This window comes from Idiotropiscis lumnitzeri, chromosome 1 (genome assembly GCF_059441095.1).
Source record: "Idiotropiscis lumnitzeri isolate Australia: NSW breed Sydney's pygmy pipehorse chromosome 1, RoL_Ilum_1.0, whole genome shotgun sequence".
In the NCBI taxonomy this organism is placed as follows: Eukaryota; Metazoa; Chordata; class Actinopteri; order Syngnathiformes; family Syngnathidae; genus Idiotropiscis; species Idiotropiscis lumnitzeri.
The window spans coordinates 38,279,420-38,510,390 of NC_142391.1; the positions used below are offsets into that span (position 1 = coordinate 38,279,420).

Sequence of the window (230,971 nt, forward strand, 5' to 3'; positions counted from 1 at the left end):
ACAACAACAAAGGTGGGACATTTCTCCAGTATATCTGTGTGTATACTCAGAGAGCAATACGTGGGATGTCTGTGTCAGCATCCACTGGTTTCTGTTAAGATACAAAGTCTTGGGCCCTTTGTAGGGCAGATTTTAGCCAAAGACAAATCAATATGAGGAAACAGCATTTTTTTGTAGTTGGTGTTAGTTCTTTTACATCACTTTGGTGCTTATCTCTGCCCTGAGGCGATGTTGTTCAGACTTGAACTGGGGCCAGAGCTGTTCAATGTCTGGGCCTCAATATCGTACTGTTATGAGAACAGATCTTGCGTTAAAGGATCAAATAGAAGAAGTTAGAGAACAAAAAGTTCTTTAACAGTTAATATGAGCATTGTCTTTCACCAGCTCGGATAGACACTGGCTTCTGCCACTCAAAAATTGATGAGTCAAGATGAACCCCACCTTTTGCCTTAATGCATCTTTTCAACAGCACACAATAGAAAATATAGCATTTACTATTTCATGCATGCAGAACTGCTGATTGCTCATTTGTCAGGCAGATTTGTCATCGCTATTACTATACGTCCATCCATCTATTATCTACTAATGATAATTATTAATTACTGTGTGATTTGTGTCAAATTAGTCAGGGGTTCTGTAATAAGGCTGCAGGGAATCTTTAGGTGGTGCTTTTAGATTGACTCGGTAAGTTCAAACATTAGCCAGGCCTGACCTTTTTTCTTGCAGTAGGGAGGTGTCATGGCAGCATGGGAAGAAGGGCTTTGCTGACCACAGCAGTGTCCTGGAGAGGCCGAGCACCACACAGGCAGCACCAATAAGAATGCCATGTGATCTCTGGAAAGTCAACAAGGCTTGGTCCACAGCTGGGCTTCAAGAGAACACAGAGCCCACACATAGCAACACCCTCCTGCTGTGAGAATCCTAGGAGACGTGGGACTCACAACCAACATTAGATTCTATCCAGTAGAATTTCCCCCCTATGAAACATGAGACGACGGAAGGGATCTACTACAATTCAGTTTTCGTCACCAAACATGCATGTCCTATTTTTAGCACCAGCTTAATTTTGGTTTTGATACATTTTCAAGTCTACAAAATCTTTTTAGCGTTGTGGTAGTGCCATAAGAAAGGTACAGCAGTTTTTAACAGTCGGGCTGACAACGTTTGATGAAAAGATGATGAATTCCAAAATGGCTTTGGAATTCTTTGTGTGTCGCCAAAAAGCCACATTTGAGAAGTAACGATGTCTCAAAGCTTGCCTCATTACAATCCCTCGCTTGTGCTGAAGGGAGAAAAAAGGTGAACTTCAAAAAAAAAAGTAAACGCAAAACAAAAAGAGTCATTGCATAGTCGGAAATGTGAAGCTTTTATTTACTCAAAACGATCAAGCTACCTTTTGAATCAAATTGAAATCTCAATGGTTACGTCTCTCCTTTTCCAAAGCATTGGCTTAGAACAAAGGTGCAGGAGATGCATCACTAGCAAAGAATATAAAAAGCACAATGTGGGAATAAAACAGAGGGGAGTTGAGCATCAAAGGCAACCAGGCACAGCAGGACTGGCATCGGTGTGAACTTCCAACTTAGGACACTCAGCATGCTCTTCACCAATCGCCCCCTTTAGATCAGTCCTGGGCAGTAATTAAAACCATCATTCCCACTGCCTCATCATCTCATTAGCCACACAACCTCAGGCCTTCATCCCTGCTTTTTCAAAAATATCACTACACACAGGCAAAGATCAGACCCTCACAACCAAAACATATCTGTGATATAAAGCTTAAAAAGTTTTGGTCCCAGGAAATGTCACTTGTGTGGACTGGAATGAAAACAAAATGGAGAAGTAGTTCATGAGGAAAGAGCTGGAACCAGTGTAAGGTTTCTTTTCCGGTGAAACTGTAAAAAAAGGAAAATGCAGAATTCTAAAAGTGCAGACCAATGCAAGATATTTAACAAAAGGATTTATTTAAAAAAAAAAAAAAAACGACATTTGCGCGTGACCGACAAAGTACACCAATTGACGCTGGTGAAATGATCACGGCAAACAAAAAGCGCTTGCAGAAAAAAGGTGCAAGGAAAAGTAATAACGAAAATCACAATTCCGTAAATAACAAATGACAGGGGCGACATTTCGTTAAGGCCGCCTCCGCATGATAGCATTATTTTTTTTTTACTTTCCTCATGTCTTAGGGAGGAAGGAGCTGACTGCTCAATCTATAAAAATGGGGGCGGAGAACTGGAACCAAGTAAGAACCATTTTCGGGACATAGAATGTTTGAAAGGTTCTAGCTGGTTTCCGTTTACTTAAAATGATCTAATTGCCTGTATATTGTTATGTTTTTCCTTACTGTGAATTTAAAGTTTGGGATTTAATGTAGACGAATGAAACATTTTCCTTCATTTGTAGCTTCTAGAGCCAATCCCCCGACTGTCAACAAGTACTACTACTGCTGTTGTCAAATGCAACAATCATGTCACTGGATGACTAAAACAATCAATTACTAACTGATACCAGTAATAAAAACCGAGATGTTAATCCTTCTTCTTGATCCATATTAACTCAACTTTATTTCTATCTGCTGCAGTTGTAATAATGCTATTTACAGGACACGTGAAATAAAACGCTAACTATAAACAAAATTACTGATAATAATTACAAAATCATGGACAAATTGGTCAAAGTACATAATCTGCATTTTATCAATTATAACAAAGATTTTTCAGACCAAACTTTGCATTTTCAAAAATGTTTTCATTGTGTTTTTTTTTTTTTTTTTTTTTTTTTTAATTATCATTATTTACTCCACGATTCGCAGCACGTGGGTGACTGATTAGCACGATAGCCTCACAGTGCAGAGGTCGTGGGTTTGATTCCGGCTCCGGCCCTCCTGTGTGGATTTTGCATGTTCTCCCTATGCCTGCGTGGGTTTTCTCCGGGTACTCCGGTTTCCTCCCACATTCCAAAAACATGGCAGGTTGATTGGACACTCTAAATTGCCCCTACGTATGAGTGTGAGTACGGCTGGTTGTATGTCTATGTGTGTCCTGCCATTGGCTGGCAACCGCTTCAGGGTGTCCCCCGCCTACTGCCCGAAGACAGCTGGGAGAGGCTGCAGCGACCCTTGTAAGGAGAAGCGGTCCAGATAATGGATGGTTGAACTCCAAGACTATCATAGATAACATCCAACCATTATTTACCCTGGCCGGTACCTTGCTAGGTCACTGCATGATGGTCTTCTGCAGTGTTGGGGAAGTGGATAACTTGGTAGCGAAGAGCCACCACAGTATTCGGTGGACAGAGGCATCCCAAATACTCATAATTGATTATCTTTTTTTTTTTTTTTTTTATACCAATGTCACTGAGAAGACTTCAAACTTGTGTTTGAGGGGACATGCCAACTTATAATAAGCTACGCCACTGCCCTCATATGTTCACAAACAGTTGAGACATCATTCATTTGAATTGTGCAGCTGAAATAAACTTAACTTTTGACTCAAAATGAGACTGTCGCTGTTCTGCTGTGCTTCTGCTATCTATTGTCTTCTTTTAATTTTGTCTTCTAATTTCCCTCTAATTTATATTACACCATATGGCAAGTGCTTTGTTACAGTTCCAGCTGTGGTAAAATGCGCAATATAAATAAAGTTGTATTGTATTAACATATAAAAAGTAAACACACAGTGCTAGATAACATGAAAGACGAACCCCACAAATAGCAAGACCGTTTGTTCAAAAGGAAACAGGCGACATAAAAACTAATCAGATTTGCATTGTAGCAGGAGCAAACATCCAGCAGCGTTTGTGACGACGAGACATTGAAATGAGGACAAACTGATACATTTGAAGCTCTTACACTTTCACTATCAAAGGGAAGATTTTGAAGTGGGTGAATATCTGTTGCAGTGGTCAGATTTAGCACTTTGGCTGTAGATAAAAGGAAAGCCGTCTTCCCATGTTTAATTCAGTGTGAACCATGACTAACTCATATGATACTGGGCTTCTGAAGTCAATTGAAGACTTCTTCAGTCGTGTACTTTCAAATGTCTTTGTATCGTGACAATGTTAAGCTGATGGAGAGGGTCAGAACAATATAGAAAATCACAGGACCTTCATTTCGTTCTTTATTAGATTAGTTTGACAGTGTAGCAGCACTGCGTCACCATACTAAACCTTAATCCATTGCATGTCATTAACCTAGTTGGCATAGCTGCCAGGCTGTTTGGTGTGTTCGCTGCAAGAGAGCTAATGGGGAAAAAAGGGATGTCATTAACAGCATCATTTGTGCTTCATTCAGGGCCTATCAGCCCTCTACTTAAATAAATTTGTGCATGAAGGACAAAAAGATACTGGCATGCTTCATTGTGACGCATAGTATAAGCCTTGCAGGTTTGGGCTTTTTGGGTGACCTTTGACCTTTCTTTGCCATGATAATAAATGTGTATTATCACTCACTTTGTGCCACAAAAAAAATGTTGTGTGTCCTCCTCAGTGTCATCATAAGTTAGTCGTTGTTAAAAGGCAAACGCAAGCTGGTTCTCAGCCAAATTCAGCTAACTGACTCTCTCTCCGCTGTGTTTCTTTGAGAAGCCTTTGATGTTAGCAGGGGGCTTGTGCACTTGCACTGATGGTAACGAAAGATACTTTAAGCGATTCTTTTTTATCTTGCAAGCTTAATGAAAGATTAATGGGTTTGATATTTCCCCTTGTTTATATTTTATTCAGAAAATGAGCCATGGTACTTTAGAACCTGTGGAACAACCCTGAGTCATGATTTTGTGGCCCAGTGAAAGTCATATCATGGTCATTGGCCACAGAGACAGTGTTGTGTTGATTGTGATCCGGCTACCGTTAGGCCCGTGTCCCAGTGAGCCATGAAGATTTTGTGTTTGTTTTCGTATTTGTATTGCGTCAGTTTTTCTTATAGTCTAGAATTTTTTTTCTTGACTGTTCCAAATTTTCTTGTGACAAGAAAATCTGTTTGCGACCATTGAAACTGTTTGTGAACGTCTGTCGAACGTTCCTTTTGTGACCTTGAACGAATCCTGACGAAAAACCAACATTGGCTACATTCTCAAACATCTGCAAGCATTCGCCGCTCTGTGGGATACAACTTTTAAGGGAAGAACACTGGACCTTGCGTCAACGGATATTTCCTGCTGCCTGGAGACATTTGGCATTATTAAATATCTCAATTAGTTAACAATTAAAATGTAGCGACAGAAAAAGTACATGAAGCTTTGGATAAGCGATAACCATACCCAAATGTTTGCTGTAGTTGCAGACCAGAATTACACAACGGCGAGAAGGAATTTTGAACCGTTCCTTTTTGCAAAAACATTTTCAGTTAGGCAATATTCTTGGATGCTGTAGCTCTCTTGAGGTCTTGCTTAAGTATTTGAATCATGTGGTCAGAACTCTGATTGGGTCAGTCCAGAGGCAATGTCATGTTGCATCACTGTTCCTCTGTTGAGCTTCACTTGGTGGACATATGATGTTTGTTTTTTGTTTTGTTGTTCTACTTTTAATCAACACCGCCCATCTTCTCACAGTGATTAGACTGACTCAGATTAGCCCTTGTAAAAGTCATTAGCCAAGATGTAGTACATGCACCGGTTGTGTGCATAAGGTTCAGTGTAGACACAGAATTTACTGTTTCCAGAATGTATTCGCCCCAGCAGAAGACAATACGAGACACAGTTTATCAGCTCCCCTCAGCAAACAACATTGCATTGTCTATATATATATTTCTTTTCAAATAAGAATAGTATATATCATTATAAAAAGAACAATTTTACTATCATCATTGTTGCATTTCTTGAGACAGAATTCTCCAGGAAAACACTGTATTTTTATATTTTGTTTCAAAACTCTTAAAGGGGATGTCAACCCCGCCCAAAATTGTTGGCAATAAAATGTTGCCATGCGCGCTCACCAGTCTAAACATGGCATTCTGGTTGTTATTGCATTTGTGGAATACGAGATAAGCAGAAAAATCCACCATGGCTGAGCTTCAGAATTCAGGAGACCAGTGATTGGTTGATACCTGAGCCCTGAGCAACTGTGATGACATTTTCAGTTGACAGAAGTGACAAAATGGCCGCCCCCTGAGATGGCTAAAAACATGAATTTTACTGCTTAACTCATTTTGCGCAAACACAATATTAATCAGAATGTCATGTTTCAACTAGAGGGCCTGCATAGAACATGTTCTTGTAAATATTTTTTCAGGGGTTATCTTCCCCTTTGAGAACAAGAACAAATGGATGGGAAAACATTGCCATCTAGTGGAAATCGTGAGACAGTTCACAGGGTGGTGTTACAAATCTGAGCAACAGGATTAAAAGTTTGTCCTCTTGAGTCTTGATCTACACATCTGCTTCCTAAACATACAAAATATCAGTATTTAGAATATGAAATAAATGCTTCCTCAATGTTGGTCATGTAAAAAAGAGTAGAATTTGCGCCGAAACGGCACCACACTTTAGGCTACGTTCACGTATGGTGTGATGACCAATTCAGATATTTTGTTAAAGTAATATGAATGTATTAATATCAAAGTTATTTCGAGTTAGTAATGCCCCTAGATAATGTTTTCCTATTGGATTGTGATGCACATTTACACACGCATTGCACTGATTGGTCAAAGTGATATTAAATATGCACTGCATGTACCATTATCCAAATAATATTTGTTCAATATATTGTGCAGCGGCGTCGCTTTAATTTAAATTATGCCTGCTCTGTATGGGTAGAAATTAAAACAAAAAACAAACATAATAGCTGCTCTCTTTTAAAGTCATACTTAAATATGAATGTTATAAATAACACTTCTGTTGAAAATTTGGCTTCAACAAAATATTTCTTACTTTTCAATGTAATAATATAAATAATAAGGCAAGGCAGTTTTATTAATATGGCGCATTTCATACACAAAGCAACTGAATGTGCTTCATACAAGCAGAGACACAACTGTCACGCGACGAACAGGATTTGAACCCAGAAGCAGACATGACACAAAATCGACCAAAAAAACTAAGTAACAACACAGAGCAAGGCTGAATACAGAAGACATGGAAGAATGCCGATTTCCACACTCGAAGAAAGCTTGACGTACTATGTGTCACTGAATAACTCAAACTTAAATACTATTAGGGACAATGCATAAAAGGAACATAGCAATTGCATAGCAACTGATACATCAAAATACATCAAGCGATAACCAGTCACAACAGTGCTCCCCATATCCGCATCCCACCAAGCCTGCCCAGAAACTAAAGGAACAAAAGACAAATGAGGTCAAAAATGAAAAAAAAAAACACTAAATAAATATAAGTCCAAAATTATAAGAATCAAAGTAACTAGCAAACACAAGGAAACCACCATGACTTGGATTAAGTCAGCAAACAGACAACAGTTAGTCACAACAGACAATGAATCAACAAAGACTCAAAGAAAACGAAACAAAATACAAACAAACGAGACAATGAGGAACACCTGGACAAGACACAAAGTGCATAGAGGGATCTGATTGGGTAACATAAGGGACTGCATAAACAATCATTGGTGGATGAAACCTGCTGGACTTGGACAATGACAGCAGTTGGACGTGACAAAGACAATGAACCAACAAAGACTGAAAGATAGTGATGGGTAGATGAGGCATCCTGTATCGTTTCGACACAGTGACACAATGTATGGACACTGTGTTGACACTGTGTTGCTGAATACTGACACCTGGTGGACTTGCAGGAAACATTTGACAGGGTCATCTGACACTGATCTGTCAAACTAATTTTATCCAATTCCATTGGTTAGCGACGTGATGTGTTTTTATATATCCTATTTCGTATTACTTTCCATCGCACTAATTATTCTCTTATCTAATTTATATATTTAACTGAATTATTGTTGTATTGCACTGGAGAGGGGAGCTCTCTCATCTCGTTGCACACTTGAGTACAATGACAAAGGGATTTCTGATTCTGATTAGGCATTTGCTTTCACATTATTTTTACATGCACGCAATTTCATAAAAAAAATCTTTGATATTCGAGACGCAGTTGATAAATTAAGAGAACATCTGTCTGAATGCCCAAGTAAAAGTGTTGTGAATGACAATGGACTCATTGTAATTGAAGATTTTTATTCCAAAAAATTAGTTTCTCCAGCGTTTTGTTATTCGGTCTATTTCTTTTTTTGAGGCAATTTCCCTCGCCTTTGAGAAGATCCTCTCACAAGGCACTGAAGAGGCCGGTGTGCACAACGCCTGTGTGGCTAATATAAATAGTTGAGGGAACGTTGCCTCCATGGACTTCCAGTATAAGAGCGGGTCTTCCGTACGTGCAACGTGTCCTGCGGACATATAGCGCTGCACCTCTGAGTGCGCATCAACAGTGACGTCTTCCATCTTGCGGATATTTAATGCAAAGTAACGCGCCAATAACTCGATGCTTGTTTTGAGCGTCCATCCTGTTGACAGATGCGCTTCCTTATGAACACAGTTTGGCGCGCGACCGCTGTGTCGACACGATTCTGGTAGTGGTCACGTGACTTTCTCAAAGCAGTACGTGCACCGACACGGGGTTTGCCCTGGAAGCTCGGCGCGCGCATCGACGCCTCGGTGTCGTTGGACCCATCACTACTGAAAGAAAACAAAGACTTAAATACAAACAAACAAGACAACTGGCAGCGGGAAAAGACACAAAGAGGAGCTGAGTGGTCATCACAAGAGATTGGGTAAATGGATAAAGTGCATAAATTGCACACAATACCATTCAGTGATTTATAGACCAGAGAGCAAAATTTTAAAATCTATTCTCCAGCTAATTGGGATCCACGGAGTGGGAAATTTATCTGCTTCCTCCTCAATCAAATACATCAAAATCACATTACACTGCCTGCACCGCCATTTAGACCTGTTTTTGGGTAATCTAAAACCAGTGGCGATTGCTTTGAGATTACAAGGGAAGTTCAGCATCCTCCAAAAGCTCTGCCCTCAAACGAAAAAAAAAAGTGCTGAAATATGTACAGCCTTATTGAATAAATATGCGCTAGAATACCTTCATCTTTTGTTCAGAATCAGCTACTTATGACAGGTAACTGACACAACTTCCTTCACATTGCCCGCAGCGCTACACATAAACGGTCTTTTCATCAGGCTGTGGCTTCCAGTTTCCTCTGTAATTCTTCATGGACAAAACTATAACACGCCATGTTGCACCTTGTTAACCGCAACTGTTCTATATTTTTTCTGGTAATCTTGTAGAATTATACAGAAATGTCAAATGAAAACAGAAGCAAGTACATGAAGTACTGCAGACTTTGGTAATGCATTGACAAGAATATATGAAGTTATAAATGTCCTAGGCAAGTTGCATTTCTTTAATATTACTCACCTTGCATTCCTTTCCCTCATTCTTTGTATTAAACATCCTTGTAATGGCCTGTCTATGTTTATTATTAATTATAGTTGTTACCTGTCTATCACTGGACTGTGTCAGTGCCTGTCCTGCCAATTAGTAAAATTGTAGTTACAGCAGTAACTGCAGATGCACTATTGCATATTGTATGTATTTTTGCAGTGGTTCTTTGTGTATTCTACCCTTTATTAAAATAAAAAATAGATAAAAAAAGTACTCAACAAAAGTATTGTCAAAGCATTTGCCTGTCCTCATTCAGCAGGTAAACACATCGACAAACAGAAGACAATACTCTTAGATGTAAATGTGTTAATGTTTGTGTATTCAATTCACAGTTTTGTATTATAATATAAGTTATAAAAAAAAATAGCAGTTTAACACATGGAAGTCAGTCCCTGTGTTTGCAGCCGGGCTTTGCTGCCTCCAAGTGGCATTAATTCAAACTGCACGTTAATTACTAGGGACCTCCATCAACACAGTTAAAAGGATTACTACGCTAAAAAAATAGTTCTGAAAGCAAATCAGGAATTACATTTTTCAAGCCACCCACTATCATCCCATTTGATTAAATTCGAAATACCTGCATTTTCATTAGCAAATAAAGTCATCTTTATTTGTTAAAAACGGTCTATTGTACTTTGCACGCGGAATGATTTTTTGAGTTACAAGGCCAATTTGGCAAAAGCGCCAGATTGATTAAAGCAACTTGAAAGGGAGAGACCTCACCAACTTGTTGTCGTCGATAGGATATATTCTTTCATCGTAAGTATGTAAATCAAAATGTATTTAATGTATCATATTTTTTAAAACAAGTGCTTTATTTCTGTTATGCGCAGCTAGTTTGTTATTTGAGAACATCTTTCACAACAATTTGTCTCAATGTAGGTTAGCGCAAATGAATGTAAAAATTGCGTGACCTAATAAAAGTGACACATACTTATTAGATAGATATTGGATTCGACACTATTATTTTTAATTCGTTTTTGCCGTGGTATACACTAGCAGGTTGAGCACATGGTAAGTATTAGCATAATGAGCAGGTTCTAACCGGGGCCTAACAAACGACTGGAAGCCTCGAACGATATTTGATCGAACAAATATCATTTTGATCGTTGCTCCGAATTTGGTCAAGTGTGTGCAGCGCAATTCTGCGCTGAATGTTAACTTTTTACATTTTTAAGAAAAAGAAGAGGACTGAGGGACAATGGCCAGTCGAGAGATGATGCCCACTCGAGCACGTTCAAGAGCCAGAGGAAGAGCACGTGGACAGGATCCTGTGCCCCCTGGGGTAAGCTAAGTTCAAATATGTAGTAGTCAGGTTGGGCTTATCACTTGAGTGTTTTGGGACCACGGCCATGTTGTAGTGATTCACTATATTGTGTCCTTTATGCAAGAGTAAATTTGCCGTTTTGTAGTCCTATAAATTGTGTGGGAATTAGGTTGTATAGTCAGTAGGGATGCAAGGATTCACTGAAGCCCGATTGGATTTTTGAATTTCAGTTCCCCATTTAGATTCAATATTTTATTTATTTATTTTTTTAATTGCTGCCATGCTTATCTCTGTGCACTCGTGTGGTGCTGCTTTGATCCACAAACGAAATACGCATTGTTTAGTGCAAGCGTGTAAATGTTTAGTCCATTTTGAATGGACCCAACAACTATACACTATGCCTAGTTGCACTATTATTATGAAACTACCTATAAATACTAAAATATATCCTTGTAAAAATATTACACATTTCTTGAACAACAATCCATGTTTTTAACGTAGAAGGGAGTGAAATCATGTGAATAAAATTGAGGAAATGCACTGTGCTAAAGAAAACTAAAATCATCACTTGAACTGATTTTTTTTTTTTTTTTTAATTTTCCATTTAACTTGAATAAAAAATGTTTTGTTTTGCTTCTCTAGTATGCATAATATCATCTGCACGTTCAAAATGTGGAATGTACTTAAAAAATAAGAGAACTCATCCATCCATCCATCCATTATCTGTACCGCTTGTCCTCACAAGGGTCGTGGGGGGTGCCGGAGACTACCCCAGATATCTTCGGGCAGTAGGCGGTACACCCTTAACTGGTGCTAACCAGTCGGCCACTGTGCCGCCCACACGTATAACCCATTCTTTCAATATTTTTTTGCACTATGAATTAGTATATTTTAACAACCTAAGTATGTTATGTTTTATTGTTGTGTGTTGCCATTCATGGCTTGTGGCAAATGCCTCATAAAAGCAACACGCGGTGCGTGGTCGCAAGCTCGCACTTGTGCCCTTGCTTCTTCGATGTCAATCACGCGTATAAAAAAACTATGGGGTGGGAGGATCCAACCCTGTTTTGTGTAAAATATTTCTTTGCAGTACATTTAGTGGACCCCAAAATTCATGGAGGATAGGGACCAAAATTTTATTTTTTAGATTGGCATAAATTCTATAAAAAAAATCGTTGTTAAACCACCATTTTGCTTTCTCCATGACGGGTGGGCATGGGCTATAAAAAAATAATCCCCTCATGATTGAATCCACAGGTGGTGAACCGTATTTATGCTGGGGTCTACTTTTATTGATTATACAGCCAATCAAATAACAGAGACCACTACTTCTTTTGATAGATAGCATTTCAATTAAAGCAATGACTGGCAATTTTAAAGAAAGTCCGTCTGTTTATTTCTGACTAGACAGATCAGTCAAAAAAAAAAAAGTTGTTGTAAATCACCACACATCTGTATTTTTTTTTTTTGTAATTTAAAATGGCAATTATAGATTGAGATGTCAATGTCTTGACTTCTAAACGTTTTTTCCTAGTCACAACAGTAAAAATACATGATTAAAGATAAGATTTTATAAAAAAAATAACCATCCATAGATATCCATATTACAAAATACAGGTCCATAAAAGTAGGAAATAGGTGAGTATAGCACTCTGTATTCTACAAGTATAAGTTTAACTTTGCGAACAGGAGTGCACATAAGTGGTGCGTTTAAAATTGACCCTAACGGCACATTGTATAAAGTTTTTAAAGAACTGTTGTGGCGGCCATGTTGGTTAGGCAACATTGGACATGAGATGGCGGCCAAACGCGTCACGGGAGGACCGCTGGTGGGATGGTTATCTCAGCATCGCAGCATCAGGGGCCATCAATGGTCCATCAAAATTTGTCCTGACATGAAATATAGTACATATTCTCTTATCAATCGCTTATCTTGTATGTTCAATTTTTAATCCTAATTGCTCTCGCAAGGCTCTGGCACGAGAACCTGTAGCAGAAGTTCCAGCAAAAGAAGAGGGTGGGATTGTTGGTCGAGGGAGGCAGAAGAAAGGTTTGGCACCTTTTTCTGAAGAAGGTAAGTTTTCACATGAAGATGTCACGTTTCTATTACATCGTATAGTCCAATATTTTGTTTTAAATCATTCAAGCCATATTTTGACATTGAGTTCAAATTTATGCTGAGCTCAGATTACACAAACCTAGCCGATTAATCACACAGACCCAGTTGTGTCTCGTGGTCCTGCATGCCCACAAACGGTTTCCCTGCGATATGGATTGTTTTTTTTTTGTTCTGCCTTCACAAAGACCTGGCATCAGACTGCGCTCTTAGCAGCAGCATGCAGTGATCGCGCCAGATCTGTTTTTCGTCGAACTTTGTGTGGCCGCTCGCCCATTGCAAGACACAAAACCGTCATCGCGATATAGTCGACTACAAATTTCTAATCGCAAAGGCAGCCATTTGGCACAGGAAAAAGAAAGCGTAGCCATAACCATGCCATAAAATCGAGCGACTCACCAACTCACCATACGTCTCGCTCTCGCACATACATGCACCAGGTCTTCTCCCCTGTAGTAGTTTGATTGTCGGGGCCACTGGTCAGGTTAAGGACCATTCCTTCTAAATTTATGAAATGCCTTTGCTAAAATGTTCGATAGAAAATAATCAGAACGCAAACCCTGACCGTGGATGGAGATGGTGTGCAAGTTCAGGAGTTCAGTCTAGCGCCAGTGTTGGCCATGTCTGGCCCCCGGCATCCCACTCAAGTTAAAATCAGGCGCGTATAATATGAATGGACTACGACAATCATGAGTACGTCCTTAGACTCCAATCCTAATGCATGCACTACAAGAGCATATTAGTTCCCTACATTTATAGATTGTATTAATGTTAATGTAACTACCAACGATACTGCCTTAGGGTAGCATCGAATGCCAATAAGAGGAGGGGCAGCTTTGCACATTACACTACATTACTGTGTACACAATTTCTTATTCATTTATTTATATTTTAAATCGGTTCAGATCAATGATTATTATTATTATTGCCTGATATAAAATACTTGTGCTTGCTAAAGAATGTGTGCACAGAAATGATATTAAATGGGTTATTTGGGGTAATTTTAATACATTTTATGAAAGAACTTTACCCCCAAATCAAATAAATAGACCATCAATATTATGTCAATGTTATCTACCTCAGAAACAACACCATCCATCCATCCATTATCCGATCCGCTTCTTCTCACAATAGTTGCAGGGGTGCTGAAGCCTATCAGCTGTCTTCGGGGAGTAGGCGGGGAAAACCCTGGACTGTTTGCCAGCCAATCACAGGGCACACAAAGACGACTAACAACCATACACACGCATACCTCGGGACAATTGAGTGTTCAATCCACCTACCATGCACGACGGGTTGAGCATGTATACTCCACAAACATTTTGCCCCCAAACATCCTAACGTACCAACATTGAGCACAAAAAACAGCACCAACTAAATGTATTATATTGTAAAGAAACTATTGATTTAAAAAAAATTTAAGAATTAAATTAAAATTGGAAAAAATGGAAAAAAATATAGACTATATATTTATATATATATATAATTGAACCAATCGTGTAAACAGTCATGAACAATCTATGATCATTTTTTTTCAGGGCGCATTCGCAAACGTTGGCGCTGCAATTCTAGTTAATACGGAAAAGGCGTCACTGATTTGAGCCAATCAGATCTTTTGTTTACGATCCACTGCCAATTGCGGAGCAGACCGGAAGAGATTGCTGCTGACAGTATGCCTTGCGAAAAAGTTAGCAAGGTCGATGCGTCTTGTTTTAAATGAATGGATGGAGAAATTTAGTTTCGTTCTGGCTGCAGCCGATTCAAAACCAGTGTGCATCATATGCCCTGAAACCGTCGCAACATTGCGAAGCGCCACTACGAGACAAAGCACCGCCCTTTTGTGGACAGTTATCCGCTGACGTTTGAGGTGAGCGCACGCGAAAACATCGAACTTCGAGTGCAGTATAACAGATTTTTACATTTTCGTTTACAGCCCAGCGGCATGCAAACGAATATTCAGTAAAAGTATCATGGATTTTGGGGAAACATAAAAAAAACATTCAGTGATGGGAAAGTTGTGAAAGAGTGCTTAAATACAGTTGCACAAACATTATTTAAAGGAAAACACAAAGGCCAAATGTGTGAAAAAATCTACCAAATCCCAATGGCCCTGACTCCGTTCCAACGCAGAATTAAGTCACTGGCAGGGCAGTCACAAACTAATTTTTCTCATTAAGAGAAGTTAAAAAAATATTCAAAAGAAAAGGTGGTGTCAAAGCTCATTTTGAATTAGTTTTTCATGAGGACAGCCATTTTTATTGATTGTGTACTGAACATGTTGACCTGGTTTACTTGGATAATTAGGCTTTCTGTTTTTTTTAGGCTGATAACTCTTTGATTTATGAAAAAAAAGGTAAAAGGTGTTAACTCAATGTTTAGAACTTGATATATTTCTGCAGGAGATATTTTACAGTTTCTTTCTGGAAGCGGCACCCTTAAATTCTTGGAGCCACATTTTCTTGAATGTGAAATAAACGCCTTATATTTGTTTGACTGGCAAAGGTGTTTAATGGGAACATTGCTAAATATTTAGTATATAAGTGCGCTCTGTTGAAAATGACTAAATATTGAAACTATATAAAAATGTGAACATAGGCTAGACATTAAGGGAAGTTGGACTTTGATTCTGACCTTTTAATTGGAAAAAATCTTCGTCGTGGACCTCTGTGACTTTTAATTGAATACCTCTGACATACACAATACATTAAAAGAAAACAGTGTTCATGGGTAAATTTCTGTTATGAAAGCGTTTTACATTTTTTTTCAAGATTTGATAAGAGGACCTTGAGAACAAATAATTTTCACAGTGGCAATATATAAAACTCCACTGTTGCACATTTAAGGGATACCGCAATCCTCCCCTCTACCTTGCAGCCGAAGAGGTTGGATATTTTTTTTAATTGCATACTGAATCACAATAACAATATTGAGGGAAAATAATAATTGCAATTATTTTCTCAAATCATTCAGTATTCAGCCCTAGCGACCATCGTAAATGACAAAAAGGCATGTAATCTGAACTCTGCATTAGTAAATGTAGTTAATTCTTGAGAAATATGCTGATACCTGTGTTTTATGTATTTTTATTTAACTTCTCAGCTGCTGGTTCTAACTGCCTTATCTTATATTGTAGCTGCTCTGGAGATCTCAGCAGGATTTCATCAGGTGAAGATTGGAGAAAGAGGGGGACGCAGAAGAGATTTCCATGATGCCGGCATTAACACAAGGCAGACGATGGAGCATGTCAAAGCTTCAAAGTCTGGTATGTCACTATTTTAAAAGCTCAGCAATGTTCTGTTTCATTATCGATATTTTGCCAATATAATTTTGTTTGTACCTTGTACATTAATTTTATAAATCAATTCTCCACGATTAGAAGAAAAGCCAAACGTTTTGGATACAGGTTAAATAAAGACTAAATTAAAACCCAATACAAGTGTTAATTATACTTTTCTGTTGCACAGGGCATTTTACTAATTTACTCCTCTGATTTCACTGCCTTTTTACATTTGAGAAGAGTGAAATTTGTTTTCATGTATTTCTTTTCATTGTAATTTTTTTTCATGCCAACTCTATTATATAAGTGCAACGTTTAAGCCCAATCAAGTGTCCCTTTAATTGGGGATGGGTACTAAACTGCATCCTAAGCTAAACTTTTAAAATTATCAGTATCAATAAGCCCCATCCTTAACGGTCATGGAGAAATGACTGGATTGATTTCGGCTTTATTAACTTTATTTTGCATCATCTACCAAGAACATGGACAGCACAGGCTCTCTGACGTAATAATCGTGCGACACAAGTGCCAACACTTAGTTGTTTTTGTCGGCCGAATACAAGGTTTAACATGTTTAGCATGTTATTCTCACCTGTAATATTTATTTGTTCTCTTTCTGAAATGGGAGCCACTGCGCCATGGATTTTGGATAGGGTTTAATAAAATATCTGACTGCATTTTGACTTTTTCAGGAACAAGTGGCTCACCTATTCAGTTGTCAGCCAACTTTTTCCGCATCGAGTCCCGCCCTCAGTGGGTTCTGTACCAATACCATGTGGACTTCAATCCACCAATGGAGTCGCGTCGCCTTAGATCAGCCCTCCTATTCCAGCATGACCAAGTCCTGGGCTCTGCTCACTGCTTTGATGGAGCATTGCTGTTTCTGCCTCAGAGACTTCATAACAAGGTAATATAAGACTCCACATTAAGAACATAGAGTAGCATGTGGCATATAACTATCTTGTCCTTAATATAATAAATGGAACGGTTATTTAAACTTTTCTTTCACACAAATGCATGTCATGTGTTCAGACAACTTCGCTGCATAGTAAGACAAGGAATGGAGAGGACGTGCAGATAACGGTCGTCCTGACAAATGAACTCCCTCCAACATCCCCAGTGTGCCTGCAGTTTTACAACATTATTTTCAGAAGGTCAGCTCCTTGTTTCCATTTGCTGTGCGGTGCGCTATTGCAGATAATCTTTCCACTGGAACACTTAGTTTTCATCATGTTCAGTCATTCTTATCAAATTAGATGTACAGTGTTTTGGCATTAAAGCAGTACTTCGACTGAGATTTTGTCTGAGTACAAAAAAAAAATTTTCAGCAAATAATGTTCAGGTTCCTAAAACTAAATCAGGCAATCGATTTAATTTTTCTGCATTGGCTAAACGTTTATTTGGTGTGCAAAAGACTGTAGTGATTTAAAGGCTTTTTAGTGATGAGATTTACGACAAATTGCCACGCCCCCTTTTGGAGCTCGTCTTATTTATTTTTTTTCGTCTCAGCTGTCTACGTCACAGCAGGGAGGCAAGTGTTGTAATATTGCTCACTTTGTTAGTTCTGTTGTCTAAAACGGCCACCGATTGCCACCAAAACGCAAATGCTCTTGTCCACTTCAACCAGTGAAAGTATAAGCGTTCTGCACAATAGTTTCTATTTATTGACATCAATCGTGAGCTCATGTGATCACCTCCACAAATTTCAAAATAGCGTGCTGATGGATGCTCCACTTACACTGAAACGGACAAGTGTATGAATGTGCCCACAACCCCTGACTGATTATATTTCAGACATTTAGTGCATGGTGGCCGACTGGTTAACACAATGGCCTCACAGTGTGGAGGTTGTGGGTTTGATTCCGGCTCCGGCCTTCCTGTGTGATGTTTGTGTAAAGCTCATAAAACACAACGTTAAATTTTCAACTGCTTTAATTCATTGCCATACTCATCTCACAGGCGAACACACAACACTGAAGAGAGCCACGCAGGTTCTCGCGATATCCGCGCACAACATGCGGGAAGTTAACAATCTCCCTCTTTCTTTAAACAAAAAAATAAAATAAGAAAAGTGACAGCAATCCTGAACATTTATAAAATGCATTTAACAAAACACAAATTCAAGGAAAAATTCACATAACAGGTATAACATCACTGCACCAATACTCCTTCTTCTAGGGCTTTAAGAAGCATCAGGGGAGAAGCACCTTTTTTTGTTAAGCAGTCAGCAAGTTGTGACTTTGCATCTGACCAGTGCACTTCTTTGATTTTGTTTACCTGAAGCAGTTCTTTGATACTGCTTATTTCTAACCTAAGTCTCTTTTCTGTGACCTGTTTTGTGGATTTGAGAGCATCAAACAAGGAATGGTTATCAGTGACACAGATGAGAGGAAGAGTATTCAGGTCGGCTTTTCCAGTGGTAAGCTCAGAATAGAGTGTAGCCAGGAACATGGCATTATCAATACCATCTGACATAGCCAATGTTTCGCCTGCCAGTGTACTCCTCACTACACGTCTGATTTTCTTAGATTGCCAAAACAAAGGTGAGAATTTTCCCGTGAGAGCTATTAAAGCCCCACCCTGTGTGCCTCCATCTGGAAGATTCCCCAGCGAAGCATCACTGAATACAGTCAAACTCAAATAATCATTTTTGCCCAAATACTGAAACTTAAGTGTAACTTCCGTATCACCTTGTTGGTTTCATGTATGGACTGAACAGTATTTTCATTTTCTATACCATTGTTGGGAACACTGCGAAGTGCAGGTTCATGCTCATTGTGTGCATTTAATTTACTTAGCCTGGATTGATGTACTCTGACAAGAATTCCGCCATGTCTTACGAACACAACGGCTCCATCCTGACCTATAACTACAGCAGGACCCTTCCACTCTGAACTATCCTGTCGCTTATAATACACTTTGTCACCTGTTTCATACATTTCATCTGTAGGTCTGAGCTGCTTACGTAACGCCCTCCTAATTCTTTCAGAGCATTCCACCTCTGTGAAAGCTTTTCTAGCAGCATGTAATGCTGTTAAATGTTGCCCTACTCTAGTACTCATATTCGCACTCTCAAGAGCAGGTGGTTTATCAACTAAGACAGACGAAAGATTGGGACTGTGTCCAAACACAAGCTGGTGTGGACTATAACCATGCACATTGATCAGACAGTTTTTTGCCATAAGAGCCCAGTCTAAAGCAGTTTGCCAGCCACACCCATTTTCCTTTTTTACTTTCAAAAGTGTCTCAGTCAGAGTCATATTGTGTCTTTCCAACAAACCGTTGCTCCAGGGACTGTATCCTGCTGTAGTTTTCGTCTCAATGTTGAATTTCTCCGCCATGTCTCTAATCTCCTCATTATTGAACTCTCCACCGTTGTCCGTGAAGATCCGCTTGGGGGCACCGTGAATACATATCCACGAATGAATGAAGGAGCTGACTATATCCGAAGGTTTCTTAGACCTCACGATGTTTCCAGCGCTAAAACGTGTAAAGTGATCGATGATGTGGAGGTACCACACACCAGGTTCCAGCTCATGTAGATCCATTGCCACTTCATTGTATTCGGAGGCTAAGGGCAAGCCAACTGCCGGTTTGGGCTTGGTCCTGCGGTGTTTCTGACATATCTCACAGTCACGAATGATGTCCTCCAGAATGATCAGGCAGTCTTTGTCATTATTTCCAGAGCTTTGAACAAGCCTCTGCAGCCGGTCTGCGGAGGCATGACCAAACTGCTTGTGAAGCTTCAGGAGTACTTTGCGTTTTTCTCTAGTAGACATCCCTGTTGTGACAACAAGTACTTCACCTTCATTGCTCCTCCCCTTTGTATTTCCATCTCTTATGTCCACACAGTAGTGTCCGGAAGTGGTGAACTCAAGAGGCACTTGTTGCTTAAACATGACAACTCTGTCATTCTCCATGTCTAAGACAGTCCCTGCTTTCTTTAAAGACATTTTGCTCAACAATAAAGGAATATCAGCAGGAACAACTTCTGTTTCAATCTGACATTTTGTTTGTCCAATCTTGGCTGGGATCTTTACTTTTCTATTGGAGTGCACCACTTGCCCATCTCCAAATCTAAAAGGCCTGCAGCTTGGAGATTGTGTTTGCTGTAGTTTGTTCAGTTGACTTTGGTTCAGTTCTTTCAGGTAACAATCCAGCCACTTCTCACCACAAACAGTTCGGGTGCATGCATTGTCAATTATGGCCGATCCCAGTGATTCAGCCAAAAATATCTCAGAGTTGGTCACAACCTTGGTAAACAGTGTGATGTTACACTCCTCCACACCATCACCTTCCGTCAACTTGACTTCATTCCTCCGATGAGGACAATCCTTCGCCCAATGATACGTGCTTTGACAAATAGCACATTTTGTTCGCTTGCCATATTTGTCGAGTGGATTTGTACCTTGCTGTGGCGGCCGCTGTCCACTCTGTGACGAGACGTTGCTTCTCCTGAATTTTTCGGGTACTCTTTGCTTTTGATCCTTGTAAAAGGCGGTATCCTTCATCTCACTGCCGTTAATTGCGCCGGTGATTTTCCCTCCGAAAATCATTTTCAACGCCGATTTCATCGATGCAAATGTCAAGTCCGTGCACGCCGTTAGTGCCAGCTGTCTATTCTTCTCCTCAAGACACGCTGTATCCAGTAGTTTAAACGCTAACACAGCGTCAGGCAGGGCCATGTTGTACTTTTTCATCCGGTTGTATCTTTGCTCGAAGTCTATTATATAGTCCGTTGCTATCGAGTCAAATTACGAATACGCTTCATAAGCGTGGTCTTTTTCTTCTCTCAAGAACACCGTGTCCAACTTAGCGAGTAGTGTTTCCATACCATTTTCTTGATTTAGATCCTCCGCGGATATTTCCAAAGCAGTCTCTTGGGCTCTTCCTTCGAGACCCAGCGCCACCGCAAGTGCCTGCTTCTTTTCTTCCAAGTCCGTAACAAGTCTCCAAATGCTAACTTCATTTTTCCAGCACTCGTATGGTCTGGCTTCGTCGAATTTCGGCGGTACTCTATAGTTGGAAACCATCCTCTGCTACCATGTAAAGCTCATAAAACACGACGTTAAGTTTTCAACTGCTTTAATTCACCGCCATACTCATCTCACAGGCGAACACACAACACTGAAGAGAGCCACGCAGGTTCTCGCGATATCCGCGCACAACATGCGGGAAGTTAACAGTTTGCATGTTCTCCCCGTGCCTGTGTGGGTTTCCTCCGATTACTCCGGTTTCAGAATCAGAATCAGAAATCCCTTTATTGTCATTGTACAGTGTGCAATGAGATTAGAGAGCTCCCCTCTCCAGTGCAATACAACAACAATTTAATCAAATACATAAATTAGATAAATGAAAGAATAAATAATGAGGTGGAAAATAATACGAAATTGGATAAATAAAAACACATTACGTCGCTGTTCTGCAAGGTAAGGGTGGTCGTGTGTGCGTGAGAGTTCAGAATGGTGATGGCTCTCGGGAAGAAACTGTTTTTCAGTCTATTCGTCTTTGATTTGATGCATCAAATCCTCCCACATTCCAAACACATGCATGGCAGGTTGATCGGACACTCTAAATTGGCCCTAGGTATAAGTGTGAGCGCGAATGGTTGTTTGTCTATGAGTGCCCTGCTATTGGCTGGCAACCAGTTCAGGGTAAATCCTGCCGACTGCTCGAAGGCAGTTGGGATAGGCTCCAGCACCCCCCACGAACCTTGTGAGGAGAAGCAGTGCAGATAATGGATGGATGGATAGATAGCTACGCTAATCTTTTGTTCAGAGTGAGGAGGCAGCCAGGCATCGATGTTTACACCTGCCACCCTCCACTGGTATCAACAGTACGTTCTTCGACGATTTTTAAATTAACAGCGCTGCTCAGGAAAATTGGCGTTCCTACGGTATTGAAGGCATGTATGAACAAGTCTTGTTGCAGCTGGCTTGATTTGCTTTTCTGTTGATGCAACCCAAACTGTCATGCAAAGCTGAAAAGCCTCGCTTTTTTTTTTTTAAACAAATTACTTGGACTAGCCTCTATACAGGTTTAACAACAATACGTTTTGTGAAAAAAGAAAAAAAAGCCCTCTGTGGTGATGGTTGCTCCATTTTTTTTAAGTCATGCATCAGAGGCTTGGCATGTGATTTTATTAAAGTGATGGTAACCAGGCCATTGTTGGTGTATTTGAAGCGTCCTTTTTCAGTCCACTTTTGTTAATATCGGATTGATGAATGTCATAATTTTCCCCTCAGCATCTTTCCCATAGTTATCGTTTCTCTAATTCCTTTGTGTTTTTCTCCTGAAGGATTTTGAGAATCCTTGGCATGCAACAGATTGGACGCAATTATTACAATGCCAAAGATCCACTCAACATCCCGCAGCACAGGTACATGTTGTTTTTAAATATAACATGTTTTGAGTGCATTGTTTTCTTGTGAAAACTCAATTTCTTGGCCATAAAAATGGAGAGAATCCAGAAGTGTTAATTTAATTTATTTACCTACTATCTGATATGAACATGATTCAAGACCTGATACGCACAGAAGCGTCACTTTTTTTTTTTTTTTTTAAATGACCTTGAATTACTTTTTTCCTTCCCACAGACTGACTATATGGCCAGGCTATACAACAGCCATCTTGCAGTTTGAGTCATCCATTATGCTGTGCGCTGATGTAAGCCACAAGGTGCTGCGTAATGAGACTGTTCTCAACTTTATGGAGAACCTGAGGCAGAAGTGTAGACCACATAACTTCAGTGACATCTGTGCCAAGGAGCTTGTTGGACTCATTGTTCTCACTAAGTGAGAATCACATTATTTTACTACGCACGCCTTATTTTCTACATGAGTAGCTGAAGTCAGCATGAATGAAACGTAGTTGATCACTGATCCTCTTCTTAACTGTTCTTTTTCCACCCGTCTCTATCGTCGTTAGATACAACAACAAAACCTACAGGATTGACGACATTGCTTGGGATCAAACGCCCTCCAACACATTCAAGAGGGGGGACACAGACATCTCTTTCAAGGACTACTACAAAAACGTTTGTGAACTAAATTACATATGTGAATGCTCTAGGAGTGTCATGCCTCTCCAAATCCTCAATTAGGCTGTTGTTTCGGTGTTGACAGCACGTCTGTCTGTAAAAGAGAACAGTAGTGTTCACCATGAAGGCAGAATGAGTTGCCTTTTTTCACATCCCAATGTACAAGAACAGCAGGAATTTATCTGATTATTAAAATACTTATGGAAGGAAATGTATGTTTTTTTGGGGTCATACACTGCATCTAATTTGACTTAAACTGATTTTGAATTGTCTATAGCAATATGGTCTTGAAATCACTGATAGCAAGCAAGTTCTCCTGGTCAGCCACGTGAAGAGGGTTGCTCAAGGTCAAACTCCTCCTGGACCAGCTTTGCTCATCCCAGAACTGTGCTACTTTACAGGTAATCACTATGATATTTAAATATCTCTCTTGAGACATAGTTGACAGTCATTCCAAATTCCATCCTTGAATTCTTGCGTGGTAACTGATGAGAGAAAACAATCAACGCTTTATACTCCCTTCTCAAGGACTCACTGACAAGATGCGAGCAGACTACACAATCATGAAGGACCTCAGTGTGCACACCAAACTGGTCCCAGAACAGAGGGTCGGACGCCTTCTTAGATTTTCTGCCACCATAAACGAGTAAATGTCCACTATTGTCCAACTTGAGACATGGTTCCTAATATTGGGGATGAGTGAGTACTGATACAAGGTATTGGAATCTGGCTGTTACCAAACTTATTTCAACGTACTGTATCTGCCCTCTTGTGGCAGTTTGACTATCAGGAATTAAATGGCATGCAAGGCTGACAGGACATTTCTTAAATGTTTACTGTATCCATGTCAGTTCTCTCATATGCAATACATATTTAATAATATAGCCCTTTCACAACAGCTGCAGCTGTTTATGCCATGAAGATAAAATTTGTATTAATACAGTCGTACCCTGTTTAACGCACTTATTATATTCCAAAAATGACTCGCAATAGGTAAAAGCTGAAGTACAGGTCAACTTTTTTTTTTCCGGGGGTGTTTCGGGGCGGCTTTGCCCCTCTTACCTTAGCATGAAATGAAGCTTCATGAAGCACTGAAGCTTTCCAGCTAATTGGTTTGCTCATTATTCAAAATGTCTTTGTTCTTCCTTTACTCTCTGGTGCTATCAAGTGGTCAAGAAGACCAAGAACTATAACATACAGAATTAAATAAAATTGGACACTAAACGGTTACAAGACGACCATAAGTAATGATATTGCAGTATTAGCAGTAGGTGAGTAGTAGGGCTGAACAATTAATTGCAGTTTTGCTCATGATTTTTATTTTGGCTTCTCTCCATCTTTAAAACGTTAGAAACAAAGAAAAACAATACGCAAAACTGCAGTGTGTTTACAACTTCCTGACGTGAAAGTATGCGGAATGAACTATGTGTGTAGCGTACGTGCTTCTGCCGTCCCCAAGCGTCCTTTAAGCTTTTTCATGGCACCCCAGTTAGGAATTTGCTGTAGAACTATTGAAGCAATGATTTACAAACATTGTGTATTTAATACAAATATGCTTATTTTAAGAATGTTGCTAATGCTAAAGTCAATGGAGGATCCCATTAAAATGCATGAAATTAGCATTAGCTCTGGGAGTGTTAGTCCTTCAAATATTTTGTAGTATTATTATTCAGACTGCTTTATCTGTGGTAAGTAAACCCTGGAAAATGTGTCATTTTCGCTTTTACATGCCTTCACAGGGATACTGAAGTACTGGGAGAATTGCAAAAATGGGGACTCCAATTTGACAAGCAGCTCCTGAACCTGACTGGCAGAGTCCTCCCACCAGAGAGGATTTTCCAGGAATCTAGATCGGTAATTCCTTGAGAGTTGCAGGTATTAATTCATTTAGTTTATATCTGTATCATTGTATTTTTCCCTTAGTATGGTTACAACCCCCGGACAGCTGATTGGGCGAAAGAGATGCGTGGGTTGCCTATAATTTACTCTCCTCCTCTGCAAAACTGGCTGCTGCTTTACACTCGACGCAACAGCAAGGAGGCTCAAAGCCTCCTGGAGACTCTGTACAAAGTTGCAGCCCCACTTAAGATCTCCTTACAAAAAGCTGTCATGTGAGGGCCTTCAGAAGTCTCGAATGACCGATATACTTTCATTCCAGCCGTTGTCATTAAACTGTTTCCTCCACATTAGGATTGAGTATGAAGATCATCAAGAGTCTCTGCTGAGAGCCCTCCAGCACAATGTCAGAGCTGAGACACAGATGGTTGGTGGCAAAATGTTATTGTGCTGTACATGATTGATTTGCATTTAATTCAGTGTTTTGTTGGGGTCAGTGGAGTAAATGTTTCCAAATGTGTTGAAATGATAAATAAAGCAAATTTCTTCTGCTTGTTTGTAGGTGGTGGTGGTCCTCACCAACAACAGGAAGGACAAATACGACAGCGTTAAGAAATACCTCTGCGTGGACTGCCCCACTCCGAGCCAGTGTGTTGTGGTCCGTACCATCAGCCGACCTCAAGCACTCATGACTATTGCGACCAAGATCGTGCTGCAGATGGCCTGTAAGGTTGGAGGAGAGCTATGGAGTGTGGAAATACCTGTAAGTCACGGGGAATGGCGATTACAAGATATGCCAGACATTTGTACAGGGTTCCCCAAATCTGCTGAAGACAGTGTCTTACTATGGGAAATTAGTCTTATCTGCTTGTTAAAGACCAAGTGTGAAGTAAACTTGACCAATCGTATTGAGTAATAAATACGCTAGTGTTTTTTAACGCAAACATCCTAGATTCATAGTTCGACCTAGAGCAGGTGTGGGCAAACTACGGCCCGGGGGCCACATGCGGCCCGTTAATCGTTTTAATCCGGCCCGCCAAACTTGAAAAAAATTAAATGAATTAACCTTGTTAATGTTTGATTTTCTAAATACTCTGGTGTGTAAAACATAGATATTTAGTTGTAATGCTTTTGTTCATTTTCATTTAAAATTAAATGCATTTTTTTTCTCCAATGAGGTGAGGTTACCAAAACTCCGTCCATCTGCTCCTGGTCCGGCCCCTCTGTCAATTTTTAGAACCCATTGTGGCCCACCAATCAAAAAGTTTGCCCACCCCTGACCTAGAGCAACACCCTAATGACAAAAATTCTTTTTCTTCGGCAATCTCCGGTATTCTTCAAGAATGTACTGCATGCATGTTTGATTGTTCGGTGAGCTACTCAACTGCCATCGTTGTTGTTATTCAGTGAAATAACTTGGCGATGCACCGTTAGCATTCTGAGAAGCATCCGTTCGAGTGGCCAAAACAAAAAAATAGGGCATGTAATTTTCGTTCAGGCAAAGAAGGAATTTCAAGACTGCATTGGCAAGTGTTCTTTGCAACAAGCACTTTGAAGATATAATTTTTTTCAACCGTTTTTCTTATGATAATGGGTTCACAAAAGGGAGACGTGATTACAATCCAGTTTGATAAACATCTGGTGTGTTGCGTGTGTTGTGACAGCTTGTGTGTGACTGACGGCTGTGATATATATGCACTGATGCACAGAAGAACGGTGAGAAAGAAGAGCGAGTGATGACTTGGTGTGTGTGAGGAGCCGAGGAGAATGAGAGGGCGGGCGTTAAGTAGCGAGTTGAACAGCAAGTGCGAGTATATATACCCTTAAATACCTTACCAATGACAACGTAGTATCCCACTATAACGTGTGATCTCAATACTAGCAGAATAATCTCACAGTGCTTCATTTAAAGCACGACAGAGCTTTGAATTTAAAACAATAACGCAAAGCTATCTAGCTATAGTCTATATATTTTACCATTTTTCCAGTCTCGATGAGTCTAGTCTCAACTCAGTATCGTCCTACCGGAGGCTGATTTGACAGCCACACAATATTTTCAGTCTCCTGAGCATATGGCTCGTACGTGTATGGTCCAAGAAACATAATACCAACAAGCTCCTCTTCTTCCAACTCTTCAATTACCTTGTGCTTTTTGTGACTGGCTTAATACACTTTTTGTGTTGCGCTGTCAGAAATACTTATCCTGCATTTTTACACTTCACTGTAATTGTAAAATAACCTGTACATACACAGAATTCAAGAAAGAAGAACCAATCGCCAGAGCTGGACACCCTTTTTGCCAGTCAGTCCCCTGCCTGCCGACCTGGCTACCGTTCCGGCCTCGACCCTCTGGGCTTATACATAAAATTGTCGGCCCCTGACCCATTAAAAAAAAAAAAGCGGCCGTGCATGACGCTGCCGCGGGAGAGATGCTGATGGCATTTATTATTTTTCTTAAGAGATCACTAGCTGGCTAATTTACTATTCAAATCTGCTTACCTTATGATTGGCTTATAATGGTGGTTTGTATGTATTTCATCAAACCGAAGTGGGTTAATTGTTTCACCTCCCCCACTGTTCTCTGAGGCTGGGTGTATATGGAGCTAAGTATCTCAATCAGAAAGGATGCAAATGACCAAACGGAATAAAAATGTTAATAGGTTTTTATCTAGATGCTGCGTCAGTGTTAAAACATCTTGATAAATCACGTGGTTATTACATCGAGCTCCACATGTCACACGGCTGATTTGATTAACAGAGTGGTGCATGTAACCGGCGGATCGGAAAAGATCACATCACTTGTAAACAGGTGACCAGAGATCTTCATTCGGAATGATTTCAATCAGAATGACAAACCTCTCCTTATTCGTCTCCTCCTTCTTAGTCCCTATCTTCTTCGTCGCATTCTTTCTTCGCCACGAACGTGCCCAATGCAAGTAATTACGCACAGTTGGTAGTGGCGCTTTTGATGCGTTCGGAGGCAATTTTCCTCTTTTGCGCCTTTCGACGAGTAGGATAAGATGAACTTTTGGCCGCCTTACGACCACATCACACACACTAGGGCCAGACTGAAATCCACCTCCGGATTTCTTTAATCGAGCCCGCCCGCCCCTTTTTTATTTTAAATTTATTTTATTTATTTATTTATTTTTTTTAAGTCTGCCACCCCCTGTCCTAAAAATGGGCTTCCGGAGGGCTGGACAGTTCCGCCCCCGAGCCGGACAGCCCAGCTCAGCCAATCACGTAGTCAACATCAGTCAGCCTGCTGGCATAAGTTACGAGTCACCCAACCTAACCAGATTTCTCCAATCTTGTCATCACCACCATTTAGTAAGCGCTGAAATATTGGTGGACAACGGCCATGGGTCGGGCTGAGAGAAAAAAAAGACGTCGACCAAAAAATTGTTTGAAACAAACCGTACCTCGAAACTTGTTTTTAATAATTAAAGAAATAAATTGTGCCACCTCTAACCAATGTTTTGGCCATGTTTGGGTTTTTGTCACTTGAAAATGTTGATGTGGCCATTGAAACTGAGAAAAGAAAGTGACGGAGGATGACGAAAACATTTTTTTAGCAGATATTTTATTGTGTATTTTTATTTTTGTCAGTCCATGGCCTATGGTAATTTGAGCTCAATTGTACATTTTTTTTTTTTTTTAATATCAACTTCGAGAGGTCTGGTATGTTAATGCAATAACCTTTGTGTGCTAGGGCTGGGCAATAAACCGAAAATTTACCGTTACCAAAATGTATTACAATAACCGACATCATTTTGCCCATGTCGGTAAATTCAATGTTTAAAAAAAAAACAAAAAAAAGAAGTCTTTTCTGTCTGCGGCTATGTGTATGCCCCTTTAAGACAGCTATAGCGCGTATAGTAGGGTTGGGCGATATGACCTAAAATCAATATCGCGCTAAATTGGGCAATTTTACCTCGATAATGATAAATGCGCGATAAATTCCGCCTGAGGACCAAAATCAAAATAAATGGAGGAAATGCATATTAACTGCTTTTTTTTATTGACCAACTGGTACACATTACTTTCAATGGAAAATAAAAGTACAAAAATCATTTGAATAAACATGTTGCGACTCGACCACAAGTTGGATGTGGATGCAAAATGCTCGACATGTCTCCTCTCCCGTCCCGATGTTGTCCATATCGGGAAGTGCCGTTTGCGACAAATATTTTCTTACCTCTTGTCGGCTACGTTCATGAGGCGTTTAAATCCTGTGCGCTCCACTGTAACTAGAGGAGCTCTATCTTTAGCTATGTGCTAGGCTATCGCTTCCACCACTGAGACGTTCTCTCATATGGTGTCGCCTCCGTTATGGGCTGTTGTCACTTGTCCAATCTTGCTTCTCACTTTGAACTTCTAGCACAAGCTCCAAGTCAACAGCATGATTGTGTTGTGGGTGGTGAAAAAGAAAATGTGCTTCAGGTGCTTACGACGCACTTTGTAGTTCATGTTCTTTTGCTCAGACATCGTCTTTATGGAACCCAAAACATTTCCAACCGACAGATGTTGAATTTCTTTTCGGGACAAGCGCGACAGGAACAATTTCAACTAACGTTGCTTCGTCTGCAGCCGTGTCAGCCGCTTCAGGATTTGAACCGCCAGCTACGAACGCGTCTTCTGTTTACATTCTTCTACAGCGCATGAGTCACGTGACTACAAGCGCTGTAGTCTTAAAGAGGCATGAACATCGCCGCAGACAGAAAAGGCTTTTCTTTTTCTTTTTTTAGACACTGAATTTACCGACATGGGCAAAATGATGTCGGTCATTGCAATACATTTTGGTAACGGTAAATTTTCGGTTTATCGTAACGTAACTCCACCCATCTGAACAGGAAAGGGGGGGGGCTATCATGCATTTATCATTATCGATGTAAAATTGCTCAATTTATCGTGCTATTGATTTGAGGTCATATCGCCCAGCCCTACTTGGTGGTCTTTTCTGCGATGCCAATTGTAAATTCAGATTTTTTTTTAATCGAGGGACAGAATTTGTTCTAATTCTGATTATCAATTAATTACAAGCAACAGATCAATTGATTAAATAAACGTTAGTTGCATCCCTGAATGATTTTGTGTTGCTAAATTTAGTTTTTTCGTTGTTTTTTTTTTTTTACTAATTTATTTTATTTCATTTCATTGACAAATGTTTTGTCAGTTAATTTTAGTTTTGTTCATTTTCATTCACCATTATAACCAAGTGTGACTTTGATACAATGGCAAAAATAAAAAAACAGTAGTAGTGGAATATAATTGTAGATTACGGAACATGAAATTGAAAAATTGTTTCTGAACAGCTCGGTTGTATATAGGAGGTTTCACCCTGTTAAAGTATGGATTGTTAGTACTGATTATCACAGCTCCACTGTACTTTGATGGCAGTAATAAATGCAAAGAAACAAAACCAAGATTATTCCAGTAACATTTGTTGTGTGCAGCTGAAGCAGCTGATGATTGTGGGTATCGATTGCTACCATGATACTTCTGCTGGGAAACGGTCCATTGGTGCTCTGGTGGCCAGCCTCAATCAGAACATGAGCAGGTTTGGGAATAGAACCGAGATAAAGCATAGATGTGACTTCTATAACTGTAATATTTGTTCTTGTGAAGATGGTACTCAAAAGTCAAACTGCAAAGCAGAGGTCAGGAAATTATGGATGGACTGAAGATGGCCTTTGCTGGCAAGTTGAAAATCCAAATACTGTACCGTATTCACAATCATGGAATGGTAGTGCTACTATCCTCTAAAATTTGCTTTGCAGGTGCGCTCAAAGACTACTACAAATTCAACAAATGCTTTCCATCCCGCATCATTGTGTACCGCGATGGAGTGGGGGACGGCCAGCTGCACAGTGTGGTCAACCATGAGGTGGCCCAGATCGTCGACTCCATCAAGTCCATGGGCCAGGACTACACGTGAGTGTTCCTCCAGGTGACACTTGACTGAACATGGCTCTTAAGGGAGTTTTTGAAACTGCCTCTCCATTTGGGCAGGCCCAAGCTGAGCGTGGTGGTGGTGAAAAAGCGCATCAACTGCAGGCTCTTTGAGCACAGCAGTGGAAAGATCTTAAACCCACCTCCAGGGACAGTCGTCGACACTAAGGTCACTCGTCCGGAGTGGTAAACTTATTACTCATTCACAATAATATAAACATTTTCTTTGGGAGGACAAAAAATGATTTTGACTTTCAATTGCAAGGTACGACTTCTACATTGTGAGCCAAGCGGTAAACTTTGGAAGTGTCTCTCCTACCCACTACAATGTCGTGTATGACACCAGCGGCCTGAAACCTGATCATATGCAGCGGCTCACTTACAAGTTGTGCCACATGTACTACAACTGGCAGGTGGGTCACCTTCTTTTTAGACTTGCCTGAATTCTAAATTCTTCAATGACAAATACAAACCCCAATTCAAAAGAAGTTGGGATGCTGTGTAAAATGTGGCTAGGCGTTATCAGAACAATAGAGATATGAAAATGCAGGTTATTAATGTTGAAATGTGGACTATATCAGTTACGTGACTTTGCCACGCTTGTCGCATGTAAAGCTGAGTCCAACCAACCACATTCCTCAAGTTTGGCGTTGATCGACAGCTAAATCCGATCAATGACAATCATCTTGCGGAGAGCCACAGTGAGACAATTTCACAATATCCTGTGGATAAAGTAGAGGAGCTTGTGAAGGGACTCTGTCTTGACGTAGTGCACTTAAAACCAATTTGACAAGGGTGCCAAAATAGTACAGTAGGTTATGTATGGGTTTTGGCTACCTGTGCGCACATGGGGACCTTGATGAGCGGAAGTACCTCGGGGCATCTGTTAGCTTTCAAAATAAAGGTTTATGTTAAAAGTTGTAGTTTGGTTGTATCTTTTAATAGTAATATAAAGTCAAATATATACATGTTTATATGGTTTTAGGTGACAGCAATCAACAAGATTAAGGAAGAATTAAATTAACCACTCAACTGTTGAATGTAGACCAATGGGAGTCGGTCAAAATGACCTGGGGGTTTAAAAAATGTATTATCCTATACACAATTACACATGAATACAAAATTATACTTGACAGAATGTGGTTTATAAAGACTATAGAAAAAACTGTCTCCCACACGAAACCTCTTTAGTGTTTCTGCATTACTACAGTAATGACTTTTGTTTTTCAAGGTATAATGGCATTTTCTGTCGTGTTTATCAAGCTCACTGTACATTGTGGAGAAAATCGCAAATTAAATACAAATCACAATATCTGTCAGAAAAATCACAATACAATTTTTTCCTAAAAAAAAAAAGAATAGATACGTGGAGGTTTTCAACCCATCTCAAGGAATATTATTGGCCTTTTTCATATACTCTTGAATAACAAAACTTATCGGCTGATACTCCATATTCTTGGGTTGAAAAAAAAAAGTACATCTTCTGCTGGCACTTTTGACAGCTCTCATTCGTTGAGCTTCCGCACATTGAGGTAGCTACATGCCACACATGCCCTTCTCAAATAGTGGGATTTGTGTTAAAAGAAATTAAACATTAAAAATCCACCTGCGTGGCACCTGTCCTTGAAAATATCCTGCATTATAAAATTGAGAATTCCGGGGCTAATGAAGCCATTATGTGTACTTACCTTTACTGGCACATCCTGGCAAACCAAGTGTGATAGGTTGAAAACAAAAAGGTTGAGGTGATAAAAACTTATTTTCTCCTGCCTTGCCACCTGGTGTATAAAGTAAGTACTGCAGTACAATACAGTGTCAATGTTCATTATTGCGTAGAAAGCACACCACAAAAAAAAAATAATAATAATTGACAACCATGAAGTAAAACACTTTTTTTAACCCTGCCCCCTAAAAGAATCAGTCACAGACGTTTGAAATCGGAAGCGAGACAAGGTAGTTCATTTGGAACCAACTTTATTGGAATCACTGTTTTGACTTAATCTGTGAGTAGCACTTAAAATATTGTCCTCAAATGTTGTAGTTGAATATTCCATCTCAACCCTCCTGACACATCCCATTATTAATGAAGTACAGTGAACCCTCGGTTATCGCGGTTAATGGGGACCGGGACCACCCGCAAAAACTGAAAATCCGCGAAGTAGCGGCGCACCTTCAAAAATGCTTAAAAAAAAAAAAAAGTGCGAAGTAGTATATATATATATATATATATATATATATATATATACGGGTAGAGAGAGAGAGAGTGAAATTCATGTTATAACAAAAAAAAAACTCCCCAGCCATTATTTTTGTATTTATTCAATTACTTCTTTTTGTATTTATTTAATTACTTCGACTTTTACCTGCTGGTACGCCGTCCGGTGTGCCCTGTGAAATGAAAGGTGGCATTCTTCATTTATTTATTTATTCATTCATAACTGACAGCCTCGCGCTCCGCTCATGCCCGGGCGGAAGGTGTTCCTCTCCGGCTTAATTGTCACGCACGCCGGACCTGCTCCCCCAAAGCGTGTCTCCGTTCGGTTGAACTCGGTTTCATTTCGCCCCGCCCTTGCCCGGGGAAGGTGCTCCTATTCGGCTTAACTGTGACGCGAGCATGCCCTCCTCCTCCGGAGCTTCCATTCGGGTAAACTTAGGGGCCGCTTGACACCGCCCGTGCCCGGGGAAGGTGCTCCTATTCGGCGTAACTGTCACGCACGCCGGCCGGCCTCCTCCGGAGTGCTCGTACGGTCCGAACCGCGCGAAACGTCGCCCCGGATCGTGCCCGGGGCAACGTGCTCTTCTTCGTCCACTCTCCTCTTCGCCCACGCTCTTCTTTGGCGCACGCCGGCCGTCTAACCGCTCCAGCGCCCCGTCGTGCCGCTCGGCGAAACTACAATGCCCCCGAATATTTTTTAGACCCGCGAAGCACTGAACCCGCGAAAGGTGAACCGCGAAGTAGCGAGGGTTCACTGTATACCACACTATTTGCTTTCTTCGGGATTTCCTTGTGAACTCTGTCTTATTGATTTTAGGGGATCATCTCAGTCCCTGCCCCTTGCCAGTATGCCCACAAATTGGCCTTCCTCGTTGGTCAAAGCCTCCACAGAGAGCCCAGCATGGAGCTGGATGACCTTCTGTTTTATCTGTAAGGAAGGAAGTATGCCTCTTATGCTGTTTGTTCATATGTTGTGCAAACTAGTTAATTGCACGGAGTTTGTAACCTCAGGGCCTTTGGACTGTTGTAAACACAGGACCTGGTATATGTTTTTTTTCTCCATGGCCTGTTTCCAAGAAAGAATATTTTCGATTTGGAAAGTCAAAAGAAATGTTTTGGGTGATCTGGATTTCATACTTGTGCCCAAAGTGTTTGATGCTCTTCCACACCTAACTCACCCAAGCATACCTTTGTCAACATCAAGGTGGTCGATGTCTTCTTTGAGATGAAGGATGCTGGTTCAAACTGTTGTTAAGTTTTTGTATTGTAAATGTGGATTGCCATAAAGTTTTCTGCTTAAAATTTTCTGCAATGTGCCTGCATAAGGTAATTTTCTTTTTGAAGAAATTTGAATTGTACAGATGCCCCAGTGTCTGCCACCTTGAAAAGTTTTGTTCGTGTTATCTGAACACATAAAAGTTGGGAGGGAAACAAAAGTCTCATTTCTTCTTACTCAATAAAACATGCAAATGTTACAAAATATCAAATTTATTTAGAAAAGATTGCACATGCACCCACACAGTAGTTTGAATCCATCAATATAGGCTGATTATTCTTATAATAAAGCTAGCGCACATTGCAAACTAAAAGGTCTTCACACCATGAGAAACGCTTGCACTGCATAATTATAAAGTGAATGTACAAAAAAGGCAGTCTGAAAATCAAGTATAAACATTTATAAACAATTTACAAAAGAGCAATAGTCACACACAAATGATTTGGAAGCAATGTGGACTATGGAAACTATTGGTCTCTAACATAACCATAGGTTGACATATTTCGGAACAAGAAGTGTACACTTTTTCAGATTACGTTGCATACATGTGATCGTTCTTTTGGCAGTATTTGTCAGTGCACGTGTCCCTTTTTATGCATGGTGATGGAACGACGGTTTAATCGAATGGTCATTGCACTGTTGGGGGCAGCTAAAATGCATTGGCTTTCAACTGATCATACATTCACTATAGACAGTACAAGGAGTGTGGCTATAGAGAGATTTACAGTACTCGAATTCTGCATCATCATTAAAGGCCTCGACACACCAATCTGACGTCAGCCTAGAAGTCGACACGTCGGACCACGTGCCACCAAGCAGACGGCATGTATGCGCTATATAAATAAAATTGTATAGTATTGTACTGACTTTCCGACAGCGGATTGGTTTGTCAAGGCCTAAAGTGCCGGGATTAAACATTTCCAAAGAAGTTTGTTTGGGTCCAGATAGAGGGGCTCTAAAGAGGTAGCCTTTTGTCAGGTGGATTCCATCAATCCAATCTCCAAAGGGTCATAACATTTTTGAAAGTGCTCATTTTTTCTGATATCAAAAAATAGATTTATTGGGGGGGGGTGGAGGTTTTATTTTGAAGTCGTCAGAGAGTTCAATGTCAGATCTGATTCTATGGAACGAGGACATCTACTGTAGCCTGGACTAAAGTGCCGTGTGATTTTCTAGACGACATGAATGAGACATCTGCATGAACATGGTAATATGACAAAGGCTAAACAAAAAAAATGATAAGGCAAGTATATGGAGGTGTGACCTATGAGACAGAAATGGCTACAGAAGACCCTGTTGCTTAGACGGTGTGCTTATTTTAATAGGGAAATCCCGAGCGGTTAACGTGGTACTTGGAAACAGCTGACGAATGCGCAGCTTACTGACCACACTGTGTAAAAGCACCCCACCATCCCGTTTTACACCAGTGACTTGTCAAGTTTTTCTAAAGTGAAACTATCAGGGGGGGGAAATGCCACCCGTCCACTGTGGAGGTCATAGTTGATTGTTAACAGCGGCAAGCTGCAGTTTCTTCCCTTAGAAGTGCAGTCCTTTTGTCTTTCTGGAGGCGTGCATGTCCAGTAGGGCCCTGATGGGAGTGCAAGTTGTGTGGCTGCATTGTGAGCGAGCCTGCTCTTCTGGGCCGACCCCATATGTCCCATGGAACCTAATGGGAGACCCGTAGGGCACAGTTGAGGGTGTTATAAAGCCAACTGTCGGTCACACCATCGGTGAGCTGAAGTCTAGCTCAAGAGGAAGACTAGAAGCACTCAGAGGCCCTGCCGAATACAAACACTGCTTGTCTTGTTTCTGTATGAAGCTGCCCACACTCAAGAACAACACAGGGGAAGCATCGACTGACTTCCACAATTTAACAAGACAACATTTTCCAAATAACGGCAGCTCCTTACACAAATACATTTGCCTTTGGAGACGAGAGGGACATCGCACATTCACTTTTTAAATACAGACATCTATCTAAAGAGACTAGCGATACAACTGGGTTACAGAGAAATGACTCCTTTTCTGTAATCATAAGCTAAAAGGCTTCTTCAAATTGCACTTAAGGAAGACATACAGGTACAGTACTGAGATACGCTGTGGTGGGTGTGAGCGACTACATTTGGACAAAAGTATTGAGACACTTCTACATCACTTGAGGCTTCATTTTACCAAGACATTTTGAAGGACACTACTCACAAAGTAGGCCTACGTGAAATTCGAGTTTCTGGTGAAATTTGGAGTTGAATCTAGAACTATAATGAAGACCATGATCATTTTGTCATTTGTTTTATACTTCCTGTAGGTGTGATGGAAAGGTGTCCTGAAACTTTAGTCCACTCCGTGTAACTTTCTTCCTCCAGAATTTCAAAATTTTTACGTTAAGTGAAGAACTGTCCTCTACTTCTGTGTTTTTAAGTACGTCCTGCTGCTATGGACACTTAGCATTTGTGTCCTAAAATAGTATAGTTAAGCGTTTTATGCAATTGTCTTCTAGAATCAATTCATAATTCATTGATTCCAAGTTCGTTACAGCATTCAAAAAACCTTTGCAATTCAAATTGTTCCAGATTTTTGAGAAGGCATTTGCACAGAAGTAGCTTTTACTATCTTCTTGCTAACCCCTATTCTGGAGTATACCCTTATAAGGTGAACATTGCAGTTGTCAAGTGCGGTCTTAACTGGGTTGGGATATCTTAGGAACAGAACAGTGCAAAATTGCCTTTTAGCTTAGAACGAGTTACAGCAGGAGACTCGTTTGAGGAGACACACATTGTCATGTACAACACTCGGAGAAGAAACAACTGAAGATACCACACGTCTTGTCTAATGCATTGTCTATGGCTACTGTTACCCGAGCAACGTCCAAGTAAAAGCATGTTGAGAGTTTTGGTCAACCCGAGAACAACCGTCACCCTGCCAACTAAGGGTACCCATGTCATCTGCATTAGACGGGTGGGGACGTAATCTTGGTATCCTCAGTTGCTCACTTACGTGACGGAAACACGGCCTTTAAGGTGTGAAATGAACACTCTTCTTCTGTTTTGCCAAGCAGGTGAGGAAAAGAAATAAATATATATATATGGTGATGGAATTTCAATAGTTGGCACGATAAAAATGTTAAATTAGAATACAGGAAATATATGAGGGCACCTATTTTGAAATCATTGCATACTGTATTTGTTACACCAGAAAAATCATGTTTAAAAAAATAATTCCAACGGTAACAGGGCTACATATAAGAAAGCAATAACTCAACCAGCCCCCAAAAAGACATTCAGAAGCATGTACCAAAGTGACTTTTTAAAATGTTGAAAATTTCATGCACGTGAACTTTTAAATCATGCTGGCCTAGCCTATAAACACCAAGTGTTCATCTCTTAATAAATCAAACTCTTATCAGAAAGAATCTGCTCAAACAAAGTGTTTAACTGCATTTTTTGAGACATAACAGAACAATTACAAAGTTTACACTTTAATCGAAAATGCTGTATAAATGTTTTATATATGTATATGTAAATGTACACTTTTACATATTGTAGAGCTTTTGCCATAAACATAAAAATAGTTCTGCCAAGTATAAGTCTTAAAAGTTTTTATTATTGTCATTGATCGTACACATCTATTTACATCATCAGCCAAAATGTCCTTGCACTTTGACCAATGAGACACACACACACACACAAAGTAAAGGGGGGGAGAAGGAACGGAAGCAGAAGAGCAAACGTAATGGCAGGCCTAGTACAGCGAAGGAGCATGTACCCTTTTGGTCTTTATCCGTGTGGGAGTGTCCTGCGGGTATCGCGATGGTGAGTCCGTGAGAAAAACCTCGACATCATCAGGCACTTCTTCTAGAAAGTTGGACGGAACAAGACCGTTGTGTCCGTTGAGCTCACCCTAAGAGTACAAGGATGGACACTTATTTTCATTTGTGTGCTACGTGTGAGCTCTTTGTCCTCACACTAACAACGCCAATCTACCATACATACATTTCCTGCTGCAAAAAAGGGTCAAGTGCCCAGCTCTGGGACTACCTTAATGAATGTACTAATGGCTTTCAGCATTTAAGGAGGTTCAAGTTACGCATTTCAACCAGTGGAGGGAGCCAGAGAGCCACAAGGAGAAGGCTTGGCATGAACTATAACTAAAAACTATCACGTGAGAAAGCAATAGACATTTATGTAGTGTCTTGGTGGGAACGCACTACCTGGTAGGACTGCACTTGGCTTTGTCAGTGGAAAAGCATCATGATGAGAGCCACTCAAGTCAAGTCACTCACTTATACACAAACAATTCTTCACAATGTATACGTATTTGGTTCGATTTCCTCTCTGATCAGATTGAATATGTTTTATGTCAAACTGTAAAAATGTACTGTCATTATCAATAATAGATGATTAAAAAAAACTGCTACTTACATAATAAAAACCATCTTCATCTATTTCCCCAAAAACTGTGATGACATCCCCAGCACAGAAAGTCAATTCAGCCTGTCAGAATGAAAAATCAGAACACATGAATACTTCTGTCATAACAGACTTCGTACAAACATCACATCTATTTGTGGGGGGAGGGGGGTGCGCTATGTGTGTCCTTCAAATTAATGTGAAGCATCACATTAATGAACACCAGTGTCAATTGGACTGGAGTACCCGGAAACATATGTTGGGACTATTGAAGAGAGGGTGGCTGCACACCGGTGACATCTCTTCTTGTGGCATCCTTCCGGTAGGACAAACAAGCCAAACAGTCATAGTACGGTATGCGGTGTATGAAGAAGGCATGTCGCAGACAAGTTGACACAAAGACCACAGTGAGGATTGGACACGCTAGCTCAGGCATTTGTTTGAGTGCCCCCCCCTGGACTCAGAGCTGTGAACGCCACCATCTCCTTTGGAGCCCAACACTTAAAGAAGGGAAACACACACAGAGCAGACAGCAATGCATCCTCCTCACCCTCACTCACCTCGTCATCTAGTCTGTTGCCCTCATACTGAATCGGTGGGTGGGAGTGCCAATAGAAAGGTGAGAGTAAGTAAAAACCAAGGGATGGGGGAAAAAAACAGTTTGCAAAATGTTTTGCCCGAACCTTTCTAAAGGCAGATTGACTTGTGATATTACAACTGTCATTTGATAAATACATCTTGGCACCCTTATGTCTGATACCGTTGTGGCGACACTACTAACCAGAGGGACCAATCGATTCCTTTTGAAAATGTTTTTCTATCGGGCTGATAGCAAGTCGTGTCGCTCTTGAGCAGCGTGGGCAACCTACGGCCCGGAGGCCATATGTGGCCCGTTAAACGTTTTAATCTGGCCCGCCGAATTTAAAAAAAAATTAAATGAATAAACCTTGTTAATGTTTTATTTTCTAAATACTGTGTTTTTTTCAAAGACATATATATATTGTTGTAATGCTTTTATTCACTTTCATTTAAAATTAAATGTATTTTTTTTTCCTCCGATGAGGTGAGGTTACCAAAACATTCCATCCATCTGCTCCTGGTCCAGACCCTCTGTCAAATTTTAGAACCCATTGTGGCCCGCCAATCAAAAAGTTTGCCCACCCCTGCTCTTGAGTTTCACTGTCACTTCCTTTTGCCTCTCGGTTTGAGCAAAATGTTTTCAAGAAACTTACAATTTTCGTCTTTGCAAAATGCGCTCGCCGTTTTGTCGCATGAGGGTTAAAGCATTTTGAACAATGCTTGCAAGCTTTAAAGCGTACAGTTAGGCATATGCTTATATACTGTCATACAAAAAAGCTTTTTGTTCGTTAGCCTCTCTTTTTTTCACCTTGATTTTCACGCATGCGCAGAGGACATCTGCAAGAGGCTTATTATTCATGAGAAGAACAGTGTGTGCTGCAGAATAGGTCATGTGTATTAGTCAAACGGCTTTTTCCTGAATTTATTTCTTCAGGTGTTTAAAGTGATCATTGCATTTTTTTCTTTTTAATTCCACAAAGATGCTGGCTACTGTGTAGTAGGACAGTACCTCAATGTCAATGTTTGGGGAACTCTCTCTTGGGTCATAGTCATACAGTGCTACCATTCTGCGGGTTGACATGGGATGCTGACGACCACTCCGTCTGTTCCTCTCTGTAAACGAGGCGTTCAAAAAAAAAAAAAAGAGTGTGAGACATTTCTAGTGGGTTGTAAATTTTGATCTCAATGTCAGTAAGTATCAATAATGCTACTGCTATGTCATTTGAACGACAAAAAAAAATCATAATCATAATCAAAATCAAAAATAATAATTTCACTGATAATTCAATTTCCATTATTTCCTAAAGAATATGTTGATTCTAAATTCAAAAAGTATTAAGTGATGTCAACAAATTCAGCTCAGCTTCAGGCAGGATGACTATAGTCTCATGTAAGAAGATCAAGCAGAGAGCAGGACACAGACCTCGCTTGGACTTTCTGGACCTGCGATTTATTGCGCGTCCATCTTTGAAACGATCACAGTTTACTTCACAGGAAAGAAGAAAATGAAAGTTGGGAAAAGTTGAGAGAAAAATAAAGGAGAAGGATCAGCAGCAGAGAATCAAACAAGCAGCGTGGTGTACAGTGGACAACGTTTCCTTACCTAACTTGTCCACAGGAGTGTTGAGTGGGAGAAAGCCCTGTTTGAGTAGCTGGCCCATCATGTTACCGTCCTCTGTTTGGATTTCAGAGACCATGTTACAAGGAATCAAACCCACTCGATCTCGGATTTCTGCCCTGTAGAAGCCATCCGTGTCTTTATTTCCAAACACCTAAAGGGAAAAGATAAATGAAAATGGAGGGAACGCATGGGATTATTGCTAGTTCAAACATCTTCACAAGCCTCCAGATACTTGTCGTCACCTTCAAAGGGTTCATTGGTTTCTGCCTAAAATGGCGTGAGGACCAACCCTTACCATGGGGCTCTTTTGTTCTCCTCCTGCCCACATGCTAGCGGCCAGGGATGCTCGGGATTCCTCACCTCTTCCTGGACACCACCCTATGAACTTCTTTTCCTTCCTTTTTGGCAGTGCACCCAGCATTCCAGTCTCATGCGTTTCACCTCGCAACAACGAGGCCACGGGTGTAAACCTTCTACCAAGCCCAACAAACATTTAGCTCATTGACCATGCCCAGAACACTAAGGCCCAGCAGAGGATGTAATTCCAGAGGCTGCTGAGGTAGCACGACCTGCCGCGAGAGCTGTTGAGACAGATCTATACAGCAGTCATCGAATCAGTCCTGTGTTCGTCCATCACAGTCTGATTTGATGCAGCAAAAAAAAAAAAAAAAAAAAAAAGGACAAACTCACACTGCAACATACAGTTAGGACTTCAAAAAAAAAAAAACATTGGTGGCCCTCGATCCACTCTTGAGGACTTAAAGAACTGAGACCACGCAAAACGTTTCTGGACCACCAACCCACTGGCCACAACATCTTCCAGGTCCTCCCTCAGCTAGGCGCTATCGAAGCATGCACACCAAAATCAGCAGACATTTAAACAACTTCTTCCCTCTGGAAATTAACTCCCTAAACAGATGATTGAAATTCTCTCGTAGCACTTTGGATACGTTTGCACATCCCTGTGGGCATTATTGCGGCATGGGTCATTGTAGCTTCAGCTCTCTTCATACTTGAACAACTGTCGTCGATCAATATGCCACAGTCCTGACACTTTAAAATGCTTAAGGACTTTCTAAACAATTGAACACCCAAATTACGTTACATTACATGTACTGCTACTGGTCACTTCAAATACGCTGCAATGATTATCTAACGTCATAATATTGTGTGTATGGCAACACGGATAACATTATCTCTGCTCTTATGACTCTCCAAATTGTTTCACAGCTGTAGTACTACCACTGCACAATTACATTACGGAAAGACTTTCTATACTTATATGTCATGTCTTATCATAGTTGTTTTTAATACGCATATTTCTTGTATTTTACATACTTGGCGAATGGTGATTCCGATTCTAAATTTAAAAAAAAGCTTCACAATGAACTCAGAACTCTTCATATAATGTAGCCTTCTAATTAATGAGGTTTTTCATCAGTTTAAGTCTTTAAAAGTTCGTGACGAGAAAAGACATAGCGGCGGCTAAGAATAGAATAGAATTCAACTTTGTCATTGCACACAACAGAGTCAAGAGCAACAAAATGTAGTTTGCATCTGCCTAGAAGTGCTTAGCAATAGAATAAAGATATATTATAGAAAAAAAAAATACATTTACAGTAGTGCAGTTAGATATGTTTTAGTGATAGCAGATATAAAGTGCAGTTAGTGGTGGCCTAAATGTTCCCATGAGTAAGTGTACTGCAGTCAGTGAACTCCAGCCGCCGTTAAAGGGACACTTGCTAATTTTGCAATTATTTGCAGTGAAAACTTAACATTTTGTCTATAATGATTTGGAATACTTCTTTAATTTTCATTTACAACACAAAGTGTGAGATTTTGGTATTAACGATGTGTGGATCTCAGAAGCATCTCCAGGCCAAGCTCTTACCTTGATAACCTGGCCCTCCTTGAAAGGAAGCTCCTCGTCAGCAGCATCAGGGTTAGGCGACATGGACAGCGGGTCGTAGTCAAATAGGGCCACAAAGACACGTGTCATCTCGTCCGGTTCCGATTCCTCAACGTAATCCAACGAGCGGCGCGACCGCCCATGCCTGCGTCCGCCATAGCTGTCTGAAACAGAGAGGAGGCCTCTGCTGCTACTTCCAGCCTTAAACAGCCACAAGGGCTGCAGTGGCAATGAGAGCAGAAGATGTCTGTTAGAGCTGACAGGGGAGGACATGAAATGCATGTCTGCAAAAAGAGCCAAATGCCATTAATATGATTTTAATTAATTCAATCCGAATTTGAGAATAAACAACAATTACATTGCAATTTTACATTGCAAGCTTGACTCTTTCCTCACACATTTGCTCAGCTGTGTGCGTGACATCACTGGGTACAGAAAAAACACGTTAATCAGCTTTCGGGTGAAGGGAAAACCGAATGATGATGAGGATGAGGACAAAACAAGAAGCAAAGCGTGGATGCTCATTGCTGTTTCACTGCCTTATCTCACAAAGGGCAAGTCAAAAGCATGCCTTCCTTGATTTGGACATAATGAGGAAAGCATTCCTTCATCCAATGTTGGTAATATCATGCTTGTGTGAAAACAACTGGAAGCAAAAAGGGCAGCAGACACTCATTCCAGACACAAAAAAAAAAAACACTTTAAATACCCTAATTGGCAAAGGCTGAATCAAGGCAATTGACATTTTCTTGCATTGTGGCCAATAGGTAAATGGAAGAAGTGGAAAGAAAAGCACAGGACTACTTCCATCTAAGCCCAGCAACTGGTTCAGGCATGTTCATGATAGATCAAAGTAAGTTTGTTTACTGAACACATGAACTCGGTGGCCAGAAAGAAGAGATGGGTAGACTTCAAAGAGGACAAGTTGCCATTTTTGGAATAGTTCGGTGCACACACATACCTCAATATTGAGGTCTACAGCAAACCCATGCACCCAGAGCAGTACCTTCTCTTTGTCTCCGGCCACCCACTGGAGAGCAGAAAAAAATTCCCTTCCACAGTTTCACACCTGGAAGGCTCCTAGTAACCTGTGAGTAAACAAACTGGGCCTTTGTCAAATCCATTAAGAGAAGACAAGCCCCCCTTCTTCCCCCAAGCCTGAAGACAAACACAAGGTGGAATGTGGTGGTCCCATATGTGGCTGGTTTGTCAGAGAATGATTGTTTGGAATTCAGGATGCGGATTTCACTAACCACCATGGGCAACAACTCCGCCTGCCACCCCCAGGAAACACACTAATAAATCGAGCCATAAGTGAGTAAGGGTGCCACACCTAAAATGGAGAACTGAAGAAGCCTTTTGAATTCAAATTAAAACGTCTTCAACAAAGAACGGGCCAGTTGCCTTGTTTCAACCTTTGCGGAATACCTTGATCTGCATAACTGAGAATCGACACAGACATCAAATACACTGCATTGTGTGCCTTGGTTGCAGCATATGATAAATAATCTAAAATGGTATAGTGTTTCATGATGACTAGGTGTGAATCCACTCTCCAACTAAACTTTAATGTCACTGAATTGTGGTGCAATTGAAATCTGCATACTTAAGAAAAAAAAAGTCAATGTATCAAACTCGTGCTCAGAGGTATTGCAATGCAGGGTGATTCGGAGGAGTGGGAGGGTTTTGCTTTCTTGGGATTGAAAGCTATGTAAAGTGAAGTGGCCAATCATTCCCTGACCGTTCATTCCATAATGCTAAGTTAGTTGGGGTAAATGAACTAACGGAAGCCTTGGTGAGAAGCTGCGCCACATACCATATTGATCCTCTGAGGACAAAGATGGCCATATCCTTCGCCGAGCTACACTGCCATAGTAAACATCGTCCTTGACAGGTGAGAGGTTCCCCTCACTCCCCTCACTGTTACTGTCCATGGTGATCTCTATAGAAGACACCAATCACAGCATTATGGTCAGAGATTCTCCACACACACACAAACACGCACACGCGCACACACTGCTCCATCACACGGCCCATCCAATCATGCTGGGAGAGTTGGATGAAGAAGTCCTAAGGTGAAGGAAGCGTTGGGAAAGTGGAAAACACTAGGCAATAGAGACTCCATTTTGAGTCATGTAAAACAGCAATGCTTGCACTGTTGCAGGGACGACTTGTAAATATGTTCAACTACTGTAAACACAGCTAAGGGGTGTAACTTTCCTGCAAAACTGCACATGAACTTTTGGCCAGTCCAGCTCATGACGATGTACTGTATCTACGGGGTATGCAGACACCCGACATCAAGGGGCCACGTGATGTTAATGCGCTATGGAAGCGAGGTACAGCTCGGCTCACATGAGGAAGGGAGACACATGGTATTGATTGCAACAGACATCAGTGGCCGTCTAGGTGGGGATGGGACGTCTCCTCATTTGGTGACCTCACTAACCAATGGAAGGGATGGGCCGTCGCTGAGGGGGGGTGCCGATGTGAACCGGCCTCCGCCCTGTATGGTCCAGACGGTTGGCATTTCCATGAGATGGCGAGTTTCCAATGAGCTTTAGAATAAGAAAAGACAAACGGTTACACAACATTAAGCTATCTACATCATGGGGAAAAAGTTGGCATTTGAAAAAAAAAAAACAACATCCCACAAGTCTGTCAAAACAACTAAAAAGCCATAAGAGCAAATGATCGAGTCCATTTGTCCTTAGGAAGGCTAAATTATAGAAAATCCAAACAATACAGAAACAAGTAAATCATATCAAGCCCCAACATAGCACCATGGAGCGGGGTTAGTAGGGCCACATGTTCAACTAAAGACCATTTGTTTGGTTTGTTTTGTTCTGTGCATGTCAGCCCCATGACAAGAAACAAAATATTCACAAAGGGGTTGCAGAAAATAAGTACTTTATCTTGAGTATGGTTACCGTGACAACCAATACCCTACATCATTACAAAAAAGGATTCTTCTTTTTGTGTTTTGCCAAAATAAGCGTAAAAAGAGTTTAGGTGGACTAACATAATTAGCAACTACTGGAGGATAGGAACGGATGTGCGTCTATGTTATGAGATTCTGCATTAAAGCTCTGAGCGCATAGTTCTGGTGCAACACTAACAAGTCATGAAATATGACTAAAGCCGCCAACAGACAGGAGGCGTAAACTAACAACACTTAGCACGGTGAAGCAGTGTAGCAACTGCTGTCCTCTAAATGGGGCCGTTAGCCCGAAAGACATGACAACTCAAAACTTGTTAAAAATGGTCTTTAGGTAAATAAAAGTTTGTCTGTATATATAAAAACAAACACCTGTCAGTCAGAGAACAAGCAAAGTAACTTCCACAAAACAACATAAAAATCAGACCAACCATGAAATGCGATCAGATGAAACCATCAAATGATGGGAGGAGAGATAAGAATGACGAAAAAACACACAACATTCAAAAAGGAAAAATGGCTGCAGCTTGCTGATTGTAAAGTACAGCAGAAAGTGTGAGTCACACACCAGCGATTGGTCCCAGTGGAGCCTGGACAAAGACTGGGCCCTAGGCTCCCTGTGAGGACTGTAATAGACTCTGTCCAGCTCGTTCAGCCTGGCCTCACTCAGGGGCCCCTGCCGTGAGTAATTCCGTGGCCCAAAGTGTTCCCGGTTTTTAAAGTCACCGGTGTGGACTGACTTTGCGGAGCTCACTGAAATGTCAGCAAACTCCTCCTCTACACTGCATTGGCGTGTCAACGTTCTCTTACGGCCCATGGCTAGCGCTCGCCGTTCTACGGGACCTTCACAGTGGATGATGCGCATGGGAGCTCCATGGGTGTAGTAACCTCGATGACTCCTGCCCAGAGATCCTTCTTCCTCACTACCGCAGTCCAATCCACTGTCAGGACTCTTGGTGTTCTGGCGGTTGGGCCGACCCGGGATACGGTCGTCCGCATTGTAGTAGTAGCGGATGTCGGCGAAGCGAGGCGAAGAGCGCTGGCGCTGCAGATGGCGAAGGCCCTTGCTGGAGGTGACACGGTTGTGCTTGTGACCGTCACGGCTGTACGTCCTCCGTGCAGTCTGCGCTGTTCCCGGCCGGCTGCCTTCCTCGTAGCGCAGGCGCTGGCCCATGTTGTCCACACCGTCTGTCTCTTCCTCCACCTCCGGGATGCTGTGAAGACGCTTGCTACGGAGCGACTTCTGCTTTACTACCTCCCTCTGCAGGTCCCAGCAGTCTCTTTCCTCAGCAAGGTCTTGCCGCTTGTAATACGCCTCCACAAGGCAAAGTTCCACACGTTTTCACAGTTCAGCGAATCAGTTCAAAAGGTTCAGTTTAGTGTTTTGGAAGGGGAGTTGACACGTGTTTGAAGGTTTTAACACAGGCAGGAAACAACACAACGTGAATAGAATAAATGGGGGGAAAGACAAAATAAAGACATAATTAGTTATTTGTGGCAATAAAGCAACTCATGCAGTCTCATTCCGTGACAAGAGGAAACGGCATGCTCTGAACAGGAATCTGTGAAATGATGTAGTGATAGCTGACAAACAACATGGACACAGAGGTTAATGGAGGTTCAAAAAAGGGAAATTTGCTCATGAAAGTGTGAAATGCTCAAAAAAAAAAGAAGGATGGTGCGTTTACTTGTGAGGGATAGAGAAAAAAGAAATCAGTCGTAATAATAAGCCAGAAAGCAATGAAAAGCCGAGGACGTACAAGTGCTACTTAACACAGTCTGCATATGTTTAGTAATCATTTACATTTGGGATAATTACAAGCAATTCCACTTGTGTTGTAAAAGACAGCAATGGACTACCTCACTCTAGTCATTGGAATTTGTTTAGCGTAAGTGTACTGTAAATGGCTTTCACTTCCTTTTTCTAACTGGCTGGAAGTATTTTTTGGAAGAAAAGGGTATGTCCTCTGCAACAGTTATATACGTACACGTAAATGGCAATGACAAAACAATGATGACATTTGATATCGAAATTAACACAAAGTACATTGATGAATACGTTTCATGAATTTCATATTATACTACATTTTGATTTGAACGTTGGAGCACTTCTGACAGCATGTAAACTTGACATTTTGTGACCAGTATGGTTTTACATCCACACAGATCAAATGAAGACAGAATTGCACTGACAGCCACAGCCAATAGTAAAAATTAAATATTAAGACATGACAGACATGAGCCAAAGTGAATATTTACATTTAAGTGCTCACTTAAATGAGATTCCCATGTGCACATGATATGCCATGACCCTTTGCAATTATACATTGGATTCATTTTGCTGATATGCGTTTACATATGTATATCGCTATGTGCATATCACAACAATGTCTTAAACTAGTAAAACACAAAGCGCATCAAAAATGCAAAGCAACCCAGAAATGCACATCATTTTAGTAGTCAGCCTCCATCTGGTAGCATGCTATACATATTGTATGTACTGTGTACACAGCCATTCTCATGAGCTCAGACTTGCATTAAGCAGAACTGGAAGGGGAGGGCAGGGTTAATTCAGCCCAACTAAGGTAGTCGCACTCAGCCAGGCAATGCCACTGCTTGTAAAAACCTTGCAAAGGTGATGCCGACCAGCCTCTACCCGACCCGACCATCCCACCCTACACCTACCCTCAGTGACTACACACCCGAGGTGTTCAGTTGTACCTTTAGAGAGTTGTGAGAGTTGATGCTCCTCCTGCGGCCCTCTTCTAATTGCATCTCAGAGTAAAGATCTTCCTCGTCCTCCTCCATGATGTCGGACAGATCGGATCCCCGGCTGCTCTCGGTGTAGTACTCCTCACTGTGGCTGTAGTGGTGGTGATGATGATGGTGCTGAGAGGAAACATAAAAAAGGAGAATTTTTATTGTTATTTTTCTTAATCTTTCCCCGCAGTGTACACAAGTTGCTGTCGGTAGAAATGACATTTTGCATTTGAGTGTGCAGATCTTTTTAGCAGGGATAATTTGCAGGACAGAATGTAGAGACTCCCAAGTAGCTATGTGAACTGCTGCAATAAAATAATTGAATATAACTTCATCAAGTCGGAATGTAAACCACCAAGTAGATATTTTGCTGAAAGTGTGTCTGGGAGCAATTGTTTGGCTAAATTCCATAAATGTGTACAGTATATGGTTAAATTAGCTAGTTGTGGCAGTGCATGTGCCACTTACTTGTGCAGGTGTAAATAGAGAGGCAGTTTCAAAGACTCCAGATATATCTACTAGTAAAGTGACAACATTTAATGGTCATTGCTTTTTAAACAAATATTGCGAAGGGGGATATAAAAAATTGGCACCACTGAGTCCGCTCACTTAATTACATGCCCGAGTTAAGACACCTGTTGTCATGGTAATCAAAAACCTAGGCTGAGACTGAGTGAGCTCTAAACACTGAAACACTTGTAGTAATAATACCTGTCTGCCCAGTTCAGAGCCTCTAAGAAATTCATCCACCGAAGCCCCTTGTCTTCTTGCGTGAGGAGAATCGTAACCGTCCTCCTCATCATCAGAGTTAAGCGGTTGCAGGGCATTACCACGCTCACTGAAGATGTTCCTCTTCTCCACCTGAGATTTCAGATCATGCTGTGTTAGTTATGTGATTTGTGTTGAACAACTTTCTTTGTCGAGTTCTGTATGGTTGCTCGGTCATGCATATGTATGTAGGTACTGCCTTTTCATGCTGGAGTTGTTTTGTTGTGACAAGGGAAGTTGAGAAATGTGATTATAACGGTTGCTGAACAAGGTTTTAACCTTGTGCCTTCCTACTAGTGTAGTTTAGCCAATAATTAAGTTGCAGATTGACAAAGAAACTTCAACAGATCATATTTACCCGGTTGCCTTCAGCAAAGACTCTCTGGGCAGCTTCCCTGGCCATGGCCTTGGCGATAGTGTTGGGAATGGGGACTCCCTGAGGCTGCGGCAGGATCCTCTGAGGAGAGGGCGAACGCCGTGTTTGGAAGGCCGGCGGCTCCAGGTTGGGTCCGCGCATCGGAGGCAGCGGGGAAGGGCAGCGTTCCCAGGGTGGGGCGGGCCGCATGCTCGCCTCGTGCTCTTTGGTTTCTGGCTCTCTGGCACTTATAAGCGGTTTTGATTTGGGCACGGGCTGGCGCTGGAACTGAGGATTGGCGTGGGGCAAAGAGTGACAGATGGGCTGCGAGTGCGTCTGTGCGTGGGGCAACGTGTGGGGCTGGGCCCGAGATAGAGGCTGCACCTGTGGCTGGGGATGAATCGGCGGATATGTGGATGGATAAGGAGGATGTGTTTGGGGTAGAGTTGGATGAGACGGTGGGTGGGGCAAAGTGTGTGGTGGCCCAGAAGTTCGATGCGACAAACGAGGAGAGCCTAATAGATTATGCGGAATGAAGGCCACAGGTGAATCCTGGGACTCTCCTTGAGTTGATAAAGTCCTTACGATCACCTCCCTGGCCTCCAGGCATTGGATTCTGTTCAACTCCACTGTCACATAGTCTGCTGTGGGGTATAAAACCTCCGCAATCTGAAAAAAACAAAAAACAACAACAGCGCCAGCAATTTAGTGTACATAATGGTGTTGTTGTTAAATCCATCTTTTATTTTATCTTGGGCAGTTGGCTAAAGTGAAGCATCTCCTTTCACAACAAACAGTAATCTATGACTTTGTTTCATCTCGGTTGGATTGCTGTAATGCATTTGTTTTTGGAGTCAGCCAGTCCTTCCTCAATGGTCTCCAGTTGGTCCAAAATACTGCTGCTCGCCTCCTAACTGGAGCTCGAAGGAGGGAGCACATAACTCCAATTTTGGCCTTCCTTCAATGGCTCTCTGTACATTTTAAGATTCTTTCACATGTATTTAAATATTTAAATGGCTTTGAGCGAACATATCTTTCTCAGCTCCTCCACCTGACTCAGGTTAGCGGACCAGATGCTATTGAAGGTACCGAGGGTTAAGCAAATTGAGCGTTTTCTGTGTAACTCTCTGTCCATCCTTGAAACTCGTCTTAAACGACATTTTATTACTTGGCTTGTGACTCAGCATTTTTATGACTGATTTTTATTTTCTAGAGCACTTTGTATGCAGCTGTGGTTGTTTTTAAAGCACCGTACAAATAAAGTTCAGTTGAGAGTTTATTCATTTAGTTTTTTTTTTTTTTTTGCACAACCTGCTGTCCTCAATAAAAGGAGCTGAAATGTTAAATTAACAAAAGATACATTTCCTGGTTCGATTAGAATTAGTATTTAAGCAGTCCTCTTAATCATGTTGTTCAAAAGACCCCGCCTTAGAATTGATCAACAGTACCTACCTTTCCATTTCTGAGCTTCAAACAGAAGTTACTGGAAAAGAAGTGGCCACTGAGCTTTCTTAGAGTGTCACAGCGTTTCGTAAGCAGGATGCAACACAAATACAGAGGGACTGCAACAGCCACATAAAAGGCATAAATCCTTGGACATTTTAATGAATCAAACAGCCGTCGTGAATTTTGTCCTCCAGCTCCTTATTCGAGAACCACAACTTGCGCAAACAGATCGGAGACTCTGAACAGTTCAACCGTAAAGTTTACAGTGCATTTTGGGTTCATCCTGAAATTACACCCGAAAGCCAACGATCCCAAATTTTTTGGAGTTGTGTATAAGTTTCATTTAATGAATATAAATTTTTTAAATGATGCATTTTTTTTAAAAAATGAAACCTAGATAGCTATATTTGGTCACGGTCATCTGTGGAAAAAAACATATACATGATGAACGTACTGACTTGTGAGGGTCATTTTAAATGTTATTTTGGTTGGATATTCACATTATTCCCTTTGTCCAGAAGATGGCAAAAGAGCACTACTAAACATTTCACGTTGCCACACAAGAATAACTTGGTACCTTTTGTCCCTTTGTGCATACAGCATAGCCAATTACACTGGCACCGTTGGAAGTACCAGCTGTAGTCAGCGGCGGGGGCTTCCATCTAACCTGCAGAACACCGGGCGTCTGACCGCACTGGACCTGAACCTCCTGTGGAGGGAGAGGGGGCCCTGGGAACCACAAGAAAGGAGATGAATCATCACAAAAGATGAAACTAACTTATTTACCCCCCCGCTCCTCAAGAGTTGAATTGATCTGCGACAAATATAGTTTTTCCACTGTAATAAAGTAACACTTTATTTATTTTTTTTTTATGACAACAACCCAATTGCAGGGCACACATAGACAAACAACCATCCGCGCTCACACTCATACCTAGGTGCAATTTAGAGTGTTCAATCAACCTGCCATGCATGTTTTTGGAATGTGGGAGGAAACCGGAGTACCCGGAGGAAACCCATGCAGGCACCGGTAGAACATGCAAACTCCACACAGGATGGCCGCAGCCGGGATCGAACCCACGACCGCTGCCGTCTCTCACTGTGAGGCCACCATGCCGCCCGGTGCAGGATCGTGGAGGGTAAATTAAGTAGTTTGCAACTAAAAAGGAAAACCCTTTCATGGGTTGATCCACAGCATCAATGTGTCGGTATCGGCTACACTCCAAATTAGTTTGAATGATAAAGTAAATATGGATTTGTAAACATATAAAGATAAAGCACAAACCCTGTATGTGCATAATAAGCATTTTGCACAAATTGGATTTTGACATTTGTTGGACTATCACTTTAATTTTTGGCAAAAGGGAAATGAACGCATTCCAGTTTACTATGCCGTCAATGTCAATAAGAATAGCAATTGTGGATGTTAGGTGTGAGTCCAAGCTCTAATAATATCCAACCTGTGCAGTTTGCACATGCATCTCATCATGTCATTTTCATCTAGGTTAGATATAAAATCACTTGAAAGTACTGTTGACTAATAAAGGCTAATTTTATCAATGCTGTCCATTGCCGATGCAGATCAGTCACACTTAAATTGGTTAATGGTGTGTAAAAATAACACGCATGAGGACAAAGCAATAGTATTGATGAAAAAAATATTATCATTAAGTAATACTAAATATTAAATTGTCCATATTCGTACGGAAAAGGTTTCCACCCGACAGCAACAATATATGATATATTGTCGATGTATGTGTTGTATATGCACAGACTTGCTACAGTACTATGGGTATTCGCCCCAGGAAAAATAATATCCAAGATATACAACATTTTTATCAAAGTTATTGCCTTTACAAAAATAATAAAGATGTAATCTGTATTTCATAAATTTGGAAACAGCCTCACATTCAAGTGATTTCCAATACATTAAGAGGTCAAGAAATGCTAACTACTCAATCTTGCTAATGCCACAGCTGTGAACTGAAAGTCATTCCAGCTCATGAAGCGACGAAGAACTAAGCTGTGCAACGCTGTTATTTGGGCAAAACATGTCTATTTGAAATAATCTAAATAATAAAACATGCTCTCCTATGATAAACATTTTTTAACACATGTTCCCATCAAGATTTCTTCATAATGCCCATCACTTAAGTATTAATCAGTAATTCAGGATTTTTTTTAAATAATGAAAAACACTGAATTAGAGGGTGTTTCCAAACTTTTGACTGGTACTGAACATCATTTTAAATTACATAAGTTTTTTTTTTTATGTGTACTTAGCGGTGGTGTAGAATTGTCCTACATCAGAATGAGAGGGGTTTCTAATATTGTGGTTGCCTTGATAAGAAAAGAACTTTATTTTATTCAGGTTGTCATATTGTTTTGGCTGGCCAGCGTTTATCTACATTGTTCACAGTACAATGCTTAAGTTGAGGTGATATAAAAACATATAGAGGTCAATAAAGCTGAGAAATAAAGCTTTTATTGTGAGTTCTCAAAGCTTGAAGAAATGTGTTTGAGTGAATAATTATGCTTCAGCATGATGTTGCAGTAACACATCATTGCAGTTTTATGTAGCGGGAGCTGAAAAGGCCAACTTTATGAAAATTCAGCCAGATATCAAATTGTTGGTTTAACTCTGAGCCAAAGGAACACAGATATTTTCAGTCTATCGGTGCTGCATGCAATATGGAGCAAGCAGCAGAAAGTGATTAGATGCACTTAGCAGTGCTTGTCTGTAAGATACACCAGCGGTGCCAAGACATTTCCACCCCCAGACAAAACACAGCCTGAGACCGGCGGGTATAGCTGTTCTATAATTTTATTTCAACTTGTGATATTTAAATTTCTTGTCAGAAGAACAAATAGCTTGCCTGAGAGCACTAAATTAATTATTTGGTGCAGTTACTTTCATTAATCTCAACTGCAGACACTGAATTTATGGCAAGAAACTTGAGGCTGCACTTGGTATCAAATTTTTCATTTTCAAAAGTGCCACTGCTAAAACCAATCCAGTAACCGTTAAAGGAAAACACGTCGAGTTTGAAAGGTAACACACTTCGGCCAGACACTGTTGCCCTCAACAAGTCGTTCATTGCACAGGGAGACTATTTTAATCGCTTCTAATTAAATTGTTCAATGGACGGATAATGCAATGAACTCTCAGCAGGTTTTCTCATCAGCTGCCAACAGAAAAAGCACAGCGTGACGCCTCTTACGATGCCTCCTTCTCTATTCATCATCTTGTCATTTCAGCGGAGCATCCTGATTCTCAATCAATTACATCTTCTCCTAACATCTTCAATAACTCCCCTTATGCACTCACACACCAAATACGTTCATCTGACGCCTAATTTCCTGCGTTCATGCGTTGTATCATTTTAAACACTGGCTCCATGAAAAATAATGAAAAACGATCCATTCATTTTCTATACCAAAGAGAAACCTTGGAATGGTCATCAGCCAAATGCACGATAGTTATTGATAAAATAATTTGCTGTCATGTTTACTCATACGGTGCATATAATTAGAGTCTGATTTACTAAAGATGATGCATGCAAAAAAAAAATAAGGGGCACACGCTCGCGGAAGGTGATCTACTATCCAGGCACATCCAAGATTGTGACGACCAATTGCGCCAAAGTGTCACACATTTCATTGTGCATGGTTTGACAGGAGTAGATTATAGATTAATCTAGATTAATTTGGTGTCTACAATGAGATTTATCAAACCTTAGATGAATTGTGATAAATAATTTTGCTTCTTTAAATACTGGTCCCAAAAGGCAGGTGCAAAGCAGCATGTAAAACGATGCTATAAAAGCACACACAAAATGACATGCAGACTTTGCACCATTTAAGCATTTGTAAATATTTTGAAACCCGAAAGAAGAACTAAAATAAATAAATAAAAATCAGGGGACATACTGCCTATTGAGCAATGCAATTTTGGGGCTTCTGAATGATCTAAGGGCTGAATTAGATTCAGCCACAAGAAGGAGTCATGTCATATCACCTGACAAAATGAATTTCAACTCAGGATTTTTGCTTTGTGCGTCTTGGGCATTTCAGCACATAATGACCAACATCTGTATTCGGCAAAACAAATTGAAGCACTTTCATCCATTTCAATGAATGCAGACCACGTGCAAAATCTTGAAAGATGTCTTCAAGAGCTACCAAAGATGTCCATCGTAGTTGGAAGACTAAAACAGCAGCCGAAACGCGCTTCGTCATAAATATGTGACTACGAAGGTTTGCAATGTATTCACTAACATTAGTTTGTAACTTTTATTTATTTATAATACTTGTAAAACACCAGACACTGTGACCTAAATAGTGCGAATGCTGCATCAAAATCAGGTTTGCAGTCTTTTATTGTGTGCGTGTGACAGGTTGAGGTGGGGGGAGGGTTGGGGGTTTCAGGGCTTTTCATACATAGGTGAACAATCAGAGGTTGAAGGCGCTCTTGTAAAAGCGCCCACTTTGCGGCAACCAACTTTACATTATCCGCAAGTGGAGATCTTGCAGTTTCTTATCAACGTACTTGACTTGCCAATCTCCTGCATAAAATCCAGCGAGTCCGTTATGATTCCGCCATGTTGACCACATGCATCACCTGCGCTGAATTTAAAGGAAATGATGGGAGCTGCTTTGATTCGCCGGGAATCAAGTCGGCAGTGTTCAGTCCCGCAACAGTACAAATGCTCATTTCTAAATGCGCCTGTCCTCAAAAATGCCAAAAGAACAAAAATTCCACCCATGGACACAGTGAGACTGCTCTATGTGCAAGACTTGCGCTGGGCATGAAAATAGCGCCCTATGCGTCAAAAACATTGAGACTCAGTGCTGTTCACAACTGGAAGGCATTAAACAACTCACATACTACAATTGGGTGTTTGGAGAAATGTACGTTATACTAGAATAAGCGCAGAGTCATTATTTCCATCCCCACTATGCATGCACTGTTATCCCACTAAAATGCAAAAACAGATAAATCTAAACATACAAACAAACATACCTACATAAACATTTTTGATGGTATAGTTAAGATATGATCACGACAATTTGCAAAACTAGAAAATGCAAAATAGATTTTCAACAATATCAAATAATTCATGTCTACCAAAAATACCCAGGTTGCCCGATATTTTATTTTGGGTAGGGGACCAGCCCAGTAATTTCACAGTATTACAACGAATTCCATTTCACTAAGCCGAACAGTACCAGTTCAATGAGTAGTGGTCAGAAACATAGTAAGCCATCTCAGTTCTTGATACAAATATATAAAGTTACAGGTTGTTGCAAAATATGATAAAAAAAAAAAGTTACATGAAACGTTTTTTTTGCTTTGCTTCTCAGGGAACATGCACAGAAAGATTAGAAGAACAGATATTGCAAACACATGATGCAAACTTTCATTCCATCTACCCATTATCTAAGCCGCTTCTCCTCATGAGGGTTGCAGGCGTGCTAGAACCCGCCTCAGCCATCTTCGGGCAGTAGGCGGGGTACACCCTGAACTGGTTGCCAGCCAATCGCAAGGCACACAAAGACAAACTACCATTCAGACTCACAATCATAACTAGGGACAATTTAGAGCGTCCACTCAACCTACAATGCATGGGAGGAAACCAGAGTACCCAGAGAAAACCCATGCAGGCACGGGGAGAATGATGTGGATGTGCGAACCAGTCTACTATCGTGCCGCCCAAGTATCATTCCAACTTGTTTAAAGTCATTGTACTACTTTCTTGGACTACTTTCAAAACAAAGTTGTGTTAGTGATTAGATGAACAATTACGCTGTGTTTGGTTCATAGCGACTTCATTTGCAAGCTCACCTGCAGGTTGAGTGCAGAACTCCACAGAGATTTCTCTCTTGTCCCTCTGCTCAGTTGGAAGCTGCCAAGGCACCTGGTGCGTCTGTGCCACAACCTTCACTTTGTAAACCGTCATGGGCTTCAGGTTGAAGAATTGGTATTTATACCCCCCAGCCTTTATCATGTCGTACTCTGCGCCATTGAGGAAGAGGGTGTGACTGTAGTTGCTGTTGCTGGGCATCCAAGAGAGCTCGGACGAGCCTTGCGTGATGTTGTCCACCCGCAGGTAATAAGGTGCCACCACCACGTCTTTTCCCACCAGCACTGTGCACCGGAGCTCGTCTGACAAGCCGTGCTCAGTAACGCTCTGCACGGAGATCCGGTAGGTGCTGGTTGCGAGATTGAGTTTCTCAATAAGGGACTTAGTCCTGCCCCCGTAGGGGACACTCATTCGTATCTCCTTATCCACCAAGACGTTGTAACCACTGATGGAGCCCCAGCCGGGGGGAACCACAGGGGGGTCCCAGCCAATGATGATACTCTTGGCCAGTTGTTTAATCAGGTTGATGCGGCGAGGATAAGGCACAATATTTTCACCGACCTCGTCAATGTTGACATCTAAGGTTCCCGTCCCATTGCTGGAGGAGCCCAGGAGGTCCACGCCCAGGCTGGTGCTGCTGTTTAGACAGCTGTGTTTACTGTCAGACAGCAAGCTGCCTAAACCTGTCTCGATCCCCCTGCTCAGCCCCAGTCTCTGAGGTCCCAGGCTACTGTGGTTGAGGTTGCCAGGTTCTTTAGCTACTGAGTCCCTGTGTTGAACGGAGGTTGTCTCCTCCTGTATAAAATCCACAAAATTGGAAGGGACGAGCCCCCGTTGGCCATCTAGGAGCTCTCCTAGAATACAAAATGGGAAATAGATGGTTGGCAATGTGGGTATTATTGAGAAAGTGGAGAATAAAATATATGAGGCACCAGACCTTCATAAAAGCCATCCTCATCCATTGTTCCGTAAACATAGAGGTACTTTCCTGCCACCAAGGGAAGCTCTGCTTCTGGATGCTCATTTGGCCCATCATAAGGATTGTAACTTGCACAAAAGCACAAAAGAGAACATCTTACCCTGATTCACATAAATGGACTGACCAAAAGAAAAAAAAAAAAAAAAAAAACGAGCACTTTACCTATGCTATTACTGGCCATGACTTTCCAGGTCCAGTTAAAAGTTTACAATGTGTTCCCGGTAGCCATGGTAACCCCGTTTCAGGCCACCAGGGAAAAAACGAGAAAGACCCCACGTATTTGTAATTTGTTAGTACATAATCGAGCCTAACAATAATTGGAGGCGGTCCATAGTTGCTTGGGAAGCATATATTAGCCTTTTAAAAATTGCCATCACATTGTGGCACATTTGGTGCACCTTTTCTCCCATTTTTTGCTTTTTCTCATCCTAAGCTACTGTGCACTGAAGCTTTTTCTTTGCATTCAAGCACGCCGTGTCCCGGCATGTGACGGTTTACGGATCTGACCTGATATGGCATGCTTTAATCAACTACGATCTGACACGGGTAAAGGGATATAAATGCGGACCTGGCAGGGGCATTTCATTCAATCTGCCATGATAATATACTGCCCAGCGACCATGTATCATCCGTCATGACCCTTTACAGAATGTCAAAAACTATCAGACCTCACAACGTTTCGGCCAAACCGGGTTGCCGTGGCCACTGGGAACATTTGTAAATGTTTGTGCAGGAATTTGTACCTCTTGTGTTGCGCTACTAAGTGATGAGCAACACAGAAAAGGGATCAAGTTACACCACTCTAAAATTCAAGGACTAACCTTTTGATGATGTCAAAGAGATCAAATTAACACAGAAGGCAGACAGGCAGTAATGATGATGTGCTATTTACAGTATTGTTAATTTTTTTTTGGCTCATACATTTGGCAGTCATGACTAAGTTACTACGGGCTGATTGTATCTTTAAAATCTGAATGAATTATTAATTTTTTAAACATACCTGTAGCGAGCTATACACAGACGGACCTTCCCCGTAAACCGAGGTTTAGACCTGGTGGTCGAACCGAGCTCTTTGTCCATCTGGAGAAGCAAAATGCAATTCTTTGAAAGACATTCTCAAGTTTATCAAATAGGTCAATCGGAGGGTAGGAGAGTATTAAAGCAAATAATTGACAGCTGGATTGGAAAGGCTAAGCACTTCCAAAATATGGAAACTAGACTGCTGTGGAGATGTCAGTTTGCCTCATGAACATTGCTGAGCTATACCTGAAGAAAGGCGGGCCCCACGTTCAACAGGATTGGATATGTGCATGCGTGTTCTGTGCAGGAATTGCATTGAACGAGTAATGCATTTTTTTTTAAACTCTTTATGTTCTCTCTCTCTCCCCTTCATTCACCACCCAGCATCTCCACGTAGCTGTACAATATTCAACTGAACACAAAAACCTCAGAGAGAAGCGTCCTTGCCGAACTGCTGCCTCGACTGCGAGTAAGGAATGTTGGCTTGACAGAGAGGAGCTCCGGTTTGTCTCCGCTGGTCTGGAGAGGACGAATGAACTCCGATATCAAAGATCGGCTTGTCGGAGTCTCACTGCCTGTGGATCAAACAAAGTATGTCATCATGCCTCACGTCTGAACAACAGAGCTAAAAACAAGACTGCAAAAATTGATAATTCCATAAAAGGTAGAAAAATATTAGAAATTATAGTTGATGCCAGTCAATCAGATACAGTAAGGCATTTATATGACAGCGAATACAGTTTTTCTTTCACACTAATCCTCAAACAGTAATAAGTAACTTAATAATTAGAATTTATAACAATTTTCCAACTACAACTGAGCTTTTATGTGATTTATGTTAGGGCTGCTCTATTACGAAAAAAATTATTAATCACGATTATTTGAGTAATTATTAAAATCACGATTATTCAAACATTTTTTGGGGCGGTACAAAGCAAACAGTATAAACGGGAACAATTTCAGACAAATTAAACATTTTATCTTAAAATAATCATAGAAAATGTGCAAATGTATCAGACTATGGTTTCTTCGTACAAAGAAAGTGCATTGGAATTTACTAGCTATACATTTATAAATTGTCATAAAACTGTTGTAACATTTAAATAGAAATACTACGTAAATATATTTCAATAGAACGCTCAACTTTTGAACTCAAGTATACTCACTATATAATATTAGACATTGTAAAATGAGTATTTTATTCCACTTTAATAATGTTATGTATACGATTATACCAATTTTGTAATCGTTGAGTCTAATAAAAGAAATCCTCATTGAATTGTGATTAATTGCACAGCCCTTATTTATGTAGGTTATTTAAGCTGTACAACACAAAGCCATGCCCTGAATGATTCCCATTAATGCAACTGCTAATGGGAGGTTTTCAAGCGACAAAATGTCAACATTTATGACACATTTAGTGAAAATTGTAAACATTGGACGTGCCCGGAGCAAATTTATATACAGCACAGCATGATTGCCTTTCACAAAGAAAAGCTCTTTACAAAGGACTGGAAAATATGCTGTTTGAGATCTCTATTTCATAATAATGATCACAACTGAGTCTGACCTTTTTTTATGGGGGCTGCCAATCCATTTAGGAGCTGGGACAGAGATTTGTTGGGAGATGTCGGAGATTCACACACTGTCAAAGGTTCAGTGCTGAGGATGTCAAACCCCGCCTGCAGACGAAACTTCTCCAGCTCTTTGGACAGCAGGTTGAACTGCTCGCTCTGACTCCGACATTTCTCCTCCAGCTCGCGCACTTTGGCCTGGTAGCGGTGGGGGCAAAGATGACCGGTGTGAATCACAAACACAATGATTGGGAAAAGACAGATGGAGCAATAGGATTGGAAACACAACATATGAAAAATTAAGAAATATGAAATAACCCCATGCTAGAGAGCAGTTACGTACGTTGTACCACAGAGGGTGCAGGACAGAGACAACAGGCGTTACCTCTGCTGTCTAACAACATTTCAGTTTAACATGCATACAAGAAAAAAAAGGTCATGCTTTTTAAATCAAACAACAAACAGGCAAACGGTTCCAGGTGCTGAAGCTTCATTTTCTTGCTTGCACAATATTGTACTTCACAATGTGAAATAAAAAAAAAAGTGGATTTTTGTTGTTGACCATACAGTGATGCTCCCGAGGTAGTTCCATGTTTTCTGTTATATAGAAATGCTTCACATCAACATACACCTGTGGTGACTACGCACAAGACAACACATGCACGTGCAACAGACCGTGATCATGTGCATTGCTATTACATCACTGTATTGGATGTTTATGGCTTTTACTTTGACCGGACGTGTCATTAGATACACCATAAGAATCTGATAAGATCCATAAAAAGAACAAATCACAGTACTTTTTTTTAAAATGTATTAATTTCTTTTTTTTTTTTACAAAGATCCATTCAGCATTCTGATCAAAATGTTTGTATACATCTGTCAGAATGACGCAGTGCATTTCAACACCACTGCAAACTGAAAGTATTATAATTATAAATCAATCCATATCTGATGGTGTCAATAAAACATTGTCTTCAAAAACGCATTCATTTTTCACACAGCGCTTCTATCGGATCTCATTAGATTGTGCAGGTGTACCGAATGTTGCGGCATGTGAGGTCACTGACGTCAGCCGACCATCTTTTTGCTTAATGCATGCTATGAAAGTTTCATTTGTCAAATCTTTTCATCAAATATTAATGTAGATTGGCTGAATATTTCTCTGTGATCAATGCAAAGAGAAGTCTTGTTTATAGTGTCAGTCATGTTTCAGAGCCCTGTGAGTGAGTGGGCTTTGATGGGCGGAGGAATGCAAGGTGGGTGGGCAGCAAGGCCCGAGGAGAGGTATCTCACAAAACCAAAATCCTCTGAAATATAAACATCATACCTAGTTATGTAGACTTTACTTTTCTAAAACTATGGCTGATTATGCATTTATTTCTGCAACAACTGTGATGTTGAGCCATTTGCACTCGAACAAGGAATAAACTGGAGTGCCTCTACTGATAGCACAGGAGAAGATAAAGATTACGATATCAATAAAAATAATTAGGAAATACCTGCATGCTGTCCAAGTGGTTCTAAGCATCAACACCCACACAGAAAAAAAAAGGAGAGAGAGAAGGAATCACTCACGCACATATTAATAGAAAACCAGCATGGAAATGATCCCAAACTTAAGAAAAACAGTGAGCACAACTTGGATGATTGTTTGGCAGTTTAGCTCTGTCCTGCGCGTTCTATCGCTCTGCTTGAATAGTTGAAAACTACACAAAGCCCCGCCCCTTAGTCCAGAAGCTCACCTCTAATAGATGGACAGCGCCCTCATGTTCCTTTTTAGCCTCAACCTGAGCCTGGAAAACACAGGTGCAGTACTTGAGATTAGGTCAACGTGATTTGAGTTTGATTTCTACGCTTTGGTGCAGAGGGATAAAATAATGATGAGGGATAAAAATAGGTTTTGTATCAAATAGCATTCCCTTCATTCCTGATGCAATTAAGTGGACAAAATAAAGCATGTTTTCTTTGGGATTGATCAATCTAAAAATACTGAGAACAAGTCGCAGTCCAAACATACATTCACTAACGACCATGTTAGGCACACCTGCAAATTACAGTATAATAACATGATACTTGTTACAAGACTAAAATATAATGATTCTCTATTTCATTTATATAAAAGTGGAAAATTTGTAATAACGGTCTTACAGGCTCTCATTAGATGCAGCAAGGTTACAATTCCATGGTCAGAATAAGCCAACGGGTTTGTAAATTAAGTCTGTTTATTTTCAAACTGTAAAAGTGTTCATGAAAATAAAACTCAATGGTATAGGTTATAAGTGCAACATTGTTAATAAAAAAAAAAAATCCATCGTTCAATTTTCTATACCATTTATGTTCAGTGTCATGGACACTAGCTGTCTTCAGGTAAAAGGTAGACTTCATAACAGACACAAAAAGACAACATTCACACACTTACAGTGACTTAGTGAGAGTTGAATAATGAAAGCAAAAATCTGGGCCAAAACTCAAACAAAACCCGAAAACTAAAAGAAATTGTAAAATAGTACCTTAAAAATCCGCCACCCCCCGAAAGAAATTCCTCGACTGAATAATTTCATGTGTTTTGACAAATATGTCTTGGAGGAAAAATACTATATATTTATTTATTTTTGGGTGATCAACATGTTATGAAGCCAAGCTGTTATTTATATATCTTAATATGAACAGTGAAATTCCGTATTTGTTTTTTTTTTTTTTTTGTTTTTTTTCAAACCAGACCCAGGTCTCTTTTGTACATGAATATAAATTGGATAGGTATCCAACGCGACTGCAATCTGGATGCTCAGGTCACACACATCCAACCTATACATCATCAAAATGAGACAAATGCCACAATTGTTGGATGATACAGGCAGGAGCCAAAAGCAAATGTGGACAACCAAACAGAAAAGTTCAGAAAAGAGGAAGCTTTAGAACTCAGATTTGTGTGAATGCGTGTCACGTCACAGATGCATTCTGTTCACTTTACACATCATATTTGTTGGTTTAATTTGGCTGTGGGCTCGTTTTTCAGCAGAGGTGGGAGGAAGTCACATATTTACAAGTCGCAACTAAGTGAAGTTGGAACCTTCAAGTCTCAAGTAAGTCCCAAGTCACTGTGGAAAGATATTAAGCAAGTCGAGTCGCTACCAAAGTCAAGTCAAGTCATTACGTGGTCGCAAATCAAGTCATATAATCTTGCCCAGTAAAACATGTTGTAGTGATGACAAAATATTCTTCTACGAAAGCACATTATCTCGAAAAGGATAGTCGTGATGACGCAAGCATTGGTTTGCTGAACGGAGCAAAGCACGGAAAATTTTACCACCATTGGACACATCATCATTCGCCATATGGAATGGATGAAATTCACTTTGCTTTGTTGCTACGACCAAACTGCAACCAGGAACTTTTTCTACAACACCAACTTTTTGATTCAGTGTGAACTCCATTTCAAATATTGTGTTCACACGTCACACCTGAGCAAACACAGCACCAAGGGGAAAACAAACTAAACTTCATTTACAATTAACTCAATTTTCTATTTATCAGGTTGTAGTTCTCCACTTTCTCAAAGTTGCTTCTTTGCATTCAAGCGCCATTTGGCTGAAAATAACCAAATGCCTGACAGCACTTCCCCATTTCACACTTGTTAATGCACGTTGCTGAAGGCAAGTTGATAAATGGAACTGAACATTTCCGGGAGTTTAATTCTACAGTGCTTTACTTTTTTTTCCATGTATCCAAGAGAAAAAAATTGTTCTACAATGATAAAAAAAAGCCATGACAACCAGTTTAGCTGCAATGAGTATTTGTTGTCTTCTGTAATGCCAACAAGAGCAAATCAGAAAGCATGTTCTGGTCGTGAATTTAAGAGGTCATTAATCAACAAGAATGATCTCTGACAAAATTGCAATTGTGTTGTCAGTGATGTTGCATTCGTGTGTCCAAGATGATGATGATTGGCGTATTTGCAAATCCTCAGACGATAAAAAAAAAAAAGGAGGCAGAAAAGAAAAGATCCTTTAAGAACAGGGAACATCTGCTGAGAGAAAATATGAAAGCAGTTAAGTCAATGTGACTTAACACTTTCATGAATCTATTTTGCAGGCAATTAATTTAAGAGAATGCAGAGCGTCTGAAGGCAGATAAGGCAGTAATGAGCTTCTGCTAATGAGAGAAAACGCTGCCTGCAAGTGGCCGACTGTGAAGTCAGCGCAACACTAGAGCAGCAACACAGAAAAGAACTGGTGACAATTCTTATCACACTATCAACAATCTCCGCCTTTGCTCCACTCGCTTTGACATTAAAGTCAGCTCCAGCGCACAAAATAAGAAAGGCCAAGTACCAAAACGGCCTCGGCCAGCACTTTTGTATAAGCAGGCCTCTAAAAGGTGTCATAACTACTTTGCAATTGGAGTATGCGATTTGCTTGTTTGTGACAGACAAGAGTGCTTCGGAAATGTTACAGAAAGGATTAGGAAGGGAAGAGAGCGCTGAGGGATGGGGGCACGGTGGACAGCTCTAGTAGCGCCAAGGATGACAAATTGTTGGAAAGATGCCTGGTGAGAGGACTCTCTCAGTCGACTTTCACTTTTATTGGAATGTAGCACAGCCTCGGATAGCAGACAAGCTTTTTGAACCCCGTCACCAACACTGACTGCGCAAACAAGAACACCCGTCAAGAACCTTTGTACAACCTGACTCCTCTTACCTTCTGAAGCAGGTCAATCTCCTGCTGCTTTGCATTGAGTACAGCCAAGGCCTGCTCATGCTCCAACTCGAGCTGCTGCCTCCGCTCCGCAGCCTCACGCATATGCTGTCCGCAGGGGATGGGAGGTTGGACAACCAGGGTGGGAGGGGGATTGTGTGGGGAGGGCATAAAGACGGCTAATGTTAGTGGTACTGAGAGCCAATGCAAAGTGCAGCCCCGGTCTTCACTATGCATCCCACTCAATACAAGTGTCACATGCTCACTCGCATCGCACACGCGCAAGCTGTTAACTGTGTTCGGTGGACTGGCCTAATTGACACGCCGAAGGATGCGAGCAACATGGACGACTGACTGAAGTTCCCTCATAAATTATGTGTGAATGCTGAGAGATGCTGTTTCCAAGCCAGAATGTCAAAAGCAAATCATTCAGGGAAATTATGTTTGGTTAATACATAACACCGCATCAGCCTGCAAGAAGTACAAGGATCTTTTTGATACGATGCTATTGCATCATTGTCTCATGTGTAAATGTGTACTTCATCGTAATATAGAAAATATTATGGAACTGAAACTCTACAGTGTATGGGATAAGTCAAGTCAGAGCTGGGCACTTGACCCTTTTTGATCTTTTACAGTCCCCCACCCTCCGCCCACAATCTCTGTACCGTTCCGGCCTCGACCCTCCGGCCTTATTCACAAAAATTGTTGGCTCCCGACCTCATTAAGAAAAAAAAAAAAACATTTCGCGAGTCGTGGGCCGGACTAAAATCAAATTGAAAATTGTTAATCGAACCCTTCTTTAAATCATCCCCCTCCCCAAAAATGGGGGACTATCCAGGCCGAAGGGCCGGACCGTCTTGCCCTTGGGACGGACTGCCCAGCTCTGAGTAAAGTAACAGCTCACTCACCCCGTATAAGAAGTGACTATTGTTCTTAAACTGATTTGGACTCTACTGAGAGAGGACAGCATAAACGCAAAAACGAAGCAGCTGTTTGATTACAATAGCATCCGTGTAAATGCTCGTCTCTCAGCATTCACACAAAAACTATTCCTGATGGTTCTCCGGAGATTCAAATAGCCAACTTGCGCAGCTGGCGGGAGATCAGTGCGTCTCTCACAATGACGCCGTGACCCACTAGCAATCAGTCCATGTTGTGGGACACTTTTTGCCAGAGAAACCTCATCTCTCAGCATTCACACTTTTTATCACAGCAAACGCAATGTGACAACAGTCCATACAAAGTGATCGGCAGTGTTGATCACATCAATATTTGGAGCAAGGTACATATGGATGAGGACAAAAAAAAAAACATCAATACACATCAAGCCAAGTTTGCTTCCCCCTTTTGGTAACACAATTGCCTGTCAGAAGTTGAATCTTCAATGCGGAGTTGGGTTACATGAAAAGGGCGAGCAAATGTGTGTGCCACCTTGTCTGTGATCATCCATAACTTTATTACAAAGCACTGAATGGGGTTCAGTACACCTGTCATCCATTCATATGCCCTGCGGAGTGAACGTTTGTGACACCATAAAGTGAAAGAAGCCGATGACACATGCGTGCCCATAGAAGAAGCTCAAGGATAAAATGTGCGTCGGTGACATTAACATCATCATGGGGGCGACTCCGGTCTAGCTATTTCACTCCGCCTCATGCATCAATCACATTCCACACTGTTTTGGTCTTCTAGCCAGGTGAACATTCAAATGTCTGGAAGCATCCCAACTACATTGCTTCCTGGAAAGACATAGCTGTGATACCTTTTAATTCTAGCGGGGGAGAGGCAAGTGAGGAGAGGGGATGGGGAAAGCATGAAATATTGGAATAGAAAGGGAGAAATGCCGAGCTTCTACTCTTTCACTGCTCCAGGTCAGACCTTCCAGCACCACACTAGGAGGCAACAGACACGTCACTGACATTAGACGAGTAAGAAGGTAGTTTAGCACATAAAGGAGTCGTGCCGGCAAAAGCTCTTGAATTGGGAACCTGAAGAAGCGACACCGGTAGCCACGGAGCTGCTTTTCTCACCTTGAGCACCTGCTCTAGGTTCTCCAGTTTGCCTTGGAGCTGGTTTCTCTCCCAAAGGGCTAAATCTCTCTCCTGCGTCACAGCACCAAGCGTATCTTTGAGTTGGGCATACTCAGACTTCACCTGTGCACACAAAACAAGGAGAGGACAAAGGTTTGACTGCACGGCTATTGAGGGTTTTGTTTGATTTCCTGGTGAAAATCAAGGTGCTTGTCATGAAAGATAAGCTTTATTTTGGTCTCACGCTGCACTGACTACCCAATACAGAGTGAACGAACAGTCACAGATATTATTTTAGTCGATCGAAAATAGAAAAATACACTATTTCAAGATGAAGGCACGTTTTCCCAATTTGTCTACAGATGGTCTTAAAGAATTGCTTGTTTTTGATTTTTGCACCCTTGGGAATCCAACATTGAGTAGTCCAGGATGTAACAGATGTTTGAGCCCGTTCAAATGTTTGCTTATACTTTGTATTCTTTCTGCCCTTGAGACCCCCAATGAGTAGCAAGGTGAATGGTTTGTGCAGCCATTCGGAGAGCAGCCACAAATTCTTAATCAGTCCTTGTGGTAAAGTAAATCACACACAAAAGCCAGCGAGTGTCTCCTCCCGACGGCTGTCTGACCAACTTGTGGCACAACCAACCTGAGACAATCAGAAAAATGAGTCATGGGTACGGCTGGGTAATTATGGAAAATATATTGAATGCTATATCATGAGAATAAAAATGATTATTCATTCAACTTTCCGTCGTTGACGGTCTGCTTTCATTGAATTTAGTATTTGCCGTGTTCAACGAACAAAAACCCAAATATAAATCTGCCATCATAGCCTCATTCACATTTTTCGATGCATGTTGAACACTATTTGGGAACACTTTGACCTTTGTGTCAATTACAAAATGCCATTGAAAATATGTGAAACAAAAACTTTTTGCATTTTCATTTTGCTGCAGCAACACTTTCGCTGCATTGCCTGTTAGTGCACTCACTCTTATTTTCTTCTACAATTTTTATTTTTGCAAGTCTTGGGACTTGTTGGGCAAACTTTCAAGACACATGCAAAAATATGTGATGGAATGACAATAAAAATCCTTGAGTCCTTGAAAACTCAATTGATATAATATATAATAAAATATAACTTGAATGAATGTCCATAAAATTAATTAGTAACAACGGAAAACAAAAATATTCTAAAATAATAATTTAAAAAAATAATATAAAATAAAAAAAAAAAAACAATAAATACCATCTGTTCCTGCTAAACGCGCATGGCCTCTTAAGGGCAGTGTGGTGTCGTGCATGCATAGAGTACTTGGAATGTGATCAAATATTTTCATTAATAAAACTTGTTTTTCACAGATCGGAAAGAATATGTGCCTTTGAGTATTGTTTCATTACCCGTCAGAATGTGCTTCTACATCGCTTGCATGTGAAAATTTGTTTGTATTTTAAGGAACGTCACTCCAGACCTCGATGCTAATTTCCCGTTAACATGTCAATAGGATTTCACATTGACTTTAACTGGAAATGTTTTTAAGCGCAAGAGAAGCCACAAAGGAAATCCTGATTATGTTTCAATTAATTGCCCACCCCCGTCACGATTGAACTTAACAAATTCATGTTGTGATCCATGTGTGGAGTAAACAGGACCAATATGTTGTAATGGAGTCCCAGGTGAGGTGCTCTGTGCGAGGTTTCTTGCTTTATTCACGAGTTAATGGAAATCCCACCACTTGGGTGGAATAAAGGCCTGGCAAGTGTGTTTCTCCTTATCAGCCGCAATGACAACAAGTCAGGGGCAGCTGCCCCACAGTCCCGAGAGGACATCAATAACCAGTATCCCGCTCTTCTGCAACCCCAACAGCAACTATCTGCCAATAAACTCCTTCATGTAATTGCCTTACTGTCCACTGAGACTGAGCTTTTTTGTTGATTTAGTAGCTGAGTTTTGTGTACTCACTGTAGAAGACTTTAAGGTCGTGGGGACGAAAGAGAGATGAATGGTTTTTATATAATCAGAGGATCTCTTAGTGTCCCACATCAGACAGTTGGGCACAATTATTTCATACTGTCCGCCAGCCCAAGAAAACTGTTGTTCAGGGCCCCCTTAAATAAAGTGACAGTTAGGAAAGGCATATGTACATTAGATTCTTAAAATTATTCTAAATGTGAAAACTTTCACAATCTCCTAAAACGGTATTACACATTTCATATTGGTGTTAAACGCTTTCCGTTCTTTGTTAAAATTCACTTGAAATAAATTCTTTGTATTATGCAAAAAAAATAAAACACTGGACTGCTTTGTGGGGGGCGCTGTGAAATAACTTTCCGAAAATGGCAGACTCTCACTTTGATGCGTGCAAGTTCAACATTGGCTCATTTCAAATCCGTTATGATGGCAAGTGTGCATTTTGGTTGCCGTCTCTTACCCTCTCATATTCAGATGATTTATGACTGCCGTTGAAAAAGTGGAGGCTTAAGTGTGTGTTCTCCTGGAAAAAGTCTTGAAGCTCATTCTCCTAAGCAAAAAAAAGGCAGAAGAAAATGGAGTTTAAGCCACCAAATATAGTGCACTGAACTGAGATGCAGTTATTAATGCTATCTACTTGTAATGGATGCAATATTGCTCATCTTAAATCAAGTGCTCAGTGTTTTCTTCTACTCTTAATTACGTTATTATGTCAGAGGATTGTTTAGATTCTCTGGCATAACTTCCTGGGTAACAATTATCCCCAATTGTGCCTGTGGGCACCTCGGCACCCAAACAGAATTTTCCCATGCACAAACTCACACATGTCCAATGTGGATAAGTTGTTTCACTTTGGCAAATGTTCTTGAGAATTGAAAAATAAGCCCAAAACCAGCAAACGTGGAGTAAAATAGCATAAGTAGCCGCTAATGATAAATGTTGTCTTTGCTGGCAAAGACTTATCAAGCACGTGATATCGAGCGGCACTTGCAGCAACAGTCCTGTTGGGAGAAGAAAAAGAATGCGCGGTTGACATGGATGGTATGCAAAGAGAAATTTGGCACTGCATTTAAAGGTGGAGAGTGATCCTGGAGTGCTTTGTCACGCCTGCACTGTGCAACAACAAAGCCTCCTGAGGTTGAATTCTAATCAATAATTTCAGATTGCAATACTTATTTGCGGCCATGTCAAATCAAACAAATAATGTTCAATCGGCTCAGCACGCACGTGACCCTCGTGAGGCGTACCGGCTTAGATAATGGATGGATAGAAATAGCGTTCATATATGAGCATGTTCCTGCTTGGCATCAGTATGAGGGCTAAGAAACCATGACTAAAGCAAAGCCTGAGGACAGTCTTACATGTATACTGACATCTACAAACTGCTTTTCCAAGAATTAAGGAAACCAGAATTGGAATTTAGCCTGCATTAATTTGGCCTTTTATAGCTTCAAAATCTCTTCATAGCATCCCTCAATTTAGAGGCAACATACATTGTAAGCGAGGCACCAAGATCTTAATCAGTTTCACGGGGAATTCACAAAAGAACACCACAAAGACCTTATAGGGTGAGATGTGAGAGTAAGTGGTCTGACACAATTTAAACTTCTTTAAATACATATTTTGAGGGAGCAACGCAGGGGTTACATTGCAAAATGGCAATTGTATTGAGCCAGCGGGTGTCTCGTGCGATTTCACAGATAAGGCTAAAATATTTGTGTCATCTCTTGTAGTCTGAATAATTACATGAATAATAAATGTGATGCAATTAGTGTACTGGTGGAGTTGCTCCTTATTGTTTATTGAAATGTGTGGGTTATGTCTAGACATGGCCTGACTCAGCTTGGTGGACCACAGATGTGTGCTTAATGTCAACCGGACTGACGGATGACTCAGTGGTGCCATTTAACACACCAATAAAGCAAACACTCAGCTTGCTTCTCGAGCCCTCACTAGATGCAGCAGCCTCATCTGCTGACGCTCTGTACACACACCCTACACACTTAAAAACTATACTTATTTATCCATTAGGGCTGGGTTTAATGAAAGAAAAAAAAAACAATATTTCGATTTGAATCAATCGCTTTGTAAAACCATATACTGATACTTTTGATACCATATTTTTTCCCATGAATTTACATTATTTTGTCACGCGAGAGCTTGTCACTACGCGAAAGTAGCGTATCAAAACAAAATGGCAGAAGCAGTGAAGTCAGTGCCGACAAGCATAAAGGCAAATGTATTTGTTGTTTTGATCAGGTCATGTTAAATAAAACATACATGATTAATGTTAATATTAATGTTAATATTTTCACGAATGCACGTAGTTACAACAAGCAGTTTGTGCTAAATGCAGCATTGGTTCTTCTGAGAATGCTTTCCGTACAAAAGTAAAATCGGTACTGCATGAAATCCTTGATTGAAGCGAAAAATAATCCAAGTGAATCGGAAATTTGAAAATCAAATTGGGCCCTTGTGTATCCAATCAATTTTGGAAATTTTAATTGATACCCAACCATATCATCCATCATCTTTACCCAAATGACTAGGGGAGTCTGTCCGTTTGGCATTCATTGTAAAATGTGCTCCATCGTAACGTGTCAGGCCAAAGCGGTGCCAATTTACAGCACATCTTCAAAACAAGTCGACAAACTCCTCAGAGAGATCGGTGAATCTTCAGACTGAGGCAATTTAAGTATAAAATGCATGCCATGAGGCTTATATAAAAGCGCTGCCAATCACACGTTTAGCAGAAGGCGTTGTGTTTGCAAACAGCTCGCCATTGAGGGGAAGAGGAAGAAGACAGCAGGCGTCGAACACCAGATAGCAAACGCAACGTGACAGCACAGAGACGCTCTGCACTCCCTCGACTTGTTGACTTTCTGCCGTCTGCCTCTATTGATCTTTGATTAGAACAGTACATATTCAAGTGTCACTTGCAAAGTTGCCATGCTAAGAGTTCAGACATGCTCAGCTGATGGACTCGAGGTGTACACTTAATTCCCAAGATGTTGGAGGTACCAGATGCTTGTTTGTCATTCACACAGACGACATGAGCGCACAGGATTTGAACTTGTCTGCACACATATGAGTACTTGCAACAATTCATTAAATATTTCATTTTTCTCAAGTCTATTTTATACAATATTACAGCAGAACTCACAGTATGATGATACAAACACATTACAGCCACATGTCACACATTCCCTACAGGTCTTCCTTCCCTTGGTCACCGACTGCTTTTCATCTTGTTTTTGAATGAAATGTTGCAGAAACTCTCTAACCAGCAGAACGCTCCCATTTTTAAAACATGCACTAACCATAAAAGCACCAACGAGAAGCGCAGACCTGCAATTGGAGCAACGTAAAGATAATTACTTTTGAAAATTGACTAATCGTTGACTGATTTTTTAATTTTAATTGTTGTAATTGTCAAAATTTCACCAGTAAACATAATCCGATTTCTCCAGTCCTCCACGACTGGGGACTAATTATCTTTGTACTGAATCAAAACTTTGGGATTTTACTTTTTTAGAATTATCAACATTTTTGCCCATTTTCTGACCAAAGCAGTAACTGAATTTATATTTGTGCATTTTCTACACTGTCACTTTGTAATAATGTCCTGTTTATTAATAAAAGGATGGAAATTATTTTTTTTATAGATAGAAATTGAACGCCTCAGTTTGTGAGGGTATGATATAATGAGTTTGTGGTCATTTCACATAAATATGAAGGAATTGTCAATACTGTAAATGGGGCGTTTCCTTCAAATTACAGGTCTTTAATGAAGGAGTTTCCACATGGTTTTCATTATATTTTGAAGTGGAGAACTCAATTCAGTTTAATTTGATGCACATGCATCCTTTCCAATCAAAACCAATTTTCCATATGAAATGTGTTTTTTTTTTTCCCACCCCGATCCTCAAATATCTTATTACAGCTTGATCTTGTTTTGGTTCTGAATTTGGAGCTGGGATTCAACTGCTCGTCAATGGAGGGCCGGCTCTATTGTTCTGGGATAAAGGGTCACAGGCCACTCTAAACCGAAACAAAAATCACAAACTATTTGCCTTACCACCTTGAAGAGAAAGCGAGCACAAGGAGAACATGGAAACTCCACACAAGAAGGTCTGAGGTGAGATTTGAACCCAAGATCACGCAACTGTGAGGCAGATATTACCGCTCTTAATAATGCCTTACACCATACAACCAGTAGACCGCCTAGACAGCCTGGTAACAAGTGGCCAGCAGACCAGTACCGACCTGTACACTGCTAGTTGGAGACTACTGTCTAATTACTGCATTGCATAAAAAAAAGTAATCATTTATCTAGTTGTGCTATATAGTGTGTTTCTCTGTTACACACAGAAATTGTATTTAAAATGGAAGCAAATAGTGGCAATTGATTCCGTATGTCGACAACACTCGAAGAAAGTGCTTGGAGTGGGTGACAAAAGAAGAGAAAGACACAGCCAACTTCAGTTTGCATTAAACATGAGGTGACTTTACTGTCAAGTTGAAGCGCTTTCAGTCATTTTCACTGCGCTGGTGTGTGTTTGTGTGGCGGTACTCAAGGCTCAGTGTAGGAGGAGATAAGTGCTGTTCTGGAGAACAACCTGCTATTTCTGCATGCCATTTGGGGACAGTTTGTCCTTTGGGGTGGGGGGGGGCTTCGGCTGGCCTCTGTGGGCTGACAATGGGCAGGAGGGGAAGTGCAGCTGTGGGGTGAGAATGTGAGCGGAGCGCTGTAAGGAACATACTGCTAATGGAGTGTTTACTTGTAGCAGAGAGCCTCATACAAAGAGAGCTCATCAAAAGAAGAGGGCTTGAGAATATGAGGGGAGGAATTTATAAAGCGTTATTTAAGTGACTGCTAAATATCCCCCAGCTCCTTTCTTTCATGGACATTGTCACTCTAGGTTACCAACTCTGAACTCCTGGTGCTTCCTCAGGTTAACTTTCATGGACGGACACTGAATATGGACTTCCACTGTATAAACTTAAACAACTGCAGTGAATTCATCCAGACGACCATGAGGCGGTTGGGACCAAACTTTAAGATCCACAATTGGAGCATTACAGCAGCGGTTAGCCAAATACACTATCCACCGCTTAAGATAAGATAATAACAGAAAAATCTTTTATATCTATCTTCCTTATGGGATTGACATAACTGCAGAGGTGAAAGCTCCAAGATGACATTGTGGTGTTTTTATATTATATTTATATATATATTATATTTATATATATATATATATATTATATTTATATATATATATATTATATGTATATATATTATATTATATATATATATATATATAAATATATATATATATATAATGACAAAAAAGTCTGATTAATCACAATTAATCACATTTTTCATTTTTTGTAACAGATAATTACTTGAATAATATCTTGGAATTGATGCAAAATCACCAAATATGAAGAATATTTAATTCATAGACTGTTCTCATAGCTTTCTTGGATTCTTGAATACGATCGAAATGGAGACATCTTTACAGGCCTTTTTCTTCGAAACATTTCTCAAATCTGCCCACAAGCGCCACACTCCAGCAGTGTTGGTTTGCAAGGCCCAACTTGAACACATTGTTTTGTTCTGAGACTTGCTAAAGATGTACAGCTAATACGGCGCAGTATGCAAATTATTTTTGAAGTAAATCAAACTGAGTTAATTGAGTTAGAATAATTAACTGAAATTTGGATTAATCACCTGAGTTAACGCTTTAATTTTGACAGCACTAATATATATATATCTATAGGACTCCCAGAGAAAACTGCCATTGAGTCTGAAGGACATTTTTGCTCACAGTGTGTCCTTGAAAACATAGAATACCGGGTAAAATATGCATCTATGACATCGACGACAGTAAAGCATACACTGTGGTTATTCTATAAATAAGCATTGAGCTCAATTTACCAAACACAAAAGACAAGAGGAAAAAGCCAGAGAACAGCACTTGCATACAGCTTGTCTGGGTCATCGCATCACAGACTCTGAGTTAATTGCTACCATTTGTCACATTCTGTCGTCACCACCTGAGAATCAAGCCATCATTACCAGAGACTGAAACCCATTTTATCAAAAGGGGATATTTAAAAGCCCTGGATCATTTTTTTTTTGCCTGCATCATTTTACTCTAAGGCAGGGGTGCTTTCTTCACTTACCAAAGTCTGACATGTTTGATTTTTTTTCTTCACTTCTGCCTCAAGCGCTTCACACTCCTTTCTCTTGGCACTGATCTCAGTCTCCTAAAGTAGAGAGAAGAAAACATCAGAGGGCTTCCGAGGGTCAATAACAGAAGCTACCAGAGAGAATAGGAAGTGAGAATGTGAAATGAAATATTAGCAAATGGGTTTGGGACATCAACTGCAATACTATGAAAAATTAAAACGCTGCACATGTTCTTCATGTTTATATTGAGTGATCTATTTCAAGAATTTCCTCCACATGTATGGAATGTAGGTCTGATATATCCTGCACCCTGTGTCACATCACCAAAAACTGGTCTATTCACACTCAAAAGCCCCTTTTGACTTGGACCAAAAGCGGACCTATTTTTTTGTTTTTGATTGTTCTGTGTCATATTAACACTGTACTTTTTGCAAGTGAACTATATTCTTTAAACACATCACATGCGACCAACGGCGCTCCCATTGGACAGAAACGATGAGGGCGACACCAAAAGCACAAGAGCAGTAAAATGATGTGCAGTGTCAAGAAAAGCTCATTCAATGCATTTTTTGTCATGCTGGTTTTTTTTTGGTTTTTTTTTCTGAATTTTGGAACAAACCAATCTGCTGACATTGGCACGGCTCAAGCCCAAAAAAAAAAGATCACATAATCAACATTCACTCTGGGCTGATATTTCCCACAATGCCGAGCTACAAAGCCCAAAACGTCGCTTGTATTCTGTATTTGGTTTGTATTCAAACCCATAGCGAACTTGGTCCGTTTAAAGTTGACCAAACAGTGCAGTTGTGAATACAAGCGTAAGTCACAAAGTGCGACCACACCTAAAATCCCCAGCTGATTTCATTTCATCAAGTGTTGGCGTGAGCTAAAGTGAAATGTCATTCACCTCTTTCCACAACATAAATCTGCCTCACTTTCATATGGATGATGACTTCCTTAGTCTGTGTCAGCACCATATGCTTTTCTCTGGAGTGGGCTGCAAAAAAATGTGATGTTTCCATCAAACATGACTGAGTGTTCAGTCCTGCTCCAAGGGGGCCACAACCACACACACACATGCACGCACGCATGCAGACACACAGCCACAAATGTGAGCAAGTACGCAAATTCTAATGAATTTCAATGGAAGGCACTGCAACTGTTTGTCTTTTCGTTTTTAACCTGAATTAAATGGAACTTGAATTCAACTTGAGTGCAAAATACGATTTTTATGCTGACAGATGTTCCTACAACTCAGCGGGACTATAAACAGCTAAACAACACAATCTAATCAAAACGTACCCATGTGTATGCGACAAGGCGCCATTATATTGAGACTAAATGACGGAGAATTACATAGTGCCTCCACAGACCGACAGCTTGTCATCTCCCATGTGGGCTGGCTTCTAAAGTGAACAGTTTCCACAACCAGACGGCATCATCATCATACCAATGTGCACAATGAATCTTGTGCTCACAAATACGTCCACAAACACACAGCGCTCGGCTTTCGGAGGCACGATTGTTCCAAACACATTTGACTGTGCTCAATTAAAATTCCCTCTGATGAAAGATTCAAATGGCTGCCATTGTGAGTAATGAGCTTCTGCGTAAGTGAGGAGGCGTTTGCTGCACAGCAGATGAAGATGGACGAGGAAGACCAGCTCCTTTAACTGGATCAAGCTGGCACTAATGCAAATAGGGTACACACATACGCAAGTTAGAAACATTTTTTTCCTGCATTAATTAAAATAACAGTTTTTGAGATACAGGAAAACAAAAACGCATGGTTGGTGAAAAACACTGGTAGGACTAGTGTTAAATCGCAGCAAAATCAGCAGCTAATGGTCGGCCACTCAAAAAAACTGTTTGTCAAACTGGCACACTTTGCGGCAGTTCCATTTGCATCGTTCGGTGTGCTTCCACAAACAAGCGTGTCCAGTATCTGCGCTTTCTGGTTGGTGCTGTTTGTACAAAACATTTGTTTCCTTTCATTTAAAAATCTGATTTAAAAAAAAAAAATCTCTCTCACACACACACAGGCACGCAATTTTTCTAGCAGTAACCAATGAACTCAAGAGGGCTTTCCCGTCCCAACATTAGCCACTTCTGATTTTCAATAGCTGAGGAAGCTTGGTACATAATCACAGGCAAGCAGGGGTAACCTCATTACACACACTTTCCAGTCTCTTTCATCTCCTGTTGTGTTCAATATGCATAGTGTGTAATAAAAAAAGGCTTATAATCCTGCCCAGGGCTGTTTTTTTTGTGCATTTTAAACTGAAATTTTTCCCCCCTTTGGGGATGATTTTTGATAACAGATGTACTGAAATATAGATTTCCTACACAGATATTGATCCACTTGTTCCAGGGTGGGTTTTAACTTTTTAACTTCCACTCTAATGGTTATACAGAAGGCAAATCCTGTTTGCGAACTAGATTGCGAGCTAGATTGCAACTGAGATGTCTTGAAGCATGAGACCATTACAGAGGGTAGCAGAGGGGCTACAAATGCTGACTTGGCACTCGGTCAACAGGGTCTTGAAACGAGGATTCCCCTTGTTACTCACTAATACACACCGCCAGCTCCACTCAGTCTTTAGTCACGTCTAACTGCTGACTATACACCATACAGTGCTAGGCCAGACACAGAAGTCAAGTCCACATCAGTCATCATTCACTTCTGGTTTGAGATCATTTGAAATGGCAGAGTACGTTACATAACCCCTGCAGCTTAGGACTGGCTGTGCAGTCACAGATGCTAAACACTCCACTAATGCCTCAGTGTCTATGCATGTGTGGGTGCGTGCGTATGTATGTGAGTGGACATCATGATGGAGGGTTCAGAGATGTACAGGAAGACAAGAAAAATAAATCATCTGCATATTGTTCCCATAATACTACAGAACAAACAAAACAAAAAAAAATAAATTTAAGGCATAGAGTCGTCTGAATGTGTTATTGGATATCTATTGCTAAATTTGAACATGCGTTTTGGATCAGATCGAGATAGGATCACCCGAAGTGTCGGTTTAACCAGGACAGCCAGTACTGAGTCCCGGCGGATTTCGCTAGCCCAATTGTTTTGTCCCAGTTTTACGCAGGATCCCGTTATTTTTTTCCTTTTTTAAATCCAGTCAGCAAGCCACTTGTATGGGCCATGTGCAGGGTTTTAAAAGGGTCGCAGGTGTGGGATACCCCCACTTTTTAGCCACAAGCATATTTTACGGCGGACTTCAGATGAGCCACCAGGACCATCCCTTGTCCTATTTCTCTCTTGCACTTGGTGTCTTAAATTAATGCGTGAATATGATTTCTTGATAATGTGTGGATATTGGTAGCAACCATGTAATAGAAATAAAAACTGAGATAAGGCAAGCCAAAACGTTGAAAAGACAAGTCAAACTAGTCATCATGCCCCAACACGGGCCAACTTAAAAATAGCCTACTAAGGCGATTGGCATCACTGCATTATTTGGTAAGCTATTATTTTGAAGTGAGCCTTTCAAAAAAGAAAGTCAACCAACTCGGGTGTGTCAACCACAAAAATTGTTTGAAACAAAAATACATGTCTCTGAACTAGATTTGAATAATTATATTAAAAAAAATAAAAAATTACACAACCCACCGATGGACTCACATTTAAAAGCGCACCATATCGCTTCCAACCGGACAGTAACACGCTGTCAAGGGTTTGTGGTCAGTCTGAAGGTAGATAAATATTCTATCACCTTCATTTTACAGAAAAAAAAAATGTTCAACTGTGAGTGTTGTGCAGATTCTGAGAGTCTGGGGAGCAATTACGCGAGTCATCAATGGAAATATTGATAGGAAATCGAATCTAAAAAGATTAATGTTATTATATTTTATTTATATTAATTAATTATTGTGACAGCCCTACTATGATGCATGGGAAATGTAGTCCTAATCGCCGAATGCTACGGTTGTGAGCTTTTCTGGCGGCATATTTCCAATGTGACGATGCAGGACCGGTGGGAGGTAAACGGCAGAGCCAGCCTCCACTAACGGCCAGGACGGAGCAAAAGGTCGGATAATGGTGTGAGCATTGACTTGTTTACAGCTGTTGAAATGTCAACCAAGATAGCATTTAGCATCAGTTCAAGTATTTTCCAGCTACACCCTTGCCTATTGTAAAAAGGAAAAGGCAAAAAAATCCCAAAGCAATTAAATCTTGATGAATTTAGTAACTTCGGAAAATTGCCACATGCATATACGGACAGAAACCTCGACACATGAAGAAAAGCAGAACAGAATGAAGTGACAGTAAACAGATTCATGATCATGAGGTGTAGACATACTGTAAATGCAAAGAGGCAACATGAAAAATGAGTTGCGGGCAGAATGCGGCAGTCTGTTAAAAGAACAGGAAAAGAGCATATTAAACACCCTGCAGCAGCAGGAAGGTGAATATCCTATCCTTGTATATTCTTTGTCTCCTTTGCCCCCTTTTCATTCCATAGACCCAATGTCTCTATCAGCAGGGTGTGACCTCTTCGAGCCACCATACGCACGACCTGCCTACTGATGTGTTATGAGTTTATCACACTTCAACGGGACAGCGCATATGCAGAGGAGGCGAAAGAACAGGAGCAGCTGTAGCGTAGAGTGGAGTGAACAGAATAGTAGATAGCGATCGTGTAGGATGAAGCAGGAAAGGCCTTGACAATAGGGAACAATAAAAAGCAAGAAAGAGGCACAGAGCAAAACGGATAAAGTGGGAGCTAATAAAACAACAGTGGGAAGTTGAAGTTGGAAGAGAGCTCTAATTTGAAAGAACAGAGTGTGTACGCGGGTCTCGAGGGAGAGAATTGCAAATCTGATAATCCCATTGAACCAACACCAAGATGTCAGATGAGACTCTGCCTGAATAAAAGAAACTCAACAGTGACTCACTGTGTCATAGCAGACTGCTACAAAGACGCGAGGGTTATACACTCAATTTGATATTTGCCTCTGTAGTACTTGAGCACATTAAAGGTGACATGACATGAAAAAGATCATGCTACTATTTGACAGGCATATATTTGCATTTATTTGTTTATTTTTGCCGTTGTAACCATTTTGCTGACAGAAGGTCCGCTGAGAACTGTTGACGATGGCTTCTGCAGCCAAGCAAATGTTGGGAGCCCATTGCTGCACTGCTGCCCACACACAGAACAAGATTACTCATCCTCAATTGGACTCTCAGGCCAAGCTTCTGCAGATGGTCATTAAGTTCACCGGGTAATCTCCATCCCCCATGACAGGGCACTAAACTCCACTTGTTGTAAAACTCTGTATCACCTCGGCAAGCTTTAATGGTGGCTGATGGTTGGATAAAACCCATTTGACAAAACATCAAGTGTGCTGAGCACGTTTGTGTCGGTGAGAAGCACATTTGTTTGTTTTTCGACAATAAATATGAAGATTGACTGCCAACGTCACAAATAAAAAGTCCCAAGTCACTGTGGGATAAAATCAAGCACGTCAAGACGTAACATCTCAGTCACAACATATACATTGAAGCAATAATCAAAATATATTTTTTCACATAATACAAAAAGTAGCTCAAATTAAATTAAAAATGATACCTCTAAAAATGTAATAAAACAAACAACTTATCAACTTAAAGTCTACACTTTATTAATTATTTTGGAAAAATGTTTATGTGGTGATAATGTGGGTGTAAATGTGTCTAATCATCATTCACAACATATGTTGTTTCTGGTGCCAATCTGTTACTCAAATCTAATTAGTGTGTGGAAATGGGTGAATGAAAAGTATCAACTTTGTGTACTTTGCAGGTTGTTACTTTTTGAAGTCGAGGGAAGAAGACAGTACATCGGTTTACGGCCTCATTAAATATGGCGCGTCGGACTAGCTCACGACTAGGAAAATATTCAATATACTATCAGGACTTTATGCATCAATGTCTATGTTTAAATAATTATTGCTGTTTTGAATTTTAGACGTTCAAGATTACAGTCTCTGTGCTGTCTAATGTGCCGCTTCATTGACTTCTCAATTAAATAAAATTTATTCGAATTAATAATCCTCTGAGTTGCTGCCATGTTTAGCTCACCATTTTACACCTTGTGACGCTGGCTGGGTTGCCAATTTTGGCATGAATGAAAAATAAAAAAAAACTTTTTCTGACTTTCTTGCAACAGAATCTGAAATTCTACGTAAAATTGAAACAGCCATCCAGAACTACCCTAAATTGTGTAGCAGTAGTGAACTCATATTACAGTAAATATTTGTATGAAAAATAACGCCATGAATATAAAACAACTAAACGGAAAACAGAAAGTATGGTGGTAACCAAGTGTGCATTCTTATGCCGTGCGTTGCCTGTTTTTTTATTTTCTTTTTTGTAGTTCTCCAGATCACCAACCGTTTTTGTCCTGTTCACCGCGAACAGTTTCGTCACAACATGAGTACCGCCCCTCACTCATCTGCTGATGATTCTTCAAAAGTAGAATGATAACCCACTTAATTATTCGATTTTTTTTTATATAAATTAATATTAATTATCATTTTGTTTACATAATTTTAACATTTCATTCCCAGACTTGGTATTTTTTTTAATATAAATAAAAAATATGCTCATTTGAAAAGATAAAAAATATATACATTTTAAAAACATGAAATAAATCATTTTCATGCCATTGTTATATTACTCTTACAAAATTCAACACAAAAAAATGGAACTCATCTGATTAAGACTCCTTTAAACAGGCATTTAAACTTTAATTATCAAGAACAAAACATAAGTCACCCCAAGGAAACAAGTTGACGCACGCACATACCATTTTATTGGTGGTCTTGTGAAATGATTGAAAATATTTATTTATCATCTTGGAAATAAAATATTTAATGTTTGCACATTGCCCCTGCAATGTGCTCGTACGACCCTTGAGGCACGCATACACCTGGATAGGAAACACTGCTCTAGACCAACCTGATTTTACATCCAATTAGATTAGATTATGTTATTTTAGATTAGATTAGAATTTGGACTTTAAACTCGACATGGAAACAAATGCTTCTCTAATTGTGACAAAAATGGAAAAAGGTTCAATGATGCTCAATACACTGCAGATATGATATACTTAATGAACGCCATCTAAATATCACACAGAGCGTTCAACAAATTGCTCAACAAAAACTACTAACATATTTTTTCGGTCATTACCAAAAGGTTAATGGAACGTGGCACATGATGAATGGATAATAAATGAGGACATTCCATAGGTCAGACTAAAGAGCAATTGACCCAGTCACAATAACGTGGCCTATTATTCAACAGTGTGATACTGTAAAAGATACAATTCTTAAATTTAGTATTTTGTTTGGAGACAAATTCAAAGTACATATTTTCCTTCCATCTGTCATGACTTGCTTGCTCCCTCACATGGTTGTGACGCTGAGCATCGGAGGCCAGTGCAGAAAGACAGCCTCCAAAACATGCTATGATCAAATTAATTGACAGCAAAGCAGCCAGCTTGGACCACAACCAGGTAAGCTGATTATTACATTCACACACACACACACACACACACCCCCACCCACACTCATACACAGTCTGTCCTATTTGTTCTGATCCAGTGTGATCACAATGGCCAATCAATGACCTATGCTATGGAATGTTAAGAGGGATAATTATATGCTAGGCATGATGATCCAAACTGGTGAGCCAGAGCTGATTGTTACTCCTTTGGTAATGACAATGATTTCGAAAACAGTCCAAGGGTTAGCACATGTGATCCGAAATACCAGAGATTTTACAGCCTCCTCTCTTTTTCTTCAGCATCAAGCTCCCTTGTGAAGAATGTGATGGCGAGACCTCCGCAAACACAAACTGTTAATTTAGCACCGTCCCACACCCATAGAACACCGTCTGTTGGTGTCATCAGCTGTGGTGTCCCGTCACCCACTTTGATGCTGTGCCAGAGCCAAAGACTTTGTGTAAGTTGCTCCATCCAGCAAAGGGGGGGGGGGCAACTGGATCCAGGTGATGGTGGCTCTCTATTGCGTTTCCATTCATTAAGTACACTTCAACAGCTGGTGACCAATTAGTGTGCTGTCCAGATGGCAAACCAAAATACAGCGAGCACAACTTGATTTTGCCTTTCTTAACATTTCCAAGCCTGAATGTGGCACTTGGCTTTGAAATTGCTCCCTCTATACCATACATGTTTTCCAAGAGCCGAATGACGCACATGGAAAAGCGCAGCTGATTACCTAACAGGATACCTCTGTGTAAAATGATCATGAAGACCCACAGTTACACCATTCAAGTGTGGGTAAATAAATCCTATAGGTCGCATAAGCGGAGGCAGGTGTTGCCAAGGGGGAGATAAAGAGTAAAGCTTTTCACCCCACGGGGAGTTTGGCACAATCACTGCAGAAAATGGATCCCTTAACTTTCCATCTGGGACGACATGAACTAATGGTTCCAATTCATAGGCCACCACAGGTCACTTCAAGTGCCAAAATCAGTGTGATAGCAAAAGAAGATAAAGTGGTGGCTATCTGAATTTAAAAAAATCCTCTCGAAAAATATGGAATTAGAGAGAATTTATTCAAGGGTAAAACTGTTACATAACAATATACAAATATGGTTGTCACTGTAAATATCAAGAGTTAAATGAGCCATAATGTTATTTTAATCTTTCCAATAATAACTATATATATGATTATCAATAGACAGTTCCGCTTTTACTTGATGAGTCTCAAGCAGCCCCACAACATTCATTTGGCCGCCCCTCCGAGTCAACGGTGACGTAGAAAAGTAAGGACACAGTCGTTTTCTTGGATTGGGCAGAGGTGTTGCTTAGAGAGGAGGAATGAGCAGGAATGCTCAGAGATGGGTGAATGGAGGAAAACACCACTTTTGCTGTGGTTTTGGTGAGGAATGTATAACATGACTAAAAGCTCAAAATGTTGATTTAACTTCATATGGCCCATTTAAGAAAAATCTTGATTCAAATAACGGCATAATCCAAATGTGACATATGATTCATGGATCTTATTAACTTTATAATGGTGTCAACAGTCTAACCACTATAAAACTTATCTATTTTGAATTCCAGTGCTGGATTTATTTGACTTCCGGTGTTTAACTGCACTATAAGTACACATTCCAATTCCAATGAAATTGGGTCATTGAGTCAGATATAAATAAAGACTGCAAATCCTTTTCACCTATATTCAACTGAAAACACTTGACTACGAAGACAAGCTAATTAATGTTCAAACTGATGAACTTTCTACATAACCTCAGAATGACCAGCAGATTTGAATTGTTGTATGTCACATTGTTTGCAAGGCTGTGTCCCTGAGATACGCAAGATTGGGAAAAGTCTGCTGAAAGTTTTTGCTTGTAAAATATGAGCCAGAGTGTGGCTGTTTCTTTTTGGCTCTGCACGCACAGATCATTTGTGCTCAGTCTGTGACAGGGTGGACAGTGCGCTCTCCCTCTGCTGTAACACATGACAGGCCAGTGGGCACACACACCCTGTTGTTCTTTGAGAATAGTCTAAATCTGAGCGACTAGAAGAATTTGGTTGTATGGTTGGGGTTGTTGCTGTTGACTGAACGAATAAAGATTTTCAAGAAAAAATATTAATAATGTTATTACACTAAAAACTATATGAACAATCTTAAAGCGAATTTGCTTTGCATTTGCAGTTTACTGCTGCAAATTGCTATTAGAAACCTTAGGCTGGCTCATTTGCATATTGAAGGAATTTGGGTCTCCTGCAGACAGCTATACCTCACAGCGAGCAGGCAGTAGGTCGATACTTTTAGCCGAGTGAAAGGGGGAGATGAAGCGGAGTCGAGGAACAGGATATGAGAAACAGCTTGATATATTTTATATGTGAGGGGGCAAGCAAGTCATTAAGACAGTAAGAAGTGGAGCGGAGGAGGGAGGCATGAAATAATAAAAATATGTGATATATTTTAATATATTTTGGGTAATTTTGGAAGTTTGGGGGGCCAAACATTGATTTGAGGGGGCCAGGCCCCCTCTTGCCCAGACTCGGTAGGTAAAGGCGGCCCTGCCGATGGCCACGCCGCACCTGATACTGGGTCACAGATCATTAATACTGAGTCACATGCCACAGTTAAAGGAACCTGGGGATGCCACTGGCGTTGCGAAAAGGAAAGGTGATGTAACAGTGGTAAACATGCCCCTGTCCCAACTCTTTTGGAAAGTGTTGTCAATTTCAAAATAAGTCTATATTTGGAAAAATTAAAATCAGTTAATCATTAAAGTGTATTCAGGTGAACAGAGGTTGAAAAGGATTAACAAATGAAATTTTTTTTTTATTTCGGTTTGACACAATGTGCCAACTTCATTTGAATTGAGGTTTGCAGAAAGACAAAAATGATACAAAGAGGCAACACAATACACAACAGCTTTGCTGCTTTACTACAATAAATGCAGCAGACATTGTAATGTATGTATTTGAGCCGGTATGTGTTATGTTAACCCTGTAGATTAACAAACTCAAAATAAATCTAAACGTTTGCACTTAGTTCTTTTCTTCCCAAACTCATTGAAAATATATACAAAACGTATACAGTACAACGGGTAAAAATCACTCTGGAAAAAGAACAGTTCAACTAATTTGGTAAAAGCTAAAACAAAAATGACATACTTCCCGAGATGAGTGTTTGAATACTTTTGATTGAATTTTGATACGTGGATGTGTCTCTACACTGAAAATTATGACTGTGATTGAGAGGTGATTAGTGATGACTACCTACTCTCACTCACTCTTACGACTCAACAGGGATGAGTCCCAGTTCACACATGACCCTCAATAGGGTAAAGAGTGGAAAATGAATGGATGGGTTGAAGCAGCTCTCATTCAGTTATTGTTTGTCCATTATCATTTGTTTGCCGCTTGATCACTCTATTTCTATTTCCAGCGAAATATCGCTACCCTGGTTCTTCGCTGCCAGTCCTATGAGCCCACCGGCATGACTATTTTAAGGCCAACGGCCATTGGAATAGCCAGCAAAGGATGACCGCTATAGTCATCCACATCTTGTTTTCATACTCTTGAGATATGAAGACATCGCTTTGTTGCCCGGACAATTCATTTCATCACAGAACATTACAGTCCGGCAATGGCAGCAGACGGGTGAGTTGAAACTTATTTGGAAATCGGCTGATTCAAAGACAAGTTGCCAAGGGCATGAGATAAGCGATTAATAGACTTCAAGCTTTAAAATGTGAGGCAAAGCAGTAAAGTAAACTATGATAAAATTGATACATAAGTTCTGAATACACTATATCGCTCCTTAAATGCATCAAATTACAGATGATTATATTGTGTGTAATTAGTTGCCCCAACTTCTGAAAAGATGGCTATGCTCGTGCACATCTTAATGGCCAAAAAAATAAAAAATAAAAAAAATGGGACTGGTTAAGAAATTACAAAGTCAACATATCAGGAATCCTCCTCATAGGCATCTGGCTAGAACACTGATCAAAATGAAGTGTTGAATTTAGTCAATTGTATTTTGTCAAATGGTTGCACGAAATATGATCCCCTGAATCCAGATGTATTTTCTAAATGCTTGACTATTCTACCCTTAAAAAAAAAAAATCGATTGGGATCCAGATGCTTTCATTTTGCGCGACCACTCAATGAACTAAAATTAAATAAATTCAACGCACCATTTATTTCAGTGTAGGCGGTCGAGAAGGGGGGTAATATTGGTCCTCAGCATCTACACAAGTAGAAATCCACATACACACTGCAAAGGCAAATTACAAGGTTGTGTGTTGGTTTTTCAGGTAGGAAGGCTTGTTTTTTTTTTTTCCTTCTTGCCTGGGGCCCAAGGGGGGTCTAGAAATGCCCCTGCCTGCCAACACCTGCACAGTGCAAACAGACACTTTGGAGTCTGAGCCCAATATCAAGTGGCAGCTCTCCACATATGTGACAGGAGCGAGGCATTCCTCCACATTGAAGGATGTAAACAGCAGCTGTCCTCTCATCAAAGAAGGTGCAACAGCAACATGCACGGCTTCAAAGGAGAAGAGAGACAACCGGAGGAGCTTCATACACTTATGCAGTCCCTTTTTTTAATGGTGGGGGGTAAATCACCAGCAATTTTGCATCTTTCAATTAGGAAGGAATCTTATTTTTTCCTATTACTTGAGATGAAAATCAAATGATACGTCTCATTCTTTTACATGCACTCATGGGGGGGATGTCAAACAAGTGCCCTGGGAATTTAAGTGTCTTGCTCAATAGGGCAATAAAGTCTCAATTATATCAGATAAGCAAGAAATTAAATACACCACACAAAAAGACAATTTAAAAGCAACATTTTTACCTCAGAGATACAATGATGATTACTCATATTTAAACTTAAACATCCAACCAGCCGTGCATTTACTATACCACATGTCCTTATTGGGGTCATGGGTGTGCTGGAGTCTATTTTAGGTGAGAGAAAAGCATTCATGACCTTGAAATTACCCAGACAGATATGTTTTTCAACATACTGGTCTGTCTGTGACCAGGATTACACAAAAAATGTGTGCCGTATCATTCTGCAATTTGATGCTGGAGGTCATTGTTCTCAGATTAAGAGATTATTTTGTGGTGGAAATGTGGTCAAGGGCGTAAAATAATGTCTAAATACAATGACTTCTCTAGCGATAACATTCTTTGTTGACACACTCAAGAAACACCTAAACAAAACAGAATAAATCGGAGGCCAGTTAGTGAGCCTAATTCCATTCAAACAGCGCATAATGCAAATCCAGTATTTGGATGTGAAATAACTTAGGGTTTGCTTGCCGTTCAATTTTAGTTTAATTTCTTATTTTGTTCATGCTGCAGAAATGTATGCGATAACTCATGTGATTGTACTGTTCCTGCACAAATACTGTATATAGAAATCCATTTGAATAACATGCAATACTCGAACAGCCATGCATCTATAATCTATCTATAATAACCCATAATTAAAAAAAAAAACACTACACAGAAACCGAAACCTCAGAACTGTACAACAAATATGCTAACTGCTCAGCTACTGCGCCGCTCGTGCAATACTTTGGCTAATGTTCCACCTCACTCAGCACCTAATGAACCTTGAATGGGGAAAATAAATAAATAAATAAATAAATAAACAATAATAAATAATATGCAAGAACATTGGCGCAAACAGTTCTGGGAAAATTTGAGTCATGATCTGTTGTAAAATATCAGACTTATTCAAGTCACAATTGGCATTTTGGTCACATTGTAAAAGCAGTTGTGTAAGGTAAGTGTGTCAGATGATGAATGGTTCTCATTGAGCGCAGTTAGAGGTCATACAAAAATACCTTGACCAAATGCCTTATTATCTTGCTATCAGGCTATCATGCTACATCCCATTACAGATAAAACCCAGAGAGCAAGCTCCTCCCTGTATTCACGATAAGCGAGATATGCACTGCTAGCTCATCATTTGTATGCGCTCCAAATGTCAAATTATGATGTAGCAAAACAGCTCCATTGCGTTTTCCTGTACTTACATAAAGTCACAATACTTGCATTCAAATCCTTGTGTGGTGGAACCTTTTCGATAAAAAAAATAAAATAAAAAATAGGTGCCACCATTTGACATAGTGCTTGTAAATTTCAAGTTTATAGTGAAAATATTTTGACGATGGAGTTGTCACACTTTAACATAATCAGTGACGGAGTCTGAAATCATCATACCACTTTCATTTATTTGTCATCAAACCTGAAATCAACTCCCCCAAAAATTTATTTTCCAGTTTTATTTACAAATTTGGTTGTACAACATCAACATAATGAAAACGAAGGCAACAGTTCTGAAAATTAATGAAAAATGTAAAACGAGAATAACTGATTTAATACTTTGTAGAGCTGCCTTTCACTTTAATTACATCCATCAATCTATTTGGATGTGTCTCTATTACCTTTGTACACCCAGATTGGGAAATATTTGCCCATTCTTCCTTGCAGAATTGCTCAAGTTCAGTCAAATTGTGTGGGGAACCGACATGGACGGCTCGCTTCAAGTCAATCACAGATTTTCTCTTGGGTTTAAATCAGGGCTCTGACGAGGCCACTCAAGGACAGAAGAGAAACACCCCCACAACATAAGGTTGCCCCTATCATGCTTCACTGTAGGCACGGTGTGTTTTGAGTTGTGTGCCGTGTTTGGGTTTTGCCATGCATAGCGCTTGGAGTTGAGTCCAAAAAGTTCAATCTTAGTATCATCTGACCATAAAACCTTTTTCCACATGGAGACAGGATCTTCCAGATGGGCTTTTGCATAGCGCAGCCGACACTGTGTCAGAAAGTTTTTCATAAAAGGTTGCTTTTTTTGCAACCCAGTTTTTTCACCGCGTATGATGATTTTCTATAGACACTGTAAAACTAATAATTCAAGGCACATTTAAGCCTCTTTAGAACCTGTCGAAAATACAAGATCACATGGCACATCGAATACAAATTCACAGCGGAGCGCTGCTGACGACTAAGGGCAGCTCATCCTCTCTTCTTGCGCTGGCCTCCACTGACCTGCCTTCACACTCCAGCAAACAGAGCGCAAGCCAAAAGCAACACATGCACACATTTACTGACTGCCTAAAACATGACTGCAGAAATTTGGTATGCACACAAATCACGGCACCGTGCTTTCTGCTTGAAAAAGATATGACGAGGGGATCAGGGCAAAACAGAATAAGATGAAGAAGGGGGAGGGGAGATGAGAGGGAGAGTGATTGGTAAATGGCTGCCATTCTGGCCCGGTGGCCCTGCAGCTGATGTGCAGCGTTGCGTAATGGCTCTACATGCATTCAGTAAGAAGTAATGCAAACGGGGCTTAAGCACATTTACAGAAGCTGCAGAGAGCACTCAGGCCTTGTGGGGAAGCAAAATTATTTCTATGCGCACATGCATACACGGGATGACGTTGCCATGTTCTGACACAGTGGGCTAAAAATAGCTGGTTCTTAAAACAAGAGGAACAAAAATCAAAATGCCAGTCAAATCCAGATTGGCACGAGGCAGAGAGATCAAGCATATCTTGGGAGAGAGAGCCCAGCTACAATAAGAAGATCCACCCTTCGCAATCTAATCATACAATAACTTAGCCCACCTGCCACGAGTGTGTGTGTGTCCCTTGCCTCACAGACCTTACATCTGCAATCACACACAGACACATGCACGCATTTAATGAATTAAAGCAATTAAGAATCTGCATGAGCAACTTTGCAGATCTGTTATGTAATGCTTGGCCTGTGGGGGCGTGTGATGGGAGATGGCGGCAGACAGGCCTGTTGTGTTTGCTGCTACACATACATGGCCATTAATCACGCTCAGGCTCTTTGCTCTTTTTCTATTTCCAGAGAAGCAAAAGCCTGACGGCAGCCGACCTACGGCACTGCAGCGGCATGTGCAGGCCGGACTTCGGCATCACTGCAAATGTCACACAATGTTAGCTCGCTGAATGGCGGGCAGCCTGCAGTGACAGAATCAAGAAAACCTATAAATGGCACCAAATTATAGACGGCTGCGGTGTTGTAGAAACGTCTATGAATCTGATACAACAACGAATAAAACAATGACCTCTAACTATGAAAGCCCACACACTCAAGAACTACCTTACTTCAAGACACAATTGGGGGCCCAATTCAAAAAATACTCTTGAGATCTTGGCAATGCAAAAACAAATATGGAATATTGGGAATACTGATGAGTTCTTGTATAACCAAGCACAGTGGCACAGACAGAACAGGTAGGAGACATAAACAGATATGATGTCTTTGGGAGCAACATAAAATAATGCATCTTTTCCCTTCACTCTTCCTCTCTGCTCTGTGTAAGAGGAGATTTCTGCAGGGTGTGCTGGAGTGTGAGTCATCATCAGTGCACACACAGAAAAAAGGGAGAGTCATTCTTTAAGTGGAGGGGCTTATGGTTGCAATGCAGCACAAAAATACTATACACACTGCCTTTAAATATTTCATCATGGTTCAATTCCAACACAGATTAAAAAAAAAAAAAAAGCAGCAGCACAAGGGCACCTTGCTAGTTCAAATATATGTACCGTAGTCAAGTGTTATGTAACAGTCAGTCAGCACAACTGCTCCAAGCATAACGTATGAATGTGGCATCAGGCATGACTGTGTGGGGCCAAAGTGTTATGTTTGAATAATAAGTGACTCTTTAATATGCTCATCTCTGCAACGTTATCAATTTGATGCATTTAAACACACAAAGACAACAAGTTCGGATAAAAGAGCTATCTTACCTTCACAACCCCATTGTGGAAACAAATCAGACATCATAATAATACTAATAATAACACCAAAACATTGTTTAATTGATTGACATAGAACTATAGAACTAGGAACAATAATAATAATAATAATGACAATTCACGCAAATAAGATTTAAAACGCCCGTACATCAGCTAATTGTTATCAGAAAAAGGAAAATAATTGTGAAGTAATATAACATTGTACAAAAACGTCTTTGAAAGAAAATGCTTCTGACATTTCATTCTCCGTGGTGGATAATAAAGTTATGTGTACATGGTTCAAGGAATAGGAAAAAGCAAGAGCTCAAGCCTAATCTGAACAGCTGTGACCTCAGACAACACTGCATCAAGACTCAACATTAGTTTATCACTGCAACAACTGCATTGGATTAAATTCCAAACCTCTGTCAAGCGCTATAGTATACAGCTGCACACATGTACCATTATGATCTGCAGAAGCCCTATACGTTGAATTTTCTCGAATTGATGGACCACTGCATTCTGAATATTGAGGTCATGTGTATGTTGGGTAATTTTTGGACAAATGAATCAACCCACAATAAACGAAATACTAAGAGATGTTGCCAATAGCACAAGGGGCAGGTTACGCAACTGTCAAAGATGAGTGTAGACATTGCAACAAACAATGGACCAGGGCGCTTGTAGCATTTGTTCTGGTTAAGGTATGGAGGTTTGACCCCATTCATACAGAGTGTAGGTGATTAATCGATTTAACTGGGTTTTTTTGGGTCACATTAGCCGCATCCCCTCCAGACACACACACACTTTGCCAGACATTACAGCAACATAATAGAGACCGTTTCAAGAAATTGTCAGAGACTGAAGAATAAGCACGAAACTTTAGTATGATATCATACTAAAGGTTGTCTATTTACATAAGAAGTGAACAGTAAATGTTTAAATTAAATAATTAATTAACACAAGCATTATTATTAAAGTCCAAAAGCTATTCTGGTGTTACCTTCTCCCACACAGAGACGGTGCAAGACTGAAAGACAAGTTCCCGCATATCCACACAAGTACAACGGGGAGGTCTTGAGAGATGCGTCCTGGCGGGAGTCAATGTGGCCACGGACGAGGGTCATAGACCACACGAACAGTATGCAACCGGATCCCCAAGACCAGCTCAAGCCCATGACGCAACCCGAGCCTCCCGATTAAATTACTGCACGCGAAGCACAATTCTTCCAATAAAACATTATGAAAGACTGGAGCTGATATGCAATGTTGCAAAGTAAATTAATATGAACTCAAGGCCATCTTAACACGACACATTAGAATCAGGTAAGTGTTTAACAAGAGAAGCAAGAGAATGTAAAATAGTTTTCTTCAGCTCCAAGTAAGGTTGTTTTAGGTAACGATAAACAACCGAATAACCAAAATAAAATAAAAAAAAAAACGTTTTTGTCAACGAAAATGAAAATGCTCTTAAAATAATGAAAAATAACAACGATACTAAATTTTCCGTTTAAATAACTAATGCAAACTAATTAGAATTAACTGTTCCAAATTATTAAGGAAAGTACAAAGATTTTCATGAATAATTTATCAGTCGTAGAGTTTATTTCAAATTTCACGCATGTTTTTTGGAAATATCAAATGTTTTCATACCTTTAGCAAGGTAATCTACTATCTTACACATTTCAGCAGCAGAGAGAACGTTTTTCTTCCCCATAATACTTCAAACTGTGGCCTGCTTAAGAACGTGGAACATCACTTTAACGCAATTTTCCATTAATTGAGCTCACGTGAGAGACTATTTATCAAAGGAGCCTGAGATTGATCTACAGAGCCATGAGACACAATGCCACCCGTGAGTTTAGTGGAAAAATAAAAAAGGCTTTTGACTCTTAAATCCATCCATCCATTATCTGAGTCGCTTCTCCTAACGAGGGTTGCTGCAGCCTATCCCAGCTGTCTTCAGGCAGTAGGCGGGGTATACCCTAGACTGGTTGTCAGCCAATCGCAGGGAACGCCAAGATAACCAACTCTCGCACTCACAATTAGGGACAATTTAGAGAGTTCAATCAACCAACCATGCATATTTTTGGAACATGGGAGGAAACTGGAGTACCCGGAGAAAATCCGCCATTGTGCTAACCAGTCCTGTATATATTTGTGTGCCCAGTGATTGGCTAGCAACCAGTTTAGCGGCTGCCTAATTAATTGCAATTAATCACATTTTTCAACGACCATTTTTTGTGAAGCTTGTAACAGATATTTACTTAAAAAATATCTTATTAATTAATGTAAAAACACCAAATATTAAGTGTAATTTCAATCAAAAGACTGTTCTATGGCTTTCTTTGAACCTTGAATATGAGCTCAACAGAGTAATCTTTACAGGCATTTACTTCTTATAAACGATTCTTAAAACGTATATTTCAGTTCTGCCCACAAAGACTGCACTCCTGCAGTGTTGGTTTGCAAGGCCCAGTGCTGACTTGAGCAGGGTGTTCTGTGCTGAGATGATGTGCTAAAGATCTACATCTTATGTGATACAGTGTTTGAATTTGGCTTTACAAGATATGCAAATTATTTTTTAACTAAAACTGAGTTAACATTTTTTACATATGTTTAAAATATTTTAAATTAATCGAGTTAATGCTTTATTTTGATAAATTTAGATATAAATATATATATAAATAAATTTTGATTGAAGAAGTTCTTTCAAGGTGGTCCACCACCATGCTGGGGGCCTAATAATCTTCCATAAACATTTATTTTCCACTGTAATTGGCGAGTGATCAGTCCAGAATGTCAACCAGGATAGGCTCCAGCCCACCTGCGACCCAGGATAGATTTATATTCTCTGAAATTTAACAACAATAATCAATAACTGTTCCTGCCCCCTCCCCACAATTCAATACACTAAGGTAAAGAAAAACAAAAAAGGTAGGCTCTTGTCGCCCAGTGATTTTGCTAGCATTGGCACATTTGTGACTTTGATATAGAGGGGATTCTGAGGTGGCACTAATTTCACAGGCTTAAAATAGCAGAGCTTATTTAAAAATAGTGAAGCGGAGAGATGCGATCTAAGTAAATGACCCAGAAAGAAAAGCTTCCCCTGGTGAACTCCATAGAAACCTCAGAAGTGAGAGCCATCACACATCTCGCATCTCATAAGGGGCAATTCACAAAAGAGTAAAATTAAAATACAACAATGAACTCAGGAAACAAACAAAAAATAAACACACACACACACACAAAAAAATCAAACTGGCCACAACGTGAACATAAAGTAAAGCATCCCATATATGCGGCATGTATGAGTGGCCAACTTATCAGTCAGCTCCTCTGCCTCCATGGAAAATGCTGTCAGCCACCATTGGCCTTTAATTCCAGCCAGGCAGCAATCGAATCTAAAGGTGACTACACTGAGCAAAATCGCACACATTCTGATATACAAAACAAAGCTTTGAAAACAAAGCTGGTAACGAGATCAAATAATTATGTAAATGTATGAAATGGGGAAAATAGCTCTGTTTCAAGGTTTCGTAGCTCCATTTTAGAAAGACAGGGATGTGCCACGTATCATACATAATACAAAAAAAGTACAGTAGATGATAAAGATGCTCATCCGAGTGTGTGCGCTCAATCTAAAAGGTGAGGTTCGAGGCATTAAATTCTAAGAAAATACTGTCGAATACATCGTTCATGTAGGGGAATTTTTAATTTTTTTTTTGTAGTTGTGCATTAACGGACGAAAGTCATTCTATTTCGCACCATTACTTGGAAAACCAAGGGGGTGTGACGGTTGGGGCGAGTCAAAGCGAGCGAAGAAGCAGCTCATTGTTACCATTATTAATTTTGTGTTTATGTTATGCTACTTAAAGGTTATATATATATATATACACACACCTATATACCGTCACACCCCCGCACTTCATGCCTCAACTCCCCCCCACTCACCGTAGAGGAACACGATGTGAGGCGCGCGCTCCTGGCTATTAACCCCAGGAAAGCTACTGGACCCGACGGAATACCAGGAAAGGTCCTCAGAGCATGTGCCCACCAACTGTCACATGTTTTCTGCAGGGTCTTCAACCGCTCCCTGGCTCAAGCAGCCATCCCCTCCAGCTTGAAAACTTCCATTATTCCTGTCCCCAAAAAGTCACCCGCAGTCCTCCTGAATGACTACCGTCCTGTTGCTCTCACGCCAGTCATCATGAAGTGCTTCGAGAGGCTGGTTCTCCAGCACATCAGGGACTGCCTTCCTCCCACTCTGGACCCCTACCAGTTTGCATACCGGGCTAACAGATCCACTGAGGATGCCATCGACACTGCTCTGCATGTTGTGCTGGGCCACCTGGAACGACAGCAGAGCTATCCAAGGATGCTCTTTGTGGACTACAGCTCGGCATTCAACACGATCATCCCAGACATCCTCGTCGCCAAACTGGACACTCTCGGCCTCCCTGCCCTCACACGCATCTGGATTAAGGACTTTCTGACCAACAGACCCCAGACTGTGTTGCTCGGCCCCTACACGTCCTCCACCCGTACGCTGAGCACCGGTTCCCCTCAAGGATGCATGCTGAGCCCTCTCCTGTACGCCCTCTACACCTACGACTGCAGCCCGGCCCACGGTAACAACACCATCGTCAAGTTTGCTGACGACACGACAGTGGTCGGTCTGATCTCGGAAGGTGACGAGACAGCCTACAGAGAGGAGGTCCAGAGACCGACGGCTTGATGCGAGGACAACAGACTGCAACTCAACATTGCAAAAACAAAGGAGATCGTCATCGACTTCAGGAGGAACAAGACAGTGCCGCCCCCTCTGCATCGAAGGCGTGTGTGTGGAGAGGGTCCACACGTTCAAGTTTCTGGGAGTACAGATCTCCGACGACCTGTCTTGGACTCACAACACCACAGCAGTGGTAAAGAAGGTCCACCAGCGTCTGCACTTCCTGAGAGTCCTCAGGAAATTCAACCTGGACAGGAAGCTGCTGCTAGCCTTCTACTACTCGTCCATCGAGAGCCTGCTGACGTACTGTGTCTCCACCTGGTACAGCGGCTGCACTGAGGCGGACAGAGTGAGGCTCCAGAGGACAGTCAAAACAGCGCAAAGGATTATTGGCTGCCCTCTCCCCTCACTGTCGGACATCTACACCGCCCGGTGCCTCAGCATGGCTCTCAATATCGTCAAAGACAATACCCACCCAAACTCACACCTGTTCGACCTGATGCCCTCTGGCAGGCGCTACAGGTGCATCTAATCAAGGACCAATAGACTGAGAAACAGTTTCTTCCCAAGAGCCATCTCCATTCTAAACTCTCACACACACACACGACCACCCTTACTTTGCAGAACAGCGACGTGATGTGTTTTTATATATCCTATTTCGTATTATTTTCCATCTCACTATTTATTCTCTTATTTATCTAATTTATATACTTAATTGAATTATTGTTGTATTGCACTGGAGAGGGGAGCTCTCTAATCTCGTTGCACACTTGAGTACAATGACAATGAAGGGATTTCTGATTCTTCTGATCTGATTCTGAACAACATGAACAAAAATAATTATTTAACGCTCACTGAACTGTGCTCTTGTGACATACAGTACAATGAGGTCACAGAAATTTTGGGCACTTTCTCCCCTAAAATATTGGTGGAATTGAATTGTATGAATTGAGAAAATTTCCATTGTAAGTACATTTGGTAATCACCTCTTGTAATCGATCTTTGCGCCATACAATTTTAGTGATAGGCATCAATTGACTTGAATTCTGTCACGAGAACACTAGTACGGAATAATTGTCCTTTTTTGTTTGCCATTAAATAATTAAAGCAAATTTAAAAAGTAATTAATGATTATTTGAATTATTTTATCACATTATCTTCATCAGGGTATCTACACATACACACACACGCACACCCCCAACACACACAGTCTGATTAGTCCGTCCCGAGGAGAGAGTGAATCAATATCTATGCACCGACTGTGTCCATAAATACCATCGGTCTGTCCAAAAATCAATGTATGCCGACATTTATTTATTTATTTAATTTATTTATTTAATTTATATATATATATATACACACATTTATTTATTTATGTATTTATTTATATATTTATATAAAGTGTGTTTGTGCGTGCGTGCGTATATACAGGTTGCCCTGCCCTCTGCTGGTCTGACTAATTTAAGTGAAACATACTCTGTATCAGAGTGTAAAAATAATGACAGCTCATCCGACATAAAGGGATTATAGAAGCTGTCACAGAGGCCAAGAACAAGCTGGATTTTCAGGCTCCAGCTCTGTGTGGAGTCACGTACATTATAGATGAAGCAGTGGAGAAGTGGAGTGTTCAGTAAAGCATTATCAGTTACCAGAAGAACAATCTAGGACTCCCCCCCCCCCAACACACGCACGCACACACAAACACACAGGCACACACACAATCATGATCAGCCTACAGCATGTTTCAGTGAAGCGGGGAACAGCAGCAAGCTCAGCCTGTCCTCCGCCCGCATGCTGCTACAAACTTGGACAAATCAGAATACATTTTAAAATGGAAATCTAAAGAACTGTTGAAACGATTCTCATAACACAATATGATTTTGTCACTTTGCTAACAGGCTTATGAAAGTCAGATGAACACTTTACGATCTTATTAAAACTGGTAACATCATTTAAAGGGCACATTCATTGTGTGAGGCAGCAAAGACTGCCCTTAGCAGAAATGTTAATAAGCTCAATGCAGCGGCTGCGGATTGAGAAACCGCAAAGATTTAGCGCTGAAATTCTGAGTACAGGCACCGGATGATTTGGTTCCATTGTATCACACGGACTCCAGCAGGTCAAAAGACATGGGACAAACCTTTGAAAAAAACATTTGACAGCCTGAGAACTACCGAAGTATTTTTATTATTGTAGTGCCTTTGAGTCAAGCATAATGATATGTTTTAAACCAGGAATCACCAACGTGGTGCCCGTTGGAAACAGGAAGGTACCCCAAGAGAAGGTTGTGGACCTGTTCTATTAAAAAAAAAATGTAGAAATGATCATTTGAAAATGTAGACACTTGCAGAGATTTCTACCAACGTGTATTTTTATTGCCATTCATCTGTTTTCTATCCTGCAAAATCGTCAACATCGTCATTGTCTTCACATAGGTTAATATTAATTAATTATTAATCGTGAACACAACTAGTAGGTGGCCGACATGGTAAGCTCATTTTTTTTCGAGTTTCACGAGTATTCGATTGAATATAATCATTTCTAAAAACATTTGTTTGGGACAGCCGTACATAGAACCTTACAATTATTCGTGCAGTATTTCTTGAAGAAAACTGTTTTCTTCCATTGTGATTTATATGACAATCCAAACACATTTTATGAGCAATGTATCAGAAATCATTTTACATACACAGTTTTTGTTACAATTGTATAATGATTTGGTCAATTAGTCTACTACATATTTGACTTCTCCATCAAATCTGTTTTGCACAAAGCTGCTCTGTCAAACTTGTGCGCTAATGTACAAGCTGAGACATCCACTAGAAGTTGTTCGTCTAGATAAAATCCTCTGCGCTAAGTTGTTTGGACCTAGTTGTTTGACCTCTGATTTCACGTTGCCAAAGTTCGACAAAAGAGGCAGTCGCAGCCCTATTGTAAGCCACTCGGCAGCTTCAGCCTGCTCAGTCCCAAAGGGAGGTTGTTCTTCTGTCCTTGAGTGGAACATTGTTCATGGTTTTAATTCCCTCCCACTCCTTTCTGTGATTTCTAGTTGGCAGGGTGGCCTTGTTTTTTATAGCTAAACATGTCACGTTGCATTGGACTATTCATCTGTCTCGGAATGTCCCTTCAAGGTGTTTTGCTCCGATTCCATCATTATCTTGCAAGCTTTCCAATTTTGTTAGACATTCACGGCTGATCATTATGAATATTTTTTTTCTTGTGGTTTGGTTGGAAGTACAGTGGAATTACTGAGGCGGACCACAACCATTACTGGATTATGGTCAAGCACAGATTTCACACAGAAAATAAATGGGGAAGATGAGGTTTCAGGATTAATTGGCAAAAAAAATCTACATTGCTTCCACTGTCTTTAAATAACACTTACTGTACATTGTAGTAGATTTCACATATCACTTCACTTCACATATCTTGGAATAGAAATGCGTGTTTGGGGACTATTGCTTAAATCACAAGTGTCAAACTCAAGGTCCGGGGGCCAGATGTGGCCCGCGACCTCATTTTATGTGGCCCGCGAAGGGAAAATCATGTGCTTCAACTTGCTGCTTCTAGCACATTTTCTTCACTTTTAACAACATTGCGATATGAGATATTGCCATTTATTACTGGCTTTTGATTTCAAAACTAGCTTTGTATCAATGTGTTGTGTGTAAGTGATAATGTAAGGTGATTTATATGAGTTCACAGTCATAACGGCCCTCTGAGGGACACCAGAACCACGATGTGGCCCGTTCACAAAAATGACTTTGACACCTCTGTCTTAGATCAACATCATGTTTTTAAGAAAATTACGTAAGATTGGGATAGATGGATGAATTGGCCGGGTGGCACAGTGAATGATTGATTAAGCACATCCCCCACTCAGTACAGATGTCGAGGGATCGAATCCGGCCTTTGCAGGTCTTCCCCCGTGCCTGCATGGATTTTCTCCGGGTACTCCGGTTTCCTCCCATATTCCAAAAACATGCATAGTAGGTTGATTGGACACTCTAAATTGCAACCCGGATGAGGAGAAGCGGTTTGGATAATGGTTGAATGAATCTGCCAAATTCATTACAGGCTCATATGGCTATTCTAGAGATGAATGTGCTAGCTAGACTTAATTTTGTAAGTTTGCTGATTCCTCTCGCTCCTCCACAGGGTAGTTGGAAAAAAAATTACACAAGATATTAATACATTTATTTGGAAGCGCAAAAAGCCTTGATTAAAATTTCCAAATCTACAGGGAAATAATGGATGGAGCGTTATCACTGACTAATTTTCACTTCTACTCTTGAGCTGTTACCCTTCACCCTTTTATTGAATGGTTTAACCCTACGTTCAATGTTTCATATATTAGAAGGAAACATATTGCATCATAGTGGTCCCTCAGAGAGATGTTATTGTCTAATTTACCAATAAGAAAAATTCTATGTTGCAGCTTGGTTTAATCGTATCGCATCTGATTTCAATCTGGCGGTCTATGGAAAAGCTTTGCAATGTTGAACAACGTGACACTTGAACACACCATTTTTAATAACTATAATCTACCAATTGGGTATAGACCCATCCAATTTGCACAATAGAGGGATCGGGGAATTAGCCATCTGGGAGATATTTACAGCGATCGAGGCCTCCTTACATTTCAAAATATTAACTCTCGTTCCAATTTAAGAAATACATTTTTAAAAAATAAAATAAAACACAGATCAGGTTGTAATATATTCGAGAAACCCATAGCATCATCTTATTCACTGTGGAGCTACATGGTTGCCAGGTTCACCAAGCCTACATAAACATATAATTGATCTGAATGAAACTTTAATAGAATCTGACTTAAGTAAAGAACATTTTGATTCTGAAAACATTCTGGCGATGCCCTTATTTGAGAGGGGTTGATGTCCACTGTTCATATATTTATAAATGAAATAGTGACAACCGCATGCACACAACTCTAAAACAGAGTCAACAACTTTTAGAAAGGGTGCACAATAACATGAGCAAAAAAAAAAAAACAACAAAAACAATGGACTGACATGAAACAATAACCGAGATCGAAACAAACCAAGGTGGATAGGCGCAGCACAATGGCTGCTAGAGACCAGAAAGACAAGTGAGCAAAAAATACTGGACAGAAAAATAAAAACGGAATAATCGATATCGCAACAAAAACACTCAGCTGTATAGGCGATGCACCAGATACTAAGTGCGAAAAAGAAGAAACCCACACTACACAAGCGGGAATCAAACACAAACAGAAGGTACAGTTAAACTACACAAATTTAGAAAACTGAAAAGGAGACAAATACAAGCAATTTAATCTCGACAAGACAAGGGAACAACTATGATCATGAACACCAAAATTAGTTATGTGGCATTACCAATAGGTCAAACGTACACATGATCAATCGAACGGCAATGAGTAAACAATATTCCATGGAGCATCTCCAATCTCTCCAGTGTTCAAAAGCCTCATTAATGATAATGCGGAGCAGGTGTGTGCTAGAAGCTCCGCCCATCCACCAGACCAGTGGACTGAAGAAAAAAAAAAAGTGAAACGGTTCAACAAACACAGGACACACGACAAGTATGTCTGACATCCATCACAGTCCAATAGCTCAGAGTCTGTTTTCCCAATCAAATTTCTTAAAAGAGCAGACCGGAGCAGCTGCACCAAAAATTCAACAAGGTCTGAGCAGGTATGACTTTAGACCTTTCTGCCACCAATTTGTCACTCCACCGGGAGCATCTCCAAAGACAGACGCTCTCTACCAGAACGCCAAGATTGGTGCGTGATCTGCCAAACAGGCAAACACACAGCAAGCCTTGCACTTGCACGAAAATCAGAACACGCTCTGCCGCAGATGCGCCATCTATGGAAATAGAGGCCCGAATGTGAAAGTGATTTGGACACAGATAAGCCTCATGTGCACTTATTAACAATAACTGTCAGACAAGAATCACCACTGTTCCTCGTAAATAATTCTTATAGGTCAAATGAAATATAGCTCCAAGGCGAAGTACCCATGACTGCTCTGCAGAACATACCAGGGCAGAGGACACCAACCGCCAGAGGTGGCAAATAAAGGTCCAAAAAGTAAAAACACAGCCATAGTTTGGCTTTAGCCACAGGTGCTTTTACTCAACCAGTAAGTAAACAAGCTCTTGAGTAGAAGCAGCTGTGTCTAAAGCCTAACTGTGGCTGGGTTTTTACTTTCTGGACCCGCCAACGCCGCAAACCGTAGAATACAGAATCGTCCACCAGCCCCATAGAGGAGACTGCCAGGCCCCAGGAAGAAAGACAACATCCCTCACCACACATAAATGGCCACCACCCCTAAAGGTCAACTTGTATACTCCACCACTACCAGCTGACGACCCAATCCCCAACAACCGAGAGGCAACCACCCACCAATTGGACCGATTGCAAAAAACCCAGGGGACACACCTGAGGGAGGGCAACACCCCAGTCCTATTCAGCCCCCTGACTTGCACCGCCCGGCAAAGATGACATGTATAGATTGGGGCATTAAGTAATAATGCAAAAGACATTGATTGGAGTCCTACTGCGACTTTAAGTCATCTTCTCCTACGACAAAAAAAAAAGCCACAATCCCCCCCAAAAAACATACCAGTTTCTTCATTGATGTTCCCTGAAGTGAGGTCAATTGCTGTTGGCATGCTTGTGAGGGTTACAAGTCCAAAGTTTTTTGCAAGGTTAGAGGTACATTTTTCTCTGAAAATATTGGCCAAATTCCAAATTGTAGAGGCTTTTAATTTTGAGGTTACACTGTATTCAGAGGCAGAATCAATAATAGCAGACTCCACAATAGACGGATTTACTAAACCATCGATCAAAGACCTGTCACAGTTCCACATTCAAAACCCTATAGTAGAGTTTCATTATCTTAGACTTTCAAATTAACTCCTTTGAGGATTGTGACCCTCCAACAGTGTTTGATTGATGACATTGAGAAAAATGACAAAGTGACCAGCCAAAGGTTGTAGCAGGGTTGCAGTTCTTCAACAATACAGGTCTATGGTTCTATTTCCATGATGTTTTTTAAGAACCTCCAGAATTTAAAGGGCACAAGATTTCTCCTTTGGGAAATTCATGTATAGAGTAGTGATGAAGTATTAGGAAGTCTGTGAAATTGTGATGTGACCATGTATGGAAGACTTTGATATAAATTGAATAATCAAAACAAATAACATACAAACAAAAAAAAGCCAGTTGAGAGAATCGTGTGGGGACTCCCCCGGTCAGTCAGCAGTATTCGAGCGTTGATGAAGAGGGGTAATCAAATTAGTGGATCGGTGGATGCCTCTAGTGTGGGCGCCACACAGCTTTAATTTCATTACAAGTGATGGAAACATGAGGTTGTCCCCCTAGCGCAGCAGGATTTCCCACATCAATAGACGTACACTAAAAAATGTGAATGCAAAAACACGGGATACGGCCCAAATGAGGACATTTGACGACAAACATTGACATACTATACATTTTAGAATTCATTAATGGATGAGATGGAATGGCTTCACAATGCAGAACAGATGTTCGTGTAAATAAACCGCTGTACAGTAAAAAGTAGACAGATGAGAAACCCTTGTGTGAAAACTACATATTCCCACTTATGTCTCTGAATATTAATAAACTGGAATACATTATTAATCGGGGCAATTAGGCTAGAGTGCAGAAAGAAGAAGATATAAAATTAACTCAAGTTGTGTTTGCTCAGAAGAACATTTAACACCTGACACTGTCTAGACATTGTTTAGCCTGCGAATGACGAATTTTCCCTGTCTGGCTGGTTCATATTTATGATCATCACTAAAATGTCTCTGTGATGATTCACACCACCATTAAACCAAGTGTGGTCTAACTAAACCTGCAGGCTCAACTGTTGACCTGCTCTCTTACATGAATAGTTATGAGGGTAAAAGTTAACCAGCGAGGAATCTTCCACATCCCTTTTTAAGACTTGCTTCTTCGACATCATGACTGCTGTAAGTGATCAAGAGGGCGAACAATAATTGGACACTTCCATAGTGGAAGTGTGAGAAGAGACATGCAGAGAAGCAGAGAAGAGGAGGATATGGTGACTCTGACACCGCTATTCATTATCACATCATTGCAGTGAATATTCCCAACCTATATGCAAGTCAGAATGTCTCTAGCCTATGCTAACTCTGTTGTAAAGTCATAACAGTAAATATTTACATGAAAAAAACACAATTGAATTTAATTTTTTTTTTTGTGCCACATGATTTCCTTCCACTGCTTCACTATGTAATTGTGTTACGTACGTACTGTAAATTGAAATGGCTAGGCGATGATTAATAGGTACTTCAACTCTTGTATTTTGCAATCCTTTCCAGAACAATATCTTTCAGTATGTTCTCTTTACAACTATCTGTAAGCAACAATGGGTCACATAGGACGCAAAGCTTTCTCAGTTTAAGACACGAAGGTGATACCAGCAGCGGTATACCTACTGTACATAGGAGATAACAGACTTAATGGAAAGGTTACAGACAGCTGTGTGGGAGGAGACCTTTGCAAGGGTGTCTCTGTTTTGATGACTGCATCTCCGTCATAGAACAACAGAGCTGCAGGCTAATGGTGCTTGCTGAAGAAGAGCTTCATGCTCTGTCGGTTTTTCATTACCACTTCACTCAGTCCTCCAGTACATAGGACCATGCAATATTTGGTAATTACTGACAGTACCACAGTTTTTCAGGGTCCATAATCATCTATTTTTCCACTTCAGGGAACTAATAACATCACCTCCAACCCATCCACCCCCTCCTCAATACTGCTGTTCTAAGTAGCCCATTTCCCTGCTGACTGAGGCGCGGGAGAGAAAAAAAGCAGCATAACAGCACAGCAAGATGCATGACGGGATCCAAAACATTCTCAGGAACAGCAAACGGTACAGAACAAGTTTATAGCTTTCTTGGGAGAATACTATACTAAGAAAATTCTGAAAGCTAAATGCCTTCAAACAAATATGTGTGTGTGTTAAAACTGTGTTCCACCAGTTTTAAATATTATCCCATTACAATTTCTTCAGTCTCTGTAGACAGTGGGAAGCTTGTCCGTGGCTATTTAAGGACAAGAAGAAACGTTGCAGCATTAATGGCACGGCGATGCCACAGGATGGCGTGACACCGGGGCTAGTGGGGGTGGTCGGGGTGGGCTTTAGTCCATCAGAAATGCTTGTCACCCCAGTTAAGCCTGCCATTATATTAGTTGATATTCTGAAATATATTCCTAAATTATTTTCTTTGAAGGCTTTGTGGATCGGTGGATGAGTTATGAACAAGATTAAGTAGCGCCATAAGGCTCCATAGTGTGCTCGGAATATGTGTTCAACAAAAACATGGCAAGGCATCAACCCGATGGTTGAATATTGAAAAAAAACAAAAATAAAAATAAAAACAAAAAAATAAACTGCACTTAAATGATTCAATTCAAATGTTTACACACGGTGTGATGTAATAGACAACATTAGTGACCTCCTTTATTGATACTTTTTTTTTCCCCCTGGAGTTGCCTGTTCTTTCAATGGCAAAATACAGTAGGTAAGAAAAATAAGGCATGTCTGTGGTGAAATGAATTACTTCATAGTTATGTTTTTAAATCATGGCTTGTATGATTCACATCGGTCTATGTGAAAGAGATGCACACAAGCCCTGACAAAATGTTGACCAGCTAATCATCAAGTAGTCATATAACGAGCAGGTGGGGAATTTATACATAAAACTCACACCAGCCTCATTTTTGCTGACAGTCACAGCGAGTGGTGCTAAAGTCACACCCATGCAGACCACAGCTGGTACAACACAAGATGGCTACACTGTAAAAGCAGAAAATGTGTTTCTAAAGCCTAACATAGGCTGAGAGCAAGGGGGAAAACATATAAGGATAATATTGATGGAGGTGTGTGCCACTGTATTAATGTCTCATCCAGTGCATTCTTAGAAATAGAAAAAATGCTCACATATAGTTTCTCCATAATTTCAGAGGACCGTCATTACTATGACAAAACCTTAAAATCTAATGTAATTACTTCCATTATGACAACTCATGTTTTGTCCCAAGAATGAGTGCAAACAGATTCATATTATCACAGCATGAGAAGTACACAAGCACACATTGCCACTTTGCAAGTATTACACTGGGGTCTGATCAATTCTGCTCATTCGTATTGAAACACAGACGTCAAGGAAACCCAAGAGAATTGCAAGCAGACTGAAGAAAGCCTGATGAGGACAAGGACATGTTTCGGGAAAGCTGTTTATCAGCCGTTATATTTCAACAACATCGCCACTGATGCCATGACCCATCCAAATAAACACCAGGATATTACATTGTTAACATTTGAGCCAAATGTTTCACATTTACATTTACAACTAATATTGCATAAGAATAACGTGACAGCTACAGTCCTAAGAAATAAAATAAAGCTCACTGTTTTTGAGTTTTTTTCCCATCATGAATGATGCACTTTCTATAATTGGTCTCAGTCCAAAGCACGTACAGTACTTATCTTGAAGCTCCTCCCACCATGGGCTCCACAGCAAGTCCCTATCCCACAGAGGCAAAGAAGTCTGACAGAGGTAAAAAAAAAAAAAAAAGTTCGGTTTTCACTAACATTTGCCTAGAATTCGCCAATTATGATCACGTTCAAAATTCCCCTCCGATAAGAGAGGATCCTAAAAATAAGTCAACACAGAAAAATGGACGGAAAAATCTTAAGGTAACCAGCTTGTTGATGCTTTACTGTGCAAAGAGCATTCTTGTGGAAATATAAGCAGCAATTACCTAACACCTGCGCTAAGACAATTATTTCCATTTGAAGTCAAATGATATTTATATTTGTTTACTGTATATAGCACTTTGGGATTAAACCACCCCCTTGCATGTTAGAGATTTCTTTTACGACGACCATTTCAAGTCACACACATGCATCTCAATGACACAATTGCTTGAAAAGAGAAGCAAAAACAGTTATTCTATTGATATTTTTGTTGTTTCACCATTTCCTCTTGGATGGACCCTTGTCCAGTCCAGCATCAACAAGCTTGTATCAACCTCTCATAAAGTGAGCTCACCAGTAAGCTCCGTTTTAGCTTTTGGCTGCTCAGGGTCTCAGGGTTGAGGTTCAGGGCTGCACTGCTGTTCTCTAGAAGACAAAGGTTTTCCAAACGCTGTACACTGGGGAGCTGCAGTGGCACCACCTCATTTCTTAACTGGACAACGAGTGGGGAAAGAGACACAAAGTTGAAAATAAATCAATAGGTCACGTGTATATTGTCAGGAAATACATTTCTTTAGCTGCTCATAATTGACCAGGTAAATTTTAACACTGTACATTATACCCTGACCATGTTTGTTCTTGCTTCAATTCAAATACAGTAAGAGTTTAGTGCTGCTGCCACATCCCACTGATGATAAAAAAAAAAAAAGAAAAAGAAAAAGCCTTGGACCCAAATTTAGTTTAAGTGTGTAGGTGAGTGTTTGCTAAGAGCCAGCAGGTGGTCTGAGTGGACAAATACAGGCACACTCGTGCAAACATTCCTTCAATGATGTTTTCAAGAACTGCCCAGAAAGACTGTTAAAGTTAAAAGTTAGCTTTTGCAACACTGGAAGCAAATTACTTAAACATTTCACTAAACACGCAGATTTATTTATTTTTTATATGTGCATGTCATAAGACATCAGTTAATTGGTATAATGGATGGCAACCTTGTTTAAGTCATATTAAGCTCCAAAGAGATGATTTTAAGCACACACATGCACACACAGACACACGCACACGAAACAGATAGCATTTGTTTTGGGTGTTCCAATAAAAGAAAAATAAAAATTTAATGGCAATGCAATCCACACAATAACATTCTATCCCCATATTGTATCGCTTATCCCAAAATGCAATGTATTATTAGCAGTTAGTATAATAATAATGCAACGTTTCAATTATTCATAGTTCCAGTGAGGTAGAACCAAATGCAGCTTTTGTGCGATAGTGGCAGAAGTGTAACACAACTCAAGCATGTCGGACCAACTCTGCATGGAGCTAAAGTCTTGACGTATTAAACATGGAAACTGCCGGGCCACACACAAGAACACAAAACAAAAGATGTCATGTCTCTTCCTCGGCTGTGACCATGTGATATCTCCACCACGACCCGAAGGGTAGTTTAGTAGAGCTTTCTGCCCAACCCCCACTGGTATAACTTTGGTCCCGTTCCTGGCATAGAGGACATGGCCAGAAAATAACCATTTTCGTCCATGCCATCCATTAGTAATGACTATTAATGCAATGTTGCTGCATGTGCCCGCCACTTATGGGAACAAGGAAAGATATTTTTAGGCGCACGTCCCCAGCTGTATATGTCCAACTCAGGGCCAATGGGCAATTAGTATTTGACTCTCATAGCAGAAGTCAGTGCCGTAACCTCCTTTACACAAACAGACATCTGTGTCCGTCCTGCTATGTAGCCCGCCACGAGGCAGAATTCCTAAAACCTTACGTTTATTTTGGGCCCCTCAAATTTCAAATGTGCTCAAGGCATCTTAATTGTAGTATTTGGTTCAATTTATTGTAAAAATCTAACAAATCAACATTTTGGTGTTGGAGACCTGACACCAACATGATATCTTCCGCAACCATTCCGTACATGTATACAGTAGAAGGTTTGGCTGGCTCCAACGTCTCCTTGAAGCTAAATAAGATCACGAGTGAAACCTCGCCTCAGAGCTTTGGTGATTGCTCATTGTCTGATATCTGAAGTAACAGAGTTCAGAAAATGTGACTGTATGAGTTGAAAAAAAAAATTACATTTGAATGACTTTTCCATTACAAACAGCTAAGAGGTGGTGGAGCTACAGACAAGGAAATGTAACTGATTCAAGTTGACTTTCCACGGATGAGTGAAAAGAGAGGTTTTGACGGAGTTGGAAGCACCAAAAACCACTATGAGAGCACAGTTTCCATCTAAACCTGCCCAATTTATTCAATTCTATGATGCAAGTGGTACGTTTTCTGCTCCGCGGTGTCCCAGTTCTTCAAAGGATCAAGGAAGACTTTGATTTGCAAATTTCAATGATGTCTACATCGCTGGGTCTACTCAAACATTAACAATGGATCCAAACGTGATCATTCTGTGCAGTAACAGAAAAAAAGGCTAGCTTGTGGTTTTAGTCCTTACACTTTTTATATTATGGCAGACAGTTTTCCAAATTGGTTTTTCCATCCTTCAGATTTTCATATTCCGTCGCTTCGTTGCTTTACATTTTTGATAACCAAGTTTTTAGTAAACAAATCATTTTAGTCCTACCTTCCTTTTTACGTTATTGAAGTCACAGTTGTTTGACAATTTCTTCATGTAATTACTTGGCCCCTTGGTCCTTGAAGGCTCGGCATGGAAGTAGCAGCTTGGACAGGAGGAGGCTTGAATAACCCCATAGAGACAAAACAACGTAGCATGCCCTATCACACTGCTAACGAAGATAAATCATTGCAAATGAAACAACAGCAGCCACCACATGCGGTACAGTAGAGCCCAGCTTTTGTCTGTTAATCCACTGTGAAATTCCACTTGATCAGGACATTAGCATCAATTACACCCCCCGCATAAACACATAGCATTGACTTCAGAGCACATTAGCTTTCAATAATTATCCCCAAAGTTAAAAGTGGTTTGGAGCAGCAAGTGTGCCTTGTATTCACTGCCCTGTTCTACGTGCCGAGCCCTGCCTGCCAATAATGTCCTATCAAAGATGCAATTAACCTCCAACAGGCAGTGTGAAGGGTGAATCTCGGACAAAGTCGGTGACATCAGAGGATGCTGCTCATATTGTTTTTTGGATGTGAGTCAGACACAGGTCATGGTTGCCTGTCAACATGGTTTAAAAATGCAAAGAGCAAAGGGAATCAACTTTAAGCAGCACTACGCTGCATGACAACCAAATGCACAAAAATGAGGACATGCAGTGCAAAATAAAGTGGACTGAGAAAAACAAACACAATGCAACTTGAATTTGTGAAAGAAATCATGGCGTAAACCGGAATTATCGAGCAGCCTCTCTATACTAATTGACAACATCCAGGCAAACAAGATCTACAGTAACATGATCATATTGTTTGGAAGAAAAAGAATCCTAGAAGTCAGAAATCTTGGTGTGCTGATAGATACAGAGCTGACTTTCAGCAGTTATATCAAATCAATCACTAAAACAGCTTTTTACCAGCTGAAAAACACATCCAGACTTAAGGGTTGCATGCCGAAAGCAGATCAAGGAGAAACATACCCATTTTTTTTTTTTTTAAATCGCCAGTGACCTTGATTATTATAACAATCTTCTGACTGGGCTCCCGCAAAAGAGCATCAAATACTTGCAGCTCATTCAGAATGCTGCAGCTTGTGTCCTGACCACAACAAAGAGATCAGAACATATTATTCCAGTCCTGAAGGCTTTACACTTGCTCCTAATCTACTGGAGAAACGAGTTTAAAATTCTGCTTCTGGTCTATAAATTACTGAATGCTTTGGGTCCTGATTACATTAAAGACTATAAACCTTTTAGTGCTCTCAGATTTGCACACTTGGATGGATTAGTGGAACCCAGAATTCAAAGTAAACATGGTGGAGCTGCATTTAGCTGTGTGCTGCAAAAATAAGTGAAGTTTGCCCCCAAGTGTAAACACAAATGTTGCTTTTCCCACCGTGTCTTTGATTAAAGTCCTATAAAAAAAATAAAAAAAAATCGAAAATTTATATTTATATATATTTTTTTTTTTTTTGGGGGGGGGGGGCTACTTTTGTATAAATCGAAATGCCTTTCAATAGCACGCATTGATATGTTAATTTACAATGACATTTAGCACCCTCAATTTAATATCTTAGTAAATGCAGCCCTTAATGTTCTCAATCTTAATACTTCATTCGGACATTTTGGAATGTCCCATGCTTCAACATTGTGGAAACACTTTGGTGAAGGTCTGTTTTGATTCTAAACTGACAGCACCAGAGTGCAAAAAAGCTACCAAAGGCAGTTTATATAGATTGGTGCAGAAAATATTGAGAGCTCAAAGCGTTAGCAAGCACCTTTGGGTTGAACTGTGAAAAAAAGGATTGACAGACTGACTCTTAATTATGTATACAATATTTCCAGAAAGGTGAAAGCTGTTATTCAAATTTCTTTGCATCTGTGCTATTTTTATTTTAAGTGTACCAATTCTGTTGTTCATTTAACATACGCCTTTCATTATGAGCTTTGTCAAATTAAATTGTTTATTCTTACAGCAATCACGTTAAACTGATTATTCTGACATAACTAAACTACAATGGCAGTATCACTCTCACAAACCCATGGACTCCCCAATCAGTGTTGTCCATCTGAGGGATTGAACAGGTCTAATCAAGTCCAGAAACATCAATTATGAATGTCTTCAGATCCCTGCGGTGACCTCTGGCACAGTCAGCAACCAGTCCGTCGTGAGCGTCAGACAGACTGCAGACACGACACCTGGCACATGATATCAATTTGCACTACACTTGAGCAGCACTTGTGCAAAACAAACATGCACCCAGTGTAAACAAACATGCATTTATCCGTCGTGTTGAAAGCGAGGATGCTAAGGAAGCGTGGATGAAGAAACATGTACAATGATGTTGAATGGGTTTGTGAAGCAGACAGCGGCATTGCGAGCCAGGGCTCATTGTGCTAGTGTTAAAAGCGTTGCTTGCGTTGTCATGCATGGGACAGGCCAACAATCCGTCGAAGTGACATGGCTGCTAACGATGATAATGCACTTTCACTCTGCTGTCACGGAGCCTTACAGAAGGCATCTCTGGAGCCATTTCTCTGTGAAGATAGTGTTATGTAACATTGCGCGTCGGCCCTGCTGCTCATATCACTAAAGCCTCACACTGTGGGTCACGTGCATTACAGAGACCATTCTGGCGCTAGCAGCAGCAGTGTTCCAGCTGTTACTACGACCAAGCTTCAGTCACTTCAGACCACATTCAGCCACAACCCATCCGCACACACACGCGGCTACAACAGCCACTGATTCGCCATGTTCAGCTCTTCACTTTTTACTTGGGGCTCCTTAATAACAGGAAGCAGGTTTTAATGCATTGGTCGACATTTGCTTCATATGTACATTACAGTAGTGCATTAGGAATGAAGAATTATGCACAAATGCCCAATGCTTGTGAAACAATGACCACATTCCATTAAATCCCTCATGTCCTAAACTAAATTGAATTAACCTTCGCGCACTGTTTTTTCTGTAGAATAACGCACTTTATTTTTTGCTAAGATATATTATATATCTTATATATATATATATATATCTAATTTATATATTTGTCTGTATTATTGTTGTATTGCACTGGAGAGGGGAGCCCTCTAATCTCGTTGCACACTTGAGTACAATGACAATAAAGGGATTTCTATTTCTATTTCTATTCTATTTCTATTATTCAAAATCGAGGGTGAGTATCGTACACGAATATGTGTGAGACTACAAAAAAAATGGTCATGTTGTATAGACATTTACCAGTACCTAGAGGTTGTGAAAAAGGTGTATTTTTCCCACCATGGTATTTAAGTATCTAATATTTTAAATTTAAATATAATGACTTAATTTTCGCTACTCAATAAGAATCATCACGGCCCCACGAGTGGATTTGTCCCAAAACAACCAATCATCCATCCATCCATCTATTATCTGTACCGCTTCACCTCACAAAGGTCGTCTTTGGGCAATAGGTTACACCCTGAACTGGTTGCCAGCCAATCGCAGGGCACACATAGATAAACAACCATACTTCACACTCACAACCACACCACATGGAGTGTTCAATTAACCTACCATGCCTGTTTTTGTCATGTGAGAGGAAATTGGAGTACCCGGAGGAAACCAATGCAAGCATGGGGGAGATCATGCAAACTCCACACAGGAAGGCCTGAGCACAACCAATCAGCCAGCCATAAAAAAAAAAAAAATAGAAAACAAAATAAATAAATATATCTTTTCAGATATCATGTTTTGTTTTTTTGTTTTTTTTTTAAATTAAAGTGAGTTCCCCATACGACAAGACATACTTCCCAAAACAAATCTTTTTCGCAACGTCGTCTTTTCACAATACTCTCGTTACTGACACACTCAGTAAATCATGGATGTATTCTTGCTCCTGTCCGTTTTAGCCTGAGTATGTGGAGAAGCAATCGGCACATTTATTTCGATTTTGTAGAGGTGATCAAATGAGCTCACGTTTGATCTTAATACATCCAAAATACTCCAAAGAACACTTTTACTTTCACAGGTTGAAGTGGACAAGAGTAGTAATGTGCATTTGAATTTTGGTGACGATCAGTCACAATATTGCAATGCTTGCTTCCCTGCTGTGGTGTAGACAGCTGAGACGAAAAAATAACAGCTGAGCTCCTTTAATTTCCAAGTCATTATATGTGGGTGACACTTGGGTTGAAATCCAAAGCCTAAAAGAGCAAACTTTCGCTGAACACATTACCTCAATGGACAAGAAGATGAAATTCACGCATGAGGATGTCAGTCAATTAATTGCCTATTTTGTTTTGGGATGTCAACATTAGAGATAACAGGAGCCTCCATGTTGCGTTTTACAGAAACGCTTTCAAAATGCAAATATTCAGTTTTTTGAGACCAAGTAACACGGCAAAAGCCTGAAAATACTCAAAACGGGTAACCTTTTTTTCTCACCGGAATATTTGGTAATTGGAACGTGATCGGATTACCTCCATTAAAAGGCACATTGGTTTGTGTTCCGCACATGCTCCATCCGCAAGGAATCTTGCACTTTTGAGAACAAGAAGTATTAGTATGTGCGGCGATGCTGCTTACTCACCGTAGCGCCAACGGGCAGCTTACTTTGCCACTTGCTAATCCAGCCTAACTCGAATACATTTATTTCTCCACAACATTTTGACTTTATATTTTGTCCTCACGAAGAAAACGACACAGATATGCGGGTAATTTAGTTTGTGCGACTGCCGAGGTCAACAAACCTGCTGAAACAGACGCAGCAGAGAACCGCACTTTTTGAGTGAGGAGTTAAGTGACTGCTCTTGAATATGAATATGTGTTTTATTAACGGTAGAAAGTAAGAAAATACATTTATTTGTGTTATGACGTGAACCATTGTTTAGATCGAGATATTCCAATTGATCACAATTTCTATGTATACAGAAGCAACTCTGTCCACTCACGCATCTTAACGGGTTATCCCGAATGGTTGAGAAATCCGAATATTGACCTTAACCCAAATATTGATCTATATCCACTATATTCATTACTGACTCTTTGACTCACACCACCCAGAACCCAACATCACAGATAATATGCCAACCAGCCCACATCCCAAAAAAGAGGAGCATAGGCATGTGAGAGAGGCTCTTAACCTGAGCTAGTCATTTTTGAAAGGTTGATCTACCTCCTAAAGGGACAAGAGCAAGATAGATGATTTAAAAAAAAAGCGTGCTAGATGGAACAATTTTGGCATTTCAGAAATGAGTCTTTCTGACAAATGCAGAAGGATTTTCAATCCCACACAACATTCCTGTATATTTCTAACCTGGTAACACCCTGAGACAAAGACTTCTAGACGCCAAAGACCGGACACCCCACACTCAGAAAAGCAATCTCGTTTATGTGGTCAAGAGCAGTGAGGAATGCACGGGTATGTACATTTGGGGAAACTAAACAACCACTGAACAGACGCATAGCACAGCACCAGATGGGACAAGACTAAGCGGTCTATTTGCACCTCAAAGAGAAGGAGGACAAAAATTGACATATTTTTGACTGAAAGTACAGATGATTTGAAAGAGGTGTGAGATGAAACTTCTACATTTGTGCTCATAGGTTTGCATACTCTAGTTCTAGCCATGCCTCATTGCATGAACTGATAAAATCTAGTCAGATGAGAAGTGAAACAAACAGAACAGTCCAGTTGCAATCGATTCAATGCCTTGAGAATCATGTTTACTAAACATAAAGAGGAAAAATACACACACCTTCCAGCTTTATGGATAAAAACGCTTGAGCCAGTTTTTTTATTTTAACACATTGCACAGAAATATGTTTCCTTCCATCCACTCACTCCATTCAAGACTCATTTTCTGCACCTTATTCAACTTGTTAGTGAAAGTTCAAAATATGAACGTCTTTCTTCATCGCATAGAGAAGATAAAAGCCACTTGCTGGCAGCTCAGGGATAACCTACGAGATGATGAATGAGCATGTGTGCTTGTCAAGGTGGGCAGGAGGAGCTGCAGTATGAATGGGAGCTTGTCATCAGAAAACTTGATCATATTTTAGGTGTACCCATGAATTGCGTAAACTGTTCTTATACATGACATTGGGTGGCAAAAACGCCTGCATCTGTCAACATGCACACAAACGATAGCGTTCTCTCATCGCAATCCTTACCCCTCTATTCCTACTATCCAGATTCTCTTGTGGCTTTCATCAATGATTTGATATGTTGTGTCAAAATGCTGAGCATGCACAAATCTAATGATTAAAACATTGAGAGGTACACTTCTCTCCAGTGATTCTCTGCAACCTACAGTTTCAAATGATAGGCTACACAAACGCCCAATAACAACATTTTGTAACCCATGGGCAACCTGAGAAGTCTGAATTCAATCATGTCCTTCTGGTCTGCAACCATTGATTTTGCAAGTCAGAACGTATATCTTCAATTTATTAATGCAACTTCTCTTTAGACTTGAGAGAGAATGCCTCTTGGCAGGCGAGGCGGTCTCAACTGGAGCTGCTGCCAACCCCCCCCAAAAAACATTAGACCATCCATGGACATAAATACAGCCAAGTATTATCTTAAAGCCACTGAATCATATTTTTAATAAGAAGGAGCACAAATAGATGGACTAAATCCCTTCTGCATACAAATGAGTGCAATGTCCTCTAGATCTACTTCAGCAAACCTGGATACTACAAAAAAACAGGCATATTGTAGTGTTGGACAGCCAAGTGAAAGGCAGACGAGTAATTTCAATGATCTTAACCTTAAAGAGTGTGAGAGATCTTTATCCCTCAGCAGCAAATCTGCAATTCTGTAGCACAGCAAGCAAAACACAACCCTGGATTGGAAAAAAAAAAAAAAAAAACACACGGTTTGACAGCAGATGGTAAACGGTGCCATACCTTAGCAGCAGCACTTAAAGGACCAGTGCAGTGGCAGATGCTTCCCACAAGGCTCCAAGGACAGACACACAAGCAACAAAATGATGTCTATGGCAGCTCTGTAGCATAAACTGGTTCATCAGTGCACGGCAGCAAGAAGCACAGCCAGGGCAGTGCACGGAGAGAGAGCGAGAGGATGAGGAGAGAGAGCCAGCCATCGAGCATCATTCAGCTCACACTACCACAGTTTGTGCAGCAGAGCACACACATCAACACGCCCCCTTTCTCCCTTCTCCCTCTCGCTCACTTTCTCTGTCTCTTACACACGTTTAGTCACACAGACTCAAGCACGCAGGGGTGCAGAGGTAGTGCAGTACACAGCACCACTGAGCACTACTCCATTACCAGAATGCCTTTCATCTTCCTCAATCACAATCGGTCCTTCTCAGTCTTATATTCAGAAGTCAAACACAATTTTGACAATTTAGCCTTCCTATCCTATTCTATTTTCAAAGCCATCCATGAGCAGCCATGATAGGGGCTCACAAGGTCATTTGAGGTTCGTCTCCTACACCATCGGTCTTTCATCCAGTTTTGTTAAAGCACTTCAGACCTTTTTATTGCAAGCTTAAACAGGGACTCCACCTGGCTTTGTCAAAAGGGTTCTCATGCCACAGTGGGTGCACCATTGGTCCATCGAGGGTCAGCTTGGCAAAATCCCATTCAATGAACGGCGGGCTAACCCAATCAGCAATCACAAACAATTGGGGAAAAAAACTATGAAAAATAAAGAAATTAAATTCAGAAGGGAATTAAGAGGGATTATATGGAATATTTATTTCCCCACTGTGGGGTAAAGTGGAGTAGAGTAGTGCAACATGACTGCCCTCTGTGGCAGACAAGAGAACTGCATTTGTTGTGGGAAAAGCATGGCGAGTGGCTCAAAAGAAATGTGCCTTCCTAAGAGTGGATGCCTAGCAACCGTGAGCTTTCCTTCCGCTGCAGCGGGACCCTCTTAGCAATCTAGTTTATATCATACAGTGGTCGTTTATCAGTAGATGCACCACGACAACACACAAGCTTGATGTCAAGTGTCTTCTGCCTTGTGAGTAAACAGAAAGGGGGATGGGGTGTGAGCAGCCACAGTAGGAGTCTTATCTAGTGTTTCCAGTTGAAGCTGCTTTTCTATCCCTTCAATGCACAGCCTAGATTCGCTAACCTTCAGCTCAATATGAACCTGACCTAAAAAATAAAAAAAGGAATAATTGGAGAAAATCCATGCACGTTAAATCTGAAATTAATAACTGCGCAGCAGATGTGCGAACCACTATTCCACCATGCCGTAAACTACGGCCCGGGGGCCACATTTGGCCCATTAAATGTTTTAACCCGGCCCTCCCAACTTGAAAAAAAAATTGAATGAATAAACCTTGTTAATGTTTTATTTTCTAAATACTGTGGTTTTTCAAAGACATATTTTTGTAATGCTTTTACTCACTTTCATTTAAAATGAAATGTATTTTTTTTTCTCCAATGAGGTGAGGTTACCAAAACACTCCGTCCATTTGCTCCTGGTCCGGCCCCTCTGTCAAATTTTAGAACCCATTGTGGCCCATCAATCAAAAAGCTTGCCCACCTCTGCCGTAAACGAATGAATTAGAATTCTGCAACTGTCCAAAAATAAACACCTTTGGTTGACCACACAAAATTGTTTTTGGGAGCAAGGGAGAGGAGTGTATCCTCTACTTTGATTCTGATCTTTGTTGTTTTTTGTGTTTTGTATGTTGTGCCTTACGTGTGGTGTGTTTGTGTGATTTTATTTGTCTGTGTGTATGTGTTTGAGCGGGAGTTTTGTAATAATGATTCAACGAATTCCTGCCCATGTAGAAGGCTAGATGCAGCCAAACCTTTTCAGACAGCTGTCAAAAGGATGTCCAAGAGTAGCAGTGGAGATGCAGGCATGTCTGAATTGAGCTGACACTGAGGCAGATTTGGAGGTGTGAGCGACTCTTTTGACCTTCCCTTTGTGAAAGTTCTCTGAAGTTCTCACCTTCCAAAGAACCGTCTATGTTTGATTATGTAAATTGCAATCACTTTTAAATACTGATCATCTATCCATTTTCTCCCACTTATCTGGGTTGGTGAAGATGCTCGGAACACCCCACTACTTTTTAACCAGACACCGGAGCCATCTCATGTATTATTGTTTTTAAAAAAAAAAAAAAAAATCAAGAGGCCATGCTGAGTTTGGTCACGGGCCCCCTATGGGGTCAGCTTGCAAACATTGCACGACAGAACGCAGAAAAAAGGTGAGCGTGATTGGTCACTACCTGAGGCCACAGGTAGCTGTGTTATCATTTTCAATCGACAGCAAGAGGCTCATTGGCCGTTCCTGAGATGGATAAAAACAAGTAGATTTTTCTCCCCATTTCATATTTTACACATGAAATATTAATCAGAATGCCGTGTTTAGACTAGTGGGAGGCGCATAAAACACATTGTAAAAAAAAAAAAAAAATGTTTTAATGATTTTCCCTTTAAGCAAATATTACAGGTATCTGTACTGTGTATGGATGATTTTTTTTTTTACTTTAAAACAGATATCTGTACTTTCTACACTTTACTTTGTCAAAATAGGCTTGTTACTTTGTTATCTTGGCAGATGATGACATGAAAAAAAGTAACAGATAAGTTAAGTCAACTGTAGTTGAAATTTTCATTTTTGCAAAATGCCTTTCATGGCCTTAGTTTCGAGAATTGTTGTCAGCTACAAGAGTGATTCGCAGCAAACGTATTGCCTTTTGTCAGCCTAAAAACCACCACCATTTGGTGTTTCAAAAAAATCTAGCTAATCTGAAATGAACACATAACATATAATGTGTTTTACAGTCAGCCAATTTTGTGACTCACTTCATAATGCTAGCAAAGCTATGGGAATATATATCAATAAATAAAAGTTGAGCCAACGCTAGCGAATCAAAAACGGTAAATGAATTGTGTTTGTTTTTTTTCTGTTATGAAATATGAGAAATTATCGCATCCATACTGCCATCATCTGAACCCAACAACAATATGTAAGGTCAAGAGGGAAACCATTTGCGTGCAGGTACGTTGTTTTTTTTTTGTAGTTGTGTCAAATTGTCATGAATTGTGACAGACATTATTTATTTTTTTCTTAGTATATTTGTGAGTTTGTACTTTTATTTATTTATTTATAAATAAACTATTTATTTATTTATCAACAAGACAAGCATGTCTTTGAGGAAATGTTTCAATTAGCTCTAACAGAGAAATAATGTAAGAAGTAATGTAAGCCTTTGTTTGTTTTCCACTACTGGACCTCGGATTATGATAGTTTGAAAGAGTCATACTAATCCGTTTCAGGTAAATGAACCAAACATTCTAAAAATTAAACAGAACCCTCCTCTTGAACCAGTGAAAGGGTGGCGCGAACAAGGATAAACTCCTTCCCTAGTAAATGTCAAACAGTACTGTAAATATTGTGGGATTTTATCGACAAAAACATCAAGTATCCTTCCTAAGGGCAACGACACATCACAACTCATTCATGTCAAATTCTGCAGAGCCATTGGTAAGAATGCGGAACCTCCACATGCTTACAGCCACAGTATGGAATAATGACAATCATAAGCCTTCCTGTTTTTTTTTTTTTTTACAACCGATTTGAGAAGTTTCATCAGAGGTCAAAGCGATAAGAACAACAACAATAAAAATTTGCACCCAGAAGTAACAGCACCTCCACTTCAGTCACATGCAAACACTACATGCACGCACATGCCACAATATGTGACAGACTGGCTGCACATGGACACTAACAAGGTACTGAGGCTATATACAAACACAACTGCATTTTACAAATCTTCAAAATACTGATTTTTATGTATTATTATAAGCTGTTTTGTTACCATATCAAAATCAGAGCAGTTCATTTTACCCCAAGCAATTACAAAATCATATCAGTAGAACTGAATGAATGCGAAAACCTGCATCTGTGATTTTCAATTAGTTCCAGCTACGGAGTGCAACATGAGGTCAGATTGTGGCCGCAGGCATCAACAAGTGCGGCTTGTGTCCAGACCAGACGTGGCTGAATTAAAAGCTCGTTCAGTTAAGGCTTAACAGTAGACTCGGCTCACCTTGTCTGTGCCTTTCATCCGACTGCTCCTCTTTGCTGGAGGTAACCTTTGTCTCAGGCTCGCAACACAGTCCCTCTGACACTGTTTCAGGAGTTTCTCCACCCTGCAAGTCTTCTCACAACCCATTGACCCCTGGGTTGAAAGGGAAGTGTTAATAAAAAAAAAGGAAGCCTGGTAGCAATCACGCTGCAGATTGACTACAAGTAACAACCTACCACGGCAGGCCAGTTTGCATGCCACCCCAAACGCTTGTCATGGTCAAATGCGCTGGGTGGCCGGGTGATGTCATAATTTGAGATTATAAATATCTGTATCCAGCAGGGTTACATAATAAGTGGATGTTGGATTATTGTCGGGACACACAGGCAGCAAAGGCTGCACAGCTGGCGCAAGAAAAAAAAAAAAAGAAAAAGCTAAATTAAATGTTAGAGCTACATAAATTATTTGAAATATCTATCCTGTGATGCGTTTACTATCGAAGAGGAGGGCCCAGAAATGAAGAGAAAGGATGGCAGGGGAAATTTTAATGGAATTTAATCCAAAGACATAATAGTACAAAACAACTCGAAGCAACAAAACACAAGGACTTGATTTGAAAAGCAAGACGGGCAGGAGGACAACTTGACGTGGAACTGACAGGGACATCTGACACAGACAACGCACTGACAAGAACTGAAATAAAACAGGGAACTAAATACAAACAAATTGATGAGACAACGAGGAGCACCTGGGCAAGACACGCACACCTTGAACATGCTTGTGGTTTTTTTCTAATGTCCTGAGACAACTCTCTCCTTAGCTTCCTCTTGACCATGTTTGGTACATTTAAACATCAGTGACTTCTTTTGAATACACCAACTGACTGCTTACAGGTTTGAAGACACCTGTGATGCAAATTAAGAGGACACACCTTGGTGTAACATGCCCGGAGAGTCAAATAATTTTCAAACCTTTATAGGCGCACCATCATCTTTGTCCATGACTGTTTCAAGATTTTATTGTTTAAAATATTTCTGTTGAATCACAATTAAAAGTACGATAATTTTTGGTTAATTTTTTAAAATTATTTTCATTATTATCTTTAATTAATGGAGGGGTATCAACATTTTTGTCCATGTGTGTTCCTGTATGTACATGCAGACAATTCTGATTTCTAATGCCACTGTGTTGTTTATGTAATCAAATAAAGGCAACAATGAGAGATTTATTGAAAATAAGATTCAACGTTATATCATGCTCATTTTTTTTTTCCGTGGTCATTTGGCATCCCATCAATTTAGTGGAAGAGGATCATTCATACAACATTACAATAATGGAAAAACATTGAGTGTTCAGAGGCATGGCTGGAATTTGGTGATTAAAAATAATGAAAACAGTTTGGAGATGGATGCAAAACCTGTAAATCTCAAATTTCACCCTAAATCAGATGGTTCATTTGTAGATTTGGTAACTTAATCACAATCAACATTCATGAACGACTTATTGCTTTGTGTTATTTACTCATAACAGTAACTGTACAATTTGAAATCATGTGTAAAAAACTGATTAAAGAAAGTCAGTGAGCTAGTTAGGGTACATGACTGTCTTTATGAGATAAACAATTAGATTGTTCCTTACGAGCGGCAACCAATCATTTAGTCGGTTTAAGGATAACAATTTAGGTGTTTAAATGTTAAAATGTGTTGTGTCATGCTGTATGTTTAAAAGCATCAAAACGATGTTTATGATTGGTTGTCTATCGTGGCTGTTGCCCAGTCCAGGTTGAACCTGACCCCTCACCCCAAATCAGCTGGGATGCTCAAACTCACACTAAAACCTGTGAGGACAAGTGATATATAAAATGAGGAGAATGGCGTAATATGTTTTGTAAATTATATTTATTTTTAATAATGGATTTTCACACAACTTTGATATGAAATCTAATTTGTAACATTCAAACGATACAAATGATTACGTTTTACCACAATGAGTCAAATGTGGTCCTAAAAGGACATAAAAAAACATGTTTTCACTGGTACATTTCGAACATCACAGTCACAATGAAAAACTCTTGAACTGGGGATAGAGAAGGCACAATTTAGGTTTTGTTGTTGAAGTTAAGTCAACCTCCATCAATACAAACGATTATATTTCATTAAAATAAGTAAAATGTGTCCTTAAAATTACATTAAAAATAGATTGTCAAGGGCATATTTCCAACATCACGGTTACAATAAAAAAAAAATGTAAATTAGGGCTAGAAAAAGAACAATTTAGGGTTTGGTTGTTGCAGTTAAGTCACAGAAAACTGTTAAACTACGGTACTTTAGTCCATATGATTAATGTGCACTAACAAGTAAAAAATACGACACAAAACCTATATTCCTTCCTTTCAAAATGTGTTACAAACAGTGTCCTGAGATATCACACTTACACTTACATTCAGTTTACATGACTTCAAGTAAATAATTCATATTCAAAAAGATCCAGTGAGAAGAGAAACCTTTAGGCTGGGGCATTCGTTTTATATTTGTCTCACACAAACACAAAGTAAGCAGGACATCACTCCCGCTAAACAGCACTCTGGCACATAATTTTCTTTTTGTCTTTATGCGACATTAGGTGGGTGTAAGGGAAGAGGCTGTGTTCCGCAGCTCTAAACTCTAGTATTAGCACAAAATAAGTAATGACTAACATATTGTATTTTAAATGAATCTATTATATCACAGTGTATTTTGTTCCAAAATATTCTGAAAGGCTGTCAATAGTAATTGTATCACAGAGAGCCACAACATTAGGTACACTTGCATGACAGTACTACGTTGTCTTAAATTAATACCAGTCTGTCACCGTCAAAAACATTTGAATAGGAAATGACTTTTCAAAGGCAGGATTGTAATACAGTTTTATCTTTGAAACTTGTTAGATAGTGCAGTTGTACCTAATGTTATTGATAGTGATGAGTTTATTTGACAAATTCCCTATGCACTGACTTGTGCGTCACAAGGTCTGATGTTACCGGTGCAAAGAAGAACAGAAGAAAACTTATCATACTTGATTGTGTTTCTTCCTGTAATGCTGTTATATGGTGAATGAGATGGTGCTGTTGTAAGCTTTATCACTACAGGAACAAGAGATTACTGCGAGGTTGTGACCCATGTAATCCTTCACCCAAAGGCACCAACTAGTGCAATGAGTAAAATGAGGACAGCAGCAACGCCACACACAGCAAAGCAGAGAAGCTTCTGCTAAAAAAAATAAATTAATAAATAAAAAATAAATATAGTGATTTCAATATCTGGACCTAAGAAAAACAATTGGGAAAAAAGGAAACTAAATGAATGAATGGATGGATGCAAGGATGGATGACAAGGTGTGTGGATGTTATTACCTCCTGCTGTTATCAGTCTCAGGCAGGAGGTTTGGTTAGTCCAACAGACAAGCCAACAATCAAAGCAATGACAGCAAGCAGGATCAGGAGTGCAAAGGCAAGGATTATATATTTCTGCCAAGCAAAGAATGTGGTGTTAAATGAACTTCAGGCCTACATTAGGTAGGGACAATAGAAAAGGTAGAATAACAATGTTATGACAGTGAGAGAGAACTTATAACATCAACAAAAAGTTTCATAGTAGTCCGCTTATAGTTGTGAGTGGATATCAAATCTGAGCATTGTCTATGTCAAGGCAGTGTTTGATTAATTTCTTGTATTGTTCTCATCAGAATGGGCCAGTTGTGGCCGATAAGTGTAATTTTTCCAATACTTACCCGCCTGGATTTTTTCTGGTATCTTACGGCTTTTTTGGTTTCTTCTTTAGCTCGACAAATGTATTCTGCCGCATTGGAAACATTGTTCTCAATGTTGTTGACCATTTCGCCCTGTACAAGAAATGATGAATACTCTTATTTGGGCAAATGCAAATCTAGTGTTTTTTTACATCATTGTAAATAACACAAGGACTTAATATGCTGTAACACCTCAAATTTCCCCATTGTGGGACTAATAAAGGACATCTTTATCTTTATCTTTATCCATACATCGCTGCTCCAAAAAAGGGTCGCGGAAGAGCTAGAAAGTAAAGAGAGAACCTGTAAAGGCCCCGCAAGAGAGCTGTGGATATCGCCCCCAGGCCCCACTGCTCCGTTGGCCCCGCCCTCTGCACGCCCTTGCAGTGCTTACCTGAGTTTCTACAAGCATTGCCATGTCCATGAACATCGCATGCAGCTCTCTAATGCTGGACTCCAGTCGTATGATATCCTGATGTCGTGACTCTATCTCATCCACAGCCTGACGTGTGATCCTGGAGTCCGAGATTATCTGAAAGAACACCAAACTAGCCATAAAGATGATACAACAGTACTTGGAAAAAAGCAAAAAAACATTTTCTGCCGGGAGATGACAATATTACATTGTGTAGCAGTCATGTGAGTGGAAAAAAAAGGCTTACGTCAGATGTGAAGATGGATGGAATTCCACTCTCCAGCATGTCTTCCAGTTCTTCATTGGTGGTCACTCTTCCAGCTAAAATTGTTATTTTTTAGACATTTATGTATGTTGCATGGCACCAAGATAATCAAATCACTTTAATATGTGTACAATGCCCACTGTACCAAAAGTCAGGCAGACGAAGTTCCATATTGGAAAAAATGATTTTGGAGAGTGGAAAAAAAATATTCAAGAACATCACATAAAATGTACCTACTTAGGTAGGAAAGGAATTAGGAAAATAAGGAAAATAAAAGGTACATTTTACCTGCACTACATTTTAGATCAAAAAGTGTTGTCCAGAAAAATGACGTAAAATCCAACTATACTACTACACTAATAACAAATGAATAAATAAAACATTAACCAAAATCGATTATATATTACATATATATATTATATATTACATATATATATATATATATATATATATATATATATATATATACTAAATGGGGGAAAACTTTATTCAGTTTATGTTTTAAGTTTTTGATAGCTTGTGAATTAATGACTCTTGGCCCAAAATATATTATTAAATATATACCCAATTAAAGTGGCTGCATTTATTGGGTCGATTCTATAGTTAGTGTTTTTAAAGTGCAGACCACCCGTGAACCTGGATAAGCGGTAGAAAATGGATAAATGGATGGATGGCTGAAAAAGATGACTTTGCAATAATATAATAACAAAAGATGAGGTTTAACACAAAACACACTGCAATCTGTTTAATCCCACAACAACAGATTAGTGTGGTATTGTTGCGAAGATGCTCTGTGTACAGCCCAATGAGTGTTGAGACCAAGCCACACAAACCTACCTGAATTAACAATGTCTCATTTGCCCTCCCATTGGAGAGTGCCATGAATAAAATGCAGCCTTTCCTACATGCAGGTGCAATTTGTACTTATTTTGATTAAATACTAATTAAGTTAAAGCTTTAAAACTATTAAAAAAAATGATGAATGCAAACTTAACGGCACCATCATATTTTCTTTCTGCAGGACATTAAGAGTGCAAAATGCTGATAGAAAAACAAATTAGCTTCTGATACAGGTGGTGCATGTTGTAAACTTGACACCAGCTCTCAACCTACAGTCATTCTATTTTTGGCTCCGGGTTGCCCAAAAATAGAAGTAATTAATAGTGAATCATGAACCTAGAGACATCAGCACCTCTCTTTGAGAAAGAGCTGCTGACACTATATAAACAGAAAGCTCCCCCCTCCCCCATCAAGCCACACCCCTCTCGTTGCTTAACCACTCCCTCCCTGGAGAGGAAAGTCCTTACTGGATGTCACACTCCTTGAGTATAGACTTCTCCTCAGAGAACCCAAACTCAACTCAACGCAGCAAAACACGCCCCATTCACATTTGATTAAAACGCAATCCGTCACTATAATGCAAAAAAGGTCATTCCATGTGATGTCACTTATTGTTAAGACTCCTTGACAGCACTGTGTGTCAAAGACAGGTGAAGTAGTGTTACACAAGCCGCCCTGCCCTCGTCCCGTTGTCTCGGTAACACTGACACAGTGCACAGCACAGTCTCCAGTATCAGGCTTACCAGCAACAGTGCAACGCTTCTCATTATTGTTGGCCACAGGGCCTGGGGGAGCAAACCTATTTTTCACTATTGTCTGGTCGTAATGGGGAAAAGACCAAACCTTAAATACACACTTGCCACAGTCATTTTAAAATGAGGCATTCGGGGTTTCTTGAAAAAAACATGTTCACCTAGAAATTATGGAAACACAGTTGAGGCAGTGGAAGCGCAATTATTTTTTTATGAAGCATAATTAATTAGACCGATGCAAAAACAATCTTAGGCGGATTGAATAAGCCTGTAAAAATTGACAACCCCAGAGTCTGTTTAGCAACAAGTTAGAGAAAAGGAGGAAACCGGTGCCGTCTGTTTCCTGGATCCGGTCTCACTGGGATTTTTTTTGCCACACTTTTATCTCTGGACTTGATTGTCTCACATTCACAAATGTTATTCGTACAACTACATACATGTAGAGGAAGAGCTCGAAAAATACATGCAGTTCAACTAAACACGAGCTCTGAGAAGTATTGATTATACACGGATGCACTCCGACCTCACAAAAAGTCAAGAATTAACATTTGTTTCTTACTTATCTCCAACTGTCTTTGGATCCGTCCTTTGCTTCGCTCCCTAAAGGAAACTTGTGTCTCATTGTACTGGGTCATTACCTCCACAAACTTCCTGGACAGCACCGTGTGCTAGAGGTGAATTGAAAGACAAGGACAGAGGATGAGACTGTTCTTTTCAAACATCTATTATTCCATATTATTGTATAATTTCCCGATGTGGGATGAACGCATCTCTCTTTCTACAGTATTTGTATTTGTTTTTATTTTTGAAAGTATACAGGGACAGTGCATATTAATCAAACAGTTTCCTGTAAATATGCCAGATTATAGCCAATGTCTAATTTGCATCCGTTGTCCCTGTAATCGGCCTGCCATGCATGTTTTTAGAATGTGGGAGGAAACCGGAGTACCCGGAGGAAACCCACGCAGGCCCGGGGAGAACATGCAAACTCCACACAGGATGGCCGGAGCCGGGATTGAACCCACGCCCGATGCTGTCTCTCACTGTGAGGCCATCGTGCTAACCATTCGTCCACCGTGCCGTACAGTATTTAGAGTAAACAGCTAAATGATGTAAAGGTATTGAATCCTGAATAATTAACTAATAATAACTAACTACCTGTGTTTTCTGGATCCTGAAGTCAACAGAGGATCTGTTAGTCACGTCATCTTTAGGCAAGCTTTGCTCCATGGCTTCAGTGGGAGAGCCGGTTAGCAGATCATAACACACGGGACACGTTCATGATGTGTACGAATGCGCATGAAAACACTTTTGTAGTTCAACTCACATTTTAGTTTGGTTCGTACCACGTTGGCATTCCCTTTGATATCATTGGTCAGTGCATTAAGACGATCCTTTGTTTCTGCGCACAAGCAGGAGAAAATAGACAACCGACTTTACTTAACAGGGGATGTAAACATGTTCACAACTCAAATTGTGTCTTCCTCATTGAGTATCATAACAGATGCAAAACATGCTGCCCCCACCTCTCATTAAAAATAATGAGTTTCTCAGATAAACCTTCCACAATAACAGGTATGAAAAGTGTTTAAACTTCAAACATGATATATACCTTGACCATCTGAAGAGATTCAATTTATTAGCCCTGTGAAAAGGTCTCAATTTTCAAAGATAATGGTCAAATTTGATTGACAGTGTCAGACAAGTATTGAGTCAACAAAATGTGCATCATTGTTGTAGTTAATAGACACGTGAAATCGATTTGACTTATATTAAGCGTTATTGTTGTGATTTTTGTCCGTTATAGACGTGTATGCAAAGTATTTGTAAATGCAATTAGATGCAGGTTAAAGTATAACATACTCCTCACCCTATGATACATTTCAGTCTACCAACACAACAAACATACAAAAATTAACATCACTCTGAGTCTGAGCAGACCTTTAAATACATACCGGCTTGCTTTGGATCTGATAGGCTTACTGACATTTTTAATGAGTAAATATTCACCTTCGTATAATGAGAATTAATAAGTATTCAACTACTTTAAGACATGTATCATAGGAGGGGGGGGGTTGTTGCCTCAAACGTCAAACTGAATTGTTATGACCCAAGTTAAAGTGTATCAGACAAACACAACGCACACCGTGTGAGAAACTTACTATCATCTGGGTGGGGTGCAGACAGGATCATGCTATGCATCTTCTTCACGTCTTCCACTTGGTCGAATATCCTATCAATGAGCCCTCGAATTTCCTCCACCTGCAAAAGGCAACATTTTGGATCGGCCTATATATAGCCCAATTCGTGACACACATGTTAGATTACAGCGACTGACCCTCCTGAAGAAGCCCTCCATGAAACCATCTCGCTCCAATGCGACTGCAACATCTTCCTCTGCCAATGTCCTCCTCTGTAAAATCGACACATGAAAATCTCTAAAAAAAAAAAAAAACAATACCGAAATTTTGAATAGAAGCAACAAAAGACACCTACTGCAGTCAGCTCAACCAGTCGATCCTTCATTTCAATGGCCAGCTCGTCTCTTGAGGAGTTAACTTTATTCTAATAAAAGGGTCTCCGGGTTATCCCGTGGGGCTCCATGTGTGGCAGGTTTTCGGGTTTAGACGCTCGACGAGTGTCCAACAAAATATAAAACGCACCGCGGAATCAAAGAGAGAAGTCGGGTTACAAATGGATCTTAATCGATTATTTTCCTCATACAGATCTTCACGAACTCTTCCTCGTAAACGCCTTTTTATGTCCCTCCCCCTAGGACTCTCTAGAGATGAAACAATTAAGTCTAACGTCAATCAAACAGGCATTATTATATTATATTACACGTGAATATCTCTATATTTTTTGTTTCAATAATTATTTGTTTAAAGCGCAACTACTGAAAGTGAAATGATAGGAGAAGAGACGTTCACCCAGATATACCCTTAATAATACATACGTTACTCAATGAAAAAGGTGGCCACGTGGTGGCGCTGTTAGCCAACATATGAAAAAACGGGACCGTCCATGAATGTGAAGTTTGGTGTTCCGATTTTCCCATTATGGGAATTTTATTGCAGTTGCTTTTTGAAACAAATTTCAAACCACGTGATTACACATCAGATTATTCGCATTTTATTGGAAGATAACACAGGAACGGCAGTGCTTCAGAACAATGCAAAGAAACCCAAGCCATTCAAGAAACTGCGTTTTTAAGTAATGTAAACAGTATCTGGGTGGTAGTCCATCCTGTACGCACAAATAACGTCATCTACTCACAGCTTCAACGCCCCTCCTCACAAGTTCCAAAAATGACGTTTTCCCTTCCAACGTTTAGTCCAAGAAGTCAGTGAGCCTGCATGCACTCTTCAGCACCCAAGAACAACTCCTATATATTATAAATTGGTGCTCTCCTTACGGATTCTATTTTTTTTTACATTATTATGTGGCGTTTCTTTTTTATATAATGAAAAAACGATTTCTTCAATTAAACACTATTTTAAATTGAACTGTTCAACATTCTGGACAAGTGGCATCGTCTAATGTTTTTGGAATAATGGGTGACTTCTGGATTCCGTTCTACTTGTGGATTTAACTTTATTGGTTTTCAATCATACTCTTTTAGTTGTCCCTTAAAAACATGACGCTTTCTTTGGCAATTCATCTATTAACCGTTTTTGTTTCATGTGTTAAGGTAAGGTACAATTTTAAATGGCAACAGTACTCTCATATGATCTTGCAGGCTACCGTCATGGTAATGGCCAAATAGTATAAATCAGTTTGATTTCTTTACAGGTTCATGCCCAAGTGGCGCACCACCTGAAGCATCCAGGTAGAGAAATGTTATTTTATTTTATTTACATGTAGTTCAACACACATTTTAGTTTGGTTCGCACCACATTGGCATTCCCTTTTATATCATTGGTGAGTGCATTAAGACGATCCTATTCAAATATATATATATATATATATATATATATACTGTCAAAATTAAAGCATTAACTCGGGTGATTTTTTAACTCAGTTAAATATTTTAACTTAATTAACTCAGTTTGATTTACTTCATAAATAATTTGCCTACGTAGCAAATATTGTGTCATATTAGCTGTACATCTTTAGCAAGTCTCAGAACAAAACACCGTGTTCAAGTTACCACTGGGCCTTGCAAACCAACACTGCTGCAGTGTGCCTGTTGGTGGTTGCTTGTGGGCAGTTTTGAGAAATGTTTCGACGAAAAATGCCTGTACAGATGTCTCCATTTAGATTGTATTCAAGAATCAAAGAAAGCTATTATAACAATTTCGATTCCGATTCTAAATATTCTTCATAATTGGTGATTTTGCATCATTTCCAAGCTATTATTCAAGTAAATATCTGTTCCAAGCGATAGTAGTTGAAAAATTTGATTATTCGCAATTAATCATGAAATATTTTGTGATTTAATTAGCTAAAAAATTTATCACTTGGCAGCACTATATATATATATATATATATATATATATATATATATATATATATATATATATATATGTACTTCCATTCATTATTTATTTATTTTTTACACCACTTGTCGTCATGAGAAGTAACTTTCTGAAAATCCATGTTGACCCCTGATTTGTGAATTGGTCCTCCCAGGCCTGCAGGTGTTGTCCACAGCCTCGCATTATTGGCCACTTGATGCTGTGGATGGGATCCACGGATTGTGGGACCAGATTGGAAACAGGCCAGGTTATGTTAACGGAAATAATATAAGTATGTGTTTCCCTGAGGTATCTGTGCTTCAACAATATGTCCTTTTCTGTTCAAGCAATGCATGATCTCATTGAACAGTTTTTTTTTTCAACACAATCATGCTTTTTTAAAGTGAGCTGATATAATCGATCGAAGCTCTTAATTTACCTCTGGTGTTAAAGAAGCTGAACTTGTGGAATGTATTTAACATAACATCTGCTCTACTTAGAGCGGCGAAGCCATTACGGCAATTACAACATAATATTAAATTTATGATGGTTGGGATTTTTTTTTTTTTTCTCTGAAATGTCAGTAGTACATTTTAGCCTTGTTGTTAGATTTAGTAATGAGATGAAATTAAAGAGGGATCAGGTATAGACTTGAGCACGATGTGTGAAGCCACTCGCACACTGAGGAAATTTCTCATTTGAGGAGTGAATCGATCCGAGTCACTCAGCTCAGCATCACTCTGTCTCATACCTGCACATCATGTCCCTCTCATTGTCTTTTGTCTTTCACTGTCTCCTCTGCTATTTGCCCATTTAGGTGTGAATCACATCACTGTCTCTCCATTGTCTTTGTCCAGCTCTCAGAATCCACAAGCACACTGTGCTCCCTTCCTCCCATAACACTTCCTATGTGTATACCAATGACTCCGCCTACACTAACATTTCTGCAACAGTAGGTGAGGACCTTCCCACTGTGACATCCATTGCCCTTTGTTGTCCTTTCTGCACACAACTCATCATTTCTCACTGTTCCCTTTTTGCACTCATGCAGCAAATGTTAAATATACATCCATTGTCCCAACCGCTTATCATTATTTCATCACCATTGATGTGAATTGAAATGAAATAGAGTAATTGACGATTGATCGACGTGTATGTACAGTTTCTGCCTTAATGCAAGATGCAAGAATATTTTGAGGAATTACTGGGCCCTCTATTTGGACAAAGTGACATCATTACAAATGTAATATACAATATTTTCACAGTCCAAATTTTTTTAGATTTATATTATTTAAAAAATGTATACTATTGGTCACTCTTTGTAATAGTGTTTATATTGTTCATCCTGTCCTCTTTAAAATACCCAAAGTGGGTTTGTTCTTTTTACAACTGATTGACCAATGCAATGTTAAGGGCTCAAAAACGTGACATTTCGGTGGTGTGAAAAGTGATTTTTTTTTTTTTTAACAATGCAATGCCAGAGAAATATTTTCATTACTCAGGTCAATGAATGGGATGGCACCCGGGTAAATCTTGTTCTTTAAGTATCCGTTAAACAGCTTGTTCCATTAGAAGAAATACATTGCCAGGTCATAATGCTGCCTCCACCATGTATGCTTTGCTTTTATCATAAACTTTTCCTTACTCTCTTCATACGCCTTTCTCTAAACATCGTTCAGATGTAAGTTGACCTTGGGTCAATTTGTTGAAATAATCGAATTCCAGAAAATAGAAGCTTAGTCAAAAGCAGTGATTCTCAACTGGTGTGTTGGGACACAGAATTGGGTCATGGACCCATTTTGTGTGGGCTGCAGAGAGCTAGTTAAATAAATATGATTTTCTTGTGATCTATATGCATGAGTTTACTCTCTAAACAAATACAGTGGAGCTCTGCCTCTGGTTAGGGGCTTTCATGCTTTTGGTAGATCCAACTATTTTTAAACGAAATTTAAAAATGTAGTGTGCTGTAAATCTGTACAGCTATTCATCCATCCATCCATTATCTGTACCGTTTCTCGCAAGAGTGGCGAAGGGTGCTAGAGCCTATCCCAGCTATCTTCGGGGAGTAGGCGGGGGACACTCGGAACTGGTTGCCAGCCAATCGCTTGGGCACACGTACACCAACAACCATTCACAATCACTCTTTTTGCCACAGATATTGTCGAAGGAATGGTCAATAATGGCATTTTCCTCAATGGAGACGACGGTGGTACTTTTCTCCATTTTGGAAGCTACCAGAACTCCTGCATTAGTGACCCTACGCTGTGTGGCCCTGAAGGTAGGTTATAATCAGGGAAAATTGTAAGGGAGTAAGGTCTATCAAATCAGACGACTGCGTAGTACATGATTTATATTTGTCTATGGGTCTTTTCTTTTCCTGCAGGAATTACCTTCTCCTTTTTTTGGAAGAACCATGAAGCAGAATCCCGTTTTGCTGTCGCATCTGGAGGTAAAGTCATCTCTAATGGCTTCTCTGTCTACACCAACCCCCTCGGAGGATACGTGGAGTTCTACACTCGGGGCAACAACCACAGATGGAAAGTCAATATCAAAGTTCCAGGTACCACAAACAGGCTGGATTTGACACAGTCCTCCTTCATTTCCAGCTATAATTATTTTATTTTGTATATTAATACTGACAAAGATGAAAATTCACAAGTACATCATTGTCTCCAAGTATCGCCAATGTGAAAAGACTTGCTCAACAAGATAATGTAGCCCAACTTTAAAATGGAAGCGAAAAGGTTACAAGTCACAAGTGTCTGTGATCCGGAAACCTGTTTCGGCAAAATGGGAGAAAACAAGATGGAGATGTCGTTTTGAAAAGTTTTGTTCTCGCTGATATCAGTTTTTTTTGTTTCATGCACCACTGCGTCCACAATTCACTGTTGAAGTACGTATTGAGTTACAGCGGCTCAGTGGTCATCTGGTTGTCATCCAGTATGACGTGGCCCTTTCAGGGAAGGATGTCTTGTCAAGGGAAAAGGTCTGAGAGTCGATAATAGCCTTCAGGTGTCCTGTGACAGACATAATTAATACTCAAGTATCACAGTGTGTCATATATGTTTTAAAAGGTGAGAGTTTAAATGGAAATAATGGGTTGGCAGTGACACCTGGTTTCAATTTTAACCACAAAGGATGAGATATGGTTTAGGTTGACATGTTTGTCAGACAGCTAATGCTCTCCACTGAGTCTCTACTGTTGTCAATTAGGCTTGCAGAACAAAGTTTTTTTTTTTTTTTTTAAACTGAAGTCTGCAAAAAGAGATACTTACAAAATATATTCATGACATACAGATGGGTGTTTGCGTGTCGGAGAGGGTTGAAAATTCTCTTTGTTATTTTAAACAGTGGTTGTATACTTTTGTAAGGGCCTCGTCAAGATTTGAGGCATGATATAATAATTTGTCGCTAGAGGATGATTCCTAATGGCTCGTTTGCCTGGTATATAATTGTTACAATTATTTTTATCCAATCTGATTTTGGGCAAAAGGCAGATCACTTACTGGACTGTTTCCAAGTCACACATAAAAAAAGACAACCATTCACACTCACATCGTAATCGTCATTGAGTGGGAACTGAATCCACGCTGTCTGCATCGAAATAAATGACTAGGGACTTGTGTCGTGAGCCTCTCAACCCAAGTCAGATGTGACAGGCAGATGAATACACGGCCAATTTAAAGCATGAGCATGTTTGGCACATACCACATTAAAAAGGATTAAATGTTGTCTCGTGAACTGTCCTAACGAGGATGAATATAGGAGAATTGTCTAAGAGTGATTCTTCATGTTATTATTTTTGTCTCTCAGGGCCTTTTTGGACCCATATTCTCTTCACATGGAAAAAGCTAGCAGGTCTGAAGGTTTACATAAATGGCACCTTTACTGCTGGCGACGAAAATGGCAGTATTTCTGAAAATTATGGTGACCCCTACCCTGACCTTGTCATCGGAACTGGCAATGACAAGGCCTATGGCCACTATGTAACAGGGGCCTTCGATGAGTTTGTCATCTGGGAAAGAGCTCTTCTGCCCGCTGAGATCTTTCTCTACTACAGTGCGGCTATAGGTAAGGACACCATATGTCAATGGAAAACATCATTTGTTTGTGTATAGGATAGTCAATTTAATCCACTATAATATAGCATTTACCTTTTTACGACTGTCAGCTTATGCCGGTACGCGCCATTTGGAGTTGCTTTCACCCAGGGATGTTTAAACGGTAGTGCTAATGTCAACATCAGTCCCTTCTACCGCATTGCAGTATAGTGTAAAATGTGAAATATACATCAATTAAAAAGGCCATATCGCAAAATTCAACAATCAATATTCCAATATTGCATTTATGTGACATAAAACCTTCACTCACTTGCAACATTGCAGTACAATATACAATTACAATACAATTTTCCTCTGAGGGTCTAATACAAAAAAATGAATGGAAGGATGCAAGGACCATTGACCATTCTTCAATTTTAATTCAAAGCAATTACATAGATTTGGATTTTATATATACAGTTAATTATTTTTTTCAAACCATTGCACACAACCTTTGTTAGAAGTAGGGCAATTATTTTAGGATTACCCGCATTTAGGCTTTTGGGGAGCCCACAGAAATCTTCACATTCAGAATATAAAATCTGCAAGTAGGCTGACAATCTTTAAAGCACAGTTTACTTGGGGATCCTTCATGTTTACAAATTGCCGCTAGACACGGAGCAGAAAGTGAAGCAAACCATTTCCGCTTCTGAAATCAAATGATCTTTATTCGTTGTGTTATGACGAGAAATGTTGTTACTATTTCAGTTGTGCAAAGTTTCTTTGAGTGTTAGCAGAACTCTTCATATAATACCAATTAATCATTACTGGAATTCTAAGTATCTATAGCAGTTGTCAGGTGCTAGCGTCAAACCGATGGGACATGTGAGAGTTGCAAACCCATACCCTCTCGAGATGTTACACTTTTCACTCAACCTAACCTACGCTAATAGTGTGAGTGGCTGTGTCAAATATTTTTTATCTGTCACCCGCTGTTAAAAAAAGGATGCCATCCCGCAAACGGCTCATTGTCTGGACTTTGCAAGCGTAATAATTGCAACTGCAGCCATAATTTTTAGATACTTATTGGATGAAAAGACTTGTGTGGGTCAGCGCTTCATTGTCAAAATCTACAGTAAGTACACTTCTGGAATGTAAATACGACAAGGTGAAAACAAGTGGAAACATTTGAAAACAGGAAATTCAGATTAGGCTTGCTAGAGAATATTTAAAAAAAAAAAAATGCCATGTTCTGGAATCTAATTATTGGAAAGTGAAACCAAGCTCAACTTGGATCTAAATGATGGGAAATTAAAATGATTGAATATGGAGACAGAAAAGAATGGCTCATAATCCAAAGCATTACTCATCATATGTCACACATGGATGCTGATTGAACGGCACAGTGTTGATGGTTTCACTTCTGACAGAAGTAATGTGAAGAATTCTGAGGTGTATTGGACTCTGCTCTCTTTTAATATCCCGCAAAAGGCTACAAAAGCAGTACAGACAGACAATGTCCTTAAACATAAAAAAAACACAAGACTTTTGACACTTTTTGAAAGTAAATTTTAGAAATATGTATCAATGCCCAAGTCACGTGACCCGCGGCTTGATCTAAACCCAAAAGAAAAGGTAGCAAGACCCACAAACAAGGTGGCCTCAATGAAGGAAAGAAAATAACTTTTGGCTTTCATTGTCTCCTAAGAATTTTCATTTTAGAATAAAAAAAAAAGTATTATATTTACAATACTGGCAATTGTCCTAATTTGCCATATTTTTGTGAAACCTCTGAAAATGTATTATGTTTTCTTTCAAATTCATTGCGTGTAACTGCAAAACCCGACAAAACTCCAAATCCCACTTCTCTGCTAATAGCCGTTGCTGTCATTTTCAAGATGAGCGCCATAGTGCACATAGTTCTGCCTTATAAGTGTGACTTTGCAAGTGCTTACGTATGGTGGCTTGCATGAGTGAAGGTGATTTCATTTTATCTTCATAACACAGCAGGATGGCTTGTGAGTTTCATTCCAATGGAATAGAATGATTTGTAGATACACATTTGGCATATGTCCATTTTTAGAAATAATGTATGACAATTTGAGATGATTTAATAACATTACATTGCATTACATTTGAAGCACTTGATCATCTTAGATGACGTAAGTTGCTCGACCCTCAATTGGGCCCAATGTGTGAAATGTAGCCTTTAATCACAGTTTGCTCTAAAAAACTGATATATTCCACTTATCATTACATAACAGCCTGAATGTTACTGTTACAAAACAGTTTTACTTCCCCTGAGCTCACATACAAAATATTGCCTTCAGCAAAAGGAGAATAGGCAGGAATGGCGCCGACTAATAAGTGTATCCATATTAAGGCATTCTTGGGTAGCTGTTTTTATGAAATGACAACAAAGACATAAAATGTGTCTCGGGCTTGCAGTGAGGCGAGTGTCAGAATATTTCACTGCTGTTGTGTTCTTTCATGACAAACATGCCAGTTCGTACTGCTGCCGGCAAAATCTGTTCACCTCGCACTTGGTGGTCTGGTCAGGTTGAATATGATAACGATTTACATTGTTGTGTTGAATACTCCAGGTCATGCCTTTGAGTCTGCCTCAACACCGAGTGCCTTCAAAGAACTACCTTCCGCTACGACAACCGTGGTAAGTTCATCATGTGCTTCTTTATAGGGTTTGGCATCGACACGACATGCCAGTGTTAGTTTGTAATGAGGTAAAGTACGTTGTATACTCTGAAATTGCAAATGTCTCATTAATATGAGACCGAGAATTTTATGAACCAGAAAACAACAGGCCGGGGGGGGGGGGTTGTCATCTCTCGAGTACAGGCTTTTTCACTGCACCTCACAGATTTAGGTCTTGGCTCTGTCTGCAAAATGTTCTCTTCTTTCAAGTCATTCTTCTGTTGGATGGCTGAACTGGAATAATGCCACTTTTGTGCTGCAGACATGTTGATCTTGGTGGTTTGCTCCAAGCATCCATCCATCCATTTTTTTTATCATGCTCGTCCTCGTTAGAGTCGCAGTTCAGATGGAAACTTTCCAAGCATGCCTTGGACTGGACTAACAACGATTCACTCTCACAGTCACACCTATGAATAATTCAAAGCATTTAATTAACGGAACGACATGTTAAACATTGAAAGTCAGAATACCCACAGAAGAGCTGCACTTACATGTGTGAGAACATGCAAACTCCACATGGGAAGCCAGGGAGACCAGAGCCAAGGGACCAAGGGCACAAAGACAGATTGAGAGTCGTTTTTTTTTTTCTTGTTTATAGCGGTGCAATCGGGACTATAGGACCTGGACCATAACCTGAGCACCACACACAAATGGTACACATACACCATTCACCACCTGTGCTCAACTGCTGGTTCCCAAACTCAGGAGATCTTATTGTGTTATGTATTCTGTGTTATTTCTGAGGAACTCCCTGGTAACAGCTTTGTCATAGTAAATGCGATGCCGGTTGTTTCCTCAGAGAGCCATTGAAGTGAGTCCTCCTGTCATCAGCAGTATGCATGAGGAGGTCCGAAGCTCCCAGGAGTCGGAGTCGATGCCAGTTTTGGGTTTTCTGAAGGCTCTACCCAATAGGACCATTCCTCATAACACAGCCAGCAACCTCACGCAGGTCTGGAAACAGTCCAACACAACACACAAATTGACCAACGATGCAAGTTACTTGAGGTCATTCATTTCATTGCACCCAGGCTTTTCTCAAAAATGTGGAAGAAGTGCTGTCCTCTCCGGGGTTACCAGAGGTAAACGAGTTCACACTGTGCAAACATGAAATCACCAAACAAAGCAGGAATGAGACTAATACAAATTTGGGGATTTGGAGAAGGCTTTGTATACAGTATACGAAAGGCCAGAGAAAGTCAAAAACAGCGCTTCTTGGTATAAAACACCTCCACGTAAATATAGTCATATACTGTAGATGTGTGGCTTCATGTGGTCTAATTCCTAGCTCAAAGGTCTTTTCACATCCAAACATAATAGTGCCAGAGGAAAGTGTGTGGTTTCAGAACATTGAGTGTTCAAAATAAACGTGCTTGTTTTGGTTTCTGCAAACTGAAACAGATGTTCACGCAGGACATTGAAAAAGATAGTCTACAATAAATAGCTACACCTTCTCTGGTCAGTCCTATGCGCGTTGAGAAACGTCACTGGGAGCTTTTCAAGTCAAGAAGCACCTACAGTATATTTTCCGTGTCGATGAGGTGTGACAAATGGTTTTAATTGAAACCATTTTCATATTGGGGGCTAGTACTTGTTCAAGAATTTCATTCACACATTATTATTATTATTATTATACACATGACACTTACTGACCAACTTTTTCCCCAAATGCATGAAGGCTGAAATAAATTTTGATATTGCGATTAAATATATATTGTTGACCCAGAAATCGATCAAATGGTTGAGGCTGTGAGCATGAATGGGAAAAAAAATCAAACAACCAACAACTGTATTAGAAGACCTGACTTTTACACTCGCACCCCCCAAACACACGCACACACGCACATACACACAGTTTCATACATTGACATGAAATAACGCTGAACAGCAAGATGTTGTAAAATGATGCAAGTTTATATGATGCAGCAATTCGTCCCTGCGGTCAGCGGTTTGATCGAAACGGTGGACCGAGTAATGGACCACATGGTGGCTAACTTGGAGCCCAGCCCCAACTCCCTCATCTCCCTGGGAGGAACATCATTTGTTGCAGGTCGGTATCAAGTGAGCTGTCCAAAAAAGTGACTCACTGTTTGTAGTTTGTGTGGTAAGACAGTTAAGACAGAGGGACATGGAGCATCAAGCTGACATCATTGGTTTGATTATTCAACAAACAAAGGCAGGTCACCAAAATAGCTGTCCAATTTTTACCAGCGTGGGCCTTATTATCTTGAAGATATCATTTGCCACGTCTTGCTCTCATGGGCCCTTGTTTTGTCCTTGCTGATCCACAGATTATTCGTTGATGAAATTGCCGCAGAACTACAATTTGCCACATTACCGCTTCCCCACACAGGGAAAGAACTACATATCTGTTCCCGGGGAGGCGTTCACCATGCAGTGTAAGTGATCTTTTATGTAAAAGTCACGGCTTCGTGTGGTCGCGTCGGAATGTGTCATGCACTCAATCCTTCACTGATGTTATTTGCCTCTAAATTACTTTGTTAAGATTTAAAACTAGTGACATGTTATGGCTTAGAGTGTCAAGGATTGCCTTTGTTTGGCTTTACGGTGTACTGTAGAACTCCAGCTCTGGCTTTAAGGCTAGTAATTACTCTTACATTCAGAACGGCAAGAATCAGAGACAGCACATTTTCTCCACTTTCCTCTGTCGTAAAAAAAGAATGACGAATATATAACAGTGTGCATTTAAGCACGTTGTACTTTATGTGCAGGTCACTTTCCCTTGCCTCCACTTGGCCGCTGCACAAATTGTGTTGACCTACAGTGGCATTTTGGACGGTTTTGGAATTTCACAGTTTAAGAAATTATTTGACAACAAATATGTTGGACATTGGTTAGATGTGAAGCAAAGTTGGTGAAACAGGGTTAAAAGCCTTTGAAAAGAGGAAAAGGAACATTAAGGACTTCCTGCAGTGCCATTGTTTATCTTTCAGCTTTAAGGTGGGACCATTGTGGATGATATGTCAGATTAGGGGAGGGTGACTCGAGCCTTTGCTCTCCTGCTGAAGTCACGTTCAGGTTTCACAAGATTTCCCAACAACCACATGGCTTGCAGACCTCTCCATTTCACCACTGTGCAATTTCAAACGTTCTATTTCGAGACCAGTGTCAGCAAACGGCAACGAGGCAGTGTTAATTAACTTCTCTTCTTCATGAGCATTTTAGCAGCACTGCTTCACATTCTCCGCCCTCATTTATTCAACTGTGTCCTATTTTTCCTCATTAGCTCAAACCACCATCGTTGGCCTCTTTTACCACAACATGCACAGCTACTACAAAGAAATCAGCCCCATCAAGACCAGGTAACATAGCGTGCAGATTTGTTTAAACAAGACGAACGATTCTGTTGATTATTGCAGCCAGTCAAGATTTAAGATGTGTACTCGACGTTTGGGGGAAATCAGCTCCACTGAGTCTCAGGCGCCCATGTTTCCTGAACAGCTCATGCCTGGGGTCAGGGTCTTATCTGTCCTCTCGCCTATCTTCCATCTCACCACTCAAGATACACCCTGCTATTAGCTGTACAGCTCCATTACACCAATCCAAAGCTTGTCTCACTCCAGATGGCAGCTGGTGGTGAAGTGGATTGTTTAAGTTTTACTGAATGTGGCAGAACAGCGATCATGAATTCACTTTTCCCCATGGACATGCTTAATAAGTTGACATACTTAATACATTTATATTGACAAATATAAAGGAACAACATGTATAGTGAAGATACTGTTTCTAATATGACAATATCACTTCTGTGTTGCTAACTATGATGAATAATAAACAGAAATAATGACAATGTTCCAAAATTATAAATTTGGCTGCCTATTGCTACTGTATAACATTTGTAAGTGAATCGTTTTAAAAGGTACTTGATAGTTATGGCACTCACTTATGAGAAAGGAGTCCGCGCTATTAAGTAATTCAAAGTTGGCCTTGGAATAGAATCTGTTCCTTTAATTTTGATGATGCCATGACATGTTTTCTCTTTGCCAATGTCAACCATTTCTTATGATGTCTGGTACACATACATACGTACATACATACATACATACATACATGCATACAGCTCATGAAATATAATATCAGTGAGAATAATAATAACAACTTAAATTTAAATGGCACCTTTAAAAGGATGGTGACTTAAATGTACTCAGGTTGTCCATTCATCCATCTTCTATCCTCTTAAATCAATCCCATTTTAGCAATTTCTTGGCCTGGCGATTACTGTCCACTTTCCTCACTGAAACCATCCATTTTTCTATTCCTTGTAGGATTAATGAAGCTGCCGATTTTAAGGATCATAAAATCCAGGTAGCAAGCTGCTTAATCTCTCTGAACGTGGAGCCATCACCGGCCCTGTCAGTCAACCTCTCCGGGGCGCCTCTGATCAAGATCGTTCTTACCCACATCTTGGTGAGAATCAAACACAACACACCGACTGTCCTAGTTTCCTTGTTTTTGACTCATGTCTAGATGTTCCATTAACTGTGGGTGAGTCAGTCATACTGGGAAACTGCCGGTTTTTCCAGTATGGCAGATACAGATGCAGGGTGTGGGACACCCACCTTATCAAAGGGCTATGATTTGCCTGCGGTTGCCGTAGATGGATGTCGCTCTATTTCAAATGTAGCAGTTCTATTTCTGGTGCTCCTATGCTAGAGAATGAGTGTAAACCACTGACTTAGACTATTGCAACTGGGCATTTGCTAGCACAAGGAGCAAAACCTGTGACGATTTCCATGAGCCTTCTTCCCCTTTCCCTCAAAAAGTGTCGATTCCAGAGGCTGAACTGATTACGCACATTTGTCCTGCAGCATTATGGTAATCTGTGGGGAGCAGTAACGTTCTTTTATGAACAATAGTTTCCTCACTACTTTGAAGACTGTGCCAGTTTCCACAAAAAGAAACTCACCACAAAATGTACTTGAAAATGAGTATCATACAGTATATGGCTGCTTCCCTCAGTACTAAAGACCTTCATTTGGTTTTGAAGTGATTCATTAATTGTGAGAGAGAAAATGGAAACAATCCAGCTTTGTTCGGCATAATTTTCCTTGATGGGATAAATGTTTATTCTATAATAATCTGGCACGCTCCCGGTGATGATTCTCAGTGTATTTTTTGGGGGGGAGTATACACTGTGGAAGAAGCCTTAAAATCATCTGAAATGTTTACCAGCCCTATTAGGTATTTGTATTTTACTGTTGATTTGACCCCTGATAGTTTTCTCATGAATAACTACAATATAATACTGTCGTAATATGACTATGCTTTAATTATTCAAAATTACGATTGTGCCAGTACTTTTAAATTGAGCTGAGATCACTTCATCTCCCTCTCAGGAATATAATCAGATGGTTTAAATTTAGATGGGCTGCATTTGGCATGTGTTTTGGCTGTGAAATTGCCAAGATAGATTTGTTTTTTCTCACACTGGTCTGCTGCAGAGACCTAATTTAGAAAAAAGTATGACTATTTCTGAGGTAACGTACCTGGTATCGGATGGACGTGCACCCTGCCTGCAAGCCAGGGAGAACAAACATTTCAAGTGGCTATATAGGTGTCTCATAATTGTCTGCACAAATTTCACCTCAAATATTCTCTCATGGCACCAGTACAGAAGTGCAGAGTCTGCCATTTGCAGATTGACCGCTTTGTTTATTGCCAGGGAGTTTACAAGCACCCGGCGACTTCATTAAAACTTAGCAAGGTGAATGAATGTGTCAATGGCCAAGATGCTTCAGCTTTTTCTTAAGCCTTTCTGTTTTCTATGGTAACAGTGTGGTGGGTTGTCACTTGCATAGGGTCGCGGTTTTGGTTCGAAATGTCATGTATTTTACTGATCAGATTCACGTCAGGATTGAAATTACTCTAAGGTGTCGCTAATGACAGGTACAACGCTGAATTCAACACTGTTTCGTTGGTGACCTCGCAGTCTTGATTGATGTCACTCGAACAGCGCAATGAGGTCATTCCATTCCCGTAAGGGCTGGTCATGCATTGTATGGCACTGGGATGACCAAGTTTAGTTCCCAGAGAAAATGTTATCAGGGCTCCAGGAGGCCCACATGCTTTCTCACGCCACTCAGCTTGAATGTTGATTAGAACCTGGCACCGTCAGAGATTTATTAGCGCTGTCTGACTTGTTGGGATGGAGGTGGAGTCGAGGAGGTGGGGAAAGGGGAGTGGGAGCCTTTGGGCTCTGTAGTTAAACATTAATCCTTGAGTAAAATCACTAACACCTCCTGCATGTCTCCTTCTCTTCCCTCAAAGCGGCAGTACGAAGTAAAGAAATGGAAAGAGTTACGTACTTCATGAGCAAAGAATATTAATAGGATCAAAATGAGAGGATATGAAAAACAGATTTTAATCCTGTTGTTATACACGGGGTACACAAAAGCATTCGTTTGGTGACCTCATAAAAAGGCCAGGACAGATGGTGACAGGTGAACAGGAGAAGAAAAGTGCAGATCAGGCTCAGTATGTCCATTTGTGAGTTTGCTCTCTTCCTGTACTGATTTGGGAAAGGTTTTTGTTTTGTTGTCCTTATAAACCCGCCCTAATTACTCCTAAGCCAATACCGAATGTAGATTTTATTACCATGCCAAGCAGGGGCGGAGCTTTCCACAAATTCAAAAAAAGCAACTACAAACTGCTACGCACGAGCGAGCCCCGACAAACGTAGGCATTTTCCCTTGTGGTGACAGCACTTCATTACCGAGATACAATATTACACTTGTAAATGAGTGAGCCGATCGATGGCACATGCAGCAAATTATTAAACACAAATGTTTTGACAACCTCACCAAGAAATCAAGCATGCGCCACTTATCAGAACGTTTTATTGTGCGTTAAACAAAATTCAATTCTGCTTACATTTTGGCTTTGACTGCGTTTCAGAAAGTCTTGTCTGGTGGCTAGATTTAGACCGTTACTTGAAAATGGCTCTTCGTCGAGCCCAGCTGCCAAGCCATTGGCGAAAAAAAAGTTATTATGGGAATGGTCAAACTTTTTACTGCTGCTTCTCCTTGTTGAGGCTGATCCAGCTTTTGGAATTTCAGTTACAAAAAAAGCAGTGAAAAGAACTAGACAGAGACCTTTCATGAGGTACACTGAGGTCTCTTATGAAATGTTGATGAGTTCCATGACAACATGCATCTATGTTGGTCATATTTTAGAATTAAAACAAATGCAACACAAAACCAGAACACAAAGTTAATTCTTTTGCTACTCTGTGTGCATTGTCGTCTTGTATGACATGTTAAAGTCACACATGAGAGTGTGACATTGCACTGAGGTTTTGGGCAATTTTAGAGAATTTTGATCAAATAAATGTTTGAGATTACTTTAAAAAAATGCATGATCTAAATATTAGCTCTGATTGAAAACAGAATTATGAACACAGAGATCATCGTTATTCTCCGAATAAGAAGCAAGTCAACCTATTAAGATTAACACAAACATAAACATGACATTTTGAGCAATGATTTATTCCGAGATAAGTTGTCTTAAAATACAATCAAACCTTAATCATGTCATAATTAATGCAAAATAATGATACGCTGAAAAAAAAGTTATTTAATTTTAAGAGCATGACATCCGTCAGAAGAAAGCAGTTTGAACTTGAACAACAATGCCAATACAAACATATTCAAACTTTAACCATTTGGTTTTGTGATGGTACTTAAACTTTACTCGCATCAGATACTGTAATTCAAGATGTGTATATACAAACACCGCAAAATTGCATTTAATCATTGCATCCATCGTTGAGCCAGTAGTTTTGTTCTTGCTCTGTTAAAAGCACCTAATTTTAACTCGTCTCATCCACCCTAATATTGTATGTACTGTATGTGAAGTGAAGCCGTGACCAATTCAAGCAAAGCAGTGACATCAGGCTTTTGAATTCCATATGTTCCTTATCCTCAAAAGACTCAGCCATGAAAAAATGTGGCTCTACCAAGGCCAAAGAAATATGACACTGGGCCCTTGTGAAAGTCTGTGGGAATTAAAAAGTGAAAAAGTACCAGTTTGTTCATGTAAACCTTATTTGCCATATTCTTTTTATATCTTAAACTGAAGGGACATAGTTATTGAGACCGTGCACCACATATGTGTCAAAAAGAGTTTCCACAGTCGTTTTATTTTGCCAAAGTTTCTCACCGCATGCCTATCAACACTTCTTGTTTTGAGTGTCCACCTCAGAGGCTGAGCCATAACCACAGCTGCATGTCTTATAATGGTGTCCCCCGACACAATGACCTCACTTGGGACCAGTTGTGCCCCACTTCATCATTTCAAATTGGAAGTCCACATACTGTATGAAGATTTAACGTCAACCCTTGACCGAAAACGTGCATTACAAGACAAGAGATCTGCTCTCCATCATATTCTAGAATAACCTGATTCTCTCACTCATATGCTGTCTCGCATCGAATGGACTGACCTGTGTTTCATGAAATCCTCATGTGCTTTTTACAAACACTACCAAAATTACCAGCTGTAATTGTAGTAATTAGACAAAAATATTATTGCACAAATAAACCAAATCCCACCCACATTTTTGCCACATTAACGTTTGTTTTAAAATTCAATTGCGTGGTTATATTTTAAGTGTGATTAATGAAAGTTAATTGTGTCACTATACTTCTATAAATCTTTAAAAACTGTTCCTGACCGTCGGCAGTGATGAAAAAGAATAACAAAACTGTCGTTCACACAAATAGCTACCTAAATAAAAAAGGAAAGGGGGGAAAACAGATGCATGATTTTTACTTCGTTCAGGAAAAACGTAATTACTTTAGATATGAAACATGACATTTAACAGAGATAGGAGCATTGGGACATATTAAATGAGATTTTCCACGCCGAATCGAAATTGCTGCCGGATGTGCAATCTGACAGAGATCTGACAGGCAGATACAATTGTGATGTCTTCAAGTCACGTGCAAGGCCTGTGATGGAATTCTTTTTTTCTGAGAATAAACTGTGTAGACCAACCTCAATCATACTTCTGTTTGTAAAGCGAAGAATACTGTAAAGCTCACTTAACACGACCTTACTGCAAAATAAAATGAACTTAGTACATTTTTATCTGATGTTCATTACATCATACAAATGTGATCTTCCAAAAAAAAAATAATAATTTTTTGCTGACAGCACAGTTGTGATCTCAAGTGCTGAAAGATGCTGTCATTTTTTTGTGTGTGTCTTATGGCTCAATCAGCTTTTGGTGCGTCAGGTTTCAATAGGCCTCAAGTTGCTCAATGTGTTGTGTGTCAAAGAAGCATTTATTGTCACTTTGGAGTGTTGGGAGTTTTTAGCATAGCCAGCTGCTGATTTCACACTGACACAGAGGCTGAAAAAGCTTAGTTTTACATTATTGCTGGGTTGGAATTCTCATCGAAGACTACTTTTGTGATGCATGATCCAATGCATGTATGGTCCATTTTTTGCTTTTTCCCAAAAAAACGAAAGAGTCATAAAAAGAAATTGATGCAGGCGCTGCAAGATGGCACCTGAAAAATGATGTGACCACTTACAACCAATTAACGTCAAAAGCGGCGAGAAGTGGCGTGATCTAAAGTTGGCCAGACTTTTTTTTTTCAGGGCTGAAACAGTTCCTCAAGTAATTGGAGTACCTCAGTTAAAAAAAATGCTGGAGGCTTTTTTTTCTGCTCGAGGCATTTTCTTCTGCCTTGAGTACCCGCTTATTTATGCTTACACTGTCAGGAAGAAGTCAAGCTAACCGCAGCAGCAATTCTTCATGCTATACATAGTAACACGCCGCTAACGCCAAGAAGGCTAACTTCAAAATAAACCTCAGTTAGCGAATACATGGACAGAGGTACGTTTTTTTTTTTTTTTGAAGACGTTCCCGACAGTGTGCCACGGCAAAACAGCTATCTTGACTTGGGGGGGGGGGGTCAAAAACAACATTCTCCTGAAATAATGTTCAACCGCTTATTAATCAACTCATCTAATGTTAAAGTTTCTTGTAAAATTGGAGATTGCCTGAAGACAAAGACAGAGAGAGCATTCTAATTCCACACAGAAAGTCGTTAGATGAAACTTTTAAATGCAAGGCAGATGAGCCAACCACATGCGCCACCATGGCGCTCGTATCTCTTTTGAAAAAAAAAAAAATCCATCTGTTCTCTGCATTGTTTGTCATCATGAGGATGGTGGGTTTATAACAATAGTTATTGTTAAATCATACTTTTATTCTGTTATTGAATTGAATAGAGTAGTCAAGACATCAAAGTAACAGCTGTTGCTCTCACTGGGGGTGACAACTGTATCAACAAGGACAGCAGAAAAGATTTAAAAAGCTGTTTGACTCAGATTGAGCATCTTTGCTTTCCAAGTATTCTCTATTATTATCCTGTCGCTCATTAGTGTCAAGTCCCTTTTTCATTTGCTCGCTGGTTTTTCTTCTTACAAGACTCAGAGGAATTTCCACGATGGTGTTTGCTTGCCTTCTGTTGTTAATAAAGAGCTGGAGCAACCAGCTGCACTCTTGGCTGGGAGGTACTCAGGCCTTATAGGACACCCGGGAACAAAGTGGTGTGCTTGGCCAGATCGCTAAGTGCATTTTAACACTCACCAGTGACTTTTGGGTTCCTGCATCTTTACTTGGATAACAACTCCAAACCACATTCTGAATCTACCACAAACAGAGAGTTGCTGGGGGGGGTTGCTTGAGAGAAAACGAAGCCAAGCTAAGCAGCACTTTCCACTTGTAGTAAAAGTACAGACGGGTGACAAATTAAAGGCGGAAATGTGAATACTTTGATATAGAAGTTGTCACAATGGGTGGAGTGCGGACAAAATTAAGAGCAGACTTGCAGGAACTAAGAATCTGACCCTTGATTAAAACAACAGGAAAATGAACAAACAGACACACTGGGAGGAACAAAAGAAGCTGACCCAGAGCCAAGGAATGAATTGATAAAACCAATCCTTCAGCACAAAATGGGCAACAAGAGTACACCACTTTCAACAATGAAAAGTGTAAACATGCAAACAACTTGGAAGGAATAGGGGGACAATACATACTGTATAATCCAAAAGGACTTTGTTTCAACAGTATTTTGTAGTCCTTTAAATGCAAGCTGTACCATATGCCAAATCATAACTTCCAACCACATTTTTTAATATCCATCCATTGTCTTTACTTCACGTCCTATTGTAGCTAACTTTGAACGGGAGTCATAGTGGAACCTGGTCCTGGACTGGTTGCCAGCCTATCACAGGGCGCAACTCCTTTTTTTCAAATCACTAATTATTTAGCTTGGGTGGCACAGTGGACGACCGGTTAGCACAATGGCTACACGGATCAGAGATGCGGGGTTCGATTCCGGCTCCGGCCTTGCTGTGTGGAGTTTGCATGTTCTCCTCGTGCCTGCATGGGTTTCCTTCGGTCTCCAGTTTTCTTTCACATTCCAAAAACATGCATGGTAGGTTGATTGGACACCCTGAATTGCCGCTAGGTGTGTTTGTGAGCCCGAATGGTTGTTCGTCTCTGTGTGCCCTGCGATTGGCTGGCAACCAGTCCAGCGTGTACTGTCCAAAGACGACTGGGATAAGCTCCAGCACGCCCGAGAACCTCGCGAGGAGAAGCGGTTCGGATAATGGATTGATGGATTATAAAATATTTGTCTTCATTTTTGGGGTTCTTTCAAACCTGTTTCAATGTTAAGAACCTCTTAGCAATAACGACATTTTGGTGAACTCAACATCAACGCAAGATCAGAAACTACTGCGTGCTTAATGCAGTGCATATCTTTAACACACAAATTCCATTAAAACAATGACCTCGTTTAAGGGGTTAACAGCATTTTGAGGAGGGAATGCAGCATAAAAAAGTGGGACCATCATCATGACATTTTTTATTCTGCGGGTGAGGGGCAAAAGTTCCTGCACACATCAAACGGCAAACATTGTGGAGCTCTGTGTGCGTTACATTGCAGGCTTGTGGTTCATAGAGAATGATGTCAGCCATTAGGAATAGATGGAGACGAGTCAACCATTTGCATCTTGGGGTCAGAGGAAAATGACTCAATGACTCAAATGGAAAAAAAAAACAATCTCTATCACATTTTTACCCAGACTTCCCATCCACAACTTTTCAGGGAAATTGATGATGCTAACTGGCAGGCCAACCAACAAGATGCGATCAATATGCTGCATTATTGCAGGAGGCTACCATATCATGATGACTTTTAATATTACTTTTGTATGTGTCATGATCTGTTTTGGTTTGATAGTTTCACGTTTACCTTGTGTTTCTTTGTGTCTCTCATTAGTTGGTATTTGTTTTGATACTTTGTTTCTTATGCTTTTATCCCTTAGTATTTTGTTTATCAAAGTACTTTTTTTCCTTTTTACTTTAAATTAAGTCAAGTTCACCCTGCAATCCTGCTTCCCGGCAATTTGGTCCGCTACTCCTCGCTCAAATTGTGACACTATGTTTTGATTTTATTGATCGAAAATTAATTATCTTAATTTTCTTTTCACATTTTAGTGCCATAATAGGCAATGAAAATGCAACATCCCCATACCTAATTGATGACCCGCTGACATTTAGAAATAAATGGGTCTCAACAGTGAGCAAATAACTTTGCCAAAAGCATATACGATCTGACCCACTGAAGCTGTTCTGGCAACTCACGGTGACCTGACACCTCTCAAGTCTTTGAATGTTTCCTTTATTAAGTCACTTTTTTATGTTTGTTCATAAGTATGGTGCATGCCAAGGATTTGATTGTCAAGGACACTTACCCACAAGCAACGGTTTCTATTCAGTGTGCATAATTAGTGTTCCTTTATTGCACTGCAGTTGCAGAAAGCAAATATAGCATTATGAAGTGAAGCTTACAAAGTGCAAGTTACAGCCTTGTTCGCTTAAGTGTGATTTTATACACATCAAATTAGGAGAAGCAGAAACAATTACCAGTAGAGTCCTCAAGTGACTCTCTTCAAAACCGGCTCTTGTGGTCTGATAGGCCACGTGAATATCTCTTCTTGCAATCATTGGTGTGTCACAATCCATCTGGATGTGCAGAATGGACATAATGAGAGTGAGAGTGGTCCCACAATGAAGTCAAGGTGTTGCGCTATGCGATGTAATAGGAATGAATTGCTGGACGAACGGGCCAGAAAACAGTCTTACTGTCAATTTCTCTGACTCGCACTTTTCCAGAAGGAAATGGTGCAGACACAGTTCATGTAATGGTTTGACTCAGAAAGTCAAGGCTGAGGGAGTAGGAGGAGGTGAGCAATCTCAGTTTAAATGTCCAGCTTGGTGAGTAAAAGTGCTTTGACGTAACAACAATCAGTTGCTGCGCCTCAGTCATTAGCTCACTCTCTTTGGGGACTCTGAATCTCTTAATTAGAGTTGTTTTGGAAGGGGTGAATTATAATCCAAAGAAATTCTCAAAGACAGAGGAGATTTAATTTTTTTAATTAAAATATTTGTTGGGATTTTAATTCAATATTTTAATATTTGTTGTTAATAATTGTTGTGTGATAATCTCGTGTTTTCCTCCAAGTCTGTTTTATTTGTTTGTTTTTAGCTGTTCTAAATTATGCCGGTGTTTCATTTTGATAGATGGGAGAGTTTTTAAGTACTTTTCTGTTCATTGGCATCTGAGTGTCCATATTATATAAAATGTGTCAGTCCGACTCAATATGCAATTCCCCCTTAATCGCACCCTTGATTAATATGTGATAACGGCCATCTCAGTCCCCTGACCTCAACCCCATTGAAAACCTGGCGTGGGCTAAAGATGCAGAGGAGAGGACCCAGCTCGCTGGATGACTGAAAGTAATTGTGCAAAGCGGAGAGTTCCCTCTCTGTATTCTCCCGTCTTGTGAAACGTTGTAAAAGATTGGATGCTGTTTTGTTGGCAAAAATAAATAAATGGTTGCACAAAGTGCGAACATCAAGGGGGCTAATAACTGGCGCATATGATTTAATGCAAAATAATTATTTAATGATACATACTGTAGAATACTGTATTTTGTGTCCTTTATTTTTTCATTTTTACACTAGTTGGGGATACGCTTAACAAGGCAAAATGAGCACGTTTTAAAAGTTCTGTATTATTTTATCTTTTCAGAGTGAAGAACAGAAGGAACAAGTGTTAAATCAAAGCAATAAAGTCTTCCTCTACTGCGCCTTCTTGGACTATAGGTGAGTGCGTGTTTGTGATTTGGGTCATTTACATGCCGCATTTCTTCTGACAAGATCATTACATGGATTTGTTCTAATTGTGGGATGTCCATTTCATTTAATCAGGGAATTGTGAAAAATATGTTTATCCCTGTTCTATTGCAAATATATATATATATATATATATATATATATATGGGGGTGGGGGTGGGGGTGTGTGTGTGTGTGTGTTATTTTGATTAATAAATATTACGCACCAACGTACATTCAATGAATGTGATATTCCGATGAAGGCTAGATGCATTACACATGCATTGTAACGATTCCTGGCGCAAAAACATCATTCCAAAACTATTAGTGGCATAAGCATCGGGGTGGTTTGCTGCGTTGCTCAGGCATGATTCATGAATATGCCCCTGGTGAATCGAACAGTATGTCTTTTCTTAGTCAATTTGCCACGGTTTCCACACATTGAAACAAACCACAGAATCCTTTTTTTCCCCTATGAGAATTATGCTGTAGTTTTAGCATCAGTCTTCTTTTTTTTTGCCTGACCCCCCTTTCTCCTGAAGTAAAAAAAAAAGAAAAAAAGAAAGAAAGAAAAGAAAAGTAAGTAACCACAATGGAAAAGTGTCCTGGTGAGTTCAGTGAAGGTAATTCTTTCTCAAAATAGATCACTGTGTTTAATCTCTGAAAGCAGCCAAACGCCACATAAATATGTTTAAAGGTGTTTTTTCCTATTGTAAGTAACAACAAATGGTCTTCTTTTTCAGTTCCAAGGAGGGGGTTTGGTCCAATCAAGGTTGTGTGCGTTCAGAAGGAAACATGACATACTCTGTGTGTCTGTGCAACCACCTCACCAACTTTGCCATTCTTATGCAAGTGGTTCCCTTAAAGGTATTACTTGAGTTTGGAACAATGAAGTCGCTAAAAGGTTGTTGTGCTGCCAGGCCAGTATCAAGTGGCAATGTCTCAAATGGCCTTTAGGAATGCTGCCTTTTTGCCCTAGTTCTCTGAACTCTTAAGACAGAGTTGACTTGTGGGGTGTTTTTAGAATGGGTATATGACTCATCTTTACATGTTTTAATTGGTAGGATGAATTTAGATGAAGATGAATTTAGATGAATTTTGCCATCTTTTTTATTTTATTTTTAGTATTCTTCTGTTGTAATTTCTGTGTTTAGCTGTTTGATAAGTTTGCTGCTTCCATATCTTATCCATGTTAAATACAAATTTAATACATTATTATTATTCAGGAAAATTAACATATTTTTAAAGGAATTTTTGTCCATCGCCATTATAAGGCCAGATAATTACTACATTCATTTTTAACGAGAAAAAAAAAATCCAATCATTGATAAAAATTACATACAGTAACAGTGCATTGGATATGCTGTCATTATATTTAATGAGAGTATTTTTTTCCATTATAATTATCTTTCTGCAGTGATTGCTGCTGGAGAAAAAAAATCACATATCTACTGTTTCATTGTGAGGCATATAATGTCACTTTCGATGTAAGTTTAAGTAACCAAACGTGTTTCTTTGGCCTAATCAACGGCAATAACAAAGCAACAGTTGCATGGTGTGTCTGCTTGTCGACACAAAAGTGAGGCTATGGATGAAGAGCAGACCTACATGCTTGTGCTTGCTAGATACAGCGCAAACACAAGTCCTCTTTGTGAGAACTAATGCAAATCAAAATCTGCTGCACATTAGCAGTTTTTAACCTAATTAGGCAATAATATGTAAACATAGTGCAACGATGGCCAAAAATGAATCAGTTCCGTTTCGGTCTAACTGAAACCACACGTAGTCCTCTCCCTCTTAGTGTTTTGCTATCTGAGATGCAAAACGCCTCAAAATGTGGAGGGACGTGTCCTGTTTGACTGACATCAGACGACAGGCAGCCGGGGTGGGAAACGAGAGACAAAGTAAGCACTGCGTTCGCTACAAATCATGAGCAGACAGTGTTGCTGGCAGCAATGTTGAAGGATAATGATACACATGTCATGTGCACAGACTTTGCGAGCCTGTGCAGATTGTAGAACATATTATCAAGGCTCTTAACAAACGTTCTTTAACTTCAGTGCACCACTCAGTTAATTGTAGTTTAGTGACTGATCTTAAAGCCCCATTTGTTCCCTCCGCTGCTCATTGAAGGTCTATCATAAGCAGGCCTACACAATCACAACCTTGGTTTCACTGCTGGTTTTCTAGAGAACTACTGGAGGAAACCATGATTGAATGTGGTTCCTTGGGTCACTACAACGGTCAATGGTCCAGCCCTCAAGGACCACAATGCCATAAGAGGCCCAATAATGGATATAAACAAAATATGTGGTATACCATCCAAATCATGTATTATTATGCATAAACACACTCCGAACTTAACTTACTGCATTAACTGTCTGCATCTAGTAAATGCTAAAATGCCAACTCTTTGTACAATATGAGCCACGGGAGAATGGCCAGTAACTCCGCTTGTTCGTTTTAAATAGAGAACCACTCAGTGGTCGAGTACCGCATTTAAATGCAGAAGTCTATTTGATGCTATTCTTTCCCTTTAGTCACTCTGTAATTAGCGGTCTGCCTTATCCCTCGGCTGCAAGGGGAATGTACCACACATCCTTTTTGGGGATGTCTAAGACTGCTCTACTCTCGTAATGACAAGGCACAAGTAAAGACAGTTAATAGAGAATCAAACCCAATCTCTTAAAATAGATCAGACTCTAAAATAACATTTTGTATGAAAGCTTACACCAGTGTATGAATGAGGGAGTACAACTTTGTTAATCTTCGCTGTGTTAGGAAAAAAACTCACTTATACTCCAAAACAATAAAGATAGATTTTTTTTACTGTACTCTTACAGAGATGAAGCAATATGTATGAAAATGTGTAGTCGTGTATTTTAAGTGATTGGCATTTATATTGACAGACATGGACAAAATATTTCATAATCACTATCATTTTATTAAAGCTTCATAACCGTTGGAGGGGCAACCATACCTGAGAAACGAATCTCAGAGGTTTTATTGTGGGTGTTGCAATTCACTAACTTGTCAATAAGATGCTGTACTGTAATAAATGTCTCAGATGGCGCGTTGTCAAACAGTGCCTGTGTCTCTGTGCACAGCTCACCACGGGCCACCGGGTGGCGCTGTCAACCATTGGCTACGTTGGATGCTCTATTTCCATTTTCTGTCTGGCCATCACTCTCGTCACATTTGCTGTCCTATCGTGAGTATCATTATCATCACTTAGACTGGTTTGCCATTTAGTTTGCATAAACAGCCCTTATATTACATGCGAACATTCGCTTATAACTATTTGATTTGGGTCACATAATGTTATTTGTTCCAAGTATGTACAGCAAAGATATGTTGTGAAATTGTGAATATGTTTAATACATCCCTCCAATATCCGGTTCGCAAGGGTCGCGGGCGTGCTTTAGCTTATCTCCCTGGAAATTGAGTATGTTACCAGATATGTGACACAATACAATGGAGAGTAAAATGTCAAGTTAAAAAAAAAAAGCTTGGAAGAGAGAGAAAAATCTGCAACTGACTGGCCAAAGTCAGTCGGGTTTAACTCCAGCTCACCCATGACCTTAATACCTACAGTAAATATCTAATTACCTAAAATACCTACTTTGGCAATTTAGAATCTTAATATAACCTAACATGCATGTTTTTCTAATGTGGCATGAAGTCAGAGTATCAGGATGCATGCACACCCAAAAACAACCCAGAACCTTTGACTATGCGGCAGACATGTAGTCTCATGCTCCTTCACACTGCCCCGGAATAGACAATCACAGATACACCATGATGTTGCATTCAACTCCATTTGATTATGTATAACTTTACTTCTTCCCTATTATCAGAATCAGAATGCCCTTTATTGTCATTGTCCTCAGTTTGCAACGAGATTATTATTCCGACTCATGTACTGCTTTTTGAGAGCAGTGCAGATTTCAATTTTGAATTTGAGGCCTGCTCTAAATTAATGAATGTGTGGCCCAGGGAAACATTTAATGATGAATTGAAAGGTTTGTATATTTTCTTGTATCACAAAAAGCCATATGGATGCATGAGACCGTTGCCCAATTTTGACAATTATTATTATTCAAATGTCCTAAATGTTGGTCAAATATCCTAGTAAAGTATCAATAAGATCATATTCAACCCATTTTAAGGTATTTGATTAATAACGGGAATATTTGAGCTCTCCATATGCTGCTCTGCAGGTCAGTGAGTACCATCCGGAACCAGCGCTATCACATCCATGCTAACTTGTCTTTTGCCATTCTGGTGGCTGAGATCTTGCTGCTCATCAGTGCCAGCTTCGACCCGGGAACGGTAATTAATCTATAAAATACTAGTCACTGTGGTTGGTGACTGTGACAGTGGCATTGCTAACAAGACAACAAACTGACAACAACAATATGGATGAATTACTTTTTGACCATTATTTCTGTCCCTTGTGCCAGCTACCTTGTAAGATCATGGCTGTCCTGCTTCACTTCTTCTTTCTGAGCGCATTTGCCTGGATGCTCGTGGAGGGCCTCCACCTCTACAGCATGGTGGTCAAGGTGTTTGGTTCTGAAGGCAGTAAACACATATACTACTATGGCATTGGTTGGGGTAAGTCAGTCATTAGTGGGTGTGGATTCACACAGTTGCAGGCTGCACTCGAAATGACCCCATTGTTTTTACTCCTGGCCTTTACTGTAAATGCAATGTTACTGTTTTAATCATCACATAGTATAAGTGAAAGGGAGAAAACTACAACGTTCTATCCATACAGTGTACATCTGTTTTGAATCGCATTCCACAGTAACAATTGCATCTCCGGATCTTACTCTAAAAAAAGACTCTTGGATATTTGTATACCATGGCTGCAGAGGAATGCCCCCTTCGCCATGTTGAACCCATTAATGGCAACATTATGCTTGTTTCCCTTATTGCTTCCTTTATTCCACCCCAGTAAGTCTTTTTATGTGGCCAAATGTAAATGATACTTAAAAGACTCGAGTCTGACAGTCTAGATACATTATGTACAATATGCCTGCAGTAAAAATTAAAACTAAATTTCATTGACGCTATAGAATTCTTATCTATGCCGAGTGCTGATTATTGTTTGGACATGGTGTACTGTACAAGGAACTTTTGAGCATGTCAATGTGTAACAGTTACTCTGCTGGACAAGATCTTCTGTGACGTAATAGTCAATAGGGTCACAGTGGTTGTTAACTGTCAGATAAAAATTGGAACTTATGTCATCTCAATAAACATAAGTATTTTTGTGTCGCCAACTGAAAATGTGTATTAATCAGCGTCTGGAAACTGTTACTGGCAAATGCCCAACGATATATAAAGTAGAGGAGGCTATAATGGTCTTGTCCGTGGAAAAGACAATTTGGACTATATTTGGCAACATTTTAGTTGTTGCTTTTTGTCAAACAACTGTCAAGTCAGATTTTTTTTTTTAATCTTGTATTAATGATGCCATAAGTACATGTATTGGAATTTTTAAACAGTTCAAAGTTTTGTTAGCATTATTATTATTATTATTATTATTATTCATAATAATATATATTTTATTTTCTTTTTCTTTTTTTTTTCTTTTACCAGGCTCTCCACTGGTGATCTGTGTTGTGTCCATGACATCAGCTTTGGGCAGTTATGGCGAGGTTGACAAGTAAGTGTAATCTGCATGTAAAATGGAAAAATAAACGTCATTGAAAATGAAAAATGGAATTGAATTATATTCTCCCTCATAGCTTAGTGGCATTGCATCATCATTATTTGAAGGTTGTTGGAGATTTGTTTTTATGCAGGAACACTTAGAATACATTACAAGGCAACATAAGATGCCATTTTTCCTCTGCTTTCTCAGCTGCTGGCTGTCCCTGAAGAATGGAGCCATCTGGGCCTTTGTGGCACCAGCTCTGTGTGTCATTGTGGTGAGTAAGTTTCAGTCATTTAAATGTATTGTTTTTTTTTCCAGACTGAATTTGTATTACTTGTAAAAGTCTAATCCATCGCAGCTAGCAGAAAACAGATGTAGTTTTATTTCATTGTAGTGTTTCTTTATCTCATTGGTTATTTCCTTTCTGATTACCAGGTAAACGTTGGCATTTTGATATCGGTAACCAGAATAATATCTCGTATCAGTGGAGAGAATTACAAAGTTCACGGGGATGCCAATGCAGTGAAGTGAGTGTTTCTCTTTTCTCCCTCAGGCTTTTCTTTTGTTACAGTATACCAAAACTAAAAATGTGGTTTGTACTTTAAGGCTCACTGCAAAGGCTGTGGCAGTACTTCTACCTATATTGGGCATTTCCTGGATCTTTGGAGTTTTAGCTGTCAACACGCACTCCTTGCCATTTCTTTATATATTTGCAATTTTCAACTCTTTGCAGGTATGTCTCTTTACTTTTCCCAACGTTTTGCATTTGAAAGTCCTCCTAAAGTGCCGATGTTCTCCTTCCTTTGTAGGGTTTCTTTGTCTTTCTGTTTCATTGTCTTCTAAACTCTGAGGTATGTTGCTTAACATGTGAAATGTTTTGGTCATTTTTGTGTTTTCGTTTGTTAAGCCTCTTGGGAGGCAAATCTCCTCACACCCTCCAGCAATATTGAATTTGGCCAGAAAGTCTAATGGTGTAATGTTGTTTCCTTTCTCTGTAGGTCAGGGCTGCTTTCAAACACAAGACCAAAGTGTGGTCTCTCACCAGCAGCTCCATGCGAAACATCAACGTGAAGCCCTTCAACTCTGACATTGTGAGACCTTGCGTAACAGTTGGGCTAGACCAAAGAGCTGTACACCTGTTAACTGCCAGAGCTAAATACTCTCCCACTCTCCTATCTTATAGATGAATGGAAACAAGGAGTGTGTATCCCCCACTAAGATGAACACATGGGACAAAAGTACCAACTCGGCCAATCGTATTGACCTCTCGGCAGTGTAGACCACCACAATGTCAGTGTGCGGGCACCAGTGTAGAATGACATTCACTGACCTGAGTATTTCCACACTATTTCATGCGATCAGCTGTCACCTCCGTGGAGTGAAAGGGATGTCAAATGGGGTGACGTGTAGCTCCATCTTTAAAGACAAATCCACTCTAATAACTGTGCCTTATTAGCGTCTCATTAATGACATATTGTGTTCCTGCAGATTGTGGTAGAGATTTTTGTGGTCAGTGTGGTCACAGTGATATAGCATTATTCCCTTTCTGACTACGATACTCTACTGTGCACCAGAGTGTCTTTTATGTAGACTTGTCTATATGTTCACCGCAGTTCATTTGGCTCAAGTTTATTTCATTTGTCGATACCCAGTTGCTCGCAGAACACAATCTCCTGCTTTGAAATCTTGGTCAGACAAGAACAGGGAAAGTGACCTCAGTTCCTTTGTTGTTAGCTCCATGCCTTCAAAACAATAGCACGTAGCTTTTGGAGATGTCACAGCACAGTCAACCGCAAAATAACACACAATGAGGTTGCAGTAAAATGAACAATGTGTTATCCTGATGTATTTATTTTGTGATTGGAAGATCTGTTTCATGTCTTTTATTATGTGTAACAGCTCAACAGTGAGCCTGTCTGTGTGTGTTTTGTTTCCACTCTTGAAATGAGCTGACTGGTATTTAGCAATACCTCACATCATGGCCACATGCAATATGGCATGTTCTCTTAAGAATAACAAACACGTGTGTGTTTTGGACACCATTCTGTGAAGTTTCACAGTGTGTTTAACTATTTTTAGAGCGACATTTTATACTTTCTGTACTTTGAAATTGAAATGTTATGTACAAATGGCAGCACGGTGGCCAACAAGTTAGCATATCTACCTAAAAGTTTTGAGGTCGTCGGTTTGAATCCGGACTCCAGCCTTCCTGTGTGGAGTTTGCATGTCGTCCTCATTCCTGCGTGTGTTTTTTTTCCCCGGGTAATCCGGTTTCCTCCCACATTCCAAAAAAATGAATGGTAGGCTGGTTGCGCATTCTGCATTTGCTGTATATGTATGAATGCGAGTATGAATGGTTGTTTGTCTATTTGTGCAGTGCGATTGGCTGCCGACCATTTCATGGTGCCCAATGACAGCTAGGCTAGGCTCCGGCATGCCCGTCCGTGATGGATGGATGTCTACAACAGAATGTCATAATAGGATAGTTTTTTTTGTTTTTGTTTTTTTAATAACTGTGAGAATGACGGGAATGACATCTACATGTCATTAATCTGTATCAACACTGTACCAACAACAGCTTTCGGAAGAAAAAGAAAATGATCTTTGGAAGTGTCTCAGCAAGTACTCACATGTCAAATTTGAATTTTAATATTGCAGTCATTCAATTTTGTATCCGACCGTCATTGGTTTTAATTATGGTACTATGGTTTGTGCTTTCAATTATCTTTATTAAAAATGTTTGAGGAAAGACTGTGCCATATTCTATAACCAACAAAGAGCTAACGTACTGTACAGTACTGTGGCCTTTCCTGGAACAACGTGGCTGTGCACAACTGCACACTAATTAGATAGCATTCTTTCTTGACCTCAGTCTGGTAGATGGGGAAACATGTTAACAGATAAAACACACAGCGAAGTAGGGTTTTTTATAATATTGTTTTGTTTGAGATTGCACTGGGTCAACTACCTGAAACAGTAGAAACAGTATGAATAGTGTTGCTGCAGTTACACAATGGCGCGCCAACAGGGTCAACGTCATAATATCCTCCGTGATGACACATTTCTATGTATACAGTTTATAGTTGATATTTTGATTGAGGAATACATTTAAATGTTATTAAATACAGTACTTCACTTAAATACAGTGGCGGGCCGTCCATTGCACACCTAGGCCTTCAGTGAAGTCCTACTTAGTCCTTGAATAAATACCCCTGATATTACCATCATTTATGACACCACGGCTGGACAAATAATATACAGACACACACTTATGCACTATTGAGTGAGTGTTGTATGACTTGGCTTCTCTTGAAAGATCCATCTTGAAAATGGCCTCGCAAGTGTATCTGGAATTATACCCTCACTTTACCTTCCTTTGGCCATTGTGGAATAAATGCAAGAATATATTTTAGATTTTCAAACGGTTGCCAGTTACATATGGAGGACTAAAAGTGCCAAAATTAAATGAATTAATAAATACACCATGAAATGTTTGATTAAAATTGTCATTATTTAATTAATTAAATGTTTCAATTATTAATTCAATGTGGAATTAAATTAGTGTGTCATTAATTAATTAAATTACTAATGATGTAAAAAATCAATATGGTTATTTATATATTTGATTAATTATTCATGTATTTAATTAATTATTTAGATTTTAACTAATTGTTTCATGGTCCCGCATTGCAGTGTTTCGTGAATTAATTTCATCTGTCAAAGTTTGGTGGTCAGGTCCTAACATCGAATTGGTTGGGCTGCTCATCAAGTTAAGCCAAATCGATTCCAGAGGAATGGATTGATGCCAACCGAGTGTCTGGTGAAAATACTGATACATTGAGTGACACTATTCGCCTCTACATTGGTTTGAATACTCAAGGAAAACAACCGTTCACAAGGGAGCTCATGAAAGTCCTCCATCGTCGTAGCCGTCATGCTTGTTACCTCTTCAGGCCAAAGCAACGGCTTAGACAAGATTTGAGTTCGTCAGTGTTTAGCCCCGCCCGCTAACTTTGATGCACGAGTTTGACAGATAAAATTAATTCATGAAACACTGCAACGCGGGCCCATAAAATAATTAAATACAGAAATAATTAAATAAATAGAGAAAAAACATTTAATTAATTAATGACAATTTTAATTAAACATGTCATGGGGTATTTATTTATTTATTTAATTTTGACACTTTCAGTCCTCCGTAGCCTACGGCCCGAAGACGGCTGGTATATGCTCCAGCACGCCCGGGACCCTTTTGAGAAGAATGGCAACTCCGTTAATGGATGGAATTGCTTCTCCGAGTTAGTAGTTCATTTTGGGTAGTTTACCGCTTCGGAGTCTTTGATTTACAGGGTGTCCGTGAAGGCGACGCCGTCAAACAGCTGCTTCTGGCTGTGCGCATGCTCACTGGTAACATGTTGTGACAGCAGGGAATTGGGAGCAATAAAAGGTGAGGAAGACGCCAAACAGGTTAATATGACCTCTGGTGGATTACAGATTGTACGAACGCCACACTTTAGTTGTTGTTGTGTGTGCTAGACCAACGGGGGAACTCGTCTGAAACACTAAAAGAAAAAGGCATTCTTGGTCTGGTGACATATCTTTGTTTACACCCTGTCGCACGTGTTTTAACTTTTGTTTTGTCCAGTGACAGCAACGCTGCACGTTCGTCGGCGACATTTGTCTTTAATAATGCTAACGCCGTGTGAGGATTCTACCGTTGGGCATTAAAATGGGATTCCCCGCATCCAGCGAAGGTTTTGTGGCGCTGTGTGTGTGCTTTCCTCGGTGATTCCTCACCGCTGAGTCTGCCTGGATAAGATCCACGCACCAGGTACCTCATGGAGTCTGTCGGGAAGTTTGAGTTCAACAGGAAAGACCTGATTGGTCACGGCGCCTTTGCGGTTGTGTTCAAAGGACGACACAAAGAGGTAACTGATGTTTGAGTGTCTGCATTTGTCTGATTTAACATCGTGTCTAATACGTTGTTTTGTTTGTCAAGAAACACGAGTGGGAAGTGGCTATCAAGTGCATCAACAAGAAAAACTTGGCCAAATCCCATTCTCTACTTGGAAAAGAAATACAAATATTAAAGGTATCTAAGAATTGTCTATTAATGTCCAGATATACGACATAAAATGCAAAAATCAAAAGCACTATTATTAGTGGGTATCAAAGCAAATATTAGTAAGTGTTTACCCGGTGCTCCTCTGATGTTAATTCAACATCAATATGAAGTCAAAATCATACAATTGGTGTCATATTGATGTTGAATTGACATCAGTTGTCCACTGGGTAGCTATTCCCCAATAGTTACTCCGCAACATTGGAATATTCTGACTGAATAAAGTTTAGTCTATATATCATATTAGTTATAATTGAATTTGATAGTTACTTTATCTCAGACAGGGTGTGCTGCAGAAACGTCTGGTGAATAACAACCTAAAACTGAGATAAAAGAACTAACAAGTTTAATTGGGGCAATCTATTTGAAGTATTAGTAATTGTCCTACAATGCCAAAGCATCAATGTGCATCATCATGATTTTTGTGCTCCATGACATCACCTTTGTTATTCTTTGAAGAAAATATTTTTGACCAACTGGTCATTCCAAGAATGATGATAACTTCTCCATTTAGTGTCATATCCATTTTGAAATCATGCTTGTACTGCAACTGCTTGTTTAAAACAAACACAAGACAATAAACTGATTTGTTTTCCCACCAGGAACTCAAGCATGAGAATATAGTCAGCCTACTAGACTATCAGGTTGGTGTTACTTTTTTTCCCACTTTACACAAACCACAGCATGTTTTACTATTTTATGCTGTGTAGATACAACTTTCTGAAACATTTGGTGTACAATACCATACAGAACATATTGTTCTGTATTGTAGTTTCTTCTTGCGTAAGCTTTCAGGCATTGAGAAGTTGAATAAATTTCACTCTGTACATACAATAAACCAGAGCAATGTTAAATAAAATTTAAAGTAGCTCCAAAGTAGGAAAGGGAATTTGCATTTGTAAGCTTGTCAATGAATAGCTGCTCACCTACCGGGCAACCAGAAAGCTGTGAACTAATCTCTTATTTGTGGCAGATGGACAGTTAAACAATGGCTTCTAAAGCATCAGCTCACACCACATTACACTCTGGGTCAGGTTGCAAGACACTGTTTAAGACGCATTCACCAGTTGTTAACCTGCTCTTCCATGAGTTAATGATGTTATTATCATGGAAAAACATTGTTTGTGCTAGATTTTCCCATTAGCTGTGTGTTTGCGTCTCAAATGACAAAATGGTAGCTCTTCAGCTCTTTGTCTGTCCTCCATGTGGCAAGAAGACTGACACCTTATACTTGTAACCCTTGCACTTTGCACCTTCTCAAAACTTCACCTCACGTGTGACTTTTTCAGTGTCTGGACAGAAGTGTGTGTGTGTGTGTTCGGTTATGGGAGCAATGGGTTCAAGCATCTGTTGGTCCAAAACTGTTTGAACGTGGGCTGTATTGATTACATTTTCTGCAAATGTGGAGCATCTATTGTTGGTGTCAGCATTAAATGAAAGCTGAGGTACTAATGGTACTTGAGTAAATCATTTCTAAAAATGTTATTTTATTTGTTTTCATTCACAGGAAATTGGTGGATGTGTGTATCTTGTCATGGAGGTATGTGTGAATATGGTAAAAGATAACTCATGCTGTAGATGAACCGTTATTATAAAATAGACACTCTAAACATTTGATTTCAGATTTTCATGTTTAGTATACACTGCATTGTTCAATTAATTTTATTTATTCCATGACATGGCTCCGATATCACCGTTTTTATGCAATTTCTCTTCTCTTTACAGTATTGCAATGGAGGTGATCTGGCTGAGTACCTTCAATGTATGTGTCTGCATGCAACTCATACTCTTTTTCCAGCCGGGTATTCTCAATTCATATCACTATTGCAAGAAAAGGTCAAAGCTTGATTATTCTGAAACATATCAGCAGCGGGTTTGAGTGTGGCCCATAAGAGGCTTTGTTTTCTGTAGTCGGGATTAAATGGTCCCACAAATTGACTAGAAAAATAATTACTAGTGCCACTAAATATGATGAGCTAGAAGCCCAAGAATTGCCTTGTGCTGAGTTAATTTCAATTGTATAATTAATTATTTACAGCTGTTTTTTTTTTGTTCGTGCCCTTGCCTTGTCATGTGCCATGTGATTTCTATCACGTCAATCTTCTCAGATTGAACATTACTTACTAAAACTGTGCCCGTCATCGGATTTCAAAAAAGTATGATGACACTGCTCAGCACATGGAGTTGATTTTTCATTTGCTAAAGTTAGCCAGTCAGCGTCGTTGTTTAAATGCTGATTTAAAGTGCTCGTGTAATTCTGCCGGCATCTCCTTTTTTGTAGACTTGACTGTTTTGTGTCTCTGCCAAGGGGCTTTGCCAGCTATTTGCAGCGCGCTACAGAGGCACAGTGTGGCTGACTGAGTAGCCATGTGACCTCACCCATCTGTCACACACTTATCCTTGTCCTGTGGTGGAAAAACACTGTAGCCTTTAAAATTGAGCACCTTTGTAAACAAAATTCTGTTCCACAAAGTGTGACGTTAATGTGATCGGAGTTCCGTCTCAGTGTTGCAATCATTCTGGTGTCTGCCGTGTGTAAACAAACTTGTGAAATGAAAGAGTGTCAAGAGTGGGATACTTGATACCCTGAAGTCTGAGTCTGAGTGACTTTAACACAGCTCACAATGGGTCACACCGTCATCCGGATGAAAAATAGCAAAAGGTGGTCCAAAAAATAGTTTTCGGACCAGTTTTGTAGCCATTGTTGCCCAATGCCAGAAACCAATATTACTTAATTAAAATCGAGTAAGTATTCTTTTTTTCACATCATGTTACTATGCTCACTTTAATGTGACAAGATTCAAATAATAAAAAAAAAAATCTGATCTAATGCCAGGCTTTTGCGATTGGGGGAAAAAAAAAAGATGGACTAAGCGCAGCCTCTGGGGGGGATCGCCCCTTTTCTGTTGCCGGTCCTTCCCTATAGAATAACCCCCTCCCCATTGAATGTTAGGCAAGCCCCCTCTCTGTCTCTTTTAAAACTCGTTTGATTACGCATTGTTATTCTTTAGCTTTCGACTCAACATTCTGCTGTTCTTCTGGTATCTACTGTATATGTGTTTATGTATTTTAATTTGTGTTCTGATTTCATGCTAATTTCTGTTCTACTTGATGGCTTTTAATTCTTTTCTAATCATCTCTTGAGTGATACATTTGAACCATGAGATCCCTCTGATGCTGTGAAAGCTTTCTACAGACCATGGCTTAAGATGTGACAACAAAAATGTAATGAAAAGCCTATTCGAATAAGCGAACTTTATTTGGGCTTAATCCGAGGCACTTTTAATGATGGCTGCTGTGTGTTGGCTCACGGAGCAATTGTCACATTGACGTAATGGTGGAAAAAGTTGTGAAATTATCTGTCTTGGTCTTTTTTTTGGATCACAAAAACCTGGCTATTGAGCAGTTGCATGTAGAATTATCATATGCACTGTTTAGTAATAAGTAATGTTTCATGTAACTCCAAGGTGCTGGAAATGCTTGGATTTACATACTTTGGACATTTATAAACGCTTCAAATATATTTCCAGACATTCTGTACTCTTAATGGAATGTGGTTTAATTAAAATGCATTCCGTTGTATCAATGATTTATCAGTATGTAAATATGTATTTTCCTCCCTCTGATCCACAGCTAAGGGGACGTTGAGCGAGGACACAATCCGGGTTTTCTTACAGCAGATTGCACAGGCCATGAAGGTTCTACAGAACAAGGGCATCCTTCACAGAGATCTGAAACCACAGAACATTTTGCTCTGCCATCCAAAGGGCAGGAGGTCCAGTTCCATCAACACTAGTGTTAAGATAGGTAAAGACTCCGTTGAGATGTCTAATTGTAGAAGAAAATGTTTCATGCTGTATATGTGCAGTTCTTTAGGAATGGTTTTCTCATGTAACTTCTACCTTGCCAATACAAAAACGCAATACACTTAGAATGTTCTGGTAATCTGGCAAATTCTCTCAACCTTCACAGCTGACTTTGGCTTTGCGCGTCATCTTCAGACCAACACCATGGCAGCAACGCTGTGTGGCTCTCCCATGTATATGGTGAGTTTTTCGCTTCTTTGCATTGTGTCCTCTGCTCAAGTGTTGTAAAGGCAATCATCAATTAAAGTGTTTCTGGACACAGGCCCCCGAGGTTATCATGTCCCACAGTTATGATGCCAAAGCTGATCTGTGGAGCATAGGCACCATTATCTACCAGTGTTTGACAGGAAAGGCGCCGTTTCATGTGAGTAACACCAAAGAGCATGCTCATAAGCTTATACAAACACGTCCTTCTCCTGTGTACATTTTGAAACATTTGCCGGAGTTTGTTACATAATACTTCATGACTCTGCTTTGAGATGTACACAGTTTCTAGAAAGGAAATTCTCAGAATTGTCAACGCAAAACAGAACATGATGCATCCTTTTCTAAACACAGAAACCTGATATAACACACACCAGCTGCCTGACACCCTTAATGGTGTCCAGAATGTGGAAAAAACTGAATGTTCATTCGGAAAGAGCCTGTTTACAGGGTGAGGGCATGACTAATTGGTTGTGAGCCTTGAGTAAATATTGTTGCACAACACTGCTTTTACTTTTGTGTCGCTCACGTGGCTACTCAAATGAAGCTGCTATTTGTGGATTGCATCCACTTTTATTTTTGGATGGAAGGAAGCCCTTGGCACTGAGCTTGATTTTGAAACATTTTTCATACAGTTGGAACTAACCTTCCATATTTGGAAACGTTTTTTCCCCAGATATTTAAAAGGAAGGTTTTCTTTTCTTCAGATTTGGAAAATTTGTAAAAATCCAGGCTTTGGTGCTGCTTTGGAATGACGGTGATGATGACGTTTATTTATCAAGCCACGTCAAACTTGTGAGGTAGAGCGGGTCGTCCAGAAACCAGAGGGTTCGCTGTTCGATTCGCGCTCTGTCAGAGTCATGTGTCGTGTCCTTGGCCTGGACACTTCATCCACCGTGCCTCCAGTGCCACTCACACTGGTGTAGGGCAGGGTGTCATTGTTTGATGGTCGTCGGAGAGGTTGTAGGCGCACACAGGCAGCCACGCTTCTGTCAGCGTGCCCCAGGGCAGATACATATGTAGTTTTTCAACCACCAGAGTGTGAATGTGCACTTTGAGTTTGTTACAGAAAAGTACCATATATATCTGATAAATTCTTCGTCATTATTATTATTATGCCACTTTCCCCAGGTGAATTATCAAATATTTAATGTTAGGACAACGTCCAAAAATTATTATTTATTTATTTATTTTTTTAAACACCTCCACACAAAACTTTGCAGTTAGAGGCACTGAGGAAATACAATAGCACTTTATTTAAATAGTGCATTTACAGGGTGCCGGTTTTACATATGACCACGATGCTAGTGTGGATGGATGATCTCTTTTTAATACAGTTGTATTATTGTACAGGCAAACACACCACAGGAGCTCCGCCTCTTCTATGAATGCAACAGGACCCTTGTACCGAGGTTGGTGCACCTTTTGGATTGGACCTAACTTCTCTACACACGTACATATAAAGCCTACATACATACAACTAACAGCACATGAGGTGTTAAAAAGTAATGTATTGTGCAAAAACTCCACAGAGCTATCTTGTTGGCATGACATCCTTGACTTTGCCGGTTTGCGTTGCGTTTGGCCGTGCTGAACTTGTGCTATAATAAAGCCAGTGATAAGCTTGCCAAATGTGTGAGGTGGCAAGGTTTGTTGTTTTCTTGTAGCTTTCTATATATAACCTACTTGGACCTGACATCTAGTGGTCTACACTGCTATCATTTTCCATGTGACCCACAAAGCGGCACACACACACACACACGCACGCACGCACCCCCCCACGCGCGCACGCACGCACGCACGCACGCACGCACGCACGCACGCACGCACGCACGCACGCACGCACGCACACACACAGCCTGCATTGACCATAGCCTCTAATGTCTTAATGCACAAAGGTTTTGCGCTGAAACTATAAATTAGCAAGACACATTCTATAGGTCACATTGTGTTAAAAAAAAAAAACAGATGCGACCTTTAACACCACATAAACACAGTAGCACACACACTGAACACACTAGCATGTAATACCAAACACTGTAACTCAATTAAGGCTGTGGAAAGACAGACCTCACTCCCTGAATAAACAGAATGGAATATTTTGCTTTTTTTTTTTTAAATGATGCCCCACATAGAGAAGCTCATAAGAATGTCTTGTCAACCTTAGATCAGTTTTGTTCTGTAGAGGTTTTAGATTATATAGGCATCTATGTTTGTATAAAAAGGAAATCTTTTTCTTTACCTCAGCATCCCAAAGGAGACATCAAGTAACCTCAGACAGCTTCTGTTGCGACTGCTTCAGAGAAACCACAAGGACAGGATCAGCTTTGGTAAACACCTTCCTTATTAAAATTGAGTGGCTTTTTACAATTATAATATTAAGAATGATTATTTACAAGGGGCTAAACAACACCCTTTACTGCTAATTCTTCTCATCCGTTTTAGTTTGAAATTCACTACCATTTCGGTACACTAATATCACTAATATAATTTTTTTTTTTCAAAAGTCAGATTTTAGCAGAAAAGTTACTTTCCATAGTACAATGCTGCTGTTACAAAAATCTCGACGAGCCAGTCTTTGATATAGATCATCGGATTGGCTTTTTGAGAGGCATTTTTGCAACATCTGCATTGGAATATGGCTGACTATGGCAAAAAAAAGAGAAAAAAAACTTAAGGCAGTTATGTTATTAGTGTGGCTATTACAAAAATAAACCTCTTTTAATTTGCTTTCCATAAATTTGTTCATGGGCTGTATGCCAGTATTGTAGCTTTACTTGTCCCTTCCTCTTTGCTTTTATAGATGAATTTTTCTATCATCCTTTCTTGGACACAAGCTCGGCCTCTAGACAAAGTATGTACTTGATCTCCCTTACTTTGCTACATGGAAATCAACTCCTGTTCTCACCATCATAAAACAAACACATTGTTTTTGAACAGGTTCTCCAACTCAGATGTGCTTCTATCCCAGTTCTGCCTCCAGGAGCTCTTCTAGCAGCTCCTCCACATCCCATCCTGCCTCCCCTCCGGTGTGCATATCTCTTTAAACCCCCCAAAATTCCTTTTAAATTTGAATTGACTTGTCTTTTGTATTTTTTTTCTCAATTAAATCACTTTGTATATATTATTTTTAGCTTTCCAATGGAGAGAAGCATCGCCATCAGACCAAATTGAAAAACTCTCCTTTGTCAGACACTGTTGTCTTCCAGCTGAAAGACATAACTAGTCAAGAAATCAGGAACAGTCCTCCTTTTCCGCAAGACTATGTTATGGTTCATCCTGAGTCACCCAGTAAGAATTGCACTCACGCAGCACCATGCAGAGGTGGGCGATTTACAAAATGTTTCCAGTCCGCCATTTGTCAACGGCCTGGACACCTATCCGTAATCGTCAATCTGTATATTTTTTTCAAGCCAAATTATCCTCTTATCGTCAGTCACCCATGTTATTGTAACTGCACTTCTGTGTTTATGTCGTCCAACTGATGACAAATCCAATTTGATTGAAATGGTGAATGTAGTCCAATATGTATCTACATCATACAGTGGTTGCCCAAAGACGCGCAAACACTCACATACATTTCAAATACACTTATTTGCCTATCTATTGAACTGACAGCTTGAGCGCGCTTGGTGGCTGCCTGCTGCTGTTTTAACTCCTAAAACGTCAAAATGCTCACCTCAGTTTTAAAGTTTAAAATGGCTTACCTTAACCAGAATCCCTCGCTGCAATGTGGCCAAGGGTATAATTCCCCCTGGCACTGCTACCCCTGTCTGTAAACATGAGGTGTCTTCTTTTTTTTTTCTTAGCTCATTGACAGATTACACCTTGTTGGTACATACTGCCATCTACTGTAAGGGAGGCGTTTCCATATATACTGTAGTCTGTGGAAGCAACCCTTCTTGTATTCAGCCCCGCGAACAAACATGCGAGACAGACACGGCCTGTTCCTGCCAGTCATCAGCAAAACAAGCGTCAGTCAGTAATGGACTGAGAGGTCCGTCGGTACTTGACTTGGTTGTGGTGACTACACTGACCGATGAAAACCCACTTTCATCAGTGCTTAATCCCCCTTTTTTGTTGTTTGTTTTTTTTAAGTTTCCCGTCATTTGTCATGCGTCAGCAAAACTGGCGTCCGTCAGTGACGGACTGACGGACCTTCCATCAGTACTGATGGAATGCCCACCTCTGCGCAGCACCTCACACAACAGCAGTTCATTTACCAAAAACAACTTACCAATTATTTCACTACATCACAGGTGATTACAGGTGTGAGGAAGATAGTGGATCACCCATTGAAAGTTGCCTGATATATACTGGGTGAGTCTGGAATGTTACATTCAACGCACTTTCTGTAGCTAAGTATAATACTCCCAATTTTCCATGAATCCCAAACAGCCCCACACCACACCACTTTGCTATGCCTGGCACCACACCACACGGCCGCAACGTGTCATAATATTTCACAAGTGGCGAGTCTTGGCTACTGTTTTTTGGCCAAATTAAAATATGATTTGCGGTTGCATGATGTGGTAACGTCGCATTGTGCAGCTCATCAAATTCAAAGAAGCTTTCACACACAGAAGAAAAATAAATTTCCAAGGTTAAGGCAGCAAAACAGCAGCCCGTTTATTGCCAGGGTTGGGAATAATAATATAGTATGATAGTGAATATGCACGCGGCACACAAAGCTTGCCCCCACCGCTATGAAGAGAGAGGTCACTCTCATTCGTTTGGCCGCTTTTCCCATTCAACGGCTCATCGTCCTCACTTTGCGACGTCTGAAGCCCTCTGGCGGCCACCCACAGCTGCCATCACCAAGATGGGTCGGACCGGTGTTGACTCTCATTCAAATGAGTGGTGCGTGCTCTCGCAAACTTTTTTTTTTAACCATTGAGCTTCAAAAAATGCATCCGTTAGCACAGATCATAACTATGGTTCAGCGTTGTTGTCAAACGCTGGTATGTTTTTAGTATGCGCAGTATTTTTATGAATTTGTCGACGGACGTTTGGTAGCTCGTCTAAAATCTGGAAATAGGCAAGTGCGGCAGAGTTCCTTGCTGCATCACTGCCAAGCAATTAGATAACCAATATGACAGGGTCCCGCTCGGCCCCAGATGGCTGGAGCTTTAGGACCACCTCCAAGAGAGTTCTAAAAAACGGTTTCATTGGAACCATTGGGCTCTGAAAATGTTTAATGGAAAAGCGAACATCAAGGGCCAAGCAACGCCGTCTCGGTGTGGAGGCTAATCAAAAAGTGTTTAAAATGAGTGTAGGTGTGAAAAGTCACTAGGCCACACGGAAACTTTAATTCATCAATTTAATTCCTTTTCATTTTGGGGACATATCAATCATATGATGAAAAATGCAGAACAGGAATAATTTACAGCATTTAGGGGTGTGAAAATGTTTGATTTTTTTTTTTTTTTTTCCCTAAGCAGAAGCCCATTGATGACAGACAGAGTTCTTGAAGCAATTGGGAGGACATCTCCCTCTTCTCCCTTGCTGCAGTGTCACTCCAAGCCTCCTGGGTAGGCCAACGAGGGATGGGTTTTGTTAGCCTAAAATGTGGGAATGTGTTATTCGTCACTCAATCCACAACCGTATGTGTATTTTTTGTACATTTTCATCCATACAGGAAGCCTACGCTGGGTGTCCGCAGCCATTCAGAGCCTATTCCCGTACCAACTCAGATCCAGAACTACCAGAGAATGGAGCAGAATCACCAGCCTTCGGGCTCACAAGGCTCCACCAGGTATTCAATACACTTTTCATTCTTATCTCTCTACTTATCACTCACAGGTTCTTCTGCATGACTCCTCCAGGGTCCCCCTCTGTTGTGATGGCTCTAGTGAAAGTTCCTCACCTTGCGCAGGATATGGATCTCATGATTCCTGCCCTGCTCCCTACTCCTCAAGTCCAACTAGAAGAGGAGCTCAGGCACCCCAGTCCTCGCCACGTGGTACAAATCAATCCATTGTGTCACGTCAGAATTTTACTGGTGATCAATTGACCATGATGTAGAGAAAAATATATGCCAAGAATTGGAGTGGAAGTTTGTAATTTGCATGATGCCTTCGGTGTTCTCTAATCTAGTGGGAACTACCCCAAGGACTTCAGAGCAGACTCTACCAATTAGTACTAGAACTGGGTGGCCCATGGAGTCTCCTTACAAGAGGGACAGCCCCAGCCACAAGGTCAGGCTATTTTCTTTATCCATACATACACATGGACATACATACATACATACATGAAGTTTTTAACCAATCCGAATTAAATTGATAAAATTGATTTTTGTTACCCTTTGCAGCAGGACACTTCATGTGGGACAATGTCAGAGATCTGTTGCCCCAGCCTTGCACATGAATCCCACACCAACCACGGCAGTAAACCCTCCAACAAAAACGGGCAATTTAAAAGGTCAGAACAAGTTGTTGCTATTGTCTGTCGTACCACAAGTAAGAATAGCCACAAGATTTGATAAATGATTACATGTCCACTTCACTGCCTTTCTTTGTACATTGAATGGCCAGATCACGGAACATTGGCAGACTGTCTGACATTTTGCTTAAAGCTGCATTTGGTGCTCAAATTCTTGAACCGAGAAGTAATGAAAGCCTCTGCTATGAAAAGACCATGGGTAATGCAGGTAGTTGCCTTTATCCTAATTCAACCACACAATGTTTTGTTGCTTTAGTATAATCTAGGCCAGATTTGGGCAAACTACGGCCATGGCCCGTCGGTATACGCTGTGCGGGACTTTTTATAACGGCATGCCAAACTTGTCCACATTATTAAAAAAAAATTGACAAAAAATACAATCCACATCATTCAATCTTTTGGTCTTGTCCCTGCAATGCCTGCGTTTCCCCAATAGATGGTGCAATGACCATTGGTGGACCTTTTGTGGGAGTGCATTATATTAGTCTGAGAAGCCGTTCTTTCTGCATAAAAGAAACTGGTCTTGTCATCCCACCCTCGACCGAGGTTTGCTTTGAAATGAACCTTGCAATGACGTTCAAAGTGATATATCTGTTTTCATTAATGCTGATTTAACTTTGCGCCTTAAACTGAAACTTATTTAAAACCGAAGTAATCTCCAGGTCTGCTAGTTCCCTGCATGTGAGGTGTTTTCCTCTATTTTTATATTCTCCTCCCAGTATTCCTTGACCTAAGCAGAATACCTGGATGCGAGCTTGGACACTACACGCCACGCTTTACTTTATCTGGCCCACTCTACCCAAATATTCTTGGCTCCGCCCCTCTTTAAATTTTTATAGTGTGGCCCGCAAGTCAAAAGGTTTGCCCTTCCCTGGTCTAGACACAGACAGCAATAGTTATGTATGATCAAGAATTGCTTGTTTGATATTACTGTGGCCATTTTTATCCTTTTATACAAACTTATAGCTCCACCTACTGGCTGCCATACAGGATGGGGTAGCCCACCAACTGCTGTCTTCTCCTTGGGTTCTCCAACTATTGGAAACACTCCACCTGATACTATGTTCTCAAGGATGCTGACAGGTATTGTTGTGTGAATGTAATTTGGCTTTTTGTCTTGAATATTTGTATGATTTTTTACTTATAGACAAAGGTTGGTAATTAATCTTCGAAACAAGTATGCCCATAACAAACATCCCTGCTTATAAATAGTTATGCACAATATTTTTGAAGAAAATAGTACGTAAATAGTCACGTACCATTTTCAGTGTATGAACAGTCTTTGGATGGACTAGCGGATGGACCTAAATCAGTGTGTATTCACCATTGGCAACATGCTAAATGTATTGCTGTAAAATTTTTTAAAAAATCATTCACTGCTGTTGACCGACGTAAAACCGGGTGAGTTAATGACATGATGAGAGCTCCCGATACTCCCTTTACAAGCTACTAGTAGCTACGATCTACTTAATCGGCAACCCTGAGCTTCAGTATGTATATTCTTTATTGAATTGCAGTGTCTCTTTAATTAAGCCCAAACTGGTTAACGTTAGTGTAATCACGATGAAATAGCCGTCCATGCATCTTGTCGCAAGGCGGAATTTCACCTACGTGCAATATATTCACCCATTGACAAGTTGCCAGAAGCAGCCGCATCCACTCCAAAGGGCTGGCTGCCTTCTGCCAATACAAAATGCTTGCTGGTAGTAGCGTGAGCCAGACAATAAAACAATTTTCATAATGACCATAAGAAATGTGGTGGGAATTAATCTTTTAAATAACCCGGGTTACGTGTAAACTTTTCTTGTCTTTGTGATTGAAATCATTCTGACTAAATCATCTCCGGTCAACAGTTTACATGTGACATGCTCTATCCTGATCTGCCATTTACATGTGCTACTTCGTTAATAGGGCAGCCGTTTTATAGCCGTGTGACAAGCCAAGATTGATGTAAACATTTTATCAAGATGGAGTTCATTTGTCTGTTTAGCGTAGTTGTTTTATTAAAGCAACAACTTAATTTATTTTAAAAAAAGTTAAAAGTAATTTAAAACAAGTTCTCCCGTTGCAGACGAGCTCTGGGAGGGCTCTGACTTTTTTCAAGTGTGTAAACAACGATGTCACTGCAGATTTATGCTAAGACAGCATGCGCAGACTGGATGCAGCCTGGCTTTTCAGATTGAACTATTTACATATGACGTCTGTTTGGATTGGCAAAAGGAATATACCATTTCTCTGAATTGAATTAAAATTCCAATTTGAATATGGCCTTATATTTTGGTTGAGGTGTTCAGAAGGAGCATTTTAATTCTCTTCTACTCAGAATTTAAGGCACCATGTAAACCCGGCTAATGTGTCATCACACATTATGATTTTTGGGGTTGAGGCAGAAAAATAGTTTTTGCCTAGATCAAATTGCCAAAAGACTAAATGAATTAGAAAAGGAACAAAAGTAACATCATTTTAAAAAAATCTTGAATCAGAATGTCCTAATGTTATATAGTAGTTATAATATTATCCTTATTCTACATTTGTCTAAGTACTGTGAAATTACTTGGTAAGAAAAACTGCATTCCAAATACAAGATATTTATCACTGAATATTTCATCTGTGTGTTTTTTTTAATGCAGGTTCGCCCAGGACAGCCTGGTTACTCAACAGTCCCCTTCGTTATCAAACATGCTGTAAAAGCAGTGAGACAGAAATAATGGATATTACTCCACACTGCGGTTTGGTCTTTCATCCTCCCGAGCTACCTGAAGATACACTAATGGAGGTACACATTTATTTTGCAAATATTTGGTGAAAGTTATGTCACTGAGGTAGATGAATATGTATGTGAGCTTCCTGTAGTCACAATGTTTTATGGATTTGATTCTTCCACAGCAGGTCCATACAGATGCCTTGCGTGACCTCCAGTTCATATTGGCTTTTGTGCACTGTATCATGGAATTGGCTTCTTCCAAGGACCCCATGCTGGAGTCTATCAGCAGCCCTGAGGTTTCCTTTATTGAAATCAATCTATTGACAGACCAAATAAGCCTCTTAAGTCAAGACTGGAGGTCAGAACATTTGTTTTACCATTTTCATGACATTATAATTCTTCTCCTGAGAGATTACTGAGAATGCTTTGTGGTGTTATGTTCTCATTGCAGCCATGCAGAGCAGTTGTTGTTGTATATGAAAGCAGCAGAGTCTCTGTCCACAGCTCTGTACACTGCTAAAGAAAATATCAAGCAAGGTCGACTGCTTCCTTCATCTACAGTCAAACAAGGTGAGGCTACCTTTGGTGTGGTTACCTTCATTAGCCTTGTGTCAATTATTCTATGTATAGTGATGTAAGAATTTAAATTGTTGGATGCCGATAATAATAATGGTAAGTTGTAACTTATGTCTCCTGTATGAAGTGATCAAGAAGCTGAATGAGTTGTACAAAAGCTGTGTTACATGCTGTCGCTCCCTAAGTGATCGGCTGCAAAATTTTTTAATGGATAAGCAGAAGCTTATGGATCGTTTCAATGGACTCACAGCAGAGAAGCTCATCTATTGCCACACTGTACACATGGTGAGTTCTCCCCCACTTCCGAATGATTTGCTGCTCATGCTGCATCACCGTCTCTGTCTTATTGTGTTTTCATATTGCTTTCAGGTACAGTCTGCAGCTTTAGATGAGATGTTCCACTGTGGTACAGAAATAGTCCAGCGTTACCATAAAGCTTTTCTGCTTCTGGAAGGTTTGTCTCGATTCGTCACAGAGGAACAGGACATTGACAGTATTGAAAGATGTATGTCCGAACAAGATTATATGTAGTCTTTAATGCAATGTTATTTTTCAAGCAAGCCATTAATGCTGGGGCTTTATGAACTGTTATTATAGTTGAATTATTTCTATTTTCCCAGGCAAGCAGTGTATTGAACGACGCCTCTTTGCTCTGCAAATTTAGCAGTGTCCAGGGGTTTCAATACTGCCTTCACAGAAACTGTGATGTCATTCCTCATTCACCTCATTGCAATGTAGAGGAAGGATCCTCCTGTTGATCTACACTAGCACTTTTATCTTTCCCAAGGTAACGACCACTGGAGTCCCTGCTCCAAGCACTCAGTCCAGCATCTGAAATCTTGATCTATGCACGAAAGACTGGACTTCCTTGAGTATGATCTTGAAGTGAGACTTTGTAACATTTTTTTTTGTTTGTTTGATGATCAATGAGACATGTTTTTCTCAATATCGGTTACGTATCTTTTGTTTTTTAGTGTTTTGCGCACAGAATTGTCCAATCCTAGGTCGTACTTGAAACAACGGCTAGAAATTTTTTTTTTAGAATTTACTGAAAACTTGACAAACAGGAGTAAAAAAAAAAGCTGAATGAAATGACCAACTGTTGTGATTGTGCCTTTTTCAAGTTGGATTCACACCTGATATGTCTGATAATGTTTAGAACTTCTGAAAATATTTAGAAATGTTAATTGAATTTGTGTATGACGCATTGCTGTTTTTATTATGATGCAAGTGATATTTATTATGTTTAGGTTTACTGCATGGCACATATTTTTGTATGTGTATTTTTTCATGGGAGTATGAAAAGCACTTTGCTAATATGAAAATGAACTGATGTATGATTCTTCAGTAAAACGTGAGGAATAAAATATGTATTTGTGTTTTCTCCTGGTTTTTAAATGGTGTGACTGTTTTGCAAAAGCGAGTTATTAATGCTTGTAACGTAGGCACTCATACTCTATTAAGATTTATGTATTGAGGCAAAGAACGGGGTTTTTTTCCACGGTTACTTGCGTTCCATGCCATTTTATCAAAATACGTATTGATGGCATAATTACCGAGCTAGTGTTTATTCTTAATTTTCCATAAGGATAAATATCAACGAATGCCATGCGAATATGATGGCAAAGACGATGATTGTATGTATATGTGTATAAAGACGAATTATTTTTACGGAACAACAATCGTAACTGTTATGCTCGTCCTCAACTTCCTGTAAAACAGGACTACAACCGGGTTAAGCCATAGGTCACTGTGGTCGCCATGTTGCTCAATGAAATTAGCTTCAAACATTGAATATCCGTTAGCAATATTGTAACGTTCATGTTCGCCGTATAACATTTGTTGCTACATTTCTGTTGTTGTAAAATGACGTAGATAACATTGAACGACGAAAGAAGAGCCGCACCATGTAAGTAATACAGTATGCACAGATTAATATATTATTCGTAAATGTTGGCCTTCTAGCAATAACAAGCTAACACTCATAGCGTTTGCTAGCACGCGTACCGTAGCGAAGGTTACTGTATAGGCTTAAATAGCACAAACAGCCTCGTAGCAAATCTGGCCACATATCATTCAAATTGTATGTGTGCTGTCATTAAATCATTACTATCGATGTTGGCAAGCATGCGTGTCTATAAACAGAGGACCCTTGCATATAGTGCACACCGGGTTGCTAGCGCTAACGTTACGCCCCTAAGCGATATCGTTATTTTGACAGAAGAGCGACCGAAACACTCCAATAGTGTAATTGTTTGTTTCCTAAAGTCATTATTGTGTCAAGTCTGAGTCCGACAATACAAATTTAAATGCGTTGTTGGCTCTTGCAATTAAACAAAAATCACTGTACACTATTTCATGCATTGTCTATGTAAATATATGGCTATTAACTAAGATTCCGAGACCTACGATATACGTGGATTTATTGAGGCCATCAGTTTTTTACCTTTTCATAAAACTACATTTCACGTTACCTCTACTTTAACTGGGACATAAATCAAATGTGGTTATTAAGTGTAATACCGTCCGTTGGATTAATGCTGGTGATAACATACAGCACAACATTCCAGTTACACGAAAGCTTTTAAGCATTTATAATGTTGAGCACATAATTAAGATTTTAAAAGATAAATTGTTGTAAATATGATCAGATATTTAGACTAGAAGAACAATTATTTATTATTAAACGTTTAATTTTTTTGCCCCCACCCTTCTCCACAGATTATTGAGGTTAATAGTGTAAGTGTATCACGCAATGCACCATGGAAGTGGGTCGCAGAACATTCAACGACAACTCCAGAGATCCAAGTCTGTTAGTGGCTCAGAAGTTGAGGATCATCAGCAGCAAGCGACCATGGCAGCTTCACAGCAACAAACTACAGTTACTCACCCTCAGTCACCCGTGACCACATTTTCTTCTGCTGCCAGTCCATCAGCTCCTCAATCTCCCAATTATCAGATAATCATGAGTCGCAGCCCAGTCACTGGTCAGAATATGAACATAACATTGCAAAATGTGGGACAAATGGTGACTGGCAACCAGCAGATCACCCTAACCCCGCTTCCCCTGCAAAATCCAGCATCCCCCGGCTTCCAGCATGCAACACAGCAATGGAGGCTTGAGCATGCTCCATCTTCCTACATCCAGGTCACATCTCCTTTACCTCAACCCATGCAGCCGCAAAGTCCCACTCAGCATAGCCCAGTCTCATTGCAAGGCGTCACAAGGCCTGGAGCCCCCGCCGCTACTCTTGGTGTGTGCGGACAGAGTCCGACGCGGTTTGTTGAGGCGGGCATGTTAGTGCGGCAAATCAGTTTAGGCAGTCCATCGGGAAGTGGTCATTTTCTATACCAGGATGGCACGGGGTTGGCCCAGATTTCACCCGGGACACCTGGACAAATTCAACTGTCCTCTCCAGGGGTACCAGGTTCTGTCAGGGAACGTCGTCTTTCTCAGCCTCACTCCCAGACTGGAGGCACCATTCACCATCATGGACCTCAAAGTCCTGTGACAACCAGTACTGCTCTCTCCACTTTGGGCAGCCCTGGACACATTACCACTTCTAACCTACCTCCGCAGATCAGCAGCATCATACAAGGTCAGCTCGCACGCCCTGTGATATTTGACAAGACTCCACAGGGTGTCGTTGCTGCCGTTGGATCCACATCCATGGGGTCTTTTAGTATACCTTCTACCATCCCTCCCTCCAGTCCCTCCCTTACCAGCCCATCCCTTGTAAATACCAACAATCCTCTTGCAGCCACCAACACTGCAGTAGGCACTGTTAAAAAACAGATTCCCAAGAAGTTAGAGGAGATTGCACCTTCTACTCCAGAGATTGCCCAGCTACGCAAGCAATGCTTAGAGCACCGTGCCAAGAAGATGGGCAGTCTAAAGGAGGTGTTCAAAGAATACCTTATAGAACTCTTCTTTCTTCAGCATCTCCAAGGAAATATGATGGACTACCTGGCTTTCAAAAAGAAGCCTTGTGTTCCCTTGTATACTTACTTAAGACAGAATGACTTAGACCTGGAAGAGGAGGAGGAAGAGGAAGAACAGTCTAAAGTCATCAATGATGAGGTATTGCGTTAGCCAGAATTTAGTACGTTTTCAACGAAACACTAAACTCGTGCTTTGAATAGTGCTTCTTTAAAACTTTTGCTTCTCTCAGGTGAAAGTTGTCACAGGAAAAGATGGTCAAGCAGTGACGCCTGTTGCCATAGCAACACAGCTTCCTCCCAATGTATCTGCAGCTTTCTCTGCCCCGCAGCAATTTCAGGTAATACAATACGATGCAAGATGCAATCCTTGTGTGAAAGTCTATCTGCAGTGGCTTATCCATAGCTAATGAGGACATCTCCCTTGAATTTCTTGTGGGACAGGGACTCCAAGGGCCAGCTGGCGCACTTGCCAACCCCGCTGACATGGATGCCTTCAAGAGGCAACAGGCTATGGTGCAAGCAGGTAGGGCGAGGATCGAAAACTCCTGTCTGTTGCCTCCCCCCCCCCCCGTTTGCTTTGTTTTTTTGTTCTTTTTCTTTTCTCCCTTTAATTGCTTCTGCTTTTAGATTTATGGCGTCGTCTACTTGCGCTCTATGTTGAAGTATTTTCTTCGAGGAAGGCGAGGTGGCCTGTGAGGTCTTCCGAAGGTCATTGCCCTGTGCAGAGTACTTTCTTTCCCGTTATGAGGGTATTGTGTGTTTTAAATCCCAGATCAGGCTAAAAGATCCCGGATTGACGTTGGTCGCCATGGGTTGATATTCCAGCATCCTGGTGTAGCTCCTTTAGGATCGCCTGGCGTGCCACTCCAACAGCTTATGCCAACTGTGCAAGGTAGGAGTGCTACAACGAGGCCCTCCTTTCTTCTTATGCAGTTGGATGCTTCCCTTTCTTCACATGAAGAAGATATAAGTATCTGAGCCAAAACATCCACCTCTGACAAATAAACTCCAAGCAGCATCAAGCAACCGATCTTCAGATGCTGGATTTCTCAGCAGTCCTTCCTCAGGAATTCAGGCTTAGTTCTACCAACACTGTCTTTCTGTCAGGATGAAATGGGAAGAAGATTTTCCAACTGTGAAGAATAGTCGTCACACACTGGGAAGATGCCTTGTCTTACCATTTTCCTTTCGTTGTGTTTTTGGCCATGCTTCGTTATCCATTTATTTGTTTCTTTTTATTCGTCTTATCTTCTTGACTGACTGTCATGTGATGATGGATTTTATTTTAATTTAAATTTTTTTTTTTTTTTGTTAAACTACAGTTGGATCAAAAAAGTGGGAACCCTGTGAAATGAGCTCACTTTCTTGTGGGTTTTCTCATTAAATGACTCCATTTGTTTTCACACTGTCTTTTGGTTCCCCATTGACATTTCTTGTGCAAGTCTTTCACGTTCCAGTTGTCCATGCGTCATCAACAAGGTTTCTGAGTCATTATTCCTATACCTCTTTCAGTGTCTTTATGTATCTCATGGTCACATTGAGTTGATTTCCCTTCATGTTATTTCATAGCATTTTGTTCTGACTTGGCTTCTTTCCCTCAGTCTAAGTAGGAGGGGAATCATATGGAGGAGTTGTGCTCACCGCACTGGTTTTTGCGATTGTGATGGTGTGGGTGTGTCAGGGCCAGGTGTTGGTGGTGTGACGTGCAGGGAGGTAAGGCAGGCGCTGCTTTAGATTGCACAGCTCCGCTCAGGCCTGTTGTCTGCAAAACCCAATGTTTGTCCTTTCGCTCACCTCTGTGCTTTGCTGCTTTGAGGCATTCCGATGCCTTGAATATTGCTAGAATGTCATAGCTTTCATGCATGTATGTGAAACATGCCGTTTTTGTGTGTCTGCTTTGTATTTTTAATGTTCCCTTTTCCTTTCGCTGTCTTTCTGTTGGTGTTTTTTCCCCATTTTCGTTTCCTTTTAAACATCTTTACTCTTTCAAAAACTCTCAATGCATCTATAGTTTTTGACATTTTAACCACATTCAACATGAAATGCAATGTTTTAATTTTGCATTAACCTATGTAATGTTTTGTTTGAGAGACATGTAGATGACCACATTAATTTCATTTCTTCTGTAATCATTCTGCCGTATTAGTTTATGCTATGATCATCAGGAAGTAGTGTACTTCTGTTCAATCAAGTTCATCTATTTCATTTGGCACTGTTCTCAGGAGCTCCAATTAAAAACACTCAACTATTATTTAATTTACCATTAGCTTCGATTAATCAGGGAAAGCTACCATACACCTGTATTCAATTAAAAGCCTTACTATTCTAGCCAGACCAGAAGACATTACAGGGCACTAGATGTAAATACAAGCTTTTTTTTTTTTTTTTTTACATCACCCCTTGTTAGTCCTATAATTTGTTTTTTATGTGTCTAGGCGGGATGCCGCCTACACCTCAAGTGGTCCAGATTGCAGGACAGAAGCAGAACCAACAACAGTATGACCCATCTAAAGGACCTCCAGTGCAGAATGCAGCTAGCCTACATACGCCACCCCCTCAGCTGCCAGGCAGGTTGCCACCAGGGGCCCTCCCAATGACTGGCCTGCCAGTGACACTGTCCCAGCAGGCTCAGATTGTGGAGAGTACAGTCCAGCCTGTGGGTCAGCTCCAATCGCAGGTGAAAGTGCAGGCAGGTGGCCCAATCATAGCATCAGTAAATCCCCACACACAACTTCAAGCCCAGCTCCAACAGCAGATGCAATCAGGTCTTCATATTCCGTTGCCTCCCCAGCAGCAGCAGCAACAGCAAAACCAGGCAATGCTACAGTCAGGGCAAGCGGTCAGTCTCCCTAATGACATATGTATACAATTTGCATTTGTGTTTTTATTTAAATTGTGATATCATCTTAAGTTTTGTTTCTTTCCGCATAGACGGTGACTCTTGGTCGTCCTGGTACAGAGTCCGCTCAACCCATTCAAAGGATTATGACCAACTCAATATCCCTCGGCTCCATGTCGTCTACTCCTATACCTACTTCTAACTGTGTTCCGACCCCTCAACCAACAAGTCCTCTGCGCCCACTTGCTGCCAATACAAACCCAAGCACCCAGTCCAAACTGACAGGAACCAATGGTGTATCTGGAATTAAAACGAGCGGCTTTGGTCAAAGTGCGACCATGCAGTCGTCGTTGCAGGAGTCTTCCCAAGATAAACAAGTTGAGCAAGCTAAACTGGTAAGTTTCAGAATAATCAATCATTACGTACATTTGTTAGTTTTTTGGTTACAAGTAATTAGGTCCTTTCATTTGTGATGATTATTTAGATTAGATTATAATAACCTTTATTAGTCCCCCAACGGGGAAATTTGCATTGTTTCAGCGGCAGTAATGGTTACATGAAAGAAATGTGAGGCAGAAATGCAGGCTGCCAATTGTGTGCTCAAGGACATCAAAACAACTTAAATGAACCTGCACACAGTGCAGAGGAATATAACATAAAATGGCAATAATTCAATATCTGAGACAGTGAAGTGATGTTTTTTTTTTTTAAATTCATTTCATTATTCATTCCGTTTCACTTACAGTGGTGTCTTGAGATAAGAGCTGTCAATCAGCCAGGTTTGTTTTGGTGTTGAAGTGCAAAATTGACATGAGTGCTGTATGGTGGCACTTGACTCAATTAATAACACAATAAGCAACAGTTTGGCAGATATAAGTCATACATTTTTTTTCAAGAAAGAGGCTTTTTCTATGTCACTTTCAGCTGAACGTTACTTTCAGTCTAAAAATAAAACCGAGAATTACACGTGTGTTTAAAGCAATTAAATAGCTGCCTAAATTCTACCATAAATGGGAAACTCACTCCATATGTACATGGGCAACAGTGTGGCTTTGTTGTTACCCTTGAAGCAATGCATATCTGAACACAAACAGTGCTGCTACACATCTAGACAGACCGTATTGCAGTACTTGCCTTACAGGCATAAACACCCCCCAAAATAAAAATACAAATTGAAAACAAATAAAACAAAATAATTAAAGTCAAACCTATACTTCGCAGAAAGTAATTCTATTGGTGGGGTGCTTGGAGTGTATCACCCGCGAATAATGAGGCAACACTACGGTGTATGAGTTGAATCTTTTTTTTTTCCATGTGTAATGTCCTTAGGAGAATCAAGTGCATCAACGCATCTCAGAGCTTAGAAAGGATGGCCAGTGGTCAGCCAGTCGGCTCCCAAAAGTTGTGGAGGCCTCTCGTCCAAAGTCCCACTGGGACTACCTGCTGGAGGAGATGCAGTGGATGGCAGCCGACTTTGTCCAGGAGAGGAGATGGAAAGAGGCTGCGGCAAAGAAGGTACATTGAATAGAATGAGTGAAATGTTAAAAAGTCTTGCGTCTCCAGAATTTGATATATAAAGTGAAATTGTCCTCCGACCTTCTTTCAGCTGGCTCGAACATGTGCACGTTACCATCAAGAGCAGATAAAAAGTGAAGAGAGGTCAAAGAAAGAAAGGGAACTTCATCTTCGCCATATTGCCAGCACAATTGCCAGAGAGGTGGAATTCTTTTGGTCTAACATTGAGCAGGTATGCTTCCTGAAATTGTAATGTATAACAATTGAAATGCTAGCATTCATTATGAGATCCAATTTAAAAAATGTAAATCTATCACTTTTTGACAGGTTGTGGAAATTAAACTTCACTTTGAAATTAATGAAAAGAGAATTAGAGCGCTTAACTTACAGAATGCATCAGTCAAAGGTATGGCTTACTCATTTAATTTTTTCCCTAAGAGTTATAAACATTATTCAATTTTAAACTGTTATTGTACCAGGTCATTCTTTTGGAGAGACAGCTGATGAAGAGGTATGTTCTCTTCATGAATGCAAATTTGCAAGTATAAAATCACATTTTACATGTTGTCTGTCTCTTTTCTCTTTTAGGAGCTTCACACTGTGTGTCGAAAAAGAAAATCAAATATGCCTTTGAGTGTTGAAGCTGGTATGTTTTAAATCTAATTCAAGTTATTTTTTTGTTTTGTTTTGTTTTGGGTTTTTTTTCAATTAAAAACTTGCTCCATTCACCTTGTCCTATGAAGTGCAAAAATCCTAGTGTAAACTTCTTGAGTGGCTGTTTTTTGTGTTCTAGATGAAGAGAGCACAATTGAGGAACAAGAATATATGGAGGGAGAAGCCAATTACAAAGCAGAGTTGGTTGAGCTTGCCAAAGATGGTATTACCCTCTATGCCTTTTTGACCAGACTTTGCAGCATTTGTCATGTGTTTCAGGTATCTTTATTTGCGTTAAGTTAGCCCTCACTATGGCTCCCAAGAAGTTGAAATAGTGCAAGTCTTGTGCAATTTGGAAGCCCTGGAAAGGGTTGTGGTCGTTGTTTTTGTTTCTTCGAATGCACTCTGCTTTTCAGTGCCGATAAACAGAGTTCTGTTCCATCGAGCGCAGAAGTGCAGCATGCTGTTCAGAAACTGATGAACTGAAAGCTGATGCACATAACAAAGTTACGGGATTCTGCAACCCCCGCCAAAGAGAAACGTCCCTTTTTGACTGAACTGTATGCGAGAGGGCTCCAAATCACCCTACGTCGCTTCACTTAAAATCACGTCACACTACAGTATTACAGTGTGCCTGTGCACTTTCCTGTGTTACTTATGGCACAATTACATTTATCCGCACAGCCATCTAATTATCCAAGTCCCTTCTCCTCACAAGGGTTGCGGGCTTGCTGGAGCCTATCCCATATGTCTTCAGTCTGTTGACGGGGTACGACCTCAATTGGTTGCCAACAATCGCAGGGCACTCAAAGACGAACATTCACTCACAAAATCACACCTCGGGACAATTTAGAATTGTCTTAACCCACATTTAATAAAACCAAATTTCTTTACCCTCTATTTTGATTTTATTATCTTTTACATATATTTACTGTACAGTACAATTTTACTACCAAACCCCATCAAAGAAATATTTATCCTTTTTCTGGGTGGGATGGACCACATTATTGGTATTTCCATTCACTTCAGTGGAGGTGATTTGAGTTGAGAGCATGGTCAAGAAATGAATTAAACTTATGAGTCAAGGTGCCATTGTATATCACAGTTGTATGTTTCTTGCTCTAATTCTTTTTTTGATTTGCTTTTAGCTGAGTTGCCTCTGGAGGCTTTGAGGAAGCAATATGCCGGTGCCTACGCTGATGGCTTTGAGTGGCCTCAGCCAAGTCCTCAAAGTAACCAGGATGATGAAGAGACTGAAGGTTCCTGTGTGTTCAAAATTTTTTGTTTTCTTTGGTTTTCAAAATAAAAATCACAATGGTCACTGAAATAACTTGGCAACTGACGGCTTATGGGAGAGTATCTTTTTAAAGGGTGAGAATTTGATTATTTTTACATTTTTAACGTGGACATGTTTCTTCTTTTTTTTTCATGGGGGGTTGTAATTCTGTTCTTGATACAGTTTAAAGGTATTTCATTCACCATTGTGAGTTATTCTTTACCTAACCAAGTGTACCAACAATTGTGTGCAGTTGTATTTGTCCTTTTCTCCTAAATTAGATTTCTCTGTAATTAATTTTCAGTTATAACGTGTCCTGCGAGCAGTCCACCCGAGGCAGTGCTCATAGACTCTCTGCTTATTGTGGACCAGTTTCGTAGTCCAGACAAGGCCTCTTCTTGCAATTCTGAGGGGAAACCTGCCAGAGACATATCTGAAGTGGCTGCTGCAACTGAACTCCTTCTGCCGAAGGGTACCTTCAAGACCACTTCCTCAGTAAGACCCAGAGAGACACGCAAATGAATCGTTTGACTTATTTTTGGTTGTTGATGTAATTGTTTTATTTTACCAGACTCATAGTCCTGCACCATTTTTACTACATGGCTCACTGCGAGAATATCAACAAGTCGGTGTTGAGTGGCTGGCAAACCTATACAAGAAGCACCTCAATGCTATCCTCGCTGATGAGACGGGCCTTGGCAAAACTGTGCAAACTGTTGCTTACATGGCTCACTTAGCTGGCCAAGAGGGTATGCTTAGATTGGTATTATTTGCTTGGTTTCAGGACATGTGTCTAAAAATGTCATTCTCTTTTTTCCATCAGGTGTTTGGGGACCCCACCTCATTATTGTTAGGACATGTAAATTGCTCAACTGGGAAGTAGAGTTCAAGCGCTGGTGTCCTGGCCTTAAAATCCTTTTGTATTTGGGAACCGAGAGGGAGCGTAAATTCCAGAGAACGGTTGGTGTTTTTGTGGTAATGAAAACAATATGTTCACTTTATCAAGAAATTTCGCATCATCTGGTCTAATCTGATCTCTAGCGGTGGCGGGAACCAAACAGCTTCCATGTATGTGTAACATCGTACAAGCTGATGATGAAGGGCCGCAGCCATTTTCTGAGGCAAAAATGGAGACACCTGGTTCTGGATGAGGTGCAGCTCATCAAAAATATGACTGAAAAACATTGGGAAACCATATTTGCTCTTCGCAGGTGAACTTAGTGATCAGCATTATTTTTCAGATATCTTTTTGGGGTTTTGGCTTTCTTTCACAATTACTTGAATCGATTGACTGATTTCCTGAGGCACAGTGTTGTCACTACTATGTGTGCTTTTTTTTTCTTTTTTTTGTATTTTATTTGATGAATTTCACAGTGAGCAGCGGATCCTCCTCATCAGTACCCCACTCCAGAATACTCTAAAGGAGCTATGGACGATGATCCACTTCCTCATGCCAGGAATCACCAGGCCCTACTCTGACTTCCCTGTTAAGGCAGGAACTGACCAGAATCAAGACTACTGTCACAAACTTGTCATTCGCCTGCACAGGGTTGGTATACTAATACAGATAATAACTCAACAACCAGTAAATCAGTTCTGCATTAATGTAATGGATTTTTTGAGCGAGCCTATAAAAGTGCATAACATAAAATCCCATTCATTTTACCGCTAGATGATTCAGCCTTTTATCCTGAGACGCTCCAAAAGGGAAGTAGAAAAGCAGTTGCCAAAAAAGTATGAGCACATTCTGAAGTGCCGCCTCTCCAGCAGACAGAAGAGCCTCTATGAGGATATCCTTACTCAACCTGGGTGAGCTTTTCTACTGTTGAACCCCAAAAATACCAAGTACAACTCACACATCACATTTCATGTGGTTTTTCAGTACATTTTCAGCGCTGCAATAGCAGAAGGCATTAAAAAAAACTTTAACTCAGAACAACTGTTAAAAACAGCAAAAGCGGGTCCTTGGCAAAGTTAAATTGCAGTCGTTTATTATCCCTCCCAAGTATAGGACTTATGATGATTTTTATTCCCTACATTGTACACCATAAATTCCCTTTATCATCACTTATTAATTGGATTTTAGACTTCGGCAGCTGCAAACTACAGGAATGTATGTTGCTCAATAAAGGTGTCCATTATTTGATTGTTTCTAGATCCCAGGAGGCCCTGAAGACGGGTCATTTTGTCAGCGTGCTTCAGGTCTTGATGCAGTTGCAGCGTGTGTGTAACCACCCTGATTTGGTTCTGCCTCGAGAGATGAGCAGCTCCTACTTCTGCGCTCCTCTGCCATATAATAGCCCATCACTCATTTTGGAAGCAATGCAGAAAGACTCCAGCAAAGTATACAATTTTCCTATTTGTACTCGCATTCTCCTATAACACTTTCCCCTGGCTTTTCTCATTAGTAAGGCAGATTAAAGGTCCATTCATGCCATCAGTTTATTCATATGTACGTCACCCATAATCTTTTGTAATACTGCTTATATCACTTTTCAAATCCTCTTAATTTTCATCACAAAATTGATACACTGGTCTTTGTAGTAGTAACAGTGGGGGTATTTTTGCTGTTCCCTATTTTTACAGTGCAGTACTTAATGAATACTTAAAATCACAATATTGAATATCAGATATTCCATACAATATTACCCTATTTGACACTCATACTTATTTGTTTCTTCTCTTGTCCTTGACTTTATTCTTTTAGGATACAAACCTGTCCCTGTTTGATTTGATCAGTAATGAGAATCGGCTGACTCGGTATCAGACTGAAGAAGCAATACCCAAACTAAAAGTCACACAACAGCTTATCGAGGAGATCTACAGTGGTCCCGAACCACCACCACGTCCTAAACCATGCCCAATAAAACCAATGAGGTTTGAAAGGATTCTTTTTTAATATCTAATGCAAGTATTGCAACAAGATTTGTCACATCATGATGTTGAAATGTCTTTCCTAATTAGATTGTTCCAGCCAGTGCAATATGGGACAAAGCCAGAAGGGCGGTGTGTTGCCATTACAAATGTGGGAGGACAAAATCCTCAGACAAGCTCATCTGCCGCGACCAACTCTGTTTCCGCATCCAACACAGCCCAGATGAGGGGAAAATCCCCCCTTACCACCGCTGCTACCACAGCAACTCAAGGTAAAATATAATATAAACAAGAAGTACTGTTCACAAACACTCTCTATCCATAATTATTCTTTGAAGCAAGTGCTGATTTTGAATATTTTTTGGTAGAATACTGTCAAATTATCAAGTTCTTTTTTTTCTTTTTTTTTAAGACAATATTTTTCACCCCTATCTATATACCAGTATGAGTACTCATTTATACCAACTAATCGATAGCACTAATACTTTTGATATTTAACGTTTTTATTAAACCAATGACAAACAATTTTAAAGAGTCTTTTAGTTCATTTCTGATGAAAGGCATAGCGGTCATTCTGCAATAGATAATTTAAGTCAGAAATAAATCACAAAGCAACTAACTCTAAATTTAGGATTCATTTATAATAAAGTAACTCAAGTGCAAAAATAAAACTGACAACTCACTGAGGTTTTGTCTTTGTTAAAAATAAATTAAAGTACAAGATAGCATATAACATAGGTTCAACTGTTAAGCTTGGCACTATGCAGTTGGAAAATCTTAAATGGATTAAAGATGAAAATAATAAAATACAACCCTAAAGAAGAAAAACACCAAAATATAGTAAATGTTGCCCAGTTGGCATCCATTGCAGCCTGGTCATCCTGGAAGGGGGATTCCCCCATCTGTGGTCCCTTCTCAAGGTTTCTCACTTTTCCCCTAATGAGGTTTTGTGAGTTTTTCCTTGCCCTCCTGGGGGTTAAGATCGGGGATGTCGATTGTGGCTATGTAAAGCCCTTTGAGACTGTCTGTGATTAAGGGCTATACAAATAAAATTGACTTGACTTGACTTGACATATATTAAAATACAAAGGAGTAGAGCACAGATGATGGAGTGCACTTTATAATGCACACTGGTAAAATCGCTATGTTGCCTGCACTGCATTCCGCAGGAAAAATGGACCTTATTAATAAACTGCATAATACCAACATTCTACTTTTCTCTTTTGATGAAAACGGGCAAATGTGTAAAATAAGTCTGTGCAAGCAATTGCTTTATGGAGAAAGTCAAATCACCTAAGTTGAGTTTTCAAAAAAAAAAAACATATGATGTGCACACAAAGCTTTAATCATCTTAATGGAAAGATGAGAGAATGGACATGGATGGAATTCAAAAGATAAACATTCTCTGTCAGCCATGCAAAGGTTGAGTTAGCAAATAAACATTTATTTTGATAGCAATACACTAACTCTATACATTAATATAAACCTTATAAGCAAGCGCACACATATACTTACAGAAATTACATTCTAATTCATATAAGAGAAGGTTGACATGGATACATATTACTATACAGATAATTGAAAAATGTTCTGTTAGCCTTCCATGCCATTTAGGTCCTGTTAATATGAAAACGGCTACAAGAGGGGGACTTCGTATGTAATGTCGCGAGTACCCTATACATTATAATAATACTTGCCCATCCCCTACCCATGATTTATTAGAGGGATAATCTTTTAAAACTTTAATTTGCCCTTATTCTTTATTGCTCTTTATTATGCGTCTGACTAAGATAGGTTGGATTTGTCTGCTCTTTCATCTGTCCATCACTGATTTTTTTTTTTGTGCGTCCAGAACAGAGTTCACCTTTATTTGCATTATGTTCATATGTAGCATAAAACTTGATCTAAATGATTTGTGAAAATTGCATGACTCACTTTGTTTTTATCTGAGTACTCAAATACGACCTTTTTTCCATTAACAACGAAGTAGAGCAGCTGCGCTTTAACTAAAATTTTTTATTTCTTCCACTTTGGGGAAAAAAAATGTTTCATCAGAAACTGTAAAAGTGAGGCTGGACCGTTTTCATGAAGTGTCTCCTGCAGCTGCATTCTTTTCACTAATCAACCCTTTTTTTGTTCTGTCCAACATTTCTCAAGGTTGTCTATATGTTTTGTCTTTTTATATATTATTCTTTCTTCTTAAAGGTGGGGATGCAGTGAAAATTGCCCAGCTGGCCAACATAGCTGGCAATCAGAACCGTATCTCCCAGCCCGAGACTCCTGTCACTCTGCAATTTCAAGGCAACAAGTTTACGTTATCCCCCAGTCAACTCCGCCAGCTCACCACTGGACAGCCTTTGCAGCTCCAAGGTATACTTCTTAATACTAAGTATGCGCGGGTATCACTACTAAACTTTTAATTTGTGCTGGCCTGTTGTTTTTGTTTTTATTTGTTGTGTGCTAAGATACCTTCATGGATTATATTAACAATGTAACACTTGAGCACAATTATCACAAAGTGATGTTCTTAGTGCTTGTCAGCCATTATTCGAAACACATCATTTTACTTACTGCACCTGCTTCAGCCTGAACATGTTTGCACCGTTTCCCTCTTTGTAATCGCAGACGAATATTATTATTGTTTTATTTTTTTTTTATGTGGTTAAATCGGCATCCATTGTAATTGAAAATATATCGTGATTTTAGGAAACATTCTACAAATTGTGTCAGCTCCTGGGCAACAAATCATCAGGCCCCAGGGTTCTATGGTTATGCAAACGATGGCACAAGCTGTCCCTAACTCCAATGCTTCAGCTTCACCCAGTGCACCTCATCCAGCTCTGCCAACAGGCCAGCAAGGTGACTCATCCATTACCATTCCCTATCATACATTTTGTCTTGTAAATCAGATTTTACGGCAACCATTAGCAATAGTATGCGACTTGCAAGTGCAAGGACCTGTCCTTCAGCTCATTTAGTATATTTGACTAGGTGTGACGACAAATGCCACAGCAACTTCTAACAAGCTCACTACTGCTTCTTCGCAGGTATGTACATTAATTCAGAGATCGCCAGAAAAAAAATGAAATTCATGAAAAAAAGTTTTGCAATGAATCTAAATATTTTATGGCCTTTGTCACAATTTACTTCAGGAGTCTAAAGAAGAAAAGACCATGCAGGCAAAGCAGCGGCTGAGCCTTCTCTTCGACGCAAACGAGCGACGTTGCAGCCGCCGTGTTTTATATGGGTCGGACTGTTTGCAGGCATGCACTGTGAGCTCAGAGCCTGGTCACTCTGCTCTGACTGCTGGAGGATGGATGTGGGTGGGTCGGGCGAGTTGCCTCAGGGCCCAGAACACTAGTGTGGCAACCACCTCGGCGCTGCAATCTACACTGCTGTCTGTTGAGAACCGAATGCAGGCTACCAACTGCCTTAACAAAGGGTGCTTAATGTCTTATGTCGCTGTTAAAACATGATTGATAAAGTGTATGACCAAGTTCGAAGCTTGATTCAGATTATGAATTCATCCATTGCTTGTAGTTTTACCCTTACCAATAACAATTGTGATTTACTTAATAATTTCCAATCATGCATTTACCTGTCTTATTGATCCAAGTCTAAGAAACTCTCCCCTTGTCTTCTTGCAGGCTGGTTTGTGTGTTGCCTACCGCTGTTGCGCCACCTCCTCAATTGTATGCAGCCAATCCTCCCATCCCTTACACTGTGAGACAGAAGTTACTCCACTGTCAGCTGCAGGAATCATTTGCTCCCTATACTTGTGCCATGCACCACTTGGTAGCCCGGCATCACTTCTATACACCGGAGCATCAGCTAATGCAGATGGATTCAGGTTAGTTGGTTTCTCTTCCTACCTGTTACATATACATACTGTTGGGATTCACTTTTCTTCATCGCACATTTATTGTGCATGTCATGGAGAGGGTGAAACCTCAAAAGAATACTAACTGGGGATATGTTCTTCGTCAAAAGGCAAGCTGGAAGCTCTGGCCATTCTGCTGCAAAAGCTTAGGTCAGACAATCGCCGTGTCCTCATCTTCACTCAGATGGTGAAGATGCTTGATATCCTGGAGACATTCCTCGATTATAGGCAGCTCACGTATGTGCGCGTCGATGAAAGTTACATTCCAGATGAGCGACAGGTAAGGAAAGATTGTTGTGGTGGGCAATACATCACTTGATAACGTGTTTTGTCATCTCAGTAAGATATATATTCTTTTATAGAAATTTACAAGTCATGACAATACAGTGGCGTGAAAGCAAATCACATGCTTTCAGAGACTGTAGTGGATTGTTAGAAGTTGTAGCCTCCCCATCTAACACCAGGACCTACTCGTGACAGTGTAAAGTTCTGGCTCAAGGGGATATATTATTATGCACTATTCCCTCCCTGTTGGATTATGTTCCTGACAGGGCCCAAAATTGTTGCACATATCAATATCGTTAAAATCCAACTGCTGCTGCTGTGTTTGTTGCTAGAAAAATTTTTCCCACTCACACGCTTGGTCTTCTTGCAGGAGACCATAAGGACTTTTAACAGGAACAGGCAGATTTTCTGCAGCATCCTGACAAACCACTGCTGCTCTTCAGTTGGAACTATGCTTGATGCAGATGCCATCATTTTCTATGACACAGACCTAAATCCTAGCATGGATGCCCGCACCCAGGAATGGTGTGACAAAATAGGCCACGCTAAGGATATACACATTTACAGGTGATATTTTTGTGCCAACTCAATAGTTCCTTTTTTTTTTTACATATATTTGTTTATGTTCACTTGCTGAAGAATTTGGGAGTTTACCAACGTTTTCCCCATGTTTTTTTCCCAGGTTAGAGAGTGGGAACTCGATAGAGGAAAAATTATTGAAGAATGGAACCAAGGACCTAATCAGAGAGGTGGCTGCACAGGGCACTGATTATACTCTGGCTTTCCTCACACAAGTAAGATCAGCTCATCCATATTTATCCTTGAGTGTCAGAAGAAATGTTCACCTGTTTTTCTTTTTGTTTGTTTTTTAACAAAATTCATACAAATTCATTCATCCCTTAGATTGCATATGGTAAATGGATCTCTTCTGGTCTAATTCTAGCGAACAATCCAGGATTTGTTTGAGGTGGAGGCAGGCTCAGCGGAAAAAGTGGAGGAGTTTGTTGTCCTTCCTCAGGAACCATCAGCCTCTGAGACCATCTCCCCAAAAGTGGCTAGACCTTACATCCAAGCTCTCCTTAGTATTAACTTGGAGGATTCATCAGAAGCTGATGGTGTTAAAGTCAAGGATGCGGAAATAAAAGCACAGCAGTCTGTGCTGGCTGATGAGTCAGCGAGTCAGTCTAAAGAAGAGCCTGATGAGATTGAGGAGTTGAATGCAGTTATGGAACAGGTACCTTCATTTATTGCATTTTGCCGCTGAACAAACGGAGGAGCACAATTTTGATTTAATTCATTTCTGTATTATTTCAAACAGCTCACACCGATTGAAAGATATGCTCTGAACTACCTGGAGTACCTTCATATCAGTGATGATGAAACTGCTCTCAAGGTAACAACAGTTAAAGTAATGCAAAATCATATGGCCTGTTGGTCACATGGCCCTAGTGAGGAGAAGCGGTACAGATAATGGAATATTGTGCCATATTAACTGTACATTTTTAGCAAGTCTCTGAAATACAGTGTTCAAGTTACCCCTGGGCCTTGCAAACCAACACTGCTGGAGTGTGGCGCTTGTGGGCAGTTTTGATAAACGTCTCGAAGAAAAATTCCTGTAAAGATGTCTCCATTTAGATTGTATTCAAGAATCCAAGAACGCTATTAGAACAGTCTTTGAATTAAATATACTTCATATTGGGTGATTTTGCATCAATTCCAAGATATTAATCAAGTAAATATCTGTTAAACGCTTCGCAAAAAATTATAGTTGAAAAATTTGATAAATCGCGATTAATCAGAGAATTTTTTATGATTAATTAGTTGTTTCGGACCCTACTATCAGTACTACTTGCCATCTGTCATCCATGGACAGTAAGCTGAAAGATTGGACAAAACAGCCAGAGTCTCTTCGTGTACACCGGGCCTTAGCAAGTAACAATCGACAACCTCCCTGTTATAAAATCCCCGCAGCTAAAAGGAGCATCATTTTGCAAGTGTTGAGGAGGTGGTCGGTCATAGTTGGGTCAAACATCTAATTATGCCCAGTGCTTGTCAACATACTGAGTGACTTTTTTGTGACATTTTACTCAGGAGCGATTGGAGTGTTCGAAGAGAGGCTGGGAGATCCAGCAGCTGCAGAAACTGAAGGAGGAGGAGCAGGACCGGCAGTTGATGGAAGGAGCCGAAGAGCTTTTCACCTACACAAGAGAAGATGCTTACAACATGGTGACTGCTCATTGACTCTTACTATTCACAACCAGTTATCTGCTGTTTAACACGATTGCCAAATGTTTGTTTTTACTAGGAGTATGTATTCACTGCTGAGGATGGGCACACAGAAATCATGCCGGTAAGAGATCATGACATGTATATATTTTTTTAATACACAATCAAGATACCTCTGTTTAAGAGGGTATCCACGCCACCCTAGGTTTCTCTTTGTCACATCTACAAAGATTATTCTTCTTGCATTGCAACATAGGTTTGGACTCCACCCACACCACCACAGGATGACAATGATATTTACATAGACTCCGTAATGTGTCTGATGTATGACACCACCCCCATTCCTGAGGCCAAACTCCCTCCTATCTACATCCGTAAGGAACACAAGAGACTTAAACTGGACCCCTCAGGTACTGGTCACTGAAACCACGCCACTCTCTATGCATCTTTATTCTGGGTTTGAGACACTTATTAAGGAAATTTAATATGATTAAAGGTGCAGGGGGGAAACACACACACCTCTAAATAAATAAATAATTCAATACTTTTTACAACCATTGTACGCTCACATTTCTCAATTTTCTCAAACAATATTCATAAACAGTTTGAAATACTAATTAGTGTTGCCGAAATGCATTAATTTCCACACATTAAAGGTCACGTTAGTAGTGGAAAATGTTTTAATAAATCTTGGTCTCGCTTTGTGAACAGCATTTGAACAGGGTATTTAGACATTTTATAGCCACTGTACTGTAGGAGAAACTACTGATTCATGAATAGACTTTCCAGATCAAACAAATTTGCCCAACCACCTACAGCATTTTGTTGCCTTCTTTTGCCATTAATTATCCCTTCTCAAACAAACTTGTTTTTTTTCAGCAGCAGCTAGGAAGAAGAAGAAGGGCCACGGGGAAACAGTAATCCCACCACGCTCCCTCTTCGAAAAGGCCAGCATGCTGAAGGTTCGCAGAGAAGGGAAAGACCAGAAAAAGAACTTTTCTCTGAAGCAGCAAGCACCCTTCGCCAAGCCTCTGCCCTCACTGGTTAAACCCGCCATGGAGGCTGGCCAGGACAACCCAGAGTGGCTCATCAGTGAAGACTGGGCTCTGCTTCAGGTACTCACTCCACTACCCTCTTTTGTAAGGAGTCGTATCGTGCAAGCTTCATTTGAATTGACTGCGTCTTGTTGGCACAGACTCAAATTTAAGTGTATACAAACTGCAAGCCTAATTGTTTGTTACAGGCTGTGAAACAACTGCTCGAGCTGCCCCTGAATCTGGCGATTGTGTCTCCTGCTCACACACCCAACTGGGATCTGGTGAGTGATGTGGTGAACTCCTGCAGCCGCATCTACCGCTCTCCCAAGCAGTGTCGTAACCGCTACGAAAATGTCATCATTCCCAGAGAAGAGGGCAAGGTAGTTCTCAGTTCTGTTAAACTGGTTATTGAAACTACCTTTTGTCATTTTCTAACAAATTCCTGTTACCATTTTCAGTTGATGTATGAGGCAAACCCCAAGAAGAAAACAAAGAGCATATACAAGGTGCCATGTTTTTTTCTTCCCCCAATTTTCGTTGTCACTCTTGAATAATTGGGTTCACTAAATGTGCCTTTGTCTCATGCATGTCTTTTTACACTTAGTCTAAGAATAGCCGCCCTCTAAGGACCTGTCAGATCTACACGCAAGATGACAATGCCACTCAAATTCAGCTCTACAACAGCCGCTTTGAGCTCATGAAAATTATCGCGAGCAAGAGGAGCCCACCTATCAAACCTTTGTGAGTGCAGCATCAGTCAAATTAACTGAAGCGAAGTATAATTAAATACTTGGAGGGAAAGAGATTTTGTTTCACGTATTTTTCCATTGCAGTGTTTATTTAAATTTATGAATCTATTAAATCCACTCTTACAGGCTTGGCATGAATCCATTCCAGAAGAATCCCAAACATGCCTCTGTTTTGGCTGAAAGGTACACTTTCTATTGTGTTTGTCTTGTAATTTATGCATCCAACCATACAGCACAAAATCTATGAACCATTTATTTGTTGTATACAGTGGGATAAGCTACGACAAGCCTCTGCCCCCCAATCAGGTGGCATCTCAACGTGCTGAGAGGATCGCCAAAGAGAAAAAGGTAATTCTCAGGAATGACAAAACATTTTTTGATGATTGGGAATATTGTGCGGCTGCATCAACAAATTGATAAAAATCAATGATTAAAGTGTTTGCAATTCATTTAATTGTTTCTTTGTGTCATGCGATCATTACGTAATTTTTATGTCTGTCACTTGCGCCTTTGCTGTGCAGTGCTGAGCAGTGGAGGGTGTCGGACCAAAAGTCTGCTCATATGATTTACATTGCTTAACGGATAAATATGCTGAATTTGGATGACGTAAACCCTGCTAGTTAATAAGTCGATTCTTGTCTACCAATCACAATAATCCCGACGCTTTTAATGCGTGGAATGTCTACAAAGGCATGAATGGCTGAACCGGTATTGACAGGACTGCGTTCAAAGGCATTTTTGATCAAACATATATTTATGCTCATGCTAACCAAACAAACTCACCCTATAATGTAAGTGTTACAAGCGCCAATATTCAAAGTTATTTAGGTGATAGGGCATGTAATTAACTTGATTTAATTTTTATATAGTATAAATAGTCATTCGGTGCCACTCTACAACATTGTCATTGAAATCAATTTTAATACTTTTTTAAAATATTTAAGTGTATCCATTATCTCTCAAATATTTTGACACCCTAAGGCTGCAAACTACCAGAGGTTGTACCTATATAAATACATTACTATTCCGTTTTGACCCTTGTTAACCTAATTTTTTGCAGTAAATAAAGAAATGTGTGTAGCAATGCTGTGTCAGGATACAATACAGTGAGAATGTGTGCTTGTAGGCCATGGCAGAGCAGCAGAAGGCTCAGCAGCAGCAGGCTGGAGCTCCCCAAGGCCAGACTGCACCCAGCCAGACCCAGAGCCCCGCAGTTGCCCAGGCTCAGGTCCCACAGGCTGCCACGGTGGCTGGAGCTGCTGCCGTTCCTAATGCAGCTGTTCTGGTGAGATTCCTCCTTCGCAGTTGGCCTCTTTTGTAAGAACCAAAATATGCAGCTGTATCTACATATCTGTCAACTTTTTCAGGCTGGAGCCATCAAAAACGCCACAGCCGGCACAACCATCCAGGCTGGTGTGTAGACCTGTGTAGTTCGCCAAACCACATTTGCCTGTACAATAGTTGATTTTTTTTTTTTTTTTTTTTGCTTTTGGCTTCTTCTTACAGCCGCTGTTGGGGGCAATGTAATTGTGAACACGGTGGCTGGAGTGCCTCCAAGTCCCTTCCAAGCCAACAAACGTCTGGCATCTCCAGTCATACCAGGCACCCTGTCTGTGAGTCATGATGACACAAATATCACACTGACTGTAGCAAAAGAAGTCCTAATAATCACTGTGTCTTTTGTTCTTCCAGCCCGCTGGTCCTGCGGCCGGAGCACAGGTGGTCCATGCACAACAAAGAGCAGTTACAGCTGCTGCTACCCCTGCTGAAGTGGTTGCCATAGCTACAGGGCAGGGTGTTCGAGCAGTTACGCCAGTGACCGCATCCGCTGTAGTTTCAACCACTCTGAGCCCAGTCCAAGCTCAGACACGTCCACTTGTCACTCAAGTAACACCAGGTAAGGAAGTGGATTTAGTACGGGTTTTTTTTTTATTTATTCATTTATTTTTTTATTGTATTTACTCTTAAGTAAGGCTGAGTAGTTAATAGATTTATTGTTTGGAGTGCTATTTTTTATTTTATTATTCATTTTATTTTATGAACAGATAATGGATGGTCGGATTTTATTTAATTTCTTTTTAATCGATTTTTAGCGTCTCTCATAGTTCAAAGCGTGTCCTTGCTGACCTGTACTTGCATGAACCACAAACAAGCAAACTGAGAGACCGAGAGGTGCTGTTTTATAAAAGCAGTCAGCCGTGCCAGAATAGCGAGTTTTGTGACTATTCTTCTAAAAAGCAGCCTCTAAGTGTCAGACATAAGTGAATGTTGTTTTCACAATGTGTTTCATATGGCAAGAGAGCAACCTTGGGGAAGGCAATCACGCTGAAAACGTCCAAAGATATTGTGACTATTTACAAAACAAAGTACATCGCTACATTGTGGATATTTTTTATCCAGTATATGTGCGATAACTCATGTGAAAATAACATGGAAGAGCTGGAGATGCTGCATCTGATGACAGACATATCGACCTCCCGTACTTTGACGTTTGATGGCTCATTTTAAGACATTGAATTATTAAATATTTAAAACATAAATAAAAGATTGTGTTTACATGCAGTACATATTTCATCAAAAGGGGCATATTTCTCCAACAAGAAGCATATATCGTCATTATCTGGGGAAATTAATCGATTTTAATCAAATATTTTTACAGTATTTAACAGCCTTAACTTCCAGTGTTTGATACTCGTTCACTGATCTCAATGTGCTGAAATACCCTGGCAAGCTACAGGTATGCAGCTTGCACAAGGAAAGGCTCTCACCCCGGCTCACCTGCAAATGCTTCGGCAACAACAGCTTCAACAGCAGCAGCAGCAGGCTGGGTCTCCTCAGATCAAAGCCGTAAGCAAACCCCAGGTAAACCATAACTAGAGACTGATTTAATTTATTTATTTATTTTTACAGAAACTGGGGCTGAGTTGTTCTTGTTGAGGCTTTGTGATTTAACGCCACGGCTTTGTGTTGACAGGAGTTATTAAAGATGCACAAACATAAGTTGCAGCTGCAGCAGCAGCAGCAGCAGGTTGCTGCAGCAGTGGCAGCAGCCGCAGCTCAGGGCCAGCAAGCTGCAGGAGCCCAGCAGGCCCAAGTACAGCCGACACAAGCGGCTCAAGCCAGTCCTCAGCTTGCGGCCGTGGCAGCGGCAAGACCTGGATCTGTATTGACGGGCACCACAGTGACCAACCTACAGGTGGCCAGACTGGTAAGTGTTTCTTAGTCTATGTCATACATATGATATAAATCCTACAATATAACCGTATATTGTTTATAAAGTGGATTTCTTTGTATTTGTTTATGGACAACGTGTACATACATACTTTACTCATTTTCGAAAGACATGAAGAGATGCTTGCTCCAGATTTAATAGAAAGGTCATTTACATCTTTCATCAGAGTTCTCTCAAGTGTACCGAGAGGAATGCAGTCATTCACAGTTGCGTTGCATGAAGCGGAAGCTACAAGGTCTTCCTGCAAAGTCCTTTATATTCATAGCCTTGGCAACGTACTGAGCGTGGAGATGGGACAGAAACTCTACAGATGATATCCCAATGTTTGTCCCTGATTTGTTACCCAGTCTTTCCTGATTAACTTTGATCCTCGGGGCATTTTTGTCCAGGTTTGGTAGCGCAATATTGTGTTGCTTTCTGTCTTATCTTCCAACATATGTAATGAAGCATTGACTGTATTTGGTTAATTATGTAACATGAACAAAGCATCTTCATCTATAACACGCTCGCACATACAGACATGACCTCACTCACGCATTCTATCTGTTGTTGCAGACCCGAGTACCCACGCAGGGTCAGATTCAGGCCCAGGCAGGTCAGACAGCTCAGATGACTCTCACCAAGCCTCCTGTTGTCTCCGTACCTGCCGTGGTGTCATCCGCTGGGGTCACCACACTGCCGGTCACTGTAGCTGGCATCAGTGTGGCTATTGGCCAGGCCCAGAAAACGGGTATGTTACCAAAATGCTTTCTAAGCCTTAGGACACTGTAGCCCATCGCGCTAGCAATCAGTCCCGCTCCAGCTTCTAAATCCAACTTTCTCTCCTTTGCCAGGTGGTCCTGTGCTGACGCCGTCGTTCCCGCAGATGCAAGTGCAGCAGCTGCTTCAGATGAAGAAACATCAGCAGCAGGCGGCCGTTCAGGCAGCCCAGCAGAAGGCGGGACAGCCACAACAAGGACAGGCCACCGTGCAGCAGAAGGTAAACAAGGTCTGCATCAAGGAAGCAACGCTGATTCTGCCGGTAGCACGGTACCTTGTCTAATGATTTTTATTTGCTCCAAGACAAGTCGGTTTTCTCCACTTGAAAGTAATGGTGATGCAATTTATCCAGCAGTGCCCCCCGTACCTTCAAAAAAGTGTTTTAATTACGTTTTTCAAAAGGAAATTGCATTGTAGTTTAATAAAACACTTTAATAAAACTTACTTTGAAGAAATGAATACCTTCATTGTTAAGTGTCTTCACACGACCCCATTCTCAGTTGTTTGTTTTTACTTCCCTTTCTAAAGATGTTTTTTTCCCCCTGTTGAGTTGAAATGATTGATTTGGTTTATTTTTCTTATATATAAGAAAGCATTTGAGCGGGGATTTGTAGACTGCATATTAAATCGATATATATTTTGTTATGCCAACTTCCTTAGATTGGCACACAACAGGTTACGGTGCAGGCTGCCCAGCCCACTCAGCAGCAACAGAAGGTCACTTACACCACCACCACCCAACTTCAACCTGGGATCAAGCCCCAGTTCTTTACCACATCCATTGCCCAGACCCAAAAACCTACCGGACCGCAGCAAATCCAGGTACTTCAGTAACATGTGAACAACTTGCACTTTTTGGGGGGTTTTCACCTTTGAAGGGTCTAACTTATTATTTTTGATCAGGTGGCAAAGCTCCCACAAATAGTGCAGCAGACGCCCACTGTGGCTAATATTCAGCAAATTGTGTCATCTCCACAACAGGTAAGCACCTCCTTCAGCATTGCATCTTAGGGAGGAGCGAGTGAGTTTGAGTGAGTGTGACTGGCATGAGTTTAAGCAAGCGAGCATGAATGCGCGTTAGAGCGAGTGAGAGTGACTGTGTTTAGATGTGTGTTACAGTAAGCGTGTGTGTGGTGTGTCAGAGCGAATCTGAGTGCCTATTAGGGCTGCCAAGATTAGTCAAGCAATCACGACGGCGTCAACGATCAAAATGGTTGACAATTAATTTTAATAGTAGACACGTCGTTTATTCAGATATTTCCCCATTTGGTGCTCTTCTGCTTCTCCCGCTGGCTGTATGCCTGTCTGCAACGCACATGCGCATTTGCGCTAATCCGAGTCACCCTGAGGTAAAACAGATGCATTGTGGGTGCATAATTGAGTGAGGCCAATGTTAACGTTAGTAACAGAGTTTGAAAATGACTAAATACGGTGTAAACCTTCCTTTCATAGCACAGCATGGATCAACGACTATCTAAAAAAAGGAAGCACGTTGCAACTGATGCCTGATTTCATTTCGGACATAGGGACAGTTGTTTCTGGAAGTTAGCTTTAGGTAGCATACACAGGCTACGGTGTGGGTCTAATAAAACGCTCCATGCATGTCCTCTTGTGGTCGCTAACATATTGTAGCGTCTATTGTGGATCATGTTCATTAAAATCCAAATCGCAGTTTATAAATCAAAGTGGGAGACATCAAACAGTAAAAGCGCATGTGATACCTCCCGGCCACTCGCAAGTCGCGATTACTCACCAAGTGTTGCGTTTATGAACTCGGAAATCTCAATGGCAACACATAACGCTAAAAGTGGTTGTTGGAATGTACTCATTTACAGGGCTAAATAAATCCTAATCTTTAAAGTTGCTTTCCCCATTCCAGATGCATACCACGTTTTGAATGTGTTGATCGAATTATGCATACGAGAGGAGCAAAATAAAACATTTTGGGCACAGATTAAATCAATACAAAATCAAAAACCCATACAAGTGTTTATTTTAGTTTACTTAATCACAGTGCATTCCCTCACTTCTACATAAAAAACGATTGTTGCCCAAGGAGAGTGAACTATTTAATTTACAAGTATTTTTTTTTTTTACAGCTAGTTTCATAGTATTAGTGCAACTCAGCATAGTGTATAAAATGCACTAAACATTTATAGTTAAAAATGTTACGGCCTCATTACCGCCTTCAATTTCAGTTGCTCCCATCATTTATATACATGCTGAGAATGCTGGTACAACTTGAATGTCTTAATGTCATATTTGTCTTTATTATTCATGTGAACATACCTTAAAGAATTCTAGCTGTAAGCTACAGCTGGTCATATAAAAGCATCTGCTTGCTGGTGCGATTATGGGGCGATTTACATATGATCCGATTAGTCGACTGATCGCGACCACTGTTCCCCCCGAGTGCCTGCGTGTGTGTGTGTGAGTGTGAGTGTGTTAGAGCGAGTCTGCATGTTAGAGCAATACTGTGTGTCTGGGTGCGTATGTGTTTGTATGTCTGAGTGCAAGTGTTAGAATGTGTGTTGGCGCAAGTGTGTGTGTGTGTGCTTGTTTGTTAGCGTGCGTGTGTTTGAGTTTTAAAGGCATATGGCCTGGATTGAACCACATAAGAAAACAAGTGTGTGTCTGAGAGCTGATGTTTGCGTGCGCTAAAGCACAAGCCGGTGTTGCTTGCAGCTTGTAAACGTGCATCTCCCCTTGTCCATCTCAGATCCAAACGCAGCCTCAAACCGTGACACTGACCACGTCAGCACCCGCCCAGGTGCAGATGATTCCGGCTGGCACCACCACAGCTCAAGTTGTTCAGCAGAAGCTGATCCAGCAGCAGGTGGTCACCGCGGCTGCCTCACCGCAGATCCAGACACCACCCCCCCACAGCCCCGCCCAGCAAGAGACGTCTGCGCCGCAGCCCATGCAGTCCCAGCAGCCTACCAAAGGTCAAGCTCGCCAGGGTGGCATAAGGGCCAAACCACCCGCAAAGCCCAGTGGGGGAAGCAGTTAGGGGGCAAGTGAATTCAAACAAAGTGTTTCCTCGCAGTGCACATGGATTGCACTCAAGTATTCTTTTGCAGCCCACCACCATAACGCCCGTGCATACAGAATCCTGTCACTCCGCGTTTGTGTTGTTTGTGTTTAAATCTTATTTTGACAGGAAGTCCAACCCGGTGGGATTCTAACTTCTTTGTTCCTTTGTCAAAATTCCAAGTGTTTAATTACAAAAAAAAAAAATTCTCTTTCTAAAAATGAACCCCTCAACTTTCTCTCCAACATGACGCAGTCATCGTCAGGCCTGAACCCTGACCAAGAGAACCTACCGGATATTTGAGGTGTTTTGATTTGGAGCTGTCCAATATGTGTATTCTTAAATAGTTCTTTGCATGTCAAATTCCTTTGTCGTGTTTAGATACTGAATTGAGAGTAGTGCACGTTCCGTAAGTCAGTTTTTTTTTTTTTTATTCCAACAAATACACTGTAAACATGTATGTTAGTACTTTGGGTTTCCTCATGAATCCTCCTTTTTTTTCTTTTTTTTTCTTTTTTATTGATGTCAAAGAAAATGTAAATATCAGTGAAAAAAAACATTTGTACTTGTAAAGTAGTTGTGTTTTCATTGTTTTCTTTTTCAGCCTAATTGTAATAAAAGTGCTTTGTTTTTATACACAAACATCATTTTTTTTAATTACTCGTTTTCCATTAAATCCATTGTAAGTGCCAGGAAGTGTTGTGAGTTTTTAAACTGAATGTAGCCAGGAGATCATAATCATCTTAATCGGCCAAGTATGTAAAAAAAAAACAATTTGTCTCTGTATTTTCAGCTGTATTAGAGTAAAAAGCAACTGTAACAAAATGAACATTTATGACATAACACATAGTGCAAGTACAGCGAGTCTTTATATAATGTAAGGGCTCCATTTGTACTTGAACAGCTTTCCAAATGATGCAGTGAGTCATCACCTGTCATCCTCCACCGCTTAATTTGTATGAGGTTGCGGGGCGGTGCTGGATCCGATCCCAGCTGACAAGGAGCGATATGTGCACTACTCCCTGAACTGGTCACCAGCCAGTCGCAGGATGCACTGAGTCATCGAGCAATAACTTAAGTGACAAACAGAACAGTTTGTCAGTTATATCTATCTGCTATTTTTAGTTTGAGGTTGCAGAACCCAAAACTGATCTGGTTTTCTCTATCACATCAAGTTTTTGTGCTGTAGGAGCTTTGATTGTTTAAAAGATACTAACAAACAACAAAAAAAGGAAATTCAACGGCATGCCCATGGTTAGAACGTTAAGAGAAGGCACAGCATTCCTATTTGCATCTATTGCTGCTACTGAACTATTGGGAGCTGCACCCACCTCTCACCGCGTTGTCAATTGTGACTGCACAAACATGTTGCAGTAGTTCAACTGACAGATGGCAGAAAACCTGTTGATTTGGAGGAGCTGAGTTCCAGCATGATGGTGTTGAATGCAGATCTGAAGTCCACCAAATGATCCTGGTCCCTGTGCATGGAGGTGGTCCAGAATGCACCTATCCACCAACTTCTTTGCTTGACAGGTGCGAGGAAACCGGAATACCCGGAGGAAACTCACGCATGCATGGGGAGAACTTGCAAACTCCACACAGGAAGGCCGGAATCAAACCCTGCGCCTCTGCACGGTGAGGCCATCGGGCTAACGGTGCCGCCCCGTTTATTTTATGTATTAGTTTATTTTATTTATTGTGTGTGTGAACATATGCACATTTTTTGCGCGGTAAAATGTGAAGCCCTCCTGGCCCCGTGTCACTGTACAGCAGGCGCGCTAAGCCCCTGTCCAGCCTTTATTAAATGTTTCCATCCCTCAACACAACTGATTCATAGGGTTCAGGATGGTTATAACGCTTCTGCAAAGCTTGCTGATGAGCTGATCATTGAATCAGGGGAGTTGGAGGAGAGAAATATGTAAAACAGGCTGTATAGATCTCTCCAGGACCAGACTTTGGCACATGGCAGCATGGAGGTGTAGGACATACTAGTTTGCTTTTGGAATGTCCACATGAGGGGGCCGTTGTACCAGCTTCATCCACGCTCTGCTGGGAAGGCCATCTTGTGATGTGGATTTTCCAGCTCATTGAAATTTCCCATCTGCTCCTCAGCGCTCAACCCCCACTTCTGTGCACTAGCACTCAGTATCCGGGTCACACTCTCCACTAAACGAAACTGAGACGTGGGAGGTGAACTGGAAGAGGATGCCCACATATAAACAGATGGTCAAAGCTGGTTCCTTTGGGCTGGACAAATTTGCTACTTATCTGCGGAATCTGTTCAACACCCTTTAGGGTGCTAAATATATCCTTACATGAAGCAGGGGTTTAATAATAATTTGCATCATCAAATCCATTATTCCCTCGACTACCTCCAAATTCAAACAAAACCTGAAGAGTTTGAACGGTAAATGTTCAGTATTTTCAGCTCAGTGAGTGGCGTAACGGAGGAGTGGCAAAAATGCAGACTGCCATACAGTTACCACAACTGGCCATGCATTTGGTACCTGGTCCTTCAGTGGGGACTAAATGCACTTCTTAATATTTATATTTACGCAATTATAGAAACCAACCTTGCTCCATACATCTTCCGGAGCAGCTCAAATATGAGCCAATATTTAGATAATAACATGAGAATCACATAAAAGAATGATAAATAATACCCATCATACTCAAATTGGCAATGTGAAATTATCCAGTGACAAGGCTCGTCATATAATTTTTTCTTTGCGGAGCTGTGTCGCGAATCAGTGACTTAATTTGAGGATCAACTTTCAAGGAACGGAAGCAATGGTTTCATTACTCAATAAAAATGTGCTAATATAATGAATTAATTACTTCACATCCAAACATGAGTCGATAATGGTGTAATGGTGCATTTGCCCGACCGTGCGGGCAGCGTGGGATTGGTTCCTACTCAGTGATCGTGTCTCTATGTGCCCTGCGACTGCCTGGCGACCAGTTTAAGGTGCAATGTGTCTTTCGGCCATAGTCAGCTGCGACAGGCTCCAGCACCCCCGGACCAGGATAAGTGGTGTGGATGATGACGTGACATGACATGACGTGACATCCAAACATAGCACACATACCTTCTGCATGGTAGCTTACTAAGTTGTTACTCAATAACACTGGGAAAAGGAACAAGTTCTACTAATATTGTTTACAATGTCTGTCTACATGAGGTGCTGCACCGTTTGTGTTCAAATCACCATTGTTCAAGCTTTGACCCACAGATGCTATTTGTTAGCCTGGCACTAGTGTTTTCTCATCATGTGTTAGCAATAAGATAGTGGATTTAAAAGAAATATTAATTTGACAGTGCAACTTGAAGCCTCCTCTTTTTTATTTTTTTAAACACATTTGTATTACTCCAGAGTGCCATCTTTATGGTTCCTTGCAAACTGTAACTTCCCCCCTGCTTCACTGCATTATTATGCACCCCCACCCCTGTCCCAATCGCAGCTGTTCAGTCATAATTCCTTGTGCTCTTTTCACATCATGTGTGGGAAAATGTTACTTTCACTTGGGTGGGTTTCCAGTCACATCGCTTCCTGGAAAACATGACGATTCACAACTATTCAGGTTATGATGTCTTGGACTGCTCTTTAGCCAATTTTAGCAGTTATTACAATATCCAGTGATATGACTCTTCTGAAACGGATGAGCATGTTTTCCACCATCATAGCGTATTGCCTTTGTGCATGATAATAAGAAAATGTTTTAAATAACTACGTAAATTGGAAAATGTATTTGTTTCGTTGAATTCAGGTGCTTTTTGCCAAGGCAGCGGAAAATGCACCAGGGCATCACAGTGGCAAGTGGTGAAGATAGACTCGGAAAGACATCAACCACGCTGTAAACAATTTGAGTGACATTTACTTGAAAAATCCTAGTAACGTTTTTTCAGTCAGAAATTGTAAGTAAATTTTACAAGACGATTTTTTTCAAGTAAATATCACTCCCCATTTTTTTAACAGTGTACAGCTAATTGTGGTTAATGGTTTGCGTGTAAAACATGGCGGTCCGATTTGAGAAGAGCTCATTTATTAAAGCTGTCGAATGAAACAGCTGGCAGACCTCAAAGGATTTGAGCTGCCGTCGTGTGATTATGGAGACTGGACCAATCATTTTAAACATGTCGCTGGCATCACACCTCCCGCTCATTGTGGTTGTGTGTGTGTGGGTGTGTTGAAGGGAGCCACAGGCATCGCGGGAACACTTGTGTAAACGTGCCATCTCTTTCCTGCCATTATCCTGATAATAAAAACATGAATTACACCTGAGCCATTCAACTTCAGGTGGATTTTTAAAGCTTGTGTGATGACTGTCATAATGGGAGTGAGATGACAACTATGGTTTCGCCACTCTGCATTTCCCACCGCTATTTAGGCAAAATGATTGACAGCCCCCGAAAACAGGGATGATGATTTCATTATGCGTGTTGACACGAACACAAGGAAATTGTCTCCATGTTGCCTTAGAAACACATCAAGCTGAAAGCAACAGATGCAGAGCTCCAGAAAATGAGGGGATTCGATGCGAGACGGAGCCGTGCAGAGAAGGTGTCGGCCAGGTGAGACTGCACCTTGCTCGTGATCATAATGACTGTAATGGTCCACCATTCCCTGATCACACAGCTGCCAATTATGCTCAAGAGAAAGACACAAGCCATTTAAGCTGAAAGGTTGCCGTGGCAACCATCTGTGACCCCCTTTGGTGCAAATCACAGGGTTGGAAGGGTTTGTGTTTAATGAGCTTGTGTTGCTGATGATGTGGCTCCCAAAGCTGGAGGCATCCACCGGTACTGTTTAACTGTTGCTTGGTCACAAGCGTTGCTGTTTTTAGATGAGGTCATTTTTGTCTTTGCAGCAAGCAGCACGGTAGCCTAGTGGTTAGCATGTTTACATCACAATCTAAATGACCTAGCTTTGAATTTCTCTCGCTCGTGTTGAGTCCAAATGATTGAAGTAAATAAAGGGGCTCCATTGCCCTCAACTGAGGCATTAATCATAGAGCGGCACAGGACATTTCACCACGGCGTCGCAAATTCTTCTGGGTGACAAAAGCCTGAGCGATCTCTGATTGCAATTCGAGTAAAGCCCTTCTGACAGAGCAATTTGAAAACTGGCAAATTTGTTAGAATAATGATTTTTGTCTTCTTCTCGACCACAGCATTATCAAAGTGTCAGTCAAAAACAAATGTTGCGGTAAATTGAACAGAGGCGGCTGTAATTTACATTTCAAAAGATAAATTCATTCCAAAGCAGATGTGGTGGAAATTCAGACGTAGTTAACATGATCATTGATGAATGGCTAATTCATTGACTTTTCTATTGCTCCGAATGTCACAGATGTGCTTTCTTGGTGAGCCGGATAGCCATCAAAGAAAGTCAAACCATCCAAACATAATACATACCTGTGACAAAATACCTTCCACAAACCTGATGATGGAAATTTTCTTGAGCAGTCATTGTCTTTACAAACGGGTTGCCTCCTATGCAGAGGTTGTTTTCTTACAATGCTTTGCAAATACAGATTGGATTGGTCGCTAGTCACTCATAGAAGACAACCATTTATATGCACACTGGCACTTATTAGACAATTTAAAGTCTCCAACGAACCAAACATGCAATGTGGAAGAAACGGAACGTCGAATGAAAGCAAAAACGAGACAAAAATATTGATAAAAATAAGCTGTAGAACCTTTGTGAACCACCATGTTACTTTTTTTTGTAAATAATATAAATGTGTTCATGCATTCATTTATTGAGCAGAGCACTGAGACCTAAACCAATCTAGAGCTCTACCACCAACGTTTTGTTGGTCAATGACAATCGTTTAACATTTTACTTGCTTTTAAATGTCTTTAACTCTATTGTTTTAAACGTACTTTTAATTATGTGAAGCACATTGAATTATCTTGTGCATCAAATTCACTTTATATATAGAGCCGCCTTGCCTTGCCTTCAATGTCACCCCACATAACTGTGGAAGACACATTTGTGGATGTTGCCACGCTGCTTCAGGCTTATAAGAGCAGGTTGTTGAGGCCGTTGTAAGGGACAGAGTCACTCGAAGCGATGAGTCACTGCTGTGCTAGCTGATTTCACAGAATTACAATGAATGTGAGTGCATGCGTGTGTTTGACAGGTAAATGAGTGATAGAAAATGTCATGCCTCACAGTGTAAATCTCCCACTGCTCTAATGCGCCCACTCTATTTTTTCCTCCCTGTGAATCATTCTCCGTCTCCACAGGCTTCTCTCCTCTTTTTCCTCTCTAGGCCAAATGTATCAGCGTACTATGGTTCCTTTCATCTTCCACGCAAGCTTCTTATGCAGTGCTGCTTCTAAAGGACTGGCTGTGAACCAGAAAGGGGATTGCCGTGTGTCCTATCTGTCTGCTTGCGCATGCCAGACCTTCTTTCCACCTACTGCCTGCATTAAACTCCACACCGATAATGACTCACAATTAAATGTCGCTAAAACACAGACATGATCTCGATGAATGAAATATTCTCTCTGAACATTTTCAAGACAAATGTGTCTTTTTTGTTGTGTCCATGTCCTGTAGTTGATTAAAGAAACGCGGAAGGAAAGTGAAATGAAGAATATATGAATTAATTATCGTCCATATTGGCAGTTCATTTTGTTTATATTAACATGAAATTTTAAACATATCAACCCCCCATCTCTTAAAACTAAATTTTTTTCTTCTCAGCTGTCTTCAGGCAGTAGACGGGATACCCCCTGAACTGGTTGCGAGCCAATCACACGTAGACCAACAACCATTCACACACACAATCACACCTAGGGACAATTTAGAGTGTTCAATTAACCTCCCAAGCATGTTTTTTGGAACATGGGAGGAAACCGGAATCCCCTATTTTCATGACAATAAAGGGATTTCTGATTTCTGATTCTGATTTCCTCTGAAGAGCAGTATGTTTAAAAAAAAAAAAGTCCAGTACAAATTTCAGTCTAACAGTGTACAAAGTTGGAGTTTTCTTTTGTTTGGATGGGTGCATGTAGAAAAGGAGGTTTGCGCTGTTGTGAGAGTGAACAATAGAAGCAGCTCCCGTCATTCCCTTTAAGTTCAGCGCAGTTGCGGCACACACACTCTTTGACATTACAGAAACAGAAATTGAATTGCAGAAGCATGCAGCACAAAAAGCACTTTACTGCAAACAGACCTCTACAAGTGGGCGATAACAGATCATTGCTGTGAAGTGTGACCGCCTTCCGATAGCTTGTGTCTGTCTGTGACCCCTCACCTGTGCTGAGCGGCGGTGAGTTTAATAATCTATTAAAGATGATAGTAATAATGCACTCAATGAATTTATTTCTACAAGGATTCAGAGTGTTGGATGCACGCTGTTGTCATATTTATGAATGACATTTAGCGCACAGTAGTGTGCAGTCTATCTGCCTTCCGTTTAATCAAATTCACCCAAATCTCATTACTCCACCTGCGCCACTTGTCTAGTCTACTTTCTGTCACCATATTGACAGTTGCACCAGAAGCATTTAGTGGGAACAGCGATGTCTGCCAAATTCCCCAAAACATTAAACTTGACTTGCCCTGGCACAAAAATAAAGATGTGCCAGTTTTTAAGCTTATCAATGAAAATTGAGCCCAAATCCCTTGTTACATTTTCGTTTGTGAGGCGGATGCCTGTATGCACTCCCTAATTTTTGAACATGCTTCTGACAAGTGGTCTAACGAACATTTGATCTACTGGCCTATTGCCTGGAATCTCATCCACCTTCTGGCAGCCCAGTTATTGACAGGTGTTGCCATCCATGGTGCAGCCCTTGAACAAGACTAGTGACGGGGGTGGAGGAGATGGCATTTACATTCTGTCGGAATTGTACTGATTTTGTTAACATTCAGAGAGCCAACCCTGCAATTAATACGCTAACTTTCATGACCATGTTGGATACACAAAAAAAAAAAAATTATAAACTAAGACAGTTTTTACAGGATTTGCAGGGAGGCTGCATGTAGTTAGTAAGTAATAATTATAGACGAGGATAAAGCAAAGTAATTATCCACAGTGTGTCGTGTTTGAGGAGGCGTGAATGCTTCAAGCATCTGCACTGTGTCATGTGACACATTTTTTCCTTTGTGTTTTCCTTTTTTACAAATGCACACTGCACAGAACCATTTCAACTGGATAATATACACATCCAAACTTCATCTGTGCTTTCCATCATGGAAATAGGCCTAATGTGTGAGCCCATCGATGGATGCTAAGCAGCAGCTGCTTCTTAAAGGCTGCTTGAATGAGAGCGAGCGCACCACAGGGATGGATTGGACTGGGAGGACATGCAGGGCTGTACAATTGAGATAGTTTCGAGTATATTTCCATGCAGACCTGAAAATGGATGACTGCGAGTGGAAAGTGAAATGGGATCTATTTTTCACCCTTTCTTCATGGGTTGTGGGATAAATCACGCTGTCTGGGGAGATCAACACACATACTTTATATCATAGATGAAATCTAATGATCATTGAATTTGAAACCAAGCAGCCATCATGCATGATATCGTGTTTTCTATTGAACACGTCAATCAATCGATGTATAGTATTTGTCCAACTAACACTCAGCCGCTTTTATTCTCCCACGCAATGGGAACATTTTGAAGTATGTGATATTTCAGCAGCGAGTGGCAGTTGAGTTACACAAATCTGCAGTGTAAATACAGACAAAATTCTTGACTTGGAGGCATGAAGGTGCTGAAATTTGTACTGCTGTGCGTTTTTTTTTATTAGTGTTTTGAAAAAGTTTCAACACCTCAATGGACATAAAGTGAGTCTTATGAAGCCATCTTGTTAAAACTTAAAAAGCGCTGACATGTTGACAGGTTGGCTGGAGCCCTTTCAAAGTGGTGCGTTTGCTGCCTCCAAATGCAAAATGTTGCAGAAAGGTGACATGACACTTCCCCTTTTTGAGTCATGCAGAACTCCAGTGCAGCATAAAACAATTCCAAGTGTGCATCTCCAAAAATGGCTCGGTCACAGCCTGGGTTAACAACGACCGCAAATGGCCACATTAACCTAAGACAAAGGAGAGAAGGAAAATGTGTCGTGAGGTGTGCTGTTGGTGTGACAAAGGAGTTTAGGTTGGAGGTAGGATTGCATCAGGGATCAGCTCTAAGCCCCTTCCTCTTTGCAATGGTGATGGACAGGCTGACAGATGAGGTGAGACTGGAATCCCCATGGACTGATGTTCGTAGATGACAAGCGGAGAACAATTATAAAGGAGAAGGCATGTACCGGAAAGGAGAGGACTAAAGATTAGCTGAAGCAACTATATGTATACTACATGTTTGATTGGAAAGGGTGGGGGAGGAAGAGTGAGGCGACAGGGAGAAGAAATAGCGAGGGTGGAGGACTTTAAATACTTCTGGTCAACAGTCCAGGGTGTCAAAAGTAGAAAACTGAACCAAACAGGTTGGAACAGTGGAGGAACGTGTCATTACTGTTTCTAAAAGAAAAAACTTGCTGTTTTACTTCATTACAAACAATGTTCATGTAATGCAATGCATTAATTAATCTGTTATTACTTAATTAATTAATAACGAAATCACTCGGCTTGGAGCTTCATTCTGTAGGTTTTCCCGGTATTTGATCGGTTAAAAAAAAATCAACAAATTTTCAGATGCAGGCAGATCAAAGAAATACACGGTTGTCTAATATCATACTCGATATTTTGTATCATAACTTTGTATTCGTATCAAACATTAAAAAGTACATTTTCCAGAATGTGTCCCCGTTAAGACTTTTCACAACTGCTGACATCCAAAAACCTCTGCCTGGAAAACTCGGCTGGCCTCGTTTCATGGAGGTCGCAACTTGTGCCTGCAATGTCCAGCCTGATTGTTCTGGCACACAGGTAAATCGCAGCCAAGAGCATCTGGTAGTCATTTGTAGCTGCTGCCTTCACTTAAGAATTTTGGCAGACACTAAAGTCACCCCCATATCATCTCTGCTAACAACCTGCTGTGGCCACAACGACCTACAGTTTCTGACTTTGGCAGATGTCTGAACTTCCACCAACAACCCATTTGTATGCCTTGACGTGCGCAACATATTTCATTGTGAGTGACAGCCGGTATTTAAATGTTCAAATCCATTTTTTCATCATCAGACTGTTGCATCCACCTACATGTTCGACTGAAGCTCAACTGCTGTGACGTGTGTGCGATGCTACGGGGGTGTAAAACAATGACGAGCGTCATTCTGACTGCGCTGGTTGTGTTCATGACGAGTCAGTAATAAATGGCCATGGTAAATAAGAAAAAAAATTGAGGGGAAATCTGTAAATCATCTAGATCCTAATGGGTTTGTTACTTTTCAATTTACATTTTTCGCTGCCATTGACGGGTATAGAAGAGAAAAAGTACATTCATTTTTCATAGGCTGGCAGTGAATGAGTTCAACTTTAAGCGCTCCCACACGACAAAGAAAAACATTAGCAAGTGTGTGCTTATTCTTACAGTGAATGTGTGTGCTGTAATCAAGATGAGCAACACAGCACACCACCACATAATGATGCAGTAACTCCTCATATATATATATATATATATATATATAATATATATATATATTAGGCTTGTGTAGACAAGGGGCTCAGATAATGGATGGATCGCAGGATGGATATCTTAATTGTCATGAATAAGAAGGCCACCATATTTCTGTACAATTCAAATGATCATAAGCACATTTAAATATAACACACCATTCAAAAGTAAGTATATTACATCACTTCTGGCATTGTGGAAAAAAGCTTCAATAGCAATAGATTTCCTTGCAGAGTTGTATCACACTCTGCAGAGAGAAAAGATTAGGGAGTGTGTCAGTCATATAGGCTATTAAATTATAGCTTACATTAGTCACATAAAAAATATTGTCGGAGTCTTTCAGCAGTTTTTCTTTTCCAATGACTGTTAGCAAGAACGTCACTGTGGCTAATGTTTAAGCCACCATCTTCGTAACATGCCAGAATATAAAGTATTGTTTCTGGGGAAGTGGGGAGTCTGTGCTGAAGATAGAAAGGTACAAAAAAAAAATCAGCCCATTTATCCCATATTTACAGGGATATCTTCCTCAACCCTCTTGCAAGTAAGTCTGTGTCACCCCCACATCCACCAAGTCCCCACCCCCTAAACAAACTCACACACATGTTGAAAGATGAATGCGCAACAAATGGAAGCAGGAGGTGAGTGAGGATCCCGTCCGTATGAGGCGTGTATTGTGCACCATGGTCTTCCATCCACCCCCACATGGAGGCCGATAATCGAAAGGGGCCCAGTCGGCTGGGCCGGGGGGCTTGAGAGTTGGCTCGGGTGGGGGCTGCTTCGCTAGGATGTTATTTATTGGCCTACTTGGAGGCCCCTGCTGCCTCTTGCACTCCTCGTCACACCCATTGATCTTGTCCTGATCCGCCCCCACCGACGGCTCTCCATCGCCTTCCTCTCAACATGTTCATTCTAGTATGCTGGAACCTTTGGCCAGTGTGCAGTAAGTAAAGGGTCACTATGAAGGCTGGTTTTATATTATGCTGGCGCTGTCATTAGTTTTCAGCGTAAGGCTGTAACTGAGTAATTAGGAGCTATCATTCAGGTTAATGAGATTATCAGATTACCAAGTATTTCATCCACCACAATAAAAGATTACAGCCATACCATATTTATTTCAGTCTTCGGTCTTGTCATTGCTGAGCCTTCATAGTATCACATTTCTGCCTGAACAAAAAAATAATAACTACAATAATAAATTGCTAGATCTGACAGTGTCATTAAAAATGAGCCTCGCAGTTAAATTTATTTCTAGTGCCATTATATGAGAATTCATTAGATTGTAAATGTGTTCCCATTAAATGAACATGAACAATTAATGGAACGCACCCACCACTAGGTTCATTCATTGAGAGGTGTGTGTGCACTGACTTTTGCGGAGTTTTCACTGTAAGGTCCACTTTGGTCAACTTAAAGGGAACATTACAGCATGTCTATAATTTGTCAGACTCTGCAGAGCCAGAAATGTAAACATTCAAGTAAATCTGCCTGTTGCTTAAAATGTGCCTATGAGAAAGTAGTCATAATATTTTTTTGCAATTCTTTCATACATATATTTATGATAACACTGCTCTTGGACCAACGTTCTCTTCCCGAGACTTATTAAATGGGCCCAGTGGTGAGTTGACACTTACATGCGACGACCTGACTACACTGGCCTAAACTCTATCATATCAAAGCCAAAAGGTAAACAGGTAAACATATTAGCCGCAAAATTCATGACAATCTGGTTTCATTAATGAAGTGAATCAGCGAACCACCAGATTGCCATGAGCGCTGTTGACATTCTTTGGTTGATTTGCTCTCTTTAGGTCACCAATTTGGTGCCCATGGGCCCAAGTTCACATAAATATATAGTATTAATTATTAATAATAATCAAATTATGGATGCCCTTAAGCAGTACCCATGAAGTACACTGTGGCTGCACAAAATAAAATCATCTGGATCCAGATATTTGTTTTCAAAAGATGTATTGTCTACATAAAGTTTGGCGATCCCTGTTGGGCATATCAATGTATGGGAGTTTACTTCTCACAGAATTCTAGGCAACGCCCGGAATGGTCGACCTTGATTGAAAACATGTGTTTTGGATGAGGACCTTGCCTGACTGAGATAGCAGAATTCAATGTCAGACGACTCAGGTGCATGCAGCACACGGATTATATGCCTTTCCTTCCATACTCCACCCTTCCCCCACTTGCGCCTCAGTGTAAATATCACAAGGTATGCAAGGTTGCGACACCTTCCCAGATGAGTACAACACTCTTACTCTGAGTGCACACAGAAAGCCTCTTGAAATGCATCATTGATTCTGTATGTTGCATATGGGACCTGACTCTTAAGTGTTGTTTTTTGTTTTTTTTTTGGGGGGGGGACCTCGTGAACAAATCCCACCCACTCCTCTGGACCGAGGGGTCCAACATGCTGACAAATGATCTCATAGTCTCTCTGCTTCACATTACATGAAAGGCATGCAGTCACTGTGAAATTGCTTCAGTTTAGGAAGGAGGTGTATATTTTACTGCTGCACCATTAAGAATCAGTTATTTTTTATGAGTCTAGCCGGGAGAGATTGCTGGATCTCCCGAGTGTCATGTCTGGTTCCTCTTCAGCTAAAAGCCCTTTGGGACAAACACAGGCCTAGATGACCTACTGGACCTACAGTACCTGAAATTGGGCATTATTGGGCATCCATTTATTTTTTTTATAAACTGATGTTTACCCCATTTTACTTCCGATTCAGAAGTCGTGAAATGACACCTGTCCCCACAGAGCTCTAGAAATAAACATCTTTTTGATTTAGTTCTTATTTTATTTGATCATAGTGACGATTTTTTGCAACGTGAAAGACAATTGTTGACTATTGTCACTAAAACATTAAAAATATAATGTAACAAAGGTGTAATTTTGCCTGATTAATGGCCAGTCTTATCTGCAACCGCCTATCACAGCCTTGCTGAAAATAATGTTCGGTGCACAGGCCTACAAGCAACAACTGGATCAAAATGTAGAGGTAAAAAAAATCTTATGTCATTTAATGTTACAAAACCCCAATGCATCATCACAAAATTGTATGTGGCCATCTCTGCTGATGCACACATCAACTAATCAAATATCAGAGCCATCACATCAATATTTAGGATTTTATGGACAAAGTGTTTTCCTCACATTAGCGTCTGTAGTGCGTGCCTCTATGGAGAGGAAAACACATATTGTCCATGAAATATAATTAAAAAAAATAAATAATAACCACTGGACAACAATTGAAAATCATTTCATAACAATAACCAAACCATTTGGATATCTATCATTTTCGTGTTTGTTTACTATATTCGGCTTCAGACACCACCATGAAGCTGATGGCCCATTCCGAGCGATACACCAGTGCGTCCGCCATATTGGATGCGTCGGATTAAGCATAAAATCGTCAAATTTGTAAAATTGAGCTTGAATACCGATAAAATCAAGAGCAATGGTTCAGTATTAATCCAATGAGTTCTGCGTTTATGTGTGTGAACGAGGCCTTCTCACAAAACAGCTGCGGCATCAACATACTTAAGGTGAGGTTTATCGATACATTCAGAATGCACGCACATCTGATTCCAATCAGATTCCTCCTCAAATTTGATTTTTAGAGCTGACTGTCCACACTGTTTCAGCAAGTATCCGAATGGAATCTTCAGATTGGGTGACATTATTGGCCCAATCTGCTGTGGCAACGACGTCGGAACAGAGGTGTCGTCCAACACATGTGTTTGACATCTCAGAATTAAGACAGCGACATAAACAACAAAAACAATTGATACCCTCGAGCTTTGCTTGGTTCAGGCTGATAATGCAATGAATTTCCTCCTCTGTCCAGGGACCGCTGGTTTTAATTTCTTTGACCTTCTCGATATTTGGATGGAGTCATGTCACGGTGTTTGGAGCTGTTCAGACAGGACGCATCCTGTTCAAATGAGCAATGAAACTACTAATAAAAATGGGATTTTATGTGCTTTGTCCCTGTGTACAGTTTTGACACTTTTGCTATCATGAACTGATTTAGTTAATGACATTATTATTCAATGCAAAGCACTAGAGCACTGCAGCAGAGCTGAGTATCTGGCTTACCGTGACAGTCTTGTTCATTCTTGGTGCCACAAGCATTCATTACAGCGCTCATCATCGCACCTACATAAAACAGCATGTAAATGCCACTGAGTGCTGCGGTGGGATCAATCCAAAGTGATGCATTGTGCTCCACACTGCGTTACTGTGCACGGTATGCTGCTACAGTTGATCCATAACATTCTCCATCAGCCATGGATGTTGCGAGGCAGCTGCTGCGCCGCTCCGACTTGCAGCCTGCGAGCACGTCGATAATAAGCAGCAGCCTCTCTGACACAATCATTTTCCGCCTGGAGGGCTCCGAGACCCAAGTGGAGTGTGCATGCCTTCTTGTAACCTACTTAAGACTCACACTGCCCACATGGAAGTGTTGATAGGCAACATGAGATGTCCTGGTGGATTTCAGCCTGCAAGTAGTCAGACCAGAATAAATGTGTGAGAAGGGCCGGAACAAATAATGGTGGGTGTGTTGTTGCTTCATTCATTGCTCATCCATAACACTTTCAAATCTGTTTACAGCGTTTATTGTTGCAGTATTGTAGCTATTCACATTGTTGAAGCCACAAGCTACAAAAACAACTTAAAGCTACGTGCACGCTATGCGAGCAGTTGGTGATGAATTTGGCAAGAATCTCGAGATGTATGCACATGAATTGCATTTTGTTTTTGTTTTTTGTTTTTTAATCAAGGCCAGCTTTTTGAATAGTTGTTATTGTTCCCCAGCACACAGCACATGTAAGGGGAAAAGCTCAACTGGATAAATGTGTTCATTTGTTAAAAAAAAAAAAAAAAATTGGTCCCAGTAAAGACAGTAAAATTTAAGAGTAAGATATTCAACTCAAAATTCTCAAAGTGAATTTTTATGCCGAATTTTGCACTATTTTACTCACAAATATTACTCCGTATACTGGGATGAAAACTAGTCTTTTTTTAGGAAAATGTATGCTGCAAAGGTTACCATGTAGTTGGAGGAGCGCCATCCAACTCACTACACTGGTCAACATATTTTTACCAACTTATTTGGTCAGGGACGCAAGTACCATACAATTTTTGTGATGCATTTTATCCACTGATTACAAATCTGCCCTTGATTTTTATCCTCCATTTCTGGGTTTCATAAATCATCTTGATACGTAATATGTTTTGTAATATTTATGAATAAAGGGTTAAGTTCAGCAACATGTGGAATTTTTTCATCATGCGTTATAACTACAAAAAACAAAGCATGGTAAAATCTGGATCGCAAACCTTTCTTAGGTCAAACTTATTCTATAATGGAAATATTTTGCGGGGAAAAAAGTGTGACGTTTGCATGTTCTCCCTGTGCTTGCGTGTGCTTTCGACTTGTTCTCTGCCATTCTTCCATTAAATGAAAATGAAATTGTCCATAGGCCTTAATGTAAGTATCAATGGTTGTTTGTCATGTTCCCAAGGCACCAGTCCAAGCTGTATGATGCCTTTGACTAAAAGTCAGATGGGCACACTCCAGCTCAGCCGTAACCCAGAAGATGATAAATGGTAGAAAATGGATGATTTAATGCAAAACGAGACACAATATGTAATCCTTCTCAGAACTGGTTTTGGACCAATGCCTGAGTGTCGTGATGTCTTTCTCATGTGTCTGAGTTCCTATACTTGTTCCTGCTGTCCTGGGGAATGCACAGACTCTTCAGTCCTGTGTTATTGGTTTTAGCATTTGCCAATTTTTCATTTTTTATTAGTGTATCGGGCATTTATGATCGAGCCCTATGAACTCTGCCTCTTAAAAAATGGCCACTCGTATAAAAACAACACTGCAAATCACATTACTGTGGTTACAAGGGCGTGCAGCAGTATGAGCAGAAAAATAGGCTTTTGCTAGAAGGCACCCTGAGAGACTTCGGGTGTGTGCTTCTCCCCTAAGCCGACGAGTACCAGCATAGTTTCAGTGACTCCAGTTGGCTCCTTAATTCTATTTGCCTCACGGGGGAACATCCCCCAAAACCTCTCACACACATTTCAGAGGGCTTTGTTGGGTGAGAGGGGGAGGGTGGGGGAGGCTCTCTGTTCCCAGCTCCCACCGAGTCTGGAAAAGACACATAAATCTCACACGCACAGTCATGAGGCAATGAGGTCGTAGGACCGGAGGCCTCTTGCCTAACATTGGACGGTGCTTTAGACAAGGAAGACGTGGGGTGCTCAAGAGGATGGAGGAAGAACTCAGTCACCTTTACTGGTGTAGAATTTGTCATAGTATAGCTATTTCGCTTTTTTAATCTTTCATTCACATCACATAATTAAAAGCACGCTGACAAAAAAAAGGAAAAGAGACACAACATGGGCTGCCTTGCTTTATTATACGCCTCTGCGGTACACAGCGTTTGACTATTTATATCTTTCCATTATTGTAGAGGACATATTGAGTCTCGTTGTAGCCATCCGAAGTTAATTATAATCAAATCTTTTGATATAACCAACTTGCCTCACAGTGCTTCAACCATTACAAAAATAAATTCATGGGCAGATTTCTGCAGCAACATTTGGCAAAATGAGGTTGCCGTTGGTACTTTACACCCGCTGAGGTCAGGGAAAAGTAAAGAAAAATATTTCTTGTTATTATTTGAATAATCTAATACAACCAGAGACTTTTGTAAAGCACTCTATATCTGTGTGACAGTTTTGCATTTGTTCTGTCCTGTCGAATCAGATCTTGACTAAGGAATGAAACACCCTCCCCATACACATCTGGCATGCAGAGCATTTTTGAGTCATGATTGTTTCCAGCTGATGTATGGAAATCAAATATTTACTTTAGTTTTTCGTGTGGGTGGGGGTGTGTGTGTGTGTGTGTGTGTGTGTGCCTTCTAATTCAGGAGGAATCTAGTACTGTAGACTGCTAGATTTTAGACCCTCCATGACCCTCCATCGTCCATTACTTCAAGGTAAATAAATACGCAATTGATCTTGGGCCGTCATATTTTTTCAACAATGTTAACCTTGGATTTCGGATTGTTTGAGTGAATGACTGTAAATATCATGATTGCCAGACCAAGCCCGCTACAATGCAAAACCTTTTCTTATCTTGTGAAAATCATCTAGTGAGCCATCTTTGTCAAAGAGCACTGGTGTGTATTCAGCCTGCAAACAATGTCAATTTAAGGCAACGGAATTGTTGAGGTCATGCTCAAATCAGGAATTAACTGCATGCATAGAAAATGACTGTAAAATCCCATTAGCCAGTGAAGGATAGAAAGAGAACTTGGCAAGTAAAACTGAAAAAAAAAAAAAAAGTAAATAGCGCATAATGTGCCACTTCATTATTCAAGTTATTGATTTGTGTTTTTAAGCTGATTCAGCACCTCGTGGGGCATCTGTTTCTTTCATTTTGTTTCATTCGCACTCACACAAACCTCCTGGAGGCTTAGAAGAAACATTGCTCAGAATTTCATAATGAGGATTTTACATCAAACTCAGCAAGTGTTAGTATTCCGTAACATTGCCTAGAAGACATAATTGAGGGTGACTCACAATTTTGCTAGCTGAGATCTGATGCTTTTACCTCCCATGCTGCATTTTCTTCAACCCTGAAGCCATCCGTGTGAGTGGTTTTACTTTGCTGAATAGAAGTAATAATGCTAGAACAACGTATTTATTTTTGTTCAAAATAAACCTGACTGCCCTCCAGTCCCATTTGTTGATGTGGTCTCAGGAAAAAAAGAAAAAAAAAAACCTTTAGCTTTTAAGACAGTAGCGGTATTTTAAGACACATTATTATATGTCTGTCAAGGAGCCTTCTTTCATCAACATGAGCGCCAGGGATCTGTGAGAGCTTGCAGCAGGCATTAAAAATTTTTTTAGACCTTTTGCAAATGCACAATCATATCGGACATGCTTTTCAAAAGTCACACAATTTCGTTATGACTTTAAAGAAACTAATGTTCGGGGCTTTCATTCTTGTCAGTAAAATTATTTCTCGAATAAACAATACACATCATAATTTTTGCATAAAATCCATTTTATAAAAACAGATCATTATCATCATTCACGCTTAATTACGCTCCCTCAGCAAAATAATGCAACAATAGTATGTGTAATTTGATCATGTTTCATCATTAAGTGTCCCAGCAGGAACACATGAGTGACAGAGCAGCTGTTTAACTTTATATAAGATTATCTTTTTTTTTTTTTCCTTCAGAACAAAATAATATCAAGACAAATTTTAATCATTGAATAAAGTATCTATTATCAGTTCGGCTACTAAACGTGATTATAGCCAAACCCATTTAGCTGTCATGTGCGTTCAAAATTCCTAGCGCAGCCTGACAATACATCAAAGGCGCATCATTAATTAAAATACTGCTATCAGAGCTGAACGCTGGTGGCAGGGAGATGAATAGGGCAAGGAGCGACGAGTAGATTAAGGGTCACCCAGCACCCCCAACCCTTGGAAGGAAACATATTAGAATGGGCATGTTAGTGCCACCTGGCTGGGCAAAGACCATTCCCAGGATGTGGGCAGACCCAAACTGAGATGGCGACTGCATTGTAGATGAACGAGAGAGGACGGATTAAGCTTGCAAAGAGCACGTCAAAAATACATAAATGAGAATAGGCTGAAGTATTGTCGATAAGAGTGGTGTGAGTGGAGTAGAGTGGAGTACATCTACTTCCAAGAGGATGTTATATACTGCAACTGCTTGATGAAATGAAATTCAGTGAATTCAACTAAAAAAAAATCTCTGTTTTGAGTAACATGACAAAAATATTACAAATATAATAAATCATATTTACCAAAGATGTATTAACGTGTACAGATCGCTACCACTGGGTGTTGTGAGTCAAAGTTGCCTTAACAAGTTTTGCTCTGAGCAACCGACCAGAGGTCGAAAAACTGTTGATGTCAGCATCAGCTTGCTGGCCATTTGATTGGTTAAAGAAACAGTCCACTTGCGAAAATAGTTTGCATGGCTGATTCTTTTGATCATGTGCTGATTAGATTGGCACGGCAGTCACAGTCTATCACTAATGCAGAACTAATGTCATTTCTCCAATAAATATTTACCGAATATGAAAAACATTTCTCAACCATGAATATGAAATAATCAAATGAAACACATTAGGAACGACGGTAAATTATGCCAAGAACTCCCAGTGCATGAATGGTACAATGTCATCGTCACTACTTGACTGACAGCCAGTAAAAGAAAACTTGTTTTTATCATTGCATTGCCATCTTTGAATCTGATGGCGCACTTCCCTCCTTGCTCCCACTACAAAATTGCCACTCATTCTAATAAAGGGATCCAGTGAGTTAGCATTTTCATTATTATTTTTATTTGAACATGTGCAGTGTATGCCTACTAAGCTTTTCATTGTGTACACACTATTGCCCACCACACTCGGATTCTCCGTACTCTCCGTACAAACGCACACAAAGACCCATTTACTAACTCACGATATCCTCAATGTGAAAAGCCTTGAGGACCTTCCGAGGTGGACGGATTCAGTTCTTGGCATTCACAAGAGAACGCTTGCAGGCTGGATGTGTGCCTCTAGATCATATTTATACAGCCCACACGACTCCCACTCTCCCACATCTGACCAGAATCTCTCAGATCGGATGTGACTCACTCACTTTGGCAGTCTCGAGTGAAATTCTTCTCTTGTTAGTCTCCTACCACGAAGCTCTTTCCTTTACTGCTTCACAATGGAGTCCAGTCACAATAGAATCCTTCTGAAGTGTGTTGCCAAAGGACCAGACTGTCTTGTGTGGTAGTCTAAAAATGAAATATTGATTGCACTCACCTTAGCTGTAGAGTGTCCGACACATAAATCTGTTTTAAAATAGTCTCCTATCAGAATAATGAGCTGTCACATTCATAATTTTCTGAACACGCCTTTGTGCTTGAGGAGACACGGCCAGCTCAAGCAGAAATAGAAATACTAGGAATGGGAATGCTTGGAAGCTACATCGATACTTGCAGGGTTGCTTTTATTCTCATAGGAGTGAATCGGTATCCTTACATCAACACTTTCCGAGACACATACGCTGTTTCAGTGTTTTTTTTTTTTGATGGACTTATACTCCTTCCGAGCCAGGGCTGTGTGCCTTTTGACCTTGGCGCCAGCCAAGACAGGCAGAAGCAAGCGAATAAGATCCCTCCTTCATAAATGGCTGCGCATTCCTTTGTGTGTGTTTTAGATGATTATGAAGAAGAAACTACAAGGGAAATATCGCGCTGCATTGTCAAACTTGTATTTGATCTGTTCTAGGTAGTCTGACACACATGGCGTGTGTGTGTATATATATTAGGGTTGTCAATGTAAGACGTTAAAGCATTAATAATCTGGAGATTCATCTAAAAAAATTAATACAGTCAAATATTATAACTCAGTTAACTCAGTTTTATTTACTTCAAAAATAATCGGCATACTTTGCTAGGCCACATTCAAATACTGTACCATATTAGCTGAACATCTTCAGCACATCATCTCAACACAAAACACCTTGCTCAAGTTACCACTGGGCCTTGCAAACCAACACTACTGGAGTATGGTGCTTGTGGGCAGAATTAAATTTACTGGAAGTTTTGAGAATTGTTCAATGCTTGTAAAGATGACTCTGTTTCGATCCTATTCAAAGATCGACGAAAGCTATTAGAACAGTTTTTGAATTAAAATGGAGTAACTATTTGGTGATTTTACATTTTATGCAAGCTATTGTTTATGTAAATATCTGTTACAAACTTCACAAAAATAGACATTATTAATTGCAATCAATTATGGAAAATTTTTGCAAGACATATATATATATATATATATATATATATATATATGTAGCATAACCGTTTCTTCATCCTCCGTTTTTCACATTCTAAATATTAAATATAAATATAAATATTGTTTTTGTTGTGGATTTTTTGGCAGAGGATTGTTTTTGCTATAAAAATGCCCATTACCATTTAACAGTGGGATTAGAGTCTATACGGTATTTATTCAATAACGTAACTCAGATTGGAGAAAGGATTCACAAGTTAATGATAGGTTAACATTGGAGTATTGGTGGTTATGCCACTTCAAGTTGAATTCCTTTCTGAGAAACCTAGAACTCTTGTGTCCAAGAATTTTTGTTGTTACATTATCTTAATCGCTCCAACAAGAGGAGCATTTCCATTATTTTCAGAAACTAGAGTTCAAAATATGTATCGTAGGTCCAATGTCTGAACAGAATGACTGCAAATGTTTCAAAAGTTTCTTTTGTTCATATTCGGTTCCATGCACAAAATATTTCCCCAGCCACCTCCCTAATGAAATGACTCATGGACCAATCACAAAAGAAGAGATATTTTCCCTGATATTAGTTGTTTTCATTCTCTGAGCGAGGGCGCCGTGAGAGTTGAGTGTCTGTTGAGTCAGGGACAGCAGATTGCCTTGATTGTTTAAAAATGAGAATTCTATTGAGAGAGGCTTCCCGGCAACTGGAGATGTGACCTTGTAAGTAATGTAAGAGTATCTCTCAAACAGCTGGTGAATAGTTTTGTCCAAGTGTATAAGTTCAGTGTTGGGGCAAAGCCTGCCTGTGCTTTGTTCTACACTGAGCTTTTACACGTTATCTGTCTGCAGAAGGTTGAAACAGATAAGGACTTAAGCTTAACTTCAAATGCATTGATACCACAGAGTTGGGTTTTGGGGGAGATATTTTAAGTACTATTCTACTGCACATAGAGTAGTTTTTCCGTTATTTTTTTTTTTAGACAGCAAACATACTGCTTTACTTGTTTTAGACAACTCAAGGCAATTTTGAAGCACATCACAGACAAATCAACATTCTCATCTTGACACACAAGAGAGATATCCTCAACATGATCAAAGTCAAACGTATAATTCGTTGATAGCCGAATAACGCGTGGAAAACTCGTTATTGACAAAAACGTGATTGTGTGTCTTTTTGGGGGCAATTGAGCCGTGAGCTTCCTGCTTTTCGCAGTGCAACTGAAAAGCCCGGCTCACCAGGATGGCTTACTCATCCTTGACACAAACACGGACACTTACGTGTGATCTCCCGGAAAGAAAGTAGATGAAAGATCACTCTTAACCACAAAGGGTGGCGTGTGACAGAGATTACTTGAATTACAGTATCTACTGTTGCAATCTATTCTTATCTCAGCCCTGTTAACCACACACCATAAAGCTCTGGTGACATTTCACCTCATTTCGGGTGCACGACACTTCAAGCGTGCATTATCTGTGTCACATGTCTCATGTTCTCTCTGCTGCAGAACTCGCTTGACATCTCACTCAAAGAATGCATCGTAGGCTTAATCATACTTTGTACTCATAGAGGATGTGTTTGAGGACAAAAAGGCAACTGCATCCATGTCCGTGGCTTGTACGACATGGATGCATGTTATGAGAGTGTTCTGGTCTGGGTGTGGAGCTGCGCACCTCCTGTAAAATAACCCATCGCCCCCAGCTGAGACATTTTTGCTCTGCACTTTCTGTGTGGGACTACATTACACCATCTTTCCCTCCCCCTGCCAAGAGAGTCTTCTGAGCCGGTCCCTTGGGTGGGTGTCGGTGTCGAAAGCAGGCCTTTGGCCCTGTCTATGGGATGTTATTGATGAAGTGAGGTAATGGATGTACCCGCTGTGCTTTCAGGGACATAGGGGATAAATCAGAGTGGGTAAGACTCAACCAGCCATCCCACCTCTCTCCAGACTCAAATGCCATTTCATTAGCTTTATTTATGGGGGTTCTGCACTCTTCTGAACCTCTCCCCCGGCAACCTCCCACTTGAAATGTCACTATTCTTCTGTTTCCTCCCATGTATAGTGTTATCACAAGCCCAACACATTCTTCCCCATTCCCAGAATTCCAGCTCTTTAGCTAGTCCCACACCTGAGAGCCTCGTACGATGCCGTGGGCAAACCCTTCAACTGGACTGATGATCTCGGAAGGTTCCTATTCTCGTGCTCAGTGCAGGTCTAGTGCAAAGTGCAGTCTAACTTTATAAGAGGAATTTTCTTTCTTTTGGCTTTTTTTAAGTCAGGCGCCGTTACTGCGAGGTTGTGGGACTGAAAACAGCGGACTTGATTCCCAGCCAATCAAAGTGGTTCTCTTAATTGACTTTAAATATGTGCTGGGTGAGCAGATGCAAATCACCTCTGGACTCTTGGTCCAGGCAGTGGGCCTAAAATTGCAGCCAAAACCACTTTTGTCCTTGGTGAAAAGAGAAAGGAATTTGTCTTTCTTTAAAAGGAAGATTAAGTGAACTTTGGTATTGCTCGAGATCAAATGTCACTCCTGTCAATTGCACAGAGTGTCTCTGTTTGTGTTTTCTATTTGCTTTGAATACGGTGAATAAGTGTCACGTCACATGAGTGAGAAACATACAGTCAAATAACACCAAGGATGGTAAACTTTTGTATTATTCGGAGAAGTTTCACTTCCATGTGTTATGTTGATATATTTCTTATCAAATCCCTACATTTTATATTTTCGAGACTGGGAGCCGACAGGCAGTGAATCATACTCTCCAGGCATGTTTTCTCCATTACAGCAGAGGCAGCAATGAGTTCCTTTTGTGTGTGTGTTCTCCCAATGACGGACATGGATGTCATGACGATCTTGCTGAAACCCGTCCAAACGAGATCCATGGACCATGCAAGCTAACAGATGGTCGACTGCACGCGAGTGATGCTTTGATGCTGCCAGTTTCATCACAGGGGCTCACTTGGATGTTGTGAATGTGTCTGTCATGCCCACGGCAGCCACTGATAGCAAATCTGGGAATGATTTGAGAAAGCCATGGCTGCGGGAAAATTTTAACACTGAAAATTTTAGGTGTTTTTGAACCACTGTGCTGTACATTAACTGGACATTGCTCTATAGTTTGTCATTTGAGTTCATACTTTCAATAGAAAATTCATGTGAATGTTGAGAGTATTTTTCTGCCTTCTGATTTTCTTGCTTTAAGGGGGGGGGCTGCCATTGTAAAACCACTAGCAAGATGTGAATGTAGCCCCACTTTGCAATTCCTCCCTCAACTGTGATGCCCAGGACTGTCCCAGAAATTCAATGGCCGTTCGGGAAAATTCACATATTTACCCGAAATTCCCAATAGGTAGCCCACCCCTGCCTGTGGCCCCTCTCCTTTGAAGGTAGCTCCTACTGTATATTGGACACATGTATCTTCTTTGGATCTACTTCCTTCTTTTTGACGTTACATGCTAAGTAGGGTGGGGGGCTAATCCACCGGAGTTTCAGCAAAGCTCCACAAGCCCAACGTAACAGGTAACAGCGTAACAACATGAGGCCACGGGGGTCTGCCTGCTGTGTGTGTGCCCGCAAGTGCATGAAAATCATTGAAATATCGTGGGTCACACCCTATCTCTCTGATTGGTTGTTTTTGTTTTTCTTGGAAAACTAATTTGAGGTACAAGAGAGTGCTGAATTAGTCAAAAATCATTTTACTAATATAATACTATCAGGACACTTTTAACAAAATAATAAAAAGTGATTTTTTTTTTTTAAACTGCAAACTCACCCTTTAAATCAAATGTCAAGCAGTTGTTTTGGAGCCTGAAAATGCAAATGTTTGAAACTGGCCTGAAAGTGCAAGCTTTTGGACACCATAACTATATGAACATTTAGAACATGCGTATGAGTTTGAAATCGGTGCTACAAGATGGTCGTCGATGCATGAAACTATTCAAACTATTGTTCTGTTACGAGGTCAACTGAGGAATGGTTCTGTCAAATGTGCTAAAAACAAATGGAAGAATAAGAAAATAAATGAGAGAAAAGTATTTTTGATGTTAGCCTTAATCCTTGTGTCTATAAATTCTGACACTTATATTATGTTCAGTGATTATGCTGAATTTTCAATGACAATGAAAATTATTTGATTTACTTCATCGAATTACATGCACATTAAAATCGTCTCCAACACTCGTCGCTGAAGAATAAATGCTCGATTAGTGCATGATTAAAACCATAATTCTCCAATGTATTTTTTTCTTAGCGTCACAGCAGTGAAAGATAGTCTGCATATGATTC

At 40.3% G+C, this 230,971-nt stretch overlaps 6 protein-coding genes and 1 non-coding gene across 54 annotated transcripts; 5 read left to right on the forward strand and 2 right to left on the reverse strand.

The window, feature by feature from the left end:
- Nucleotides 1–9,976: 9,976 nt before the first annotated feature.
- piwil1 (piwi-like RNA-mediated gene silencing 1) lies at nt 9,977–34,569 on the forward strand. The gene is made up of 21 exons (XM_088299717.1): nt 9,977–10,181; nt 10,601–10,707; nt 12,661–12,763; nt 15,939–16,067; nt 16,775–16,989; nt 17,115–17,236; nt 22,381–22,461; nt 22,679–22,876; nt 23,010–23,118; nt 23,399–23,522; nt 23,650–23,767; nt 24,861–24,975; nt 25,045–25,232; nt 25,312–25,384; nt 25,520–25,720; nt 30,414–30,517; nt 30,586–30,656; nt 30,738–30,891; nt 30,970–31,095; nt 31,175–31,322; nt 33,942–34,569. The coding sequence occupies exons 2-21, from the start codon at nt 10,624–10,626 to the stop codon at nt 34,056–34,058; spliced, it is 2,580 nt and encodes an 859-aa protein (XP_088155843.1). The 5' UTR covers nt 9,977–10,181; nt 10,601–10,623; the 3' UTR covers nt 34,059–34,569.
- Nucleotides 34,570–34,596: 27 nt separating this feature from the next.
- Nucleotides 34,597–121,527, reverse strand: rimbp2b (RIMS binding protein 2b). 25 transcript variants are annotated; one of them, XM_088299701.1, is made up of 30 exons: nt 121,116–121,524; nt 120,901–121,032; nt 107,655–107,792; nt 75,511–75,594; nt 69,782–69,871; nt 67,350–67,472; nt 65,320–65,424; nt 62,365–62,415; nt 62,122–62,142; nt 60,616–60,817; nt 59,472–59,620; nt 59,026–59,105; nt 57,984–58,093; nt 57,028–57,900; nt 51,760–51,911; nt 49,740–50,405; nt 49,325–49,474; nt 48,575–48,742; nt 46,422–47,168; nt 45,365–45,473; nt 44,732–44,857; nt 42,898–43,079; nt 40,989–41,157; nt 40,809–40,871; nt 40,395–40,498; nt 39,367–39,393; nt 38,819–38,890; nt 38,163–38,297; nt 37,395–37,439; nt 35,915–36,178 (listed from the first exon to the last, which is right to left on the reverse strand). In XM_088299701.1, exons 2-29 carry the CDS (start codon nt 121,024–121,026, stop codon nt 37,413–37,415), a joined length of 5,049 nt encoding a protein of 1,682 aa, XP_088155827.1. In that variant the 5' UTR covers nt 121,027–121,032; nt 121,116–121,524; the 3' UTR covers nt 35,915–36,178; nt 37,395–37,412. The 25 variants fall into 25 exon arrangements, with proteins under 25 accessions (XP_088155819.1, XP_088155817.1, XP_088155823.1 ...); XM_088299702.1 differs by having other exon boundaries at nt 35,917–36,066; XM_088299693.1 differs by lacking the exon at nt 37,395–37,439 and having other exon boundaries at nt 34,597–36,066; nt 59,493–59,620; nt 121,116–121,526.
- A 1,590-nt stretch (nt 121,528–123,117) lies between these two features.
- Nucleotides 123,118–129,675, reverse strand: stx2b (syntaxin 2b). Of its 4 annotated transcripts, none has more exons than XM_088306134.1 (11): nt 129,434–129,675; nt 129,276–129,350; nt 129,100–129,199; nt 128,265–128,339; nt 128,096–128,169; nt 127,497–127,605; nt 125,328–125,401; nt 125,060–125,197; nt 124,648–124,758; nt 124,271–124,384; nt 123,118–124,124 (listed from the first exon to the last, which is right to left on the reverse strand). In XM_088306134.1, the coding sequence occupies exons 1-10, from the start codon at nt 129,461–129,463 to the stop codon at nt 124,289–124,291; spliced, it is 882 nt and encodes a 293-aa protein (XP_088162260.1). In that variant the 5' UTR covers nt 129,464–129,675; the 3' UTR covers nt 123,118–124,124; nt 124,271–124,288. The 4 variants fall into 4 exon arrangements, with proteins under 4 accessions (XP_088162260.1, XP_088162270.1, XP_088162289.1 ...); XM_088306144.1 differs by having other exon boundaries at nt 123,118–124,127; XM_088306163.1 differs by lacking the exon at nt 124,271–124,384.
- A 612-nt stretch (nt 129,676–130,287) lies between these two features.
- Nucleotides 130,288–160,778, forward strand: adgrd1 (adhesion G protein-coupled receptor D1). Of its 2 annotated transcripts, XM_088306176.1 has the most exons (26): nt 130,288–130,628; nt 130,730–130,766; nt 131,570–131,686; nt 132,252–132,350; nt 133,550–133,672; nt 133,778–133,954; nt 135,208–135,465; nt 138,038–138,105; nt 138,946–139,095; nt 139,175–139,225; nt 140,070–140,193; nt 140,435–140,542; nt 141,391–141,466; nt 142,430–142,571; nt 152,282–152,355; nt 153,108–153,231; nt 155,472–155,575; nt 156,585–156,696; nt 156,828–156,981; nt 157,972–158,038; nt 158,237–158,303; nt 158,465–158,556; nt 158,636–158,762; nt 158,839–158,880; nt 159,028–159,120; nt 159,213–160,778. In XM_088306176.1, exons 1-26 carry the CDS (start codon nt 130,575–130,577, stop codon nt 159,306–159,308), a joined length of 2,736 nt encoding a protein of 911 aa, XP_088162302.1. In that variant the 5' UTR covers nt 130,288–130,574; the 3' UTR covers nt 159,309–160,778. The 2 variants fall into 2 exon arrangements, with proteins under 2 accessions (XP_088162302.1, XP_088162310.1); XM_088306184.1 differs by lacking the exon at nt 132,252–132,350.
- A 1,475-nt stretch (nt 160,779–162,253) lies between these two features.
- On the forward strand, nt 162,254–178,326 carry ulk1a (unc-51 like autophagy activating kinase 1a). 8 transcript variants are annotated; one of them, XM_088299719.1, is made up of 28 exons: nt 162,254–162,476; nt 162,675–162,957; nt 163,029–163,121; nt 163,754–163,795; nt 164,659–164,691; nt 164,877–164,913; nt 166,785–166,958; nt 167,124–167,197; nt 167,280–167,381; nt 168,575–168,633; nt 169,469–169,551; nt 170,025–170,075; nt 170,162–170,250; nt 170,356–170,512; nt 171,481–171,541; nt 172,660–172,752; nt 172,860–172,976; nt 173,047–173,183; nt 173,318–173,418; nt 173,532–173,641; nt 173,755–173,870; nt 174,629–174,745; nt 176,293–176,438; nt 176,549–176,724; nt 176,818–176,936; nt 177,070–177,227; nt 177,312–177,447; nt 177,563–178,326. In XM_088299719.1, exons 2-28 carry the CDS (start codon nt 162,868–162,870, stop codon nt 177,604–177,606), a joined length of 2,715 nt encoding a protein of 904 aa, XP_088155845.1. In that variant the 5' UTR covers nt 162,254–162,476; nt 162,675–162,867; the 3' UTR covers nt 177,607–178,326. The 8 variants fall into 8 exon arrangements, 6 of the variants coding, with proteins under 6 accessions (XP_088155845.1, XP_088155844.1, XP_088155849.1 ...); XR_015844182.1 differs by lacking the exon at nt 162,254–162,476 and having other exon boundaries at nt 162,488–162,957; nt 177,162–177,227; XM_088299718.1 differs by lacking the exon at nt 162,254–162,476 and having other exon boundaries at nt 162,488–162,957.
- A 367-nt stretch (nt 178,327–178,693) lies between these two features.
- Nucleotides 178,694–205,937, forward strand: ep400 (E1A binding protein p400). 13 transcript variants are annotated; one of them, XM_088299739.1, is made up of 54 exons: nt 178,694–178,851; nt 179,664–181,023; nt 181,115–181,222; nt 181,326–181,407; nt 181,657–181,776; nt 183,320–183,561; nt 183,676–183,723; nt 183,816–184,118; nt 185,053–185,238; nt 185,330–185,470; nt 185,566–185,644; nt 185,718–185,749; nt 185,827–185,884; nt 186,032–186,115; nt 187,041–187,157; nt 187,473–187,663; nt 187,740–187,917; nt 187,992–188,128; nt 188,210–188,379; nt 188,543–188,717; nt 188,841–188,977; nt 189,325–189,511; nt 189,876–190,045; nt 190,133–190,314; nt 192,248–192,412; nt 192,749–192,901; nt 193,034–193,089; nt 193,195–193,484; nt 193,690–193,892; nt 194,033–194,202; nt 194,578–194,774; nt 194,890–195,001; nt 195,151–195,441; nt 195,526–195,600; nt 196,299–196,433; nt 196,513–196,557; nt 196,690–196,843; nt 197,313–197,548; nt 197,677–197,850; nt 197,929–197,976; nt 198,075–198,211; nt 198,346–198,402; nt 198,489–198,567; nt 199,346–199,504; nt 199,587–199,632; nt 199,726–199,832; nt 199,912–200,116; nt 200,951–201,081; nt 201,194–201,427; nt 202,007–202,181; nt 202,285–202,439; nt 202,871–203,032; nt 203,114–203,191; nt 204,930–205,937. In XM_088299739.1, exons 2-54 carry the CDS (start codon nt 179,698–179,700, stop codon nt 205,218–205,220), a joined length of 8,973 nt encoding a protein of 2,990 aa, XP_088155865.1. In that variant the 5' UTR covers nt 178,694–178,851; nt 179,664–179,697; the 3' UTR covers nt 205,221–205,937. The 13 variants fall into 13 exon arrangements, with proteins under 13 accessions (XP_088155865.1, XP_088155873.1, XP_088155851.1 ...); XM_088299747.1 differs by having other exon boundaries at nt 183,679–183,723; XM_088299725.1 differs by having other exon boundaries at nt 183,320–183,723.
- Nucleotides 194,368–194,496, forward strand: LOC148344562 (small nucleolar RNA SNORA49). The gene has a single exon (XR_015847048.1). It is a non-coding gene; the product is annotated as a small nucleolar RNA SNORA49 (small nucleolar RNA).
- Nucleotides 205,938–230,971: the final 25,034 nt, after the last annotated feature.

Coding starts and splice junctions, on each gene's coding strand:
- ulk1a (XM_088299719.1), top strand. CDS start 162,868: ATGGAGTCTGTCGGGAAGTTTGAGTTCAACAGGAAAGACCTGATTGGT. Junction 167,382..168,574: donor CAGGAAAGGCGCCGTTTCAT/GTGAGTAACACC, acceptor ATTATTGTACAG/GCAAACACACCACAGGAGCT. Junction 176,937..177,069: donor TTCATCTACAGTCAAACAAG/GTGAGGCTACCT, acceptor TCCTGTATGAAG/TGATCAAGAAGCTGAATGAG.
- piwil1 (XM_088299717.1), top strand. CDS start 10,624: ATGGCCAGTCGAGAGATGATGCCCACTCGAGCACGTTCAAGAGCCAGA. Junction 12,764..15,938: donor GGCACCTTTTTCTGAAGAAG/GTAAGTTTTCAC, acceptor CTTATATTGTAG/CTGCTCTGGAGATCTCAGCA. Junction 16,068..16,774: donor TGTCAAAGCTTCAAAGTCTG/GTATGTCACTAT, acceptor TGACTTTTTCAG/GAACAAGTGGCTCACCTATT.
- adgrd1 (XM_088306176.1), top strand. CDS start 130,575: ATGACGCTTTCTTTGGCAATTCATCTATTAACCGTTTTTGTTTCATGT. Junction 131,687..132,251: donor TGTTAACGGAAATAATATAA/GTATGTGTTTCC, acceptor GTCTTTGTCCAG/CTCTCAGAATCCACAAGCAC. Junction 155,576..156,584: donor GTCACATTTGCTGTCCTATC/GTGAGTATCATT, acceptor GCTGCTCTGCAG/GTCAGTGAGTACCATCCGGA.
- stx2b (XM_088306134.1), bottom strand. CDS start 129,463: ATGAAGGATCGACTGGTTGAGCTGACTGCA. Junction 127,606..128,095: donor TCAGGATCCAGAAAACACAG/GTAGTTAGTTAT, acceptor ATTCACCTCTAG/CACACGGTGCTGTCCAGGAA. Junction 125,402..127,496: donor CCAAAGACAGTTGGAGATAA/GTAAGAAACAAA, acceptor TAACAATTTTAG/CTGGAAGAGTGACCACCAAT.
- rimbp2b (XM_088299691.1), bottom strand. CDS start 121,026: ATGGGTTGTGAGAAGACTTGCAGGGTGGAGAAACTCCTGAAACAGTGT. Junction 48,743..49,324: donor GCTCTGAACTGGGCAGACAG/GTATTATTACTA, acceptor GTTTCCTCTCAG/CACCATCATCATCACCACCA. Junction 39,394..40,394: donor CCCCAAACATTGACATTGAG/GTACTGTCCTAC, acceptor CCACCGATTCAG/TATGAGGGCAACAGACTAGA.
- ep400 (XM_088299725.1), top strand. CDS start 179,698: ATGCACCATGGAAGTGGGTCGCAGAACATTCAACGACAACTCCAGAGA. Junction 188,380..188,542: donor ACCATATTTGCTCTTCGCAG/GTGAACTTAGTG, acceptor TGAATTTCACAG/TGAGCAGCGGATCCTCCTCA. Junction 192,902..193,033: donor TCTGCCAACAGGCCAGCAAG/GTGACTCATCCA, acceptor ATATTTGACTAG/GTGTGACGACAAATGCCACA.